The 288,358-nt window shown below is 44.5% G+C and overlaps 4 protein-coding genes and 1 pseudogene across 20 annotated transcripts; 3 read left to right on the top strand and 2 right to left on the bottom strand.

Annotated features, from left to right (window-relative positions):
• The window catches only part of LOC138844390 (farnesyl pyrophosphate synthase pseudogene), a 10,390-nt pseudogene extending 2,219 nt beyond the window's left edge, over positions 1–8,171 (top strand).
• A 33,541-nt stretch (positions 8,172–41,712) lies between these two features.
• BEST3 (bestrophin 3) lies at positions 41,713–90,493 on the top strand. 7 transcript variants are annotated; one of them, XM_017341977.3, is made up of 10 exons: positions 41,713–41,871; positions 43,444–43,610; positions 48,405–48,499; positions 48,970–49,203; positions 62,356–62,510; positions 64,262–64,339; positions 64,432–64,584; positions 67,836–67,916; positions 69,527–69,678; positions 86,516–87,744. In XM_017341977.3, exons 2-10 carry the CDS (start codon positions 43,459–43,461, stop codon positions 87,417–87,419), a joined length of 2,004 nt encoding a protein of 667 aa, XP_017197466.1. In that variant the 5' UTR covers positions 41,713–41,871; positions 43,444–43,458; the 3' UTR covers positions 87,420–87,744. The 7 variants fall into 7 exon arrangements, with proteins under 7 accessions (XP_017197466.1, XP_051702409.1, XP_051702402.1 ...); XM_051846449.2 differs by lacking the exon at positions 86,516–87,744 and adding an exon at positions 78,646–79,802; XM_051846442.2 differs by lacking the exon at positions 48,405–48,499 and having other exon boundaries at positions 48,970–49,148; positions 86,516–90,493.
• Positions 90,494–129,937: 39,444 nt separating this feature from the next.
• On the top strand, positions 129,938–132,099 carry LRRC10 (leucine rich repeat containing 10). Its single transcript, XM_008256773.4, has one exon. The coding sequence runs from the start codon at positions 130,381–130,383 to the stop codon at positions 131,218–131,220; it is 840 nt and encodes a 279-aa protein (XP_008254995.1). The 5' UTR covers positions 129,938–130,380; the 3' UTR covers positions 131,221–132,099.
• Positions 132,100–136,731: 4,632 nt separating this feature from the next.
• Positions 136,732–152,653, bottom strand: CCT2 (chaperonin containing TCP1 subunit 2). Of its 2 annotated transcripts, none has more exons than XM_051844902.2 (16): positions 152,082–152,241; positions 151,794–151,868; positions 151,630–151,695; positions 151,170–151,281; positions 149,720–149,796; positions 149,456–149,568; positions 148,085–148,287; positions 145,577–145,677; positions 145,277–145,404; positions 144,764–144,867; positions 141,133–141,252; positions 140,647–140,775; positions 140,357–140,460; positions 139,021–139,120; positions 137,784–137,925; positions 136,732–137,015 (listed from the first exon to the last, which is right to left on the bottom strand). In XM_051844902.2, exons 3-16 carry the CDS (start codon positions 151,630–151,632, stop codon positions 136,985–136,987), a joined length of 1,467 nt encoding a protein of 488 aa, XP_051700862.1. In that variant the 5' UTR covers positions 151,633–151,695; positions 151,794–151,868; positions 152,082–152,241; the 3' UTR covers positions 136,732–136,984.
• Positions 152,654–156,745: 4,092 nt separating this feature from the next.
• On the bottom strand, positions 156,746–278,685 carry FRS2 (fibroblast growth factor receptor substrate 2). 10 transcript variants are annotated; one of them, XM_051845660.2, is made up of 11 exons: positions 278,522–278,669; positions 253,159–253,243; positions 241,119–241,210; positions 209,013–209,108; positions 207,740–207,782; positions 174,225–174,319; positions 166,895–166,986; positions 165,419–165,605; positions 164,479–164,637; positions 163,969–164,132; positions 156,746–162,504 (listed from the first exon to the last, which is right to left on the bottom strand). In XM_051845660.2, the coding sequence occupies exons 7-11, from the start codon at positions 166,958–166,960 to the stop codon at positions 161,554–161,556; spliced, it is 1,527 nt and encodes a 508-aa protein (XP_051701620.1). In that variant the 5' UTR covers positions 166,961–166,986; positions 174,225–174,319; positions 207,740–207,782; positions 209,013–209,108; positions 241,119–241,210; positions 253,159–253,243; positions 278,522–278,669; the 3' UTR covers positions 156,746–161,553. The 10 variants fall into 10 exon arrangements, with proteins under 10 accessions (XP_051701620.1, XP_069908708.1, XP_069908712.1 ...); XM_070052607.1 differs by lacking the exon at positions 241,119–241,210 and adding an exon at positions 233,269–233,350; XM_070052611.1 differs by lacking the exon at positions 241,119–241,210 and adding an exon at positions 182,972–183,120.
• Between the last annotated feature and the right edge of the window lie 9,673 nt (positions 278,686–288,358).

Raw genomic sequence — 288,358 nt, 5'->3', positions numbered from 1 at the left:
TGCCCCTCACCATCCTTGCTAGCATATCCCACCTAAAGTAACCACACAGTAATCCTCACCCCTGGTTCTCCTGTCTAGGAGATCTGGGTTAAGATCACAAGCAAAGTCGATGGTGAAGCTATGTGTGCAATCTTGATGAATGTATATACGCAAGCATGCACCTGTGCGTGCTTTAAGTGCCCAGAAATGTGGAGATACAACTTAGACCTAATAGTAGTCTGCCTTTTCTGCTTACATTTCTTTTTTCAACTAAAATTTGTTGTTTATTTGAAAGGCAGAAAGAGAGAAATGGAGACAGACAGACAGGGATCCTATATCTGTTTGTTAATTCCCCTGAGCTAAACCGAATGCGAGAGCCAGGAACTCTATCTGGGTTTCCTACGTGGGTGTCAGGGACTAGAGTATTTGAGCCAGCACTTGCAGCCTCGCAGGGTTTGCATTAGCAAGAAGCTGGCATTGGAAGCAGAGTAGGAACTTAAACGCAGGCACTCAGATATGGGGTGTGGTGTCCCAGGGGTGTCTGAACCACTGTGTCAAATGCCCACCTCCGCTAACATCTTTTTAGTGAGTGTGATTTACTTTTGTCTATTTTACTAAACAGTAATTTAAAACCACCAAACCATGCCATATTAATAAGCTTAGTATGTTTCCCTACTTTATTCCTTTGCAGGGTTTGATATATCACTAAATTGTTGCACTTTGGGGCAAAGTCAGTCCACAATATTACTTGACAGCTGATCATGGCCCCCCACTCACATGCTTACACCTAAGCCACACACACACACACACACACACACACACTTCTTTCTTGCTGACAAATTCCAGTTTTGCTTGTCTTCACCCTCTCAATAGTTCCTCTTACCCTCTGGGGAGAAGCAGAACTAGAACCATAGTATCATTGAGTCAGTCACTGGGCAACCTTGGAGACTCCTACTTCTAGAATATTTACTTGTGAGATAACAAATGTGCTGACAATTGAAACTGGGTGTTCCTTTAATTGCCTTCAGAAGCATCCTGAATCTTTCTCCCATTTATACATAAAGATATAACATATTTACATTAACATACAGACATACATTCATCCAGACACTGCTATCATGTATCTCACAGACTCTGAGAGGTAATGTTTGTCTTCTTTAACTTTATCTATTCTACTTGTAACATCTGCACACAGTAGGAGTTCAACAAACGTTTCTTGAATGAAACTGATACGATCCACTAATGTCAATCTGAATTTTAAATATTACATACTATACATCTGGTAGGAGGTTAAGTAATAGCAGGGAAGAGAGGGTACACAAAATAAAATCTGAACCACTTCTCATTCAAAAAGCTTGAGGCTATCAGTAAACAAAATTAATCACTAAACTGCATTTTTTTTTTTTTTGACAGGCAGAGTTAGACAGTGAGAGACAGAGAGACAGAGACAAAGGTCTTCCTTCCATTGGTTCACCCCCCAAGTGGCCGCTAAGGCCGGCTGTCGCTCCCCCATTCGCAGAGGAACGACACAGGACCCTGCGCTGTTCTTTCGTCTGCTCGGCTCTTCCCGGGTTAGCTGCTGGTCCTTGCCGGGTTGGCTGCCGACCCCTCCACCTCCGTGGAGGGGCGGCACCCCCTGCCACTTTCCCCGCTTCTGCGGAGGAGCAGCACACCGCCAGCCGGCTCTCTCGGGGGCTGCTCAGGTGTTCCCTCAGATGTTCCCCTTAGAAGTTCCTGGTGCATGTTGTTTCTCTCCTCCTTTATAGTCCTCTTCCACCAATCCCAACTCTGCTACCCACACGCCGAGTACGCTGCTCTCCTCCAATCAGGAGCAGGATCAGCTCCTGCAGCTTATCAAACTGATGAGGCAGCTGCGTAGTTGTTTGCTCCTCCCCAGCGCCATATTGTGGGAGAGCAGATGCATAGAATAAGTCTTAATTCCAGTAACTTAGTCTAGTCTCAGTTGCTCCCCACAGCCGGCGCGTTGCGGCTGGTACACTGTGCCAATCCGAAGCCAGGAGCCAGGTGCTTCCTCCTGGTCTCCCATGTGGGTGCAGGGTCCAAGCACTTGGGCCATCCTCCACTGCACTCCCGGGCCACAGCAGAGAGCTGGCCTGGAAGAGGAGCAACCAGGACAGAATCCGGCGCCCCGACGGGGACTAGAACCCCGGGGTGCCAGTGCTGCAGGCAGAGGATTAGCCTAGTGAGCCGCGGTGCTGGCCATAAACTGCATTCTATAAACTATATGGCAGTACCCAGTGGATAGTAACAAACTGCAGTGAGGGTCGGTACTCCTCTCACCTTAATATTTCTGGACACAGCCAATTAACCACAACTTAAAAAAATAATTGTGGGGCTGGCGCTGTGACACAGCAGGTTGAGCCACCATCTGCAGTTCCAGCATCCCATCTGGGCGCCAATTCGAGTCCCAGCTGCTCCAGTTCCGATCCAGCTCCCTGCTGATGCACCTGAGAAAGCAGTAGAGAATGGCCCAGGTGCTTGGGCCCCTGCACCCCCGTGGGAGACCCAGAAGAAGCTCCTGGCTTCAGTCTGACCCAACCCTGGCAGTTGAGGCCATCTGGGGAGTGAACTAAGGGATGGAAAATGTCTTTCTCTTTCTCTCTGCCCCCACCCCCATCTCTCCCTCTCTCTGAAACTCTCATTTTCAAATGATTAAATAAATCTTTTTTAAAAAATCTGTTGCTTGTAGAGTAACCCTAGTGTTTGGGAAAAAATGCATGTTCATATGATATTATGATCTCTAGACAGAACTTGACAAGTCACCAACTAAGAATTGCTGCTGGTGTGGAGCCGGCATCCTGTGACCCAGATCAAGGCCCTGCATCCTCCACTTGGTCTAACTCTCCCCTGAAGTAGCTCCAGGACTGCAGTGACAAGCTCAGCCAACTTGAAACTACAGGCATGAATGGAGAGGAGTTGACACAGACAAATGGGATGCATTTATGCAATATTTATTTTCCTGGTACTGCGTGCCAGGAAATGTTCTAAGTGCTGGGAATTAAAGTGCAGTGAAAAGAAAAAGGGACAAAAATCCTCACCCACATGGAATTCATTTTCTAAAACCAGAAGGGGGCAGGGCCTTAGGAGTGGGTTGGAGGAACAGTCATCACAAATATCCAAAATTTATTTTAGCCTTTAGTTTCCTACCAAGGCCAGCTATGCATAAACTGGTCAAAGCAACAGAGTTCTGCCATCTTCCCCAGCCTCTTTGCAGCCCACACTGGCAGCTTTCTTCTACCCACCTCCACAAACGGCTTGCCCTGGGCTGCATGTCCGGTCAAATGAGTTCCAAAGTCTTTTAAAATTTTTATTTAATTATGTTCATTGTATTTGAAATACATACACAGAGAGAGACAGAGACAAAGATCGTCCATCCTCAGGTTCATTCCCTCAAATGCCCCTAACAGCCAGGGCAGGGCCAGGCCGAAGTCAGGAGGCTGGAACTCCATCCAACTCTCCTATAGGGTGGCAGCAGCCCGAAACTTGTACATCTTACACTGTTCCCAGGTGCATTAGCAGGGAGCTGGATCAGAAGTGGAGCAGCCAGGACTCGAACTCTGGGGCTGCCAATATCACAAGGTGGCTACATAACCCACTGCACCCCAGTGCCGGCCCCAGCAGTTTACTGATTCTTCTCTGATATTTGTGGAGTGCTTTTGTATTTGCAGAGCGCTCTTACCATAGCAGTAGTTTTATCCACATCACTGTCCCTGTGAGACTGGCAGCACAGCGCCAGCCCCCAGGATGGGCTTTGTGTTCTCTTTACTACTGAAGTGACTGCATCTCCAAGAAGTCCCTTGCCCAAGGCCAGCCAGCTGGGTCGCCCCTGCATGAGGAGCCTTCCAACTCCTTAGCAGTGTTGCTTCCCTTGAACTGTTGTGCCGCATGCTCAGGTTAGAATTTCAATGATTTGTTAACATTTTAATTATAACTCTCATTGTAGGAAGCTCGGCTGCACAACAGGACTGGTGGAATAGAGCTCCTGGGGCGGCTGTGTCTTTGGAACCCTCTCTCAGCTCTATAGTGTCATTTCCACCTGCAGATAGAGCCCGTGCCACCAGAATCACTCTCAAGTAACGTATGACTGATTAGACCCCATAACACAGCCCACGGGTCAGCGTTGATTGGCAACTGGGGTATTTCTGTCCTCCGAGTACAGCTGCTGCCCCTTCTCCCTGCAGGCTGCTGTCGGGAGCCCTGCCTCCAGCCCCCATAAAACACACCTCCACTCAGGAGTCAGCATCTAGACTGCACGGCTCATTCTTCCCCCACTCCATCGCTGGTATTGATGGGGTGATCATTAAATCAGAAGAAAATTGGGGGTGCTTTAAATAACTATGCCAGGACCCCACTAATCACCAAACTAAGGGATGGAAACTTTTAAAAATGGAAACATCCAGGGCAACCATTTGGCCTAGTGGTTAAGCTGCTGGTTAGAGTTCCCGCACCTGGGGTCAAGTCTCCACTCTGGCTCCTAATTCCAGCTTCCTGCTAATGTGAACCCTGGGAGGCAGAAGGTGATGGTTCCAGTGGGTGGGCTCCTGCTACCCATGGGGAGGCACTTTGACTGAGTCCAGTAAATGGAAGCGCACTCTCATTCACACTCTCTTTCTTTCTTTCTCTGCCTCTCAAATAAAAAAAAAAAAAAAAAAAAAAAAAAAAAAAAAAACCAGACAACCACAGTTGTTTTTCTTTCTTGGCATGCTAAAGGTGCCAGAAGACACAAGCGCATTTTACATCATACAAAAGAAGTCACTAAAAGTTGCATGCTATACAAATGAAACTTCAAAGGCAGAGGAAAGCTAGTTAAGGTAATTTTGAACGCTCTTAAAATGTGAAAAAAGGAAAACTATTTCACAAAGCACCTTTCCATCTCCTATGCAATATTGCAAAATTTAAATTTTCTACAGCAGCTTCCTAACATATAGCAATATATATTGGCCGTCGTTCCACATAGCAGGCTATTTAACTTTCATAGGAACCCAGTGAGGCAGTGTAACAAGGAGCACACATCCAGACAGGAATCTGCCTTATTAAGGCTTCAAACGAGAACAGCTATTACCACCCACCCTAGCACAAAAGCCTTCATTCATATCAAGTTTGCTTTGCTTCTCAATATCATAAAATAACATAGGTGCATTATAAAACTTTTTGAGAGATACAGAAAAGTAGAACACAGAAAAAATATCACCCATAATCATTATCTCACAAATATTTTCAGCATTCTGGTATATCTTCCCCAAATATTTGTATTTATACAATTATTCTGAATGTACTTATGATCATGCTACATTTAAAACATATCCTACTTTTCACTTAAATTATATTACATGGATTCCCCCATGCCATATTAAATTATTTCTAAGCATAATTTTACATAACTGCACACCAGTCAATCACTGTTCTCAGTTTGTAAGGCATTTATGTTGTCTCTGACTTCTTATAAATAATGTCACAGGGAACACTTTACACTAAATGCTTTCTCTGTACTTCATGTTGTTTCTTGATATTAAATTCCAAAAACTGAAATTATCTTAAAAGAACATTTTTTTTATTTTTGACAAGCAGAGTTAGACAGTGAGAGAGAGAGAGAGAGAAAGGTCTTCCTTTTTCCATTGGTTCACCCCCCAAGTGGCCGCTACAGCCGGCGTGTTGCGTCCGGCGCGCAGCGCCGATCTGAAGCCAGGAGCCAGGTGCTTCCTCCTGGTCTCCATGTGGGTGCAGGGACCAAGCACTTGGGCCATCCTCCACTGCACTCCCGGGCCACAGCAGAGAGCTGGCCTGGAAGAGGAGCAACCAGGACAGAATCCGGCGCCCCGACGGGGACTAGAACCTGGGGTGCCAGTGCCACAGGTGGAGGATTAGCCTAGTGAGCCACGGCGCCGGCCCAAAAGAACATTTTTTTAAGAACTATTTTATTTATTTGAAAGACAGGGTTTCAGAAAGAGGTAGAGTCAGAGACAGAGAGGTTTTCCATTCTGCTGGTTCACTCCCCAAATATCCACAATGGCCAGAGCTGAGCTGATCTGAAGCCAGGAGCCAGGAGCTTCTTCCGGGTCTCCCATGCAGGTGCAGGGGCCCAAGGACTTGGGTCATCCTCTACTACTGCTTTCTCAGGCCATAGCAGAGAGCTGGATGGGAAGAAGAGCAGCTGGACCATGAACCAGTGCCCGTTATGGGATGCCCACACTGCAGGCTGGGGCTTTAATCCATTGCACCACAGCACCGGCCCCAATAAGAACATATTTAAGGTTCTCGTTGCATATTAAAAATTGCTGCCCAATAGATTTCTATTGTCCATCAACAATGAACGTGACCTTTATAAGCACTGGATATTTTCCTGTGGGAAACGTGATTTGGGGAGATGAGGGAAGCACATTTCTTTGATATCTAAAGAGGCTTAGTTATTTCCCACATACTAGCCAAATAATTGCATTTTCTATTCTACAAATCCCTTATTCATATCACTAGTACATTGGGAGCTGTTACTCAAAGTATAAATTATAAATATCCACCATACCTAAAAGAGTTCTTTATGCTCAGACAATTAAAAATAAAGGAATTCATTAAGACTTGTTATATCGGGACTGGAGGTGTGGCACAGCAGGCGAAGCTGCCACCTGCAACGCCAGTGTCCCTTTGAGTCCCAGCCGCTCCACTTCTGATCCAGCTCCATGCTAATGTACCTAGGAAAGCAGTGGTAGATATGCTTGACCCCTGCACTCACACGGAGGACCTGGAAGAAGCTCCTGGCTCCTGGCTCAGGCCTGGCCCAGCTCCGACCACTGCAGGCATTTGACAAGTGAACCAATGGATGGAAAATTCTCTCTCTTGCTTGCTATGGCTCTCTTGTGCATGCGCTCTCTCTCTTTTCCTTTCTGCCTTTCAAATAAATAAATAAATCTTTCTTAAAAAGAATGAATACATGGATTACTTAATGAGAACAATATGTGATTTCAAGAAAGAACTTAAATATATAACAAATGGTGGTTTCAGTGAGATCCTGATATTAATCCTTAACACAGACTGGCAAAACCTGGCCAAGCAAGAACCAGCATCCAGGAACAGAGCACTTTGCTCCTCTCTCAGGATGAATGGAGACCAAAAGTTGAGTGTTTATGCCAAAAAAAAAAAAAAAAAAAAAAGGTAGGATTTCATCCAGCACTTCTTCCAGATTGCCAGGGTGCTGACTAGGGATGAGATGGAGCACCCAGGGACAGAAGATACTACAGCCCCACTTAGGGAGGCCCTGGGGTACAGTGCCACTGGTGGCAAGAACACCCAGGCTTGGATGGTGCTGTGGCATCGCAGGAGCCGGTGGTGCCAAGGAAACAGGATGCTGATAGTCTCCAGCACATCCTGACGTGGGCTAGCGTGTGGAACTGCTGCAAGCTCTCCTCCTAGTGTCAGACTACACCATGGATTCATCTCCCACCCACTGGGGACAGATCTGCTGTTATCAGAAGCAACGCATAAGCTTAGCTGCTGCCAACAATGCTCTCCGGAAGCATGCGTCTACCACCACCTGCTGTTATCCCACTGCTGGGAGCAGCCCTGTTACCTGAACCTGATGGAGCTCTTCCTGCAGAGCTCCTATCCAGCAGACCCTGGGCCTCCTCTCAGCCCTCTCGAGGGCAGATACACTGAGAAGAGGTGCAAATCCGTTGTCTAGTCCAAGACGGCTTTCTCCTCCTACCTTCCTATAGCTGCTGCCATGGATACGGCCGGCACCGCCCTAGGGAAGGTGCATGGTAATGGCAAGAAGAGCCTGCTGGAGGGGGCAGAGCTCCTTCAGAATCAGGATGACCACCCAGACTGCTCTAGGGACCCCCGTGTAGTAGGCAAGGCTGGCAATGACATCCAGGATGCAATGGGCCACTCCCAACAACATCACCCCCTGCAGGAGAATGAGGGGCAGAAAGAGGCTGAGAAGGTGGCCCCAGGGAAGGCACTATGCAAGGAGCTGGATCTGCCAGTGGTGTCCTTGCAGGGTGAGGACCGCTACAGCCACCTCATGAGTCTCACGGGGCAGTGCACGGCGCTCTTCCTGGGCCAGATCTGCAAGTGGAGAAAGTGACCTAGAGACTGCAAGTGCAGGGAGAGGAAGCGCCCGGTAAATTACTCTGAAACCTCAAAGAGGGAGAGAGACAGTTAGCAAATTAGCCTAAGTCTTAGAGGCAACTAAGGCAACATCCTCTGTCCAGGTCTGGGCAAGTCATGTTTTGTATTTGTCATCTAAGTAGCCTGACTGCCGTCCTCTGTGTTTTAACGTTTTACCATCTCATGCCTTCTGCTGGAGAAGCTGAAGCACACGTCGTTGCCATCTTTTTACTTTTTTAAGATTTATTTATTTATTTGAGAGGTGGAGTTACTGACAGAAAGAGGGAGAAACAGAGAGATCGTCCTTTCTTTCTTTTTTTTTTTTCACCAGAGTGGATAGTGAGAGAGAGAGACAGAGAGAAAGGTCTTCCTTTTGCCGTTGGTTCACCCTCCGATGGCCACCACAGCTGGCGCGCTGCGGCCAGCGCATCGCTGCTGATCCGAAAGCAGGAGCCAGGTACTTATCCTGGTCTCCCAAGGGGTGCAGGACTCAAGCACTTGGGCCATCCTCCACTGCACTCCTGGGCCTCAGCAGAGAGCTGGCCTGGAAGAGGGGCAACCAGGACAGAATCCGGCGCCCCGACCGGGACTAGAACCCGGTGTGCCGGCGCCGCTAGGTGTAGGATTAGCCTAGTGAGCCACGGCGCCGGCCGAGATCTTCCTTTCACTGATTCACTCCCCAAATGGCTGCAGCAACAGGTGCTGGGCCAGTCAGAAGCCAGGAGCTTCCTCCAGGTTACCCACGCAGGTGCAGGGGCCCAAACACTTGGACCAACCTCCACTGCCTTCTAGGCCATCAGCAGGGAGCTGGGTTGGAAGTGGAGCAGCCGGGACTCAAGCTGGTGCCCATATGGGATGCCAGCACCACATGCAGAGGCTTAACTTACTACGACACAGCACCCGCCCAATTGTTGCCATCTTTACAGATAAGAAAGCAGCAGTTAGAGACTTTTACCTTGCTCCAGATCACACAGCTGATAAGGATTCAAAAAGTCAAGTTCTTCCACTAACCCACGCCAACTGGAAGCCAGGTGTTGAAAGGCATTCAAGAAAAGGAAGAAACAGGGGCCCTGGGAAACTTCTTAAAGTGGCAGCCATTAAGTATTAGACATGCCTTCGCATGTTTGCCCTGAGCATCAGGGTAAAGGTATTCCTCTCATCCCTTCTAGGTTTTACTTATCAATTTTTATGCAGACGTCTGCTTATCCACTGCATGGTTCCTTTAGGTAGCATTTAACCTGAGCGGCAGTGTCACACAGTGGATGAGGGTGCAGGCTCTAAAATCCACCTGCCTGATTTTAATCCCAGCTCGCTATCTGCTACCTATGCAACCGCAAAACAGTACTCAGTGTGCTGTACCCTCCCTTTCCGCACCTGGAAAAAGAAAGGGATGGTGACCACAGGACCTGCCACACAGAGCTGTAGGCAGGAGTGACTGAGCCCCGACATGCACAGCACTTGACGTGATGACAGGCACATCGCAAATACTCAAGAGATGTCAGCTGTTATTGATGGATTCAGTTAACCTAGGTTAACCCTGTGGCCATATGACACCTACTTTGATCCCCTTTTACAGATGAGAAAACACAAATTATTGTAATTATAAAATATAGAACACATTATTTAAACCTTACAAAAACGTCGCGACACTAGTGTCATGGAGCAATGGGGTAAGCTGCAGCTTGCAATGCTGGCACCCCAAACTGGACCTCCAATTCCAGTCCCAGCTGCACTGCTTCTGATCCAGGTCCCTGTTAATGTCACTGGGAAGGCAGTGGAGGGTGGCCCAAGTGCTTGAGTCCCTGCCACCCATATGGGGAACCTGGATGGAGTTCCAGGCTCCAGGCTTCAGCCTGACCCAGACCTGGCTGTTACAGCCATTTCAGGAAAGGACAAACGGATGCAATATCTCTATCACTCTTTCAAATAAATAACTTTTAAAAAGATTATAAATAAGATTTTAAACAAGGTATTTTCAAAACAAACTATGAGACAAAAATTTCTCATAAAAAAACACTACATCAGGGCCGGTGCTGCGGCATAGCAGGTAAAGCTACTGCCTGCAGTGCCAGCATCCCATATGGGCACCAGTTCGAGACCCAGCTGCTCCACTTCCAATCCAGCTCTCTGCTATGGCCTGGGAAAGCAGTAGAGGATGACACAAGTCCTTGGGCCCCTACCCCATGTGGGAGACCTGGAGGAGCCTTCTGGTTCCTGGCTTCGGATCGGCGCAGCTCCAGCTGTTGCAGCCAGTTGGGGAGTGAACCAGTGGTTGGAAGAACTCTCCCTTCCTCCCTACTTCCTTCCCTCTCTTTCTCTCTGTCTCTCTGTGTGTCTCTCTCTTCCTCTCTGTATAACTCTGGCTTTCAAATAAATAAATAATCTTTTAAAAACACTACATCAGTGAAATATAGAAAGTTAAGGGAAATGTTAGATTTTGCATCAAAAACAAAATTAAGTAACATTAAACACTGACACAAAGTTTTTTTTTCTTCTGACACTGGATGTACAAGAAATATTGTAGAAGTTTTTAAATGGTTTCATTTGTACCATGATTATGTCTTAGAAAAACAACATTTCTAAGATAGAAGAGTGACAGGGACACAGACAGATGGCACACTCAGCCTCCCTGGCACTATTTAAATGTTACTCTTTCTCTTCTCAATAGGCTTGAGTGGTTGATTTCGGATGTTTGTGATTCAGAATTGTAAATAATTAATATATGTTTTGTGTACCAACATATATTTTTGTTTTGAATGAAAACTACACACTCATTTCTCTATTTAAAAAAATCAATTGTTGTTGAGAACAGTTATGCATCAAAATCCTCAGGGAAATATTTCTAAGAATACTGCCCTTAAGCAAGAAGACATCAGGGTTTGCATTGTGGCATAGCCAGTTAAGTTGCTGCCTGTGATGCTGACATCCCATATCAGAGTCCAGTCTGCCCTGCTTTGGGTCCAATTCCCTGCTAATGCACCTGAAAAAGCAGAGGAAGATGGCCTGAGTGTTGGGACCCCTGCACCCATGTGAGAGAGCCAGATGGAGTTCTAGGCACCTGGCATGGCTTGGCCCAGCCCTGAATGCACAGCCATTTAGGGAGTGAACCAATAGATGGAAAATCTCGGGGCTGGCACTGTGGCGTAGCAGGTAGGGCCACCGCCGGCAGTGCCAGCATCCCATATGGGTGCCAGTTCAAGTCTCGGATGCTCCACTTCCAATCCAGCTCTCTGCTATGGCCTAGGATAGCAGTAGAAGATGGCCCAAGTCATCGGACCTCTGCACCCACGTGGGAGACTGAAAAGAAGCTCCTGGCTCCTGGCTTCAGATTTGTGCAGCTCCGGCCATTTTGGCCATTTGGGGAGTGAACCAACAGAAGGAAGACCTTTCTCTCTGTCTCTCCTTCTCACTGTCTATAACTCTCAAATAAATGAATAAATAAAAATATTTAAAAAATAAAAAATCTTTCTTTCTCTCTCCCTCTGTGTGTGTTATTCTGTCTTTCCAATAAAGAAAAATCTTAAAAAGAAAAGAATCTTAAAAAGAAAGAAGACAGGCCTCAGAATTAGCCCTTAAGGCATTTGGATCTGGCTGAAGAGCCCATGAGAGTATTTTAGGCATGGAAAGCCAAGACACTCTGGCAAAAAAAAAAAAAAAAAAAAAAAAACTAAATGAAAGATCTCTGTGAGTGAGATCCCAGTGGAAAGAACGGGCCATCAAAGAAGAAGGTACCTTTCTCTGAAGGGAGGAGAGAACTTCCACTTTGACTACGACCTTGTCTAAATAAGATTGGAGTTGGCGAACTAAAAAGGCTTCCATAGCCTTGGCAGCTCACGACTAGAGCCTAGGGAGATTACTGACGCCATAAACAAGAGTGTCAATTTGTTAAGTCAACAACAGGAGTCACTGTGCACTTACTCCTCATGTAGGATCTCTGTCCTTAATGTGTTGTACAATGTGAATTAACGCTATAACTAGTACTCAAACAGTATTTCACACTTTGTGTTTCGGTGTGGGTGCAAACTGTTGAAATCTTTACTTAATATAAACTAAATTGATCTTCTGTATATAAAGATAATTGAAAATGAATCTTGATGCGAATAGAATGGGAGAGGGAGCAGGAGATGGGAGGGGTGTGGGTGGGGGGGAGGTTGTGGGGAGGAAAAAGCCATTGTAATCCATAAACTGTACTTTGGAAATTTATATTTATTAAATAAAAGTTAAAAAAAAAAAGAAGACAGGGCAGGCGCTGTGGCACAGCGGGTAGTCGCTGCCTGCCATGCCGTCATTCCATATGGGCACCAGTTCAAGTCCTGGCTGCTCCACTTCTGATCTAGCTCTCTGCTATGGCCTGGGAAGGCAGCAGAAGATGGTCAAAGGGCCCCTGCACCCGCGTGGGAGACCCAGAAGAAGCCCCTGGCTCCTGGCTTCGGATCGGCTCATCTCAGGCCATTGTGGCCATCTAGGGAGTGAACCAGCAGATGACCCTTCTGTGACTCTCCGACTCTCTTTCTCTCTCTCTCTCTCTCTCTCTGCCTTTCAAGTAAATAAATAAATCTTTTAAAAAGTTATATATGTTTAAGAAAGAAAGAAAGAAAGAAAGAAGGAAGGAAGAAAGAAAGAAGGCATCTAGGGAAACAGTTACACACCTCAGTTTTGGTCTTTTCCAAGTATAGGAGAAGACCAAAACTGAGGGTGATCTCCTGCTGTGGCCTAGGAACCCCAAGGAGGCAAGCGGGAGGGTAGGGCAGCTGAAGACTGTTGCAAATGTGAAGACCTGGGAGACTCCACCAATGTCTGGAAATCCAAATGCGAGAAGCTTAGACAATGAGGAAATGGTGGCCAGTTAGTAAAAGGACAAACACGGAGAGACATGAGAGGAATGGAGATAGGTCGAGGACCAAAATGACTTGTAAGTCACAGCAGAAAGGTTACATTCATTGATTTCAAAAGCTACTGAAGGGGTAGACATTTAGCACCATGGTTAAGACACTGCTTGGGGTACTTGCAATTCCATATCAATGTGCCTAAGTTTGATCCACTCCATATTCCAGCTTCCTGCTAATGCATACCCTGGTACGTCAAGGTGATGGCTCAAGTGCACTTGTTCTCTAATTAAAATAGTAATAATAATAATAAGTCTACTAAAGAGATCCCTGGATTGTGGTAGAAGGAAGTGAATTATTGCTAAGGATAAATCTGAGTCAAAAGGGAAAAAATATGGCAACCTCCCCTCTCCCCCAACCCAAACACACACAAGTAAGCTTCCTAGCAAGTCTATTTCTTGTGCTTACAATAATGACACATTCTGCCTTCATAAATTTGAGCTGTGGTTTCTCCTGTTTTTCTTTTCCTTGAGTGATTTGGTCGCTGCTCTATTGAAAACATGCAGAAGTGCACGTTATCATCAAAAAGCCTAGCTACACGGCCAGATGTGTCCTGAGTATTTCTTGTACCCTTTAGCTTCCTAGATTGACTTGAGCCATCCTAGAGACCATGGAGCTTCAAAGTTAGCATTGAGTCTCACTGGGATTGCATGAGAGAAGGGGGAAGGATTCAAATGGGTATGGGTGATGCATGGGCCATGGGAAAGGAGCAGGTTTGCTAATTCATTTTGGAAAGGACGACTCCTACCCTTGCTAACACTGACTCCCCTGTGCTGCTTCACACCTCCGCACTAATTCTGTTCCTCGTGTCAAACTATAACCTCTTCCTGCCTCACACGATGCACTGAGACATCTGTCTTTCTGTCTGGACAGTGAGTTTCTGAAGGCAGGGGTGGAGTCTCACTCATATGTACATCTCCAGCTTCTAGCACCTGACGTGGTGAACAACTATGACTTGGTTGAATGAAGGAACCAAATGCTCAAATACATTTTTTCCTTTTTTAACCCTAAGAAACTTTTTACCTAATGAAACTTTTTGACTTGTAGACTACAAAGTAAAGTAGAATGTATTGTTTTTGTTCTCAAAATTCCTTCAGTCCCTGTGGTAGCCAATGGAAATTTATGGCATCTGAATTTTTAAATTTTTACTTATTCTCATGAGTTAAATTGATTTGAAAGGCAGAAAGAGAAAGAGAGAGAGAGAGAGAGATATGTCATCTACCTGCTGGTTCACTCCCCAAATGCCCACAACAGCCAGGGCTAGGCCAGGTCAAAGTCAGTAGCCCAGAACTCTATTCATGTATCCCTTGTAGTTTGCGTGGCCTAAGCACTTGAGCCATTATTTGTTGCTTCCCAGGGTGTGAGTTAGCAGGATGCTGGATCAGAAGTGGAGTAGCTGGGACTCAAACACTCCAAGATGGGATGCAGGTGTCCTAAGCAGCAGTTGAGCAGGTGTACCACATACCTGCCCCCTGATTACTTATTAGGTCCCCAAACCTCAGAGTCAGATAAACAAAGGAGAATGGACCTGCCAATTAAAAGAGGCAGAGGCCCTAAACAGCACTCTGACGTCAGAATCAGCCCTTAAGACATTCAGATCTGGCTGAAAAGCCCAAGAGAGCATTTCAGGTATGGAAAGCCAAGATGCTGTGGCAAAAAATGATCTACATGAAGGATCTCTGTGAGTGGGACCCCAGTGGAAAGAAGGGGCCATCAAAGAAATATGTACTTTTCTCTGAAGGGAGGAGAGAACTTCCACTTTGCTTATGGCCTTGTCTAAATACTGATGAAGTTTTTGGACCTAAAATGCTTCCATAGCCTTGGTAACTCATGTCAAGAGCCTCAGGTGATCACTGATGTCATAAACAAGAGTGTCAATTGTTAAATCAACAGCAGGAGTCACTGTGTTCTTACTCCCCATGCAGGACCTCTGTACTTAATGAGTTGTACTATGAGATTTAACTGCAAAACTTGTTTTCAAACAGTACTCTATACTTTGTGTGTCTGTGTGGGTGCAAACTGTGGAAATCTTAGTATAGAGTTCGCCTTCTGTATATAAAGTTAATTAAAAATGAATCTTAATGAAGAATGGGATGGGAGAGAGAGTAGGAGGTGGGATGGGAGTGGGAGTGGGAGAGTGGGTATAGGGGGAAGAACCACTATATTAATAAAGCTGTACCTATTCATTAAATAAAAGCTTTCTTTAAAAAAAATAGACACAGAGGGACGTATAAATGCTTTACACAAGAGATAAATTAACATAAATTAAGGCTCATTAAAAATTCCCACACCTTGGAATTCACCCTAAAGTAGAGGTTCTTTAGGTCCATGAATTCCTAGCAAGTCCAAGAATGAAGTTCAGGAGAGTTCCTACACACAGAAGAAATCAAAGAAAAATGAGGTCAATGGACACATGTTCAGGGAGGGAGGTGATCCAAGATCTCATTAGATTCTTTTTTTAAAAATATTTATTTTATTTATTTGAAAGACAAAGTTACAGAGAGAGGTAGAGCCAGAGAGAAAGAGAGATCTTCCATCTGCTGGTTCACTCCCCAAACAGCTGTAATGGCCGGAGCTGAGCTGATCCAAAGCCAGGAGCTTCTTCCAGGTCTCCCACAAGGGTGCAGGGGTCCAAGTACTGCTTTCCTTTTTCTTTTTTTCTTTTCTTTTCTTTTTTTTTTTTTTTTTTTTTTTTTTTACAGGCAGAGTGGACAGTGAGAGAGAAAGAGAGAAAGAGAAAGGTCTTCCTTTGCCATTGGTTCACCCTCCAATGGCCGCCACAGCTGGTGCGCTGCGGCCGGCGCACTGCGCTGATCCGATGGCAGGAGCCAGGTACTTCTCCTAGTCTCTTATGGGGTGCAGGATCCAAGCACTTGGGCCATCCTCCACTGCACTCCCGGGCCACAGCAGAGAGCTGGCCTGGAAGAGGGGCAACTGGGACAGAATCCGGCGCCCCGACAGGGACTAGAACCCGGTGTGCCGGCGCTGCAAGGCGGAGGATTAGCCTAGTGAGCCGAGGCACTGGCCCATCAAGTACTGCTTTCCTACACCACAGTACAGAGCTGAATTTGAAGCAGAGTAGCCGGGACTTGAACTGGTGCCCATATGGAATGCTGATGCCGCAGGCCGGGGCTTTAACCTGCTGTGTCACAGCACCAGCCCCTCTCATTAGATTCTAAAAGAGGTCTAAGATTCAAACCCATGTACTCCAATATGGGATGTGTGTGTCTGAACTCCAGGCTAAACATTTGCTCCCTGAGCATTTTCTTTTTTAAACAAAGTGATAAGATTATTTTCAAAAATTGCAGGGGCTATTTATAGAAGTGTATAGAAGGCAGAACCTTCTATAATTGGCAACTAGTAGTAACCTAAAAATGATGAACCTTAAGGCTGACCTCAAGGAAAGAAGTGTTGTTTGGTGGAAGAGCAGGGTAGGAGGGAAGAATCACAAAACAGGCTTCTCCCACATGGTAGCCCTGCATCTCAGGAGCTCAAAGGGAGGTGGCAACTGGTCGTGGAAGATCCTGGCCCCATCTAGCTCACTGTGGACTGTGTGAGGACACACAACTCCACACAAGAATAAAACTGCATGTAAGAGGTAGAAGCAATTGCATAGTGTCACTCATGGTTGTGCCAGTCAGGCTGGTATGTGGTTCAACCAGTTCCTGGAGGAGCTCAAGCTCTGTCCTCTGAATCAGATTAAAATCTCCCTTCCTCCTAAATGGACAAAGAGCTGCTTTCAACTTTCTGTTTTCTATACGAAAGCGATTTAAACCCTTCCCGGAAAGGCTATGGACAGGTGCATATTTGCCACGAGTAACTGCTGCTGTTTCCAACATGTCTGAGTTCAAGCTCTCTAGTGTGCTGTCACAGGAATCCACGCCAAAAGCCAAAATGCCCCTTTGTTTGGTTACCACTAAGTACTAAGTGCACCCTGGAGTACTTGGGACAGAGGGAAAGGCAGACTTTTCTCTTGTCATGTAGGAAAGAACAATTAGGAAAGGAAAAAGCAGCTTCATTCTGAGAAAGAGTGTATGTAAGGAAGCTGTGGGTCTGGAGACTTACCCACTTCAAATTATCCATGCCCATATTCCTCCTAGAAGTTCTGTGCATAACCAGGGACACGTATTACCTCCGTTTGAAGACCACTGCTTTAACCCACCCCCATTGACTCCAATAGATACAGAAACCACAGCCCAAGGTAGTGGCCTGGCCAAGACCTACGTTATCCAGATCCCAGACAAATGAACTTTCAGTTCTACCCAATGCCCTTTTCTGTGACCTTGGGTAAATCGGTTGACCTCTTTGGGGCTTATTTCTCTTACCTGTAAAATGAGAGAGCAGATGACCTCCCTGCTGGCGCCTTTCTTACTCCTCTAGGTCTATATTCCATTCTCTTCACCCTGCACTAGGCCACTGCAGGTGGATATGTTTAAACAGCCCCAATGGGCACCACAGGCATCTGGCTTCTGATGGGGGCCAGTCAATGGGAGGCTCTGGCAAGAGCTTGGAAGGCAGAGAGTAAAATGGGACCATTTGTTCAACTGGCTCCCCTGCTCAGTTACTGTGGGTTGTCTGGGTCCTGCCCAAGGGCACAGATGCTGTCTGGCATTCTCTTCACTCGGCTGCCCTCTCTGGGGGACCAGTTAGTCCTCCCTCCCCTCTCCTATGCAGGTGTAGGGGTGGTAACATTTTCCCAGAGAATCCCATCCCACTGAATCCACACTGGCTCTCTCCCAGCCCCTTCCCCTCTATCTCCCTGCTGCAATTAATTTTTTTTAAGGAAGGAAGAAGGACCTGGAAGCAACTCAATATTCTCAATTTTCAAGGACAGACATTTGACATAGTGATTAAGATGTCCCTTGGGATACCTGCATCCCATATTGCACCGCCTGAACTCAAGACCCGACTCCAATCCCAATTCCAGCTAAGGCACACTGGGTGGAGGTGAACAAGTAGTTGGATCCCTGATAGCCATGTGGAAATCCTGGATTGTTTTCCCAGCTCCCAGCTTGGGGATATGCTGTTGCAGACATTTAAGGATGAACCAATGAAGGATGGTATCTCTCTCTCTCTCTCTCTCTTTTTCTCTCTCTGTCTCTCTCTCCACCTCCCTCCATCCCTCCTTCCCTCCAAATAAATTAAATAAATATTTTTAAAAAGAAACATTCTAAATTTCCTTCTTAATCCCTTAAAACTTTTTTTGAAAGCAATAGTTAATGATGTCACTCTAAATATATTTCTGGACTCAGTTAAATATCAAAGCAAGTAAAATGCTTCAAAATTAAGAGAGTTTTAACCTCCTGTTTTGAAAAGTTCTAGCCCTAGAGAAAAGTTTCAGAAACAGCTCAGCACTCCCATATCCCCTCCTCTCAGCTTCCCCTAATGTGTGTGTGCGTGGTTTTTTTGTTTGTTTGTTTTTTGGCCAGGCAGAGTTAGACAGTGAGAGAGAGAGAGAGAGTCAGAGAGAGAATTATAGACAGTGAGAGAGAGACAGAGAGAAAGGTCTTCCTTCCGTTGGTTCACTTCCCTAATGGCTGCTACGGCCCGTGCTGCGTTGATCCAAAGCTAGGAGCCAGGTGATTCCTCCCGGTCTCCTGTGCAGGTGCAGGGACCCAAGCACCTGGGCCATCCTCCGCTGCCCTCCCAGGCCACAGCAGAGAGCTGGACTGGAAGAGGAGCAACCGGGACTAGAACCCGGCACCCCAACTGGGACTAGAACCCAGAGTGCCGGCACCACAGGCAGCGGATTAGCCAAGTGAGCCACGGTGCCGGCCCGATCAGTTGTTTTGTATAATGTCCCTCAGTTTATGTTGGTCCGATGTTTATCCATGATTCCACTGAGTTCTGCCTTTGGGGCAGGAAGATCATAGAAATGGCATTGTGCCTTCTTATTGTGCCCTGTTAAGATCCATGGTGTCAATTCCCGGTGATGTCAACTTTGGTCAGTTGAATATGTGAAAGTAAGCTAAGTTTCATCTCTGTGAAGTCACTACTTTTCCCTTTGTAACTGAAATTATCTTACAGAGAGATACTTTGGAGACCAGGCAAGCATCTGTTTCTCAACATGGCTTTCCCTCACTATTTTTTAGTATTTACCCATGATTCCTGGCTCTATTCAATGATGACTTTTCTAGTTCAATATTTATGTTTATATTTATAAAAATAGAGCTAGTCCTTCTCTCCACTTGCTTGTTCAGTTATTTAAATCAATATGGACAAAGGGATATGTGGTTTTCTGAGCTACAATTTATTAAGACCATTATTTATTATTTTAGCTCAAGTTGTCCCAAATTTCAGAGGGAACTACTTCAGTTTGGCTCTTGTGTCATTTTTTCCACATTATTTTTTAGTACTCCCTTAGTTTCTGGCACCACAAAATGTTCAAGTTCATCTGCTATTTTCCCTGGAGTTAACCATTCCACCAAGGAACCCTCTAACTTATTTGCTTAATGCTAATATACATATAGAGTAATTTCAGGAATGTTAACTCTTTCCTCTGTGACAAACAAATTTACTAATTATAATGTCTATGTTCAATTGTTTATGTCTATACCTTAACAGTATACAATCAAAATACTCTATTCCAAAATTGGTTAGTTCTTCCCCAACTTCTTAAGGTTACAATATCCATTTGTAATACAGTTACATCCATTTGTTATTCTTTGTGTTCTAACTGGGCTCCTTCCACACCTTATAGATTTTTAACTATTTGGTGGGGTTAGGGGGGATATAAAACATTAGCATGGCTTTAAGAGTTAGATCTACACAAAAAATACATCCGTTCAGTGGGTAAATCTGTTGACCTCAGCCCTGCTACCTCATTCCCACTTCTTCATTCTTCTCACCTCATCCCCAAACAATCCCTGAGTAGCCAATCTCATCAGTTTCATTCTTGTAATATTTCTTTGGCACAAGTGAAGACATGTATGTATATTTTGTTTCCCCTTTTTTCTCTTTCATGAAAGGTAGAACACTATGGACTCTTATTAAAATTAAATCCACACAACATAAAATTAATCATTTTAAAGCATACAGTTCTGTAGCATTTAATACATTCACGACGTTGTGCAACTACGTCTATCTAGTTCTGAAGTGTTTTCATCAACCTGAAGGAGTCCCTGCACTCCTCAAGGAGCTACTTCCTGCCCCCCCCCCCCCATAGTGCCTGGTACTGGCTGATCTGTTTTATTACTTCATGGATGTACCTATTCTGGGTATTTGTTACAGGTGAAATTATTTAACATGTGACCTTTTATATTTGATTGTTTTCACTTATCATAATAATACTTTCAGTATTCAAATGCATTGCAGCATTTGTATGGATATATCAATACTCCATTCCTTTTGATGGTTAATAATTTTTAGTGTCTGGATACACCGTTGTGTTTACCCATGCATCAGCTGATAAACATTTAGGTTGTTCTGGCTATCATGAATAGCGCTGCTATAAATATTCAAGTACACTTTCTACAACTTATTGTGTTTTTAATTTAATTATGTATCTATGGAGTATGTGTTCAAATATCTGTTTCTAGGAGCAGAATTGCTGGATCATACGATTCATGTTTAACTTTCTTTTTTTAAAGATTTATTTATTTATTTGAAAATCAGAGTTACACAGAGAGAGAAGGAAAGGCAGAGAGAAAGAGAGAGAGAGAGAGAGAGAGAGAGAGAGAGAGAGGTCTTCCACCCACTGGTTCACTCCCCAAGTGGCCGCAACAGCCGGAGCTGTGCCAATCTGAAACCAGGATCCAGGCGCTTCCTCTAGGTCTCCCACGTGGGTGCAGGAGCCCAAGGACCTGGGCCATCTTCTGCTGCTTTCCCAGGCCAAGGCAGGGAGCTGGATCGGACGTGGAGCAGCCAGGACTCAAACCGGCGCCCATATGGGACGCCAGCACTGCAGGTAGCGGCTTCACCCGCTACACCACAACACCGACCCCTCATGTTTAACTTTCTGAGAAGACAGAAAACCATTTTCCAGAATGGCTGTAGCAGCTTCCATTCCTGACAGTAATATGCAAGAGTTCCAAGCTTTCAACATTCTAACCAATACTTACTGTTTTCTGTCTGCTTATTGGATTTCTTTTTTTATTATTTTTTTGACAGGCAGAGTGGATAGTGAGAGAGAGAGACAGAGAGAAAGGTCTTCCTTTGCCATTGGTTCACCCTCCAATGGCCTCCGTGGCCAGCGCACCGCACTGATCCGATGGCAGGAGCCAGGTGCTTCTCCTGGTCTCCCACGGGGTGCAGGGCCCAAGCATTTGGGCCATCCTCCACTGCACTCCCGGGCCACAGCAGAGAGCTGGCCTGGAAGAGAGGCAACCGGGATAGAATCCAGCGCCCCGACTGGGACTAGAACCCGGTGTGCCGGCGCCACAAGGTGGAGGATTAGCCTAGTGAGCCGCGGCGCCGGCCTTGCTTACTGGTTTTCTAGAGCCATCCTAATGAGTGTGAAGGGGTATTTCATTGTCATTTTAATTCACATTCACATAATGGCCAGTGATGCTCAGCATTTTTTCATGTGGTTATTGATTATAGGTATTCTTTTGCACCCATCAGTACCTGGAAATCACTCAGATCAATTTATAAAGATATTCCTTGGGTAAGCATTTGGCCCAGCTGTAAGATGGCTCATGAGATGACAGCATCACATATCAGAAGGCCTGGTTTAAATCCCATTTCCTGTGCTTCCAATCCAGCTTCCTGTCAATGCAAACCCTGGGAAGCTGCAGATGATGGCTCAAGTACTTCTGTCCCTGCCACCCATGCAGGAGACCTGACCTGGCTGAATTCCAGGCTGCCAGTTTTAGCCTGGCTCAGCCCAGGCTCTTGCGGGAATTTGAGGACTGAGCCAGGGGATGGAAGATGTCTGTCTGTCCCTCTGCTCTTCAAATAAAAATGAAAATATATAAAATAAAAACTTAAAGGTATTCTTCATTCTTATTTGCAGCTGTATAGTACTCCATTTTGTGCATGTATCATAGTTTACACAACCACTCTCTCCTATACGAGGGAACTTCAAAAAAAGTACTATGAAAAAAATGGAATTGAAAAAGAAGTTTAGGAGCAGGTATTTTACACAGCAGGTAAGTCATCACTTGGGACATTGTATCACATATCAGTCCTTGGGTTTGCATACTGGCTTGGCGTCTAATCCAGCTTCCTGCTAATGTACACCCCGGAAGGCAACAAGTGAGGTCTCAAGCACTTGGGTCCCTGTCACTCATGTGGAAAAACCTGGTGGAGTTCCAGGTTCCTGGCTTTGGTCTAGCCCAGTCCCAGATGTTCAGGGTATTTGGAGAGTGAACTAGCAAAGAAAAATCTATTTCTCTCCCTCTCTCTCTCTCTCTCTGCTTGTCAAATACATAAAATTTATACCTATAGATGTAGATGCTAGTTTTGGTACAAAAAGTTGAATACCATGCATAGTTTTTTATAATACATATTTCCCATGAGCTTAGTGTTTTCACAACATTCTGTGGTTATAAACAATTCTGCAATTAATAACTTCATATGTGCATTTTTGATTGTTGAAGGTGAATCCAGGAAATGGGTGTTGGGCCCAACAATGAGGTCACATGTGATTTTGTGAGATATTCATCAATTTAACAAGGAACAATCCTGGTTCCCTTTAACAGTCTAATAAATACAAAAACATCAGATTTCCCAGCAAGGGAGGGAAGCCCAGAGGAAGAAACAATCACCTGGTTTTCTACCATGGGACAAAAGAAATTTGTATAAAGTCTACCCCTTCCTTTTATCTTCTCATAATCAGATAATGCTACACTAAGAGAAAGCAACCCTGGCATTGCTCAAACACGCCTTATACTTCTAAAGGCAGGGTTTCCTGTCATTAGGGCAGGCTGTGAGGTCTGAAAGAAGCTGAGTCCTAAGAGTACACTTTCTGCAACTTATTATTGTGGCTTTAATGTAATTTAATCATGGATCTGTGAGACAGAGTGAGGGATAACATGAGTCATCTCAAAATTAACAGGGTGTGTAGGGGGTGGTAAGGAGTGAAGAGACGAAGTATATTTCTCAATTTGTTTGAATTTTTCCTCTCACACAAATATTAAAATATATCAGAATGTGCCGGCGCCGCAGCTCACTAGGCTAATCCTCCGCCTTGTGGCGCCGGCTCACCGGGTTCTAGTCCCGGTCGGGGCGCCGGATTCTGTCCCGGTTGCCCCTCTTCCAGGCCAGCTCTCTGCTGTGGCCAGGGAGTGCAGTGGAGGATGGCCCAAATGCTTGGGCCCTGCACCCCATGGGAGACCAGGAGAAGCACCTGGCTCCTGCCATCGAATCAGCGCGGTGCGCCGGCCGCGGCGGCCATTGGAGGGTGAACCAATGGCAAAGGAAGACCTTTCTCTCTGTCTCTCTCTCTCACTGTCCACTCTGCCTGTCAAAAAAAAAAATATATCAGAATGTGCTGAGATGCCATCTCAACATATCTGAGTGCCTGTGTCTCTTACACACTCTTCCCCTGCTGCTGATATTCGGCCACTAAAATCCCTCATAGGAACTTCGTGATTAAATTTTCACCAGGTCTCTCATTTCTGCTCCACAAGAGTATTCGGGGTCAAAAACCCTGAGGCACCTTCTGAGCCACAAGGAGAACCCCACCACCTAGACTATCATCAAAGAACATTTGCAGTGCTTGTGACTTTATTACTATTATTTACTTTTATCTCCAGGGTGTTCAAAGTATTGGTCACCTACCACATGAGCGCTTGGTCCCATGATGCTATGGGGTGGTCAACAGGAAGTGGAAAGGCTCACTTGATTTCTGCCTGAAATTCATATGGAAACACAAGAGACCCCAAATAGCTAAAGCAACCCTAAACAATAAAAATAAAGCTGGATCACAATACCAGATCTCAAGACTTATTACAGGTGGTTATAAACAAAAGAGCCTGGTATTGGCACAAGAATAGACATGTAGAACAATGGAGCAGATTAGAAACCCCAAAAATTAATCCATACATCTACAACCAACTAATTGCTAACAAACTAGCTAAAATTATATATATAATAAATATATAAATTATAAATTTAAATATAATATAAATTATAAGTTAAAATATAAATTATAAATAAAATATAAATAAATTATAAATATAAATAAAATTATAGATACATTTATAAATATATAATAAAATATATAAATATATATAAATTTCCCTGGAGAAAGGACAGTCTCTTCAACAAGTGGTGTTGGTAAATTGGATCTTTCTATATATGGAAGTATCAAAAAAAGACTCCTATCTTAGACTATATAGAAAAATAAACTCAAAATGAATCAGGGATCTAAATCTAAGACCTGGAACCATCAAATTTCTAGGGGAAACCCTCTAAGACACTGGCATAGGCAAAGACTTCCTGGAAAATACCCCAGAAGTACAGGCAATAAAGGTAAAAATAGACAAATGGGATTACATCAAGCTAAGAAGCTTCTGTACAGCAAAGGAAACACTAAACAAAGAGGCAACTGACAGAATGGGAGATAATATTTGCAAATTATACACCAGGTAAAGGATTAGTATCCAGGATATATAAGGAGCTCTATAAATTCAACAACAACAAAACAAGAAATCCATTTAAGAAATGGGCTAAGGATATGAACAGGCATTTTTGAAAATATGACATACAAATGGCCAACAGATACATGAAAAGATGCTCAGGATCATTAGCCATCAGGGAAATGCAAATAAAAACCACAATGAGGTTTCACCTCACCCAAGTTAGAATGGCTATCATCCAAAAATTTAAAAAATTATAAATGCTGGTGAGGATGTGGGGGGAAGGTACCCTGATATATGGAATGTACCCTGATATATGGAAATATAAAATAGTACAAATATTACAAAAGCTAGTATGGAGATTTCTCAGAAATCGACCCAACCATTCCACTACTGGGAATTTACCCAAAGGAAATTAAATCAGAGCATATGAAAGAGTTATCTGTACTCCCATGTTTATAACAGCTCCACTCAAAATAACTAAGATATAGAATCAACTCAGATATCTATCACTGATAGCTGGATAAATAAATTATGGTATATATGTACACAATGGAATACTACTCAGTGGTAAAAAAGAATGGAATCCTGTCTTTCACAACAAAATGGATGCAACCAGAGGCCATTAAGCTTAGTGAAATAAACCAGTCCCAAAAGGAATATCATTTGTTTTCCCTGATTTGTGGCAACTAATATACAGAGTACAAAAAAATGTAATGTATATGAGCCAAATTGACGTATTGAGATTTGATTGTTTAAAGCCCTTGTGTATACTCTTGAGGAACAGTGGTTTTTCTTCTTATTACTTATTGAATTTTTTATTTGGGGGAGGGATAAGCTTGTGATTATAAATAAAATTTAAAGTATGCCACAGAAAAAATTAAAAGAAAAATAACAAAAGAAGGAGAAGGGAGGGTGGGAGGGAGTGATAGAAGAAGGATATGGTGGGGAGTATCATTGTGCTCTTAAAACCATGTATATGAAATACAAAAAAAATGGTTATTGCAAAATATTAAAGAAAAAAAGGAAAGGAGGGAGGTTTGAGGGTGGGAGCAAAGTGGATCCAACAAGCTGCTCAAAGATTGGATCCTGGTAAGAGAGAAAGAGAACTGGGAGGACTGCAAGGTCTTTGGTCTTTTGGAAGGAAGGAACATCCATTGGTTAAGATGGGACGAGTTGTGGGCAGAGCATGTTTGGAAGAAAAGATCAGAGGTTCACTTTGGGGCATGTTGGGTTTGAGATGTTCATGGGAACATCAAATATAGGTCTGGAGTTGGATGAAAGATTTAATTAAATAAATCAAAACATTTTTAGGATTTATTTATTTGAAAGGCACAATTACAGAGAGAGAAGGAGAGACAGAAAGAGATCTTCCATCCAGTGGTTTACTTCCTAGATGGCCACAACGGCTGGGGCTGGGTTAGGCCAAAGTCAGGAGCCAGGAGCCTCTTCTGGGTCTGTCACGTGGGTAGCAGGGACCAAAGCACTTGGTCCATCCTCGGCTACTTTTTCTCAGGACATTATCAGGGAGCTGGATTGGAAGTGGAGCAGCTGGGACAGAACCTGCACCCATATGGGATGCTGGCATTGCAGGCCACAGCTTTATCCACTATGCCACAATGCCGGCCCCTGAATCAGATTTTAATTGCATATAATTAAGTATAAAAATATGGTTGCTGGAGCTGGTGTTATGGTAAAGTAGGTTAAGCCTCTACTTGCAACACCTGCATCTCACATATAAGAGTCATTTCAAGTCCTGGCTGCTCCGTTTCCAATCCAGTTTCCTGCTACTGTGCCTGGGAAAGCAGCAGATGATAACCCAATTGCTTGAGACCCTGCAATCCACGTGAGAGACCTGAATGGAGTTCCAGACCTCTGGTTTTGGCCTGGCCCAGCCCTGGCTGTTGTAGCCATTTGGGCAGTGAACCAGGGGATGGAAGTTCTCTCTTTCTCTCTCTCTCCTTCCCTCCCTCCCTCCCCTTCTGTCAGATGCTCTCTGCCTTTCACATAAATAAGTAAATCTTTAAAAAATGTATATGGAGGGGCTGACCGGCGCCGCGGCTCACTAGGCTAATCCTCCGCCTTGCGGCGCCGGCACACCAGGTTCTAGTCCCAGTCGGGGCGCCGGATTCTGTCCTGGTTGCCCCTCTTCCAGGCCAGCTCTCTGCTGTGGCCAAGGAGTGCAGTGGAGGATGGCCCAAGTACTTGGGCCCTGCACCCCGTGGGAGACCAGGAGAAGCACCTGGCTCCTGCTATCGGATCAGCGCGGTGCGCCGGCCGCAGCGCGCCAGCCGCGGCAGCCATTGGAGGGTGAACCAACGGCAAAGGAAGACCTTTCTCTCTGTCTCTCTCTCTCTCACTGTCCACTCTGCCTGTCCAAAAAAAATAAAAATAAATAAAAATAAATGTATATGGAGGGGATAACACTGTGACATAGCAGGTAAAGTTGCTGCCTGCAATTCCAGCATGTCATGTGGGTACTGGCTTGAGACCTGGCTGCTCCACTTCCAATCCAGCTCCCTGCTAATGCATCTGGGAAAGCAGCGGAGAACGGCTCAATTGCTCGGGCCCCTGAGCCCATGTGAAAGACCTGGAAGAGGCTCCTGGCTCCTGGCTCCTGGCTCCTGGCTCCTGGCTCCTGGCTTTGGCCTGGCCCAGCCCCAGCTGTTGCAGCCATTTGGGTAGTGAACCAGGGGATGGAAGGCCTTTCTCTCTTTCTCCTTTCCATCTCTCTCTCCCTTTATAGCTCTGCTTTTCAAATAAATACATAACTCTTTAAAAATATATAAATCATATATACATATATATATATGGAGCAGAAACTTAGTTCTCCCCTTTGCCCCCTTACTCCAAACTTACTACTGCCCAGTGCAGTAACCACACTACTAAGAATCCATTACATGTTAAGAAACCATTATGTGCAAGGAACGCTACAATCACCATGTCTGAGAACCAGAACCAACAATTGTTTCTCATTTCCACTGACATATTACTACATAAGGAAGATTTTAGAGTCATCCACGTGTTTTTATGTAACAGTTTTCTATTTACCAAAATGAGGTAACTTCAGAAAGATCATAGAAAAAATGGAATCAAAAAATAAGTTTATTTTGGTGAAAGTTTTGAGGGGCCAGCACTGTGGCACAGTAAGTTAAGCCTCCACCTGCAGCACCGGCATTCCACACAGGCACTGCTTCTAGTCCCAGCTGCTCCACTTTCAGTCCAGCTCCTGCTAATGGCCTGGGAAAGCAGTGGAAGATGGCCCAAGTGCCTGGGTCTCTGCTACCCACATGGGAGACCCGGAAGAAGGTCCTGGTTCCTGGCTTCGGTTCCCCCCAGCTCCAGCCATTGCACCCATTTGAGGAGTGAACCAGCACATGGAGGACCTCTCTCTCTTTCTTTCCCTCTCTCTGTAACTCTGCCTCTCAAATAAATAAATCTTTAAAAATTGAAATGCATGCATAACTCATCCATAATATGCATTTTCCACAAACTTTTTGAAGTTTCCTTTACCCACCCCGTAATATAATTCCCAACACCTTCTACCATTACAGTGATAAAGTAGAAGAATTTCACAGCTGTCTGGAAGAAACAGTATCCTTGGATTTGTGTGTTTGTGTGGTTTTTTTTTTTTTTTTTTGTGAAAGTGAACTGATTTTAAATTGATTCTCTGTTGCAATTGTTTTTTTCATTCGCAATCTGGAATGATTTTGAGCTGAGCAAGACCAACTGTCATTGATTATAGAGTAGGGAACACACTTTCAGCACCACAGCAGGATTTCTCTAGACCAAGCTTTTCTCTCTAAAATAGAACAAAGTCTCTGTGCCTTCTATTAGGAAAGGATTACCTCCAGAATTTGAACTAATGCATTTCTGTTTTGTTGAGTTGGCAGTTACTCTATGCACAGAGAGCACTGATGACTCCTCAAATATCCAGTCTCTCAAGAGCGTGGAGTCCCAGCTGTAATAAAACTCCACTGGCATTCTAGTCCTAGGAGTCCCAGCCGTTTCACTCCCGAAGTCAAAGAGAAAATACTATTTTTCAAAAGGGAGAGAAAAAAATTAGTTGGAGAGTTCCCCCTACCTTCATTGGTTTGATTTTGGGCAGAGTTCTATGGCCAAGAGCACATATCAGAAAACTACCCCGACCAGCTGCTTGATACTCCACCAGTAGGTAAATCCAGCAAGCAGGCAACACGCAGGAAAGGATGTGGCCTGTGTTCTTAAGAAGCTCACCATCTGACTGTGCCAGTAAACATCTACTCATAGGAAAAGATCGCTCTGAGTAGCTCTCAAATCAACTGAACCAAGGTATTGTGGTATGGAAAAAATAATAGCTGTTCTCTGCTTTATATATTTCTTTTCTTAATTTTTACTTATTTATGTTTATGTGAAAAGCAGAGATGCATAGGAGAGAAAGAGACCGAGATCAAGACCTAGACAGATCTCTCATGTAACTGGTCCACTTTCCAGATGCCTGCAACAGTCAGGAGCCTGGAACACAATCAGGTCTTCCAGGTAGGTGGCAAGGATCTGAGTCCTCACCCGCTGCCCCCCAGGGTGCGTATCAGCAGAAGCTGGAATGCAAACCAGAGCCAGGACGTGAACCCAGGCGCTCCTCTGTTCTGAGTTGTGAGCGTCCCCAACAGTGTCTTAACAGCTGTGCCAAACACTCACCCTACTCTGAAATTTTCTTGAACGTGTGACACTGACTACTGTCGTGTTTTCTAGAAAGTCCCAGTAAGTAGAAAGGTGACTGAGTGGCAGAAACGAGCATTGACAGAAAGAAAACAGCATCAGCTGAACTGGGGAATCATTCATCCAACGATAAAGACGTGCTTCTCATCTCAGGGAGTGGGCTATCTGTGGGTGATACTCTGACATGACACGCATGTTCTGTTTCCCTGACATCTGGTGATATCAGCACACATGGATGGTCTTTGTTTAAATACAAGAGGGGTTGCGAATTAGTGATATATAATTTTTTTGACAGGCAGAGTTAGACAGTGAGAGAGAGAGACAGAGAGAAAGGTCTTCCTTTGCCTTTGGTTCACCCCCCAAGTGGCTGCTATGGCCAGTGCATTGCGGCCAGCGCGCTGCGCCAATCCGAAGACAGGAGCCAGGTGCTTCCTCCTGGTCTCCCGTGCGGGTGCAGGGCCCAAGGACCTGGGCCATCCTCCACTGCCCTCATGGGCCACAGCAGAGAGCTGGACTGGAAGAGGAGCAACCAGGACAGAATCCGGAGCCCCAACCGGGACTAGAACCCAGGGTGCCGGCGCCACAGGCGGAGGATTAGCCTAGTGAGCCATGGCGCCGGCCAAATTAGTGATATTTTAAATTCTATTATGTGTCTGCACTGCTGAGCAGACATCACTCTGTACAAAACAGCTTTCCACAAAGGGAGATGAACAACTCCTTCTGAAAAAGACAGCATGAAAACCAAATTCTCTTTAATTACAGCAAAATTGCAACAGGTGTTAGTCTTAGTACTAGGTACATGGGTGTTCACTGTGTTCTTCTTAAAAGAGTTCTTTTGGGGAAATTCATAATAAAAAGTTTTGGAGAAGTACTAGAAAGAAAAAGAGAAAATGGGAAGGAGAGGGAGGAGGAGAGGGGAGAGGGGAGGAGAGGGGAGAGGGGAGGAGAGGGGAGATGAACAGGAGTAAAGGTTGATTTATCTTGACACCTGTGGATGAATGTCATTATCCTCATCATTTGGAAATGATCACGTGTTCTTTTTTATGAATTGTCCTGTCACTGGAGTTTTACTGAAATCAAAGACAAGTGGACTGTTAAAAATCATAGCGGTCAGAATCTCGTAACTTGATGCTATCTGTCAAGAGAAAATATGACTGGTATAGTTATTTCATATAGCCCTAAAATTGCCCATGGGCCTATCATATTGTTTGTAATTAATTACTGTCGCTCCCCCTCTTCGTGGAGGAACGACACTGAACCCTGCCTAGGCTTCATATCCGAGTCACGGCACCATTATGTCGCTCCCCCTCTTCGTGGAGGAACGACACTGAACCCTGCGCTGTTCTTTTGTCTGCTCGGCCCTCCCCGGGTTTGCTGCTGGTCCTTCCCGGGTTGGCTACTATCCCTTCCACCTCCGTGGAAGGGCAGTTCCCCCTGGCCACATTCCCCACTTCCGCAGGGGAGCGGCACACCGCCGGCCGGCTTTCTCGGGGGCTGCACGGGTGTTCCTTCAGCTAGATGTTCCCCTTAGATGTTCCCCATAGATGTTCCCGGTGCATGCCGTCTCTCTCCTCCTTTATAGTCCTCCTCCGCCAATCCCAACTCGGCTGCCCACACGCCGAGTACGCTGCTCTCCTCCAATCAGGAGCAAGTCCTACAGTTTATTGGTTGAACTGGAGGCAGCTGTGCGGAAGCTGTTTACTTCTCTCCCAGTGCCATATTGTGGGAGAGCAGATGCATAGAATAAGTCTTAATTCCAGTAACTCAGTCTAGTCCGGACTGCTCCCCACAGATCCCCCTTTCTTTTTATTTTTTTGGCGTTGATACGCGCCTGTCTTCGGTGTCCCGCGGCACACACTCTGCTCTGCTTGCTAGAGTTGCCACAGGCTCTTACAAGTCCTATCCATCAAGCAAACCGAATCCGGGTCCTCTCTTCGCCATGTTGTGAGGAGGTTTTTAGGTGCTGATGCATGCCTGTGTTCGGTGCCCTGCAGCGCATGCTCTGCTCTGCCTGCAGGGGCTTACAAAACCTATCAGGCAAACCGAATCCAAGCCTTCTCATTGCCGTATTGTGGGGGAGACTTATTAGTGTTGGTTCGTGCCTATCTTCGGTGACCTGCAGCTCATACTCTGGTCGAGCTGCTTGCTGGCGCTTACCGCCTTAATCAGGCAGACCGAATCCAAGCCTCCTAATTGTTGCATTGTGGGGAAGCCTTACTGATGTTAATTCGTGCCTGTCTTCGGTGACCTGCAGCGCATAAGCTGCTAGCCGCCCAGGTGCTCATCGCCTCACTTAATCAGGCAGACCGAATCCAAGCTTTCTCATTGCAGTGTTGTAGGGAGGCCTTTCTATTTCTCTATTTCTCTATCTCCGGGCATTCCTATTTCTCCCATTTTACTTCTATCTCCCAGCATTCTTATTTCTCTTTTACTTCTAAACTTCTGTTTCTCTTATCCCCGCGGCTTCCCGGCACCTCGCCCTGCCGGCAGCTTCACGGCTCCGCGCAGCTTCCCGGCGCCTCGCCCCGCCCCGAGGCTGCTTCTCGGCGCCTCGCCGGCTCTGAGCCGCTTCAGCCCGCTCCTCTCTCATCTGCGCTGCTTCCCGGCTTTGCGCGGCTTGGCTTCGCGCACTCCGCGGTCTCCACGCCTTTCGCGTCTGCACCACGGCCTCGCGCCAGCCCCGTTCCCTATCTATTCACGCCCCGTGCTCTCTCTGCACGCGGCGGCTTCCGCGAGTAACACAGCGTAGCTTACGTGTCCGCCACTAGCATTCAATCTAAGTTCCCCGGGCTAGCCTGGCGAATTCAACCCAGCATACGTCTCCGCCCCACGATCTGGCTTCCCGTCCTTTGCTCCCCGGGCTAATCAGACGGACCCCAATCTGGCTTACGTTTCAGCTTCTGGTTTCAACTTTTCGCCCCCCATTCCCGGGCTAACTTGAGAATCCCAAAGTGGCTTTCGTATCCGCCTCGGCCTGCCCCCCGCGGCTTCAATTTCCCTAACACTTTTCTCTACCCGGTATGTTTCCCCAAGCTTTCTTCCAACAATACTCCTCCCTCATTTCTCCTGGCCTCTCCCCACAGTCCGCATCCGAGTCTGTTTGTTCTAACTTTCACTTTCGCTTTCGACCTTAGAGATTTCTCCCAGCTTCCCCCCGTAGTCCGTATCCGAGTCTATGCCTAGGCTTTCAATAGCTTCTTCCGGCACCTTTTTCGTCCGGCTTTTCCCTAGGCTGTTTGCTAGTCTCTCTCTCTGGTAATTTCCCAGTTCTTCCCGTTTCTTCCCTCTTAAGTTTGCCATCCATCCTAAGTTTCCTATCCGAGTCAGGTTTCCTATCCGAGCTAGGTTTCCTATCCGAGTCACGGCACCATTATGTCGCTCCCCCTCTTCGTGGAGGAACGACCCTGAACCCTGCCTAGGCTTCATATCCGAGTCACGGCACCATTATGTCGCTCCCCCTCTTCGTGGAGGAACGACACTGAACCCTGCGCTGTTCTTTTGTCTGCTCGGCCCTCCCCGGGTTTGCTGCTGGTCCTTCCCGGGTTGGCTACTATCCCTTCCACCTCCGTGGAAGGGCAGTTCCCCCTGGCCACATTCCCCACTTCCGCAGGGGAGCGGCACACCGCCGGCCGGCTTTCTCGGGGGCTGCACGGGTGTTCCTTCAGCTAGATGTTCCCCTTAGATGTTCCCCATAGATGTTCCCGGTGCATGCCGTCTCTCTCCTCCTTTATAGTCCTCCTCCGCCAATCCCAACTCGGCTGCCCACACGCCGAGTACGCTGCTCTCCTCCAATCAGGAGCAAGTCCTACAGTTTATTGGTTGAACTGGAGGCAGCTGTGCGGAAGCTGTTTACTTCTCTCCCAGTGCCATATTGTGGGAGAGCAGATGCATAGAATAAGTCTTAATTCCAGTAACTCAGTCTAGTCCGGACTGCTCCCCACAGATCCCCCTTTCTTTTTATTTTTTTGGCGTTGATACGCGCCTGTCTTCGGTGTCCCGCGGCACACACTCTGCTCTGCTTGCTAGAGTTGCCACAGGCTCTTACAAGTCCTATCCATCAAGCAAACCGAATCCGGGTCCTCTCTTCGCCATGTTGTGAGGAGGTTTTTAGGTGCTGATGCATGCCTGTGTTCGGTGCCCTGCAGCGCATGCTCTGCTCTGCCTGCAGGGGCTTACAAAACCTATCAGGCAAACCGAATCCAAGCCTTCTCATTGCCGTATTGTGGGGGAGACTTATTAGTGTTGGTTCGTGCCTATCTTCGGTGACCTGCAGCTCATACTCTGGTCGAGCTGCTTGCTGGCGCTTACCGCCTTAATCAGGCAGACCGAATCCAAGCCTCCTAATTGTTGCATTGTGGGGAAGCCTTACTGATGTTAATTCGTGCCTGTCTTCGGTGACCTGCAGCGCATAAGCTGCTAGCCGCCCAGGTGCTCATCGCCTCACTTAATCAGGCAGACCGAATCCAAGCTTTCTCATTGCAGTGTTGTAGGGAGGCCTTTCTATTTCTCTATTTCTCTATCTCCGGGCATTCCTATTTCTCCCATTTTACTTCTATCTCCCAGCATTCTTATTTCTCTTTTACTTCTAAACTTCTGTTTCTCTTATCCCCGCGGCTTCCCGGCACCTCGCCCTGCCGGCAGCTTCACGGCTCCGCGCAGCTTCCCGGCGCCTCGCCCCGCCCCGAGGCTGCTTCTCGGCGCCTCGCCGGCTCTGAGCCGCTTCAGCCCGCTCCTCTCTCATCTGCGCTGCTTCCCGGCTTTGCGCGGCTTGGCTTCGCGCACTCCGCGGTCTCCACGCCTTTCGCGTCTGCACCACGGCCTCGCGCCAGCCCCGTTCCCTATCTATTCACGCCCCGTGCTCTCTCTGCACGCGGCGGCTTCCGCGAGTAACACAGCGTAGCTTACGTGTCCGCCACTAGCATTCAATCTAAGTTCCCCGGGCTAGCCTGGCGAATTCAACCCAGCATACGTCTCCGCCCCACGATCTGGCTTCCCGTCCTTTGCTCCCCGGGCTAATCAGACGGACCCCAATCTGGCTTACGTTTCAGCTTCTGGTTTCAACTTTTCGCCCCCCATTCCCGGGCTAACTTGAGAATCCCAAAGTGGCTTTCGTATCCGCCTCGGCCTGCCCCCCGCGGCTTCAATTTCCCTAACACTTTTCTCTACCCGGTATGTTTCCCCAAGCTTTCTTCCAACAATACTCCTCCCTCATTTCTCCTGGCCTCTCCCCACAGTCCGCATCCGAGTCTGTTTGTTCTAACTTTCACTTTCGCTTTCGACCTTAGAGATTTCTCCCAGCTTCCCCCCGTAGTCCGTATCCGAGTCTATGCCTAGGCTTTCAATAGCTTCTTCCGGCACCTTTTTCGTCCGGCTTTTCCCTAGGCTGTTTGCTAGTCTCTCTCTCTGGTAATTTCCCAGTTCTTCCCGTTTCTTCCCTCTTAAGTTTGCCATCCATCCTAAGTTTCCTATCCGAGTCAGGTTTCCTATCCGAGCTAGGTTTCCTATCCGAGTCACGGCACCATTATGTCGCTCCCCCTCTTCGTGGAGGAACGACCCTGAACCCTGCCTAGGCTTCATATCCGAGTCACGGCACCATTATGTCGCTCCCCCTCTTCGTGGAGGAACGACACTGAACCCTGCGCTGTTCTTTTGTCTGCTCGGCCCTCCCCGGGTTTGCTGCTGGTCCTTCCCGGGTTGGCTACTATCCCTTCCACCTCCGTGGAAGGGCAGTTCCCCCTGGCCACATTCCCCACTTCCGCAGGGGAGCGGCACACCGCCGGCCGGCTTTCTCGGGGGCTGCACGGGTGTTCCTTCAGCTAGATGTTCCCCTTAGATGTTCCCCATAGATGTTCCCGGTGCATGCCGTCTCTCTCCTCCTTTATAGTCCTCCTCCGCCAATCCCAACTCGGCTGCCCACACGCCGAGTACGCTGCTCTCCTCCAATCAGGAGCAAGTCCTACAGTTTATTGGTTGAACTGGAGGCAGCTGTGCGGAAGCTGTTTACTTCTCTCCCAGTGCCATATTGTGGGAGAGCAGATGCATAGAATAAGTCTTAATTCCAGTAACTCAGTCTAGTCCGGACTGCTCCCCACAGATCCCCCTTTCTTTTTATTTTTTTGGCGTTGATACGCGCCTGTCTTCGGTGTCCCGCGGCACACACTCTGCTCTGCTTGCTAGAGTTGCCACAGGCTCTTACAAGTCCTATCCATCAAGCAAACCGAATCCGGGTCCTCTCTTCGCCATGTTGTGAGGAGGTTTTTAGGTGCTGATGCATGCCTGTGTTCGGTGCCCTGCAGCGCATGCTCTGCTCTGCCTGCAGGGGCTTACAAAACCTATCAGGCAAACCGAATCCAAGCCTTCTCATTGCCGTATTGTGGGGGAGACTTATTAGTGTTGGTTCGTGCCTATCTTCGGTGACCTGCAGCTCATACTCTGGTCGAGCTGCTTGCTGGCGCTTACCGCCTTAATCAGGCAGACCGAATCCAAGCCTCCTAATTGTTGCATTGTGGGGAAGCCTTACTGATGTTAATTCGTGCCTGTCTTCGGTGACCTGCAGCGCATAAGCTGCTAGCCGCCCAGGTGCTCATCGCCTCACTTAATCAGGCAGACCGAATCCAAGCTTTCTCATTGCAGTGTTGTAGGGAGGCCTTTCTATTTCTCTATTTCTCTATCTCCGGGCATTCCTATTTCTCCCATTTTACTTCTATCTCCCAGCATTCTTATTTCTCTTTTACTTCTAAACTTCTGTTTCTCTTATCCCCGCGGCTTCCCGGCACCTCGCCCTGCCGGCAGCTTCACGGCTCCGCGCAGCTTCCCGGCGCCTCGCCCCGCCCCGAGGCTGCTTCTCGGCGCCTCGCCGGCTCTGAGCCGCTTCAGCCCGCTCCTCTCTCATCTGCGCTGCTTCCCGGCTTTGCGCGGCTTGGCTTCGCGCACTCCGCGGTCTCCACGCCTTTCGCGTCTGCACCACGGCCTCGCGCCAGCCCCGTTCCCTATCTATTCACGCCCCGTGCTCTCTCTGCACGCGGCGGCTTCCGCGAGTAACACAGCGTAGCTTACGTGTCCGCCACTAGCATTCAATCTAAGTTCCCCGGGCTAGCCTGGCGAATTCAACCCAGCATACGTCTCCGCCCCACGATCTGGCTTCCCGTCCTTTGCTCCCCGGGCTAATCAGACGGACCCCAATCTGGCTTACGTTTCAGCTTCTGGTTTCAACTTTTCGCCCCCCATTCCCGGGCTAACTTGAGAATCCCAAAGTGGCTTTCGTATCCGCCTCGGCCTGCCCCCCGCGGCTTCAATTTCCCTAACACTTTTCTCTACCCGGTATGTTTCCCCAAGCTTTCTTCCAACAATACTCCTCCCTCATTTCTCCTGGCCTCTCCCCACAGTCCGCATCCGAGTCTGTTTGTTCTAACTTTCACTTTCGCTTTCGACCTTAGAGATTTCTCCCAGCTTCCCCCCGTAGTCCGTATCCGAGTCTATGCCTAGGCTTTCAATAGCTTCTTCCGGCACCTTTTTCGTCCGGCTTTTCCCTAGGCTGTTTGCTAGTCTCTCTCTCTGGTAATTTCCCAGTTCTTCCCGTTTCTTCCCTCTTAAGTTTGCCATCCATCCTAAGTTTCCTATCCGAGTCAGGTTTCCTATCCGAGCTAGGTTTCCTATCCGAGTCACGGCACCATTATGTCGCTCCCCCTCTTCGTGGAGGAACGACCCTGAACCCTGCCTAGGCTTCATATCCGAGTCACGGCACCATTATGTCGCTCCCCCTCTTCGTGGAGGAACGACACTGAACCCTGCGCTGTTCTTTTGTCTGCTCGGCCCTCCCCGGGTTTGCTGCTGGTCCTTCCCGGGTTGGCTACTATCCCTTCCACCTCCGTGGAAGGGCAGTTCCCCCTGGCCACATTCCCCACTTCCGCAGGGGAGCGGCACACCGCCGGCCGGCTTTCTCGGGGGCTGCACGGGTGTTCCTTCAGCTAGATGTTCCCCTTAGATGTTCCCCATAGATGTTCCCGGTGCATGCCGTCTCTCTCCTCCTTTATAGTCCTCCTCCGCCAATCCCAACTCGGCTGCCCACACGCCGAGTACGCTGCTCTCCTCCAATCAGGAGCAAGTCCTACAGTTTATTGGTTGAACTGGAGGCAGCTGTGCGGAAGCTGTTTACTTCTCTCCCAGTGCCATATTGTGGGAGAGCAGATGCATAGAATAAGTCTTAATTCCAGTAACTCAGTCTAGTCCGGACTGCTCCCCACAGATCCCCCTTTCTTTTTATTTTTTTGGCGTTGATACGCGCCTGTCTTCGGTGTCCCGCGGCACACACTCTGCTCTGCTTGCTAGAGTTGCCACAGGCTCTTACAAGTCCTATCCATCAAGCAAACCGAATCCGGGTCCTCTCTTCGCCATGTTGTGAGGAGGTTTTTAGGTGCTGATGCATGCCTGTGTTCGGTGCCCTGCAGCGCATGCTCTGCTCTGCCTGCAGGGGCTTACAAAACCTATCAGGCAAACCGAATCCAAGCCTTCTCATTGCCGTATTGTGGGGGAGACTTATTAGTGTTGGTTCGTGCCTATCTTCGGTGACCTGCAGCTCATACTCTGGTCGAGCTGCTTGCTGGCGCTTACCGCCTTAATCAGGCAGACCGAATCCAAGCCTCCTAATTGTTGCATTGTGGGGAAGCCTTACTGATGTTAATTCGTGCCTGTCTTCGGTGACCTGCAGCGCATAAGCTGCTAGCCGCCCAGGTGCTCATCGCCTCACTTAATCAGGCAGACCGAATCCAAGCTTTCTCATTGCAGTGTTGTAGGGAGGCCTTTCTATTTCTCTATTTCTCTATCTCCGGGCATTCCTATTTCTCCCATTTTACTTCTATCTCCCAGCATTCTTATTTCTCTTTTACTTCTAAACTTCTGTTTCTCTTATCCCCGCGGCTTCCCGGCACCTCGCCCTGCCGGCAGCTTCACGGCTCCGCGCAGCTTCCCGGCGCCTCGCCCCGCCCCGAGGCTGCTTCTCGGCGCCTCGCCGGCTCTGAGCCGCTTCAGCCCGCTCCTCTCTCATCTGCGCTGCTTCCCGGCTTTGCGCGGCTTGGCTTCGCGCACTCCGCGGTCTCCACGCCTTTCGCGTCTGCACCACGGCCTCGCGCCAGCCCCGTTCCCTATCTATTCACGCCCCGTGCTCTCTCTGCACGCGGCGGCTTCCGCGAGTAACACAGCGTAGCTTACGTGTCCGCCACTAGCATTCAATCTAAGTTCCCCGGGCTAGCCTGGCGAATTCAACCCAGCATACGTCTCCGCCCCACGATCTGGCTTCCCGTCCTTTGCTCCCCGGGCTAATCAGACGGACCCCAATCTGGCTTACGTTTCAGCTTCTGGTTTCAACTTTTCGCCCCCCATTCCCGGGCTAACTTGAGAATCCCAAAGTGGCTTTCGTATCCGCCTCGGCCTGCCCCCCGCGGCTTCAATTTCCCTAACACTTTTCTCTACCCGGTATGTTTCCCCAAGCTTTCTTCCAACAATACTCCTCCCTCATTTCTCCTGGCCTCTCCCCACAGTCCGCATCCGAGTCTGTTTGTTCTAACTTTCACTTTCGCTTTCGACCTTAGAGATTTCTCCCAGCTTCCCCCCGTAGTCCGTATCCGAGTCTATGCCTAGGCTTTCAATAGCTTCTTCCGGCACCTTTTTCGTCCGGCTTTTCCCTAGGCTGTTTGCTAGTCTCTCTCTCTGGTAATTTCCCAGTTCTTCCCGTTTCTTCCCTCTTAAGTTTGCCATCCATCCTAAGTTTCCTATCCGAGTCAGGTTTCCTATCCGAGCTAGGTTTCCTATCCGAGTCACGGCACCATTATGTCGCTCCCCCTCTTCGTGGAGGAACGACCCTGAACCCTGCCTAGGCTTCATATCCGAGTCACGGCACCATTATGTCGCTCCCCCTCTTCGTGGAGGAACGACACTGAACCCTGCGCTGTTCTTTTGTCTGCTCGGCCCTCCCCGGGTTTGCTGCTGGTCCTTCCCGGGTTGGCTACTATCCCTTCCACCTCCGTGGAAGGGCAGTTCCCCCTGGCCACATTCCCCACTTCCGCAGGGGAGCGGCACACCGCCGGCCGGCTTTCTCGGGGGCTGCACGGGTGTTCCTTCAGCTAGATGTTCCCCTTAGATGTTCCCCATAGATGTTCCCGGTGCATGCCGTCTCTCTCCTCCTTTATAGTCCTCCTCCGCCAATCCCAACTCGGCTGCCCACACGCCGAGTACGCTGCTCTCCTCCAATCAGGAGCAAGTCCTACAGTTTATTGGTTGAACTGGAGGCAGCTGTGCGGAAGCTGTTTACTTCTCTCCCAGCGCCATATTGTGGGAGAGCAGATGCATAGAATAAGTCTTAATTCTAGTAACTCAGTCTAGTCCGGACTGCTCCCCACAAATTACAGGAGGTAAAATATTCTCTACAAACAACTGGAAAGATGAAGTGAATGTGTGATAACACCATTCTAGAGTAGCAGGATAGAGGGTACTTTATTCTTTATATGTTGTTTTTATTTTGTATATATCATGCCATGTATAAAATCATGTCACTTATGGTTTCTAGAAGAATAGGCCTGTTTTAAATAAGAAATTTTAATGGTTTCTCTTTAAAAATCCCATAAAAAGTAAAGTTTGCAATTTGCTATTTGTTAGATATTTTGAAATAAGCGAAAGTGTTTCGTCTCTTCTAAGGAGTTAAATTCTGAACAGCACCTTTCAGTACTTGTTAGAACTAGCCACCAGATTCAGCTCAACTATGGGAGTTTCAACATTCAGTCTAATTATTGACTAATTTCATTTAGAATGGATCTCCAACAATTAATTAGTCCTTCCTCAAAGTAGTGCAATGGGAGAGGAACATAATTGCCAACCAACAGTGTGTACAGCACCCCCAAGAGGAGTCAGGCAATCACTACTGCTGGAAATCATGCCCAGTTTCAGATTCATCCAGCAGGAGATGCAAGGATGAGCATTTTACAAAATATCTCATGTTTTACCTCATAAACTTTTGTGTTTGGCTCAAATTCAATAGCATCGACCAATCTTGCAAACTTTCAAAAGTGCAACATCTGATCTGTTTGACCACTTTTCCTGGGAACCCAAGTATAAAAAGTAGGGCATTATATATCTGCCTTTTATATGTTCACAAATTCCCCCAAATATCCTAACAGCAAAGATATATTGAACATTGATTATTCACAGGGAGCCATGCTGAAACTCTGAACAGGGATAGGGGCAGGAAACTGAAAATACCTGAAGAGCTCTGCTTTTCCCTCTTACAGTTTATGGTAAAGAAACCAGCTAAATATATACCACACTTAAAAAATACTTTAGAGGGGCTGGTGCTGTGGTGTAATGGGAAAAGATGCTGCCTGTAGTGCTGGCATCCCATATGGGCACCTCTTTCCTGGTTGCTCCACTTCCTATCCAGATCTCTGCATTGGCCTGGGAAAGCAGTGGAAGATGGCCCAAGAGTCCTTGGGCCCCTGCACCCATGTGGGAGACCCAGAAAATGTCCTGGCTCCTGGCTTCGGATCGGCACAGCTGCAGCCATTGCAGCCATTTGGAGAGTGAACCAGAGATGGAAGACCTCTTTCTCTCTCTCTCTCTCTCTCTCTCTCTGCCTCTACTTCTCTGTAACTCTGCCTTTCAAATAAATAAATAAATCTTAAAAGAAACTTTAGAAAAATTTTAATTATATATATTCTTAATTTTCAAATAGGCATTTTTTTAATATCTTTCCCCACAAAAATACCTGGTTTTGAGTCATTTACTTAAGGTGTAACAATTGGTACTCAAATTACTTTGGAAGGAGAGGTCCCTGAAATCAATTATTCCATTATTTGAAGATTGCTGAAGAACTCCATTTCATAAAGGGAAATATGCAGGCATAATCCTCCTAAGACATGTTGAGTAATTTAAAATTTTCTGAGCTGACCATGGAAGAATAACAAATGTAACAAATCAGTGTGTCATTGATTTCCAGCATATCAAGCCATTACATGTTGTCATTCTCCATCCTCTTCTGAAACACACATGCGTGCACACATGTGTGAACATATATACACACATGCACATGCACGTACACACTCCCAAACATACTTGTTACTTGTAAGAACATCCTCAAGATTTCTCAAATGTCTATATTCTTGTCTGCCCCAATCCACGGCTTCCTATTCTTCATTTCAAGCCCACAAAGATGTCCTAATTCCCACTGGGGACAGGTGGAGCCTCTTCAGAACGCTTCACAGGGAACTTCTCTTCCTTGATCCCGGGATGGAGTCAAAATAACCTAACAGACTTCAGTGGCCCGACATCCTTCACGTCACTGCCGGCTCTTCATTCAGAGGTGCTCTGGTGGCAGGTGGAGTTATAATTATAGAAGAGAGAAAAAGCAACATCAGCAGCTGTTGCTTCTGTCTGTCCCCAGCTATAACTGTCATCAGTGGGCAAACTGGCATAAACAGGCCTCCACAAGTGGAAAAACATTTAACCCCTGCGCTTGGGCCACTCTGGGTCCTCAGAGCAGCCAGAGAACAGAAAGTCTGACTGTGCATGAGGGAAGGGTGAAACCGAGAGGCAGCCATCGACCTGACGGCACCTCTTCAGGGGGAGCCTGAAACTGGAAGATTCTCTTTCCTGTTGGAGACTCCAAGCCACATAAATAGGTTAGTGTACAGAGTAAACCTCTGCCTTTTCCTTCTGACCTCTACTCTATGTGATCTTGGGTTTATGGGCAGAATTCAAATAGAAGGGTGACCTAGCAAATGAAAGAAAGGAATGTTATTTAAGGACCGTTATTTTAAAACTCCTATGCCCATGAGAACAAATTATCCAATGAACTTAAATTGTTATGTTCCTCTCCCAGTTTTGGCTGTGGTCATATTAGACAAATAGACAGGAAAGAGGTGGAAAAATGAAACCGGTTTTGTGGCATGAGGCCCAGGCTTTTGTAATGCTGCTTACTTGTGCCCAAAGGCCCTGGTTTCTGTACTGAAATCAGTAATGTTGAAGGTTAAGTTTGTGATGAAAAAAAAAATGCTATGATTGCAGCTCCAGAGTTGCTTTTCCTTAGAGAAAATTGGCCAATAAGAACTGGACTGTTTTCCTGGGTCTGAATGAAGACAGAAAATTTTCTTATTTATGATCAAATATGTGATGTAGATAAATTCACATTTAAAAATCTGCTGTTGCATTTATTATTTGTGTGTTGTACAATTCTACCTAAAGCTCCAAGGTTTGAGTCCAAGTAGCTCTAAGACTCTCCTCATAGCTCCTTTTCTGAAAACCAACATTTCAAAGAAATCTCATTTTATCTACATATGATCAGTGTCAGCCAGGAGTTCAGCAAGGTTGTCAAGAAAAGATCAGCTTTGGGCCATCTATCTCAAAACTTAATACTTAACGTCCTAGCGAAAAGCAAGGAATTCTAAAGAATTCCCTGAAAACTAGGTTTCGAAGCCCTGTCCTCATCCTGCCCACATCATGCAACGGATCCAAGTAGAAAGAGTTCTAAATGACAGCCTCTTTTTCTTCAGCTCCAAGCAGAAAGTGAACCATCCATCCCTAAGCATTTCATGCAAGATTTTTCATCAGGAAAATGCATCTCCCTTTACACCATTGTGAGTCAACATTTTGACTACCTTTTGAAGTGCACAGAGTGCTAACTGTGCACTCACACACCCATATCCAACTAAAAGCACTGTAGGCATAACCCATCAATGAAATTACCACTTGGGCATTGCGTCTTCCCAACAATACCTCCCAATTTCTAAGAGAGCCATAACTGCCAGGTAGGAAGTTTAAGGGTGTAATTAATACTTCTCTTCATACTCTAGCAAAGAGGCCCCACCAGTACATTTGGCCACAGTTTTGAAGAAGGTAGCACATCAATACCCTAAATCTCCCCTTGATTTAGGAAAATACATGATAGATGACATTATATCTATGTGGACATGGATTCATCCAAATACTTATTGAACAATAGCTATATAATCAAAAAACAATATTTAGTAATTAAAGCAAGTTTAAGATTGCTAATATTACTCTTCCCAGAGACTTCTTTCCTCCTCTTTCCTACTAAAACACATAGCCCTATGATCCTGGTGATCCCCAAGTTCCCAAAAGTGTAAACCAAGAAAGGCGAAAGGGTTGTGGACTTGTGTTGCCTTTGATATGCAGATTTTTGCCCCGTGGTAAACATGACTTCTTACTTGCGTTTTGTCTTCTTGCTCTTCTAGAAAAAGCTATCCAAGATGACTGTCACTTACTCCAGTAAAGTTGCAAATGCGACTTTTTTTGGATTTCATAGGTTACTCCTCAAGTGGAGAGGCAGCATCTACAAACTACTGTACAGGGAATTTATTGTTTTTGCTGTTCTTTACACAGCAATAAGTTTGGTATACAGGTATTTTCCTTTGCATGTCTCCTTAAATAGCCATCAAATATTATGTAAAAATACAGTCTCAAAAATTTGACTCTCTGGTTGCTGCTGACTTTTGCATTTATGTAACCTCTTCCTTTGCATGAACCTCTCTGTTGTCTTCTCCTCAGGATTGGGTCTTTTAATCATCACCTAACCATTGTTAGGATGTGAACCAGACTCTAACTGGCAGGTTCAGGGGCTCTCATGCCAGGCTCACATTATTGATCATGATGAGGTATTAACTGTATTTTAAGAATTTTACTATCGTCATAAACTGGCAGATCTATACTTAGATTCTATGTGATGATTCCGAATGGACAAAATCCCAGATGAATAATTATTCATGCATCTCTCAACTAAGGCATTCATAGTTGCAATTTGTAATCCAACAGTTTATTGCAACTATATGTGTCATTAATCTGTTCATGAATGGTGCATATCAACAGCTTTTCTTCCTTTTGCCTGGAAGGACAAGATCTGACCCAGTGCCTACAACCTTGTCAATATCTCAGCCAAAGAAAAGGCTTGAAGATGGATTGCTTTTTTTTTTTTTTTTTTTTTTTTGTATCGTATCTTCTGAGTTCAGGGCATGGTATGCTCACAAAAAGAGGCATTTACTTTTTATAACATCACAACCAGTGCATAGCAGATAGAGAATCTGAACAAAATCATGTCTAAGAAATACACCTGTGATTAAAAATTATAGACTCAATAAAAATTTATCCCTGTGATAAGAGGGAAGCTTTAAGAGTTTTTCTTACGGTTAGAATTGAGTGCATTTCTTCTCCAGAGGAAGCTAAAACTTCAAATAGGAAAGCTCAAGGTTTTTGAGGCTGTATTTCTACCTTTCCTATGTACATCAGTTTGTTGTGTTTCTTCTGCATTCAGATAAACAAATCTGTGTATCATTGCTCTCACCTACATTCTTCTTTGCAGCAACAGGTCCCCATTTGGAGAAGAGAGATATTAGTTCAAACAGTTCAAATTTGACAATTATCAGAATGAACATAGGAGGAGCTATTTTGCTCTATATCAAAACCACCAAACAAGTATATATTGGTAGACATTTTGTCAAAATACCTTTAGAGGGGAAGTCTTATTTAAAACCTCTAACAACTTTTAAAATGTGTCTTATATGTTATTTTGACTATTTATGTGTCACCTAAGTCTTTAGGACATGAAATGGTGGAAAACATAATGATGTTCCAGGATAATTGTCTCATTAGTTTATTTTTACTAATATGAGTTTATTGCTGCTACTGCTGCTTAGAATAGAATAGCCCTTGGAACAGTTGCAGTGTAGTCGGATATGCTCTGTGGGACCTCAACTTTTGCTCCAATCTCATAGTTATATCCTCCAAAATTATATTCATACATTTTCCTAAAGACTAAAGAGTGCTAACATTTATAACAACAATCATTAGTCCAAATCCACCTTCATCTTTTAAAGTCCAACTATAAAAGCTTGTTAAAATAGATTCTTGTATTTTTTTTTTTTTGACAGGCAGAGTGGACAGTGAGAGAGAGAGACAGAGAGAAAGGTCTTCCTTTGCCGTTGGTTCACCCTCCAATGGCCGCCACGGCCGGCGCACCGTGCTGATCTGATGGCAGGAGCCAGGTGCTTCTCCTGGTCTCCCATGGGGTGCAGGGCCCAAGCACTTGGGCCATCCTCCACTGCACTCCCTGGCCACAGCAGAGAACTGGCCTGGAAGAGGGGCAACTGGGACAGAATCCGGCGCCCCGACCGGGACTAGAACCCTGTGTGCTGGCGCCGCAGGTGGAGGATTAGCCTAGTGAGCCGCGGTGCCGGCCTGATTCTTGTATCTTAATTGAAGGTATACCAAGAGCCACAGATGAAATTGTCAAAAAAAGTCAACCATACATGTGAAAAAAAGATACATATACACTATTTCATTTTTCAAGTCTATTAAAGAGGCTGTTTTTTAAATTAATCCTATTATAAGTAAATAATTATGCTTAACAAATATTAAGACAGAACTCAATTAATTAATTATATTATATCTCTATTTTTGGAGAAATTTTACAAAATAATCTCTACAGTATTTTGCAGCTATTAAAATTCCTGTCTATTAGCTAAATATTGTTGTTGGCCAATTATTAACATGGACTACTTTATTATTAATAAGTCTGAGGTCATATGTTAGGTGGTTTCGTATATATAATTTATTTTCATCTTATTTATTCTTTTTGTTAAGATTTATTTATTTGAAAGTCAGAATTACAGAGAGAAAGAGAGAGAGAGAGAGAGAGAGAGAGAGATCTTCTATCCACTAGATCACTCCCCAAATGACCTCAATAGCTGGGGCTGTGCAAGACTGAAGCAGGAGCCAGGAGCTTCTTTCAGGTCTCTCACGTGGTTGCAGGGGCCCAAGTAATTGGAGCATCTTCTGCTGCTTTCCCAGGTGCATTAGCAGGGAGCTGGATTGCAAGTGGAGCAGCTGGGACTTGAACTGGCACCACAAGGGATGCTTGCACTCTGGGTGGCAGCTTTACCCACTGAATCACAGCACCAGTCCCTATTCATTTTTTTAAGATTTATTTATTTTTTAAAAGGCAGAGGCAGAGAGAGAAGTCTTCCATCCGATGGTTCACTCCCCAACTGCCCACAACGGCCAGAGCTGCACCGATCCGAAGCTGGGAGCCAGGAGCTTCTTCTGGGTCTCCCACACTGGTGCAGGGGCCCGAGGACTTGGGCCATCTTCTACTGCTTTCCCAGGCCATAGCAGAGAGCTAGACAAGAAGAAGAGCAGCCAGGACTTGAACCGGCACCAATATGGGACTCCAACACTGCAAGCGGCAGCTTTACCCGCTGCACCACAGCGTTTGGCTCCCCTGCCATTCATTTTTATATAGGATTTAATCCTTATAACATTCCTGGTATTTAAATTTTATTATCACCACTTACAAACAAGAAAACCAAGACTCAGGTTTTTTTTTTTTTTTTTTTTTTTTTTTTTTTTTTTTTTGGACAGGCAGAGTGAACAGTGAGAGAGAGACGGAGAGAAAGCTCTTCCTTTGCCATTGGTTCACCCTCCAATGGCCGCCGTGGCCAGAATGCTGCGGCCGGCGCACCGCGCTGATCCGAAGGCAGGAGCCAGGTGCTTCTCCTGGTCTCCCATGGGGTGCAGGGCCCAAGCACTTGGACCATCCTCCACTGCCCTCCCGGGCCACAGCAGAGAGCTGGCCTGAAAGAGGGGCAACCGGGAAAGAATCCGGCGCCCCGACCGGGACTAGAACCCGGTGTGCCGGCGCCGCAAGGCGGAGGATTAGCCTAGTGAGCCGCGGCGCCGACTCGAGACTCACATTTAAAATACGCTCCAGGACCAAATCTGTGAGTGGCAGACCTGGGACTAGAATCCGGATGGGTCTGACCCTGAGGTCCTTGCTTTCCACACGGAAATCCTCTTTGACCATTTCTGCTTGCCTATCAGAAACCCCGCTGGCAGTGATTTGTCAGCAGCACAGCCCTCAGAGGCCTGGGTGGCCACTTACCTTAGCTTTGTCAGACTTCAGTCATCCTGCACCCGCTCTGAAGCTCGGCAGGAAGTCCAAGCCCACCTTGTACCATGCACCCTGCTCGTATCACAGTGGGTCTTTCCCAGGCTTCCTTCCACCTTTGGTACAGCTGCACCCAGGAACTTACAAATTGTCACATGTGACTTCTCCTGTATTTTGATAATTATTATAAACCTGCCGTGAAACATTTCTTCTGCCTCTGAATCTCTTCTCTACAATATAAATATCAATAATGGTCTCAATGCACTTATGTTTAACACAACCAGAAAGTGGGTTTGGGCAGGTTGGTTCAGATCTAGGATAAAATTTTTGAGACAATGACTAAATTTAATAATTTCTGTTTTCACTTCTAATGGTTAAGCACTTTATATTTCAAATAATTGTGGGGTTGGAATTGTGGCACAGCAGGTAAAGCCACCGCCTGAAAAGTTGGCATCTCATATGGGCGTTGGTTCGAAACCCAACTGCTCTACTTCCAATCCAGCTCCCTGCTAATGTGCTTGGGAAAGCAGCAGAAGATGGTCCAAGTGCTTGAAAACTTGCTCCCACATGGGAGACCTGGATGAAGCACCAGGTTCCTAGCTTCGGCCTGGCTCCAGCCCCAGCTGCTGTGGCCACTTAGGGAGTGAACCATTGGATGGAAGCTCTCTCTCACTCGCTTTCTCTCTCTCTAACTCTGCCTTTCAAATAAATAAATAATCTTTTAAAAATATATTAATTGTGATTTTAAAAATAAAACAGTTATAATGCCCCTTGAAGTATAAACAAATATAATCCAGTATATGCTAAGTGGCATATTCAGGAGAAAGTGAGATCAAGATGTCAACTTCAGAATTATTACTTAACAATTACCTAACCCATCTATTTAATCAATACTCTTTTCCTAAGTATTCCAGATGAATACTTGAAAAATAGACTGCTTTATGAGACATCTTGTGCCAAATCCAATGAATCAACAATCATATAAAACTTTAAAAAATATTTAGTTTTAAAAACAAAATGACTAATAATCCCAATTTTGAATGGCCAATGACATTCATGTGCTAAAAATTTCAGGATGTGAAACATCAAGCAATGACAAAGTTTCTGAGATATATCAGCTAAAGTTAAAAAGTTATTGCTCCTTAGGAAAAAAGCCAACAGAATATTTATGCTTTATTGTTTGCACTTAATGTCACTTGCAAAGCAGGTGCAGAAGTATAATATCATAAAGGGCTGTGCATTTTATTTTTGCTCCAGATTGTTACTTACAGGAGCCCAAAAACGTTTCTTTGAAAAATTATCAATTTACTGTGACAGATATGCTGAACAAATTCCAGTGACCTTTGTGCTTGGTAAGTATAGGTCACATGCAGACTGCGGCCACACAGCTGTGTCCATCAGGATGGGACCAATGACTGTGCATGGGAGTGTGCCCAAGCTGCGAGGCGTGCCTGAAAAGCCACCGCTTGCAATAGAACCAGAATCCCCTGCAAGGTTTGCCTTCAGGGCCGCTTCTGCTAAATTAACAGCGAACAAGCGTGAGGTAGCAATCTGCTATTGGACAATTAAGCTTTCTCTCTGCTAACTCTCCGTTGTTACAGTCAGTATTTGAGTTCTAATACCCACTCACTGGGTGCAATGGCATGGCCATGATCAAATGCCATTTTTTTTTCTAAAGGGCAAAACCACAGGTTGGGATAGCATCTTATTTTGAGACCCCCCCCCCAACCCTCTAAAAAAGGCTAAAATTCTGCTAAAAGCATCAGTGTCACCCACCTATCTGCTCTGGGAGACTGCTTTATCATCTCCCGCTGTTCTGCAGGGTTTTATGTGACTTTGGTAGTGAACCGATGGTGGAACCAGTTTGTGAATCTGCCCTGGCCCGACAGGCTGATGTTCCTCATCTCCAGCAGCGTCCACGGAAGCGACCAGCACGGGCGCCTGCTCCGGAGGACGCTGATGCGCTACGTCAACCTCACGTCCCTGCTCATCTTCCGCTCGGTGAGCACAGCTGTGTACAAAAGGTTCCCCACCATGGACCACGTGGTGGAAGCAGGTACCGTGTGCGTGCATTTTCCTAACCGAGATAGGGAGCGCCCAACTTCCTGCGAGAATTCCTTACAGCCATTCATTCATTCAAAAAGCGTTTGCTGCTTTCCTACTATGTGCCAGAAACAGTCTAAAGAGGCAGAGATGAGGAAGTCATGGTTCCTGCCTTCCAGAAGCTTTCTTGGGAAGTGGCGGAAGCACTATATGTCACATGGCCTTGAGGCAAATATAGTAACTGTTACTAAAGTTGTCCATATTATGTGACAGTTTTCCAGTACCGTCTAGTATATTTCTTTTTATAGCTATGCACACATAGAGAACACGAAAAGAGCAGGAAGTATAGATTCCGAGAGGGTGTGGCCTGCCCTGAATCACACAGCTGACTGCGGGGATTCAAATTCGGACTCAGAACTCCTTCCTCCACGCTATTCCCAAAATATAAGCAGATTCTGCTGGGAACCCACAACCTCGGCAGTTAGTCTCTGCGCTCCTGGACACAATACATGAATATAATCCTGTTTGACAGATGTTTCTCTTTGGGGATGTAAATAGCTAACAAAGAAGCCATTAAACCAGCCTTCCATAGGGTGAGGATTAAATGAGACAGTTCTTGGCAGATGGAGATGTTACGAGAACCTTGAGATGATTCTGCCTGTGTATTGAATAGCATCTCAAATTAGACTGCAGTATCTAAGACCCCTTTTCAGAAATGTCCTTGAAAGTAGGTTTTTTGGTTTTTTTTTTTTAAAGAGCACTGTTTTTGCTTTGGGATTTTGTTGGTGTGGTTGACTTTTTTGTTTCTGTTTTACCTTCTTCAAAGGACAATGTGAACAGTGGCTGAAAGCACAGAGCCAAGGGTTTGAACCCGTACACCTCCATCAGTTTGTGCGACTTCCTTACCCTCACTGTGCCTCAGTTTCCTCATCTGTAAAATGAGCTTACAGTAACCTAAGATACTGCGTAGCTCGTATACGTATACAGCACAGACTTGTCATGAGGAGGAAATAAGCTGCTTGCAAAGTGTTAAGGGACTGCTAGTGCATAGCGAGAGCTGCGTGGTTTCTTTTTATTATGAGGGAATCATCTAGAGCAATAGCATCAGTGGCATCTGGGTCACTTTGGAAAACTCGTTATGAGTATGATAACCCAGACTTTCTTGATTCTATCCTGCTGAGGAGTTGGCCACAGTCAAGGGAGGACTAGCAAGAGTGTAAGTGATGTTGTTAGGGATACAGAGGGAGATCTAGAAAGAAATGGGCTGCAAGGGGTCAGTGCCGTGGTGCAGTGGGCTAAGCCACCACCGGTGACGCTGGCATCCCACATGGGCACCAATTCAAGTCCCCAGTGCTCTGCCTCCCTGCTACTGCACCTGGGAAAGCAGCAGAGAATGACCCAAGTATTTAGGCCCTTGCTACCCATGTGGGAGACCTGAATGGAGTTCTAGGCTCTTGGCTTCAGCCTGGCCTAGCCCCAGCCATTGTAGCCATATGGGGAGTGAACCAGATGATGGAATATATTTCTCTCTCTTTCTCTCTCTCTCTCTCTCTTTCTCTGTAACTCTGCCTTTCAAATAAAAAATAAAGGGAAAAGTAGTAGGCTTCAAGGAATCAGTTAAGAATTCAGGTGGAAGGTATGAGTGGCCTGGCGGATCCCATTATGTATTATGATGTAAAACCAGTAGAAATGTTGAAAAAAATTGTCACTTCTCCAAATTTAAAAATAGAATGCTACTCCAGCATGACCAAGTTGAACATGCTACTTGAGAACTGTATTTTCTTACTTAATTTCTTTTTTCTTTCTTTCTTTCTTTTTTTTTTTTTTTTTTTTTTTTTTTTTTTTTTTTTTGACAGGCAGAGTTAGACAGTGAGAGAGAGAGAGAGAGAGAGAGAAAGGTCTTCCTTCTGTTGGTTCACACCCCAAAGCCAGGAGCCAGGTACTTCTCCTGGTCTCCCATGCAAGTGCAGGGCCCAAGCACTTGGGCCATCCTGCACTGCCTTTCCAGGGCACAGCAGAGAGCTGGCCTGGAAGAGGAGCAACCAGGACAGAACCGGCGCCCCAACCGGGACTAGAACCCAGGGTGCCGGCGCCACAGGTGGAGGATTAGCCTAGTGAGCTGCAGTGCCAGCCTTCTTACTTAATTTCTAAAGAATCAAACATGTTAGGAACTGTCACGTCTGAATAAATGCCTGAAAACAAACAACTTTTGACCCATCCAAACTGATGCATGAGTGCTAAAATTTGCTTGGATGAATAAAGATAATATTTCTCTAGTTTGGATGCATTCTTGGAATGGAGAAGGCACATTCTATCAGCAATCAGGGGCCAGGCCCAATTCTCAAAGCAAATCCTATTCTCTAAGTGTCACCTTCATATTAAAAGCACATCAGGAGGAAGCCAGGGTGGCTGGAAATGGAGAGACTTCGGGGAGTTCTGATCGGATGTGAGACCAGAGGTGGGAAGGACAGGGACAGGTAGATACGGGAGGTGAATAGGACCTGGATGTGATTTCACTCGCTTGGGGCTTATTTTCTACGCTACCAAGACCTACTCCTTGCCACACCTGTACAGGCGGCTGTCATACATTCAGGCTCTTTCCCTTCTAAAGTCCTCTGGAATGTTACAATATCTCTATCTTCCCAACCACCAAGACCTCTTCCAGTCCAAAGGAATCTGAAAATGAATCATTCATTCCTTGATGGCATCTAAACTTGTGTGTCTCTAGGTGCAGTTACAGGCTCCCGAATCTCGAATACCTCGAGTTCTCTATTTAAAGTGCATATTCCTGGGTCTCACTTCAGACCTATTGAATCAGAACCACTGGTGCAGGGCCCCAGAAACTGCACTTCAAATGCAACACGCTTGTTTTTTTCCTACACTGAAATTTGAGAACTACTGACTCTTTTCTAAAGGTATGCTTTCTTTAAAATAGTTTTTATTTTTAATTGACATGTCATAGTTACACATCTGTATTTATGGGGTACACTGTGACCTTTCAATACTACATGCAATGATCCGATCAGCTGCCATGCTTCCTTTCTCACCTCTAATTTTGTCTGTGTCTTCTCGTCTTTTCTCTTTTTCTACTTATTTCAGCTCTCGTTTTTGTTATTTCTTTCCTCCAACCCATTTGGGGTTTGGTTTGTTCTTGATTTCCAAGCTCCTTCAGGCATATTCCACAGATGCTCATTTTTTAAAACTCTTTTGTTGGCCGGTGCCGCAGCTCACTAGGCTAATCCTCCGCCTAGCGGCGCTGGCACACCGGGTTCTAGTCCCGGTCGGGGCGCCGGGTTCTGTCCCGGTTGTCCCTCTTCCAGGCCAGCTCTCTGCTGTGGCCAGGGAGTGCAGTGGAGGATGGCCCAAGTGCTTGGGCCCTGCACCCCATGGGAGACCAGGAGAAGGCAAATGTCCCAATTCACTACCCTCTGAGCTGGGAGAAAGGGTCCAGAGGCCATGTCCTTGCTGGCTGCCCCGAGGCTGGCACCCTTTACCCGTGGCAGCACTGACTCACCAAACTTCCTGTATTTCCCTAGCAGAGTGGGCTGACTCGGTCTGCACGTGGGTCCATTTCCAAGTTCCCAACCGGGCACAAGCCTCTGCTACTCCCTGACCGCCTGTGCCAAGGTTTCTGGGAAGAACAGCAAGCTCGGGGAAATGTTTGGCAAATCCCCTGAGTCTACAGCCAAGGCACCTGCTCCTGCCTGAGGGCAGAGAGGACTGGTAAATAAAGCACAGGGGCCCCATAGGAGTGCAGGTGATGCTGAGAACACAAAAAGCCATCAACTGACTCCTACATAAAATTCCCTATCAGGGGCCAGCGCCGTGGCTCACTAGGCTAATCCTCTGCCTTGCGACGCCGGCACACCGGGTTCTAGGCCCCATTGGGGCACCGAATTCTGTCCCGGTTGCTCCTCTTCCAGTCCAGCTCTGTGCTGTGGCCAGGGAGTGCAGCGGAGGATGGCCCAAGTGCTTGGGCCCCTGCACCCGCATGGGAGACCAGGAGAAGCACCTGGCTCCTGCCTTTGGATCAGCGCAGTGCGCGGCCATAGCGCACCGGCCGCAGTGGCCATTGGGGGGTGAACCAACGGAAAAGGAAGACCTTTCTCTCTGTCTCTCTCTCTCTCTCACTGTCCACTCTGCCTGTCAAAAAAAAAAAAATCCCTATAAGGAGAAGCACATATTCTTATCCTTCAACCCATTAGGTACTGTTAAAATCAATATTACCTAAAAATATGGACTGCAAGACACCATTCCCAGAGATTCTTTTTTTTTTTTTTTTTTTTTTTTTTTGGACAGGCAGAGTGGACAGTGAGAGAGAGAGAGAAAGGTCTTCCTTTGCCATTGGTTCACCCTCCAATGGCCACCGCGCTGATCCGATGGCAGGAGCCAGGTGCTTCTGGTCTCCCATGGGGTGCAGGACCCAAGTACTTGGGCCATCCTCCACTGCACTCCTGGGCCACAGCAGAGAGCTGGCCTGGAAGAGGGGCAACCAGGACAGAATCCGACACCCTGATGGGGACTAGAACCTGGTGTGCCGGCACCGCAAGGCGGAGGATTAGCCTAGTGAACCGCGGCACCGGCCTCATTCCCAGAGATTCTAATTCAGTAGCACTTTAGTCGGGGCTCATAACTGAGTTGGGGGTGGTGGTCCCTGGATCACAGGCTAAGAAGAAATGGGGCTCTAAGACCATTGGAGTTCTCCTCCAATCTCTTCTCCCTGTTGCTTCAGGGAGGGTTTTTGCACACACAGTGCTGGCCAGGAGGGTGAGGATCGTGAGAAACAAGGCTTAGTAGCTTATATCTCAATGAGAGCCAGACCAGCTGGGTCACCTGCTAGTTCTTAAACAGTCCTTGCTTTTTAAAAAGTTGTTTAGTTTTTATGTATTTGAGAAGTGGGACAGGGGGCGGAGGGATAGAAAGAGAAACAGAGGATCTCATCTACTGGGTCACAAAAGACCAACTGGGCCAGGCCAAAGCCAGGAGCCTGGAATTCCATCAGGGTCTCTCATGTGGTTAGCATGCATTCAAGTACTTGAACCATTACCTGCTGCCTCCCAGGGTATACATTAGCAAGAAGCTGGAATTGGGAGCAGAGCCAAGATTGAAGCCCAGGGCCGGCGCGCCATGGCTCACTTGGTTAATCCTCTGCCTGCGGCACCAGCATCCCATATGGGCACTGGGTTCTAGTCCCGGTTGCTCCTCTTCCAGTCCAGTTCTCCGCTGTGGCCCAGGAAGGCAGTGGAGGATGGCCCAAGTGCTTGGGCCCTGCACCCACATGGGAGACCAGGAGGAAGCACCTGGCTCCTGGCTTCTGATCAGCGCAGCACACTGGCAGTAGTGGCCATTTGGGGGTGAACCAATGGAAGGAAGACCTTCCTTTCTCTCTCTCTCTCTCTCTCTCTCTCTCACTGTCTATAACTGTACCTGTCAAATTAAAAAAAAAAAAAAAAAAAAAAAAAGACTGAGGCCCAGGCACTCTAACATGAGATTTGGACATTCCAACTAGAGTTTTACCTACTATGCCAAATGCCCAGTCCAGTCTCCTTGCTTTTAAAGTTGGAGCATCAAATTACATTATTCTAGAAGAATCAAAAGACCTAAATGTGTGGTGAGTATTGTGTAGTGGATTAAGCTGCCACCTGGGAAGCCCACATCTCAAACCGGAGTGTGCAGGATTGGGTCCCACGAATGTTTCTGATCTGGGAGGCAGCAGGTAAAGGCGGAAATGCTTGGGTCCCTGCCATCCGTTTGAGGGAGTCAGGCTGGAGTTCCTGGCTCCTGGTTTCACACTAGCCCAGCCCTGGCTGTCATGTGCATTTGGGAAGCGACCGAGCTGATGGAAGATCTCTCTCCATCACTCTGTCTTTCAAATAAATAAAAGAAAATAAATAATTTGTAAGGCCTAAACATATGCTTCCAGAGAAATATATATGACTTGATGTTATAGGTTGAATTTCTCAAATTAAAAATATAACTACTTTTATTTCTACTCATATTAAAATAGAAATACAGCAGTTGAATTCAGAAGTGTCTATTGTTCTGAAAAGTTTCTGAATTGGTCTGCTATCAGTTATTCACCAGAAGGACTCCAGGATAGCCTTTGTTATTTTGCCTACTGGCTAACAAATGCACCCTGGAAAAGTCTAGTCATTCTAATCACTTCCCTTGGAAGACATCACTTATTCCAAGTCAAGCCAAGTATGCAATTCTAGATCTTTGCTGATTCAAGTAATGGTCTTAGTTGAAGCTTTATATTATAGTACCAGACCAAATCCAAACATCATATCGAATGTTTCATAGGAATTGGGAGAAGAAAATAGTTCCATTCAAAATTACTCACCAGAAGCACAAAGATAGGTAATGGGAAATTATATATGTACCTCTAAAAGAAACATTAGCAAAGCTGACACTAAATCTGCCATGCATTTGCTCATTCAAGAAAGATTTACTGAGTGCATGCTATAAGTCAGGCACTGTGCTGGCACTAGACGTAGAGCTAAAAGCAGGAACAGGTATTGTCTCTGGCCTCAAGGGTCCGTAACAGTTACTATAAATCCTTTTACACATTCATCATTTTCAGAGACAAGCATAAGAACTCTTATAGCTAAATTTCACATCTCTATATTCTCGCTCTAAAACAGATCCTTTTGTACTTTGCTTGGTAGCTCATAAGAATGTTTGGAAGACAGTAAACTTTGAGAAAGAGAACCCATTACCTTTCCTAAAGCCCTGGAATTTTAACATGAAGTTCCTTGGAATTCCTCTATGTGCAGAGAGAGCCTGGGGAGACTCCACTGGAATTGTCAGTGACACTTATGGGTAGCAGATATTAACACAACCAAGCAAGCCATCAGCTGTCAAGTGGTGGCTGAGATACAAGTCTAACTGTAGATTCACTGGCTGAAAGCCTAGCCCCATCTGAGAGCCTTACAATAGCTAGCTCATCTCATCTGTGATCTTCTCTTCTCTCCCTAAGCAAAACCAGTTGGACTTTATTTCACATTTCTGCCCTAGGGTCTGCTGGTGTTTTTCCTGAGGCATCTGTGGCACTGGGGCTCCTTGGTCTTTGACACCTGCAAGGGCTGTGTGCTTTAGGCGAGATGACCGAGGGGACGATGGTATTTGTGGCTGTGCCAGATTTTCCTCTGTTGGCTGAACTTTTAGAAGATGAGTCAGCTGCCCCTACAGTCTCACATGATGAGCCCGGAACAGACAGAATGTCATCTTGTGAGTGAAACCCGACGCACCTGTGTGTCTTGTTCTATGAAAGCGAGAAAGCGCGTGGCAGAACTAGCCCTCCTGGAATGAATGCTTTGGAGAGGAAGTCTCGCACAGTGTGTGATGCTTCCTCACAGTTCTGTTTGGGGAATGCTGTCTGCTCAGTGTTTCTTAGCATGTAATTGTGGACTACAGTCACTGAATTATCAAGGGAGCTTATTTAAATTACAGGGACTCGGAATAGCTGGGGCTTAGGACCTTAGGAACCCACATTTTAATCAAGCTCCCCACAAAGTGCAGGATATTTGACCTGGACTAAGAATGCTGACATGAGCAGCACTAGGGCAGTCATTCCCAAACCTTGCTGCATGTTGAAACCACTTGGGATCCTGTAAAAATCTTCCCATCTGGCTTCTACCCTCAGACATTAGGATGCAAGAGGTATCTGGTGCCACCTGCGCATCAGGGGATTTTAAAGCAACCCAGACCATCCTAAGTGCAGCAAAAGTTTAGGAACCACTGCATGTGGGCACATCAACTAAGCTCTCCAGTGTCACCTGCAAATTACCTCAGACCAATGCACCCAGGGAAAAATGAATTCAAGGACCACTTGGTGTAAGGTGAGGAGTTGACAGCACTGATTCTGTGTATGTTTTGTCCATGCGTCATTGTGTAGAAGGTGGTAAACTGCCAAATGGGATACTAATTTGGGACAGGGATATGGCTACTTCCAGAGGTGTTGCTTATATCAGGAAGATAGAGGAGTTTAATGGCTTGCCAGCACCATTTTTAATGAAATGGAATGAAGAATAGGATAGGGTAGGGTAGAATAGGATAGGATAGGATAGAAAAAAAATGTCAGAGAGCACATCACATGGAAGGACCAATAACTGCTTTGCGAACCACATTTACCTGACCATGGTTCATGGCAAAAAAAAAAAAAAAAATTTGCCATTCTTCCCAATACAATGCTTCATGATGTGATCCCATCCCTCTCTCAATCTCATTTTGCCTCCCCCCTTGAGGGGGAAGTTTTCCCAGATAACAGGGATGTCTAAACCTCTCCCATTAAACATGAAGGGAAGCTAGCATTGAAGCTGGCGGCTTCGTTGCACTCATTTGGAAAACACAAACATGAAAAAGTGCCAGGCACCTTGCAATCTTCCTGAAAACAATTCACCCCTCTAAGGAGGGCTCAGATGCTGAATGTACAGATTTCTTTCAGAAAGAGCTGGCATCAGACCCATTCTGCCTTTAAGCTCTGAGATGCAGAACTTTTAGTTCTGCTGATAGTCCCACTTCAATACTGTGCTCTAAAGGCAAAAGGCATCTACCTCAGCTTCAGCCAAGGGAAAATAAACCCACTGCACAGCAGACGAAACCTGTGGTGACTGGCATTATTTATCGATGGATTGATTTAATCCTTTGGCTTGAGGGTGATAACATTTTGCCTTCAAGGAACAGATCCTGCTCCATTAAAACACAACTCAACTTACAAGTAAATGCAAACACGTATCAATAGATCTAGTTACATTACTCTGATTAGAAATATGAAGAATTCTTTGAAATAAACCATATGAAAAATGCTGAACAGAACTGAGCCAGCCAGAAGGAAGACAGCAAGAGAAATTCTAGGCATAGGCAACGGCAGGACAACATGGCCATGTCAGCCACGGGTAGGGATAAGGCTGGAGGGAGCACGGCCTGGAGACAGACAGGTGAAGAAGACAGGGTTGTACGAGAACCAGCCAACTGACAGTGGTGCCCAACTGGAATCAATAAATAGGCCGGCGCCGCGGCCTACTAGGCTAATCCTCCGCCTTGCGGTGCCGGCACACTGGATTCTAGTCCCGGTCAGGGCTCCGGATTCTGTCCCGGTTGCCCCTCTTCCAGGCCAGCTCTCTGCTGTGGCCAGGGAGTGCAGTGGAGGATGGCCCAAGTGCTTGGGCCCTGCACCCCATGGGAGACCAGGAGAAGTACCTGGCTCCTGCCATCGGATCAGCGCGGTGTGCTGGCCGCAGCGCGCCAGCCGCGGCAGCCATTGGAGGGTGAACCAACGACAAAAAGGAAGACCTTTCTCTCTGTCTCTCTCTCTCACTGTCCACTCTGCCTGTCAAAAAAGAAGAAGAAGAAGAAGAAGAAGAAGAAGAAGAAGAAGAAGAAGAAGAAGAAGAAATAAATACATAAATAAATAAATAACTATAATTAACACAGCCTGGGAGGTGATGATGATGAGCCTCCTCTGAAAAGGGATCATCAGTCTCTGGCTAAGGTAGCTTACGGTGCTGGTGAGGATAACATCCATTTCCTAACAAGTGCCTTTTGAATGGTTTCGGCCAACAATCTAGAGATTTTCTTTCAATTGACTGACAACTTGACTTCCAAAGATGGGTTTACTTTGGATAAGATGAGCAACCCTGCAGGGAAAAGATTATTCTGCCTGTATAGTCTTAGAAGACACATTAGTGTCTGATGCGTCATATATCTTCTACAGCACCTAACAACATACTCAATGAACTCGGGCTGCAAATTTAAAAATCACCACTTTGCTCATTCTACCTGCCCCCTTCCAATCAATAGATGTCCTCCATAGAAAGAAGGGTCTAACTCTTGCTTTAGTGTTTGCACTAAATAAACCCTCACTCTGCATATTTACTTTCTGCTTAGGAGCCAAGAAAGGACTTGCTAGCACAATTTGATCTATGCACCTGAATAAAACATACCCAAAGTTATTCTTTGCTCAAATGACAGCGATGGCAGCCAGTATATAAATGGGGTCATTTTTGGAAATTGCTCTATAAATCCTAAGAATATAACTGTTAGGCAATTGATATGGAAGATCTGAGAATAAGCTTCCAATTAAAAGGAATAACAGCTACAGCAAGTCTTTAAGCACAAAGCCAAGACAGGTCAAATTTATCTATTAATTCTTGGAATAACATTTAATAATGCTCTCCAAGTACTAAGAGAAAACAAAAAAGAAAATGATCTGGATCATGCAACAGCATTGAGATGCATTGAGAGACAAGAATGGGATTCCCAGGCTCATTTTTATTTTTTACCTCTAGAGAGTACCATTCTCCAAGCATGGGCAGAACCCTTCTGTGTAGTATCTAAAAGCAGTCTTCTGCTGGTAAATATTGACTTGCAGTTGTTACTCTGTTCAGCTCAAATATTAAATAAACAGAACCTCCATTCAGCAGGACAGGGGTTCTCAAACATTGCTGTTTTTCAGAATTTCCTGCACTGCCTGATGAGCGTGCAATGGCCTGAATCCAATTCCATGAAGTCACCCAGGGAGATTTAAAAGCTGACATCTGACTTCATCCTTTGACTGACTGAATCAGAATCTTTGGCAATAAGGCCCAGGAGTTAGAGTGTCCTGAAGTGCAGACCCGGTTGAGGATACCCGCCTTCCTGAGTCTGGTTTAGTGGGTCAGGGTAGGACCCAGCCTTCTCCACGTAATCATCAGCTTTAAAAGTGATTCAGAACCATGTGGCCCGTGGACCCAGGTTAGATCCAAGATCAAGGTAATTCCTACACTCCATGAATCAGTGACTTTTTTTTTTTTTTTTTTTTTTTGGACAGGCAGAGTGGACAGTGAGAGAGAGAGAGACAGAGAGAAAGGTCTTCCTTTGCCGTTGGTTCACCCTCCAATGGCCGCCGCGGCTGGCGGGCTGCGGCTGGCGCACCGCACTGATCCGATGGCAGGAGCCAGGTACTTATCCTGGTCTCCCATGCGGGTGCAGGGCCCAAGCACTTGGGCCATCCTCCACTGCACTCCCGGGCCACAGCAGAGAGCTGGCCTGGAAGAGGGGCAACCGGGACAGAATCCGGCGCCCCGACCGGGACTAGAACCCGGTGTGCCGGCCCCCCAAGGCAGAGGATTAGCCTAGTGAGCTGTGGCGCAGGCCAGTGACTTTCAAAATGGGCACATCTGACTTTTTTAACAACACCTCTTAAATAAAACTCAGTCCATGTGGTAAGGAGGGAGGATTACTTTAAACAGGATAACCAGGTTTGTAAACTGATTATAGATGGCTCAAGATACAAAATATGTATACATTTGGGGCAACAGTTTGTTTCCATTTGAACATGTTATCATAATTTCATAAGCCAGTGATTGCACCTCTGAGACAAAACTAACTCAAAATGAATTTCACATACAAATTTGTTTTAGAAATAAGCTTTGATTCAGAAAACACTATTTACATTATATAATTAATATTTAAAAGCTATTTAAAGACACAAAGGAAAAGATACAAAGGGAGTCACCATGTCATTTTTTTTACAGCAAAACATTCAAAAGCAAACTAAATACCAAATATTATATACAACTATGAAAATGTTCATTAGTATAGAAAGATCAGCCATTCCAAAACAATGATGCTGCTGTCTCTATAGTAATTAAAACGTCTCCAAGATATATCTGAAAAACAGAAGCACATGTCAGATATATATGTAGCATGAAACCAGTTGTTGGTGGGTGTTTGGCCTAGTGTCTAAAAAAAGACAGTTAAGATGCTCACGCCCTGCATTGGAGTGCTTGGGTTTAATGTCCTGCTCCAGCTTCCCACTGATGCAGACCCAGCTTTGGTCCTAGACAAGCCCTGGCCATAGCAGATATTTGAGGAGTGAACACGTGGATGGGGAGCTGTCTCTCAACAAAACAAACCAAAAAAAAAAAAAAAAAAAAAAAAAAGGTGATAAAAAATAAGCCTGTGTGAAAACGCGAAGACTTCACTAAAAAGTTACATTAGGAACTGATTGTGACGGCTTCCTCCAGGAAGGGATAGCACATGACTAGGGAAATCAGACTGATTTTCCTCCGTTGATATTCCTTAAGCCTTTTTGGATATTTGTACCAACTGATTTACTCAGGCAACATTTTTAAAAATAAAAGCAAGTGTGAACCCTAAGCTTTTAATGGCAGCTTCGTGTGAACAACCCTTGGTATATGGTAAACATCCGATATATGTTTGTTTATTGAATAAATCTGCTATCTTACTTCTATTACTCAAACCTCTTCTTTCCTTGGTGTGCAGGGATGGAGGAGTGGAAGCAGAGAAAGAGTGAAGTCTCATGGAATATGTTATGCCTTAGCACTTTCTGAGTGCTAAGTAGGCATTAGGCATTATGCTAACATCTTGATATATGTTCACCATCTCAGGAAGTTTTATGACATCCCTGTTAAGTAGGTGTTATCAACTCTCTTTTACAGATGAGAAAACTGAGGCTCAGGGCAAGCACAGCAAACTGCATTTTATTCACATACCAACAAATTAAGGAAGCGCTTTTTACATATGTGCAAAATGCTTGGGTGCCCTTCAAAAGTCTTAGCAGGGGAACATTTCTGCATCCTGTTGTAATACAAGCCCGGGGACAGCCTGGGGAGCATGAAAAGGGAGCAGTCCCAGGGGAGAAGCGAAGCAAGGCACGAAGGGCGGCCCCATAGGAGCGGACACAGGGAGGAGGGCTTTGAAAGAAGTCAGGAGGAAAGTTGCGCGAATCCTGTGTTCAGCAGTGCGCTTGGTGCTTTGCGAACAGAAACACCTTTGCATTCGTTTGATCTTACTGCTCCTAAACATCACTGTTTCCAGAATTAGATGAAAAAGCCAAAACTGAAAGAAGCAACTTCTCCAAAAGTTCTAGTCCACATTTAATGTCCCCTTCCTTCCTCTTGGCCTTCTCCATCGGGAATCACCAGCAAGGACTTTGGCGTATAACCCTACATTGCCTATGCTGAAACATACCTGTGTGGGCACACACACACACTCCTTATCTCTCAGACAAGTATAAGGATAAGCTACTTGAGAGGGAACGTTTCCTTTATATCCCTTTAATATCCCCCATTACATGTTTATATGGTAGGCACTAAAGTAGGGTAATGGATTTGTGCTAAACGAAGCCTGCATAATCTGGCTATTTTTATTTTATCTAAAGGTTTCATGACGGCAGATGAAAGGAAAGTATTCGACCACCTCAAATCTCCTCATCTGAAATACTGGGTTCCGTTCATCTGGTTTGGAAATCTTGCAGCCAAAGCCCGGAATGAAGGTAGAATCAGAGACAGTGTTGACCTTCAATCACTGATGACGGTGAGTACCTCACAACCCATCAGTGAAAGATCCCAAGCTCAGAGCTAGAGGACCTGGACATCATCGGTCACCCCAGACAGCGTCTGCAGCTCCCAAAGGAACTGCAAAGCTTGGGCTGATCAGCAGAACCTTCGTAGGCAACACAGAGATAGTACGAACGTTGAACTCACGGCCTGGAAGCTGGGTTTTATGTAGAACTGTGCTTTGTAATAGGCTCTGTCAGAAAGGGTGTCTCCATGAATTAGCCAGAGACTGCCCGGAGGAGCTGGGGGGCACATTTGCCAACCTGGATCCAGGATCCTGGAGTAAGACCTGGCAGAGAAATAAACTTCCCCAAACATTTCTCCCAAAATGGAATAGCTCAGAGAGAAGACAGCTTTTCAGACGCTGCAATAAATAAAATAGTGTTTTCCCTGAATTCATCGGAGAAACAAACCTATGTGCCATGACAACCTCCTGCTTGAATTAGGATAAAAGACCTGTATGATTTTAAAATAGCTCTCAAAGTAACATGGACCCTGTTCCCACTAGAGATAATAACATATGCAGTGGTGGGGGGATCAGTGGATCTCAGTCATTCCTGCCTGAAACACAGATTTTATTTTGTTGTGAGAATTCTAAAGTCCCCAACTAAGGAGGAAGGTTTAGGATATATTTGCTCCTCTTTATTAAGATCTGTATGGCCGGCGCCGCGGCTCAATAGGCTAATCCTCCACCTGCGGCGCCGGCACACCGGGTTCTAGTCCCGGTTGGGGTGCCGGTTCTGTCCCGGTTGCTCCTCTTCCAGTCCAGCTCTCTGCTGTGGCCTGGGAAGGCAGTGGAGGATGGCCCAAGTGCTTGGGCCCTGCACCCCATGGGAGACCAGGAGAAGCACCTGGCTCCTGCCTTTGGATCAGCGCGGTGCGCCGGCCGCGGCAGCCATTGGAGGGTGAACCAACGGCAAAGGAAGACCTTTCTCTCTGTCTCTCTCTCTCTCTCACTGTCCACTCTGCTTGTCAAAAAAAAAAAAAAATCTATAGTACACATGGTTTTAAAAAGAGATACAAAATTTATTTGTTCTCTGCACTACTTATCAAAATAGCTAGAAATTGCTTATTTCAAACATTAACCACTTTGGGGCCGGCACTGTGGCATATTGTGTTAAGCTGCTGTCTCCAGTGCCAGCATCCCATACAGGTGCTGGTTCAAGTCCCAGCCACTCCACTTCTGATCCAGCTCCCTGCTAATGTGCCTGAGAAAGTAGCAGGAAATGGCTCAAGTCCTTGGGTCCTTGCACCCACAAGGGAGACCAGGAAGAAGCTCCTGGCTTCGGATCGGCCCAGCTCCAGCCATTTCAGCCATTTGGGGGAGTGAACCAGTGGATGGAAGATCTCTCTCTCTTTCAAATAAATACATAAACCTTTAAAATAAAATAAAATATTAACCACTGCCTTCCATTCAGGTTGAGCCAATATAAATGTTGGAAATTATGGATTCAGTACAATAGGAGATATTTCTATAAAGTCCTGACTTATTTCAAGATTTTTAAAATACACATCCAAATGGACTTATGCCTTTTGCACATTGTCCGATGATGTTTTCGGTCATCAGAACTTTCCTTCCAGAGTAGCCTTGAGAACCAGCTTACAGGCCTTACAAAATCCCCTCATTTGACACATTCACCAAGGTGCACTCACTTTCTGAATCTCAGTCAGCATTTATCGTGACACCCATCATTTCTGTAAATTGTGCTTTATCTGTCCCTGGCTTAGGAAATGAACCGATTCCGCTCTTGGTGCAGCCTCCTATTCGGTTATGACTGGGTTGGAATTCCGCTGGTCTACACCCAGGTATCAGCTCCTTTGCATGTGCTCTGGCTTGGTGCTCTGCTCACTGTGGGCAGCCAACACTCTCCTCTCACCCTGGTTTTTCTCTCTTCCAGGTTGTCACTCTTGCCGTCTACACCTTCTTCTTTGCATGCCTGATTGGACGCCAGTTTCTGGATCCCAGCAAGGGCTACGCGGGGCATGACTTAGACCTTTACATTCCAATCTTTACTCTCCTGCAATTCTTCTTCTATGCAGGATGGCTCAAGGTAGCTGACGGGCTCAGTGCGTGAGGCCCGCTCTGTCATCTGTCCTCTTCCCAACTCCCCGCTGATCCTTTACTGAGTCGTTAGCGAATCCTCCCCGAGCGAGTCCAAGATGGATTTCACTTGTCATAGCTGGGTGAGGTGATTACTTTTCCATCAAGGATTAAAGTGGCAGGGATGCAGTCAGTGCTATGTTGCTGAAACAGCTCATTTCTGCAGAGATTAGCAGAACACTCCTTTACAGCTATTGATTTGTTTCGTGAGTCTGGGTGCTCCCATTAGGATTTCAGTCAGGTAATTAAAGTTGTCATTATACCTGTATTGATATTTTATGCCACAATAATCAAGTAGGCAGAGGAAAAGAGAGTCAACGAGAAGGCTGGTCAGACTTCAGCAGGAATGTTGTAGTAGAGCTTGGTGCCGCTCAACTCTATAAATAGTTCCGCACCTCCCTGAAATCCTGCAACATTAAATGCATCCCGTTTGCTAGATCAGAGCTGAGACTCGGAAAAGCATTCCCCAGAACCAAAACCAGAGACGCGGGGGCTCATGACGACGTGTGGTTTGCTGGGAAATGAGAAGCAGCGCGAGGCAGTGAGAACAGCTCGTCCAGTTCTCAGGGAAGAACTGTGGCTGCCCCTCCTGCCCCCACCTCGCGGCTCCTCCCAGCCCCCACTCCCACAGATGTGTGTGTCAATGTCAGAGGACTCTTCCGTCCCTTTGCCAGCTTCCAAAACGGAAGTATGGGATGGAAAAACACCCAAGACCGTGGCTTCGGTATGCTCACTGAAATCTAGCGACACTTTGAAAACCACTTTCTTGTTAAAGAATTGTCAAGCACGAAGCCTTCCCCGCGGCCACAGGTTGTCACGCAACCGACCAGGCCCTCGGCTGGCAGCAGGATGGGATTTCCCGCGGAAGCCTTTGCTCTCGTTGGTTTGAATCTTAACCAGCAAAAACAGACATGTTTCGGATTATACTCCGAAGAACAAGAGCACATCCTTTAAAAACGGCCAACGCATTTTAACCAGATGACAGCGGTTCTTAATTAGGGTTTCCCATTTTAGAGTGAGAGAATGCAAGAGACTAACACCGCTCACTTCCCAGCAGAGGAAAAATCGGCTTTGCCTTTATCAACGTGAAATTATCACAGGCAGCCGCAGGCTCGCTCGCTCGGGTCTCACTGTCCTTTCTGCTGAGTTTTTATTCGGTTTTGTGTCTACGGAAGGTACTCAGCCAGCATTTCCAGTGCAGAGAATGGGTTTGTTTTTTTCCTTCTGGCATGCTTTCTATTTATTTATTTTTATTTTTTATTTTTTTGACAGGCAGAGTGGACAGTGAGAGAGAGAGACAGAGAGAAAGGTCTCCCTTTGCCATTGGTTCACCCTCCAATGGCCACCGCGGCCGGCGCGCTGCGGCCGGTGCACCGCGCTGATCCGATGGCAGGAGCCAGGAGCCAGGTGCTTCTCCTGGTCTCCCATGGGGTGCAGGGCCCAAGCACCTGGGCCATCCTCCACTGCACTCCCGGGCCACAGCAGAGAGCTGGACTGGAAGAGGAGCAACCGGGACAGAATCCGGCGCCCCGACCAGAACTAGAACCCGGTGTGCCGGCGCCGCAAGGCAGAGGATTAGCCTAGTGAGCCGCGGCGCCGGCCCTGGCATGCTTTCTAAAATGTTAACACTCCCTTTACAGAATATTTTTAAAGGCAAAAATATGAAATGGCATCATCTTAGCTCTGTAAAGAGACAGACAAGCCTAATAAAAGGGAGCTTTCCCACGCCAGTGAGTTTTATCTCAGTTTCTAAACAGCTGCTCTTTCTTGGCAACTTGGACATTTCTAAGTCTTTTCAAAGTGGAAGAAACTCAGATGAACTCTGAACAGCAGACTAGTCTGTTGCTTGCCAGCAATGGAGACAACAAGGGAGGAGGGGCTATCTCTGCCAGTTGTCCATTCGGAATCCTGTAGATGTTGCTTCGTTAAATGCAGCTAATAATACTATATGCAGCACCAACCCTATCTAAGTGAGAATCTGAATGCATTAACGACATATTCAAACCCCAGGCAAGAAAAGGCAGGCAGACCGGAACTCAAAAAAAAAAAAAAAAAAAAAAAAAGACCTTGACAATAAGCACTGATTCAGGCTTCCTGCCTCGTGCTGTGGCTTAGAAGGGAAATGGAGTCTGTGGTTCTCAATCCTGGTCCCGCATTAACATCTCCTGGCAGCTTTACCTGGGCTCGTCCTCATGCCAGTGAAGTCAGAATCTCTGGGGGAGAGACCCAGGTATCAGTAGTTTTTCAAGAGCTCCCCAGGTGATAGCAATATGTAGTCAAGTTTGAAAACAGCTGCTCTGAGTGGTTTAACTTAAATCCTAAAAAATAAGTGGGCAGATTTTGTATCAAATAGTCTCAGAATCTAGAAATCTAGAAACAAATCAGATGATACCTTAATCTTATACATGTATAAGTTTTTCCCCATGTGGACCCAAATATAAATCCCTCCCCTCACACAGAGAGAGACAATAAAAAGCAAAGAAAAATTTTCAAGAAAGAGAATGACAGATGAGTCATATTTGACATAGGAACCTCTCATCAAAAAGATGATTTAATTGAGGCACGTGGTAAGAATATTTAATGTCAAGCAAATTTTAGGTGGAGGATGTGTGGTAAGAAGCTACCTAACCTTTTCCCCGCAGGAAAACTTACTGGCTAAGGGTGAGTCCTTTAGGACAAAAGCAGGTGAGTCTCCAGTTCTAAGTTTATGACTTACCAGTTCTCTGACTCACTCACTCACACAGCGATTATGCCCAAGGATTGTGAAATCTCCTGTACCTTCCTCAGTTATAGTTGAAGTCTTTCCTGGCCGTTGAACCTGCTCCGGGCTTGCGTGGTGTCTTATCCCAGGAGCCTCTCTACAGTCCTTGAAAGCAGGTGCTGCTTTCTCCTCCCAGCGCCTTACCTTACACACTGCTGGCGCTGCTTCGATATGCATGGGTTTGACTGGGCTCCTAAACAGCCCGGGCCTTCTCCTGGATAGAGCCTGCGCTGTCACCAGTGGGACAGACAGGTCCATCTTTCATGGTTTGAGAAGCAAATCTCAGTGGCTAATAAATATCAGTGTCTGTAGAGCAGCCCGCTTCCCTCTGGGCTTCATACTGTGAAAGTGACCCAAGGAGCAGAATAGGAATCCTCTTCCGCCTCTGTTCTTTGTCCTCACAGGCTCCAGGGTAACTCGCTCTGTCTTCTCGCCTGCAGGTAGCTGAGCAGCTCATCAACCCTTTTGGAGAAGATGATGATGATTTTGAAACTAACTGGTGCATCGACAGAAATCTGCAGGTTAGAGCTTCTTTCCTTTATAAACATCAGTAATAAATTGCCTGCGATATCTCAAAATCTAAGCAGATTGTGAATGCAGGACCCTGGACTTCAGCGCATTAGCTACAAGTCAAAGGGATTCGCCTATGTAGTATGTTGTCTCGGGGCCTTTTGGATCCCCAAATATCCTGGACGGCAGTCTCAATGAAATTTGAATACAATTTCAAGCTACTTTTCTTTTTAAATTTCTCAATTAGTTTTACCCAGCCTCTTCCATCGGGCACAGAGCAGTATTTTAACTCATTACTTAGTGTTTCCCATTGCCACCCAGAGAGGTTATCAGTGACATCAAAAGGCATCCAGACACAATCTGATGGGAATTCCCACAGTTGAGAGCCCGCAGATCCTGAAGTCAGATGTCTAGCAGTCTGGGCCATGCTGGCCGACTTCTCAAGTCTGCCTGAAATGGACCCCAGAGTCTTAGCCTGAAGTGCTACTCTGGCAGGCTTTTCATGAAGAACCAGGGCGAGGAATTCTTCCTTCTAGATGACTCTCCAACCATTCTCTTCCCTGCGGACCACAGACTAAGTAAACGCCTTCACCTTGTTCATGTTTCCAACCCTTACTCTGCTCTTAAATGGGCTAGAATATTTCACAGTAGATCACGTCGTCAGTATGTTAAGAGGATCAATAGTGCCTAGGTCACTAACTCTGTCAACATTGGATTATTAGGGGCAGGTGTCTGGTGAAATGGTTCAGACACCACTTGGGATGTCCACATCCCATATCAGAGTGCCTGGGTGTGAGTCCTGACTCTGCTCCTGGATCCAGCTTCCTGCTAATGCACACCCTAGGAGGCAGCAGGTGGTGGCTCAAGTAGTTAGGTTTCTGCCACTCATGGGGGGACCCAGCTTGAGTTCCCAGATCCTTGCTTCTCCCTGGCCATTGCAGGCATGTGAAGAGTAAACCAGCAGATGGGAACACACACATATACTCACCCTCTCTCTACCTTTCAAATAAATCAAAGAAATGAGTAAAAACATTTAAAAAAATTTTACCTGGCTTCCCAGAGGACAGGGTTAATAATTTATTCATGCATCACTTTGTCAAATTCAAGAGGAGAGCTCACTATAGCTTCAAGCAGTGCACGCTTGTCGATAGCATCCTCCAAGTGCACAGCCAAACAAGGAGTCAGCACAGCTAAGAAGTGACATCAAGTGCACATGTGTTGATGGGGTTCACAGAATGCGACCCTGAGAATCCTCACCTTCCTATGCCATCTGGGATTAAGTGATTGCTTCAGGGTAGCCACGAAAGGGGAATCTTAACTTTGGGCAGGAGGAAAAAAAGGTATCTGTCCTCCCTCCAGGTCAGGTGCAGCTCCCTTGCAGGTAGTAAACCAAGCATGGGCGGTTAAACAGCCACACCTCCCGCCATTGCCAAATGCTCTTGAGCAGTCAACAATGGGTACGACTGTCTGTGGCAGCAGCAAATAGGAGCAAGAGGCATGCTGTGTACTCACGCATCTAGACCATGTCCTGTCCCTCTCCAACTCCCACCCATCCACGGGAGCTTCTCTTACTCATGTCTTTCCCACCTGAGTCATTCTAACACTATAACGATGGTTTTAGGTCTCTCTTTTAGCTGTGGATGAAATGCACATGAGCTTGCCCAAGATGAAGAAGGACATTTACTGGGACGACTCTGCTGCCCGACCGCCGTACACACTGGCAGCCGCTGACTACTGCATACCCTCATTTCTGGGCTCCACAATCCAAATGGGGTGAGTGCAGCTTTCAAAAACATCTTTCATAAGATGGAAATACGCGGGTCCCTGTTTTGATCTTTTTCCTTTTTTTCTGCACTTAATGGATAAGTCAGCTCTGTTCAGTGGATTTCGTACAGCAGTCTGTGCACCATGAGCCTTAAATAACTGGACTGAGGCTCAAATAAACCATGGACAGTTCAACAATTATTTTATTAAGCTTGATCATATGTTTGATTTTGGAGAAGTCTCTGTGAATGTGTTTCTAGACAATTACATATGCTTGAAGAGACCCACCCACCCACCCCACCTCCAAAGACTAAACTGTAGAAAAGGGGAACACTGGGGCTGGCACTGTGGCGTAGCAGGTTGGGCCTCCACCTGCAACACTAACACCCATATGAGTGCCAGTTCAAGTTCCAGCTGCTTCACTTCCAATCTAGCTCTGCTAATGTGCCTGGGAGGGCAGCGGGATGGCCCAAGTGCTTGGGCCCCTGCCTCCACGTGGGAGACCTGGAGGAAGCTCCTGGCTTCAGCCTGACCCAGCCCCAGCTGTTATGGCCAGTGGATGGAAAATCTCTGTCCATCTATCTCTCTTCCTCTCTAACTCTGCCTCTCAAGTAAATTAAAAAAAAAAAATTTTTTTTTAAAAAGAAAAAGGGAACACTTTGTGGACTTTTCCTTACAACCTCTGGGAAAACTGAAGCTTGTGTTTCCTGAAGCCATCTCCCAGTGGCGCTGTGACATGGTTTGTGTCCTGTCCTTGCCACCTGGGACCCTCCTTCCCTTCCTGCCCATGTGCTCTGCTCTCCGCTTCTCTCACTTTCTGGATCTCTGGCTTCAATCCTACTCCTTCAATCCTACGCCTTCAATCCTACTCCTTCAATCCTACGCCTCGTACTTTTCATCAATAATGGCTGATGCTGTTGCTCTTCCAAAGGGGCCCCTTCGAGACCCAAAGAAAAGCCAGGCTGAGAGCAGAATTGCAGGAATCACAGCCAATGACGAGGAAGCTTTAGCAGCAGGAGATCTGCCTGTTGCCCTCCCAGCACAGCTTAGGGAAGGCTGCCCCTGCCCCGCTAGACTCACTGCTGCCCCCGAGAGCTTGCTAGCACCGGGTGCTCCGGCCAGGGCTTCCTCCAGGCCAGGGAGTCCATCCCCACCCTCAGCCTTCGCTCAGCCTCCGTGAATTCAGTTCCCTACTGCTTGCGCCCCACAGCCTTTGCAATGCCCTCTGCAGAGGCAGAGCTTCGCCGCCTTCTGGCAACCTGCTCAGCTCTGAAGATCGATGAGATGTGTTTCTGTGAGCTTCTTTTTAGAGAACTGCCTATGATTCATCCTTCCCCCTACTCCTGCCGCTGGGAATGCGGTGTCTGAAGGTCAGAAACCAACCCTAAGGACAGGGTCGGGAAATCTGTGATGATCCTAGTTTGACAGCAGATGCTCCAGGTGCTCCATTTCTTTTTTTTTTTTTTTTTTTTTTTATTATTTTTTGACAGGCAGAGTGGACAGTGAGAGAGAGAGAGAGAGAGAGAAAGGTCTTCCTTTGCCGTTGGTTCACCCTCCAATGGCCGCCGCGGCCGGCGCACTGCGGCCGGCGCACCGCGCTGATCCGATGGCAGGAGCCAGGAGCCAGGTGCTTTTCCTGGTCTCCCATGGGGTGCAGGGCCCAAGCACCTGGGCCATCCTCCACTGCACTCCCTGGCCACAGCAGAGGGCTGGCCTGGAAGAGGGGCAACCGGGACAGAATCCGGCGCCCCGACCGGGACTAGAACCCCGTGTGCCGGCGCCGCTAGGCGGAGGATTAGCCTAGTGAGCCGCGGCGCCGGCCCAGGTGCTCCATTTCTAATGACTACTTAGTAGTTACTTGTGTATGACAAACTATTACTTGGGGTTGTCTCTTTATTAATTTATATTTATTTGAGAAGCAGATAGAGACCTTACATCTGGTTCACTTCTCAACTGCCCACAACAGCAGGGCTAAGCCATGCCAAAGCCAGAAGCACAGCACAACTTAATCCAAGTCTCCCATGTGTGTGGCAGAAACCCAACATCACCTGTTGCCTCCCAGGGTGCATAGCAGCAGGAAGCTGGAAACAGAAGCGGAGCTGAGAGTCAAACCTCAAACTCTTAATGGCTGCAGTAGATGACTGCCCCCAGATCTCAAGAACTTTTATCTTGGTCTACATATTCATCTTAATCAACATCATTTTACAGATTCCAAGTAAATGTCCATGCTCTTTAGGAAAATATTAAAACATGTTTTTCCTACTCCTAAATATAAAAACATAGGAATGGGGATTTACAAGATCTTGAAAAACAACCCCAAAAGATTATTGGGAAATATAAATGAGATTTTAAACATGAAAGCACCCGAGAGCATGACAATTGCCAGCTATCCAGGTCTTCCTTTCGCGGAGTCAAAGTGAGGCTTAGGAAGATTAGGTAAATCTAAGCTATTTTTTAACTTAAACTCACCCTGGAAATTTAGGACAGAAAATAAAACAACTGAGAGAAGCCTGGGAAATACAGTTGTTAATAAAGCAGCAGAAAATGATCAGTTTTCAGAGAGAACGTCTCATTAAAATGTCCTACTTATCAGTGGATAACCAGGAGAGGCAGGGGCGAGGGTCAGAGTCCATGGGGAGAGGTTTTTGATGGGATGGACTTGGCTAGAACCAAATGATCAGAGAAACAATTAAGCAAAGGCTCCCTTGAACTTGATTTTCTAAGTGAACGAAGGCTTTTATAGGGAGCCTCCAGGAAAAGTCCCTGCAGGGCCACAGTGGGTGGAGGGCAAGCCTGCCCAGGAATGCCCTTCTTGATCTGTTAGTGTCGATTTCTCCTTTGTTTGTAGCATTGGACAAAATGTTTCTAATTGCCTATAACAGAAAACCAGACTCAAACTAACATAAGCAAAAAGGAGTGTATTGATTGAGCCACGCCTCGCTCTGGGCATGGCTGGAGTCACCAGGACTCACTGTTGCCCTCTCTGTTCTGCTCTTCTGTCCACTTCTCAGGCTGCCCACTCCTGATGGCTAAATGGCAGAATGGCAGACAGGCACTCCAGCCTTACAGCCCACCCTCTCAACAAACCCAATGGAAGAAGCTCATTCCAACTCATCAAACTAAACTACCGATTGGTTGGATTGGGCTGTCATATCCATTCTCGAACTAATCACTATCAACAGGGAGACACAATACTTTTATTAGTCAAAGCTGGCTCACATGTCAGCCCCATCTAATCACATGGAATCTGTGATGTGTCCAGAAAATCAGCATACTATTACCAGGTGAAGGGTGAATGGTTTTTGGTGGATTGGCAAAAGTAATAACCCCTAAAATCATAGGAGGCAACTCCCCAGGCAGTAAATCGTGGAGAAAATGCCTACCTGAAATGCAAGGCCAATATCACGCGGGACAGCTGACTGAGGAGAGACAAGAGCAGGGATAATCATCGTGCAGGTAGTTCTGGTGCTAGTGCCCGAGCCCGTGGGTCCAGAGACGGTGGACGCGAGCGCTTCGTTGGAGGGCTCCCTGCCAGACGAGCAAATGAAACTCTTTCCTGGATGAGTGTGTGTTTTACTTTCTTACTCTGTTTAAAGTGTATGGTCCTGGCTTATTTAATTCAGAAATCAGCTTTCCCTTATCTTTTCATAACAATGTTTTAGGCTTGCGGTTCCAGGTCCCATGACCCAGAATGTCTAAAAGCAAGGCAATGCCCTTCAAAAACACAGCACAAGCGCTACCCAAAGGCAAACTGCGCAGTGCCTCTGCCTTGTACCCAGCAGTCAGAAATGCTCTCCACATCCCGCACGCTATTCATCATAAAAAGGAACTGCCTTGTTCTCTGTATTAAGGAGCATGTTCAAAACATGGCCCTATTTTCTGAGTACCTGCTAAATATACATGACTGAAGTGAAATTAAAATTCCTGCTTTTTTTCTAATCTCAAGTACAAATTTACAAAGTTTTCATATAATATATATATATATGTCACTCCCCCTCTTCGTGGAGGAACGACACAGGACCCTGCGTTGTTCTTTCGTCTGCTCGGCCCTCCCCGGGTTTGCTGCTGGTTCTTCCCGGGTTGGCTACCGTCCCTTCCACCTCCGTGGAAGGGCGGTTCCCCCTAGCCACTTTCCCCACTTCCGCGGGGGAGCGGCACACCGCCGGCCGGCTCTCTCGGGGGCTGCACAGGTGTTCCTTCAGATAGATGTTCCTGGTACATGTTGTCTCTCTCCTCCTTTATAGTCCTCTTCCACCAATCCCAACTCTGCTACCCACACGCCGAGTACGCTGCTCTCCTCCAATCAGGAGCAGGTCCTACAGTTTATTGGTTGAACTGGAGGCAGCTGTGTAGAAGCTGTTTCCTCCTCTCCCAGCGCCATATTGTGGGAGAGCAGATGCATAGAATAAGTCTTAATTCCAGTAACTTAGTCTAGTCCGAGTTGCTCCCAGTTGCTCCCCACATATATATATCACTCATTCATTTATTCAGATAATTTTTTTTTGCAGATCTTACTATGTGATATATTCTATGCAAGATGCTACAGGTAGGCCAAAGAGAACAAAATGATAGAGCAGGTGTTTAGACCAGCAGTTAAGACCCTTGCATCCCTTATGCCAGTGCCTGGGTTCACATGCTGGCTCCAGCTTTCTACTAATGCAAACCCTAGGAGGCAACAGTGATGGCTCAAGTAGTTGGGCCCCCACCACCCGTGTGTTCCCAGTTCCCAGCTTCAGTCCTGGCCCAGCCCCCATCCTTGTGGACATTTAGGAGAATGAGCCAGTAAGTGAAAGCATAACTCACTCCCTCTCTCTCTCCCCCTCACACACACAAAACTCTCAAATATATCCAAAAAACAATTAAGAAAGAAATGGAAAGACAGCCCATTTGGAGCTCACAGGCATAATGAGGAGATAAATTACAGTACAATATGGTAAACATAGCATTAGAAAAATGCTGACTTTTCTGGGTGTTCTCACAAAGAAGATAGACTTCAGCCAGCTGATGAATCAGAAGGCTTCTCAGAGTCGGGGTGTCTAACAGGTATCTTTAAGAAAGCATGAGGGGTAGGAATTGTTGCTCCCCCACTCGCGGAGGAACGACACCAGACGCTGTTTTCTTTCCCCGGTCCTTCCCGGATTTGCTGCCGTTCCCCTGCCTCCGCGGAGGAGCGGCACCCCCACCGCTCCCCCGCTTTCGAGGAGGAGCGGTACCAGCGAGCTCTCCAACCGACTCTCAGGGGGCCCTGCATGTTGTCTCTCTCCCCCTTTTATAGTCCTCTCCCACCAATCCGTGCTCTGCTGCCCGCATGCTGAGCACGCCGCTTTCTTCCAATCAGAGGTTGGATCAGGAATCAGCTAATTAACGAAGCAGCTGTGTAAGATTTGTTTACTCCCTCAGAGCGCCACATGGTAGGAGATCAGATACATAGTGTTAGTCTTAATAGTCTCAGTGGTCTAGTCTAGTCTAGGTGGTCTCAGTACTTATTTCGCCATGTTGCGGGAGAAGGCCCTGCTCCCCACAGGAATTTAGCCTAGTGCTTAAGAAACCCACAACCCGTATCAGGGTGCCTGGTTCAGCCTCCCAGTTCTGGCTTCTGAGCAGTGCAGATCCTGGGAGGCAGCAGGTGATGGCCCAAGCAGTTGGGTCCCTGACATTCACTTGGGAGAACTGGATTGAGTTCTTTGCTTCCGGCTCTAGTGCTGGCCCAGATCGATCCATAAATTTCTCTCTCTTTCTCTCTCTCCCACCTCCCAATAAGTGAATGTACTTTTTTTTTTTTTAAAACAGAATAACTTGGTAGCTAGCATACAGACAGGAGTGGGGAAATGCAGCAGAGAGTACCTTCCAGGCTAAGATAAGCAAAGACAGAGAGGAACGATAAACAGTATGTTCAGAGCAACAATTTGATATGCAAAGTAGAAGAGCCAAGAAATGAATTTGGAGCGGAGGCAAGGTAAAGGGCTTTGCCTTTATCCGACACCATCAGACAGCATGGTTGCTCTTTTACTTTAGATAGGTTAGCCTGGCAGCTGGCTGAAGGGTGGATCGGGGAGTGCTGGGGATAAGATTAGAGCCAGGGCGAGCAGTTAGCAGGCTACTGGCATTGCTCGCACAGGAGAAGGTAAGAGTCTGAATGAGGGGCACCAATCACAAGGGACACAGACGGTGGGGATGAAGGAAGGGACAAAGTCAAGGAAGGAAAGGCGTGACGACCAACTGAGTAATCCACCAAGGATGACAGAGAGCACAGGAGGGGAGCTACTCTAAGGAAAGGGAGCTCCTTTTTGCGTGGGGTGAGCCTGCAGCATCTCTGGGCAGTTCGCGAGGAGAGGGCCCGCAGGCAGTGCATACAGAAAGGCCAGGCAGAGCTGTGTCTGGCTGTCAGCAGCACACAGACCTTAGAGTGGGCACTGTGCCCATGAGAGTGAGGCAGGGTACACAGGGCAGAACACTATCACTTCGAAGGCGGCAGAGGAAAAGGAGTGGTCGCATTTGGGGCGATCAGACACAGAAGAAGGAAAACCGGCGCTGGCGACGGAGAGTGTGAGGTTTCAAAAGCAAACCGGGAGATGCCGTGGGAATATAGAGGGCATTGGAGACATCCGTGAGAGTGTTGAGGCAGAAGCTGAGCTGTAGTGGGTTAGGAAGTAACTGAAAGGCAAGGCAATCAAGGCTGTCCTTCCGCGTGACGTTAGCCGTCTAAACCGACCTGCGCTTTGCGGTTACGCCCTGGCCTTGTCTGGACAGATCCATTAGGACTCCCTAGGGTGTTTACTATAGTGCTGTCCACTGTCTGACCTAGACCCCTTATATCAGAGGACCTTGGGGGAGGGAATTATCTCAGACGTATGTGGAAAAACGAAAGCTTTGCCTCTTCTGGGCAATCTTACACTATTTATCTTATAGACAGTGAACTTTATAATTGATGATAGTTTCCTTTTCATTTTGACTGCTAGGGTGGCAGAAACCACATCCATAGGCCCCCTTCAGTCTGTGGGCTGAGATGTTTGGGCGTGTGTTTCTAGATTCCGTATCTGACCACTGCTCCTTATTCTAACTCCACTAGATTGGCCTAATTTTACCTAAATACTGCACTGAGGGTATTTTTGTTAGCCACCTCAGATCCTTGCTAAGATAAAGCAGAGGGTCAGCGCCGTGGCTCAATAGGCTAATACTCCGCCTTGCGGCGCCAGCACACCGGGTTCTAGTCCTGGTCGGGGCGCCGGATTCTGTCCCGGTTGCCCCTCTTCCAGGCCAGCTCTCTGCTGTGGCCCAGGAGTGCAGTGGAGGATGGCCCAAGTGCTTGGGCCCTGCACCCCATGGGAGACTGGGAGAAGCACCTGGCTCCTGCCATCGGATCAGCGCGATGCGCCGGCCGCAGCACACCAGCCATGGCGGCCATTGGAGGGTGAACCAACGGAAAAGGAAGACCTTTCTCTCTGTCTCTCTCTCTCACTGTCCACTCTGCCTGTCAAAAAAAAAAAAAAAAAAAAAAAAGATAAAGCAGAGGGGCTGGCGCCACGCCATGGCATAGTAGTTTAATGTTCCGCCTGTGGCGCCGGCATCCCATATGGGTGTTGGTTCTAGTCCTGGCTGCTCCTCTTCCAATCCAGCTCTCTGCTGTGGCCCGGGATAGCAGTAGAAGATGGCCCAAGTGCTTGGACCCCTGGACCCACATGGGAGACTGGGAAGAAGCACCTGGCTCCTGGCTTTGGATTGGCGCAGCTCCAGCTGTTGTAGCCATTTGGGGAGTGAACCAACAGGAGGAAGACCTTTCTCTCTGTCTCTACCTCTCACTGTCTATAACTCCACCTCTCAAATAAATAAATAAAATCTTAAAAAAAAATAAAGCAGAATGTAATAAAGAAAGAAAAAATTAGATAACTTTTCTTGTTTTGAAAACAGGAGAAAAGACAGTCGGAGTCATGGGCGCCGTTGGAGGAGAGAGGAGGCCTAGGAGCTGGGAGACAGTGCAGGTGACCCCAGGACGGAGGGCTCAAGTCCAGAGCTAGCGGGAGGTTGGGTATAATGAGAGGAGGGGAGGGAAGATGCCAGTGCAGGTGGTGAGGCAGAGGCCAATGCTCTCCCCTCATCCAGTCGGCAGCACATCTTAATCCAATGGAATTTTAACAAGGTCTCATCTGAGACCTAAAAGCTACTGGGTTGTGTTTTAAGGTTTTTATTTATTTGAAAGAGTACAGAGAGAGGGAGAGAGAGAGATTCCATCTACCTGTTCACTCCCCAAATGGCTGCAATGGCCAGAGCTGGGCCAGTCTGAAGCCAGGAACCAGAAGCTTCATCAGGATCTCCCGTGTAGGTACATAGGCTCAAGCACTTGGGGCATTTTCCACTGCTTCCTCAGGCACATTAGTGGGGAGCTGGAGTGGAAGTGGGGCAGCCGGGACTCAAACTAGCATCCATACAGGATGCCGGCATCACAGGTGGCAGCTTTACCCGTCACGTGACAGCACCAGGCCCAAAGCTACTGTTTTAATGCCACATTTTGAAAGTTCTAACACCAAATCAGTGCTGTGGTTCTACTTCCCGTCTTTGTATGGGGCATGCTAAAAATCAGCTTCAGGTTGGTTAACGGGCACCAAAACAGTTAGTAGAACAAGTTCCAGTGCCCACTGCACACAGCATGGCAAATATTCACCCTGATATATTGATTTTTTGTTAAAGATTTATTTATTTATCTGAGAGAGAGAGAGAGAGAGAGAAAGGTCTTCCATCCTCTGGTTCACTCCCCAAATGGCCACAATGGCCAAAGCTGGGCCAATCCGAAGCCAGGAGCCAGGAGCTTCCTCCGGGTCTCCCACATACCTCTGGGGCACAGGGGCCCAAGGAGTTGGGCCATCTTGTACTGCTTACATTATCTTACATGAGATCACTTCAGTCGGTTGTTTTGTTCTTTTTTTCATAATATGGAATGCTTTCTGATGTGCTGTTTTAATTAAAGCATCTTTTTGCTAGCTTAACCATGAAGACACTACTAACCAAGATTAAGAAAACACCCACAAGCAGCCTAAAGAAGAATTGCCCATAGGATGTACAACCAGAAAACAGACCCAAGCCCTACAATGAAAAGGGGTCCTGCAGGGGCAGTAGCGGACACTTCTGCTTGCTAACCCTAGCTCACCCAGAATGCTTAGACTCGAGCCGGCATTGCTGAGAACAAGGTTTTTTTAAGCAAACATGAGACAAAGTTCAGACCTGGCTTCACATTATACCCGCATGAGTCACTGCAAAATCCTTACTATTTTTTCATTACTTGGGACTAACCATTAACACAAATGCTTAAGACTCTGAGGAATGGAACACATGGAAAGTAAAGACCTGAAGTCTCATGACTCCCTTTAAATCCCTTCTTGAGAATCAAAAGAGCCAGCAGTAAAGCCTCAATCATCCCTTCAGGGCATTGAGAAAACCCAGCCACCGCCCCACCCGCAGCAGCTGAAGGATTCCGAATTGGGAGGAGAAAGACTGTGGCTACTCATGAATGGATCGCCCAGTGTGCCCTCAGCACTGGCCTAATGTCCTGCTAATCCAGATGCATGCTCCAAGCCTGGCAGCTGGGGACTGCTGGCCACCAGCCCACTAGAGGACATTGTTTTATTGGGCCTTCCTGCCATCATTCTCATAGGCTGTCAAAACTTGCTCTTGTTTATAGTGCTCTTAAGGAAAGGGTCAATGCAGTCAACCAGATAGCCACTTTGTAAAGCAGAGAAATAGTCAAATTTTCTGGGAGTTCCTTCTGATTAGGACTTGAAGGGTTTGTTTAAAATTTGCTTGGTACTGTGAAACTACAACCGCTTTACTGGAAAGAATGGGAAATAATGACTTTTACTTATCTTTCTGCCCAGAGTTCTAAGAATATATAGCAGTAATGCAATGACTTTTATTTTTCAAATTATACATGCCTGTCCTTAAGCAATGTGCATAAAATATTTAGGGTTGTACAGTGGATCAGAAGTGTGCTTACCTCAAACATAACAAAACACATATTGTAATAAGCAAAGACTTCATGTTAAAGTATCCTAGAATGATGTTTTATTCAGTAATCCTTTCTTGGCCAACCATATTCAAATACTTTAACTTTACAAGAAAATACATATGCTGATATAAACTACTGTATGCTTGTGTTATAAACTACCAAAAGTGTCTCAAATTCTGATCAAATTCTGAATCACTAACTTCAACAAAGATGTATTTTTGGCACATTGATTTTTTTTCACTTAACGTACCAGAAAGGAAGGAAGAGAGAAAACCTCCCAAGGAGATGAATGTGCATTAAGTTCATAATTTTAGAACTTACTCAGAGATTCTTTCTTATGTGGACATGCGGTCATCATTGCTGCTCAATTTTCCCTTTAAATGCTATCTGACAGATACAGACTCAATTTCCTTTTCTAACAAAACTCCTAGAAGATATAATTTAAGGGGGGGGCTTTAAAGGACCCTCCAGTTTAGGTCATAATTTCTTTTAGTGTCAGCCAGCAGGGGTTCACAGAGCATAGCCAGGGCATATGTGAAGCTAGATCTCCCTCTCTACAGGAGCCACAGGCCACTGCTTCAACCAGATTTCCCATAATCCTTGACTCAAAATATCAGACAACACAGAGGTGATGGAAGGGTCTCTGGCTCTTGGTGCACCTTTCTGGGCTAAGAGGACCTCAACTAGTTTACAACTGCCCACCAAAAAGGGAGTCCAGTGGAAGCTAGGAGGTTATAATGTGGGTTTTCCTCACAGCCTTTAGCCCTCCACACACCCCCTTAATGTGAAGGTTACCTTGTCCATTGCATTAATTCTCAGCTATAGCTTTTTGTGTGTGTATGTGAGTTTATTTTCTTTTAATTTATTTTTAAGGAATACAAATTTCATAAGTACAACTTTAGGAATATAGTTATTCTTCCCACACACACTCCACTCCTCCTCCTCCTCCCTCTCCTCATGTCAGTCCCATTCTCCATTAAGCTTCATTTTCAATTAACTTTGTACACAGAATACCAACTTTTTACTAGTAGAGATTTCAACAATTTGCATACAGACACACAAAAAACTGTTTGAGAACTAGTTTTACAGTTAACTCTCATAATACAACTCATTGAGGACAGAGGTCCTACATGGGGAGTAAGTGCACAGTAACTCCTGTTGTTAATTTAACAATTAGCACTCCCTTTAGAGAAAAGTACATCCTTCTTTGATGGCCACTTCTTTCCACTGGGGTCTCACTCACAGAGATCCTTCATGTAGAACATTTTTTGTCACAGTGTCTTGGTTTCATGCCTGAAATGCTCTCACAGGCTTTCCAGTCAGACCAGGAAGCCTTAAGAGCTGATTCTGGGGCCAGCGCCGCAGCTCACTAGGCTAATCCTCCACCTGCAGTGCTAGCACACCGGGTTCTAGTCCCAGTCGGGTCACCAGATTCTATCCTGGTTACCCCTCTTCCAGGCCAGCTCTCTGCTGTGTGTGGCCCTGGAGTGCAGTGGAGGATGGCCCAGGTCCTTGGGCCCTGCACCTGCATGGGAGACCAGGAGAAGCACCTGGCTCCTGGCTTCAGATCAGCGCCATGCGCCGGCCGCAGCACGCCAGCCGCAGCGGCCATTGGAGGGTGAACCAACGGCAAAAGGAAGACCTTTCTCTCTGTCTCTCTCTCTCACTGTCCACTCTGCCTGTCAAAAAAAAAAAAAACACAAACAAACATGCTCTGCCTCCTGCCTCCTTTTAGACTCAGCTGTAACCAACTAGCGCTCCCTGGTTTGACCTTACCATAGCACTAACCTTTCTGTCATTTTTCTCTTGTCCCAGTATGTGGCACAATATTTTCCCTCATGCTTTCTGTATTTCTGTACTCATGACTTATATTATGCAATAAATGCGTACTGCATGGTTGGGCAATGTCTGGCACAAAAGATGGTATTAAGTGACAACATCAGGGCAGTCCTGTCTCAGAAATCCCTGCTATTTAATCAACCCCATCTTCCCCCAGGCCTTCTGCTTTCTCTCCAGTCGCCCAGTGCCCTAGTCGTACTACTAAATGGCTGTTAAATCTCCCTTCTAAACTACTCATTGCTAGGTGGCAGCTCCTATGTAACTTACATCTTTTAAAGAACACTCTCCTTTTTTTTTTTTTTTTAAGATTGATTGATTTGAAAGTCCAAGTTAGAGACAGACAGACAGACAGAAGGAGAGGTCTTCCATGTGCTAGTTCACTCCCTAGATGGCTGCAATGGCCAGGGCTGAGCCAGGCTGAATCCAGGAGTAAGAAGCTTCATCCAGGTCTCCCTTGTGGATGGCAGGGGCCTAAACACTTTGGCCATCTTCTGCTGTTTTTACCAGGCCATTAGCAGGAAGCTGGATTGGAAATGGAATAGCCAGGATACAAACCAGCACCCACATGGGATGCCAGCATCGCAGGCAGCAGCTTTACCAACTAGGCCACAATCCCAACCCCTAAATGATACTCTTGAAGGAGAAAAGGCAGAGACCTTCAGGGGGACACTATAGTTCTTCCACGCCATACAAGAAGTCCATGATGCTTTGGAAACCACTGCTGAAAGTTTGCCAGTCACTGACAGAAACACTTTTGTGTCTTCTACTCTTCAAAGCTTTTCTATGAAAACTTCAAAAGTTCATGAAAAATGCAAATTATGAAAAAAAAACTATTTTCAGGGGTCAAAATTTGTTGCACCAAAAGAAACATAAATTTTAACTCCATTTTTCCAGGAACAGTTTGAAGTACCCTCTTCTTACATTAACCATTTTAAACTCCCAGTCAACCTGGAAGGCAAAGTGTTACTGTCACCAGTTTGCCGAGTATGATATGAAATCAGAGAGAGCTCAAGTGAGTCTCCCAAGGTCACACAGCTTGCTAGTGTCAGCCTCAGGCAGCAGCAACCCTAGGTCTGCAAGATCTCAAAATAAGTCATGTGCCGTTCCCTGGAGCCAATGCTCAAATTCCATCTCTGGACACCAGTGGCTGCGGGACACTTTCCACAAATGCCCTCCTATCTCCAATTACCTGCCTATCTCAGCCCAAATGAGTTCCAGGACATAAAGCCCAGCATTTTCAGCTGACCGTTTCTACTATATAGCAATATAATAAGGGTGCTTATGTTCTATCATATAATATTTCCCCCATAATGGCTTCAGTGGTATTATATTCGGGCCTTGGGATCGTACTAACCCTGTACTAGGAGGACACTTGCAAAATCGAATAAGGAGCCGAAAGCATGAAAGGACCTGAGAGGGACATAGGACCCTCCCAGTTGGGAAATTAAGACTTTTACGGCATTCTAGTTTGTGTGCGCTACACCTGCAACCTTTTGGTTCTTAAACCACATATTGGTAACATGGGACCATAATTATCAAAGAAAGGAAGAGATGGGCATGTGCATTGGCAATGAACTCCTCCATGGCCGTGTTTAGAAGAAGGCTGGTTGGCTCATCGTGCTGGGAAGTTTGCTGCTGTCTCACGGCAGCAAGACCTGGAGGGCCTTTTTCTCAGCTTGATTATGAGATACACACAACTGCTAACACTAAGAACACTGAGTGTTCTTCCTAGGAGTGTTTCAGACGAAACGAGCGGAGAGTTCTCAAGTCATCCTTATTATCCATCCATGCTGCTTTTCGCAACCACTCTAGTTATGCTCTGCGTTCTCAAAGGCCATCTACAGCTGCCCACTGCCTTGAGGACAGAGTTCAGATCCTCACTCTCCCCGGCAGGGTTCAAGCCTACCCTTCCAGCCTACACCTGACAGTGACACCAATGCACGGGTTTCCCATGCTTCACCAACACCCCGTGCTTGCCTGCTGCCTTGTTCGTTCATACACCTCTTCCACCTGGAATGCTCTGCCCTCATCCCTCCAACTCCCAGTGTCAAAGCCCAGCTCAAAAACTGACTTGGTTCCAAATGCAGGTGTTGATAGATGTGCCTTCTCTCTCCTTCTAAATTGCAAGGCACCACATAAAACAAATTGTTCATGGTCGAGGCCTTGTCACGTTAGGCCATCGGTGAGCCTGTCATTGTGCTAGGCCCACACCACAGCCCTGAGAGGCAGGGACGTGTCATAGGGTCTCCTTGGCAGGTCCACGCAGTGTCGGCTGGTGAACAGCACTGTCCAGAAGAGCAGCAGGAGCACTAGGCTCTTGGTAGTCTGCTCATTGCAACTTGCTCTTCTCCATCTATGACCCAGAACTGACTCCTCTTGCTGCAGCTGAATGGACCTGTCCGCCATTCGGTGCATCACTTGAAAGCCTTTCCCTTGTGAGTCACCAAGTTTTGAAACAATAACAATACAAATCTTTTTTTTTTTTTTTTTTTTTACCCAGAAGACCTAAGTCATTTTTGTGGGGTTGTGTGCTTTAGTAGTAGTTAAGGAAATCAAAGCCCAAATAAATAGACGACAGATGCCCGCCCCACAAAGAGCCTTTGCCAGCCTGGCCTCGAGCCCCAGGGCACATCCAGTGTGTGGCGATCCTGGTGAGCCACTGTGCCTGTGGCTCTTCTGCTGCCCTCCCTAACGAAATAGATCCCCACGAAGTGTGGCTGGAGATCTGACCTAGTGAAATCCCCCAAGCAGGGTCACCCAGGCCACTGAAGCATGAGTGTGCGTTTCCCAGTCGGTGTAACAGAATCTGGGGCCTGCACGGCGGGGGGGTGGCTCAGAGGCTGTCTCAGAGGCGGTCTGGTAGCCAAGGGCGCTGCTGGGTTTGAGAACAACAGCCCGAGGGTGTAAGGGGACACCATCCTGGGACACTCAGCCAGGTAATCATCTCAGGCACCCATCTTTTATTCATAAACACGGGAACAAGCCTTTCTTTGGCTGCTCACTCTGCCCTTTCAGGTTATGACAATGCCATCCATACCCAGCTTCTTCCTCTATGTCACACAAAATGCACCTGGCGTAGTTAAATCGTCTGGTCGCCATGGATGTCAATGCCAACATCGAACTGGGATGGCCAGATTAGTGTTGCTCCCCAGGTGGACCTGAGCATTTACAGTTTAAGGGCATGGCTTTTAGCAGTTCTTCAAACCCCATTAAGACTGCAAGTCCACAGAGATGTGAGACAAATAACTGTGTAATCTGAGGCAGGCATAGCCCTTGCTCCCCACTGGCTTATCGCTATTTTAATTATTCATTTTTGTTTCAGTCCTGTTGAAAAAGACTTAAAATGGTGGGATTATTTATTTGTATTTGTCTTATTTTTTAAAATTAGATTTTCTCTTTTTTAAATTCTTGTTTACTTATTTTATTTGTTTGAAGGGCAGAGAGACAAGAGATCTCCCATCTGCTGGTTCACTCCCCAAATGCCTGGGGCTAGGTCAGGCCAAAGCCAGGAGCCCAGAATTCAGTAAGCGAGTCCCACCTAATGATCTATTACATTAGCAGGAAGCTGGAATCAGAAACGGAGCCGGAACCCAAATCTAGGCAGTCTCACTGGGCTGCGTGTGTCTTAAGAGGCATCTTAGGCCGGCGCCTCGGCTCAACAGGCTAATCCTCTGCCTTGCGGCACCAGCACACTGGGTTCTAGTCCTGGTCGGGGCACCGGATTCTGTCCCGGTTGCCCCTCTTCCAGGCCAGCTCTCTGCTATGGCCCAGGAGTGCAGTGGAGGATGGCCCAAGTGCTTGGGCCCTGCACCCCATGGGAGACCAGGAGAAGCACCTGGCTCCTGCCTTCGGATAGGCGCGGTACGCTGGCCGCAGCGCACCGGCTGCGGCGGCCATTGGAGGGTGAACCAATGGCAAAAGGAAGACCTTTTTCTCTGTCTCTCTCTCTCTCACTGTCCACTCTGCCTGTCAAAAAAAAATAAAATAAAAAAAGAGGCATCTTAACCACCAAGCCATACGCCCACCTGTCCTTTATTTTTTAAATGTTAAAAACACTACAGGACATTCTTAGCCATAGTAAATCTATCAAAATTCATCACAAAGGGAGCCTAACCGTGATGAGTCCACCCTACCCAGATGAATATATTCTTTCTACAAGGTTCAAATTTCTCCTTCCTAAATAGACTGATGTGCAAAGCACTTACCAGAAATGTTTACAAAAGACCTCTGGGTAAAGACTGCATTGTACTCATTCTGCCCTGGGTTCTAGCTCATTCTTTGACACTGAGCGTAGCAGGCCTAAGTCAGACTGAATAAGAATAAAGTATCTGGAGTCCAACTTCTGGGTTATGCCCTCACTGGCTGCTTAGACCCAATAGATCTCTCTGGACCTCAGCTCCCTCATTTGTAAAGTGTGACCACTAATGATGATAACAACCCCTGCGAATATTGTCAACTTCACACATAATATTTATAAGTAAATGAAAGCTGAATGTTGTTTGCACTCTCTTGAATTTAGCCATGAGCCATCGTTTCAAGGAGTGAATGGGTTCTGGGAAACATGAATTTAGCTCAACTATTCTAAGGGTGAAGGAACACATACCATATATATGCATATATATATATATATATATATTTCTTAATATCCAAATCTTCACATCAGTGATTCTCAAGACCTTAAAGTCAAAGCTATGTTCAAAATAACACTGAGAGGTTATTTGCCTTTTCTGGGTGCATTCTCTCAGGAGCGTACAGTGCAGTTCTCCAGAGGCTACAGATGTGTGAGGTCATTGTCTAGCAGTTGATGAATGCGTGCTCGTTTACTCCTGTGTGTTTTACATTCCTCAGCTACAATGTCAAATACAGCAAATCACCAGTCGCTTCGGAGGTACTCAGTAACTTTTTAAGAGTTTAAAAAAGGTCTTGGGGCTGCGAAGTGTGGGAAATTGTGCTAGACTGCCCCGACCACGCCCTGAGGCTACCCTGCCTGCGTCCCTTTGTGTGTTTCAGGCTGTCCGAGTCCCACTTTCCTGGCGAGGAGTGGCTGTGGGACTTCGAGAAGCATGGCCACCGGCGCTCGGTGATCAGACGGGTCAAGCGGTTCCTGAGCACCCACGAACACCCCTCCAGCCCCAAGAGGAGGAGCTACAGGAGGCAGGCCAGCGACAGCTCCATGTTCCTGCCCCCCAGCCCAGCCCGAGATCTGCTGGATGTGCCTCCCAGAAGCTCCCCCAGAGCCTCAGCCCCCCAGAAGCCATCGCATTCCCCAGAGGGCAGCCCCCCCACGCTGCACTCCAGCGTGGGAGAACTGCCCACCATCAGGGAGACCAGCCAGACCAGCACCTTGCCGAGCCTGACCCCGCAGTCCAGTGTGAGAGCCTCCCCCACCAAGATGCCCCAGGTCCCGGAGGTGCTGATCACAGCAGCTGAAGCTCCGGTGCCTCCAGCAGAGGGCGACCCCCACGACTCCACTACCTCCATCTTGAGCCTGGAGTTTACCGGCGTTCAGCCGAGCAGGACGGGGCAGCAGGAGGACCCGGGGGGTCGGATACAGCCCCCTTCAGATCTCCGTCCCCAGGCTGCTGAGAGAAACACTCTCAAGCTTGAGCAAGACCCTGATGGCGCCAAGATCCTGAAAAGGTGGAGCCTCCCAGAGTTCCGGGAGCGCAGCCACACCTCCCCGGGAAACCGAAGTCCGCAACCTGAGAACCTGCAGCCACCTCTTTTACTTGACACAGAACTATCCTCCGAGATCCGTGGAGCCAACACTGGGACTGGCTCTTGGGTCTCTCCTGATATGAGGTATTTAATGGAAAACCTGGACACCCAGGAAACGGATATCATAGAGTTCAACGATGAGCAAGCGGAGGAATCAGCCAGAGCGGTGCCACAAAGTTCTCGGACCTGGTTCTAGCGTAGATTCCTAATTTACCGGAAGTCCAGCGTCAGCCTTGGAATGCACCCGGGGCTGGGCAGTTTTCTGAAAAGTAACCATATGTATAAGCTACTCAGAACTGTGAAGGGCATTATCATCCCGGCGTTTTGAAAACTGTGAAAAGCAAACACATTTAAGTCATCCATCACAAGTGGCCTTGGTTATACTGACCACAGTGACTTGTCTTAGCCAAATAAGGAATCATACATGTGTGTGTGTGACTTACAAATTCGTATCTCATTAGTTTGGGAAAGGGCCTGATAGTCCAATCCTGAGACACAAAGAACTCTGCTGCTTCTTTCTCTCTCTCTCTCTCTCTCTCTCTTTTTTTTTTTTTTTTTTTTTTTTTTTTTTTTTTTTTGACAGGCAGAGTGGACAGTGAGAGAGAGACAGAGAGAAAGGTCTTCCTTTTGCCGTTGGTTCACCCTCCAATGGCCGGCGCACCGCGCCGATCCGATGGCAGGAGCCAGGTGCTTCTCCTGGTCTCCCATGGGGTGCAGGGCCCAAGGACTTGGGCCATCCTCCACTGCACTCCCGGGCCATGGCAGAGAGCTGGCCTGGAAGAGGGGCAACCGGGACAGAACCCAGTGCCCCAACCGGGACTAGAACCCGGTGTGCCGGCGCCGCTAGGTGGAGGATTAGCCTAGTGAGCCGCGGCGCCGGCCTCTTCTTTTCTTAACTATGAAGACAGGCACCAGATCACATAGTGCCCCCCAGACTCCTTTTTGATTATGATTCTCTGAAGCTTGCTAACCAGCTCGTTCCTGCCCTGGGGAACTATCACAGTGATCCTGTCCCAATTCTTCAGCCTCATCAGCATCAGAAAATTTCATTTCTCTTCCACTGCCTTTCCTCTGGCTCTCTTCCTCCTTTATTCTCTCATCCTTTTTTCTTCCCTTCTCTAGTCTTGCTCCTCTAGTAACTCTATTCTGTCCCACTGTTCAGCTTGTAATATTTTCTCTTGCTTACTCTGTTGCTAATTTCTTACCATTGTGTTCAGAATGGGAGGTACTGGCAAATCCTCCTACATAATAATCAAAGATTACCACACATCCAGCCCGAAACCCTTCCAGTCTCACAGTGGGAGGGTGGGAGAGTTGGTGGTCTCCTACCACTCCCTCAGCAGCCTTTGCCATTTTAACAAAAAGATTTATTTATTTGAAAGACAGTCATAGGGCGAGAGCTCTTCCATCTGCTTATTCAACCCCCAAATGGCCACAACAGCCAGAGTGAAAGCCAACAGCATGGAGGTTGATCTGGGTTTCCCACATGGATAGCAGGGTCCCAAAGCACTGGGCCATCTTCCACTGCTTTCCCCGGTGTAGAGAGCTGGATCGAAAGTGGAGCACCCAAGGCCTTGAACTGGAGCCTATACGGGATGCCGGCATCACCGGCAATGGCTGAATCTGCCGTACCACAACACCGGTCCCTGCCTTTTCCATTTCTTCTCCTCTTTGTTCTTGGACACTGGAGAAAACTGAAGCCAAGAGGATAAAAAACTTGCATCAGCAAATGCAATGGAATCAAAGACTAGCATGGCTTGGATCTGGTTAAAGCAAAGGCTTTAGCAAAATTCCCAATTCTGCCACAACATGGGACCAGTTATTATGTCCTTTGGGTTGCTTGGAACCAGGCAGTACAATGGGGTCGGGGTCTACCTAATGGGAGTCAGATGCTAATTAACTCCGCAGGGAGCACTCACGGTGGCTATTTGTTGAGGGCCCAACTCTGGAAGGCCTTGCAGCTTTCACCACTTGTCTTAGGATGAAGCTGAACTACGCATGACTGATGAAATAAAGCAGCCTTAAAAAAAAGGAATCAAGTAGCCCTTGTAGCTACCAGTTCACAGTGTTCCAGGCAGCGGCGTGTGAAGTTCACAGATGATCCCGCTAATTCTTAGGGGAATCCGCTGAGATGGGTAGATGAACACGATGATCTTCATTTTTAAAGATGAAGAAAGCCAAGGCTTTGGAGAACTAATTTGCCCTAAATCACGTAGCCAGCAAGTGGCAGAATTCAGATTCAAACCCAGGTTCATCGACAGAGACCACACTCAGCCACTGTGCTGTGCTGTCTGTAAGGCCCCGGATGTCATAGCAAATTGCCCAGAATTCTGAAGCATGCCCCCAGGGAGCCACGCCCAAGTCACAAATTCATACCAAAGCTCTTCCTGGGTCCCCCTTGCTTCAGTCTGCTTGCGTCTTCCATGCACTCCTAGAGGAGGGTATTGCTCCAACTTGAGCCCCAGCCATGGTCCTCCTTATTTTTCATGCCAAAAGTTGGCAGAACCTTCCCTCTCCTCCCCAGCTCCTCCAGATTGGCAGTGTTCTCCGTAGTGCATCTTCGCCAGACCTTGAATCTCACTGGGCTCCTGGAGCTGCACCACAGCAATGACATTTACTTTAACTGGCTTTCCTCAGAGGACTGAAAGGAAGCAATAGGAGAGAAGCGATGTCCATTGGTGGTTCTGTGTGTTGGTTAATAATGTTAGAACCTGGCAAAGTACTGAAATTCCCAAAGCACTACGTACAGACAATGGGGTCAAGTACCAATAAACCACTGTAAAAGGCAATAGCCTTCACTTCTCCCAGTTACCAGCCTCTTAATGCCATTTCTTGGGTATTTCAACTTAAAGTCCCCACATTCTCTTCTCTTTGGTCCTATTTATTGCTCAACTTCAAGTGACTTTCTCCTTAGCTACTTTTGAAGCATAATCAATTTTTGCTCATAAAGTGACAAATTATTCACAGACTAATACATTTTGTGTAGAGCTAGAAGGTGGCTCATTCGTCTCTGCTTCCATCCATTCCTTATGCATCTTTATTCCCCAAGAATTATTTAATTTCCTCAATTTTTCTTCACAACCTGAGCTGGCCTCCCATTTTCTTCTTGCAGTGAAAATTGAATTATGACCTGTTCAATGAGCCCATGTGGTTGAATTCAGTAATAAATTCAAGTCAGAATTGCCCAGAGCAGATGAAAAAATTCTCTGTTTGTTCTGAAAGAAGTTTTCACCCAACACAAAGTTGTAAAAATAAAATAATTTATTTTCATTGCCTGCCTAGTCCATTTTCTCCTGAACTCTGGGAACTTCCACACCTGAAGGAATGGTCCCATGGCCTAGCTGGTGCTTTAGGCTTCGGCCATTTCAAGAAGAGGCTCGAATTTTCTCTGCATTAAATGTAATTCACAAGCCAGCATGGCCAAGCCCTATTTGTGGCATCACACCCTACTCTCCTACAATTCAGGAAGACAGAGGCCCACTTCCTGTTCCTCTGTTGTCCAAGAATTTGGACAACTGGCCAAGTCTATCTCCTGGCAAGATAAAGAAGGCTGTTGTCTCCCATTCTATTATTGCTCAGCATGCAAGAAGCTTTGAAAAGTTAGTCAAGTCCCCATCCTTCTGAGTTTCATATTCTCATCTGTAAAATGGGCTCTTCTCTGGACGCTTTCAGTGGGACAGGGTGAAGCTGGAAACCATGGGCAGAGTTGTGGGGATGAGAGGCCGGACTGGATATCTGCTGCTCCTGTGAATTCACCATGAATTTCAGAAAAAGCCTCTCTGTCCCCCTTTAGTCACCCGTGTGTCAGGCTCCCCTGTCCTCTGGGATTCTAGTCTTACTCAGCAAGCTTTCTTCTAACACTCACAGCATTATTACTGACCTTGGCTGTCTCTTTTGTCTCCTTTGTTCCTTCAGAAGCTTCTCACCCCTTGCACACCATCAGCCCTGCCTCATCACCATGGCAGAGTACCCGCCCCACCCCATCGTGTGTGTGTGTGTGGGCCCCTCAGGGACAACACAGAACTAGAGAGAAGGCAATGCTGCTGTTCTTTCCACTATAAACTGCGAGGATATAAGAACCCCTGGTTCAAAGTTAGAAGACCTTCCTTTGCGGCATCTCATCTCCCTGGATGTGGTCCCAGATCAGTTAATTAGGAATAACAACCGCCAACGGTGGGAACTCCTAAGCAGAGGCAAACTAGGACCTATGCCCTTCTGCCCTTCCCTCATCACGGTCATCTACGCCCTCGGCAGCAAACATTTGCTGCTACACTGGGCTGCTGACAAAAATAGCCACGGCTTTCCTCATTACGTCATATAAAACCATCCCACGTGGATCCTCAGTCCTTCTGCTTGCTTTTCATTGTCTTTGGTTCTATGAACACTTATCTTCAGGACAGTTTTTTCCCACTGATAGGGTTCTTGGGTTGACAGAACCAAATCAAGACATCAGGATTGATCTCTGGCTTCCGATCTTTAAAAACCCAGACTCCCAACCCGTGGGCAAATCTTGGGAGGCATGACCCCAGTCAACATTTACCTCTCTCCAAACTTCCTCTTTAGCACCTCCACATGAGCAGTTTCTGTTTCCCTGTCCTGGTAAACAGGAAACAAAGGCAATTGCCCTGTAAAGTAGGGAACTGAAAACTACACCTGTCCACATACTCAACTAACCTGGACTGGAGATGAAGTGTTTGTGGTTTATGTCTGAATTAAAAGAGGCCCAAATCTTCCTTTTGCCTCGGGTAGATTTGGCCAGCTGGTCACCTGGAACCCTCTTCCCCAAGCTTCTAATTTTAGACATTTGCCTAACAGAGGCCGCAGAGGGAGTGTTCTCTTCATCCTGATAACAAACAAGAACATTTCTAAAATAGGTCTTGTATGGGATTGCAGGTGTGTCCAGGGTCTTTGTGCAGGTCAGTGGTTCTCAAGCAGAGGCGATTTTGTGCGGTCAGTCACCTGGCAATATCTGGAGACATTTTTGGTGGCCACCCTGGGGAGTGTTCCTGGCATCCAGTGGCAAGAGGCCAAGAATGCTGCTGAACCTCCAAAGCCTGCAGCTTCCCAGCCCAAAATACCAAGGTTGAAAAACTTGATTTAGGCCAAGGGGAAGGTAAAAATGGGACAACCATCAAAAAGATTAATAGTGGAAGATGAGCTACAGAACTAGAACAAGAAGAGAACAGACGACAGTCAGCAACTGGCTAAATTCTTATTTTGTGTACATGCCATGAAATAATCACCATTTCTCCCTTGAGGCTAAAGAATATGAAATCTCTGATCCAGAAACACTGGATTTGAACCCTGAGTTTACTCTTAGGGAATTCCTTGGATGGCTCTTACCAATAAGAGCAGTTAAATGTCATTGCTGGCATGGCCAGTTTCCTGAAATTGTAGCTTAAAGGGTGACAAGATATAACCTACCAAATAATATTTAATAACTTGTGGGCCAGCGCCATGGCTCACTAGGCTAATCCTCCGCCTTGCGGCGCCGGTACACTGGGTTCTAGTCCCGGTCAGGGTGCCCAATTCTGTCCCGGTTGCCCCTCTTCCAGGCCAGCTCTCTGCTGTGGCCAGGGAGTGCAGTGGAGTATGGCCCAAGTACTTGGGCCCTGCACCCCATGGGAGACCAGGAGAAGCACCTGGCTCCTGCCATCGGATCAGCGCGGTGCGCTGGCCGCAGCGGCCATTGGAGGGTGAACCAACGGAAAAGGAAGACCTTTCTCTCTGTCTGTCTCTCTCACTGTCCACTCTGCCTGTCAAAAAATAAATAAATAAAAATAAAAAAATAAAAAAACTTGTGATGATAAACTGCAAAACTATGGATAGAAAACCAAACTTCAGCTTTTATATATGTCTTACATAGGACCAAACAAGTATACTGTATCTTCTAGACAGGTAATTTAGCACTTTGTTTTTCAAATCAAAGTATTTTTTCAGTAGAAAATAGTTGCAGTGCATGGAATCAGGTTACCTCCTTCCCACAGGCCAAGGAAACTTATGGATTCCCTTGCTTCATGGATCCCCCAGCACTTCCAGGACTATCTTTGCTTTTTTTCTTTCTTATAATTTTATTTATTTATTTGAGAGAGTAGGAGAGAAAGCACCCATCTGGAGCTGGGCTGAAGCTAGAAATTGGGAACTCAATTGAAGGCTACCACGAGGGTGGCAGAAACACAATTATTTGAGCCATCACTATTGCCTCCAACCCACTGGCAGAAAACTGAGTCAGAAATTGAACCCAGGCACTCCAGTGTGGAAAGCAGGCATCTTATAAGACCACTAGGCTAAATGTCTGCTGTACTCTCTTTTTTTCCTTTTACCCCAATTCTGCACCCCACAACTATTTTAGTTTGATGTGAAACCCTTTGTGTGTATGCATTCTTTTTTTTTTTTTTTTTTTTTTTTTTTGACAGGTAGAGTTACAGACAGTGAGAGAGAGAGACAGAGAGAAAGGTCTTCCTTCCATTGGTTCACTCCCCAAATGGCTGCCACGGCCAGCGCGCTGCGCCAATCCAAAGCCAGGAACCAGGTGCTTCCTCCTGGTCTTCCATGCAGGTGCAGGGCCCAAGAACTTGGGCCATCCTCCACTGCACTCCCGGGCCACAGCAGAGAGCTGGACTGGAAGAGGAGTAACCTGGACTAGAACCCGGCGCCCATATGGGATGCCAGCGCCGCAGGCGGAGGATTAACCAAGTGAGCCGTGGCGCCGGCCCCTTGTGTATGCATTCTTACAAAACATGTGTTTAGGTATTAGGTGCAATTGTTTTTGAATTATAGGTTTCATCTGTTGCTTTTTCATATGCTGCTGTTTTTTGAGATCCTCCCATCTCCCCTTGTGTCCATCTAATCCATTGCTTCTAACTGCTGCGAGCTCTGAGATGTCTTGTATTTTACTTACCCACCTTTGTCCACACTAAGCATCCTTTTGTGGAGTGCAGACCCACAAGCAGGTTGGCCCCCCTGCAAAGCAGGCAAGCGTCCTTGCATTGTTATTACCCCCTCCCCCACCTCAAGCCTGGCATCAACTCCAGGCTCCTACTGGGAAAGTGACACCTGCTTGTTATTTAACTGGTGTTTATCAGATTTCCAATGCTCTTTTCACATGCTTGTTAACTGTTTTGAGATTTTTCTTCCAAAAAAAATTACCTTTGCAAAATCTTTACTCTTCTAAATAAGGGTTTCTTTTTTTTTTCTTGTTGATTTTCGGGAATCCCTTCTATATGCTAGAACAATGGTAGACCCTTGTTGGTTTCAGACATTGCAAGTCCTGTCCAATCCTTTGTGTGTTTGTTAAAACTCTCCATGGTGTTGCTTGATGAGTAGAAATCCTTAATCTGATATAATCCAGTTCCTCAAATTTTTTGTTTCATGCTTTTGAGGTTGCAGGTAAGAAATCCTCATCATCCCTATCTCTCAATCGTCTCTCACAATTTCTTGCCCTCATACAATTACAGTGTTTAGGCTAACATTTGTTTTCTTTTTCTCCATGAAGGAGCCACTTCTTCCCCCAACACCTCTTATGAAATGGTCAAGTTGTAAGTTCTACACATATCATACCATTCAGACACATTGGCTTGAAACCAAAGAGCACCTGAGAGAAGCACAGGTAGGATGGTATGAATAGGAAGAAAAAGAAAGATGAGCCTTAGTCTCATAAACTTTAGCTCCCCCTCTTCCCCAACAAAATACAAGCCTTCCCTGAAACCTATCCCCCCTGCTGTATGCTGACTACTGACTTTTCCCCCTTCCAGGCCTGGGGTGTGAAATTCTTTAACACTTATCTGCGCAAGAGCCCCCTAAAAACAGGCCATCTCTTTTTATCAGCCTGAGACTAACTGCAAGACTAAAGCCTGGTACTTAAGGAAGAAGAAACAGAGATGGTGTTTCAAGCAGAGTCCAGGTTCCTTGGCCAAGGCAGGATTGAAATCCAAAGAGATGGGGACCACACTCAAACTATATTTAGGCCTCAGGATCAGTGAAGGTGGAGGGGTTACACCATGGGAACAGCAAAGCTTGTTCTTACCAGCTGAGCTCTGCCCCGGCCTCTGGGCTTTCCCACAGTCAGGCTTTGCCCTCCTCAAGGAGGCGTGAAAATTGGGTGTTTACTGGCACCCGTGGCACTGTCTCTATAAATCAGTAGCCATGTTTGGGACAGTTACAGGTGGTCTCCGAAGAGAACTAACCTCATCTTGTCTTCATTCCCCAAGACACAAGACCTTCAGAAAGGGGTAGCATCCTTGATATTAATGCCAACTCACAGGGGCTGGTGCCATGGCTCATTTGGCTAATCCTCTGCCTGTGGCTCCAGCATCCCATATGGGCATCCGGTTCTAGTCCCGGCTGCTCCTCTTCCAGTCCAGCTCTCTGCTGTGGCCCGGGAGGGCAGTGGAGGATGGCCCAAGTGCTTGGGCTCCTGCACCCGTGTGGGAGACCAGGAGGAAGCACCTGGCTCCTGGCTTCAGATTGGCGTACTTCCGGCCGTAGCGGCCATTTTGGGGGTGAACCAATGGAAGGAAGGCCTTTCTCTCTGTTTCTCTGTCACTCTCTGTAACTCTATACCTCTCAAATAAATAAATAAAATCTTAAAAAAAAAAAAAGAACTAATGCTGACTCACTGTTCTTCCTCCTGGTCACTGCATCCTACAACTTCAGTGGGAAAGCACTTTGCAAGATTAGAATAAAGAATCAAATAAAAAGAGACACCAGCCAGGACAGCAGACAGACAGGTTAGCTTCGGGGTTTCGCGAGCGTGAGAGGTCGGTAAGCTCGCTGCGTTTCTGTGGCACCCCACACTGCCCCAGGGTGGCCAGCCCAGCCCTGCCCTGCTTCCATGGCGCCCTTGACTGCACCCCAGGAATCACACGGAGCTCAGCACAGCCCACCGCCGAGGCGTGGGCAGACTGTAAACGAGGGACTGACCAATCATGGAATTAAATTGGGTGCAGAAAAAAAATTAAAAATAAATAAATAAAAAGAATCAAATAAAGAATCAATCCTTCCTCCTCCCTCCTCCACAATAAAATAGATCTTTTTCCCAACTGTGACTGTAGGAAGACAGGCAAATGTCTGGATGGCACGTTCATTCCCCATCCTCAACATCACTTTGTTCCTTTGGGCCCCAATTCAAAGACTATGTGGGCCGGCGCCACGGCTCACTAGGCTAATCCTCCGCCTAGCGGCGCCGGCACACCAGGTTCTAGTCCCGGTCGGGGCGCCGGATTCTGTCCCGGTTGCCCCTCTTCCAGGCCAGCTCTCTGCTGTGGCCAGGGAGTGCAGTGGAGGATGGCCCAGGTGCTTGGGCCCTGCACCCCATGGGAGACCAGGAAAAGCACCTGGCTCCTGGCTCCTGCCATCGGATCAGCGCGGTGCGCCGGCCGCAGCGCGCCGGCCGCGGCGGCCATTGGAGGGTGAACCAACGGCAAAGGAAGACCTTTCTCTCTGTCTCTCTCTCGCTGTCCACTCTGCCTGTCAAAAAAAAAAAAAAAAAAAAAAGACTATGTGCCCCCTGATATTCTGCAGGGGAGAAAGTTCAGCTGCAAAGAGGCCAGGAGTGAACACAGCACTCTCGTGGGCTGAGTGGATGTGGCCACCTGTCTTAGGAGGCAGCCACGCCTTTCTCAAGGTGACGTAAGTTCAGTTCACTGTATTTTTCAACCAGTGTCACCCTGGCACAAGAGCAGTGCCTGCTGCATCGAAAGAGAATTCGATGAATGAATGCTTGCGGGAAAGAAAGAAAGAAAGAAGAAACGAAAGCAAATTGGATATAACTCCAGAGAAAAGAGACCGGGAAATCTGTCAGACATGATCCCAAACTTAAGCTGCGTGGTCTCAGTCAAGCTTCCTGAACACTCTGGATTTCATCCTTTTCACCTCTAAAGTGCGTGGTGAGACTGAGTGATTTGAGAGTTTCCTCAAGCGTTGGCTCCCATAAGATCCCTGGAGATTCTACATATGGATGAAGAAATAGACAGACATGATGAATACTGGGAAAATGTACGCAAAGGGCAGAAAAAAAGGCAAAAAGAGGCCGCGCCCCGGCTCACTAGGCTAATCCTCCACCTGCGGCGCCGGCACTCAGGATTCTAGTGCTGGTTGGGGCGCCGGTTCTATCCCGGTTGCTCCTCTTCCAGTCCAGCTCTCTGCTGTGGTCAGGGAGTGCAGTGGAGGATGGCCCAAGTGCTTGGGCCCTGCACCCGCATGGGAGACCAGGAGGAAGCACCTGGCTCCTGGCTTTGGATCAGCGCAGTGCGCCGGCCATAGTGGCCATTTGGGGGGTGAACCAACGGAAGGAAGACCTTTCTCTCTGTCTCTCTCTCTCTCTCTCACTGTCTAACTCTGCCTATAAAAAGAAATAAAGAAAGAGAGAGAGAGAGGGAGGGAGGGAGGGAGGGAGGGAGGGAGGAAGGAGGGAAGGGAGGAAGGAAGAGAGAATTGGAGTCTGGGACAGGTACTGAGTATATGTCAGGTGTTATACATATATCATCCCAACCAGTGCTCACAACCTCCACAAAGGGTACAGGTAGAGAAGAAGGAAAGAAGTTAAATATCTTTGCTAAGATTAAACAACATTGAAAATTCCAACCTGGGCATTTGATCCTAAATCTCTTGGGCTTCTTTCTGATTCTACTATTTTACATGGCATCCAAAAAAAACAATTAACTTTGATAGGATGGAAAGTCTGCTTGGAGAACACACAGATTATCAGTCACTCGCTGCAAACACTCAGCTACCTCCACTGATTTATGTTTTGAGGTCTGGTGGGGACCTTTGGGAAGCCAGCACTTACTATGTGCCAGGTATTAGAATCAGTGCTCGCATAGGTTATCACATGTAAGTGTCATAACAAGTTGTACCCATTTTACAGATAAGGAAACTGAGATTCAGAGAGGTGAAATAGTGTATCCATGTCAGAGAGCAGACAATCAGCAGAGCTGAAATTCACAACCAGATCTGCACATAAACCATGAAGAAAATATGAATATAACATTTCCCTGAAGGATGACACAACCATCGACCTTCTTTATAAATAGGCTCCCTGCAGTTGTACCTGTTCTCATGTCTCCTTCCTGTATCAGCAACAACTTAAACTCTTTGGAAAGATGGTCCTTTGTCATTAACCAGAGCTGGTCTGGGTGCTAGAAGCAAGTCTAGATCCCTTGCAAGACTGCCAGCTCCTTCTTCCTGTGCACACGTGAGGTTTTTACCTCTGTGTGTTCCTTAAGAATACAGAAATCACATTAAATGTCTGGGGACCTAGGAGAATTCAACTGTGTGAGCCTGGCAAAGGAAAGGGAAATCTCACCTAGATGGACAAGGGGAAGACCACCCTCATCTACCCCTTCTCTCCAGGGAACACACGCCTCGGAGTGGAAGGAAGATACAATCACAGTCAGCCTCAATTCCGTGCAATTCTAGCATTGAACAACACTGGAATTTTCTTTTAAGAGACTTATATTTATTTATTTGAAAGATAGAATTACACACACACACACACACACACACAAAGAGAGAGAAAGAGAGAGGTCTTCCATCCACTGCTTCACTCCCCAGATGGCCGCAACAGCCAGAGCTGAGCCGACCAGGAGCCAGGTGCCTCCTCCGGGTCACTAACGTGGGTGCAGGGGCCCAAGCACTTGGGCCATCCTCTGCTGCTTTTCCAGGTGCATCAGCAGGGAGCTGGATTGGAAGTAGAGCAGCTGGGACTTGAACCGGCGCCCATATGGGATGCCAGTGCTGCAGGCACTGGTTTTAACCTGTTGTGCCACAGTGCCGCCCCCATCACTGGAATTTTAAATAAGGTGGTGCCTAAATGCAAACCAATCATGTCAACTGCTGCTCAACTGAACAATTTCCACCATTTTTTAGCACCCAAGCATGTGGACTTTCTGAGCAAGGCATTTCATTGCTTTCTGATGTGGGGGCTTCCTAAGAGATGGCCAGTGATAATCTTCATTCTACCCCTGTTCTCAAGACTCAACCCCCATGGAAGGTCAGTGTTCACCACCCAGGGGTCTGTTATCCTGGAGCATTCTGGGAGTACCAGTTGCCATGAAGAGAAGTGCAACAGAATTTTAAGCAACCTTACTAAATCTGGTTTTTGGTTTGTTTTTTTTTTTTCCCACATAAAGGAAAATAATGTTTACTAGTAAGTTCCTTAACTTAGCAGTCTGAGTACAGTTAGATACACAATGTTGGTTTGCAGTTTAAAAAAGAAGACAGGAGAAGACAGGAGGAAGAGAAGACAGGAGGAGGAGGAGGGGAAGGGGAAGGGGAAGAGGAGGAGGAGGAAGAAAAAGAGGAGGAGGAGGAAGAGGATGAAAAGGAGGAAGAGGGGGAGGAAGGAAGAAAGAAGAAGAAAAGGGCTAGCATTGTGGCATAGCAGGAAAAACCAGCATCTGTGACGCCAGCATCCCATATGGGCACTGGTTTGAGTCCCGGGTGCTCCACTTTCAATCCAGCACCCAGCTAATGTGCCTGGGAAAATAGCAGAAGATGGTCCAAGTGCTTGGGCCCCGGCCAACTAAGTAGGAATCCAGATGGAGCTCCAGGCTCCCACTTTCAGCCTGGTCCAGCCCCGACCACTGCTGACCTTTGGGAAGTGAACTATCAGGAAGGTCTCTCTCTCTCTCTCTCTCTCTCTCTCTCTCTCTCTCTCTCTCTCTCTCTCTCTTCTCTCTCTCTCCCTCCCTCCCTCCCTCCCTCCCTCCCTCTCTCTGTAACTCTGCCTTCCCAATAAATAAATAAATCTTTAAAGAAAGCGCAGACACTAAAAGATCTCAGGTCATCTTTCTACAAAGGACTATAAACTCCCTGCAGCCTCTCGCTCCTGTTTTGCACACGTAAAGCTTGCTTGCGTTTCTCCTTCTGGCCTGCCTGTCTAGATGAAATGGACAGGCCTTACTATTCCCCCTGGCTTGATGACAGTGTAAACCATCCAGGACACAGGAGCTGGCAGCACTCCCCATCCCTGCCCAGCCAGGCCTTGGCAGGAGGCCCTGCAGAGGCGTCTGCTCCCAGACAGCCCAGGAACAGCCTGACATTGCTGTGTCATTCCTGCTGGAGAAACTTGAGCCTCTCTGCTCCAGTCTGCGTAGCCCAGATGCTGGTCCCTGGGCCCGGAGGCCTGGCGGCCCCTTGCCAAACACAGGCACAGCCAGCAGCCGTCTGCTATGTTCCTGCAGCAGCCTCAGGACCCATCAGCCTCTGGGGTCATCTCCAGGGTGGCTGGTGTGCAGCACTGGGTCATGGGGGCAACTCCACAGGGAGGGCAGTCGAAAGCACATGGAGTTTTTGCTTAATGAATTAATTATTTATCTATCTGAAAGGCAGAGTGAGAGAGAGAGAGAGAGAGAGAGAAACAGAGAGAGAGATCTTCCATCTTCACTGCCCAAATGGTCCTAACAGCCAGGGCTGGGCCAGGCCAAAGCCAAGAACCCAGAATTCTATCTGAGTCTCCCTCGTAGGTGCAGGGCCCATGTTCTTGGGCCATTCTCCACTGCCTTCCCAAGCGCATTAGCAGGGAGCTGGATCGAAAGCAGAACAGCAACTGGACTGGAACCAGCGCTCCAACACGGAATGTTGGTGTCGCAAGTGGCGGCTTCGCCTGCTACACCACAATACCCCCCCCCAGGATTCGGAGCTTTTGAAGCCAGCTTTTCTCTTCTGGGGAAAAGAGCAGAAGAGGAAGGGCAGAAGGAGAAACAGCCCAGCCCAAGCTGGGAAACCTTGTTGGTGTGAGAGAGAGAGGTCTATGCAGAAGAACAAACCCACTCGCCTCCTGAGAAACAAAGCTGCCAAAAGTTGGAAGGGACCAGAAGTGAACGAAAGTTGCGGGAGGAACACCAAGTGCAAGGACAGGAACGCACCTGCGCCCTTGAGTTCTCAGCAGCACCGGGCCAACACCCGGCCCTGCGCCAGTGGGAATTATTTCCATCTTACAGATACGAGCCAGACGCAGGAAGGCTCTTGCGGTTTTCTCAAAGCCACGCCACGAACAGGCAGCAGAACCTGGAGCATAGCCTGATTCCAGGCAGCAGGTCACACCACCTGTCAGCACCCCCCCCCAAGGAAGACACTTCCAGTAACAGCTTGAACAGGGAGAGGAGAAGGAAGAAGAACCTGTGATGTTCACGTGGTCTCCGGCCAAGGTTCTGGGTTCAGGTCTCCAGCTGGTGTTGGGGACACCCCCTTCCCCACGCCCACCAGAGGCCAGAAGCTACTTGGCCTGGAACGAGAGACCAGCAGAGGGAAGCACCTGAATCCACAAGGGCTTGGCAGCCATGAAGGCAAAACTTAATCTGCTCTTTTGCGCGCGCACACACACACACACACATCAAAATAAGTTGGCCACGGTGGACACTTGGCACAGTGATGAAGACACCACTCGGGACACCAGCATCCTACTTTAGAGCGCCTGGGTTCAAGTCCTGGCTCCACTTCCAATTCCAGCTTCCTGCTAATGTGCACCTTGGGAGGCAGCAGGTGATGGCTCCAATGGTTGGGTCTCAGGGCCAACATAGCAGGTAAAGCTGCTACCTGCTGTGCCAGCACCCCAGTTGGGCACAGTTCAAGTCCCGGTTGCTTCACTTCTGATCCAGCTCCCTGCAAATGTGCCTGGAAAAGCAGCAGAAGATGGCCCAAGTCCTTGGGCTCCTACATTCATGTGGGAGACCCAGAAGAAGCTCCTGGTCCCTGGTTTCACCCTGGCCTAGCCCCAGCTGTTGCAGTCATCTAGTGAGTGAACCAGCAGATAGAAAATCTCTCTCTCCCTAACTCTGTCTTTTAAATAAATTTTAAAAAATGAATCTTTAAAAAAAAAAGAAAAAAAATGTCGGGTGTCTGCCACCCCAGGTAGGAGACCTGGATAGAGTTCCTGGCTCATGTGCACCTAGAGAATGACCCAGCATATGGGAGACTCCCTTTCTTTCTCTCCCTTTCACTGCCTCTCAAATTAAAAAAAAAAAAAAAAAAAAAGGAGGGAGTCCAGTGCAATGCAAACTGGGAGGTGGGGCAGCACCCACTGAGAAAGCCACAAGCATGCAACTGAGGACATGGAGCCCACAAGGTGCCTGACAGTGCTCCAGGGACCCTAGAGCCCCACCTGTGCTGCCGTCCCCACAGCCTGCTTCTGTATCCTTGACGAGCTGGGAGGCACCCTCGGGACAGCTGAACCATGCTTATTAGAGGCTGTTCATACTGAATTGCAGACAGAGTGAACTTTCAAGGCCGCAGACAAGGCTCATACCCCAGCCTGTGCTCTCTCCTCATTCTCGCTTCTTGCCACTGGCGCCCCCCGCCCCAGCCCTGCCCCAGCCTCACCTTACGCTTTCCTTTCCCAGCCAATCTGCATGTATCTCTGTTTGACCAATGGCCTTGTAGCTCTTCCAACCAGAGCCTTTGTTTTTTTTCTAACTGAAACCACCAAGTCCAAAGTGGCCTCTATCTGGTTACCTCCCAAACATCCCCAAGAATGCAGTTTTTTTCTTAAGATTTATTAATTTATTTGAAAGTCTGAGTTACAGAGAGAGAGGAAAGAGAGCAAGAGAGATCTTCCATCTGCTGGTTTACTCCCCAAGTGGCCGCAATGGCCAGGGCTGGGCCAGACCGAAGTCAGGAACTTCTTCCAGGTCTCCCATATGGGTGCAGGGATCCAAGGACTTGGGCTATCTTCTGCTGCTTTTCCAGGTGCATTAGCAAAAAGCTGGATCGGAAGTGGAGCAGCCGGGACTCAAACCAGCACCCACATGGGATGCCAGCCCTGCAAGCCACAGCTTAACCCACTGTGCTACAGTGCTGGCCAAGAATGCAGTTTAATGTCAGTTCCTCTAGAAGGCTTTCCCAGTCCCATAGGCCAGGGACGTCCCCTATCACAGCATGCATTTCCTACCGAACGGAAGTTTTATGATGGCACCAAAGATGGAACATCTCATTCAATGCCTAGCACACAGTAGGACCTTATAAATACTTGCTGAATTTGCGTCTCTTCTTAGACCATGAGCTCCAGGAGGACAGAGGCTACAGGCCCGGCACCTTGCATGGTAGCTATCCTGTGCTAATTATTCACGGATGTTGCTAACGCATGCCTTTTCTCCTTGTCCAACTAAAACCCCGTCATCACAGTTTCAACTGTATTGGCTCCCACTGTCCCAAAGGCAGGGTTTCATTCTAACTCCACCATTATTTGGCTTACCAAGAAGAGACAACTCCACAAAATAGGGCCAATTTATTAAATGCTAACATGCATCTTATTTTTACTAAGATCTCTCCCTAAGTCACCCAAAACTAAACTTCTAAAGACACTCTCCCTCCTTCATTCCCTAAGAGTCTTTAGGAATTACAGAGACTTCCAATAACCTAGGACGCCAAATCCATTATCGGCTGACACTTGGGACTAATATCAGCAATGTGAAGATACATGAGGCAATTCCTAGACATAGCTGAAAGAGTTGGTGCTGAAAACTTAAACCCCAGAGCCATAAACAAAGCAGAAGAGCCCAGAAAAAAAACTAGAACCATTTCCATTACTAGGACTTTTTCACAGTGATTTGTCAGTAGCTTCTTCCCTCAAATGTATCCTGGGTACAAGGAACAGTCAATACCTCCCAGGAGCAGCTTACTATGGGGCCTTTGCCACCCCAGACAGACGTGAAAAGCACACATCAGGAAGCCACACTGCATGCAATGATGAAAGAAAATGCAAAAGGAAGAACTCGCACCTTTTGGACATCACCCAGCCAAGCTGGGGCTGTCTGTGTCCTGTGTCACAGAATCAGAGACTCTAAAACAGAGCAGCCACGTGTGTCTCTGACCCGGGAGGCCTGGTTCCAAATCACCATGAGGAACACCTTCCACTCAGCACTGCCCACGTTGCAGAGAGGGGGAGGAGGGAGAAGCAGCATGAGGTGCAGAGTGACAGGACCTGGGGATTCGCCCCGCAGTGTCACTTACGAGGGACCTCGGAAAGTCATTGCAGCCCCTCCAGACTGTGGTGTTGCTTACATTAGAGGGCTGCGAGCACTCACTGAGATAAGGATTATAAAGAACTTGTAGACAGCATGAATTCTAGTTGTTATGTGATGGTCACATTAGGTGCCAACCTGGTTGACTTGAGGTATCAACACAGTTCTCAGATCTTTGGTCAAATGTCTCTCTTTTTTTCAAATATTATTCTAATATTTATTTCCAGGTAATTCTAGATTATAGGGGAGGTAAAGAATTAAAAAGAGGAAAAATGGGGGGATGAAGAAGGTTATAAAATTATTTTCCACTGAGAACAATGCTAAGTAGTTCCAGATGGTAGAATTTACCCTGCACCAACAGCAAGGACATTTGATATATTCACAAAAGATGGATGTTATATGAAAAACAGATCTGGGGTAGGCGCTGTGGTGTAGCAGGTAAAGCCACTGCCTGCAGTGCCGGCATCCCATATGGGCGCTGGCTTGAGTCCCAGCTGCTCCACTTCCTATCCAGCTCTCTGCTATGGCCTGGGAAAGCAGTAGAGGATGGCCCAAGTCCTTGGGCTTCTGCACCTGCATGAGAGACCTGGAAGAAACTCCCGGCTCCTGGCTTCATATCGGTCCACCTCTGGCAGCTGCGGCCATTTGGGGAGTGAACCAGTGGATGGAAGATCTCTCTCTGTCTCTCTGTAACTCTGCCTTTCAAATAATAAATAAATCTTTATAAAAAAAGATCCAAGCAAATCAACATCATCTTGCACACTGAATTGATCACAAAATGTAAGCATTGATCGAGGGATTTTACATATGTCTGATCCATTTCCTTCCCATTACATTTTAGGACTCAAAGGCTCAAGGTTGAAAGGTGGCCGAAGGACACCCTGGGAGTTCCCAGGAGAGTGGAGGAGTGCAGTTCTAGAACACATAGCATCGCCTCCTCGAGTCAGCCTGACAGTCAGCCCTACAGTCCCCAGAGGTCACAGCCCTGACCCATCACTGCGGTCCAGTCACACTGTTGTAACAGAATTCCATAGGCTGGAAGCCTTACAAACAACTTCTCCTCACAGCTCTGGAGTTCAAAATCAAAGCACCAGCAGATTCAATGCCTCATCCTGGCTGTAGAGCTCTAACCGCACTCACATGGTACAGAGAGCACTCTCCCATCATTTCTACTTTTAAAATTTTTTAATTTATTTATTGCTAATTTATTTGAAAGGCAGAGAAAGATCTCTTACCCACTGATCTATTCCCCCCAAGTGCCCACAACAGCCAGTGCTGGGCCTGGCCAAAGCTAGGAGCTGTCAACTCAATCTAGGGGCTAGGGGTCACCCACGTGAGTGGCAAAGGGCCGATGCTGAATCATCATCAACTGCCTCACTGAGTGCACAGTAAAAAAAGGTAGGACACAAGACACAAACCTAGGTGCTCCAACATGGACACAGGTGTCCTAAGAGCATCTTTTTAATATATAGATGTATTTATTTATTTGAAAGGCAGACTTACAGAGAGATAGAGGCAGAGAAAGAGAGAGATCTTCCATCGGCTGGTTCACTCCCCACATGGCTGCTACAGCCGGAGCTGGACTGATCTGAAGCCAGGAGCTTCTTCCAGGTCTCCCACATGGGTGCAGGGGCCCAAGCATTTAGGCCATCTTCCACTGCTTTCCCAGGCCATAGCAGAGAGCTGGATCGGAAGTGGAGCAGCTGGGACTCAAGCCAGCGCCCATATGGGATGCCGGCACTGCAGGCAGTGGCTTTACCTGCTATGCCACAGCACCAGCCCCATAAGCAGCATCTCAACTGCTGTGCCAGACATCCGGCCCTCTCTTTATAAGGGCACTAATTCTGTCAGGAAGACCCCACCGTCGGCCCTAATCTAACTCCAGTCACACCTCCAAACGCTATGGAACCTAAGAGATGTACGACGCTGTAGTCTTGGCGCACTGGCTTCACTGCAGGGGTCTGTTTTTCGTTTGTTCTCATTGTTCATTTTCTGTGGCATCCAGGTGTAGTATATTTACCAGAACCTTGGCCAGGAACTTTTCCCACTGGAAGAACCTGTGCCTCCAGAGCCTGGATCTGTGTACTTCTGACAGATACTTAGTGCACATGTGTGACAAGGCAAGCACTAGCCTGGATACTGGAGCTACGCAGTGAACCGAGACAAAGACCCCTCGATGGTGGCGTTCAATAAAACATATGCATGGTAGAGGTGATGGTGCTTAGGTCTAAGGGAGAGAGCCAAAGGAATCACGGTTTCTGGGAGGCAGTTGAGGAAGAGCTCAGAGAAGTGGATGAGCAAGTCATGCAGTGGGAGTCCATGAGAGTGACTGTTCCAGATCAGGGAAACAGGCATGCAAATGTCCTGGGGTCGGGGGATCCTTTTCCACTCATGTGATCCACTCCCTCCACGATGAAATCCTACCTGCCCAGGAGAGAGGAAAAGTGGTTCCTTCAGCGCCTGCTCCATCTTGTCAAATATGAGAATGGCTTTCCTGCCACCCCACTGATGGCACTGAGTACATCAGAACAGGTGCACCACCCAACCATGCTGGAGCAAAGGTCATCCCAGGCTCAAAGATGGATCTCCAGACTTGACCCATGCTACTACTGCTGGGCTTTGAGACAAAGCCAAGGACAGGAAAGGCTGGCTTCCCTGCCACAGGATGGTAGGGGAAGTTTCAGAGCTGTCCTTGGTTGGGGGTTTTGGTGCATAAACTGCAGCTGCTGGGCACAGCAATCCCACCAGGTGTCGCCTCCTACTCACTCAATCTCCCAAACGAGCCCCACATAAATGTCCACCAATTACCTGGTCCTGCCTTTCCTTCACACTTGGCAACAAAACTGTGCCAATCCCTGTACCAGCGGCAACATACACAGCATTGGAGAGGGAAGACAACACCCCAGCCTCTGGACATCTATCCCCAACACCGAGTAAACAGTTCATTTCAGAGTGATGAGAAAACACAGCAACGTGACCCTGACCGTGGGGAGCAGATGGGCATCTTCCTCACACAGGGCAGAGACGGTCCCCTAAGGAGATGCCATCTGTCCTGATGGCCGAGTAGTGGAAAGAACCAGCAGGAGGGTATCCCAGCAGCAAGGCTCTGCAACGGGCCACAGCTCGGAGGATCTGATGAGCAGAACAGAGGCTGTGCGCTTGCACCAAGGGCTTGAGGAAACGGTGGGGAGTGAGAGGACACAGACCTTGCAGTCCAAAGTAGTGGGCTTGGATTTTAGCCTAGGTGTGGTGTGAAGCCCTAGGGGGAGCCCATACCAGTTTCTACGACTGGATTTCCCTTGTTCTCTGACAGCTCAGCGAACAATGGGCAGGGGAGATGAGGGTAGCTTTTGCTGGACCTTGGCAGGGGAGGTAGGAAGTGGGAAGACAGGATGGGAGGATGCAAGGTGTATTACTGAATCACTGGTGGATTGGATGTGGTAGGTGAGAGCAAAGGAGAATGGAGGATTACTCCTGAGTTTTCCCACAAGCAGTGGGGCTGCTGGTGGTGCTGTTTCCCACGATGGAGTAGACAAGAAGACTTGAGGGGTGGCTGAAGAAGGAAGAATAGTTTAATCATGGATCTATCAAACCCCACCCAAGCCATCCAACAGACAATAGATAAACAGACAAGGCTGAAGTTTACAGGTCAGGGCTGGAGAGAGACCATGACATCACCAACTCAAAGGAGGAAGCCATGTTACTGGTCGGACTTGCCTACAAATGCAATGCAGGATTCCACCCTCTGTCTATACGGTCTCCCAGAGCCACTGTTAGTGGAAAACAGAGAACATTTCCCTTCCTCTGCCCTCCCCGCCCCCTCCACCACCACACCCACAACAACCACACAGCAGAGATGTAAGGCTCACACATCTTCCCCTTCTCTCTCCATCCCTGGCAGATTTCTGGCCTTGTACTGAAGGGAGAGTGACGAGGAAGATCTCATTCAAGCAGCATCTGCGTTGCTGTGGCAACGTCATCTACTACTGCTAGAGGAAAGCTGCCACTCCCGGCTCTTGAGCTGATTTCTTTCTCAGCACACAGCTGGACACTTGCAGATCAGCGTGCATTTCTGCTTTCTGCTTACAGCTGTCTGCCTGGGACAGGCACACAACGTTGGGATCACGGTGTCCCTTGGAGTGGTGGACTCACAAGGCCAGGAGTGCCCTCTGGTGGTCACCACGCCAGTCATGTTGAGGAGGATGACTGACAAGAGGGGTAACTAACGCTATTTACCATGAGACAAACTTGTAATAAAATTTTTACCCAGGGGCCGGCACTGTGATGTAGTGGGTAAAGCCACCACCTGCAGTGCTGGCATCCCATATGGGTGCTGGTTCAAGTCCTGGCTGCTCCTCTTCTGATCCAGCTCTCTGCTGTGGTCTGGGAAAGCAAGAGAGGATGGCCCAAGTCTTTGGGCCCCTGCACCCATATGGGAGACCCAGAAGCAGCTCCTGGCTCAGCTCCTGGCTTCAGATCAGCACAGCTCCAGCTGTTGCTGTCATCTGGGGAGTGAACCAGCAGATGGAAGACCTCTCTCTCTCTCTCTGCCTCTGCCTCTTTGTAACTCTGCCTTTCAAATAAGTAAATACATTTTTTTAAATTTACCCCGATTGTACAGTTGTGCCCACATTGATCCCATGAAGTTCTACTCTTTCTCCACTTCTCAAAGGAGGAGATCTACCGAGGAGGTCAGTCTAATCCCCTTCTACTTCCTCCAGACAGACAGAGGCCATCCCAGCAGGAAAGGGGGGATTTCAGAATATGTGTTTCTCATAAGAGCAAGCATGCAGGATGGGCAATGCGGTGCAGTGGGTGGCGCTGCCCCACATCCCGTGCTGGAGTGCCAGTTCAAGTTCCAGCTCCTCTGCTCCCAACACAGCTTCCAGCTAATGCACCTGCGAAGCAGCAGATGACGGGAAAGATTAAGTCATTGCCACTCGGGTGGGAGACTCCGATGGAGTTCCCGGCTCCTGCTTTGGTCTGGTCCAGCCCTGCTGTGGGCATTCGGGGAGTGAAAAAGATGGAAAATCTCCCTCCCTCCCTCTCTCTATTCTCTCTCTCACCCCCAACCAGTCACTCTGAGGTAAATGTTTTTGAAAAACTGGAGCTCTGTGAGGCCCGGCTTTCTGCCCTTCTGCCCGGGGTTGCGCGGTTACCTGAAGGGCATCCAGGGCTCCAGCCCCAACCCCCGGACAGGGCAGCGAGCGGCAGCGGGGGACGCCGGCAGGAAGGGCAGGCCCGCAGGTCGTGCGCTAGGGAGTTGAAGCATCCTCCATGGGAGAATACAGCTATGCAGGTTGCCCCTGAACCGGTTAAAGCAGATGTGCACAGCAACTTGCAAAATGATCTGCTGTGCTCTGTCCAGAACCAGAATCACACAGACTCTTGCTTCTCTACACTTCTATCCATCATTCCTTCAGGTCATGAAAAGTGAATTTGTTGAACATCAGAAATCTATTGATATGATGTTGTATAAACCATAACATTTTGTTGTTCAAAAAAAAAAGAAAAATTGGAAAGAAAAATAACAGACCATTATCAAAACCACTGTTAGCGCTTTAATATACTTCCTTCTGATCCTTTTCTTCTCTCCATTTTTTCATAACTGTAATCATGGTATATGAATTCTTCATTGAAGAATTTTTTGGGGGGAGCCAGCACTGTGGCCTTAGCAGGTTAAGCCACTGCCTGCAGTGCCAGCATCCCCTATAGGTGCCGGTTCGAGACCCAGCTGCTCCACTTCCAATCCAGCTCTCTGCTATGGCCTGAGAAAGCAGTGGAAGATGGCCGAAGTCCTTGGACCCCTGCACCTGCGTGGGAGACCTGGAGGAAGCTCCTGGTTCCTGGCTTCAGATCGGCCCAGCTCCAGCCATTGTGGCCATTTGGGGAGTGAACCAGCAGGTGGACGACCTCTCTCTCTCTCTCTGTCTCTGCCTCTCTGTAGCTCTGCCTTTCAAATAAATGAATCTTCTTAAAATTTTTTAAGAGGCACAGAGACAGAGCTTCCATTGCCTGCAATGGCCAGGACTGGGCCAGGCCCAAGTCAAGAGCCAGGAATTCAATTCAGGTCTCCTACATGGGTGGCAGAACCCAGTACTTGAGCCATCACTGCTGCTTCCTGGGGTCTGCATTAGCAGGAAACTGGAGTCAGAAACCAGAAACAGGAATCGAACCCAGGTACTCTGATGTAGGACACAATATCTTTTTTTTTTAAATTTTATTTATTTATTTTTGACAGGCAGAGTGGACAGTGAGAGAGAGAGACAGAGAGAAAGGTCTTCCTTTGCCGTTGGTTCACCCTCCAATGGCCGCCGCGGCCGGCGCGCTGCGGCCGGCACACCACGCTGATCCGATGGCAGGAGCCAGGAGTCAGGTGCTTTTCCTGGTCTCCCATGGGGTGCAGGGCCCAAGCACCTGGGCCATCCTCCACTGCACTCCCTGGCCACAGCAGAGGGCTGGCCTGGAAGAGGGGCAACCGGGACAGAATCCGGCGCCCCAACAGGGACTAGAACCCGGTGTGCCAGCGCCGCTAGGCGGACGATTAGCCTAGTGAGCCGCGGCGCCGGCCGAACACACTATCTTAACCAGCATCTTAACTGCTAGGCCAAATGGCCACCCTCATTGAAGAACGTTCTTAAAGATTTCTTTTCCTTCAAGAACTGCATATTCTTTTTTTTTTTTTTTTTTTTTTTTTTTTTTTTTTTTTTTGACAGGCAGAGTGGACAGTGAGAGAGAGAGACAGAGAGAAAGGTCTTCCTTTGCCGTTGGTTCACCCTCCAATGGCCGCCGCGGCCGGCGCGCTGCGGCCGGCGCACCGCGCTGATCCGATGGCAGGAGCCAGGAGCCAGGTGCTTTTCCTGGTCTCCCATGGGGTGCAGGGCCCAAGCACTTGGGCCATCCTCCACTGCACTCCCTGGCCACAGCAGAGAGCTGGCCTGGAAGAGGGGCAACCGGGACAGAATCCGGCGCCCCGACCGGGACTAGAACCCGGTGTGCCGGCGCCGCTAGGCGGAGGATTAGCCTAGTGAGCCGCGGCGCCGGCCCAAGAACTGCATATTCTTAAACATGATTTCCACAGAGTTTCAAGGAAGAGGTGTTTGCTTGGACATCCAGAGTGAACTGACCCCGAGTCCTGGCCAAGAGTTCTGTCACATCCCAGCCTGTCCTGGTCCACTTTCCAAGGAGCTGGGGTTGCTATGGAGACTGTGGCTGCTCAAGGCCGGCATCCCGGAGGAAAGATCCTGGGGGGCTCGTGATTGACTCACGCTGCCAGCACTTGCCTGGCCTCAGGCTCAGTATTCCAGAGCCCAAGGAGAGCCATGCACAGGGCCTGGGGTTCTTGGGAAGTTTTGCTCCAGATGCCAGAGGGACAAGACTAAGGGGAGCTCTTTCTGCACGATTTCCTGGAAAATGTCTCCTCTTTGCCAGAATCTTCTAGATCTAGACCTGAGTACCAAGGCCCTGCCTACTGGAAACAGCCCCTTGAGGGAGACTGTGACCTCTGGAGTTGAACTCCCAGCTCTGCCACTCGGGAGCTCTGTGACCTGGCTGCCACCTAACCTCCCTAACCCGTTTCCTCATCAGTGACACCATGATCAGCCCCTTGCGATGCTCCACCTGCAGCCAAATCACAGGCAACAAGCGGGAGGCCTGCCTGGGGCTGCTGCAGGCCAAGCACACAGAGGGGGATGCCTCAGTCTCCCTGGACCTGCCACTGCATGCTGCCAGCCCACGGGGACCTGACGGAGAAGCTGCTCAACTCTGCACCCCAAAGAAGTAACTGCTGGAACCACCTCCCTGCTGCTGCTGACCGTGGCCATCGGCGTCCTGCCCAGAGTTCACAAAACTGGGAGCAAAGGCCGGCCATATAGTGTGTCTCCAACTCTGAAAGGAGACATCCAGGAAGGGTCCTCCCAGAACCACCAAGAGGGAAAAAATAAGGATAAGAAGCATTTGTATCTTGCAGGCTCGCTAGGGGGAGCTACACATATTGCTGAGGACTGAGCATGTAGTGAGGGCTCAATAAATGCTGGAGATGGTTCTAGAAACCTTTTCCATGTACACGGCTCAGGGAGGCAGGTGTGCACAGCGGCTAGAGACCACATTAGATATCACGTCACTCACCTGGAACAGCTGGAGCTCTGTCCAGATCTCAGTATTCAGCAAGAGCCAGGGGACAGGGATACTGCTGGGTGCCCTCCTCTCTTCCCACTCCTGTGCCTTCTCCAAAGAACACAGGACCATAGCAGGGGTCATGCAAAGGATGCAAACCCTTTGAAGCAACGTGATGCCACCTATGTTTTCTAATAGGGCCCTGGGAGCTTCCTGCACCAGGTGTTACCTCCTTATTTCTTCATCTGAAAATGGAGAACAACTTCGGCATCTACTCAGTTATCCAGTAAATAATATTCAAATGAGATAGTATGTAAAACTCCCAGTATAGTGAGAGGCATGGAGTCAACCCTTACTACTAGACATGACCTTGCAGAATCCATCCAAGATAAAATCATTTTGTGCTCAAGAACCTCAGATGTTTTTTAGAACAGAAATACAACCTAATCCAAACATCATGGCTAATGTTTATTGAGCCTACCTGCGCCAGCCCTGTTCTACATGCCTTACTGGAATTCCTCTCTAACCCTCACATCAACCCAATAAGCGAGACACTATTGTTTCACAAACTAAGAAACCAATGCACACAGGTATAATGACTTGTCTCAACTGATCAAAAGCTAAGAAGTAGCAAAAACAGGTTTCAAACATCCAAAACATTGTGCAACCTGGGCGGGCAGCAGGTGATGGCTCAAATGGTTGAGTCCCGACACCCACATGGGAGACCTAGATTGAGTTCCAGGCTCCTGGCTTTGGCCTGGGCCAGCCCTGGTTGTTGTAAGCATTTGGGGAGTGCTCCCAGAAAACGGGAGACTGTTTCTCTGTCTCTTTGTCCTTCAATTAAATTGAAAAAAATATTTATTTTTTTAATCCAAAACACTGGCAACACCAAATGCTAGAGAGGACAGAGAACAGGAATTCTCATTCCATGTTGATGGGAAGGAAATATAGTACAGCCACTTTGGAAGATGGTTTGGCAATTTCTTACAAAGCTGTATATATTCTTACAGTATAATCCAGCTTTTACTCTTGGGTGTTTACACAAATGAATTGAAAACAACAACCTATACAGAGATGTTCACAGTAGCTTTATTTTCAATTGCCAAAATCTAAAAGCAACCAAGATATCCTTCAGCAGACGTATGAATAAAGTAACTGTGGAACATCCACACAATGGAATATCATTCAGCACTAAAAATGAACCGCCAAGCCATGAAGATGGGATGGAACTTAAACTACAAAGCAAACAAAGCCAATCTGAAAAAGGCTACAGGCCATAGGATTCCAACGATATGGCAGTCTGGAAAAGGCAAAACTATGGAGACAGTGAGAAGATCAGTGGGTGCCAGGGGTTGGGGAGGGAGGAAAGAAGAAAAGGAAGAGCCCAGAAGAGTGTTAGGGCAGTGAAACTACTCAGTCCAATACTGTGTGGTGGATATGGGTCAGCATACATTTACCAAAAGCCACTGAACATTCAGCACTGAGAGCAACCCTAATGTAAATCATGGGCTCTGGGTGATAACGAAATGTCAGTGTAGGTTTAGTAATTGTGACAAATGTCCCTCTGTTGGAGGGAGGGTGTTATAAATAATGGGGGAGTTGGGAAGAGGGGTAATAAATGAGAATTCTTTGTACTTCCTGCTCAATCTTCCTGTGGACCTAAACCTGCTCTTAAAAAAAAAAAAAAAAAAAAAAAAAAGAGGTGTTGGGGTTGGGGCAGGCATTTGGCCTAGAGTTGAGCTCCCACTTGGGATGCCCACATTGCATATCGGAGTACCTGGATCTGAGTCCCAACTATTCCACCTCTGATCCAGCGTCCTGCTAATGCACACCCTGGGAGCAGGAGATGATGGTTCGATTACTTAAGCTCCTGCCACCCATGTGGGAACCTCAGACGGAGTTCTAGGTTCCTGGTTCTGGCCTGACCCAGCCCTGGTTGCTGTGAGCATTGAATGGAAGATCTCTCTCTCTCTTTCTCTCTCTCAGTCCTTCAAATAAAATGAAAATAATAATGCTTGTTAATTTCAACCAAACCAAATAAACAGGCTTCATACCCCGGAAGTTTGTTTCCAGAGCACAGCCCTTTAACTGTTGCATCAGGAGAGTGTTACTTGCTTCTTGACTTCGAAAGGTCGAAAAAAGAGTACAAAAACAAAAGTGAGTTTATTTGTGATAAGAGACAAAATCTCCCCACGTGTAGGGAGATTCCAAAGCTGGAAGCCCATTGTCCTGTGAGACTGGTCTCTTTTGATGTTATTTTCTTCTTCCCTTTGGTCCATATTTTGACCTAGCAATGCCTGGCTATTCAGTGCTAGCTTGACTGAGCCTGTCTGGCCCACTTTAAAGAGCCTGGGTGAAACAGAAGTCTCCTTTCATTAGTGTTTCCTTATTTCAGCCAGCTGTGGCCCTCTGACTGGAATGACATGTGCTCACGCACATAACACAGGCCTGCCAGGTCATTCCCCATGCAAAATGTGGCTGTTCTGTTCAGGGGTGCATCCCCCCAACTGCAGACCTGGGGTTTCAGCCCTTAGTGCCAGGACACCCAGCTGCCCGGAAGGGATGAGGAGGGGGCGAGCAAGGATGGGAGCACAGTGGGGAAGAGCAGCCAGCTCCTTGATTCAGCACCAACCGGGCTGTCGTCAGACACCAGGGACGAGGGAGGGAGCACACAACAGCATCACCCTCACCAACATGACATCAACACAACACACGGGGCAAGCTTTGTCTGGTTAAAAAAAAAAAAAAAAAAAAGGTGCAGGGCACGGGATCAACTCTGAGACCACACCCTACGAACAGTGACTAATCCCAGCACAGAAAACACTGGATTTTTATATAAGCATGTGAATTTGCCACTTTTTTTTTTTTTTTTTTTTTGACAGGCAGAGTGGACAGTGAGAGAGAGAGACAGAGAGAAAGGTCTTCCTTTGCCGTTGGTTCACCCTCCAATGGCCGCCACAGCCGGCGCGCTGCGGCCGGCGCACCGCGCTGATCCGATGGCAGGAGCCAGGAGCCAGGTGCTTTTCCTGGTCTCCCATGGGGTGCAGGGCCCAAGCACCTGGGCCATCCTCCACTGCACTCCCTGGCCACAGCAGAGGGCTGGCCTGGAAGAGGGGCAACCGGGACAGAATCCAGCGCCCCAACCGGGACTAGAACCCGGTGTGCCGGCGCCGCTAGGCGGAGGATTAGCCTAGTGAGCCGCGGCGCTGGCGAATTTGCCACCATTTTATAACATTACAAAGCATTTTACATAATTTCGCTTATCAAGATAAGTATATCATTCTTTGATAATTTCAGGGATCCTACTGGAAGCCCCAAAGTCAGAACTCAGAATTATTAAAAATTCTAAATCTATGGGGGCCACTGCCGTGGCTCACTTTGCTAATCCTCCGCCTGAGGCGCTGGCACCCCGGGTTCTACTCCCGGTTGGGACGCCAGGTTCTAGTCCCGGTTGCTCTTCTTCCAGTCCAGCTCTCTGCTGTGGCCTGGGAAGGCAGTGGAGGATGGCCCAGATACTTGGGTCCCTGCACCCACGTGGGAGACCAGGAGGAAGCACCTGGTTCCTGGCTTCAGATTGGCGAAGCTCCGGCCTTAGCGGCCATTTGGGAGGTGAACCAACGGAAGGAAGACCTTTCGATCTTTCTCACTGTCTAACTCTATCTGTCAAAAAAAAAAAAAATTCTAAATCTAAAGCATTGTCAGAGGTTCAAAACATATTAAGTCAAAATAAAAATAGGCTGATAATGTACATTTAACCTGAGCACTTTAACCAAAGCTGTGGGGCAGATCTAATCAGAATTAAGGGGTAATTACTCAGTCATCAAAAGTAGGCAGATAATGTTAACTCCTTTAAGACTCAGTTCTAAAATAATCAAGACTCAATACCAGCGACCGAAAAACATGCAAAACCTTTCCCAAGACATATAAAATCCTCAGGTCAGTTACCACAGCACAGCAAAACCCTGATTAAAAGGGTTAGCACATGGCATCAGCATCTTAAAGCCTAGAGACAAAAAGTTTCAGTATAGAACCAACCACATTTTGCTAAAAGACAGCGCTCCATAAAGGTAATCACAAATATTTTCAGACACTTACACCTGGATGACAAAAAGACTGGAAACAGATGTTCACAACAACCCAGCAATGTACAACGTCTCAGAGACAGCAGTTTCGGACTTTGATCCTTTAGTGCCCCAGAGCCCACAATGGAGGGCAGTGGTGGCTGAGAGCTTTGAGTTTAACAAGTTTAACGAGGCACCTAGTGGCCCCAACTGTGGAACAGAAGGAACTTAAACAGGAGCCTCCATAATTTAAAAAAAAAAGACTGGGGGTCACTTGCTCAGGGTTCCTGTCTTCGCACAAGGGAAGAATCCAGGCGTGAGAAAGGGGCATTACGTAAGCGTGCTGGCAAGGCTTAATGACGAGAACTAATAGAGCACACCTGGCAGACCAGGCGGCGGCTCAGGAAAGAACTGAGGGTGGTGTCTGCATCCATGCTGGAGTTCAAGGGCCCTCCTCCTCCCCCCTCAGCCTCTCTGGAATATGGCTGGGGGAGGGCTTTCCGTGCGTGGAATCCCTCCCAGGACTTCACAGTAGCCCTCTGGCTGAAGGGCAGAGGAAAATCCCTTCAGCCGCCCTAGGGAGCCTTCTGGGACCCACCCAGCCAGGTTACTGCACAACAGTATTCAAGAAAAACACAGGGTTGGGCCAGCACTGTGGCCAGCAGGTAAAGACGCAGCCTGCAGTGCCAGCATCCCACATGGGTGCCGGTTCGAGTCCTGGCTGCTCCACTTCCGATACAGCTCTCTGCTATGGCCTGGGAAAGCAGTGGAAGATGGCCCAGGTGCTTGGGCCCCTGCACCCACATGGGAGACCCAGAGGAAGCTCCTGGCTCCTGGCTTTGCATGGGCCCAGCTCTGGCTATTGCGGCCATTTGGGGAGTGAACCAGTGAATGGAAAACTTCTCTGTCTCTCCTCTCTCTCAAATAAATAAATTCTTAAAAAAAAAAAAAAAAAAAAAGGTCTTCATAATCCAAAAGATCTAGGTCCAAACCCAGATGCCATCACTAATCTGTGTGGCTTTAAATTTTAATTTCTAACAGAGTCAATCTAGCTCGTAAACACAATTCTAAGAATATAATGATATTCTGGCCAGCACCGTGGCTCAATAGGCTAATCCTCCACCTGTGGCACTGGCACACCGGGTTCTGTCCCGGTTGCTCCTCTTCCAGTCCAGCTCTCTGCTGTGGCCCGGGAGGGCAGTGGAGGATGGCCCAAGTCCTTGGTTCCTGCACCTGCATGGGAGACCAGGAGGAAGCGCCTGGCTCCTGGCTTCGGATCAGTGTAGCTCCAGCCGTTGCAGCCATTTGGGGAGTGAACCAATGGAAAGGGAGACCTTTCTCTCTGTCTCTCTCTCACACAGTCTAACTCTGCCTGAAAAAAAAAAAAAATGACATGCCCTTTCTCCCTCCTCCCTCTCCCTCCTTCTTTCCTCTTTTAATTTTTGAGATAACATCTTTTAAAATTATATTACAGTAAAAAGGTTAAATGCTTCATCAAATTACAAGTTTCATAAACACAAAGCAAAAAGACCCTAGTGTAGTGAGAATACAGACACCAGCTACCCACAATAATTGAATGTGAAGATGACCATGGAATGGAAGGAAAAATACAGCTTTCAATAGGAGTTGTAAGAAAATCGAGTCCACAGGCAGAGTGGAACACGGAGAGCTGCGGTTCCTAATCCTAATCCTAATCCTAATCCGCTCTGGAGGCCAGGCCAGGCTGGGGGTGGCTGAGTAGACTCCTGCCCCACGTGGCGTGAAGTGTCACAACAGGCACCTGACTGGGCGTGAGGCCAGCCTCCCCTGGAGCCCTGGGAGCAGAAAGCTTCATCAGCGGGCCTGTCCCAAAGCCTGGAGAGAAGCCTCTCTGCCAATGGGCTGCGCCCTATTTTTAGACAGGCATTCTTTCCAGGGCGGCGCCTCTGACAAAACAGCAAGCCTGCTGAGTTAGCCCACAGCCCTGGTTTGCCTAAGGGCTCCTTTCTGCAGGTTCATGAGCCACCTTCCCAAGCCTTCAGAGAGTAGATCTGTAGAATGGCAGCTCCTGCCCCACTGTTGCCCTGGAACGGGGACACATGACATGGAGAGGTGCTGCTCGGACAACAGCATCTTAAGGAATATCATCCAAAGTCAATCAAAAGCTGTCTCGCTGTAGGGAAGCAAACTTGTGCATGCGAGACCCCAGGATGAACTTGCCTTGTTGCACATCGTGGGACAAAAATACATTGAGGAGTTGTTGGGGGGATGGACAGTAAAACCAAGAGTGTACACAGTCAGCCCCATCAGCCTTAGGTCCTCCTGCCACCTAACCAGGAACCCAGGTAGGGCCTGGTATAGGAGAAACATCTCAGGCATCCCAGGCTCAGCTCACTGGATCATCTGTCGGGACTCCCTGGAGTCATCAGTCACCTGATAACACTAATAATTAAAGGATAATAATGCAAACCATTTTCTTCAAGCTCCTTTCATGTGCAAGACACTTTATTTTTTTTTAAAGATTTATTTATTTGGAAGGTTGAGTGACAGAGATTTTCCACCTGCTGCTTCACTCCCCAGATGTCACAGAAGCCAGGTTGAGGCCAGGCCCAAGCCAGGAACTCATTCCTGGTCTCCCACATGGGTGACAGGGGCCCAGGTACTTGGGCCATCTTCTGCTGCCTTCCCAGGCACATTAGCAGGTGGCTGCAGCAGAAGTAGGATCGCAGAACTCAAACCAGCACTCTGATATGGAATGCCAGAGTCTCAACCAGTGGCTTAACCTGCTGTGCCACACCAGGGGCCCCTGTGGAAGACAATTTAAGCACAGTATCTTACTGGGCTCTGGACAACCCACGCAGTGAGCGTGACTCCAACTCTGTAGGATCTGAAGCTAGTTAACCTGCCCTGGTCAGTGCCAGAGCTAACATCCAGGACTATGGAGACTGCCAAAGGGCATTCCTGACAGTGCAGCTGCATATGGGGTAGCTCTGTACTACCCCACTCCACTTGATTAAATTGAAAGAAAATCTTCCCTAAGAACAAAAAGATACATATATTCCAGCCAAGAGAATAAAATGCTGGTCACTGTATCCATTTTGTGATTACGGTGATGTATTTCCCTGGAAGATTGCCTGGTACTAGCGCAGCCAAGGGTTCCCCAGTCTCTGCACTACTGACACTTTGGGCTCCACAAGTGTTTGTTGTGGGGGTCTGTCCTGTGTCCTGGAGAATGTCCATCAGCAAGCCTAGACCTCCAGCTGGGTGCCAGAAGCGCCGTCTAGGTTATGACAACCAAAAATGTCTTTAGACACTGCCAACTGTCCCCTAGAGGGGTAACATTGCCTCTAGTTACCACGGGCAAGCATTTGGCTTAGCAGTTAAGTTGCCGGTTAAGACACCTGTGTTCCATATCAAGTACCCGGACCCATTCTGGGTTCTCCCCTCCCCCTTTCTCCTTCCCCCTTTCCTTTTTCCCCCTTTCCTTTCTTTCTTTTTTTGTAAATTATTTTAACTTTTAAAGATTTCTTTATTTGAAAGGCAGAGTTATGGGGGCGGGGGGGGGTCTTCCATCCATTAGTTAACTCCCCCAATGGTCACAATGGCCAGGCCAAAGCTAGGAGCCTGCAACTCCATCTTGGTCTCCTACATGGGTGGCAGTGGCCTAAGTACTAAGTCCTCCCAGGCACATTAGCAGGGAGCTGAATTGGAAGAGGAGCAGTTGGGACTCAAACCAGTCCTCATGTTCAGGCAGCAGTTTAACCCCTCTATGCCACAATGCCAGCCCCTATTTTATTTATTTTGTACTACTTAATTTATTGTAAAGGCTGGCAGATAGAAACAGAGATCTCTCATCTACTAGTTCATTCCCCAAATGCCTACAACAGCCAGGGCTTGGCGTAGCCCAAGCTGAAAGCCAGATTTCCACCCCAGTCTCTCCTGTGGGTGACAGAAACCCAAGTACTTGCACCATCACCTGCTGCCTCCCAGGGTGCACTGTAGCAGGAAGCTGGAATCAAGGGCGAAGCTTGGATTCAAACCCAGGCACTCCGACATGGGTGTGAGCATGCCAAGCAGCATCGTACCCACTGCCCCAGACACCCACACTGGTATGTATCTTGTTAACTCTTTTTCTTTTTTTTAATTTGACAGGTAGAGTTATAGACGGTGAGAGAGAGAGACAGAGAGAGAAAGGTCTTCCTTCCATTGGTTCACTCCCCAAATGGCTGCTACGGCCGGTGCTGTGCCGATCCAAAGCCAGAAGCCAGGTTTTTCTTCCTGGTCTCCCATGCGGGTGCAGGGGCCCAAGTACTTGGACCATTCTCCACTGCCTTCCCGGGCCACAGTAGAGAGCTGGACTGGAAGAGGAGTAACCGGGACTAGAACCTGGTGCCCTTATGGGATGCCGGTGCTGCAGGCGGAGGATTAACCAAGTGAGCCATGGCACTGGCCCCTTGTTAACTCTTCTGAATTAATTCTGTGAGTTCTCAGAACCACACTTCTTTATCTCAGTGATAATCAGTGGTTTTAAAATATTTTTATATAAAACATATATATGACACTATATATGCGTGTGTGTGTTTAGCGTAGTGGGCTAGGCCTCTGCCTGTGTGTCAGCATCCCACATGGGCACCAGTTTGTGTCCAGCTGCTCCACTTCCATCCAGCTCTCTGCAATGGTCCGGGAAAGCAGTGGAAGATGGCCCCTGTGTAAGTCGGGTAAGCCCAACTCCAGCTGTTGCAGTCATCTGGGGAGTGAGCAAGTGGATGGAAAACCTCTCTCTGTCTCTCCCTCTCTCTGGCTGTAGCTCTACCTCTCAAATAAATAAATCTTTAATATATATCTTTTATATATCATATATATACATATATATGTATATATACATATATACACCTCTACTCTTTTTAAAAAACAACAACAACAACAACAACTTTTTCCCGCCGGAACCCTGGGGGATGAGTTTTACCTGGTTTCCTTCCTATCTTCACTACCTAAAATATAGTTTTTCTGTGTGCAAACCAACCTACCCCACTAGCCAACGAGCACCAGCTCCTTACCTCACGCTCTCCGGGCAGGCAAACGGCGCCAGAATTAACACAGCGCTTGGGAAGTTCGCGCCCCACAACGGAGGCCCTGGGTTCGATACTGGACTCTGCCGTGCCCTTACCTTGTGCCAGTCACGGAGGTCTCTGCCCTCCTGGGGGGGTGTCGATCCAGTGGGGGGAGAAGAGAAGCAGGATGCCGATGACCATGACCGTCTCAGGCTGAACGTTCAGGAAGAGACCCCCGAGGGGGTGGGGAGACACGGGAGCAGTTCCGGGCACAGATCGCGGGAAGCTCTGGGGCGGGCAGGCACAGCAGGCCACACAGAGCGGCAGGAGGCCAGGAAAGGGGCCCAGAGGAGCTCCAGTCGGACCGGACACGTGGCCCGGGCCAGCTCCCAGAGGCAGGTAGGGAGGCTGGGCTGCCTGCGCGGCGGGAGGCAGGAGTGACCCAGCTGCGCTTTGAACCAAATGCCTAGGGACCCAGGGGCTGGGTGTGGCCACTCCGCGGGGCCCCACCAGGAGGCGCTGCAGCCCACAGGGATTAACGGGGGGGGGGGGGGCGAGGCGCTGGGGTCCCGCTCTCTCCCTGCAGCCTCAGGGCCTCCACCCTGCATGCGGGGAGCCACGTGGACCAGGGGCCTGCCCTCGCCCAGAGCAGGCCTCTCGCCCCACCTCATGGCTTTGAACCGCAGCCTCCTGCCCGCACATGTGCCTCCTCTTTGCTCAAAGACTTTCTTTGGTCGCCGTGTTGAGTTCTCGAAGGCCAGGCTGGACACACCTGTAGGATCGGAGCCCTAGGGGACCTGGAACACTGGTCGGGGGTATCCCGGGTGGTGTTCCCTGCAGACATCTGTGGGATCGCTAAGAGAGGCACAGGAGTCTGCGACAGGCCCCAGGGCCAGCAGGCTGGCCCTTTGCCACCATCTGGTCAACCACACTTGGATCAATACACCCATCACCCATCAGGGTCATGATTAATCCATAACCTGCAAGGCTTCTTCCCCAGGGGGCATTTCACTCACTTGAAAGTGGATAGAAATGCATGAAACGTGACAGCTGGACCAGGAGGGTTCAGTTGTTCCCACTCCCACAGGCCCAGGTTGAGGGCGGGGACATCTGCTCAGGCAGTAAAAGGCCTCTTGCAGGAAAGGGTGGAGGGGAACCTTTTTGGGTGGGAAAGTGGTCTCCTGGGGCATCCTGGTTGTGTAAGTAAAGGTTGGGGAAAGCAAAAAGACGCTCCAGGAAGGGCAAACTGTCACTTGAGTGACAGAGTGACAAGAACCACACGGGCAGGTGCAGCAAGATGTTCAAGATTCGTCTGGGGCAGGCCTTTGGGCTGGCAGTGAAGACACCGTGTCTGGCTTCCAGTCCCCTCTCTGCTCCCATTCCTGCTTCCTGCTAAGGCAGACCTTAGAGGGCAGTAAGTGAATGCTCAAGTATTTGGGTCCCTACCACTCCACCTGAGAGACCTGGATTGATTTCCAGGCTCCTGGCTTCTGCCTGACTCAACCCTAGCACTTGTGGGCCTTGGAGGAGTGAACCAGCAGATAGAAGACAGATGGAAGGCCTATGTTTCTCTCTCCCTTCTCCACCCTTTCAAATGAAATGAAAAATAAATAACTTTTTTTTAAAAGATTGTAACTCTTCCTCTCAAATAAATATAGACAGTGAGAGAGAAAGACAAAGAGAAAGGTCTTCCATCCATTGGTTCACTCTCCAAATGGCCACAACAACTGGAGCTGCACTGATCTGAAGCCAGGAGCTTCTTCCAGGTCTCTCTCATGTGGGTGCAGGGGCCCAAGCACTTGGGCCATCCTCCACTGCCTTCCCAGGCCATAGCAGAGAGCTGGATTGGAAGAGGAGCACCCAGGACAAGAACCGGCACCCATATGGGATGCTGGTGCCGCAGGCAGAGGATTAACCTACTGCGCCACAGCACCGGCCCCAATAAATAACTTTTAATTAAAGAATTAAAGTCTAGGGCCAGAGTTCTGGCATAGAGTACGCCTCTGCCTGCGGCGCCGGCATCCCATGTGGACACCAGTTCTAGTCTCGGCTGCTCCACTTCTGTTCCAGCTCTCTGCTAATGGCCTGGGAAAGAAGTAGAAGATGGTCCAAGTGCTTGGGCCCCTTCACCCTCATGGGAGACCTGGAAGAAGCTCCTGGCTCCTGGCTCTGGCCATTGTGGCTATTTTGGAAGTAATCCAGCAGATGGAAGACTTTTCTCTCTGCCTCTCAAATAAATAAATAAATAAGTCTGAATTAATCAAAAGTCTACATTACAGAACAAAGTTGTTTTTACTTTTTAAGTATGTAATAGAATGAGGTTAACCAAATACTACTAAGTAGGAGTTCTATTTTGATGGATTGATCTCATTTCAATAAATGTTCATTAACAACTAACAGAAACAATCCTTACCCATTAGTATCTAATTGATGTAACATTTCCCTGCCTAGGTGGTCCTGTCAGCTGCTGGCACAGCTGCCACATTGAGTGGCACTGGATTTTCCCGAAGGTCTCAAGATTATAAACCTTCCAGGAAAAATCTTTAGCGCCACACAATTGTTTAGAAAACCAGTCATGTCCCAGCTCTGGGAAATCATCATGTATTGCAAATGAATTAAGCTTTAATAAGCTGCTCACAATAATGGCCCCACAGAGGGGCTGGTGCTGTGGCATAGTGGGTAAAGCCGCCACCCGCAGTGCCAGCATCCCATGTGAGTGCCAGTTGGAGACCTGGCTACTTCACTTCCGATCCAGCTTTCCACTGTGGCCTGGGAAAGCAGTAGAAGATGGCCCAAGGACTTGGGCCCCTGCACCCACGTGGAGACCAGAAGTTCCTGGCTCCTGGCTTCAGATCGACGCAGCTCCTGCCATTGCGGCCATCTGGGGAGTGAACCAGAGGAAGCTCTCTCTCTCTGTTTCTCTCTCTCTGTCTCTCTCCCCTCCAGAACCCTAGTATTCTCCCCAGTAGACTGTCCAGGAGCTTAACTTGCTGTGCCATAATGCCTACCTCTGTTTTATTTTTAATTCTTTTTTCATATTTTTATTTCTCAGAGCTCTTTATTTTTTTTCTTTTTTAAATTTTTTTTAATGAATGCATTTTTACATAGATACAACTTTAGGAATACAGTGGTTCTTTCCCTCATGCCCCCCACCCCACTCCCTTCCCACCTCCCATTCCCTCTCCCATGTCCTCTTCATTATGGATCATTTTTAGTATGACTTTATATACAGAGGACCATCTCTATGCTAATCATGGAGTTCAACAATTTGCCCCCCGCCCACATACAACATATAGAATACAGTTTGGGGAGAGACTTTGCAGTCGATTCTCATATTGCAATTCAGTAGGGACAGAGGTCCTACCTGGGGAGCAAGTGTACATTGACTACCGTTGTTCCTTTACCAATGAACACTTTTTTATGCTGTCAGTGACCATCCGAGGCTCTTGTCGTGGGCTGCCAGGGCTATGGAGGCCTTTTGTGACCGTAGACTCCGTCGGTATTTGGACACGGCCATAAGCACAGAGGATGCTCTCCTCTCCCTTCAGAGAAGTGTCTCCTTATTTGATGACCCTTCCTTTCCTCTGACGTCTCGCAGAGACCCTCCGTGTAAGGTTATTTTTTCCCCCCACAGTCTTGCCTTTCCATGCCTGAGATGCCTCAGAGCTCGCTCTTATTCTTGCACTCTTTCTCTAACAGCATCCTGCTACTTTCTTGTCACCCAGGAGGAAGCACAAAATTTGGAACACAGATTTTGGCCACCTGGTTCCAATCTGGCTTTGCCACCTACTAGCTTGTTCACGTTACAGACCTCCTTGTTGCACTATTTCCTCACGTATCACATGGGAACTGTAAGAGTCTGTACATCTTCGGGTTCTTTAAGGACTAAGTGAGCCAATGATAAGCTGCCCAGCACACGTGTTATAGCGAACCCCCAGAAAATATCAGAATTGCGGGTTTTTTTTGCTGTTGTTTTGACAGGCAGAGTGGACAGTGAGAGAGACAGAGAGAAAGATCTTCCTTTTTTTTTTTTTTTTTCGACAGGTAGAGTGGACAGTGAGAGAGAGAGAGACAGAGAGAAAGGTTTTCCTTTGCTGTTGGTTCACCCTCCAATGGCCGCCGCAGCCGGCACGCTGCATCCGGTGCACCGCGCTGATCCAATGGCAGGAGCCAGGTACTTATCCTGGTCTCCCATGGGGTGCAGGGCCCAAGCACTTGGGCCATCCTCCACTGCACTCCCTGGCCACAGCAGAGAGCTGGCCTGGAAGAGGGGCAACCGGGACAGAATCCGGTGCCCCGACCAGGACTAGAACCTGGTGTGCGGGCGCCACAAGGTGGAGGATTAGCCTAGTGAGCCACGGCGCTGGCCGCGTTTTTGTTTTGCTCCCTCCATAGCTTTTGACTCTGAATTTCTTTTGTTTTGCTTTGAAGTTCACGTAAAAAGCCCTCCTCAAATGCTTGGTGATCCTTAGCTTACCTTAACATTAAAGTACTGAATGGAAGTTGCTTTTTTTAAAAAAAGTTTGTTTATTTTTATTTATTTGAGAAGCACAGTGACAGAGAGGGATCTTCCAGCTACTGGCTCACTCCACAAATGCCCACAACAGCCAGAGTTGGGCCAGATCAAAGACAGGAACTCAATCCAGGTCTCCCACACGGGTAGTGGGCACCCAAATACTCCAGCCTCCCACAGTGCACATTAGCAGAAAGCTGGAATTGGAAGCAGAGCTAGGAATCAGACACACACACTCTCACACAGGATGCACCATCTTAGCCACTATGCCAAATATCCACTCAGAATGGACATTGTGTGAGTGGGGACAAAGTCTCTCAATGAGTGTGGCCTAACAGGAAGAGCTCACCCCTCCCCATAGAATCATATACTTTGTGAGATCATAGGCCAATTGTTAATCGCCGGATTCCTTGCTTCCAGGGCATAGTAGTTGTTTAATAAGTATTTGAGGGACCAGCACTGTGGCATAGTGGGTAAAGCCGCTGCCTACAGTGCCGGCGACCTGTTTGGGCGCTGATTCAAGTCCTGGCTGCTCCACTTCTGATCCAGCTCTCTGCTATGGCCTGGGAAATCAGTATAAGATGACCCAAGTCCTTGGGCCCCTGCACCCACATGGGAGACCCCGAAGATGCTCCTGGCTCCTGGCTTCAGATGGGTGTAGCTCCTGCCTTTGCAACCATCTGGAGAGTGAACCAGCAGATGGAAGACCTCTCTCTCTCTCTCCCTCCCTCTCTCTCTCTCTCTCTCTCTCTGCCTCTCTGTAGCTCTGCCTTTCAGATAAATAAATAAATCTTTAAATAAATAATTTTTAAAGTTACAATAAAAATAAATGAACAAAAAGTTAAAAAATAAGTATTTGATGTTATTGTTAAGCCTCTGGGAGCCAGTTTTATCACTGGAAAAATGGGGATAAAATGCATTTATCCAGCAGGTATTGTAAGAAGAGATAACAGAGGCAAAGCCCCTGGCTCAGCGCTTGGTATTTAGCAGATGCTTGATGAATAATAACTGGAAGCAACATCATTAGCATTTTCCTTTCCTGGGCTGGTATCAGGGCAGCTGCTTCATGACCATTTGTGGTCATCACAGCCCACACTAAATATAGAGGCAAAGCACAGTGCCTGCTGAGAGGCTCTCAAAGCACAGAGAGGCCTGGAGATTACAGCCCTGGACAGTCAGTGCGCAGTCCCAGAACACTGGCTGCGGGCACGCACTCTGAGTACAAAGCAGGTACCGACACTGCTCTCACCACCAGATAGCTCTGCACAGGACTGTGCCTCTCCCATCTCCCTGACTGGTCTGTTCAGAAGCAGTTAGCAGCAAGGGCGCTGGAGGAGGTTCAGCAGCGTGCCAGCCCTCCCTGCAGAGCCAGATGCTCTTTCCAGAGAGCACACTGATGGAACATGGGATGTGTTTAGGACTACAGTCTTTAAAGCTAAAATAATATACACCTATGGTGTTTTGTTCTTAAGAATCAAACAGAACAAGGGTCTAAATAGAACAGCCAGCATCCCTAACACCCCAAATCTTCAGGCAGACTCCCACGGATAATCACTGCTGATTCTAGTATTCTGGTTAAATTTATTCGAAAGGCAGAGTTACAGAGAGAGGAGGAGCATAGAGAGGTCTTCCATCCACTGGTTCACTCCCCAAATGGCTGCAATGGCTTCGGCTGGGCCAGGCTGAAGCCAGGAGCCCAGAGCTTCCGCCGGGTCTCCCATGTACGTACAGAGGCCCAAGCACTCGAGCCATCCTCTGCTGCTTTCCCAGGGAGCTGGAGCAGAAGTGGAGCAGCGGGGTCTGGAACCAGCGCCCACGTGGGATGCCAGCATCGCATGCGGAGTCTTAAACCTGCTATGCCACAATGTCAGCCCTGATTCTTATATTTTTTCACACATACAAGCATTATGAATATTTTTTCACCACTAGAAATCACAACATACCGCTGCAAACCTTGCTTCTGTTTCTCCCAAGTTTATCCTAAATATCTTTCCGTTTCAGTCCATGGAGATTTACCTCCTTCTTATTCCACTGCTCTAGGCATAAGGGGATATAACACATAAACCCCCGGATCTCAACAACATGACACAATTAAACTTTATTTCTCCTTTACCAAATCCAACTGGTGGTGGAGTGGAGGGAGGAAGGGTTCTGACCCAGCACTTATTCAGGAATCCAAATGACCCAGGGCCCTGCCAACTGCACCATGTGACCTCCACATCCGTGGAGCCTTCGAAAGTAAGCCTGGGCGAGGCATGCAGCCAGATGGGGCCAGAGCATGGGGGAGGGGCCGGAGGCTTGCTCCACCAGCAGCCAGGGCCTGGCCACCTTCTATTGGCCAGAACTTGAAGATCGCCCCATTCTAGACTAGAACTAGGAAGTGTTCTGGTTGGACAGCTGCTTCCTTGTAACAACCCATGATAAGCTCTGAGGGGCAGGGGAACACACACGTGACATCGTGGCACGCTAAGGATGCATCCAGATTTATTGACATTTAGAAGACAAGCTTTTCTCAGCCTGGCGCAGCGGGTTAAAGCCCCAGTCTGCAGCGCCACTATCCCACATGGACACTGGTTTGAGTCCAGCTGCTCCTCTTCCAATACAGCTCTCTTCTATGGCCTAGGAAAGCAGTAGAAGATGGCACAAGTCCTTGGGCCCCTGCATCTGCATGGGAGACCCCAAAGAAGCTCCCGGCTTTGGATCAGCCCAGCTCCAGCCATTGTGGCCATTTGGGAAGTGAACCAGCGGATGAAGACCTTTCTCTCTCTCTCTCCCTCTGCCTCTCTGTAACTCTACCTTTCAAATAAATAAATTAAAAAAAAAAAAAAGAAGACTAGCTTTTCTCTTTTCTTTCTCTTGCTTTTCTTTTTAAAGATTTTATTTATTTGAAGGACAGAGTTACAGAGACAGAGACAGAGACCTTTCACCACTGATCCACTTCCCAAATGGCCAGAGCTGGGCTGATCCGAAGCAGGAGCCTCCTAGTGTCTCCCACATGGTTGCAGGGATCTAAGCACATTTTTAAGGTTTGGAAAGAGAGGTGGCTTTGTGGTGCAGCAGGTTAATCCACCACCTGGGACACCCATATCCCATATCAGAGAGCTTGTTTGAGTCCCAGCTTCTCTGCTTCTAATCCAGCTCCCTGGGAATGCACCGGGGAAGGCAGCAGAGAATGGTCCAAGTACTGCCATTCAAGTGGGAGACCCGGATCGAATTCTGGGTTCCTAGCTTTGGTGTGGCCCACCCCCAGCTGTTGTGCTCATTTGGGGTCTGAACCAGTGGATGGAAGATCGCTTTTCTGTTGCTCTTTCAAATAAATAAATAAACCTTAAAAAACAACCAAAATTTTAAAGGATGCAGACCCTTCACCTAGTAGAACATTTCCTGAAGAAATGAAAGGTGCACTGCTCACATCTCTGAGTTTAGGGATGTTGGTAACAGTCATTGATTGGAAGCAACCTAAATGTCCAACAACGGAAAACATTGCCATTACTGCAGACTCACATAATATGAAGCAGGTGTTTAAAATAATTGAATAGGGGCCAGAGCTGTGGCTCAGTGGGTTAAGGCCCTGGCCTGCAGTGGTAGCATCCTATTAGGTGCTGGTTCGAGTCCTGGTTGCTCCACTTCTGATCCAGCTTCCTGCTAATGTATCTGGGAAAGCAGCGAAGGATAGCCCAAGTGCTTGGGCCCCTACACCCATGTTGGGGGTCCCAGAAGAAGCTCCCAGCTCATGGGAGCAGCTTTTTGGGGAGTAACCAGCAGATAGAAGATCTCTCACCCTCTGTCTCGCCTTCTTTCTCTCTGTAACTTTGCCTTTCAAATAAATAAATAAATCTTTAAAAATACTAATAATTGTTTAAACACCTGAAAACATAAAAGTATGTCCATGATATGTTATGATTTAAAAAAAACTTAAAATGGGTGAATTTTGAAAACAAATATGTTACCTGTAATAAAAAGCCCGGAGGAGCCTGCATTCGGATGCTCCTAGTACTTATCTCCAGGCAGCATAAGAACAGTGTGGGTTTTTCTTTCTTTTTTTTTTTTCCCAAAGAAACCTTCTATTTAAGGAATACAAACTTTATGCATTTCATAAGTATTTTTTCCCAAACAAACCTTTTATTTAAGGAATACAAACTTCAAACAGGGTGTTTTTTACTTTCTTTTCTTACACCTTATGTAACGTCTCAATATTTTCTCATTAGATAAAAAGAGAGATGCTCTTTTTTGGACAGAATTTTTTTTTAAAAGTAAACAAAGGGAATCGGGACTTGGGTGATTAAAGGCAAGAATGTGACTCAGACATGACCTCCGGGACCCTGCCTGTCTATTGGGCCTGTCACCCAACACTCAAGTTGCTATCAGGAGCACTTCTCCCTGTCAAAAGGACTGGCTTTTGTCACGCAATCCACGGGTTCTAAAGGCAGGGAAAGCCGGGCCCCAGCGCTCAGTGAGTGGGTGGCCTGGCCTCCGTATGGGGAATGCCATCAGGGCCCTGGTGGCCTTCATCCCTGCTGACCACTGCCAGAAGTACGTGGTGGGAGAGCTCCAGGAGATGCCGCTGGACAGGATGGTGGACCTCAGCGGGAGGCAGCTGCGCCGCTTTCCCGTGCACGTGTGCACCTTCTCGGAGCTGGTCAAGCTCTACCTCAGTGACAACCACCTGAACAGCCTGCCTCCAGAGCTGGGGCAGCTGCAGAACCTGCAGATCCTGGCCTTGGATTTCAACGACTTCCAGGCTCTGCCCCAGGTGGTCTGCACCTTGAAACAGCTCTGCATCCTCTACCTGGGCAACAACAAGCTCTGCGACCTCCCCAACGAGCTGAGGCTGCTCCAGAACCTCCGGACTCTGTGGATCGAAGCCAACTGCCTCACCCGGCTGCCAGATGTAGTCTGTGAGCTGAGTCTCCTTAAGACCCTGCACGCCGGCTCCAACGCCCTGCGTCTGCTGCCAGGCCAGCTCCAGCGCCTCCGGGAGCTCCGGACCATCTGGCTGTCGGGCAACCTGCTGAGCGACTTCCCCCGGGTGCTACTGCACATGCCCTTCCTGGAGGTGATCGACGTGGACCAGAATAACATCCGTTACTTCCCCAGCCTGACCCACCTGTCAAGTCTGAAGCTGGTCATCTATGACCACAACCCTTGCCGGAATGCACCCAAGGTGGCCAAAGGCGTGCACCGTGTGGGAAGGTGGGCAGAGGAGACGCCAGAGCCAGATCCCAGAAAAGCCAGGCGCTATGCATTGGCCAGGGAGGAAAGCCAGGAGTCACAGACACCTGCCCTCCCTCTTCCTCTTCTTCCTCCCAGCTCCTGAAGATGTTGTCGTAGGTCAATGCCACAGAGCTAACAGGAGCCTGTCCTGGAGACCTCTTCATTAGAGTGGGTGGCGTTGCTCTGGGTCATTTGAGGTGACCTGCCTCCTGGGGGCTGATGGAGAGGCAGGTTGAAATGCCACAAATCCATACGGAAAAGGGAAAAATTCCCAAAGGGAAGTTACATGCTACTGTGGCCTGCCAACCCAGAGTGATCACGTCTTCGCAAGAAAACGGCCTCTCCAAGCAGGTACTTTGAAACTGAGCAAGAGCTGCGACACTTGGGTCTCCTCCACTCCCCAGAGGTGGCTGTGATTACAAGGCTCACGGGCCCCTCAAATATGGTATTTGTTATAGATCTCACTAAACGTTCAGCCGGCCTGGCCCCAGCCCTTTGCTTTGCAGCCATACTTTCTTTTCTTTGCATGACCATAAGCGGTATCAATGTATTGTTACCAATTTAGGTCACCAAAAACGACCTTTGCTCCCAGATTCATAGAAAACAGCTTTCGTTGTTGCAAAAGCTCGAGATGCAAGATTTCCCCAGCAGGTTAGCGCCTGCTGAAGAGACCTCTGACGGAGACTGCCTCTTGATGGAGCCCAGCTGCCACTTTGAACTTGACAGTGGTTCGAGTTCATCGAGCTCATTTCCCCTAAAAGGTCTGACCCCAACGTAGTAGGTGAGAAATCAGTTCACTTGAAATCTGTTCCTGCACTGTGAAATCTGAATAGCAGGCTGTGCTGTGTATAGTCTGTGACTGTAGCTTCCAATTTTGTTTGATCTTTCTAGTTTTTTGACAGTGTATAAACCTAGGTACTTTATGGAGGTATGTAAATCGTGAACTTCCCATGAATATATATAAACTTTAAAGGAATTACTATCAGTGGGTGATTTAATAACCATCCTTTATTGTTGTGTCTGAATCCCTTCCACAGAAAAAGACGCAAACATCAAATGGAAATACTGCACTGAGCCTAATTTTAAATAGTACTTTTCCCATAAAAGCATCTTAACCCAGAGTCTGGTTCCAAAGTAACCTAACAAAGCAGACTATTTTTGTGTTTTCCTACCAGAAGCATTTCTTGCTAAACTGGAGAAAGAGAAATTTCCATAGTACACACACACAGGACCTTCCTATTGTCACCTTCCATGTGAAGAGGGTCAGCAACTTATTGGTCAGATGGGCAGAGGGCCCCTTCACTGTGAACTAATGGGTTCCTGTTTGTAGGTCAAACAGGCTTAACTTCTTTAGTAATGAGATCAGATTCCTATTGGACAGTTAGGACTTATTTTTTTCATTGCTAATAACTGAAACCATTCAGCTGATACTAAACTTCTGCCAACACAACCTGCCTTCTAAACTTTACTATGGATTGCTTTGACTCCCTATTCCCATTCCCAAGATTAATGGTCCTACTTTTCCCAATGTAGCTGCAGGCGGATCCATAGCTAAGTGGTCTGATTCAAATGTCAAACTGTAAACATTTTGGCTGATACTCAATTTTCTAAATCAACACATACACATTTTTCAAATAGTGTGGTTAAGTGTTCACTGCTGGCTTTGCTGTCCAAAAATGTTTTCCCTGTTGGCTGTCAATTTTACAAAACACATAGATTATATTCATATTTCTATAGCCCTTCTGGTGTTTTTCTGGAAATGCTGACATAATTAGAAAGTAAAACTGAGAAAATGTTGAAGCACCAAATGTAACATTTTTACTCCAGATTTTAAGTCTTGAGAGCCAGGGTTAATGCATCAAAGAGAAATCTCTTTCACAAGATTAGACAGAATTTTAGCATCCAGAAATGATACCAACTAAAATTTAACATGGATCTATGCACATGAACCAGCAACCAGATTCACTTTTTAAAATTCTTCCCTAAAATGCAACATCACTATTGTAATTTTACACTGAAAAGGTGCGTTTGGGCCTTAAAAATCAACTGTCCGTGAACAACTTCAACAAAAAGCACAGAGTGACTCAGGCAGTGTGGCACAGTAGCTAGGGACATGGCCCTTCCAACTATCTGGGTTCAAATCCTAGCTTTGCCACTTACTCCTCCAGTTACCACTTCATCAGTAAAATGGTGACTCTTTGTACTTCACCGAGCACTTAAGGATTAAACCAATTACTGTGTATAGAATGCAAAGAACAGTGGCTGGCATGTGACAGTGAATGCTTCTGCAACATGTACCTTTACTATTATACCATGCAGCACAACACATCATTAATTTCATGTTTGAGGTATTAAAAATAACATACATTGCAACAGAAAAAGCTTTTTTCCCCAGTAAAATTTTTAATCAAGGTATCTGCCCTCTTCCAATATAATAGTTTGATTCACTGCTGCCTGGCTTACCTAAACACTAAAAACCCAAGGACTCATTTTCAAATTTCTAAATGAATTTATTGGCCTCTTTCCTGTTATTCTAGAACTCACAAAATCACAATACTTGAAAACACTGAGACTACTAGGCCCTAAATCCATTTCATGAGGGGCAGGAGGCCAGGACTGAGGTTGTGGGTGCCTGCTGGATACTTTGCTGCCTCTTATCATGTGTAAATGCACATTCCAAATCTGTCTTGTGAAAATAACTGCTCCCACACTTTTTGACAGGCAGAGTGGACAGTGAGTGAGAGAGAGAGAGAGAGAGAAAGGTCTTCCTTTGCCGTTGGTTCACCCTCCAATGGCCGCCGCGGCTGGCGCACCGCGCTGATCCGATGGCAGGAGCCAGGAGCCAGGTGCTTTTCCTGGTCTCCCATGGGGTGCAGGGCCCAAGCACCTGGGCCATCCTCCACTGCATTCCCTGGCCACAGCAGAGGGCTGGCCTTGAAGAGGGGCAACCGGGACAGAATCCGGTGCCCCAACCGGGACTAGAACCCGGTGTGCCGGCGCCGCTAGGCGGAGGATTAGCCTAGTGAGCCGCGGCGCCGGCCACACTTACTTTTGCCTTAAAAGAAACTCCATCCTACAACTGTTAAAGGGATTAAAAGGTCTAGTTTAGACTTACCTCTGAAATCAAAAGATTTAAACATTTTATGAACTTGGGATTTTCAAAAAATATTTATTTGAAAGGCACAGTTACAGAGAGGTGGGCAGCGGGGGGGGCGGGGTCTTCCATCTGCTGGTCCGCTCCTCAGATGTCCACAACGGTGGAGCTGCGCCGATCCAAAGCCAGGAGCCGGGAGCTTCTTCTGGGTCTCCCATGTGGGTGTAGGGGCCCAAGGATTTGGGCCATCTTCTACTGCTTTCCCAGGCCAGAGCAGAGAGCTGGATCCGAAGTGGAGCAGCCGGGACGTGAACCAGCACCTACAAGGGATGCTGGCAGGTGGCAGCTTTACCCACTATACCACAATACCAGCTCCCTGATATTGGGATTTTTCTAGGCCTAAGACATCAAAAGCTTAGGGCTTCAAAGGATATGAAGTCGAAGAAGAAAGGTTTGTGTATGCCTGTGTATATTCCAAGCTATAATTAAGTTCCCCTATTTCAACCTCTCTTTAATATTTGCTGGGATATCCTTTTTTAAAAACCCTTTGGGAAAAATATACAAAAGAATACTTTCAGATTAAAATCCAAGTTATCGGTCACTCAGGATAAACAGATCCACTTGCCCCATTGAAACCTTTGCAGGTTTTCTCAGTCATAATACTCTCATCTGCTCTAACCCACCTTCACTGTATCACAACTGATCTAAAAAGTGATAGAACACCTAAAAATTACAAAGCAGAAGACATCACAAATAATGAGGCTGAAAGTAGAACACATTATCAGTGTTAATTCTCTTTGATAACCACAGAATGTTTCTTTTGTGTGTACATTGAAGGACGGTTTCAGATACATAAGAAACCTGTTTCATTAGCTTGTACTAGGTAATATTAATAGAGATATGGTGTCTTCATGGTGCAGTGGCAACACCAACATCCCACATCAGAGTGATGGATCCTCTGCTTTTGATCAAGCTCCCAGCTTATGTGCCTGCGACAGCAGTGGAAGATGGCCCAAGTACCTGGGCCCCGGAGGGAGACCCAGATGGATTCACCTAAGAAGTGAACCAAGCAATGGAAGATTCTATTTCTCCCTGTGATATATTAAAGGGACAGGGCAGCTGCTAGGCCATAATGGGTTAAAGCCACTATTTCAGACCCCAGCATCCTATGTTGGGAGTGCTGGTTCGAGTGTGGCTCCTCCACTTCTAATTCAGGTTCCTGCTGATGCATGCTGGGAGGCAGCAATGGCTTAAGTCCTTAGCTCCTTGCCACCCTGAATGGAGTCCAGGGGTCCTGGCCCCAGACAAGCCCAGCCCTAGTTATTGTAGGCATTTGCAGAGCAAACTGGCAGCTGTTTCTCCTTGCCTTTCAAATAAACAAACTTTAAAAAATATTGAGACAACTTTAGACTCCCTCCTCCAGTCCACCAAAAAACCACACAAAACATGCATCCCAACTGAAAAACCCTGGTAGGACCATCCCAAGTCCAGAGAGATTCCCTAAAAATCCCCAATTCATGGTTAGGCTTTTTTCTGTCCATTCTGCTATACATTAACATTCAAACCTAGTCACCTTTACACCGTCACTCAGTAAATACTTAAGCCCACAAATCCATCGGGGGCCAGTGTGGCACAGCAGGTTAAGCACCTGGTTTAACTCCAAGCTTCCTGCCGGATGCACCCGAGAGGCAGCAGGCGATGGATGGCTCCAGTATTTGATCTCAGCCACCCACACTGCAGACCTGAATGAAGTCCTGGGCTCCTGCTTCAGCTTGGCCCAGAGCTGGCTGCTGCTGGCATTTGGGGAGTGAACTAATAGATGGAAGCTCTGCCTTCAAATAATTAGAAAAAAACTAAAAACAAAAAACTACCACCAAGTCTAACCATGTCCATCATAAGTACACTAAAAAGGAACTACAGAGGTCAGGTCCTTGGAGCAGCCCGTACCACCAATGCTTACAAACAGGATTTCTTCAAATTTTAAGTTACAGAAGCCCATCTGTTTTTTTTTTTTCTTTTGAGATAGAATTCAAGAATTACAAATAAACATGTATAGTCACCCCTTGTGGTATCCATGGGAGACTGGTTCCAGCATCCTACCTTGGATACCAGAATCTTCCCCTATACTTTCTCTCTCCAGACCAGATTACGTAATAAATACTACATAAATAGCTGATTGTTTAGGAAATCACAAAGTCCATACATGTTTAGTATTTTTTTTCCTGAGTATTTCTGATTTGCAGTTGGCTGAACCTGCAGACACAGAATCTACTCGTCTATGATAGCTTCACCATACAAAATTCAATGTGCAACGAAACGCATGCTTGAGTCTATCTATGGCCCAGCTACGAAATCAAAGATTAAACTATAGTGTGTTTATCTTGAATCGAGATAATTACTTCCTAAGTGTGTAAGGTCAATTATTAAGCTGGAATGCTACACTGAAAATATACTAATTCATTTCATTTCCAGGAAGCAAACTTCAGACAGAATTTACACAAATCATTGAGACCAACTATATTAGTTGTGCAAATTTTTATTTAAATGCACTGGAAGAGAAATGAACTTTTAATTCAACTGAACTGTATGGAAAAATCAAACAAAATAAATTAGACCCATGTTAAAATAAAAGGTCAGCTAAATGTCCAAACTGAAGGACATAATGGGCACAGATAAACATGAACTCCACAGTCTTCTTAACGAGGTTGAAGTCTTTTCAAATACAACTCTGCTATAACTGGTCCAGAGATCAAGAGCATACATATGGGAATGCTTAACAAGGATGGTGATCAGGAACACGTTTCCTATAAAGAAAAGCATCCATGTAAGAAAAAAGTCAATAGTGAAAAATGAAAAGCGTAATTTTAACCAGAGTTTTACAGTAAATAGAAGCAAAACCACAATTCTAGCTTTATTAAAACCATTATATGCCAGTCTCTACAAGGACACTTCCACCTCCTAACATTCATCACCATGTAGTGAGAGCACATCTACATGGACTGGTACTCAGCAGTTCTCAACTTCTCACTCAGATATATTCTCCAGTGGCCAGAACTGTGCAGCTGCAGGTAAAGTTACCTCCTATGACACCAGCATCCCACATGGGCACTGAATCGTGTCCTGCCTGCTCTACTTCTGATCCAATTCCTTGCTAATGGCCTGGGAAAGTTAGTGGAGAATGGCCCAAATGTTTAGACCCCTGCTACCCATGTAGGAGACTCAGATGAAGTTCCTGGCTTCAGCCTGACTCAGCCCAGGCTGTTGTAGCCATCTGGGGAGTGAATCAGCAGATGGAAAACCTTTCTTTCTGTTTCTCCCCCTACCACTCCCTCTCTGTAACTTTCAAATAAACAAACAACAAAAAATGCTTTCCCCAAAAGTTTACTTTATATTTTCGACTAATACATGTATTAGGAACCTTTACCACATTAATAAAATACAATTACTTTGAACTAGAATTACAAATGCCAACAGATAAGTCTCCATGTTCTACTACCTAGTTATTAAATAAATGCAGTTCCCTTTTGTCGTCTGAATGTATTTTTTTCTGAGAATTAAAAGCATCACAGTACCTTGGTGCTGCTTTGATGATGTTGTCCACACGTAGAATCACCTCTGCTGCTTCAGCTGCACTCAACAGAACTTGTCGCTTCACTTGGAAACTTTCTGTTATACCCAGTACTGCCATATCCCCAATAGTACCTTCTTTCATATCTGAAAAGACAAAGTATTTACTAACCGATCTTAACAATCAGCATATCAAAACGACTAACAAAACCGATTTAGTGCCTCAGCTTATAAAAGCACTCGAAGTTTCCAAGTTACTCCGTGCTTCTGATCCAGCTTCCTAAGGCACATGGAGACAGTGCATAATAGCCCAAATAACTGGGCTCCTGGCAGTGGCCTGACCCAGCCAGGGTGTTGCAGGTACTAGGAGAGTGAACCAGCAGGTGAAGATACCAGTTTTCCCCCTCCTCTCTTGTCATTCTGCCTTTCAAATAAATAAATCTTAAAAGAAAAAAATAAGTAAAAACTAGGTGCAGGTGCTTAGCCTAGGTAGGACTTTATCAACTAGGAGTTGAGATGTCTACATTCCATTTGCCAGTGTGTCAGACCCAGCTCCATTCCTGATTCCACCTTTCTGCTGATGTTCACTTGGAATGAAGGAGGTGATGGTTTAAGTAGCTGGGTCTCTGCCATCCACATGAGACCTGAACTAAATTCCCAGCTGCTGCTTTTGGCCTGGCCCATGGCAGACCTCTGGGGTGTGAACCAGAAGATGGGAGCTCTTGCTCTCTGCCTCTCAAATAATACAAACTTAAGAAATGTATTTTGTAAAAATCTGCTCATTACTAATTACTGTGGAATCTTAATATTTGAAAGATATTATTGGAGTTCTCTTGTGCAGATGGGTTATCTATTCTGACACAGCTATTTTTCTAGCATTTTTTAAAATGTTTAAAAGGCAAGGGCCTTGAATTCATATCTTCCCATTAAAAAAAAAAAAGATCTGTGAGTTACTTCTAACTACTGAAAAGTTCCACTTTATTTTGGTTTATCCATTTAAATCCCGTGGTCACTAATACTCGATTAGGTTTAAATTTTCTAACCACTCTTATAACCCCTATGGAGTCACATTTGGCAGTACTGAGAACAAATTTTTCTAGCACTTTGTAAAATGTTTACAAAGGCAAGTGCTACAAGAATATTTTACACAGTTACCTTGAATTCATATCTTCCCATTAAAAAAAAAAAAATAAGATCTGTGAGTTACTTCTAACTACTGCGAAGTTCCACTTTATTTCTTACCCAGTCCAGCAGTTACATTGCCTTCACTGTGAGCAGCTCGGAGCTGTGCAACCAGATCTGCACTGTCATAGCCTGCATTGTCAGCTATGATGGTCGGCAACTATGAAAATGAAGATAATGAATAATGATTAACTGTTCTAAGAACCACTGATTTACTCTTAAGTAGGATAGTATGAGTTATTTATCTGAAAGGTAGAAGAGGGTAGACACACAGAGATCTTACATCCATTTGTTAACTCCCAAATGGCCGTGATGGCTGGGGCTGGGCCCGGCTGAAGTCAGGAACCTGGAACTCCAACTGGTCTCTCTATACCCTGTATCAGAAGCAGAGCAACCAGGACTCAAACCAGCACTCAATCCAGCTCCCTAAAATGTCTGAGAAGAAACGGAATATAACCCAAGTACTTGGGCTCTTAATACCCATGTAGGAGATCCAGAGTTCCAAGCTTCTAGCTTCAACATGGCCCAACCCTTGGCTGTCTCAGCCATTTGGGAGTGAACCAGTAGATGAAGATCTGTCACTCTACCTCTGTAATTCTGCCTTTCAAATAAATTAATCTTTAAAAAAATACCATTTGGAAATAATGTAAAAACACTATTTCCTTAAAAAAAATTTTGAGAGGCAGAGACAGAGAGGGAGAGAGGCTTAGACAGAGAGAGAGGTCTTCTATCCTCTGGTTTGCTCCCCAAATGGCCACATCAACTAGTGAGAGACCCAAAGTCAGGAGCTTCCTCCAGTCTCCCACACAGGTGCAGGGGCTCAAGCACTTGGGGTCATCTTCCACTGCTTTCCCAGGCCTGTAGCAGGGAGCTGGATCAGAAGTACAACAGCTGGGACACAAACTGGCGCCCATTTGGAATGCCAGTGCCATAGGCACAGCGGAGGCTTAACTGTATACCATACCCTACTTCCTTTTAATTACTGCTCATGAAGAGGATAAACTCCAAAAACAAATTTAAAAAATTTAAAAAAATGTGTTTTTAGATTTTCTGTGTAGGATAGAAAAAGTACTCTTCTATATGGGGACCAGTGTTGTGGCATAGCAAGTTAAGCTGCCGCCTGAGAGGCCAGCATCCCACATGGGCACCAAGAAAGACCTGGCTGCTTCACTTCTGATCCAGCTCCCTAATGTGCCAGGGAAACAGTAGATGCCCAAAATCCTTGGGTCCCTACACACACAAGGGAGATCTGGAAGAAGCTCCTGACTCCTGGCTTTGGCCTGGCTTAGCCCTGGCCACTGCAGCCATTTTGAGAGTAAACCAGGGAATGAAGATCTGTGTCCTCCTCTGTGCAGCACTTTTAAATACAGAAAACCCCAATCTCTTACTACCTTACCATTCTTAGCGCTTTAGCATAAGACTCCATTGCAACAGCTTCTTTGCCTGGTGTCCTATTGGCAAGCTGTGTCACAGCATGAGCCATCAGCATCTCAGAGCAGCCTGCACATTAAAAGTCCCATAAAACATGGTTATGTCTGTTGTTTCCAAAACACTTAATGATGTCAAATACTTTAAAAAATTAACTGCAAAGGCAATATGAAATTCATATAAGAACTATTAAGACAATTTATGACTAACATTGTACAATAAGAAATAAAATATATTCATTATTTTCCAAATGCTTACCTCCTCCATAAACTGTTCTAGAATCCTTGACAGTTTGGGCAAGAACACAAAGAGCATCATGCAATGATCTTTCTGCTTCATCTAAAATTTGCTGAGTAGCACCACGCAAAACAATAGTGCAGGCCTCACCTGAAATTAAAACATAGTAGCCATGTCATAGTGACCACCTCATCATAAAACAGCTTGCTTTCTATAATTTATGTAGGTGTTGGTTATATTATTAGAGTTAAAAATTTATGTTTCCACTACTATTTACTCTTCTTCATAAGTTCACAATGGTTCTAAATTATGGAGGGGAAAAAACTCTAGGACCAACACACACTCTTCACAAATGCATGATAAATCTGAGGTTTCTCTTAAACTAAATTACAACATGCACATGCTTCTCCAGAGTTCAGACTAACAGAGTATCATATTCTAGTAAACGCAGTTAACTCCTTTGGCAAGTATTTAGGCACCTTGCCCAGGACCTACTTCAGCACTCACCAAGGGCAACTCCAGAAAAGTGAATGAGTTTGTCTTCTCCAATCATGACTTCCTCAATAAGTTTGCAACTTCCAAGCTTCACCAGCTCTGGGTGATCAAATGTAGAGGCAATTTCACCACCTATGAACATAAACAAACATTAATTCACTGCATGACAGTGTTTTGTCTTACTTTTCATCTCCCTGAAAAACAGCATCAGAGATATCTTTCATCCCCTGGTTTACTTCCTCAGACACCTGGTTTTAACAATGAAGGGTAGGGTAGGTTAGGCTAAACCAGTAAATCTAGCTGGGGGTCTCACATGGGTGGATAGGGCCATCATCTGCTGCATCGTTGGAGGCACTAGCAGGAAACTAGATCAGAAGTGAAGTGCTAACAGTCAAACCAGCACTCCTGATGTGGGATAAAATGTCCTGAGCAGCAGCCTAACCCAGTGTACTGCAGGGTAAACTCTGCCTGACAGGTTTAAGATTTTTCTAACAAGTAACAAACACGTTAACCAATGTTTTAAAAACTGATTGCTTCCTATTGCCAGGCAGTCTTTTACTCACTTTATGTGGGTCCACTATTCAATCCTCACAATAATACTGTAGGGGAGATTCAGTGCTACTTCATTTTACACAATACAAATGAAGCAGAGATTTGGTTATTTCCCCAAGATTACACAGATAGCAGAAGCTGGGATTCAAATCTAAGCATGCGGGCTTTAGACCTATATGCACATACCCACTACCTACAAAGGTTAAATTCTTTAGACTTTTTTATCTCTAAGCCTGAATTTAAATTGAATCTAACCTAGAACACTAAACTCTTTAGGATAAAATTTCCCAGCACAGGACATGAAATATTTAATCAATTCATTTTAGTCTTTGGGGCTTATATCTACATTTTCCCTTTCACACTGGAAATCAATCAGACCAGACACTTCATTACATGCTTAACTAAGCAAAAATTAAAATTTCTATTTCAAAATCCCTTTCTCCTGATTACTCTTTCAATAATGTGGTTTGTAACATTTTAGTCATCCCTTCTTTCCTACTCCTTATGGTAAATCTGAGAAATCAATACTTTTTAGCTTTCTATTGTACCAAAAATTTATAATTTTTGTCTTCTAAATTCTACTAATTCATACTCTTAACTTGCATACCTGAAGTTGTTTTCAATTTTAACTGAGGGGCTGGCACTGCAGTGTAGAGGGTAAACCCACTATGTGAAATGCTGGGTACTGGTTCAACTCCCAGCTGCTCCACTTCTGATCCAGGCTTCCTGCTAACTGCCCACCAAGATGGCCCAAGTACCTGGGGCCCTGCCACCCACCTGTTGAGATCCAGAAAAAGCTCCTGGCTTCCCATCGTTCCGGCCCAGCTCTGGCCATTGTGGCCATTTGGGGAATGAACCAGCAGATGAAGGTCTTTCTACCTCTCCCTTTCTCTGTAATTACCACTTCTCAAATATTTTTTTTAAAAAATAGTTTAAAAACTATTTTTTGGTTGAAAAATTTCTGAAATGGCTTTATATCTCAGATGTGAGACAACACATCTGAGACATAATATCCAAAACTAAGACTTAACTTGGCTTCTGAGAATTTTTACTTCATTTTTCTTCATCTACTCATGCAACATTTCTTGACATTTCCAAGAACCAATTTCACACACCTTAACAACTGAGCTTCTGAGGACAAGAGCCATCATGGGGTCAATTTCACAGCCATCCACAGTATGTTTTCTGCTGGCTCTATGTAGTCATTTCATGTTACCAAGTCCTTGTATCAATTTATTCCACTAATGTGACATTCATATTTGTCTTTATTTTTCTTGCTTTAAAGGATGAGTTTAGGCTTTTAAGGATTTTTAAAGCAGATAAACTTATGTAGAAGTAATAAAAGGAAAAAGCCTCTTTAGATAAGGAGACTATGCCATTCAAATTATTCAAAAATTACTTAAGAAATCATTCTGGGTTGAGACTATGTTCTCTCCAAATACTGTTAACTTTAATTTCTTCTAATGATCATGGTAGCTCCGTCCTAATGTGACATTACTAGCACTTCAGGCCTCAAAATTCACCAAATCTCTCTAACTCCGATTTCCAGATCTCATGTGTTCCAGCCAACTCATTCATTTTCAAAGACCTGAAAATGAGATACAGGTCACTAAACTTGGTTTGCACAAATCTACTTTTAAGATTACTCTGGCCTGCGCACGGCTCACTTGGCTAATCCTCCATCTGCCGCGCCGGCACTCCGGGTTCTAGTCCCGGTTGCTCCTCTTCCAGTCCAGCTCTCTGCTGTGGCCCGGGAAGGCAGTGGAGGATGGCCCAAGTCAGCGGAAGGAAGACCTTTCTGTCTAATTCTGCCTGTCTTAAAAAAAAAAAAAAAAAAATTTTTACTCTAAAACCCATTAACTGGGGCTGGGGTAGGTGTTTGGCCTGGGGGGTAAGACTCCACAACCCTGGGTTCAACATGCAGCTCTGCTCCTGTCTCTAGCTTTCTGCTAAAGTAGCTCAGTGTGGCTTAACTGGGTTCTTCTCATGCAGAAAGGAGACCCAATCTGAGTTCCAGACTCCCTACTTCAGCCTCAGGGCAGAGGTCACTGCAGTTAGGAAGGGAACCAGAACACAGGAGACCTGCTTCTAGGTCTGTCTCTCTTCAAATAAAATAAAAACAAATAATACACTAGACTATGACCAAAGATTCAGAAGCAGGTGTTGTGGTATAGTGTGCTAAGCCACTTGTAATCCCAGAATCCCATATAATCAGAGTGCTCACCCAATTCCCTGCTAATGAGCCTGCCTAAGTGCTTGGGGCCCTGCTGCTTATAGAACTCTTCCTTTAAGTTTTTTTTTTTTAAAAGACTCAAGATTCCTTTTCGGGGCCAGTGCTATGGCACAGCAGGTTAAAGCCCTCACCTATAGTGCCGGCATCCCATGTGGGCACTGGTTTGAGTCCCTGCTGCTCTACTTCTGATCCAGCTCCCTAATGCGCCTGAGAAAGCAGTGGAGGATGGCCCAACTCCTTGGGCCCCTGCACCTGCATGGGAGACCTGGAGGAACCTCCTGGCACCTGGCTTCAGATAGCTCAGCTCCAGCCATTGTGGCCAACTGGGGAGTGGACCAGCAGATGAAGGACCTCTCTCTGTCTCCATCTCTCTCTGTAACTCTTTCAAATGAACAGTAGAATACATCTTTTTTTAAAAAAATTGGTATTATGGGTTTGAGAGAAAAAGCTAGTAACGGTTAACACAACAAAAAGAAATGTATACCTAAAGTGAATTAAAAGGTACTTCAAAAAGGTTTACTGGAATTAACAGGTAAATTTGTCTTGGTAAAAACGAACTGAAATCTATGCATTTCATCAAATACTTTCCATGAACTTTCTGAAGACCTCTTGTATGCATGGACTTCGAACATACCATTTACTTTATTTCCATGAAATTTTTTGAAGTACATTTGTATTAAAAAATATTGTAACTAAATTAAAGGTACCTAAACATGGAAATCAGATTTCAGAGTAACTGCTTAGATTCTAAGCTCCTAAAAGGGATTTATTTGTATTCCCCACAATGAGTTACACATGGTAACACTCAGTAAATCCAACAGCAATTATGTCTGCTAGAAATTCATCTTTTTTCTGTACCTGTAACAAGAGCTAGGCGTTCCACCCCTGCAAAATCTGCATGCTCAATTGCCATGACACCAGCAGCACCAAAGAGCTGTTCAGGATAATTATAAATTAATTGCCTGAAAACAAAACACATAAAACATTACGTTTAAAACTATCACAAGATAAACTACATAAGACTAAAACATGTAGAAACATTTTTACCTCCCCACTAAAGAAATGCTAATCAGAGCAATGTATCACTTTTCATCTCTATGAATCACAATATTAATACAGCCTTGCTAAAACTGACTACAAATGTTACGTAATGAAGCCATTTAAAAGAATTTTTATATACAGTAAAAAAACACAACTTGCCAATGACTTAAACGTCCACTAGTAGAGTGTGTAAATCACAAGTTGCTGAGTAAAATAAAATCCATAATTTTAAAAATATGCATAACAGATCCTAAATAATAACGGATTTAAAGTATTTCACATATTTTCATAGAAAAATCCTCTGTAAATAATATTAGGGCAAATACAGACCTGTTAATAAAGCAATTTATCCCATGCTTAAGAATACGTTCAACTTTCTCCTTCATTTTTTCCTTTTCTGCATGTTCTATTTCTGCAACTTTTGCTGTAGAATCAACCCTTACTCGGGAACCAAATATCTAAAAGTATAAGTAAAACATCAGTTTCATTACTTTTTAAAAGTCCCCTATTTCCAACATTTCAATCACCATATACATGAGAAAGCATATGTGTTTAATTATATATTCATAAATAAATCTTTCAGTGCAATTGATTCCAACCATCAGAATTTGAATTAATGTAGCTACATACCTTTATTTTGTCTGTATCCATTCCAGTATTTGCAATAAGAATTTTAGCATTTTCAATTCGCTTTGGCTGATTTACTCCAATTTTTTTATCCAACAGAAAGCCTAAGTAAGCAAAAAAGTAGTACTATATCATATACTTCAAGTCTGCATTAGTTCATCTTTTGAACTGAGGTGGTGGTACAAGGGAAAAAAATCAAGGGACAATGGTAGCCTTCCAAACCTGGCTCAAATCAAGCCCCTGAAGCTTATTGGCTATGTAACCTTGAGATACTCATCTGTAAAACAGGAAAACAACTGGCGGCACTGATAAGATGCTAATTTCCAAATATAACCCTACTAATCATATGAAACACGTTCAGTAAGATTTCAGATCCAAACATTAAATCACTATTATCTTGAATTTTCTGCTTAATTTAGCTGAACCTAAATCCCTACTTTCTGGGCCATCATCTTGAACGAAATGACAAATTCGTATCACAACACCTGGCACAGAACAGACATTCAAAAACACAGCTTCTCAGGTAAATATTATCCATTTTAAGCATCCTTCCCTGCCAAAAGCCTTTCAGAAATGCTACAACAGCCCTTTGCATATTAATCTGAGCATTTTTACAATTACTATACTCTTTTAAAAGGAGAAGTTGTAAATTACAACCTAACCCTTTTTTTCCAAAGGGAATACCTATACTTTCTACAGACCATTTTGTAAACACACTATGAAGATACTTTGAAATTAAATTATTTTGGGGGGGGCTGGCCCTGTGGCACAGGTTAACACTCTGGCCTGAAGCACCGGCATCCCATATGGGCACTGGTTCAAGACCCGGCTGCTCCACTTCCCATCCAGCTCTCTACTGTGGCCTGGGGTAGCAGTGGATGGCCCAAGTCCTTGGGCCCCTGCACCCACATGGGAGACCTGGAAGAAGCTCCTGGCTTTGGATCGGCACAGCTCCAGCTGTTGCAGCCAATTGGGGAGTGAACCAGTGGATGGAAGACCTCTCTCTGCCTCTCCTCTCTGTGTTAACTCTGAATTTCAAATAAATAAATCTTTAAAAAATAAATAATTTTGGGGCCGACGCCATGGCTCACTTGGCTAATCCTCCACCTGCGGTGCCGGCACCCCAGGTTCTAGTGCCAGTTGGGGCGCCAGGTACCAGTCCTGGTTGCCCCTCTTCCAGTCCAGCTCTCTGCTGTGGCCTGGGAGGGCAGCGGAGGATGGCCCAAGTGCTTGGGTCCCTGCACCCGCATGGGAAACCGGGAGGAAGTACCCAGCTCCTGGCTTTGGATAGGCACAGCGCCAGCCGTGGTGGCCATTAGGGGAGTGAACCAGTGGAAAGGAAGACCTTTCTCTCTGTCTGTCTGTAACTCGGTCTCTCTCACTGTCTAACTCTGCCTGGCAAAAAATAAAAAAAATAAAAAAATAATTTTGGAACAAAAAACTACTATACTTGCTCTTAACCAAGAGGCTGAGAAGTGATAAGCAAAAAACTTTACAATCTGCACGTATAGGAGTCTTCAAAAAGTTCATGAAAATGTTATGAAATATGCATAAATTTCCAGGTTTTGTTTACCAAAATGAACTCATCTTCTAATTCCATTTTCTACAAACTTTACATTCATGCAATCCTGAGAAAAGTGTCACTTGAGAACAGTCAACTTTTAGCAAAAGAAAACTACCATTTCAAAGCTGGCATTGTGGCCCAGGGTTAAGCTGCTGGCTGTGCTATTATCAGAATAGCAGTTATAGCCGGCGCCGTGGCTCAATAGGCTAATCCTCCACCTTGCGGCGCCGGCACACCGGGTTCTAGTCCCGGTTGGGGCGCCGGATTCTGTCCCGGTTGCCCCTCTTCCAGGCCAGCTCTCTGCTATGGCCAGGGAGTGCAGTGGAGGATGGCCCAGGTGCTTGGGCCCTGCACCCCATGGGAGACCAGGAAAAGCACCTGGCTCCTGGCTCCTGCCAGGATCAGCGCGGTGCGCCGGCTGCAGCGGCGGCCATTGGAGGGTGAACCAGCGGCAAAGGAAGACCTTTCTCTCTCTGTCTCTCTCTCACTGTCCACTCTGCCTGTCAAAAAAAAAAAAAAAAAAAAAAAAAGAATAGCAGTTTTGGTCCTGGCTGCATGGCTTCATAAGGTGCCTGGGATAAGTGACGAAAAGATATACCAATTACTTGGGCCCCAGCCACCAGAGGAAACCTGGAGTTCCTGGCTTCCTGATTTGGTCCGGCCCAGATCTGGCTGCTGTGGCAATCTGGAGAATGGATGAGCACAGAGAGGCTCTCTGTCACTCTGCGTTTCAAGCAAGCAAATAACCTAAGTACAAACCACAATTACTGTTTAGGCTGGAATGGTGTGTGGACTACAAAACTGGTCGCAGTACCTTTTATGTCCTTAAAAACAAGTTTTCTAACTTTGAAAAGTGTCACTGGTCCCAACTGGCTAAAAAAGGATTTATTCAGTATTCAGCCCTCAAAATCTGAAGAAAACTTCTTTCCCATATTCTATACACATACCTTCATCTAAATAGGAATCGGCCAAACTTCCTCCAAGCTTCTTGATGATGTGAATTGCCTCCAGATTACCAGAGCCCTTCAGTCTGAGAACAGCTTCCACAGCTAACTTAGTAAAGTGATCTTTGTGATGAGTAAGCAGTTTTGAGGATAATGTTGTTCCTGCAATATTCATTAAATCCTGACGGAACTTAACTTCATCAGAACTAAAGAAAAAAAAAAAAAAAAGAAAAGAAATTCATACCTACTCTTCAAACACTTATCCACCCTAGTTTACTTCTCAAGATTCATCAAGATAATTTGACTCGATATTTTACCCTAACTGGGTCAGTCTCTAAGACCATGTGAAAAGAATTAAACCTTACCAGGTGTTAATGCAATATACACACTGGGGCAGGAATCTGGCACAGAGGTTAAGCCACCATATGGGACACCTACATCCCATACAAGAGTGTCTGGGTTTAGGTCTCAGCTGCTGATTCCTGCTAATAAGAACCCTGGGAGGCAATGACTATGGCTCAAGCACTTAGGTCCCTTCCACCCATGTGAAAGACCATGGATGGAGTTCCCAGCTTCTGGCAGTATGAACAGTATAGACAGTACCAGCCGTTGCGGGCACTGGGCTGTGACCCAGTGGATGGAATATGTCTCTCTTTTTCAAATAATTTTTTAAATGTCTGTATTTTATTTGAAGTCAGAGTTAGAGAGGGACAGAGAGATCTTCCATCTGCTGGTTCATTTGGGTCACCCATACGGTTAACAGGGACACAAACACTTGAGCTGCCATCCACTGTATTTCCCATCAGCAGGGAAGCAGATCCATAGCAGATCAGCCATGACACGAACCAGCAAACATATGGGATGCCAATGTTGCAGGCACCAGCTTTACCCACTATGCCACAATGCTGAACTCACATAAAAATTTTTTTTAAAAGCTTTAAAACTAAACTGCTCCCCACGCCTCCAAAGTACAAGAAAAGGCAACACAAAGTAATATCAAATGCTGTCAGAAATGTGAGTAAACATTGTTATATGGCTACCAGGAGTGTAAACTAATTATTTTAGTAGGCTTATTTGGTATACATCAGTAAAACATGCATGTATCTTTGGACCAAAAATTTTACTTCTGGAAGCATTTTGGGGGTTCCAGGTATGTCATAACATTATTTTATTTCAATAATTTATGCAAAGAAGACTGGAATTCCAAACTACCTTCAGTGGCCATCTGAGGTAGGTCTGATTATTTTGGAGGCTACAGGACAATAGGATCATGCATAGTTTTCAATGTTCTCTAGGTTTATTGCATTAAACACGTTATGAAAGAATGCAAAACATTTTAAAAAGCAGTACTGTGGTATAGTAAGGTATACTAACCCATGATCAACTGCAGAACTCAACAGAGCCTCTCTCGCAGCCTTTGTGGCTTCTCTCCATCCAGCAATGATGGTCTGTGGATGGATCTTTTTTGCAATTAAAGTTTCTGCTTCCTATTAACAAACCATTATGTTAAAACAGACAAATTTAATAAACACTTAACAAGTTAAAAATGAAAATTAACAATTTGATTACTGCTGATATGCAAAAGCATAGCACAAAAAAAACACTTCACAAAATGAAGTTAGAATCAGTAATTCTTACCCTTAGTAATTCTGCAGCTAAAACAGTAACAGAGGTGGTGCCATCACCAACTTCATCATCTTGAACCCTAGACATATCTAGGGAAAAAAATTAACTCAAAATTACATCTATCCACAACCAATCCCAATCTCACCTATCTATGTTCCTCACCTGACAACTCTGAGATCTAAAATATTTTACTACTGCCACAGTTCAAATATATCTCCCAAAGTTCATATGTTATTTATTTTTTTAAATAAATTTATTTTTTAAGATTTATTTATTTGAAAGAAAGTTACAGACAGAGGCAGAGAGAGAAGTCTTCCATCCACGGGGGCTCATTCCATAGCAACGGCTGGAGCTGCACGGACCCAAAAACCTCCTTGGGTCTCCCACACGGGTGCAAGGGCACAAGGACTTGGGCCATCCTCTACTGCTTTCCAAGGCCATAGCAGAGAGCTAGAGGGGAAATGGAGCAGCCAGGACTTGAGCCGGTGCCCATATGGGATGCTAGCACCACAGGCACCAGCCCCATATTTATTTGAAACAGTTACACAGAGGGAGAGAGAGATCTGCCACCCACTTCCTAAATGGCCACAATGGGCAGAGGTAGGCCGACTGAAAGCCAGGAGCTTCTTCCGGGTCTCCCGTGTGTGTGGCAGGGGCCCGGATTGGAGTGGGGTAGCCAGGACTGAAACCAATGCCCATATGGGATGCCAGCACTGCAGACGGTGGCTTTACCTGCTATACTACAGTGCCGGCCCAGGTTTAGGTGTCAGAAAATTTATTCCCAGAGCCAGAGAGTTGTTCCACATCTGACCCAGCTCCCGGCTGATGTGCCTGAGAAAGCTGCAGAAGGCCCATGTACTTAGGTCCCTGTACTAAGACTCAGATGAAGCTTCTGGCTCCCCTCTGGCCCAGCCCTGATCACTGTGGCCATTTGGGGAGTGAACCAGTGGAAGGAAGATCTCTGCCTTTCAGATCAATCAATAGATCTTTAAAACAAAAAAAACTTAATTTCCAGTATAGCCATGTTGAGGTGGGACCCTTAGATTAGGTCACGAGGGCTCTGCTCTAATAAAGGGACTGCCATTATCTCAGGACTGGGTCAAGATGAAAGGATGAGTTCAGGCCCCTTTCCCCTCCAGCACAGACACACTCATCCATGTGATGCCTTCCCACCATGTTGTAACACAGCAAGAATGCCTTGCCCTTACCAAGTGTGACCCCTAAATCCTGGGCTTCTCAGCCTCCAGAACTGGGAGCCAAACAACTTTCATTGTTTGTGGATTTCCTAGTCTGCGCTATTCTCACAGCAACGCTAAAGAGACTAAGACACCTACCAATAATTATATGGTACTCCTGAACCTTTTATTAACAGTAATTTTAAGAGTGGTATAAGTCAATTAACAAGTACAGTTAAGCCTATCGAAGAAGAATAAATTAATTCAGAAATTTAACAACGACTCACCAACTAAAACTTTAGCAGCTGGATTGTCAACACCAATGTTTTTCAGAATAGTGGCACCGTCATTAGTTACCATAAGAGAGGCTTCTCGTCCACTGCTTAGAAGAATTTTGTCCTAAATAAAACATATTGGGTTCAAATTAAAATATAAATGGACCTTGAAGAGCACCCAGATCAATCAGTACTCCAAATACTGCTAACGTGTAAACACTCTGGGTGACTACTTGGCAGTATGCAAGTTTATAATGTATACTCCGCAAGCAAACCTTGGTATCTCTACCCCTAGAAGCACAGAGAGAGACAATCTGGGTTTCAGCACCCTTAAGAGCAGAAACAGTGATTGCCATTTAATATCCAATAGGACTTGGATACATTCATCTTACTTTTATAATTAAAACTTGGGATATTAAGAGGTCTAAAATAATATTAAAACTACGAAAAGAAAATTCCCTCTTTTCCTTACCATGCCCTTGGGTCCCAAGGTGCTCTTTACCAAGTCTCCAATGGCGATGGCACCAATGAAAGACGACTGGAGTAAAAAAAAAAATCAGAGATTGTGAGAATTCATTTTAGCCTTAAAGAACAACTTTACCTCTCAAACAGTAAGAACGTCAGAAAAGGGTTTACCAGACGAGCTGTCTCCGCTCTTTCTTCATCAGCTCCAGCTTTGAAGATGTTAACAGGCGCAAGGGAAAGGGACGCCTTCAGAGGAAAACCAAGAAACAATCAGTTTGAACAACAACTCTGGAACACATATATTTACATGCCTTCCACTGGATTTACAAGCAGGTATCTAAGAGAACATTCATTTACAATACGGCGATTGCAAACAAATTCAGCTTCCAAGAGAGGCGGGATCAGAAAGGTACTGTGCCGTTTTGGGTAACAAGCACGCCAGGAATAAAAATTACACACCCGAGAGGCGGACTACCGAGCAGGGCAAGACCAAAGACGATCTTAAAACAAGAACAAGGCCCGCAAAGGTTGGGGGACACGAGCCGGACGCCCGCCGGGGAGGCAGCCTCCATCTTTTACCCTCGGGCGGCTCCTTCCCCGCCGCCCCAAACCCCGCCCCGAGGGGGAGGGCGGGGCCGGCGAGGCGCTAGAAATTTCTCCGGCGAGGCTGAGGCCCACGTTTCGGGGTCCCGGGCTCGGGCTTGTGGAAAGGCCGAGTCTGACCAGACATTGGCCTTACGGAACCACTTCTCCGCCTGGCCTGCATGGACGGCTCCACTGGCTGGCCCCGCGCGGGCCACACGCGCGGCCCGCGCCATGTGCGGCGGGCCCAGGAGGCCGGCTCGGGGAGCCTGCGACGCTGGGAGGCCAGAAAGAGCAGGGGGGCGGCAAGGCATAGCGGGGCACGGCCGGGGTTGCGAAGGGACAGGAAAGAGGTCAGACTCACCATGGTTCCGAGGAACTCGGGACACGAGCGATTCCCTCACAGCCCGCGCCCGGAGCCAGCAGCGAAGAGAAGCCGGAAGTGACGCCACACGCTCTATCGCGAGGGCAGGGCCCCGGCTCTACGAGACCGGAAATGAGCCCTACGCCGTGGGGCGGGGCCTGGGCTCGCGCTCCCGCCCCCTGCGGCGCCGCCGGCTCTCGTCTGAAAGAATGGCCTGGCGGATTCGCAGAAACAAAGAATTGCCGCCCTGTTTCGGTTGCCATGCCACGGAGTTTGTGCCCGTATTTTGTCTTAAATTTAATACTTAATTTGTGTTAAAAGCACATATATACACAGCTATATACTACTAAGCAAAAAGCATTCCTCACATCCCATGCTCTTATGGTGGGCAACCTCTTCCGGCTTCCCAGTTTCTTTTATTTGTCATATTCGTGAATGATATTTTTGCTTTATTCTCTTTTATTTTAAACATTGTTGAGCATTACAGAGGGAAACTCCCTTTGCTTTTGTAGAATCTTAAAAAGCTGTTTCAAATTGGATTTACACAGTCCAGAAAGACACAGTCATTTGAACTCCCCTGTTTGCTCATTTTCAGGTTTGCATATTATATTTTTTTCTACCTTTACATGATCAGGAGGGATTACAATCAATCCCAAATAATTCTTTTATTTAAAAAACTTTTCAGGGTCAACGCTGTGGAGTAGCAGGTAAAGCCGACACCTGAAGTGCCGGCATCCCATATGGGCGCTGGTTCAAGTCCCAGCTGCTCCACTTCTGATCCAGCTCCCTGCTACGGCCTGGGAAAGCAGAAGAAGATGACCCAAGTCTGTGGGAGACCCGGAGGAGGCTCCTGGCTCCTGGCTTCCCAGTCGGCGCAATTACCTTCATTGCAGCCATCTGGGCAGTGAACCAATGGATAGAAGACTCTCTGCTTCTGCCTCTCTGTATCTCTGCCTCAAGTAAATAAATAAATCTTAAAAAACAAATTTCTATTTTATTTGGCCCCTCTAAGATGTCTAAAGCAAAACTTTGTGTTTTAAAAAAATAATTAGGGGGCTGGCGCTGTGGCGTAGTGAGTAAAGTCGCCATCTGCAGTGCCAGCATCCCATATGGGCCACGGTTGGAGTCTGGGCTGCTCTGCTTCCAAACCAGCTCTCTGCTATGGCCTGAGAAAGCAGTAGAAGATGGCCCAAATCCTTAGGCCCCTTCACCCGCATGGCAGACCCAGAAGAAACCCCTGGCTTCAGATCAGCATTGTTCTGGCTGTTGTGGCCAATTGAGGAGTGAACCAGTGGATGGAAGATTTATCTTTCTCTCTGTCTCTCCTTTTCTGTAACTCTGCCATTCAAATACATAAAATCTTTTTAAAAATTTTACTGTAAAACGAGTATAAAAAAAAGTGTGCACGGATTTCAAAATTGTTTTGCACCCAAATAAGCATCTTTTAATTCCATCTCCCATAAACTTGTTGAATTATGTCCATACTGTAAATGATTTTCCACCTCTTTCCTTTTATTATTTTTTTTTGACAGGCAGAGTGGCAGAGAGAGACACAGAGAGAAAGGTCCTCCCCCGCCTCCAGTTCACCCTCCAATGGCCGCCGCGGCCAGCGCACCGTGCTGATCCAAAGCCAGGATCCAGGCGCCTCTCCTGGTCTCCCATGGGGTGCAGGGCCCAAGGACCTGGGCCATCCTCCACTGCACTCCTGGGCCACAGCAGAGAGCTGGACTGGAAGAGGGGTGACTGGGACAGAATCCGGCGCCCCAACCGGGACTAGAACCTGGTGTGCCGGCGCTGCAAGGCGGAGGATTAGCCTATTGAGCCACGCCGCCGGCCCCTTTTTATGATTTTTGTAATTACCTATGTAGGTAGGTTATAGCAATAGCTTTGACCTGAAGAAAGTCTTGGTGGTTTACAAAATATATGCTTTAATAACAATTTGTTGTGTCTGCTGGACTGAGCAGCATTGGGGATATCCTTAAATGCTCAATCTTGTGGGAAAGAGAGAATAGGCATTTTTATTATGCATTTTCTCCAAGGGTTTAAACAACAAGCATCTATTTACTATGCGCACAGTCCCACAGTGGGTGTTCTGCAAGCTCCCCAATCAGAGGGCTCTCCTGTCTCAGATGGTGGGGTACTCTGCTTTCCAGACAATGGAGATCCTGCCCGGATGGCTCCTCAGCTCCAGAGCTGGGTGTCACAAGCCCTAGGCCTCCAGATTTCTAGGGAAGGGCTTCTCAAACACCGTGTAATGAGAGGGCTTGTAAAAATTCCATTTGGTTCAGGCAAATACTTCAAAAAACACAAAATCACAGACTTGCATGTTCCAACACTGTCAAACTGCTGTATGTTTCCAAACAAACACAATTTGGTATTTACCTCGTTGTGACTGTGTGACATTTGGGGAATGAATAGAAGGTGTCTCTCTCGTCTCCCCCTCTCTCTGTCACTCTGCATTTCAAGCAGATGAAAATAAACATTAAAAAAATATTGGAGGGCCAGCATCGTGGCACAGCAGGTAAAGCCATAGCCAAAGCCGGCGCCATGGCTCAATAGGCTAATCCTACACCTGTGGCGCCAACACACAGGGTTCTAGTCCCAGTCAGGGCGCCAGATTCTGTCCCAGTTGTTCCTCTTCCGGGCCAGCTCTCTGCTGTGGCCCGGTAGTGCAGTGGAGGATGGCCCAAGTCCTTGGGCCCTGCACCCCATGGGAGACCAGGAGAAGCACCTGGCTCCTGCCTTCGGATCAGCGCGCCAGCCGCAGTGGCCATTGGAGGGTGAACCAACGGTAAAGGAAGACCTTTCTCCCTGTCTCTCTCACTGTCCACTCTGTCTCAAAAAAAAAAAAAAAAAAAAAAAAAAAGCCACAGCCAATGACACCATAAGGGCACCTGTTTGAGTTCTACTGCTCTACTTTAAAAAAAAAAATTTTTTTTTTTTATTTATTTGAAAGGCAGAATTACAGAGGGACAGATACAGAGGCAGAGAGAGCGAGTCTTCCATCCACTGGTTCACTCTCCAGATGGCTGCAGCAGAGCTGCACTGATCTGAAGCCAGGAGCTTCTTCCTGGTCTCCCATGGGAGTACAGAGGCCCATGTACTTGGATCATCTTCTACTGCTTTCCCAGGCCATAGCAGAGAGCTGGATTGGAAGTGGAGCAGCCAAGACACAAACCTATGCCCGTATGGGATGCCAGCACTGCAGGCAGCGGGTTTACCCACTATGGCACAGCACTGGCCCCCTGCTCCATTTCTGATCCAGCTCCCAGCTAATTGCCTAGAAAAAGCAGTGGAAGATGGGTCCACCCACGTGGGAGACCTGGAAGAAGCTCTGGGCTCCTGGCTTCAGCCTGGCCTAGCCCCAGCCATCGTAGCCATTTGGGGAGTGAACCAGAAAACAGAATCTCTCTCTCTCACTCTGTGACTCTTTCAAATAAATAAATTAAAAAAAATTGGAGTGATAATTTTCTCAATTTTCCTAAGGTATACAGCTAATATGAGAATATGAGGTATGAGAAGACATTAACTCATCATATACAAAGTAGGTCTTAGGACTTAACTCTCTGGGGGAGGGGAGAGAGGAAGGGTATTAGCCCTGTTTCAAAGGCTGTTCTAAACTATAAATTCTTTTGAGGACAAAGACTGCCATCTTTATAACTAGCACAAGGCCCAGTCCATGCTCATTAATTAAATAAAAAGATCTTGTGAATAGCTACTGCCCTCACAACAGCCTCAAAGGGCAAATGCCTCAGGAAGTAAGTCCTTAAACTCCTGAGAACAAATGCCTAGGTTTTCCAAGACACAACTTCTGCCACCACTTCTTGGCCAATTTATGATTTTCTAGTGTCTGGCACATGGTAAGCACCCAATCTTTTGTGGGCTTGTCTATCCCTGCATTGTTTAGATTATTTTATCTCGAGCAAACTCAAATAGGCTTTGAAATACCACTCAGTGGAAATCTCAGGGCTGAGAAACTACTAGCTTGCATGACTACCCACATACAGTGTGATAAAGACTGTCAAAGATTTAAAATTTCACTTCGCTTTATGAAACACATAATCTTCAACTCTTATGTTCTCTTAAAAAATGAGACCATGATATGAGGCTAGGAAATAAAAGCTGTATCATAAGGTTTCAGGTGATGTGTGGAATATAAATACAGTCAAACTTAAAGTACTTTTTAAGAACTTTTATTGGGGTTTTATTGCAATCTACTTTTGGCAATAAGAGGAAAGTGACCATAAGAAAAACTCTGATCAGATATTATTCAACAAAGCAGTTTTTCATGAATGCTTAAGGTCAGTGTATAGTCAGCTCAGCTTCCAGTATCAGCTTGAGTACCTCATTATGGATATCTATGCCAGAATGACAATAGTAAGGCATTGCACGATGCTAAATCATCTAAGATTAAACCGCATTTTACATATTATAATTTTGAGGACAGTAAAGTATACTAATACTCTACAATAAATAAGGATTTTATTTTTAAAAATGTGTTGCTTAGCCCTTGTTGAACAAAATTTAATTATTAGCTTATTCGTTGAGTACTCCAGTTAATAAAGGTTTGATTGTACTTCAAGAACTCTGACTTTTCCAAAGATAAAAAAAATTAGTTCTTATTTGTTATGACAAAAATTAGGCTTAAAAGCACATTCACACTTGTCCTTAAAAGCACATTTTTATCATATATGAGATAACTTCTCATGCCCGACAACATGGCTTATATGGCAAAGAGTTATATGCAAAGGACAACTAGAGGGCTATCCTCCCATCCCCACTTCCTCCAAAACGCCACACTCGGCCTCAGTGTAAAAGGTATATTTTATTGCCATGCTACAAAATGTATGAAGTTGGCACTGATAGGGAGAAAGAGAACAAAGGGCAGAGAGGGACAGAGGGAAAATGAGGTTGTTACATACATAACAAGGTTTTGTTTTAATCAACAGTGGTAAGTTTTGCCAATATTAAAAAATGCAAACCAAAATTTAAAATGCTGATATGAAACAGCATTAAAATACAATTTATGCATAGTACAGTATCACTTATATGTCTTCTATTAGAGAAATATGGAATGTTTATAAAAGAAATTAACCATAGGGGGTAAAATTTATATTTCATATACAATTTGGCAATGGTAGTCCCACTGTTAGACAATTTTTATAAAAGAAAAAATTAAAAATCTAATAAGCTACCTTTATACAAAGTTGCTATATTTATGCCTTTACGTAGGAAAGAAACAACATTTATAATGCAAATCAGGACATACAATAATCTTACAATATTATACAATGCAATGAAAATAAAAACATAACACAAAGTTTGTCCTTTAGAAAATGTATACTTTGCATTTACTAATGCAAATGTGGCACACTGGTGACTACTGTACTATTAATACCAGTCTGTTTCCATGCTAGTCATTGTCCAATTGTCATAGAATTGCAATTGTAATGATGCTGCCAAAGAATTGGTATACCCCCAAAAAGTGAGGAAGTAGGGACGGGGGGTAGGCATGGAAAGAGCAGGGAAGACAGACAGGGTGCTGGTTTGGGCAGAATATAATATGGGATGTCCTAAAATATTTGTTAGTTTTTCAAGCCAAAACATTTTTTATTCATCCTGTCATTTCGTACCAATGCCTTTATTCAAATTTGGCAAACGTCAAGGAAAAGGTAATTAGTACCATATACCTCACATGTCAGAAATATGAATGAGATGGCAATACATGTTACTTCCGAGTGATGTCTCTCATGGTATGTCTCTTTCAAGAATATATTTATTTTTATACACACACACACAAGACATTGCACAAAATACTTGGGCATTATGGAATGGGAAGAGCAGAGGAGCAACTGGGAAGTACTTTTTTAGCTTGTTAAAACCTTTACCTTGAGACATATCTATGGTGGCACGTTGTTGGACAACCAAGAAAACATAAGGCCCCTGTCCCATTTTTAACAGAACATTACTGAGGTACATTTTTTATATGCCGTGCCACAAATTTTGGTGGGGGAGGGGGAGAGGGATGGTGGAAAAAAGAACACCAACTTGACTTATTCTAACGTTGAACTAGGCAGTAGGGCGGGGTCAACATTAATATCCATAAAAACAAAGATTGCTTGGCAAATTTTCATTAGTCCCAAATGTGATCTCTTCTGGATGCGCTGGGAAGTGAGAAGCTTTTTGCTGAGTCTTCAAGAGTAAAGTGCATATCTCATCACTTCACAGCAGCAGTAAATAAAAGGAACTATTTGCCAATCTTCCTGGAGCAAGGAAAGGCACCATATTTTCCTGTTTTAAAGGAAGATGACGCTGGGAAACAAAGACACTAAGAAAACACAGGTAACACCCATATCAGTTTCCAACCTTGGTCATGGATAAATGCTGTTTATGCTCTATGTGGTTATACAGGAGGATTCTATTTGGGGAGGGGAGAATATATGATCAATGATTATATTTCTAAAACCAAAAAGTGGGATCACATGGTCTATTAATATAACCAATTATCTAAATTATTTCTGCCTCAGAAACTCTGAGACATATGGCCACAACTGTATGCCTTTAAAACATCTCACTCTACAATGCACCTAGGAAAAGGTACATCCTCCCAGGACACAGCTTAATGCCCGTTACTAGACAACTGCCAAGGACGAGCTGAATTCTGAATTATTTTTCACTTAAATAGGAACATAGGTGACTTCCAGAAAGCATCTAGAAATTAACACCAGTTCTTAAGTGTCTTCCTAATTCTCCTCGAGTACCTAAAACCAAATTCTTAGCAGACAAACTGTTCCCATTTTCATTTTTAAAGCACAATGTATTTAAAGCATAAACTGTAATGATTACATTAGCATTGACTAAAAAACATAAAGACTAATTAGAATCTGGAGGAAAAAACAAAAAGGATGAGGGAAAGGAAGAATAAAGTAGCTTACCTCCAAAATGGATAAACAGATCAGCCCTTTGATTTGGAGTCATGTTCGGTTTTGACTGCTTATTTCAAAGAAAAACATGGGCATTGGCTCTAGTGTAATTCTTATTTCACATGACATAAATTTGGCACAATTAGCAACCTACCCAGCAGAAAGGATAACTAGAATAATACATTAAAAATGGAAACTGCATACCTATACCACTGCTCTTTTTAAGAGAACAGTGAACACTTTAGTGAGCACCAAGTTCACAGGGAAAAAAAGAAAAAAGAAACAAAAAACAAAAAATTCTGCTATGCGCATAAACCAATGGCACTGAAAATGATAAAGACATCTGTAATAATTTATTTTCTTTACAATGGTCCCACTCTATTCTGCTAATCCATTCACTGTTATATAATTAGGTAATCTGTTGAAGAAACTGAACACCATACGACACACTTGTTTTGTGCTAAGTTAACCTTAGCTTCATCTGGCAGATCCAGATCATAATCTCAAACTTTCTCCTGTTTAGAGAAAATTAAAATATTTTGTAAGGTCACCTAACCTTTCCACTCTATCTTCTCTTCCCTAGAGTTTGGGAAACTGGAATGCTGTTGATTTTCCAAGAGTTCCATATATGGATTCTCATCAGTTTATATAAAACTTCAACTCGTTTAAAATCCTAAATTATGACACCATCTCATCACTACCAGATTTCTACTGTACCTGCTATGCTGGCAACAATAGGAACATCCTACTAAAATCAAAGGATAACCAAGGACCCAGCTGCGAGTGAGAGGACAGCAGAGCTGAGGAGCGCTGGAGGGGGAATCATTGCTAAAGTGCTGCTAGGGGTGCCTGCTGAGAAAGCACGGTACCTTTGGGGAACTCTGCATCTTAAATGTAGCTTCTTTTATTTTCTCAGCTGCTAAAGAGATCACCTATGCACACAAGTGAAATTTTCCGTGGAGTGAATCTTTTTATCAACTTAAAGAGTAAACAGCATATAAATAAATACTGGACAAAGGCAACCCTGTTATAGAATAACAGTTAAGTTCCACATGAACCTTCAAAACCATAATTTGACAAAAAATGCAAACTAAGCAACAAGGAACACATAATCCAATTTCAAAACTATATACAAACTCAAACACTTTAAATGGAAAAAGACATTAAGCCACAAAATAAAGACATCCCAAACACCAAAGGGAAAAAACTGAAGATGAATGGAAACCCAACGGCACAAAGGCCTCCAGAAAACAACGTGTTGGCAATAATTGCTAGGAGAGAAACTTCCAAGATACCGTGGTTCAGATTTTCAAATGTTTTTGGGTAAAGTGACCTGAGACTGGTTCTTGAGCCTACTGTAATTCTGAACAAGGTATTTGGACACGGCCTTCAAAGGACATCATGAGATGAGTAAACAAGATCTTGTCTCCTTCCCGCCTTTCAACAACACACCAACAGCGAATCATATTCTTGGACACAAGACTGTCTAGTAACACTGAAGGCAGAGGAGCTGACTGGTACAAAAGGAGGTGTGGTACTTCTGTTTCCTTTACATGTTTTGGCTCAAGGCAAAAAGCCTTTAGTTACTGCAATAAAGGATTCCTCATGTTACATGCTGGAGGCCACATACTGTGAACAGTGAATCTACAGATATTATTATTTCCAAAGCCTAGAGTTACCTGTTAGCAATGCACATTACCAAGAGGCTTTATAAAAAGTTTTCAATGCCAACCATGGCTTACACATGAAAGATATGCGTAAGTTCAGAATATTGGATACAAATCAACCAGCATGTCATTCACTTCAACTCTCATTTTAAATAGGCACTGTGAAAATGGGAATGCTTCTGTACAATAATGAGTAGTATATAATGAAATTAGTGTTCTTTACAGAGTACCTGCTCTACATTAATTCCCTTTAAAGATGCACATGAAATATTCAGAAAAAAAAATCTGTATGAGTCTAGAAAAGGAGTTAGTGTTTAGAAATGAAAATGAAGCACTTGCATCTTCATTTTTTTAAAAACTTCACAAAGGTGCAAACAACATAATGCTTTCCAGGCTCACATGGGCAGATCAGTACTATTATGTCTGGTTTTCCTAGATGTACCATCGTCTCGTGGCAGTGCTTTCTGCAAATTTGACATAGCAGCAGTTCTCTCGATGTCTATCACAGCATACAGCTCTGTGCGCCGGGTCGGGGTTTGTGGAAGGGGGGTGGTAGGCGTTTTTGGAGTCTGGGGGTTGTCAGAGTCACTGCCACCTTCCAAGTCAACCTGTATGTAATTGAGCTGCCTGTGTTCTAGACTTGGGCGTCTGATATCAAAGTTAAAGACCGTCGGGGTACAGTCCCGACGCCTGGAATATTCTATTTTGTGAGCACTTGCCGGCACGCTTACATTCTCTGTATTTACATAGTTATGCATTGGATCTAGATTATTATGGTAGCCATTTAGAGATGGGGTCTTTGGTCCTAAATTGTCATCTTCATCCCTACTTAGCTTGCGGGCTTCCCAAACAGGAGGCAAAGATGGTAAATTTTCATAGTTTAATAATGCAGTTCTTCTCTGAGCTGAGTTGTTGATATTCTGGGTATCTGAGGTACTAGTGGATGTCAGACGGCCTCTCCTGACCCCTGAGGCACTAGGGATAGATAGCCCGTTTATATTTTCATACACCAGTTTGTTAACAGAAGGTGTGTCTCTTCGTTCATCACTGTCATAGCCAGTGTCCCACTCTGTGTTATTCGCACCACTCCCACTAACTTGATCTCTTCCAAGTTGCTCCAGTTTCTCTTTTTCCATTAATTGCTTTTGAACAGGGGTTGGTCCCAAAACAAACTTGACTCCTTCAGGTTCAAGAAGAATCTGAGGGTCCCGGTCTTCAGTACTACTTGGCTCCTCTTTGGGTGTGTTGCTTTCAGCATTAGAAACCCTTGCCTCCAATGGAACATGCACGCTGGTACGGTTTTTCCGCTCTTCTTGCACACCTGTAGTGTTGACATAGGTATGTACCTAAAGTGAAAAAAATCAATCAATACTTTATCTAAAAAAACAAAGCAGACTGCCTGAGTCTAGCAGTTAATTTCATTAACATTCTCTATCAAAAAATCTCTTTTCAAAACTTTTGTGCTTATTTTTTTTAACAAATAAAAAGGTGGGACGAAAGGAAAATGTCTTCCTAATTTGATGGAAGAATAACTACTTTAAAGTAGCATGCAGCATTATACTTCACAGTGAAATACAAAAGTATTCTGTGAAAAAAAAATTTTAAAAGTCAAGAAAATGGGGAGTTTTTTCATTTTCTTGATGTTCTGGAAATCTTCATCAACGCATGAAAACATTACTCAAAAGAAGGAAATAACAAGTATTGAAAACAGATAAATTTATCAGTATTTACTGATTTCACTGTATAAAGTGATAAACCCTACTTGAGTTATGTAATATACTTAGGTATAAAATAAATATCATCTAGTTAGTAATTATAACTACTTAGAAAAGCTCAATGGTATTCTGAGGAGACAATAAAAGAATCTGGAAGTCTATATAAAAAATTTAAAGACTTAAAAACACAATGCAGGGGCCGGTGCTGTGGTGTAGTAGGTTAAGCCACCATCTGCAGTGCAGGCATTTCATATGGGTGCATGTTTGAGTCCCAGCTGCTCCACTTCCAATCCAGCTCCCTGCTAAGGCATCTGGGAAAACAGTGGAGGATGGCTCAAGTCCTTGGGCCTCTGCACCCACATGGGAGACACGGAAGAAGCAGCTGGCTTTGGCTCGGTCTAGCCCCAGACATTGTGGCCAGTTGGGGAGTGAATCAGTGGATGGAAGATCTCTTTCTCTAACAAATCTTTATTAAAAAAAAAAAAAAAAAAAAAAAAGGAGGAAAGAAAGAAAGAACAAAACACAAACCAAGAAAGAAAAATATAATCATCACTAATAATATAAGTAACTTACTAAACAAATCCAAAGACATTTATATTAAATAAATAAGTGATCATATGACTTACCAAAGAAAAGTATAATTAATACACAGATAATCTTCAACCAGATACGTCATTCCACAAATGAAAGCTAGTCAGAAACCCTACGTACCTCCAGAACATGGCAACAACAAAACCTACTTCTCTACTAGTAGCTCACTGATTATAAAGACTAAAATATGCACAGCTGTATAAATTCTTAACCCACTGAAAGCTCTTACTGATAATGTGAGCTGACCACTTGGTGTGCTTTTCTTCTTCTACAGATGCACCTTTCTTATGAATCCACAAATTACTGTAATTCTAAGTTTCCCTGAGTACCTGCACATACTGAGCACCTGCCAGCAAACACCTGCTAGTTCCTTGACTATTCACTGCGAAGTAATTTATCAACAGTGGGAGTTAACATTCAGACCCAATAAAATCTTTCAGTATTAGCACAATAACCCCCAAACTGCACAATCACTACTGCTGTTACACAGTAGCACAAGCTTACTTGTTCCTCGGCCACAAGCAGCGGATGCGTGGATTCTTCCCCCACCGAAGGCAGGCGAGCACTGCCCACGGAAGGATGCCGGCTTGAAGGATGGGATGAAGCATCTCCAAAGGAAGGGTACCGGGGATATCCGTTAGGTAAGTTCTGAGCAGCAAACCCTGGAGCTGGGTTTTGGTTTATTCATGCAAAAATAAAGACAGGATAGAAAGGTAGGGCAGGGAGAATAAAGACAAATGAGAATCTAATCAGCACCAAGGATTAAGGAAGGTATTTCTGGGAAGACACAGCAGAAATCAGGACAGATATCACCATGCCCTTCTTCAGATAATATGCAATATTTACTGTAGTCATTTAAAAGTATTTATAACTACAGCTAACAGTTTCTAAAAACTGACAATTATTATACTTCTGTTAACCAATGGTGATTTCCAGTGTGTTGATGCTGAAGCATCTACAACTTTTCTGATAAACTGTGTTACTCAGAGCATAAGAGGGAAGATGGGTACTCACTTGTAGGTGTTCGAGGTGTTCTGGGGACTTCTAATTCTGTTTGATGATTATTTCTTTCTACAACTGGCTCTTCCACCACATTTATACTATTATTTTGCATAATCTCTTGCAACATGTTAAATAACTCTTCTGCACGGGCACACTTAAAGGCAAAGATTCCTACAAATAAAAACCAAAGTCTTTAAAAAAGCCACAGGAACGCATATCAAAGAACAAAATTACCAAATAATCATTCTATACACCAATAGCAAGATAGGCCCTTTAAATAAATGCATGGCAAATTAATCGTATGCCCTGTTTAAAAACATAATCCCAAAAGAAAAGCTCATAGAATAATTTTCATTTGCCTGAGGGAGACGGCCTAAAACAAAGCAGACAAATCAATACTCACTCTAGTAAACATTTTACCAGCAGGGGGAGCCCAACTCTCCATGACCAAGGTGACTATCTACTATTTACCATTTACCAGGCCCCTTGCTGGGATTTTACAGTATTACAATAATTACAACAATTGTGCAAGAAAAGTATTGCCAATCCCTTTTCATAAAGTTAAACAGAGGTTATGTACTTTTCCAAGGCCATTAAAGTAGTAGGTAGCAAAAAAAGTCAAATTACATTCTGTTTGACTCCAATGTTTAGGTTCTTTTCCCAACAAGTTATAATGACAAAGATTCTTGGTCAATTTAGTGGGACTAATGATTTACTAAAAATTCTAGTTAAGATAGGTCAAAGTTTCTGACAGAAGATATAACTAATAAATACTTGTAAGTGAATACATGATTTACAATATCTTTTCTGAACAAACCATTTACTTTTGGAATTTTCTTTCAACAAAAAGCAAAATATTAATTCAAACACTGTACTAGTATATAGAACAACTGCAAGAACAATATTTCACATATGATAACAGTTGGAGAAAACAAAGGCTAGAGCTACCTACCTTGTCCAGTTTGACACCTTCGACCACTTTCAAAAGAAAAGAGATTGGAGTCATAGCCATAGCGTCGTAGGCAGAGGTAGTGCCATTTGACCGAGTCCCGTTTGCGAGTATATAAGATCAGTTCTGTGTCTGTAAGTTCCATTATGCCAGAACCTAACTCATTCCCATCATCATCCACATTAATGACCTGGAAAAAGAAGGCAACAGTAACAAATATTTCACCAATTATTCAGGAAATGCATTGTTGTTGATTGGTTATCTGCTCATTTGTTTATTCATCAGTATAATGTGTAGGCATGGACTATGTAATAGTGTAATATCCAGTTAACAGCGGTAAGGAATTCATAGTCCCACTGGGGAGACAAGATATATATATATATATATATATATATATACACACATACACATACATAAGATATATATATACATATATATATAGTGTGTGTGTATATATATATATATATATAAACACGCTAAGTTAATACCATTAACTGTGTATGATTGACTAGTGTAACAGAGGCTGTAGAAGGCAGAAACTGTAGCCTAACGTTGGAGACATCATCTCACAAGGGGAATTTCACTAGATGTGGGCATGATTAAATTTATACAGGAAATCAAATAAGAGGGGAAATCTGGTGAGTCAGGAGAGGCACAATCCATCATGCTGATACAATGCTGAAACAGAATTGAGAAGGTACCCTTCAAAGAGACCAGAATAGGATCAGCACAGATTTCATGTAAGGAAAGGTCTTATCCTGCTGAGCTTCTAGAAAAAAAAAAAAAAAGCCCAACAACTAAGAATAGTAGGTAACATTTATGGAGAAGTTACTTTTCCCCTGGGACTGAGCAAAGTGCTTTACAAATATTTTCCTCATACAATCCTTCTAACAACCCTGGACTGCAGGTCTCCACTGTACAAAACTGGAATTAAGATTTAGTGACAATGTAACCTGTCCAAGGTTGCAAAGCTATGAAGTCAGAGGGCTGAATCCCACTGGGGTTTGTGAATCCAGAGGCTCTGATGTAGAGCAGACAGACACTTACATCTGTAGAAGAATTCAGCTTACAGGTAACACCAAAGAAGTTCTAGCAAACAAGCTGGTAAATCATGAAAGAGGAGGATTAATTTTATGGCAACAAGGGGATGGATCACAGAGTTAAGTGGAGGCAAAGCTCATGGGAATCATGGCTGCAATGTGGTGATGAGCCTGACGAGACAGATGTAAATTGTGGCATTTTAAAGAAAGTACTGCCATAACTGTAGCAAGTTCAAGTTCAACAGAGAAGAGCAAAGGAAAACCAAAGAGGATTCCATACTGTTAGAAAGAAGATGCTGTACCATTTATTAAAACAAGAAAAGGCAGATGGAAAAAAAGAGTCTGGCGATAAGAGCAAGGAGGAAAGATGTAGCGGGGGAAGAGAAAGAAGGACATTTAAGTAGGCAGCAACAGAGACAGCTCCACCAGTTGTACTGACCTTAAATTTGTTCCGATGGTTATCTGGGACAGCGTCTTTATCTGGACAGCTACAACAGCTACCCATGGCTTCTTCAGAAGACCATGTGAGCACTACATGAGAAATAATTTGAAAGAAAATATTAAATGTGGGATACAAAATTCAAGGGAAAAGACTGCAGAAATCATCTAACACAAGCTTTATTTTGACGTGGAAAACAAAGCCCAATAAGTATATGGCTGAAGCTAGATTTCATGTGAATCACTTGGTCAGTTCTGCTCAATGATGAGAATAAATTCTGTGAGGAAGACACTACAGAAATCTGGAATTTCTACTTTAATTTACGAAGGTCTGTCTAATCTTATATTATCTAAAATACAAGCCAAATTAAGGTCTTATATTTAAGACTGTTTTACATAATTAATTTATAGTTATTTAATTAAGAGCTAATCATGGAATTAACCCTTATAGATTTATCAAGAATTTTACATATCTTTAAAAGACTGAAACAGGGATGCCAGAATTCCAGCTCAGCAGGTTTTTTGACTTTTGTTACTCATTGTAGTATCTTTTAAGTACCCCACAAGATAAGAATTCATTGGTAGGGGCGGGCATTGTGGCACAGTGGATTAAGCTGCCATATGCAATGCCTGCATCCCATACTGGAGTGCCTGGTTTGGGTCCTGGCAACTCTGATCCAGCTTCCTGCCAATGCACCTGGAAAGGCAGCAAATGATGCCGCAAGTACTTGAGTCCCTGCCACCCATGAGGGAGATCCAGATGAAGTTTCAGGATCTTGGCTTCAGCCTGGCCCAGCTCTGGTTGTTGCAAGCATGTGGGGAATGATCCAGCAGATTGAAGATTTCTCCGTCTGTCTGTCTCTGTCTCTCTCTTTCAAATAAATAAATCTTCTTAAAAATTGGTAAATAAGACAACAATATCAAATTTGGAATAGTGTGTTAGCAAGAGAGAATGGAAAGTCGAAACTTAAGCAATAATGTAATAGTACTAGCAAATTGAGATGGCATTTCTATTTAATTCTTCTTTCCCACAGGTTATGCAGGTGACTAAGTGTTCAAGGGCATTCAAAATGAACAAAGGAAGAATTTGAAGCCTCACTTATGCACAAGGGAAAGAATCAGAAGGAACATGACATTTGACAAAGGGGACAAGAAGGAGCACCAAACATTACAAACATAAATCTGACTGAAACTTGCTTAAAACCCTTCAGTGGCTCTCCACCACACACAAGACGAAAATTTTTAACTCTGTGTGACAGGAGGTCCTTCACAGTCTGGTCCCTTTCCGCAGGTCCAGTCTAAGGTCCTCCTCTTCTATGCTTCAAGCCCCACCCTTGGGTCCAGGCAGACTGCATAAGCTGCAGATTGCCCAGTGCACCTTGTTCTCTCACATCCTCCCGTCTGCTGCCACCCCCCCACCCCCCCCCCCCCCGCCACCTCTGCTTGCTTGAGACTCAAGAGTGCAGCATCTCTAGGAAGCCTTCTCTTACTCCAACCAACCAGGGGGCTAAATATCTTAGGTACCCTAAGCTTCCCAGAGTCACAGCATCTACTGCACTTTGCACTTGGTAGAAACTCTGATCAGTTGTGCGTCTCTTTAGCTATCCTTTCTCCCTCCACTGTACGAGCCTTCCCAGCAGGGATGGACCTTACTGCCTAGTGCCTCACACAATCCCTGGCACAGAGAAGGGCTTTAGGCCCTTTGTGGACTGCATGGACTATGCCAAACAAAGGTGAAGAATGCCTGGCAGGTGTAAGTATTAAGATAAGAAAGTACACTGTACATAAACTAAAAGAAGCACGTATAACACTAAAGCTAATTAAAATTCAAGATATTTGGCATTCTGCTCTAATAAGACACTCAAGAATCACAGTGGAAATATGACTAAATCATTATCTGTGGGGCCGGTGCTGTGGCATAGCGGGTAAAGCCACTGGCTGCAGTGCTGGCATCCCATATAGGTGCCTGTTCAAGTCCCGGCTGCTCCACTTCCAGTCCAGCTCTCTGCTGTGGCCTGGAAAGGCAGTAGAGGAAGGCCCCAAGTCCTTGGGCCCTTGCATCAATGTGGGAGATCTAGAAGAGGCTCCTGGCTTCGGAACAGCACAGCTCTGGCCACGGTGGCCATCTGGGGAGTAAACCAGTGAATAGAAAACACTGTCTCTCCCCCACCCCCTCTCTCTAAGCCTCTGTGTAACTCTGCTTTTCAAATAAACAAATAAATCTTTAAAAAAAAAAAAAAAAAAAGAAGAAGTGGAGCAGCCAGGACTCGAACCAGTGCCGTATGGGATGCTAGTGTCACAGGTGGCAGCTTTATCTGCTACTCCACAGCACTGGCCCCATCCTAGGATATTCTTAACTTGAAAAGTGCATTAGGGTAATCCTCTACCAGCAGTGCCGGCAACCCATATGGGTACCGATTTGAGTCCCCGCTGCTCCACTTCCAATCCAGCTCTCTGCTGTGGCCTAGGAAAGTAGTGGAAGATAGCCCAAGTCCTTGTGCCCTTGCACTCGCGTGGGAGACCCAGAAGAGGCTCCTGCTTCCTGGCCTCGGATCAGCACAGCTCTGGCCATTGCAGCTATCTGGGGAGTGAATCAGTGGATGGAAGACCTCTCTCTCTCTCTGCCTCTGCCTCTCTGTAACTCGGCTTTTCAAATAAACAAATAAATAAATCTTTTTTTTTTTTTTTTTTTTTTTTTTGACAGGCAGAGTGGATAGTGAGAGAGAGATAGACAGAGAAAGGTCTTCCTTTGCCGTTGGTTCACCCTCCAATGGCCGCCGCAGCCGGCGCACTGCGGCCGGAGCACCGCGCTGATCTGATGGCAGGAGCCAGGAGCCAGGTGCTTTTCCTGGTCTCCCATGGGGTGCAGGGCCCAAGGACCTGGGCCATCCTCCACTGCACTCCCTGGCCACAGCAGAGGGCTGGCCTGGAAGAGGGGCAACCGGGACAGAATCCGGCGCCCCGACCGGGACTAGAACCTGGTGTGCCGGCGCCGCTAGGCGGAGGATTAGCCTAGTGAGCCGCGGCACCGGCCCAAATAAATAAATCTTTTAAAAAATCATTATCTGTACATGCATTTAAGGGAAGAAAAAGATGTAAACAGATATTGCACTATAATCAACTTTGTACTAAAATATGGAGTAGAGTACTGTGGACAAAAGGGAGTAAATGACTGGGTTAGTCACAGCAGGAAGTAGACTTGAGCTGGGACTTTTCAAAAGTGAGCAGAAAAAATGTGCTAGGTAAAAAACCGAAATAGGCACATTGGACGGATAAAAGGTCACATGCAAAGGCGAAGGTCGTGAAAGGTCACATGACACTCAGGTGTTCAGTACACACTGAGGTGTTCAGTACAAATGGAACAAAGGGTCGGCTGTAATCCAAGTGGGGCCAAACCATAAAGCATTCTGGACAATGAGCTAGGGATGTGGGACTTGATCTTCTGACCAACTACAAGCTAGTGCTACCTCTAGTGGTCCCATGGCAGAACCTGTGTAACTTCATCGTGAACCAGTAGATATCACTCTCTGTCTCTCCCTAATTCAGCCTGTCAAATGAATAAATAAATCTTTCTTAAAAAGATTTAAAAAAATTTTTTTTATTCATTGAAAGGCAGAGTTAGAGAGAGAGAAAGAGAAACAGAGAGAGAGAGGTCTTCCATCTGCTGGTTCACTCCCCAAATGGCCACAACGGCCAGGGCTGGACTGGTCCAAAGCCAGGAGCAAGGAGCCTCTTCTGGATCCACCACTTGGGTGCAGGCATATTAGCAAGGAACTGGATCAGAAGTGGAGCATCCTGGACTTGAACCAGTGCTTAACCTGCTGCGCCACAGCGTCAGCCCCATAAATAAATCTTAAAAACAAATAAAAAGACTATTTCTTAAAAGGAGCAGCAAAACATCCTTCTACTTGCTGCCTCCCTAGTCAACCTGTTAAGCAGAGCTTTCTGTGTTGGCAGGTGTGGATGTGAGGCAGTGTAGCCTACCGCAACACGTCCCACCCTGAATGTGCCGCTCAGGATAACAATGAGTAATGAAATGTCTAATATGTGACACAAAAGCTTTGAGCATCAAGCTAAAGATAAAATACTTTAAGCTACACATGATAAAAAGCCACTAATGTATTTTAAGTAGGAAAGTGAGATAGACATGCATTTTAAATACCTCCATCTGCAGGATAAATTTAAGCAGGAATTTAGCTCAGAGCAAAGGAAATCAATTTGGGACTGCTGAAAAATGAAATATGATAGAGATCTAAAACCAGAACATCAATAGTAGGAATAAAGAAGAAACGTCTGAGTATAAGAACAATTTTGGAGGAAAAGTCAGCAACATCAAGTAGCGGCCTTGGCATAATGGAAAAAGAGGCAGCTTCCAATCACAACAGATCAGGAAAAACTGGCAGTCTTCAAGTGGAAGCGAGCATGGCTAGTTCAGCTTCACACGTGCAGACTAGCCACGTGGCAATACGCAAGAGAGGTGAGTACCCGAGCATGGGTCTGAGGGAGGAGGCAAAGCAGCAGAGAACTTGCAGTGTCTGAAGCTATGGAACAGATGAGTCTACTCAGGGACAATATGAAGAGAGGTCTGTGGTTGCCATTCGGGGAGGGGGGACGGGGTACAAATGAGTTTAAGTACAGGAATAGAAAAGAGTCAATGAAGAACAGGAGGGGGAGGACTGAAATGTACAAATTAAGAAAAGAGGGCATTACCCACATGGAATGGTAGGGAAGGATGCCAAACTGCAATAAGGCAGTAGCCCCAGTAGGGTAAAAACTATTCTTTCAAGCATCGGCTGAGAAAGAAAAAGTGCAGCACTAGAGTGTGCACAGATACAGGTTAAAAAAAAATATATAGGCCATGGCTGGCACTGTGGCGTAGTGGGTTAAGCTGCCACCTGCAGTGCTGGCATCTCATATGGGCACTGGCTCAAGTCTGGGCTGCTCCACTTCTGATCCAGCTCTCTGCTATGGCCTGGGAAAGCAGTAGAAGATGGCCCAAGTCCTTGGGCCCCTGCACTCATGTAGGAGACCCAGAAGAAACTCCTGGCTCCAGGCTTCAGACTGGTACAGCTCCAGCCATGTGGCCAATTGGAGAGTGAAACAGCAGATAGAAGACCTCTCTCTCTCTGCCTCTCTTCTCTGTGTAATTCTGACTTTCAAACAAATAAATAAATTAAAAAAAAAAAATGCCTGGGCAGGCACTTCGGGGGTATTGGGTTAAGCTGCTGCCTGCAGCGCCAGCATAACATATGGGTACTGGTTCAAGTCCCAGCTGCTTCACTTTTGATCCAGCTCTCTGATAATGCACCTGGGAAAGCAGGGTAGGATGGCCCAAGTGCTTGGGCCCCTGCACACACAGGGGAGACCTGGAAGAAGCTCCCGGCACTGGCCTGGTCCAGCCTTGGCCATCTGGGGAGTGAACCAGACAATGGAAGCTCGCTCGCTCACTCACTCTCTCTCTCCCCCAACTCTGACTTTCAAAAAAATAAATAAAGCTTAAAAAAGAGAGAGAGAAAATGCCATTTGAATTATTATTATTTTTTAAAATTTATTTATTTGAAAGGCAGAGTTACAGAGAGTCAGAAGCAAAGGCAGAGAGGTCTTCCATCCTCTGGTTCACTCCCCAAATGGCAGCAACAGCCAGAGCTGGGCCGATCTGAATCCAGAGGCCAGAAGCCAGAAGCCAGAAGCCAGGAGCTTCTTCTTGGTTTCCCACATGGGTGCAAGGTCTTGGATCATCTTCTACTGCTTTCCCATTCCATAGCAGAGAGCTGGATCAGAAGTGGAGCAGCCGGGACTTGAACCAGCACCCATATAGCATTCTGGCACTGCAGGAGGCGGCTTCACCTGCTATGCCACAGCGCTGGCCCTGTTATTTATTATCTTAAGATAACAAGAATTTAAGCAACTTTGTCATCATCAGGTCAGGAAAGATTCAAAAACAGGAAACAACAAAGGAAAGAAAAGAGTTAATTAATTGGTCAAGAAGCGGGGGGAAGTCAGGAAAGAAGAGAGGATGGGGGTGCACAGCAGAGAAGCTGCAGTAGGTAAGACCCATCGTCCTGCACATCCTTTATAAAGCAGAAGGCAAGGCCCGCGTAACGAGGGACCTGAGGAGAACATGGACCAGTCTACCCAGGAGCTACCCAAGGAAAGACAGCAGGATCAGGAAGTAGGCCGGGATGAGAGCCCAGTGGAGGCTGCAGTCAGACGATGGTGCTCTGCTGGCAGCGCTCACCAGCTCAGACCGTGGACAGTTCAGGCTCACAGGGCAAGGAAGCTGAAGGATGCTGGCAATACTGGGGTTTCAAACAATGAATCAGCAGGTCCAGTCAGGAGAGAAGCACAAAAAGAGGAGGTTTCACAAAATTGGGAAATAGAGGAAAACCACAGGAGGCTTCATAAGGTTCAAGAGTATGCTTAGCTGGAACTGGGGCTGAAACAGTTGGAACATAGGCAGCTTAATCATACAACTCCAGGACAGAGACTCCCTAAAAAATTACTTGTTTATTTAATTTCTTTGAAAGAGAGAGACAGAAGAAACAAAGAGAGATAGAAAGAAGAGAATGGTCCACTCCCCAAATGCCCACAAAACTTGGGAATGGGCCTGACCAATCAATCTAGGTCTCCCAAGTGAGTGGCAGGAATCCAAATACTTGAGCCATCAACTGCCGCCTCCCAGGGTACACATTAGTAGGAAGCCGGGATTGGGAGCAGAGCCAGGACTCAAACCCAGGCACTTTGACATGGGATGCAGGCATCCCCAGGGGCATCCTAACTGCTGGGCCAAGCACCCATCCCAGGAGACATTTTTTAATGTGGAGCATTCATCCACATCTTTGACTCCCTCTACTGAACCATAAACTCCTAGGCAAGGGGAAAGGTTAGAATATCTAGATACACTAGATATTCTCCACTTATGCCCACAATGAATTATTATTCTTCTTCTCCATTAGGACCTCATATTAGGCTAATATTTGCAGACCACATCTGAGTTGCAACATCTGATGAAAAATCATGTGATCTCATCAGCATGTACTCCTCCAAGCTCACAACTCAGCAAAAACAAATGGTCTTGTTATGCTCCCTGCAGAGCAACACACAAAGAACAAAAGGTAGCTTCTGTTTAGGAAAAGTCTGCTGAATATTTCAAATTAATAAACATTGTCTTAGTTTAATTAAAGCCATTTGTCTTTATTCTCTAGGAATTGGAGGGTCTCAGCAAATCAGGAAGCATACTGGTTGCATTTAAGAAAAGATTATTTTATTAAATTCTCTAGTTTAAAAAGTGCAATTTATGGATTTTTTTTTAAAGACAAATGTCTACTTACCTAGATCTGGCCATTAATATTCTTAGCCTCTGCTGCAGCATTAGGAGTTGAATCATACTTCAAAATACCATGTTTTCTTTGCTTGCTGACTTACCCTAGAAATAGTAGAAAAAATTGATAATTTCCTCCTTCTTTTAATGTAATAATTTTCCTGATGAGACTTTGAGCAACACAGTTGGTTTAGTTAACCTATTTACACAAACTCAAACGTTTAAAGAATTGATAAAAAAAAAAAAAAAACACTAATACGTAGGATTAATTTCATTTCTTTTCAAAAGAAAAAGTAAAAATGCAATGGTCTAAGTTCTAAGATGTTTCTGGCTCCTCCACTACAGCTCCAACACTGGACAACTCACTTCTCTATACTTATCTCCTCAGCCGTAAAATGAGGGGTTAGATGAAACCACCTCCAAGGTTCTGCTCAGCTCTAAAACCCTTTTTAGCCAGTGGCAGACAAATTCTCCACCCCTGGTGACTTTTCCTAAACCTCACTCACTGTCATTCCTCCTGTAGAGCTGATTTGCTTTAGAACCCACCCTTTGTGTCTTCCTATTCCACAAGAATCCCCTGAACCAATTCAGAGAAGTAGGTTAATCAAAAAAGAGACTAGAACAAGCACGCCAGAGTCGTCAGGCAGTGACATTGCAGTGATACACATTAGTCTCCAGTTGTAAGAAATGCACTCCATTTAAAACAAATTTTCTAGTGAATTTTTTTCACTCTACATACTGAGAAAAAGTCAAACTCACTAACGGAAGCACTAGTATTTACCAAATACATATGCTGTATTGGCATTACGTTAGGGGTTATGGGAATAGCTTTATTTAAACTTATGTATTTGTTAACTAGAGCTAACGAATATGACAGATATCCAAAACAAACATTTCTAAAGCAGCACCCATAAACAATCAACAACCTCAGCTCTGGACTTGAGATGCCCTCTGTGTAAGATCAGCGAGCCAGGCGTTTGCTCTGCCCCTGTGCGCTGCTGCAACACCTCATTTAAGGTGGGGAGCGAGCCAGTGTCTCAGCTTTGGGGTCCCCTTCTTTGCTCCAGAAGCTTCAGCATTTATCACGCTTTGTCTCTGACTTGTAAAACTGCCCAGGGCTGAGCTAATTCTATCACAAATCATTTGTCTTCTTGAATATATATATATACTCTTTGCCAATTTCTCTTTTCTAAGAGATTTTAGCCAATTAATTCAGGAAAATCTCTCTTCTTTGTTTTGCAATCTATATATAAGCCTTTCCCATTCCTATCCTGAACTGAGTTTAGCTAATAAAACAAATGAGACTGATTTACCAATAACTCAGTATCAAGGAAAAGTCACAAATTTTGAAATGAAGTTTAAACATTTAAAAGAATTACTGTTTCAATCTATAAAGCTCTTCAAAGTATTAAAAAGCTGCCCTTTTGAAACTCCAGAATTTTTTTATTCTGACCTCTTTTTGAGGATTAATATCTACTCAGTTTATTGTTGAATTATTTTGATTATTAGCACTACCAAAGTAGTGCTGGCTTTTACTTTTTTCAGTGCAAATATCCAGCATGTCAGACACTTTCCATAAGGAAACACAGTATGAGTTCTAAACAACTGACTCTCAAAGCAATTCTGGAATGAACGCAACCCTCTGACTTTGGAATACTGGTGCCTCACATGTTCTCTGAGCCTTTGGTTTCTCCCCAGCTAGTGGACAATTAAGGACTGAAAGGTAATTGGGAGGTAGTGAGAGGGAAGCTATATTATAGATATTATATGGAGGTATAATCTTACTGTTACATGGATGTGTTTTCTCTAACATAGAAAATAGCAACAACTACGATTCTCACTCAGAAAGATACAACTTTACCAGGAAAATCATGCAGAAGCTAAAAAGTATACTAAAAACTCTTTACTACCACCCTATTTTTCAATAGCAAACTGATCTTAAAGCCCTCACCATATTGCCGGACTTAAGTCATTTGGATGATCTCATTTAACCCAAGGAACATCTTTTGAGGTAGATTCTACCATTATTTCCATGTTCTAAATGAGAAAACTGAGGCTTAAAAACGTTAAGCAGTTTTCCCAGGGTTAATACCTAGTCAGACTATCTGATTCCAAGGTTCAATGTCTTATTAAGTAAATCATTAATGTATTAATGCAATTAATATGTGATTAATGTGCATAAAAGTTTAAGATACTAAGTGCATATGGTAAGCATTCAGTTAGCTATTGAAATACTAATTTATTATAAAACAATGCTATATGCTTTTGTTATAATTAACCATTCTGTGCTTCAAATTCCTTGTATGTAAGAAAAGATTGGGGCACCATCTTCATAAAATTATTGTGAAAACCAAATAAATTCTGCATATAAAGACTTTCAGAAAGCCATACAGTGTTTTAAAATACAAAGCACTGTTATAGCACCACTATGGATAAAGTCCTGCCTGTGTATAACAAATGAGCATTTTTGTACTGCACGCACAGTAGGCCTAGAATTTCAGCATCGTCCTTACAAGTGTTACATTAATATAGCTAGTAAAAGTGTCCTAAATTATTCCAATATGATTCCTGCAGAATGACCAGCACAGAGAACACTGAATTCTATTCACAAGTGTGATTATAAATGTGCTGCTCAGAAAGGTACATTTGGTTTTTTCAGTTCACTAGCACTGAGGGTGAATTTGGCTTGCACTACAGTAGTTCTGTTCAAATACAGCTGGGACAGAATATCTATAGATACAAGTATAGCACATAACTCTAAATTTTGGGCAAGCTAACTGTCATGTTGAATTACATTAAAACAATCAAGAGAACGGCATTCAAGAAATCATGTTTTGTCAATAATCTGTTTCTTTTAAACTACTGGGTAGGTTGTTTTTCATTCATACACATTAGTTTTTGGCTTATTCTTAACATCCATAAGGATTTTTTTATTGTTTAGATTACTCTAAGGAAGAGAAGTTTTTATAAAAAAGCAGAGGAGAGGAGACTCTCAGTACACTATGCTAGTTACCTGATTCATTGCCATTATAGAAAAATCACGCACAACTTAACACAGCTTCCTTGTGAGCTGCAAGTTTAAAGAACACACAGGCACACAGAACTACATAGGTATGTGAGTATTTTTAAATATCATAGATTTTTATTCCTTTAGATTTTTTTATTCTAAGGGCAATGTTAATGAACTGCTTCACAGTTTATAACTGTCCACCCACACCTCTTTTTTTTTTTCACTCTTGAAAATATTGACTACTTTATGAACAAATCACTTCAATATCTGGAACTTTTTTTTTCTGGAAACTTTTGAGTCTAATCTAAATTCCTTCTAATGTAATTTAACCCAATTCTTTTCATTTGTGTTCTAAGAGACAAGTAAAACCAGATGATTATGGAAGATTAAGCACATACTTGTGTATACTTAAAATGTCCTCAATCCATTTTCTGTGGGTAAATCAAAAATATTAATAAAATGGCATGTCTTTATTTCAGCAATAATAGCTTGTATTAAGACAACAAAATGTCACTCAGTGGATAAAAATGGTTTGCAAACAACTATCAACATCAAGGAGAGACTAAAAAAATGAATTCATTCATTTCTCCAGAGATCCACACATTGAAACATTCAAAAAGTAGTTTCCAAAGTACCTACTCTCTGCCAAACAGTGATTAAACAGTAGGAATCAAAATAAAAGACACACACTCTGATTCCAAGGAGTTTCTTAACTAGTTTCTTACCCACTCTACCCTACCCCTCCCCAATCACAACCGAATATGGGGGCCGATCCATATGTAGGTGCTACAAGCACATTAGCCATTTAACTCAGAGCAGAAAGAAAGAAGTGTCAAGGAAAACATCCTGGGAATGGTGATCCCTACGTTGAGTCTGGAAAGACGGATAGGAGCTAGTGAAGAATACAATGTTGTGTATTTAACAAATACTAAGAAAATGTTATTAAAATGCCTTGCTAAAAGTAAAGCACAGGAGCCAGCGCCGCGGCTCACTAGGCTAATCCTCCACCTTGCGGCGCCGGCACACCGGGTTCTAGTCCCGGTTGGGGCGCCGGATTCTGTCCCGGTTGCCCCTCTTCCAGGCAAGCTCTCTGCTATGGCCAGGGAGTGCAGTGGAGGATGGCCCAGGTGCTTGGGCCCTGCACCCCATGGGAGACCAGGAAAAGCACCTGGATCCTGGCTCCTGCCATCGGATCAGCGCGGTGCGCCGGCTGCGGCGGCCATTGGAGGGTGAACCAACGGCAAAGGAAGACCTTTCTCTCTCTGTCTCTCTCTCACTGTCCACTCTGCCTGTCCAAAAAAAAAAAAAAAGTAAAGCACAAAAAAGTTTAAATAGCAGTTTTTGTAAGACTAGTCATAACTCAATTATGGAGTCATTCTGACCTTGGGGGCATATTTTTGCCCAGATACTGCTGATTAATTTATCCAATTACATCTGAGTGTTTATCATGTTGTCCCTAAGACACATGCACACCTACTAGCTGAGTCACTCTGGCTTAGTTAATATAGAAATGTAATCAGCAGCAAGGGCAACGATCCCAGCACCTTCACTCACAGGAAAAAAAAATCATCCTTCAGAATTCTCAAAGAAACTCTTAGCTTAGTACTTATATACTGCAGTATAAAATATGTTCAGCAAAAGCAAATACTGTCCTACAACAACATCAAAAGGATGAACATTTATGAGGAACCATGCAGCTCTCCCCACTAAAATTGCAACACAGAAAAGAGTGATTATCAGGTAGCAGTGAGAAAGAAAGATAGGCATTTTCCAGAAAGCATTTATTATTAACTTTGAAAATTTGAATGAATACATTTGATCTTACAGATAGTGTATTCAATTTTCTGTAAGCATCATATATCAAAATTCCATATTTCTATTCTCCAAATCAGTGCTCTGTATATGAATGCCTTAAAAGTTTATTTACTTATTTGAAAGGCAGTGAGAGAGAGAGAGAGAGAGAGACACACACACACACACACACACACAATCTTCCATCTGCTGGTTCACTCCCCAATTGGCTGCAATAGCTGGGTCTGGTTCAGGCAAAAGTCAAGAGCCAGGAAATCGACCTGTGTTTCCTACATGTGTGTCAGGGACCCAAGTACTTGGGCTATCTTCTGCTGTCTTCCCAGACACTTTATAGGAAGCTGGATCAGAAACATAATCCCAGGGATGTGAAGCCACCCACAATATGGGATGCTGGCATCACAGGCAGCAGCTGAATTAGATGCACCACAATATTGGCTCCTGCATATTACTTCTTATAACGTTTCAAATCAACAAATGAATGCTTAACCCTTATAATAAATAAATAAGCTCCTGGCTCCTGGCTTCAGATCAGCGCAGCTCTGGCTGTTGCGGCCACCTGGAGAGTAAAGCAGGGGATCGAAGACTTCTCTCTCTGCATCTGCCTCTCTCTAACTCTGCCTTCAAATAAATAAAAATTAAAAAAAAAAAAGACTTTTACACATGGATTTAAAAGTTTCTTTCTTCAAAACAAATCTTTTTCTCTTTGGGCCTTTTAGACCAGACCAGAATGCCTTAATGGCTGATTCTGAAGTCAGAGTGCTATAAAATGACTGTCATTCTGTGAGTCTACTGTGTGGACTGCTTCCCATGTTCAAACACTCTCTCCTTTTTAATTCTTTCTACTATTATTACCAGACACTTGATCTTATTTATATGATCCCTTCAACATTTAACACTATCTATATGATCACTTTAACACTTAATATGGTGTGGGGAGCAACCCGGACTAGACTAAGTTACTGGAATTAAGACTTATTCTATGCATCTGCTCTCCCACAATATGGCACTGGGAGAGGAGAAAACAGCTTCTACGCAGCTGCCTCTTGCCAACTTGAGTGATGACCTCCAGGAGCTGATCCTGCTCCTGATTGGAGGAGAGCAGCATACTCAGCGTGTGGGCAGCCGAGTTGGGATTGGTGGAAAAGGACTATAAAGGAGGAGAGAGACAACATGCACCAGGAACATCTAAGGGGAACATCTATCTGAAGGAACACCTGTGCAGCCCCCGAGAGAGCCGGCCGGCGGTGTGCCGCTCCCCTGCGGAAGTGGGGAAGGTGGCAGGGGGCCCGCCCCTCCACGGAGGTGGAGGGACGGCAGCCAACCCGGGAAGAACCAGCAGCAAACCCGGGGAGGGCCGAGCAGACAAAGGAACAACGCAGGGTCCTGTGTCGTTCCTCCACGAAGACGGGGAGCGACAATATGGTAACTTTAATACTTAAGATGCTATTTTTACCACCCAACGTAAAGGGATTTGGGGTCCCATGGCAAGTTTTTAAACTGTACCTTTAGAATAAGTCCATAGGAATGTTTGCAAAACTATACAACTTTAAAGTTACAAACTTCCTCCTCCCTCTCTTATTCCTACTCTTATTTTTACTGAGATCTATTTTCAATTGACTTTATACACATATGACAAACTCTATGTTAAATAAGGAGTTCAACAAATAGTACGAATAAAAAAAACACACAACAGTTCCTCGACAGTCAAGACAAGGACTATTCAAGTCATAACTTCTCGTAGTGTCAATTTCAGGTTTCCTTTTAGGTGCTCTATTAGTTATCATAGATCAGGGAGAACATAAGGTATTTGTCCCTTTGGGAGTGGCTTATTTCACTAAGTATGATGTTTTTCAGATTCATCCATTTTGTTGCAAATGACCGGATTTCATTTTTTTATACTGCTGTGCAGTATTCCACAGAGTACATATCCCATAATTTCTCTATCCAGTCTTCAGTTGATGGGCATTTAGGTTTATTCCATATCTTAGCTACTGTGAATTGAGCTGCAATAAATGGGGGTGTAGATAACACTTTTATTTACTGATTTCATTTCCCTTGGGTAAGTTCCAAGGAGTGGGATGGCTGGGTAGTATGGTAGGACTATATTCAGATTTCTGAGGTATCTCCAAACTGTCTTCCATAGTTGTTTTACCAGTTTATATCCCCAACAACAGTGGATTAGGGTACCTTTTCTCCACATCCTCGCCAGCATTTGTTGTTTACTGATTTCTGTAGGAAAGCCATTCTAACTGGGGTGAGGTGAAACCACATTAGGTTTTGATCTGCATTTCTCTGATGGCTAGTGATCCTGAACAGTTTTTCATGTGTCTGTTGGCCATTTGGATTTCCTCATCTGAAAAACGTTTAAGTGCAGGGGCTATAGGCTGCTGGGGTCCTGAGCTGTACGTGTCTACGCCCTCCACTTAGGTCCACTGTGTCCCTCCAATTTGCATAGTTTCCTCTGCTGTTTTCTCCCTAACTCTTCCCTTAGACTACACTCTTTCTACTTTTTTTAAAACTGTCTTCTCCTAGACTAGAACAGCAAGCCCCCTCCCTACTCTGCCATCTTAATCCAATCAAAACAAAAATGTTTTAATTCAAGTGTCTCTATATTATTCTTAATAAGGTACAGAGTAAGGCCCTACACTCAGATCAAAGGGATCTTGTAGGTTAAAGTACTCCATGAGTTCTGTAATAATGATGTTAAGCATCAGAAGCCTTTTTGGCCTACTTTCCAATTCTTGGTAATGTTTTTAAAAAGTAGAGGATATCAAAAAACTGATCCTCAGGTCACTACATTGTTCTCATTATTATTATTTTTTTGGTATGTTTTAAAAAAGATTTTTGTTTATTTGGAAGGTAGAATTTTTTTTTTACAGAGAGGCACAGAGGGAAAGAGAGGTCTCCACCTGCTGGCTCACTCCCTAGATGGCTTTAACCGTTCCAACACTGGCCCCTTTCGTGATCTTAAATGAGGCTATCAAGAAACCCTTGTGAAGGCAATTCTGAAGAGCCGCCTCCAAGAGGACAGCTCATGTCACTGGAGCTGTTCCCTCTGAGCACAACACAGAGCAAAATATAATTTGAAAATAATTTCTTTTAAAGATTTATTTATTTATTTGAAAGTCAGAGTTACACACACACACACACACACACACACAGAGAGAGAGAGAGAGAGAGAGATCGTCCATCTGATGGTTCACTCCCCAACTGGCTGCAACGGCCGGAGCTGCGCCAATCCAAAGCCAGGGGCCAGAGACTCAAGGACTTGGGCAATCTTGTACTGCTTTCCCAGGCCATAGCAGAGAGCTGGATGGGAAGTAGAGCAGCTGGGACTAGAACCAGCGTCCATATGGAATGCCAGCACTGCAGGCAGCTCTACCCACTATACCACAGTGCCAGGCCCCCTGGGTAAGTTAAAATTAACTCCCACCACTACTACTCCCTACCTCACTGTTAGAGGTGTGAAGGCTGGTGAAGTAATAACTGTGAGGGTTGAATTAGGGAAGCTGAAAAAGGAAGACAGAGAAAAGAGGACAGAGTAACACTTAGGAGATGGCATCAGTAACAACCCAACAGACTGGCAAGGAAAAGAGGAGCCAAGGAAAATACCCACATTATCAGTTTAGGTGACAGTTAAGGAACCTCAGGAAAGGCACAAGGTTTACAGAAGCCCTTCAGCGCAGTGTTGAGTGTGCGTCATGTCAGCGATACATCCAAGTGGAGATACTCAACAGGCAAACAGAATACAGGTAAGGAGGTGGGAGAGATAGCCAGGAATCAGCTTATGAATGCAATTCAAGCAACAAGATGAGACTTGCCCAGTGAGAAGAAAACAAGGACTCACAGAAACACCAACATTTAAAGGAAATGCAGAGGAAAAAAATTCACAAAAAGCAAAAGGAAAACCAAAAGAGTCGTGGTATCACAGAAACCTTGAGTTAAGGTGAGATGGCATATTCAAAGACGTCAAACCATTCATTGAAGACTGTAGAAAACAGTTTGGAGAAATTAGCAGTATGGAAGAAGAGATGACAGCAGTCTTCAAATTCTTATCTTAGGTAATAATGGACTTGACTTGCACCTAAAATAGAAGTTGAATAAAACCACAGAAGTCTAAAGAAATAAAACAAACTTCCATTTAACAAAGAACTTAGTCCCTTTAAATGTTTAGTTCCCAATCACTTAGGAGCATTGTAGCAGATTCAATTTCACAACTGGTTAAGAAGTTGAATTAAATGGCTTGAGCCTTCTTTCCGAGGAAATGATTTTTAAGAACTAAACTAAATCTGAATTAGTTTGCATTAAAAGGCACAAACAGAAAAATACAACAAAACAGCCTTTAATTGCTTAGAAATATAAAATAATAGTCCATGAAGATTTTAAAATCATATTCAATTAATTCTAAGTGAAACACATAAAAAAGATAAAGCCCTTTTTGACTTCAAGAGTCCAAAGTAAAACATTTAATGTGATATAAAAACTTTTAAGTCTATACCAAATTTTATGGTTGGCTTTTAGTTGTAATAATTCTAATTTAATGTCATTAAAACCTGCTCAATTGAGTTTTCATAACATTCTACTTCTGAAAGAATTATGTTCTTTCTTTCCTTTATACTTTTAAAGTTCAAGCACATAAGTGTGTGTGTGTTTTATGGCAGATTTTAAATGTTATTGGTAAATGGTGGATACTTTCCATTTGACCCTCCAGAGCCATTCTTCCCCACGCCCCCTCAAAGAAACCTTTTAAGAAAGACAGACTGGGGCCAGCACTGTGGCACAGTGGGTTAAAGCCCTGACCTGAAGTTGGCATCCCACATGGGCACCAGTTCAAGTCTCGGCTGCTCCCCTAGTGATCCAGCTCTCTGCTACGGCCTGCACCCACGTGGGAGACCCAGAAGTTGCTGGCTCCTAAATTTAGAGTGGTTCAGCTCTGGCCGTTGCAGCCATCTCTGAAGTGAATCAGTGGATGGAAGACCTCTCTGCCTCTACCTCTCTATGTAACTCTTTCAAATAAATAAAATAAGTCTTTAAAAAAAAAAAAAAAAGAATACAGACTTCATGCACTTCATAAGTACAACTTTAGGAATATAGTGATTCTTCCCACCATACCTGCCCTCCCACCCTTCCTCCTCCTCCCTCTCCCATTCCCAGACCCACTGTCCATTAAGATCCATTTTTTATTAACTTTATACACAGAAGACCAACTCTATACGTAAAGAGTTGAACAATCTGCACAGAAAACAAAACAAAAACTGTTCCTCAACAGTCGAGACAAGTGCTGTTCAAAATCACTGTTCAAATTTCACTTTTTTTTTTTTTTTTTAAAGAAACTTAACATTAAAAAAGCACCCAAGAATGATTTATCTTTTGGGAGCACTTAGACATAATTATAACACAACTCTTTGAGGACAGAGGGCCTGCATGGGAAGTTAGTTCACAGTGACTCTCCTTATTACTTTAACAATTAACACCCTTATGTATGACATCAGTGATCACCGAGGCTCTTGACGTGAGCTGCCTAGGCTATGGAAGCCTTTTGAATCCACAGACTCTGTCAGTATTTAGACAAGGTCATAAGCAAAGTGGAAGTTCTCTCCTCCCTTAAGAGAAAAGTAGCTCCTTCTCTGATGACCACTTCTTCCCACTGGAGTGTCACCCACCAAGGTCCTCCATGGAGGACATGTTTTTGCCACAGTGTCTTGCCATTCCATGCCTGAAATGCTCTCGTGAGCTTTTCAGCCAGACCAGAACGCCTTAAGAGCTGATTCTGAGGTCAGAGTGAAGAGCCATTGACTTACCTTCGACATGCCCTGGTCAGTGCCCTAGGAGTCTGACCTGATGGAGCACAAATGAAATGGCCATGGCTCCATTCCTTGCTGAGGTTCCCCTGCTGATGGCCCATCAGCCAGCCCTCTCCTATACCTGACAGCTCTTTTTCTCCTGTTCCTGTTAGACCTAGAGGTGTTAATAGCTTCCAGCTGTTGTTAGCTAGTCTGGTCACCAGAGCTTACTGGTTTCCCTAACCTGCTAACAATCACTAAATTCTATCGCAGAGCTGCTGCCAGAACCCTGACTTAGAGTTGCTACTGACATTTTCAATACAGTAGTTATATATATTACACTAGAGCCAGTGAAGAGAATATATGATAAAAAAAAGATCCATCACCAGCTTTTACATTTCTTAGGGTCAAATCAACTAAATTCCTCCGTAGGAATGGAAAACAAAAAATATTAACCTAAAAATGGTTGAAAGAAAAAGAAAATTACTTGTAAATTTTACTGATTAATATCCAAAAATCTTGCAGTCATCATTGGTATCTTGCTCTTTCACATTCCATATCCAGTCCATAGACCCTTTCATATCCATCTTCAAAACATATCCCAAGTTCAATCAATGTTTACCATCTCCACCACTTCTCTAGTCGAAGCCACCAACACTTCCTGTCTAAACTTCTGTAATAGCCTTCTACTTGGTCTCTGTTTCTACTTATCCTGTTCTAGTCTTTTCAACAGGGCAACTAGAGTAATTCTGTTAAAAAGTATTAACAAGGGCCAGCGCTGTGGCATAATGGGTAAAGCCACTGCCTGCAGTGCCAGCATCCCATATGGGCTCCAGTTCTAGTCCCAGCTGCTCCTCTTCCAATCCAGCTCTCTGTTATGGCCTGGGAAAGCAGTAGAAGATGGCCCAAGTCCTTGGGCCCCTGCACCCACGTGGGAGACCAAGAAGAAGCTTCAGGTTTGTGGCTTCAGATTGGCTCAGCTCCAGCCGTTGCAGCCATTTTGGGAGTGAGCCAGCAAATGGAAGACCTCTTTCTGTCTTTGCCTCTCTGTTCTTCCTTTCAAATAATTAAATAAATCTTTTTTTTAAGTATTAACATTTTTTTTAAATTGTAAGGACCATGACTCTTATAAATACAGTAAACTAAGATATTTAGTTAATTAATAAATGGTGGAACTAGTTTAGAAGAAAATTTCAGTAACTACAAATTCAAAAGGAATAAGAAATTCTGAAATGAATTTACAAATTGATGCAAAACAGGTTAATTCACAAGATAGAAATCAACTGCATTCCACTGGACACAAACTGTGCTTTATTTTGTGGTAAAACATATATAACAAAATGTACCCTCTTAACCATTTTTAAGTGTACAGTTTAGTAGTTTTAGATACATTCATACTCTTGTATAACCATCATCACTGTCCATATCTCCACAACACTCTCCATTTTTTACGTTGTTTTTATATTCCCACCAAGGGTACATATGGGTTCCAGGTTTTCTACATGTCTGCCAACATTTGTTAGCTTCTAGTTTTTTTAAATAGTAGCCACCCTAATGGGTGCAAGATCATATCTCACTGTATTTTTGAATTTTCTTTTAATAATTAGTGATGCTGAGCATCTTTTCACATGCTTACTGTGTATATCTGAATAAATGTTTATTCAAGTCCCTGGCCCATTTTTTAAATAGGGCTTCCTGTTTCTATTGGTGTTGAGTTTTTATCAGTTCTTCATATATTCAGAGTAGTAATCCCTTATCAGATATGACTGCAAATATTTTCTCCTCTTCTCTGGGTTGCCTTCTCACTCAGTTAACAAAGTCTTCTGACGCAGATTTTTAAATTTTTATGAAGTCCATTAGTCTATATTTTCTGTGCCTTGAGTGTCCAAGAAATCTGTGCCAAATCCATGTCATGAAGCTTTTTGTCCTATGTTTTCATCTAGTAATTTTATAGTTTTAGGACTTTGATCCATTTTGAGTTCATTTTTGTATATGGTGTTGGCAAAGGTTTGGTTTTGTACTTTCCTCCACTTAATTATTTTGTCCAAAAATAATTTTTAGCATGTAAAGGTTTATGTGGAAAATATTTTATTCCAGTCTATCTTTATGCCAGCATTACACTGTTTTTATTACTATAGCTTTGCAGTAAGTTTTGAAATACAGAATTATGAGTCCTCCAGTTTTGCTTTTTTAAAAGATTATTTTGACTATTTCTGGGTCCCAAGAGAGTCATATGAATTTTAGGATAAGCTTTTCTAATTTTCAAAAAAAAAAATCATTGGCATTTTGATATGGATTACACTAAATCTATGTATTGCTCCGTATAGTACTGATATTTAACAGTATTAATTATTCATATCCATGAACATGAGATATGTCTCCATTCATTGAGGTCTTGATTTCTTTCATTAATGTTTTATAGTCCTCACTATACAAGTCTTGCACTTCTTGGGTAATTCCTATATTTCTATGTATCCTATTCTCTCTTTTAAAGATTTACTTATAATTTGTTCAAAAGGCACACTGGTTGAGGGGGGGAGGAGAGAGAGAGGGAGAGAGAAAGAGAGGCGCAGAGAGAGAGAAGAGAGAGAGAATATCTTCCATCCATTGGCTCACTCCCCAAATGGTTGCAACAGACAAGGCTGAGCCAGGCCAAAGTCAGGAGCCAGGAACTCCACCCAAACCTCCCACATGGGTAGTAGCAAGGACTTAAGTACTTGAGGCATCATTCTCTACTTTCCAGGTGCATTCGCAGAGAGCTGAACTGTAAGCGGACTAGCTAGAACTCAAATGGCATTCATACAGGAGATGCAGGCATCTCAAGCAGCAGTTTAACCTACTGTGCCCCAACATCTGCCCCTATTTTATTTTTTTGATGCTGTTGCGAATGGAATTGCTTTCGTCACTTCCTTTTCAGAGTGTTCATTGTTGATTTACGTATTGACTTTGTATCCTGCATCTCTGCTAAACTGATTAGTTCTAACAGTTTTCTTGTGAAATCTCTATGGTGTGCCATGTATAAGGACCTACCATACCATCAGAACAAGGATGATTTTATGTCTTTCTTTCTCACTTTGATGCCTTATTTCTTCTTCTTGCCTAACTGCCCTGGCTAAACTTCTAGTACCATGATGAACAGAGGAGCAAAAGTAGGAATCAATGTCTCGTTCCTCACCTTAGAGGAAAAGTTTTCTGTATTTCACCATAAGCATGATGTTCACTATACAATTTTCATCTATGATTTTTATTATGTCAACATAGTTTCCTTCTATTTCTAGTTTGTTGAATGTTTATATTATAAAAAGGTATTTTGTGAAGCCGGCGCCGCAGCTCACTAGGCTAATCCTCCGCCTTTAGCGCCGGCACACCGGGTTCCAGTCCCGGTCGGGGCGCCGGATTCTGTCCCGGTTGCCCCTCTTCCAGGCCAGCTCTCTGCTGTGGCCTGGGAGTGCAGTGGAGGATGGCCCAAGTCCTTGGCCCTGCACCCCATGGAGACCAGGATAAGTACCTGGCTCCTGCCATCGGATCAGCGCGGTGCGCTGGCCACAGCGCGCCAGCCGCGGTGGCCATTGGAGGGTGAACCAACAGCAAAGGAAGACCTTTCTCTCTGTCTCTCTCTCACTGTCCACTCTGCCTGTCAAAAAAAAAAATAATAATAATAAAGGAATTGGTTAACTATCTTTATTTCTGATTCTAAAGCTCCCTAAGTTCTTCATTTGTAACGTTAAAATGTACCTAATAATAACTAGAATTTACTTTGAATATCACTTGAACTACCTGCCATATGTAATTCTAACATCAACATTCTCACACTACTGAAGATAATTACTTCAATTAAACAGGAATATGTAAGTACAGTGGAAAGCACAAGTTTGCAGTATCACAGGTCACTGAAATGATGGTTTAGCTATTTGAGTTTCCTCAAATTCTTTCTCAATAATAACATACTCAAAACTTTGAAATATCAAAGAATAACACAGCTAATCTTGGGGCCAGCCCTATGGCATAGTAGGTTGAGCCTCTGCCTGCAGCGCTGGCATCCCATACAGGCACTGCTGGTTCAAGTCCTAGCTGCTTCTCTTCCGATCCAGCGCCCTGCTGATGGCTGGAAAGAGTGAAAGATGGCCCAAGTGCTTGGGCCCCTACACCCAAGTGGGAGACCTAGAAGAAGCTCCTGGTTTCAGATTGGTTCAGCTCTGGGCACTCAGGGAGTGAAGCAATGGATGGAAGACCTCTGTCTCTCCCTCTGTCTGTAACTCTGCCTCTCAAATAAATAAATCTTAAAAAAAAAAAAAAAAAACACTCACATAGTTTAATATTGAGTTTACCAGCATATACATTTTCACTATTCAACTAAAATGCTACAAATTAACATGTTTTTTGTTAGTACTAAGCATGTCTATTAACAAGGGAAACGTTAGGAACACATTCTTTCAAATCATTATTCAAGCGTCCAAGGCAAAATCACTTTGAAATGTAGAGAAATAAAGTCATTCAAATAAATTTGAAGCCAGTATCTCCTTAAACAATTAGACATGTGTTGGGGCAGCACAGAGGCTAATAGGTAAGGCTGCCTTGCAGTGCCGGCATCCCATATGGGCGCCAGTTTGAGTCCCGGCTACTCCACTTCTGATCCAGCTCTCTGCTATGGCCTGAGAAAGCAGTAGAAAATGGCCCAAGTCCTTGGGCCCCTGCATCTGCATGGGAGACCCAGAAGAAGCTCCTGGCTCCTGCCTTCAGATCGGTACAGTTCCAATTGTTGCAGATCATTGGGGAGTGAACCAGCAGATAGAAGACCTCTCTATCTCTCTCTGCTTCTCCTTCTATCTCTGTGTAACTCTGACTTTCAAATAAATAAATCTTAAAAAAAAAAGTTAGTGGGACTAGGGAAAAATTAAAAAAAAAAAAACACAATTAGACATGTATTAAAAATATATCAAAGAGTAAGAAAAGACATTTTATAGAAAAGAATTTTTAGCTTTAAACCTAAAATACAGGATAACTGGACTTAATAAAATTAATGCTATAGTCTTTATTTTACAGAGTAAACACACATACTGTATTTTTTAAGAAAGTTTTATTTAATTAATACAAATTTCTTAGGTACAGCTTTAGGAATATAGCAGTTCTTCCCTCAAACCCGCCCTCCCACTTCCACTCCCGTCCCACCTACTACTTCCTCTCCCATCTCATTCTTCATTAAGATTTGTTTTTAATTAACTCTATATACAGAAGACCAACTCTATACTAAGTAAAGATTTCCACAATTTGCACCCACAGACACACAAAGTATGAAAACAAGTTTTACAATTAATTCTCATAGTACAACTCATTAAGGACAGAGGTCCTACATGGGGAGCAAGTGCACAGTGACTCCTGTTGTTGATTTAACAAGTGACACTCTTATTTATGACATCAGAGATCACCTGGGGCTCTTGTCTTGGGCTGCCAAGGCTATGGAAGCCTTCTGAGTCCACAAACTCCATCATTATTTAGTCAGGACATAATCAAAGTGGAAATTCTCTCCTCCCTTCAGAGAAAAGTACCTCCTTCTTTGATGGCCCCTTCTTTCCACTGGGATCTCATTCACAGAGATAGGTCCTTCATATAGGTAATTTCTTGCCACAGTGTCTTGGCTTTCCTGCCTGAAATACTCTCATGGGCTGTTCAGCCAGATCCAAATGTGTTAAGGGCTGATTCTGAGGTCAGAGTTTTGTTTAGGGCATTTGTCATTCTATGAGTCAACACAAAGACATACTTTCAAACAAAAAATAGGTACTATATTATACAGTCTAAGGCATAGTCAATATTCATAAGAATTGTGGTGACTGATGATAAAACATCTGAAATCCAGGATCCAGGCCGGTGCCGCGGCTCACTAGGCTAATCCTCCGCCTAGCGGTGCCGGCACACCGGGTTCTAGTCCCGGTCGGGGCGCCGGATTCTGTCCCGGTTGCCCCTCTTCCAGGCCAGCCCTCTGCTGTGGCCAGGGAGTACAGTGGAGGATGGCCCAGGTGCTTGGGCCCTGCACCCCATGGGAGACCAGGAAAAGCACCTGGCTCCTGGCTCCTGCCATCAGATCAGCGCGGTGCGCCGGCCGCAGCGCGCCGGCCACGGCGGCCATTGGAGGGTAAACCAACGGCAAAGGAAGACCTTTCTCTCTGTCTCTCTCTCTCACTGTCCACTCTGCCTGTCAAAAAAAAAAAAAAAAAAAAAAAAAAGAAACTAAGGGATCTGAGTTTTGATTTTTTTTTAAAGGTTTATTTTATTTATTTGAAAGGTAATGTTTCAGAGAGAGAAAGGGAGATACAGAGAGAGAGAGAGGTCTTCCATCTGCTGGTTCACTCCCCAAATGGCAGCAATGCCAGAGTTGGGTCAAGCTGAAGCCAGAACCCAGGAGATTGTTTCAGGTCTCCCACGTGGGTGCACAGACCCAAGCACTTGGCCATCCTCCTCTGCTTTCCCAGGAGCATTAGCAGGGAGCTGGGTTGGAAGTGGAGCAGCTGGGAACTAGGGCCCACATGGGATGCTGGCGCTGCAGGCGGTGGCACAACTGCTACACTACAACACCAGCTGCATGGACTAAGATTTTAATAAACCTAACTTTTACTGTTGATGAGTGCAGGCCTTCAGTTGGCCTCAAATGCACCATAATAAATGTTGGGCCTATTTGAAAGAAGCAGTTATCCAATACCCTCAAGCAAATTACTTTTTTTTTTTTTTGACAGGCAGAGTGGACAGTGAGAGAGAGAGAGACAGAGAGAAAGGTCTTCCTTCTGTTGGTTCACCCCCGAAATGGCCGCTACAGCCAGCACGCTGCGCCAATCCAAAGCCAGAAGCCAGGTGCTTCCTCCTGGTCTCCCTTGCGGGTGCAGGGCCCAAGCACTTGGGCCATCCTCCACTGCACTCCCGGGCCACAGCAGAGAGCTGGACTGGAAGAGGAGCAACCGGGACAGAATCCGGCACCCCGACCGGGACTAGAACCTGGGATGTCGGCCCGCAGTCGGAGGATTAGCCTAGTGAGCAGTGACGGCCGCAAATTACTCTTTTACTGTTTTTTTTTTTTTTTTAACATGTGTTGTTTCCCTAGTCAAGTATGTGGGGAAAATGGAATTAAAAAATCAATTTGTTTTGGTACAAAAATTATTGACATCCATTCATAATTTTTTCATAATACTTATTTTCCATGAATTTTCTGAAGATCCCTATATATTTAAGTATGTGATATGATTTAAAATCTGGTAAAAAGTTGTAAAGTACATGATTTCTGAGTTTAAAAAATCCTTGAGTAACTTAGTATTTTGAAAATATAAGGTATATTTATATACTTTATATATTTATATGAGAAATGAAGTTTGTGTTTTTTTTTTTTTTTTTTTTTTTTTTTGACAGGCAGAGTGGACAGTGAGAGAGACAGAGAGAAAGGTCTTCCTTTTGCCGTTGGTTTACCTTCCAATGGCTGCTGTAGCCAGCGCACCACGCTGATCCGATGGCAGGAGCCAGGTACTTATCCTGGTCTCCATGGGGTGCAGGGCCAAGGACTTGGGCCATCCTCCACTGCACTCCCAGGCCACAGCAGAGAGCTGGCCTGGAAGAGGGGCAACCGGGACAGAATCCAGCGCCTCAACCGGGACTAGAACCCAGTGTGCCGGCGCCACAAGGCGGAGGATTAGCCTAGTGAGCCGCGGCACCGGCCGAAATGAAGTATTTCTTAGAACAGGATAGATTTAGAGAAAAACCTCACAACCAGCTTACCCTAGTATTAATATCTTAAATTAGTATGGTGGTGTATTTGTTACAAGTAATGAAATAATATAATTAATTATAATTAGCTGAAGTCCTTACTTATTCACATTTTCTTAGTTTACATAATGTTCTGTTTTCTAGTCTAGGTATCACATTTCATCTAATCATCAAGATGCCTTAGGTTCCTCTTGGCTTTAACAATTTCTCACATTTTCCTTATTTTTAATGATCCTAACAGTTTTGAGAACTACTGGTAATGTGTTCTATAAAATGCCCCTTTACTGGAATTCATTTGATATGTTTCTCTTGATTTGACTGGATGATGGGTTTGAGGAAGACCAAACAGATAAAGTGCCATTTTTACACTATCATATCCTCTGAAATATACTATCAAGATGACTTATCACTGTTGATATAGTAGCTGGCTGAGGCAGTGTTTCTCAGGTTTCTTAACTGTTTAAGCTTCTCTTCCCCTAACTACTTCCCATGCTGTACTCTTTGGAAGGAGATCATACATAGCTCACACTTAAGGAGGGCGGAGTTATGCTGCATTGCAATGAAGGTGGAATACTGACAAACTAGCCAGAGTACTTCCTCACAGATTTGTTATTTCTTATTCATTTACTGATTCTATCATTTATTTATAATTTATACCAGTATGACCCGAAGGATATTTTATACTTTGGATTATAATCCAGTATCATTTTTAAAAAGGATTTACTTACTTATTTGGAAGACAGAGTTACAGAGAGGCAGAGGCAGAGAGAGAGAGATTTTCCATTCATTGGTTCACTCCCCAAATGGTTGCAATAGCTGGAGCTGGGCCGATCTGAAGCCAGGAGCTGGAAGCTTCTTCTGGGTTTCCCAAAAGGGTGACAGGGACCTAAGGACTTGGGACTTTTTCTACTGCTTTCCCAGGCCATAGCAGAGAGCTGGATGGGAAGTGGAGCAGCCAGGACTCGAAGTGACGTCCACATGGGATGCTGGCACTGCAGGCAGTGGCTTTACCCACTAGGCCACAGCGCCAGTCCCTAATCCAGTATCATTTTATACATTACATATTTTCTTGCTTAAATGATTCCAAATCGCCCATTGGAAACTCTTTCAGTTGGTTCCTATGTCCTTATATTTTGCCCCTACATGGTGGTCTAAGCTATTTTTTTTTAGAAAACTTTTATTTAATATAAATTTCGAAAAAGTACAACTTTAGGATTACAGCAGTTCTTCCCCCCATACCTGTCCTCCCACCCCCAGACCACTCCACCTCCTACTCCCTCTCCTATCCCATTCTTCATTAAGATTCATTTTTAATTATCTTTATATACAGAAGATCAACTCTATACTAAGTAAAGATTTCAACAGTTTGCACCCACACAGACAAAGTATAAAAGACGGTTTGAGACTAGTTTTACTGTTACTTCTCATAGTACAACACATTAAGGACAGAGGTCCTACATGGGGAGCAAGTACATAGTGACTCCTGTTGTTGTTAACAACTGACACTCTTATTTATGACATCAGTGATCACCCGAGGCTCTTGCTATGAGCTGCCAAGGCTACAGAAGACTTTTGAGTCCACAAACTCTGTCATTATTTAGTCAGGGCATAATCAAAGTGGAAGTTCTCTCCTCCCTTCAGAGAAAGGTATCTCCTTCTTTGATGGCCCAATCTTTCCACTGGGATCTCACTCACAGAGATCTTTCATGTAGGCCTTTTTTTTTTTTGACAGACAGAGTGGACAGTGAGAGAGAGAGACAGAGAGAAAGGTCTTCCTTTGCCGTTGGTTCACCCTCCAATGGCCGCCGCAGCCGGCACGCTGCGGCCTGCGCACCGCGCTGATCCGACGGCAGGAGCCAGGAGCCAGGTGCTTTTCCTGGTCTCCCATGGGGTGCAGGGCCCAAGCACCTGGGCCATCCTCCACTGCACTCCCTGGCCACAGCAGAGGGCTATTGCTACAGTGCCAGTCCCAACAGCTACATTCTTAAAAGTGATTCTTCAATATGTTGTCCTGGTTAAAGTATCTAAGCACATGAAACAAATCTAGCCATACATAGAATATAATTAGAAGTGAGCAGATTTTAATAATCATTTCAGATGACTTTTGATATTTTTCTTTCATACTACCTAAACCTAACAAATAGTTTCTTGAAGGTTATTCACAAAGTGGGATCTAAAACTGTATTAATGAATTTTTCATATTTGATTATGTGTAAGTCCATTACCAAATCTGTTTCAAGAGAAATAAAAATAAAAATAATCTTGTGATAACAACCTTCCATTAGTTATCAAAAATATTTTCCCGCAAAATATTCTAGGTCTAGATGGCTTTGCAGATGAATTCTGTCAAACATTCCAAAAATAGAATTTTACACAAAGTATTCCAGAGAATAAAAGTTTCTTCTCTAAAGGAACTGGCATAACCTTGATACTAAACCCAAAAAGGACTACACAACACATAGAAAGAAAATTATAAATTGATTCTTTCATTGCCAATTGATGCCTCAAGAATTTTATTAGCAAACTGATTCTAATAACATACAATGGGTGTAAATGTCTCATGACTGCTGATGTTATACAAGCAACGAAGGGTTGGTTTAATATAAGAAAAACAAAAAAAGTTCTCCACATTTATGGCCTCAAGAAGAGGAAAATCCTATCATGAACACATTTGGAAAGGAGAAACCCTTTCAGAGCTTTTTCTCACAGAAAAGATAAAACTGTCAGGCTATTTTAGGAAATTCAGGTGTTCTAAGAGGACTTAGCTCCTTGGATCCAAAGAAAAACACAGGCTGCCGTGCTCAAAGACAGGGCAAGCCTTGCAGCAGGACAAACGTGCCACAGTATCATTGCTTCCCAAAGGAAAGGCTCAAGAAGCTTGGCCAAGTTTATTTTTACATGTATCATGTTCAACACAGTCATGTTTGGTGCATCCTCACACATTTGCTCTGACAGTCTACTACAAATTTGTTACAACAATAAATTTATAATCAAAGCCTAGAATGTTGTTCTGGACTTACTACCAATTAGCTGCATGAAAAGTGAGATGAACGGCACAAGTGTTATTTTACCCTTACTCAGAATACCCGGGTTTAATTATCTCTTCCTCTACCTTACTGCTACTCATGACGAAGGGCTCCCTGCACTGAAGGAGGCACTGCTGCTCCCATCAGCACAAGTACTAAGGAGATAGCTAGAATGTGTCTTGTTCCAAATCAAAATGGACCTGAAGCCAGTCACCTAACAAAGGAAATTAAAACACACACACCTTGAACATTTTATTTTAGTTAAAACATACCAAAAGGCATGAATTCATCACAGTTATGGCCAGGGCCTTTTTCTTTTTAAATGGAGAGCTGTTGATTAGAATTCTGTGATTTTTAAACTTTGTCCTCATTGGGTAAAATGTAAAAAGCTATGCAACGAGGCTGTTCACTTTAAGATGATCTCACACACTGCTTTGAAAACTGCAACCTGGGGCGGCAGTATGCTGCAGCAGGTTAAGCTGCAGCTTGCAACACTGGCATTTCAAATGAGTGCCAATTCAAGTCCCAACTATTCTGTTTCTGTCCCAGCTTTCTCTTGGTTCATCTCGGAAAGCCTCAGAAGATGGCCCAAGTACTTGGGTCCCTACCACCCGTGTTGGAGACTAGGATGGAGTTCCTGGCTCCTGGTTTCAACCTGGTCCAAATCCGGCTGTTACTGTTATTTGAGAAGTAAGCCAACAGATGAAGCCCCCCGACCCCCATCACTCTGCCTTTCAAATCAATCAATCCTTAAAGAGAGAGAGAAAGAGAGAGAGAAAGAGAGAGAGAAAGAGAGAGAGAGAGAGAGAAAGAGAGAGAGAGAGAGAGAGAGAAAGAAAGAAAGAAAGAAAGAAAGAAAGAAAGAAAGAAAGAAAGAAAGAAAGAAAGAAAGAAAGAAAGAAAGAAAGAAAATGGCAAACTGTGGGAACTGGCTATGTACTCTGAGACTCCCTTGCATACTGGAAAATCCAAAGGACAGCACAAAAAGCGGTGCACCTACCCTGCAGAAGGTGACAGCAAGAAAACTTGCCTGCTTGACCATGGTGAGGTGGAAAGAAGAAAAAAACTCCTCTGAAAATGTAACTACAAACTAGCTCTTAAATGAATTTGTGGAGGAAAAAGATGAAAAAGAGTAAGAAACACAAAAAGTAGATTGTCTCATTAGTTATAGAAAGTAGGAGGCATTATTCAAGAGCTGGTGGTCAATTAATTTTCCAGAATTATTCAGTCATTAACATCCTCAGATCCAGGAAGCCCAAAGAACTCTAAGCAGGATCACAAAAAATAAGACAAAACAATGAACGAAAGTAAGAACATGTCAATACTATCATATACAACTGCAGAACACTATAAAGAGTGGGGGAGATTTTAAAGCAGCCAAATAAAAGACAGATTATTAACTGGAGCTGTGGCACAGGAAGTTAAGCTGTCGCAGGCGATACTGGCACCACATATCAGGGCATCAGTTTGAGTCCCAGCCACTCTGCTTCTGATCCAGCTCCCGGCTAATGCGCCTAGAAAGCTGTAGATCATGGCCAGAATACTGGGCACCTTCCACTCAAGGGGGAGACCCAGATGAAGTTCTTGGCTTCTGGGCTCAGCCTGGCCCAGGCCTGGCATGTGCAGGCTTTTGGAGAGTGAACCAACAGACATAAGATACCTCTCTGTCTGTCTGTCTGTCTCTCCCCTCTCTGTCACTTTGCCTTTCAAATAAATCTTTTTTTTTTTTCAAATAAATCTTTTTTTTTAAAGTTACATATTTGGAAATTATGTAAACATTTTAAAATAATTTATAGTGCAAGTAAGAACTATTTTTAAAATGAGAGGCTGGCACTGTGGCATAGCAGGTAAAGTCACCGGCCTGCAGTGCCGGCATCCCATATGGGTGCTGGTTCAAGTCCCAGCTACTCCACTTTCGAACCAGCTCTCTGCTATGGCCTGGGATAGCAGTAGAAGATGGCCCAAGTCCCTGGGCCCCTGCACCCACGTGGGAGACCTGGAAGAAGCTCCTGGCTCCTGGCTTTCAATGACGCAGCTCTGGCTGTTATTGCCATTTGGGGAGTGAATAGGCGGATGGAAAAACCCCTCTCTCTCTCTGCCTCTCCTCTCTCTGTGTAACTCTTCCAAATAAATAAATAAATCTTGAAAAAAATGAACAAAATCAAGAATATGATATGTCAAAACGTAGGCAGCTAAGATGGTACTTAGAGGCAATTAAAAACCAGTAATCAAGGGGCTGGCCTGGGGGTATAGTAGGTTAAGCCACTGCCTGCCCTGCTTGCATCCCATATGGGTGCTGGTTCGTGACCCAACTACTCTACTTCTGACCCAGCTCCCTGCTAATGCAGCAGAGGATGGCCCAAGTGCTTGGGCCCCTACACCCAAGTGGGAGACCAGAATGCAGCTCCTGGATCCTGGCTTTGGCTTGGCTCTGGGGAGTGAACCAGCAGATGGAAGATTTTGCTTGCTCTCTGTCTCTTCCTCTTTCTCTCTCTCCATAACTTTGCCTTTCAAATAAACAAGTCTTTTAGAAAAAACAATAATTGAAATGTAGTTTTAAAAAACAGGAAAAAACCCTAGCAACTCTGAGAAAGTAGAAATAAATAACATATAGCAGAAATTAAAAGAATAGAAAACATGCACAATGAAAATGACTGGAAGAGCGAACAGTCCATCTGTTGAAATGAGTAATTAAAACAACAAGCCTCTGGAAAAACTAATTGAGAAAACAGACAAACAGAAATAAGAATGGAAAAGCAACATAATTATAGATGCTGTAGAGATTCAATAAATTAAAATTTTAGATTTTGGGGAAAAATTCTAAATACAAACTATTAAAAATAATTCAAAAAAGAAATAAAACTCACAATCTTTTACTTCAAAATGTACTACATGGGGCCAGCCCTGTGTGGCATACTGGGTAAAGCTGGTGCCTGCATCCCATGTGAGCGCTGGTTCGAGTCCCGGCTGCTCCATTACCAATCTAGCTCTCTGCTGTGGCCTGGGAAAGCAGCAAAAGATGGCCCAAGTCCTTGGGCCCTTGCATCCATGTGGGAGACCCAGAAGAAGCTCCAGGCTTCTGGCTATGGATCGGCGCAGCTCTGGCCACTGTGGCCATTTGGGGAGTGAACCAACGGATTGAAGACCTCTCTTTCTCTCTCTCTCTCTCTGCCTCTGTGACTCTGCCTTTCAAATAATAAATAAATCCTTAAAAAAAAAAAACTGACTACAAAGCTATCACTATCACAAGCAGAAAAACATGAAGTGTGAAATAGAGGTGAGAATCTAGAAATTAATCTACAATTTCATGATGAATTTTTTTTTTTTAAGAAAGGATTTATTTTATTTACTTGAAAGTCAGCGTTACACAGAGAGAGAAGGAGAGGCAGAGAGAGAGGTCTTCCATCCATGGTTCATTCCCCAAATGGCCACAATAGCTGGAGCTGCGCCAATCTAAAGCCAGGAGCCAGGAGCTTCTTCCGGGTCTCCCACACAGGTGCAGGGGCCCAAGGACTTGGGCCACCTTCTACTGCTTTCCCAGGCCATAGCAGAGAGCTGATTGGAAGTGGAGCAGCCGGTACTCAAACTGGCGCCCATATGGGATGCTGGCACTGCAGGTGGCGGCTTTAACCACTACGCCACAGCGCTGGCCCAATGAACTGATTTTCTACAAGGGTCCCAAAGCAATTCAGTAAGGAAAGAGCAATCTCCTCAACAAATGGCACCGGAACAAATAGATTTCCACATACAAAATATTGAAGTGGGACACCTACATCATACTACAAACAAAACTTCACCAAAAATGGATGAAAGACCTAAAGATAAGAACTAAAACTATGAACTTTTAAAACATAACACAGAAAGCTTCAAGACAATGGATGTGGCAGTGATTTTTTTAACCTAACACCAAAATCACATAAAAGAACAAGTAGGGGTTGGTGCTGTGGTGTGGCGTGTAAAGCTGCCGCCTGCACTGCCGGCATGCCACATGGGCGCCAGTTCAAGTCTTGGCTGCTCCACTTCCAATCCCAGCTCTCTGCTATGGCCTGGGAAAGCAGTAGAAGATGGCCCAAGTCCTTGGGCCCCTGTACCTGTGTGGGAGACCCGGAAGAAGCTCCTGGCTACTGGCTTTGGATTGGCCCAGCTCTGGCCATTGTGGCCATTTGGGGAGTAAACCAGTGGGTGGAAGATTTCTCTCTCTCTCTCTCTCTTTCTTCTCTCTGTAACTCTGCCTTTCAAATAAATATTTTTTAAAAACCAGGTAAAATAGACTATATAATAATTCAAAATTTCTGTGCATTAAAGAAAACCATCAACAGGCTAAAAGGCAATCTATGGAATGGAAAAAATCTATGCAAATCTTATATCTAAAAAGGGGTGGATATCCAGAATAGATAAAGAACTCCTACAACTCAGCAACAGTAACAAAAACAAGCCCCTATCCAGAGTTTGTTGATAACATGCATTTTCCATCAACTCTTTTTTTTGTCAAATATATTTATTTATTTATTTGAAAGGCAGAGTTACAGAGAGGCAGAGAGAGAAGGGGGGGAGAGAGAGAGAGAGAGAGAGAGAGAGAGAGAGAGCAGGAGAGAGCAGGAGAGAGAGAGAGAGAGGCTGCCCTTGCAGTGCCAGCATCCCACGTGGGCACCAGTTTGAGTACCGGCTGCTCAACCTCCAGTCAGGCTCTCTGTTATGGCCTGGGAAAGCAGTAGAAGATGGCCCAAGTCTTTGGGCCCTTGCACCCTCATAGGAGACCCAGAAGAAGCTCCTGGCTCCTGGCTTCGGATTGGCTCAGCTCCAGCTGTTGCAGCCAGCTGGGGAGTGAGCCAGCGGATGGGAGACACCTCTCTCTCTTTCTCTGTAACTCTTTTTCAAATAAATAAATAAATATTTAAAGAGAGAGAGAGAAAGAAAGAAAGAGGAGGTAGGGAGGCCTTCCATCCACTGGTTCACTCGCCAGATGGCTACATCAGCCAGGGTTGGGCCGATCGGAAGCCAGGAGCCAGGAGATTCTTCTGGGTTCCCACGTGGGTGCAGGAGCCCAAGGATTTGGGCTATTGTCCACTGCTTTTGCCAGGTCATTAGCAGGGAACTGGATCAGAAGTGGGGCAACCAGGACTTGAACCTAGTGCCCATATGGGATGCCAGCATTGTAGGTGGCTGCTTTACCAGCTATACAACATTGACCATCAACTTTTCGAAGATGTGTAATATGTATGGCTTTCAAAAATTTCACAACAAACTGAAAATGGTGGGTTTTTGAAGTGCCCTTTTATATTTAACAACATAAAATTAAGGACTGCTTTGAGGCACACTCATGGAAACTGATTATACTTTGTCATATCTGGGGGGAGAGAACAGGTTATAGGGATGCCATCAAAAGTTATCAAGTTCTACATAAGAGGTGACAACCAACTGAACTCACATATCAAATTATTATGCCCTTTAATTCCCCTCCATTCTTCAGCAAATCAGTTAAAAAGCAATATGTCAAAGCAAGTAGACAATTAAGAGACAAGTGTTTGTCACAATTAAAACATTGCTTGGAACATCTGCATCGTACATTGGAGTGCCTGGGTTCAAGTCCCAGCTCCCCTTCTTCATCCCAGCTTCCTGCTAATGCATACTCCAAGAGGCGGCAGGTGATGGCTCAAGTAACTGCATTCCTGCCACCCATGTGGGACACCAGATTGAATTCTGGGCTCCTGGCTTTGGTCTAGCCTAGCCTCAGCTGTTGCTGGCACTTGGGGAGTGAATCAGCAGATGGGAAATATCTCTCTGCCATTCAAATATATATACACATACATATAAATATTTTAAAATAAATTATATATATTTATTTGAAAGGAAGACTTATTGGGGGGAGGAGTGGGAGATATATCTTCTATCAGCTGGTTCATTTCCCAAATGGCTAACTCCATTTGGGTCCCCCACGTGGGTGGCAGAGGTCTAAGCACTCAGGTTATCATCTACTACTTCCCAGGGGCATTAGCTGGGAGCTGGATTGGAAGTGGAACAGCTGGGACTTGAACTGGCATTCATATGGGATGTGAACATCCTATGTGGCAGCTTTACCCACTGTGCCACAATGCTGGCCACAAAAATAAAATGCTTAAAAGGAAAAAATACGATGCCAGCATAATACAAGACTGCCACTATTTCAACTACTTTACATGTTAAATACATTACACATTTATGCCTTCACTTAAGATGAACACAATACTACAAGATTAGAAACAAGGATAGAAAACAAACACCAAAACAACAAACGGTTGTCTTATCAATGCCTATATCTAGGTGTCATTTTAAGTCTTAGCAAAGATGCCTACGGTAAAATCTATGTGGTGTCTCAGGTAAGTGGGATATTAGTTTGATCCTTCTCATTCTCCTTGAATTATCACTTTTACAAAATGGGCTAGTTACTTGTCAAACATAATGCCGGAACCTTTCTTTGGATGCTTTGGGCAACATTTAATGTATAAGATACAATAACACTATATTCAGTAAGAATGAAACAAAGAATGGAAATGGAACAAGTAGAAAAGTATTTTTAGGACTTTCCAAATAACTCTGAAATTAAGGTGCCAAAAAAAGTCAACAATTACAAGGAACACATCGTTCACTCACTTGGAGGAACTATTAACACTGCATATGGCTGAAAAGGCCTGAGAAGGATGAGTTGGAAAGAGATTTATCTTCAGACAAAACACTTTTAAAAAATGAACATACATGCCCATCAAGTGAAATAAACTCTCTTTTCATCCAGCATCAAAGAATGCCCCCTTCACCCCAGATACACACAGACAAGGTAGACATTTTCCTTCTAAACTGCAAGCCTCTAGCTCACATGAAAACAGAATAATTTCAACCACACACAAGCTCCAGCACTAAATTTGTAGTTTCTACAGGCTGCCCACACAGCACTTTGTGAGCATGTGATTAACAGAAATGATGCACAATCACACCACATTCTTTCCCTCAGCTCACACATCAAGAACTGCCCTCTCAGCTGCATTCTTCTCCAAACAGCCACGGTCACCTTAGCAACCCCAGGCTCCTAATATGGACAGCTGGTCCATTTAAAGTCAGTCCTTCTTGGCAGGAAAAATGCTTGTTCTTCAAATTGGGGGAGAGAAGAGAGGTTTTTCCTTTCAATACACATTATAGAGGTTGATTTAACTTGATCAGCACTTTTGTTCTGTGGCAGCAATTTGTGTGGAGTTTCAACCTATTCTGAGTTTTGCAAATTTTTTTTTTCATAATCTAAAAGCAAGTAGCTGAAAAAAATAAAATCAAGCGAGCTCATATGGAAGTCTAAGAGTAGAACACCAAACAAAGAGGTATCTAAAATAATGGCATTCTTTTATCCACATGTTTATGGGGTAAGTTCAACTTAAATTAAATTGAACTATAATACACAAGGCCTTAATAAACAATAAGAAATCAGATTCAGAAGGCCTGTGGCCTTAAATACCATAATCTATGTTTGAAGAAAAAAAATCACTGCTAAAATTCAAAGTTCATGCTCCAACATGTTAAACCTCCTAAGTTCAAACTTCAGTCTGCATAAAAAATTCCTTTATTCCACTACCCACAGATACAACCCACAAGCTCAAATGTGATGTAGGTATTGAAACCAAGTAGTTAGACTATCTGCACACACTCCAGATCTGTAACAGCACTGGATGACTCAAAGCCAGTCTTGAGCTCTGCGTGTACCACTACCAGTGGATCTGAGCCAAATTAAGCCTCTCGGGAATAAAGACACAGAGCTTGTATTTTCTTGTATGGACAAATCTTTTATTTTCACACCATGGACAAATAATCTGGGGGGAGAGGATTACTACAGTCTGAAATATGTGCGATCAAACTGTTTATTACATACATATCCACAAAAGGATTCTAATCTCCTATTCATCAAAATTAGACACTTAACCTTTAATAAATTATCAGCTCAAAACTATAAATGCCTAAATTCTTAGCCTTTGTTCTAAACTAGAAACATTTATGAAATACCTTCCTATATAACAGAGGAGAATCAAATCCATTTTAACTTAACCAATGCCACATCAGCAAACCTTAAGGTTAAGTTACTATACCTACATTATTCATTGCTTCTATTTTTGTTTATATGTGTGCCTTTGTAAATTCTCAGGCTAGGAGATTCTTCCTGGTATGAAACACTTCTTTCATTTTTTAAAAAAAGACTTTTTAATTTATTTGAGAGGAGAGTTACAAAGAGAGAGAGAAACGTCTTCCACCCACTGGTTCACTCCCCAAATGGCCGCAAGAGCCGGAGCTGAGCGGATCCGAATCCAGGAGCCAGGAGCTTCTTCCGGGTCTCCCACACAGGTGCAGGGGCCCAAGGACTTGGACCATTTTCTACTGCTTTCCCAGGCCATAGCAGAGAGCTGGATCAGAAGTGGAGCAGCCAGGACTCGAACCAGTGCCCATAGGGGATGCCAGCACCGCAGGCAGAGGATTACCCTACTGCACCTTTCAACTTAAGAATATCCTAGGATGGGGCCAGTGCTGTGGAGTAGCAGATAAAGCCACTGCCTGCGATACTAGCAACGAATATAGGCACTGGTTCGAGTCCTGGCTACTCCACTTCTGATCCAGCTCCCCATTAATGTGCCTGGGAAAGCAATGGAAGCTGGCACAAGTGCTTGGGCCCCTAGAAGAACCTCAAGGCTCCTGGCTTCAGCCTTGCCCAGCCCTGGCTGTCAAGGCCATCTGGGGAGTGAACCAGTGTATGGAAAATCTCTCTCTCTCTGTGTAACTCTGACTTCCAAAAAAATCAATTGAAAGAAAGAAAAGAAGAAAGAAACTGTGTTACCTGATGTCTAATTTTCTGAATTAAATTTTAACAAGAGTATTCAACAAAACATGGAACCTGTAGAAATCAATATAATCAAGAACTTTTGGTCTCTGGGGAGGTGGGGGGGGTGATGACTCAGGTAAGTGGTCCTTGCTACCAATGAGAGAAACCTGAATGAGTTTCAGCTCCATCCAGCCTCGGCCAGTTGTAAGCATTTGGAGTGAATCAATGGATAGTTTTCTCTCCCTTTTCCACTTTCTCTCCTTCTCCCTCTCTGCCTCACAAATACATTGGAAAATTATTTTAAAGTTTCGTTTCTTCTCACCAATGAATATAAATATTTAAGTGCTAACATATAAATAACTACTTTCAACAAGTCTCAACCTTGCCATCACTTTTGGCAGGTATGTGAATTCCCTTCTTCCTGCTGTGGTCTGAATATGCCCTTCAAAATTCAGTTACTGAAACTTAGTGACCAATGTAATGGTATTAAGAGATAGGGCCTTAAGGTATAGTTTGGCCATGAGGGCTCCTCTCTCATAAATGGGGTTAAAGAGCTCATTAAAGGGGTTTCACGCAGCCCTCCCAATGTTCACTCCTCCCCTACAGAAGATGCAACCCCCAACAGAAAACAGAACCTGCCAGCACCTGATCTTGGACTTCCCACCCAGTCTCCTGAACTGTGAGAAACCAACTTCTGTTCTTTATACGTTGGTCTGGGGCACCCTGTTATAGCAACACAGACCAAGACACTTCTCCTTTTCTATTCCATTGCTGAAGCGCTTTCACGTTTCCTCCTAGCCCACAGAACTAAGTGCCCTTAAGATTCTTCTATATTAAGAAATCGCTCCTAACAAGGTCCTCTAGATTCTCCCACCAATAACAGCCTTTCCCAAACCTGAGCTCTGTTATCACTACCATCTGCTTCATGTCAGAGGTGATCCCATCCTCTCATCAGTCTCTCCCTCTCTCCTCTTCACTACTATAGGGAATACCATCAGCTAGGACTTGGAGCTCCCTCTCAAATTCTGGCTAAGGGATCAAAGAAAAGTGGCTTGTCCTGATACGGTGCCATTACACAGGAAATGGTGTTTCTACACCCCGAGTTTAGAACCCTGCATTTAATCTATAATTATTAAGTTTTCACTCTATGTTAGATTCAGCAATGGGGATTTGTAGAATATGACTGCTTTGAGAAAGAAAAATAATAGAGGCCAGTGTTGTAGTGCAGCAGATTAAGGCGCGGCTTGCACGGTGGGCATCCCATAACACAGCAAGCCCTGACTATGCTTCAGAACAAGCTTCTGGCTCATGCACATCTGGGGAAACCGTGGGTGACAGCTCAAGTACTTAGGTCCTTGCCTCCCACTTTGGAGATTGGGATGGAGTTCCTGGCTCCTGGTTCAGCCTGGCCCAGCCTCAGTCTCAGCTGTTGCGAACATCTGGAGAGTGAACCAGCAGATGGGAATTCTCTCTGCCTGCCTATCTCTCCCTGCTTTTCAGAAAAATAAACATTTCTAAATAAAAAAAGAAATGAGCCAGAAATTGCCCTTTTCCTAAGTGAACTTGTTATTGAAAAAAAGACAATAAAAATTACTAATCTGAATAATTTACTTTAAAAGCATTTTCAGTTGACAAACTGAATTAACCTAAAGTGATCACTAATACCTATCCCAAAAAATTAGAGAAAATTTAGCCAAAATAATTTCTTAACAAAAGATGTATTTATTTATTTAGGAAGAGTTAGAGAGACACAGGGAGAGAAAAAGTGACAGCAATCTTCCATTTGCTGGTTCACTCTCCAGATGGCCCCAAGGGCCACAGCTGGGCCAGGCTGAAGCCAGGAGCTTCTTCCAGGTCTTCCATGTGGGTGGCAGAGCCCAAGTACTTGAGCCATCCTCCACTGTTTTCCCAGGCACATTAGCAGGAAGCAGGATCAGAAATGGAACAGCTGGGATATAAACCAGCATCCATATGGGATGCTGGTGTCACAGGTGTTGGCTTTACACCCTATGCCACAATGCAAGACCCCCAAAATAACTTTAAGGCTGACAAGTAACTGCTTTCAAGTTTTTGCCATAATACAGTAAACAAATCAATAAGGAGATCTTCTTTTAATTTCAGAAACAGAGAAACAGAGAGCTCCCATTCACTGGTTCATTCTCCACATGCCCACTATAGAGGGTGCTAGGGCAGGCAAAAGTGGGGTGCTGGGAACTCAATCTAGGTCTCCTACATGGGTGGCAGGAGCCCAATTACTATCCTCCAGCAGGAGGTAGGAGTCTCAGAGTCAGGACCCAGAGCTTTGAACTGAACCTAGATATTCTAATGTAGGATACAGGCATGTTAACTACTACATAAAATGCCCACGTACGAGATTTTGTATCTACACGCTTGAATATGTCATACTCCAGAAGTCTAAAGAAAATAATAACAGAAATTGGGGCAGGCAATATGGCACAGTGGGTAAAACCACCACCTGCAGGACTGGCATCCCATTTGGGTGCCAGTTTGAGTCCTGGCTGCTTCTTTTCCAGTCCAGCTCCCTGCTGGTACAACTGGGAAAGCATCAAAGAATGACTCAGGTACTTGGGCTCCTACACCTATGTGGGAGAACTGGGGTAAGCTCCTGGCTCCTGACTTCAGACCAGCACAGCTCAGGCTGTTCAGCCATTTGGGGAGTAAACCGATGGATGGAGGCCCATTCTTTCTGTCTCTATCTGTCTCTCTCTAACTCTGCCTTTCAAATAAATAAATATTTTTAAAAGTAACAGAAATTAATGACTATTAAAAATCCACTGAAAAAGTGTTCAAGAAATTAAATGTATTCATATTAGAATTTACTTAAACCTTTTCCTACCTACTTAGTAGGAAACATCCCATTTACTGAAGTACACACAGGAGTTAAACAATGTCCATGGGACAGAACATAACTAAACAATCTTCTTTCATTTACAGCCCCTAAGAGAATTTCTACCAAAGTCATTTGGTAATTCCCCTAAGTAAATGATGACTGAGCCTCCAATCAAAGAAAATAATTTTTTTCCTTATAGGGATAAACTCACTCTTAAGGCTGCTAGGAATAAGCAGTATTTGAATTTCAAAAATAGCTTCTTCTATCACAGCTTTTTAACTCTAACTTCAAACAAAATGATCTATGTCTTATTAGCAAACTCCAAGGCAATGAAAAAGAGGCTAATTTGTAAAAATCTTCTAATAATCAAGAAAAGATATGAAATAAATACAAGGTAAAGCATTTAAGAAATTAAGAGCAATTAAGAGTAATTCAACTACATTTGTTTTACTATGACATAAACAAGTTCTTACCTTGTGGTGTTCTCTTCTGAGAAAAACAGATACAATTTTGCTCCTAAAAAAATTTCAAGCAGAAAAGTTGAAATGTTAGTTTCAAACAGTTTCTTGAAAATGAAGTTACAAGATACTAACATAGTACATTCAGAATATTATGACACTTGATATCACCAAAGCCTACGAGATAGCAAGTTTCCAACAGTAAAAGTACTTTTGAAATAAAAATATTTATAAAATTTATTACTTTTAAAATTATAAAGATAGCAGGGCCAGCGCTGTGGCACAGTGGGTTAAAGCCTCAGCCTGCAGCGCTGGCATCCCACATCGGTGCCAGTTCAAGTCCTGGCTGCTCCTCTGCTGATCCAGCTCTCTGCTATGGCCTGGGAAAACAGCGGAGGATGGCTTAAGTCCTTGGGCCCCTGCATCCATATGGGAAATTCAGAAGAAGCTCCTTGCTTCTGATCAGTTCAGCTCTGGCAGTTGCAGCCATCTGGGAAGTGAACCAGTGGGTGGAAGACCTCTTTCATTGTCTCTACCTCTCTCTGTAACTCTTTCAAATAAATAAAATCTTTTTTAAAAAAATTACAAAAATACCTATTCTATTAAGTGAACATCAAGTCATTTTTGCTAGGTATACATTTGCAATGATGTGTGGCACATTTTCACAATGTAAAACATTTATAGTTCAACTAGGTGTTACTCTCTCCAAGACTGGGTATTTCTGAAGGAAACTTTTTTTTTCCTAGGTACTATAAAATGCATTCCTTTAAACAGTGGTTTTTAACATTTTCACTAAGTTTTGTAACCATCACCACCATCTAATTCCAGAATATTTACATCACCCCAATAAGAAACCCCACACAGAAGGGTACAGTTTTAATTCCAAGAAAAGACATCTGAAATAAATTTAATTTTTAAAGATGTGCAAGAAACATGTTCTTTCTAACACCACAATCAAAATTATGTTTTACAAAATATGTGAAGCAAAGGCTCCAAGGAAAAACAATTATCCAAACATTATAAGAGCAGCTATATTTGGATAGTGACATTACAATGAGTCTTTCCCATACATTTTTTTTCTAAAGCTGTGATTCCGTATTATTACCTTTTTGACTTTTAAAAGGTACAGAATACACACATTGTGTAGAAATAGTACGTGCTAGTATTTGAAATACAAAATAAAAACAAAAATATAAGGTGATACCTTTAAATTATACACCATACTATTAAATATTTTTCAAAATAGATAAAATAACTGTAAAATTTGAATAAAACTGTCCATACTTACTAATCTGGTTGAAAAGCCACTGCTGCATCTTACTTTGTGACAAATGGGCTGCTTCATCACTTTTGCATCTGGGTGTCTACTTCTTAGTGGTCATTTCTGAAATAAAGGTGCAGTTACTAAGAATGCCATTTTCCGAACATCCTGACAAAAATCATAAACTCTTCAAGGATAATTAACCAAATTATGGTAACCACAGTTATTTGAGCAACTTTCTAATACAAACATTATTAACACAGTTGAGAGTGAGGCAGGAGGAATACCAAATAGGCTACTGTCTCACAGAACCAGAACTCTTCGATCCTGAATGCCTCTCAGCCACCCAGGCCTTCTAATTCTTGAGTGTCTTTTACAGACCAAAAAAAAGAAAAAAGAAAAAAGAAAAAAGAAAAAGAAAAAGAAAAAGAAAAAAAAAAAAAAAAAGGCGGGCCTTGATGGAGCCGAAACACTGAATATTTTGAACATAATAAATTTAACTATTTATTATATTCATTATCTACTTCCCCTCTTACACCTAGAATTTAAATACCAATGAGGATTTTTGTCAGTTTTATTGATATCTTTGAAGCAACTGAGTCCCAGCTATGCTGCTTCCAATCCAGCTCCTTATTTACACACCAGCATAAGAAGGCAGCAAAAGATGACTGAAGTACTTGAGTCCCCACCATCCTTGTGGGAGACCAGGATGGAGTTCCTGGCTCCTGGCTTCGGCCTGGTCCAGTCCTAGTCATTGCAGCCATTTGGGGAGTGAATCAGTGAATACAAGATTTCTTTCTTTCTTTGTCTTTCCCTCTCTCTCTCACTCTGCATGTGAGTTAAATAATAAATCTTTAAAAGTAAAACAATAACAAAACTGCCATGATAGAGATATCTTCATTAATTCTTTCAAGTTGGGAATATAATAGTCTTTAAAGAGGATAACATAACTATAGATGTTTAGACACAGAGATCTGAAAAATTAATGAAGTGTTTGGAGATTAACATCTATAGAATTTACAACTCATTTTCCCTTGCCTAGTCTATTCCAGATAAGGAAAGCCCAAGGTAGCTATGTTGGGGTTGCTCAGGGTACCAGGGCAGATCTCTTTGATGACTTGTAAAAACCAACTTCTAAAGGAAAAGGAGGAGGAATAAGCCACAAACAGTTCGGGTGATCCAAGCAGATGGAAAAACAAGTTCTGAGGCCATAAACTGAGAGTAGGCTTGAGGAAAGAAAAACGATCACTGAGTGGAATGAGCAAAGGCAGAGACAGTGATAAGAGATCAGGTGAGAGAGAGGAGGAAGAGAGATAACAGATCAAGGCTCTTTGTGTCTCGGTTTTGGTTTTAAACTGATGAGATGAGCTCCAATGGAATTTTGATCCGCAGAATGATGTGATCTGACTTTCTTTTGGAAATGGCTAATCTGACTGACTTGTTGAGGTAAGCAAGAGAGAGGCTGAAAGATCAGACCAGGGGACAATTATGATAATGCAGATGTGAAGTAAGTGGGCTTGGACCATGGTGGTAAGTGGTGGAAGTGGTAATATGAGGGACATCTTTCAAATACTTCCTAGGTAGTGGTGAATATTTCTGCACATGTCTACTTTCCCCATTTTTAACGATATTAAGATGAACTAGTTTTGCCAGCCTGATCCACTGGTTGTTTACCTAATTGCTTTGGAATCACTGACCATTTTTAGATCCATTATTTCATCAAGGGCTTTAAAATGTTGATTTTTCTAATCCCGTCATTCCTTCTAGGCTTAATGTTAAGAACCCTATAAAGAAGAATTCTCACTTATTGACTGATTACTCAGGGGGTACCTTTCTTATAAAGTGGGAAATGGTATTTAGATACCATAAACTAGACTAGGAGTGTACTGTGTGACTAGGTCAAAATTGCTTCAAGGCCTTTTCAGGGCACAGAATGAGGACTAGGTATTTATTACAGTAAACAGATCATGAGTCCTCACTAATATTCCAATTCACATTTCCAGTTACAGAATTGTTAATTCTGTTCTCCCAGGCACATTAGCAAGGAGCTGGATCAGAAGTGGAACAGCTAGGACTCAACCCTGCACTCTGATATAGCATGCTGGTGTTGCAAGTGGTAGCTTAACCCACTGTGCCACAAATACCAGCCCCTATTGTTTTGTTTTTAAATCATTTGTATCATAACTCTAGAAAGAATGGTAGAAGAAAGAGGCTCATTTAGAAACAACAAATATAGGGCTGGCGCTGTGGTGCAGCAGGTAAAGCTGTCGCCTGCAGTGCTGGCATCCCAAATGGGTGCCATTTGAAGTCTCGGCTGCTCCACGTTTGATTCAGCTCCCTGCTAAAGGCCTGGGAAAAACAGTGAAAGATGGTTCGAGTACTTGGGTCCCTATACCTATGTGGGATACCTGGAAGAAGCTCCTGGCTTCAGCCTGGCACAGCCCTGGCTGACGTGGCCATCTGAGAAGTGAAGCAGTGGATGAAAGATATCTCTCTCTCTCTGTCTCCTGCTCTCTTTCAAATAAATAAATAAATATTGAAAAGAACAGAAACAACTAGTAAGATATATGACAGTCCTTTTCTCCCATGTCCTTAGGGAGTTCTGTCTGGGATTACATCATAAAGTTCCAAGTAATCACAGGGAAAGTTTACTTCCAATTTTATGTTACCTTGAGGTATCATGGCCACCATAAAGAATCAAAAGAACTTACTAATTCTTAACATGACTACACTAGCTAGCTATGACATGATAGGGATGTTTGAACTTAATTATTCTTTTCTTTAAATAAACAAACTCCCCCTGGGCTAAGAGGCCTACTTTGCCTTTTAAGCATCCTGTGGCTGGCAAACTTCAGAATCTTAAGAGATAGATAGCCAGGGGACAGAGAAAACAGCAAGTATGACTCAATGATTACATTTAATAGTCCCTGAAGACCGAAACAAAGATACCAGTTCTGGCAAGAGTTCTCTAGTATTGCCCAAAAACTAATTTATCCACATACCTTTCATCTGAACAATCTTTTCACTTAGTTTAAGGTTCACAAAGCACTTGTTATGTGCCTACCAGACCTTAGGTATAAAAATAAACCAGGAGTACAGGAGTACAATGAAAACAATCAGCAGGAGTTCCAAGAGTTGGATGATGAAATTTAATGTTAAAATCTGCTTTGTTTGAGAACACAGAGAACCCTTGAATATTTTTATACAGCAATGTTCCCCTGTCATCCAGAAACTATAGACTTTAGAAAGTGCAACTACATGAAATCACCTTTGTCGAGAAACGTCTATGTGCCAGATACTGACATAGCTCATTTTTTTCTTCTTTTTCTCTAAATTTTATTTATTTGAGAGGTAAAGTTACAGACAAAGAGGAGGAGAGACAGAGAGAAAGATCTTCGATCCATTGGTTCATTCCCCAAATGGCTGCAACAGCTGGAGCTGTGCCAATCCAAAGCCAGAAGCTTCTTCCAGGTCTCCCAGGCAGGTGCAGGGGCCCAAGCACTTGGGCCATCTTCTATTGCTTTCCCAGACCACAGCAGAGAGCCGGATTGGAAGAGGAGCAGCTGGGACTAGAATTGGCACCCATATCGGATGCCAGTCCTACAGGCAGAGATTAACCTACTATGCCATACATAGCAACGGCCCCAGTTTTCCTTTAATATTTTTTTGAAAGGCAGAGAGACAGAAAATGTGAGTATGTACATACTTGTGTGTGTGTGTTTGTGTGTGTGTGTGTGTGAGAGAGAGAGAGAGAGAGAGAGAGAGAGAAACAGACACAAACCATCTACTGGTTCACCCTCCAAAAGCCCTCAATAGTGAGAAAGAAAGAGAAAGAGAAAAAGAGAAAGAGAGAGAGAGAAAGAGAAAGAGAGAGAGAAAGAGAGAGAGAGAAAAAAAGAGAGAGAAAGGAGGGGAGAGAGAGAGAGAGAGGAACAGACACAAACCATCTACTGGTTCACCCTCCAAAAGCCATCATTAGCCAGGTCTGTGCCAGGCTCAAGTCAGGAGCCTGAAATTCCTTCCAGGTTTCCCATATGGATGGTAGCAACCCAAGTACTCAGGCTATCTTCTCCCCGCCAGTGTGTGCATTACCAAGATCAGAAATGGAGCTGAACTAGAATCCAGGGATTCTAATATGGGATGAGGATGTCCCAAGCTGAACCATGCCTGCCCAACATTATTCATTTAATTCTCAGAATATCTCAATGGAAAAGCATTAATAAAACATTAGTGGTTAAGCACATGGCCAAATCAGACGGCTCCAGGGTTCAAAGATCTGCCTTTTTCACTGCTACACTCTGTAGTAACCAGGAATAAAATTGATAGTAAAAAATTTCACATCAGCCCCACAGTGGTGATATGTAAGTCCAGGCTGTGCATTTAAGAAATGTGCTCAAGGTAGATATTTGGCCTTGCAGTTAAGATGCCACTCTTGTGGGGCCTACGTTCCATATTGGAAGGCCTGGGTTTGAGTCCCAACTCCGCTCCTGATTCCAGCTTCCTGCTAATATGCATCCTGGAAGGCAGCTGGCAATGGCTCAAGTAGTAGATTCCCTACCACCCATGTGGGATACCCAGACTGAGTTCCCAGCTCACCAGCCTTAACCTGTCTTACTCAGCCTCAGCTGCTATGGTCCTTTGGGGAGTGAGCCAGCTGACAGGAGACTGTCTCTGTCTCTCTACCTTCCAAATAAATAAATAAATAAATCTTTTAAAAAGATAACGATAGAAGGGGGACAGGTGTTTGGTACAGCCATTAAGATGCCATTTTGGATGCTCACATCCCGTATCAGCCAAGTACCTGGTTCTGAGGCCCCACTCTGCTTCTGATTACTGCTTTCTACTGCTGTGCACCCTGGGAAGCAGCTGGTGATGGCTCAAACACTAGAGTCCCTACCATAGGGATATACACAGACAACATGGACTGAGTTCCTGGCTTCTGGCTTTGGCCTGGCCTAGATGCAGCTGTTAAGTTTCTGTCTCTGCCTTTCAAACAGATAAACAAAAGTTAAAGAAATTTGCTCCAATCTTCTAAAGTTGCTTTACTATTTATTTACTATTAAGAAGAAATCTCGATTATTAAGGTATAGATCCAAACAACATGCTGCCCTTAGGTCTTAGGGAATTAAGAGTAAGCTACACATAGCACACAGAATAATTGGTTTCCATTCACAGTGAGTGACCTGAAACGCTTCTAAATGACTGATTGCTATTTCATACACTCAGAGAAGTCAGGGAAGAAATGCTGAGATTTAAGAGTGGGGATATAAGTGTTTACCAAAATACTTTCTGTACTTTTCTGAATACTTAAAATATTTTTCTCTCTCATCTCTATATAGATATAATGTAAGTATTCCATTAAGTTTTTAAAATTTACAGAAAAAATTAGAGTTTTAATTCCTAATTTTCTTTTCTAAAAAACTCACGTGAAACAGCTTATCTTCAATACTATTAAGATAGGCTTTAGTTTTTCATATACAACAAAATCTGATTTTTTTTTTTTTTTTGACAGGCAGAATGGATAGTGAGAGAGAGAGAGACAGAGAGAAAGGTCTTCCTTTGCCGTTGGTTCACCCTCCAATGGCTGCCATGGCTGGCGCGCTGCAACCGGCGCACCACGCTGATCCGAAAGCAGAAGCCAGGTGCTTCTCCTGGTCTCCCATGGGGTGCAGGGCCCAAGCACTTGGGCCATCCTCCACTGCACTCCCTGGCCAGAGCAGAGAGCTGGCCTGGAAGAGGGGCAACCAGGAAAGAATCTGGCGTCCCGACCGGGACTAGAACCTGGTGTGCCGGCGCTGCTAGGTGGAGGATTAGCCTATTGAGCTGCAGCGCCGGCCAACAAAATCTGATTTTTAAAGTGTCACTAGAAAAGTATCATCTTAATTGTTAAAATAATCATATAGATAGGATTCAGTGTTAAAGTGATCATATAGATGGGGTCAAGTTAATAATGATAGACAGGATTGCCGGTGCCATGGCTCAACAGGCTAATCCTCTGCCTGTGGCGCCAGCACACAGGGTTCTAGTCCCGGTTGGGGCACCAGATTCTGTCCCGGTCGCTCCTCTTCCTGTCCTGCTCTCTGCTGTGGCCTGGGAAGGCAGTGGAGGATGGCCCAAGTCCTTGGGCCCTGCACCTGCATGGGAGACCAGGAGGAAGCACCTGGCTCCTGGCTTCGGATCAGCATGGTGCACCGGCCGCAGCGGCCATTGGAGGGTGAACCAACGGAGAAAGGAAGAGCTTTCTCTCTTTCTCTCTCACTGTCCACTCTGCCTGTCAAAAAAAAAAAAAAATGATAGATAGGATTAAAGGAGACTAAATGCTCCAACACGGAAGCAATCCATATAGTAGGCCCATAGAATGGCAATTACTTTAAGTAGCACTCTGACCTCAGAGTCAGCCCTAAAGGCATTCTGGTCTGGCTGAAAAGCCCACGAGAGCATTTCTGGCATGGAAAACTGTCCCTTCACAGAGGACCACAATAAGACCCCACTGGAAAGAAATGATCCTCAAAAAAGAATTATATTTTTCTCTGAAGGGAGGAAAGAACTTCCACTTTGCTTATGGCCTTTAAATACTGATGGAGTTCATGGACTCAAAAGGCTTTCATAGTCTAGGCAGTTCATGTCAAGAGCCTTGGGTGATCACTGATGTCATATATATGAATGTTAATTGTTAAATCAACAACAGGAGTCATTTGTGTACTAACTTCTGATGCAGGACCTCTGTCTTCAAAGACTTACAATATTAGAATTAATGGTAAAACTTGTTCCCAGATTTTCTTTGTTCTAGTGTGTTAAATTCTTACATATCATAAGTTTAGTTATGTCTATGTGTCCAATTCCATTGCTTGTAATCTTGGGTGCTCCTTTAAAGTTGATTAAGTGTCTCAAACATGGACTCTTTGATCCGTGTATTTAACATAAAGTCAAATACAAAGTACAGAATGGTTAAAGGCCTTATGGCTACTAATGAGACAGTTGTTTCAATGCATCCTATTGTGTGCTAAACCTTTGCCTAAGGGATAATTTCTTCTGCATCCCATTAAACCCAAAATCTGGGAAAGTAAGGATACAGAATTTCCCAAACAAAAGCTTTGGTTTCTAAACAAGAGGTAGTTTACCTGGGATATATTCTAACCCCAGGAAAGTGTGCTCTTTCAGTCAAGAGAAAGGAAGCTATTCTATGTAGAGGGGCACCACAGACTAAAAAGCAACTAAGGACATTTCGGGAAATCGCAGGAATCTGTGGAATAGGGACTCCAGGATTTGGATTCCAAGTTTTTGTACGAAGCTTTGAAAGGCCCTGACCCACATTGTGCTGGACAGGGGAGCTACAAAAGTTGTTCCAAAGAATTAAGGAGCTTTTAACAGAAGCTCCAACACTGGGAATCCCTGATGGCAGGATTCTATGGAATAAGGATTTCAGGATCTGGATTCCAACCCTTTACACAAAACTTTAAAAGGCCCTGACACAGATGCACTGTGCTGGACAAGGGAGCTACAAAAGGTATTCCAAAGAATTAAAGAACTTTTAACAGAAGCTCCAACATTAGGAATTCCTGAGCAAGCCACTCATAGAAAGATCCTCTTCAGATCAATTACAGCTTAAATAGAAGGGATCTTACCAGGTGCTACAGAGCACGACTACCTCAGTAAAATTAGGATTAAATGTCTCCTCTTAAACCTTCATAGGTGGCCGGCGCCCGGCTCACTAGGCTAATCCTCCGCCTAGCGGCGCCGGCACACCGGGTTCTAGTCCCGGTTGGGGCGCCGGATTCTGTCCCGGTTGCCCCTCTTCCAGGCCAGCCCTCTGCTGTGGCCCGGGAGTGCAGTGGAGGATGGCCCAGGTGCTTGGGCCCTGCACCCCATGGGAGACCAGGAAAAGCACCTGGCTCCTGGCTCCTGCCATCGGATCAGCGCGGTGCGCCGGCCGCAGCGCACTGGCCGCGGCGGCCATTGGAGGGTGAACCAACGGCAAAGGAAGACCTTTCTCTCTGTCTCTCTCTCTCTCTCACTGTCCACTCTGCCTGTCAAAAAAAAAAAAAAAAAAAAAAAAAAAAAAAAAACCTTCATAGGTGAACTCAAAAGACATGCCTGATTATGCCTTAAGCCAATCAAACATTTAAATATCTTTTCAAAGAGCAAAGAGATAAGTAAAGCTTTTGCTTTCCTCACATCAAGACTGCTGTACCTGAAGGCAGATATGCCATACCTGCCTCTTCTTTTGATACTCTTTGGGAGCTATTATTGACAAGAAAACTCCTTCAGGGTTCTCCTATTATAATTCTCAATACTCATATAATTCTCTATATGGTTTTATAATATACATAAGGGTAGCCTATCACCACCCACTATCTTGGGAGTTCTTTCCATCTTAAGGGGCACACCACTTGCAATTGGTTTTGTTCCAGTTTTGCTTGTGCTAATTGACAAACTTATATGTTTCAAAACTCAACGACTTCTGAGAATACTGACCAAACAGGGGACACAGCCATTGGTAGTGACTGAAAATTCTCCAGCTCATAAAACAAATTTGTGAGATGAAATAGGCAGAGACTTTCAGACCCAGGACAGGCAGGGCCTATGCCCCTAATAAACAGGAAGCAACTATAGATTATGATGATTCTAAACCCTTCAGCATCCCTTAAGATTAAGGTCTAGAATCTTTGAGGGGGAAATGATATAGGCAGGCAGATAGGTTCGAATTGATTAGATTTGTAAACTGGAGACCACGCCCTCATCCTGTCCCCTTTCATGATCTCATATCCCTACTAGATCTCACCTGGATGCCCACCTGCCAATAAGACTCCATAACCACGCCCCTTTGAGAGTAAATAATAGGCCTGGAGCAAGGTGGGCCCCCTCCCTTGTTGCTCCAAGCCTCTGGGCGGACAGCTTTTTGGCTGTTGTTCTCTGCTTTGCTGCCTGCACTATGTTACCTGTGGCTGCTTCTAACTGCACTCTTGCTCCATGTGGCTCCTGACCTGCTCTCTGCCTGGTATGGAACCAACTAAGCTTCTAGACTTCTTTTTCCCCTAAATAAAGCCCTCAGTTTCCTGTATATTTCTTTCACTGAATACTAAAAACTGTAAAACTAAGGTGTCTCTCATCAAAAATACTGCATAGCAATATTTTCTAATTATAAACTTACTTGGTTATTAGATGTAATTACTGCCTATGACACAGCAGAAGTAACATATTTTAATTTTTATTTATTTTCATTTTATTTGAAAGAGCGAGACATACAGAGACAGTGAAAGATCCTTTATCTGCTGCTTCAGTCCAAAATGCCTGCAACATCCAGGGCTGGGCCAGGCTGAAACCAAGAACTCCATCCAGGTCTCCCACATGGTTGGCAGGGACCCAAGTGCTTGAGCCATCACCTGCTACCTCCAAGAGTGCACATGCGCAGGAAGCAAAGTGGCCAGCACTCAACGAGGCACAAGGGATGCATGAAATACAGGTGTCTCAAGCAGTAAGTGAACTACTGCACCAAACACCAGCTCCAACATAGGTTTAAAAAAAAATCAAGGTGATTTCTTAACTATCAGGATGTGTTACCCAAGAAATGTGGCTTTGCTATGTTAATAACCTCAGTTATCTGGAGAAGGTCAAAATTCCTTGGAACAAATCATCACCACGAAGGAAAAAGTATGCCACTTAACATCAATATAACTTACTGATTGACACACAGGAGAAACTTGATAGATCGATTTAAAGTTTCCCAAAGGACTACATACATGTTAGTCTTCTAGATTTTTGAGCCTTAGGGATTTTCAGCAAGAATTAACACTTAAGGAAAAAGCTCCTTCAAAATCTCAATTCACTGCAGTGAGGGGAAGAGGACAGGAGAGAGAAGACAATCTCCAGATACAAATTATAAATACAACAACCTTTATTTACTTTTTTAAAAGACAATCTCCAGGACTTCAATGTTTCTTTCTCAGCAACAAAACGTGGGGTAAAAATCTAAAATTAACACTACATAAGATAATGGAGAGCTGGCATTGTGGCAAAGCAGGTTAGGCAGCTGCTTGGGATGCCATATAATATGTCAGAGTGCCTAGGATAGGGTCCCACCTGTTTCTGATCCAGCTTCCTGCTAGCACATCTGGGAAGCAGCAGGTTTTTCCCAAACACCTGTGCTCCTGTCATCTATGTGCGAGACCTGGATGGAGTTTCTGACTTCTGGCTTTGACCCGGCCCAACCCTGACTGTTGCGGACATTTGGGGAGTGAACAGTAGAAGAAAACTTTCTCTCTCTCCTTCTGTCACTCTTTAAAATAAATAAAACAAACAAAATTTACTGGGGTTGTCTGTATGGATTTGAAATCAATAAATGGGGGCATCACCTATGTTGTCTACTTTTTGTTTTGTATTTTTTAAGATTTTATTTATTTATTTAAGAGGTAGAGTTACAGACAGAGAGGGAGAGACAGAAAGGTCCTCCATCTGCTGGTCCACTCCTCAAACAGCCAAAGGCCCAGAGTTGGGCCCATCTGAAGCCAGGAGCCAGGAGCTGCTTCTTCTGGGTTTCCCATGTGGATGCAGGGGCCGAAGGACTTGGGCCATCTTCTACTTCTTACACAGGCTGCAGCAGAGAGCTGGATGGGAAGTGGAGCAGCCAGGACTCAAACTGGTGCCCATGTGGGATGCCGGCACTGTAGGCAGTGGCTCCACCCACTATGCCACAGCACTGGCTCCTTCTTTTGTATTATAAGGGTATGCACTATTTCTGGAAGCTTTACCACACAATTTCCCTATAGTCAGTGTTTGTCTCATCCTTCTCTTCCCTCCTTCCTCTTGCATACACTGACACACACCACGGACAATTGTCACATTTTACAACTTTTGTTTTGTAATCAGACATGCTACTCACTTCCTAGGCCATGCCATAAAATGAACTTATTAAGTAATCAACCAAATATCACATCTTAACATCATGCTTCCATTTAAAACATCAAAAATTTTCAGAGGGGGTTTTCTTCTATGTTTAAAGTATTATGCATAGCCGGCGCCGCGGCTCACTAGGCTAATCCTCCGCCTTGCGGCGCCGGCACACCAGGTTCTAGTCCCGGTCAGGGCACCGGATTCTGTCCCGGTTGCCCCTCTTCCAGGCCAGCTCTCTGCTGTGGCCCGGGAGTGCAGTGGAGGATGGCCCAAGTGCTTGGGCCCTGCACCCCATGGGAGACCAGGAGAAGCACCTGGCTCCTGCCTTCAGATCAGCAGTGCACCGGCAGCAGTGGCCACTGGAGAGTGAACCAACGGCAAAAGGAAGACCTTTCTCTCTGTCTCTCTCTCTCTCACTGTTCACTCTGCCTGTCAAAAAAAAAAAAAAAAAAAGTATTATGCATAAGAGATGCACACAAAACTACAATCAGGAGTCTGTGGCTTTGTTGTTTGTCATGAATTTTAATGCAATATACAAACATTCACCATGAAGAGCAGCTTAGTTTTAAAGCACATTTGCCACTGACAGTATTTCAAGGCAATGGGTTACTTGAAGATCAGGAGACCTCCATATTTGCCTATTTGACAGCCTCTTCAGCAACAGGGCATCTTCATCTGTGTGCCCCAGACACTGCTGCATCACTCCATTAACTGCCTCAGAAGTGGAAGCAATTTCTTTTTAAAGATTTTTTTTTAATTTGCAAGGCAGAGTTACAGAAAGAGGGAGAGAGGGCGAGGGCGAGGGAGAGGGAGAGAGAGAGAGAGAGAGATGGAGAATCTTCTATCTGTTGGTTCACTTCCCAAATTGCCGCCAATAGCTGAGGCTAGCACCAGCCCAAGCCAGGCGCCAGGAGCTTCATCAGGATCTCCACCTGAGTAGCTGGGGCCCAAGCACTCGGATCATCCTCCATTGCTTTCCCAGGTACATTAGCAGGGAGCTGGATTGGAAGTGGAGCAGCTAGGACATGATCCAGCAACTACACGGGATGTCAGCATCACAGGTGGCAGCTTAACCTGCTGTGCCACAACCCTAGTAGCAGTTTTAAAAAGAACTCTTCAATCCCTTTTATTTTCTAGGGTATAGTCCACAACTTCAAAAAATTAAATTTCTTTCTTAATTCCTCCCCTTTCTACTAGGAAAAAAATGCTATCTTTACTCTTCTGGTAAGCTCTAACTACTTTTCAGCAACATATAGGATATAGAGACCATCTTTCCCACAACCAAACTCTAATGTAACTTCCTATGGTGGGCACTGCACAGTGGACAATGAAAGAAGGAATGACCAATGTCTCCGATCAGTTCCCAAGAAACTGAGATGCAGAATTCCTGTCTCAGGAAAGGGTCTTCAATAAATCCATATCCCAAAACACTCAGTATAAGCTATGACTTTCTCTGACCTGCTGCTATGAAATACTGCTTCCTGTGAAATAAATAAAGCTTTTAATTACAGTCATAAGATAATTCAAACCAATTCCATGGCCTTCCCTAATATATGTCTCCTTCATTATACATCAAGAATTTGCTCTCTATATTAGACTACTGGCTAAGACGCTTGTGTCCCACATCAGAGTACCTAGACAGATTCCCAGCTCCAGCTCCTGTCTCTAGTTTCCTGCTAATGAACACTCTGTAAAGAAGCAGTTATAGTTCAAGTAATTGGGTTCCTGCCATCCATGAGAGACCTGGATTGAAAGTCCAGCTTCAACGCTAGCTCAACCCTGGCTGCTGCAGACACGTGAGGAATGAACTAGCAGATAGGAGCTCGTTGTCTCTCAAATAAATAAGTAAAAATTAAATCCATTAATAAATAAATGCCTATCAGAAAAACAGTAGGAATAATGGAAAAAACAAACCCTCAGGACTGGCCATATTAGAAACAACAGCAGGGGCTGGCGATAGAGCAGCAGGTAAAGCCACCGCCTGCAGTGCTGGCATCCCTATGGGGTGAGCTGGTTTGAGTACCAACTGCTCCACTTCTGATCCAGCTCCCTGCTAGTACACCTGAGAAAGCAGCAGAGGATAGCCTGGGTCCTTGGGCCCCTGCACCCAGAGGAAGCTCCTGGCTCCTGGCTTCAGATCAGCTCAGCTCCAGCCATTGTGGCCAGTTGGGGAGTGGCCAGCAGATGGAAGACCCTTCTCTCTGTGTCTTTCAAATAAATCAAATCTTAAAAAAAAAAAAAAAAGGCAAATATTTTGGGAGTGGGAAAAAAAACCTGTGAAATTATTTTATATTTTACAGGTGAAGAAACTAAAACAGCTTATAAACAAGAATAGTATGGAGGCCCCCCACCCCGAATTACCCATTTCAACAAATCTGTATAGACATTTTAGTTTAATACATACATACATAACATACATAAATATGTATATGAATCACAACACACCGTGACACCATAGTTTAAAAAAATGTACAAGTTCTGAATACAGCGTGTAAGTTTGGGAAATTAGAAATAGCAGATATGCCCTTAAGAATTATGGGATCTCAATAAGCAGTCTATTTCCTTCTTGCAAGCTACTCCAAGACAGTCTGGGCTGAATGGATTGCTGTTCTGGCCCAGCAAGGCATCTCTTATAGATGATTAAATTCACCATTAGTTAATGTCCCTGAAGATAAGATACCGTGTATATGCCAATATCCTATTGCCAACCTGTGGCCCAAAAAAAGCACTACTGCTTATTTGAGAATTGCTAGTTTATAACAGTTTATACAAGAGGTATAAATCTCAGAGTGAAGTAGTAAGCTAGAGGAACATACAACATTAATTGCATACATAAAAATCATTTTATACAGCTTGCTCTGGACCAAGAACAAGAAATTCACAAAGAAATAATAGTTCTCAAGTTAAAACTTATATCCTAGGAAAGATCAGATGGAGGTAAAGACAAAAAGCAGAGTATATCCCATATTGAAAATTGTAATACTTAAAGACTACAAAAGTCATTCTAATTTCATAGACATTTAATCTTGCATGGAGTATCTTCTCTCCCTAACACCCAGCCCACATTTAGACAATCTACAAGTGTGTGTGTGGAGAGGCATTTGATCTACAAAATTTATAGCTGCCCATTTAGTTCCAAAGGCATTGAATGAATAATGTAACACTTTTTTTTTTCCTTTTAATATTTACTTATTTATGCTCCTGGCTCCTGGCTTCAGATTGGCTCAGCTCCGGCTGTTGCAACCATTTGGGGAGTGAACCAGCAGATGGAAGACCTCTCTCTCTCATTCTCTCTCTACCTCTCCTTCTCTCTCTGTGTAACTGTGACTTTCAAAAAATAAATCTTAAAAAAAAATTTCTTACAAACTGTTGCTTTGGTAACAGAAAAAACCTGGAAGATAGACCTGTGCTAAAGGAATAGCTGACAGTTGTGGTTTATGAAGAAATACTCTAGCTTGGTTGATACGGTAGAACCTATGGAAGTTTTCTTTATGATTTTATCCCACTGAACCTCACTGGCTACTTCCCAAGTTAAATAACAGCTCCTGCTTATTACTCTTAGATATCACATATTATTATAGTTTTAAACTAGAAATATGTAAGTCAATTTAAAACAAAAACTAATAGAGAGGCTTAAGACTAACTATTTAAAGGAAACACTGATTTAAACTTTACTCTTGATATTAGCCAAAAGGCCAAGAAGCAACGACTTAAACTTTAAAAAGGGGGTTTACTTTTCAACCTGCCATTACAAGTAAGAAAAGATATAAAAAATGCTATTTGTAAGATAATGCATTTCGGGGCTGGCACTATGGCATAGCAGGTTAACACCCTGGCCTGAATGGGCCAATATCCCATATGGGCGCGGGTTTTAGTCCAGGCTGCTCCACTTCTGATACAGTTTTCTGCTATGGCTTGAGAAAGCGGTGGAAGATGGCCCAAGTCCTTGGGTCCCTGCACCTGCATGGGAGATCCGGAAGAAGCTCCTGGCTTCGGATCGGCGCAGCTCTGGCTGTGGTGGCCAATTGGGGAGTGAACCAGTGGGTGGAAGACCTCTCTCTCTCTCTCTGCCTCTCCTGTCTCTCTGTAACTCTGCCTTTCAAATAAATAAATAAATCTTAAAAAAAAAAAAAAAAAGATGATACGTCTGTCCCCCTTTCCTTCTTATGTATTTGTCTCTACTCCTTCTCAAGCTGTGTGTGTGCACAATGTGTGGGGGCTAGGGGGAGAAAGAGAGACACTCCTCCCTTTCTCCTACAGTCTTGATCACTCTATCTTCCCTTGCCTGTATCTGCCTGTCTCTTACACTCAGTAGCTCATTTGTGTAAACATTGATGTTCAAAAGGAAATCATTTTATCAGGTTGTGGTCTAAGGCAAAACAAATTACAAAGGCCGGCGCCGCGGCTCACTAGGCTAATCCTCTGCCTAGCGGCGCCGGCATACCGGGTTCTAGTCCCGGTCGGGGCGCCGGATTCTGTCCCGGTTGCCCCTCTTCCAGGCCAGCCCTCTGCTGTGGCCAGGGAGTGCAGTGGAGGATGGCCCAGGTGCTTGGGCCCTGCACCCGCATGGGAGACCAGGAGAAGCACCTGGCTCCTGGCTCCTGCCATCGGATCAGCGCGGTGCGCCGGCCGCAGCGCGCCGGCCGCGGCGGCCATTGGAGGGTGAACCAACAGCAAAGGAAGACCTTTCTGTCTGTCTCTCTCTCTCACTGTCCACTCTGCCTGTAAAAAAAAAAAAAAAAAAAAAAAAAAAAAAAAAAAAAACACAAATTACAAAAATAGTAACAAGGGGCCGACGCTGTGGTTCACTAGGTAAATCCTCCACCTATGGTGCCGGCATCCCATATGGGCACCAGTTCTAGTCCTGGGTTGCTCCTCTTCCAGTCCAGCTCTCTGCTGTGGCCTGGGATGGCAGTGGAGGATGGCCCAAGTGCTTGGGCCCCTGCACCCGCATGGGAGACCAGGAAGAAACACCTGGCTTCTGGCTTCGGATCGGAGCAGCTCCGGCCGTGGCAGCCATTTGGGGGGTGAACCAACAGAAGGAAGACCTTTCTCTCTGTCTCTCTCTCTCACTGTCTATAACTCTACCTGTCAAATTAAAAAAAGAAAAATAGTAACAAAATCATAAAAATAATCAGGAATTATTCAACTATTCGTGGAAAACAGAATAAAAGTTAAAGCCCCAACTCTTTTTTTTTTTTTTAAAGATTTATTTATTTATTTGAAAGGAAGAGTTAAAGAGAGTCAGAGGCAGAGGCCTTCCATCTGTGGGTTCATTCCCCAGATGGCTGGAGCTGCACCGATCTGAAGCCAGGAGCTACTTTCAGGTCTCCCACATAGGTGCGTGGGCCTAAGGACTTGTGTCATTTTCCACTGTTTTCCCAGGCCACAGCAGAGAGCTGGATTGGAAGTGGAGCAGCCGGGACTCGAACTAGTGCCCATATGGGATGCCAGCACTGCAGGCGGCGGCTTAACCCGCTACGGCACAGCGGCAGTCCCGCCACAACTTTCTTTCTTTAAAATGCATACATATACACATGCTAGATACAAGAGCTAAAAAAAAACTTGGTGCATTCAATCTAACAGATTCATTTACAAAATTTGGGGCTAAATAGACCAGAAAAAACAGCATTCCAAGAGTCCATTTAATGCAGTGGCTGTGAGCACAGGCTTAGGAGTCGCAATGCAGAGTTTGTGTATCCCAACTCTGCTACAGCTAACTGTACTGAGGCAGGTTACTTTCTCTCAGCCCATTTCTTCATCTCTAAAATGATGCCACTAAGACAGTAAGAATAACACACAAATAGATGTGTCTGACATATAGTGAGGGCTCAACAGATGCTGTATCTGTAACATCGGGTGCAGTGAACGTCTAACCATTCTTTTGGTCTGCTTGAATTTTCCTCACTTGATTTTACAAGGCTACCTTTCTGTGTCTTTTTAAATTTTTTTTTTTTTTTTTTTTTTTTTTTTGGACAGGCAGAGTGGACAGTGAGAGAGAGAGACAGAGAGAAAGGTCTTCCTTTGCCGTTGGTTCACCCTCCAATGGCCGCCACGGCCGGCGCGCTGCCGCCGGCGCACCGCGCTGATCCGATGGCAGGAGCCAGGTGCTTATCCTGGTCTCCCATGGGGTGCAGGGCCCAAGTACTCGGGCCATCCTCCACTGCACTCCCTGGCCACAGCAGAGAGCTGGCCGGGAAGAGGGGCAACCGGGACAGAATCCGGCGCCCCAACCAGGACTAGAACCCGGTGTGCTGGCGCCGCAAGGCGGAGGATTAGCCTAGTGAGCTGTGGCGCCGGCCCTTTCTGTGTCTTAACTTTGAAAACTTCACCCATTTCATGATTTCAGCAGGTTAACCACTACCCCACATTTCCAATACACCTAGGACATGTGGCTTGCCAAACACACATGCCTAGCCCAGACTAGCAATGAGTAACTAGAAAGCAGGAGAAGCAGAAGCAGGGAGCAAAGTTGCTCTCACTCTAATGGTGGAAAAATTGCAGGAACGTCAAGTCAGAGTGGCAGCATTTAGTCATCCAGAGCCAGCAGTGTCACTGGAGCAGGTCATGGCATCTGTCTGGCTCTAGGTGGTACTGGCATCCTCACAGGAATAGCTGTACAATGTGATTTTGGACACTGTTTCTACCTGCTTATTAGCCATGAATCTGATGAGCCTCTGAGCTCTATTCAACATCCTTTATAAATACATCATATGCTTATATTAGTTTTTACTGTCTTCAAGAATCCCCCAATGATACATCAGGTACGGGTAACATCCATTTTCTCCTGCCCTTTATCCAAGGAGGGTAGGGGACATAGACTATTTTCAACCTCCCTAAACACAAAATATATTGCTCACTTTTTTATGAAAAAAAAAAAAAGAGATTCATTTATTTATTTGAAAGGCAGAGTTAGAGAGGGAGAGAAAGAGATCTTCCATCTGCTGGTTCACTCCCCAAATGACCACATCAGCCAGGGCTGGGCCAGGCTAAAACCAGGAGCCAGGAGCTTAATCTGGGTCTCCCATGTGGGAGCAGGAGCCCAGGACTTGGAACATCCTCTGTTGCTTTCCAGGTATATTAACAGGGAGCTGGGTCAGAGTGGAGCAGCCAGGACTCAAACCAGCATTCCTCCAAGCAGTGGCTTAACCTCCTGTGCCATAGCGTCATCCCCTATTGCTCACTTTCAACCAACAGATTCATCCTGTGATGGCTTTTTATAAATTATTTTTAAAATTTTTATACCTTATATTTTTATAAATTATGGATTACCAACTTGCTAACTTAGAAAGTGAGAAATGCATAGGCAGTTTTAGAACACTGTGCCAAGGAGAAGTGATGACACAGGAAAATAAACATATGCAATTAGCTTTCATTAAGGTAAGAGAAATCATTCCAGTATGATGACAACCAGCCTATATATTCCCAACAGCTTTCTTCCCAGCAGGTGCTTTGCACGTGAGGGTCTACCCTCAAACAGCAACCCCCATCTCCCAGAGTCTCTTGAAGGTCAGAAATGTAAAAAATAACAAAAGGCCCTAAATATTCCTCTTTTTCTTCAACCAATAACTCAGTAAAGCACCAGTATAGCAAACTATTTAACCCTCTGTCAAAGCAATGCAAATAAGTCAGTGCCTGATCGTCATAGGCTGGGACACACTCCTCTTCCTCTGCCAGATTTCACTACAAGTCTGTTTCTACAGTTCAGTAACGCTTTTTCCAATGTCTGGAATGTTGAAGCTCAGATCTCTTTACTGCTTGCCAGTAAAATGTGTTACAAGGCTTGTGGGAAGGGGGACACTGGAGAACTAAACTCTTTTTTGAAAGTCTCAGGAGCCAGTTACCACACAAAGGTGAAACTATGGTACGTCGACTTTGATATCTATGGGTTTTACTGGAAAATCCATAAAATAAACAAAAGTTTAAAATTGCATGTCATTCTGAGTAGTGTATTGAAATCCTGTATTATCAGGCAAAATTATCTCTGTCCAGTATATCCACACTGCAAACACTATCCATCTGCTACTTGATAGCCATCTTGGTTTTCAGATCAACTGTGGCTCTATCACATTGCTTTGGTTTCAAGTTAACACTTCTTTCACTTAAGAGGGCCCCGTAGTGCAAGAGTAGTAATAATGGCAATTTTATTATAGTATATGGTTATAATTATTTCATTTCATTACTAGTGAGTTGTTAAGCTCTTATTACTGTGCCTAGTTTATAAATTAAACTTTATCCCAGGTATGTACGCCCAAGAAGAAACCTAGCATACTTAGGGTTTGGTACTATCCACAGCTTCAGACATGCACTGAGGACCTTGGAACATGTCCTCCACGGATAATGGGAACTACTGTATGTTTTAATAAATAGAAGAACAAGCAGAACAAAATCAAATACAGCTTTAAAAGAAAGTGATGCTTTTTCAGATTAAATTAAGAAACAAAAAACAAGCCAAGCCTTTGGAAATGTACATTGATGTCTAATGTGTAACTAATGTACTAAAATGTCATAGGGGAAAACCTACATTTGATAGTTTTGGAGGGCTAAATCATAGAATTTAGGTTTCATGATGATCATGCACTACAGTTATGTTACTGAACAGCAGTAGTTGAGATTTTATGAGCTAAGCAACTTAACCAAGGAACCTACTGTCTGATTCTCAGCTGAATGATAGCATTAAAACGTCTTCATCTTGCCTTTCAAATAAGTCAATATTAAGTTAATACCACATGGAATTATTCCTGGATTTGTATAAAAATACTCATATGAAATTCAAGTTTAAAACCCAACTCCTGGGCTAGGTGCTGTGGCATAGTAGATTAAGCCTCTTCCTGCAGAACTGGCATCCCATATGGGTGCCAGGTTCGTATCCTGGCTGCTCCACTTCCGATCCAGCTCCCTGCTGATGGCCTGGGAAAGCAGCAGAAGATGGTCCAAGTGCTTGGGCCCCTGCATCCACGTGGGAGACCCAGGAGGAGCTCCTGGCTCTTGACCTTCAATCAGCCCAGTAGTTGTGGCAGCCATTTGGGGAGTGAACAAGCAAATGGAAGCTCTCTCTCTCTCCTCCTCTCTCTGTCTGCAACTCTGCCTCTCAAATAAATATTTATTAGAGGGGAAGAGACAGAGAGAGAGAGGTCTTCCATACGCTGGTTCACTCCCCAAATGGCTGCCACAGCTGGAGCTGGGCTGATTGGAAGCCAGGAGCTTCTTTTGACAGTTTTGGGATGTCAGCGCCCCAGGCAGAGGCTTAACCTACTATGCCACAGTGTCAGCCCCAAAAGCCAACTGTTTATATACTTTGTAATAAAAAGTTTTTGTTATTATATGATTTCTGATCATTATAATTAACTGCCTTTGGCACCTGACTCTAGCTTCCTGCTAATGTAAACCCTCAGAGGCAGTAGTGATGGCGAACATAATTGAAGTCCTGGATTCCTGGTTCCCAGCTCCAACCTCAGCCAAGGTCCCAAACATTGCAGGAACTGAGAAATGAACCACAGAGGGGAGCCCTGTCTGTCTGTCTGTCACTCGCTACTTCTCAAAAATGTTTTAAAATTTAAAAAAAATTTTGGTCATAACTCGTCCACCTTAAGGACACTATAATACCTTAGAAAAAAAGTTCATTTACATTTGAAAATCTTATGTTAAACATGGCAGGAGTTTTCTATTTAGGGGTATAAGAGGAAAAAGTTCAAACAAAATCTAACTCTCTAAATGACACATGTCTGTGTCAGCCTTAAGAACTAACAATATTTGCATTTTACAAGTGGCCTAGAAGAAACAGTGCTAAAAAGGACCTAAAGCTAGTTCTGAATCACAACCTTCTTATGAGGAATAATTTATATTATGAGACAACAGTAACAGCCAAAGCATTAAAAACCAAACAAAAAAAGGACCCCTGTCAAAATAAGCACAAGAACAAAAAGTACGTGAACTCCAACACAGAACAGGGAGAGCATGTGTACAGAGACCACAGAAGATTTACAGCAAAGATCGTAGACCCAAAACTCATGTAACTGCTATTTCCCCTCCTTCGCAACTGGCAGATACAGAGGAGAGGGGACAGGGGACAGATCTGTAGAGGGTGGCAAAAGCCTGAGAAAACTCTGTGTGGCTAAAATTACAAAGCGGTGTGAGTTGTCTGGTCAAATAAAACACTGCCATTCCTGGTTTCGGCTCACTGAAGGCAGTGCAGAAATCTCATTAAGCAGGGAATGAACACAAAGAAATATAGTAACAATAAGAAATTGTTATACACAACATTTACTGAGCTTCTTATAAAAAATGTATTTTTTTTTCTTTTTACTTGAAAGGCTGAGAAACAGATCTCCCATCTGCTGATTCATCCCCCAAAGGCCACAGCTGGGGCCGGGCCAGACTGAAGCCAGGAGGCAGGAATTCAATCCAGGTCTCCCACATGGGGGACTGACCCAGGCTTGAGCCATCATCACCTACTGCCTGCACGGTGCACAGCAGCAGAAAGCTGGAATCTGGACAACAGGGACTTGGAGCTAGGCACTCCAGCATGGGATGCAGGTGTTGTCATTGGTATCTTAACTGCTAGGCCAACATAGGATGCAGGTGTCCAACTGGTATCTTAACTGCTAGGTCAAATGCTGTCCCCACACGGAGCTTTTTTTTTTTTTTTTTTTTTTTTTTAATTTTATTGGGGGTGTGGAGGTTTCCATACACTGCTTCACTAATCCTCAAAACAAACTTCATATCCACTAATTTGTACCATTTTATAGATGGAAAAAAACCTGAATTACAGAATTTTAAAAAATATTTTATTTAAATGAGAGTTACACACAGAGAGAGAAGGAGAGGCAGAGAGAGAGAGAAAGAGAGGTCTTCCATCCGCCTGTTCACTCCTCAAATGGCCACAATGATCAGAGCCATGCAGATCCGAAGCCAGGAGGCAGGAGCTTCTTCCGGGTCTCCCACACAGGTGCAGGGGCCCAAGGACTAGGCCATCTTCTACTGCTTTCCTGGGCCATAGCAGAGAGCTGGATCGGAAGTAGAGCCACCAGGACTAAAACCGGCGCCCATATGGATGCCGGCACTGCAGGCAGCAGCTTTACCCACTACGCCACAGCGCTGGCCCCAAGATTTACAGAATTGTTAACCACCACCCACTTCAGAGTCCTACATATAGCAAGTGGTGGAACTGAGGCTCTAACTTGGATATGAGCACTTTATCACCCCATTATGAAGGAATGGAAATCAACTGACTGAACTCTTTATCCACCTATATGTAAATATACCACTTCCAATTTTTCAATTACATAACATCATGTTTCTAAGTGAAACTCTGGAAAATATAATGGATGGACCAAAACTCTATTTTGTATTGTTTCTGTAGCTAATAGATTAGTGAACACCTTGAACATGAATTTCTGTGCACATGTCCACACCATTTACTTAACATTATAAATGGAATTCTGGGACCAGAAGTATGTTCTGTCAGAACATCTGATTTTGCTATTACTGAAAAGATGTTAAGATGGTGGTTCCTTAAGAAAACATTGTAATCTATAATATCTGGCATATGCGCAAGTGTTCTATGACTGCTGAATGAATGAAAGAGGTTTCCCTTCCCTCAGCACACAGTCTCTGCAGGGAGAACAGAGCAGAGCAGCCTGCCAAACTGAAGACAAATCATGGGGCTGGCATTGTGACGTAGTGGGTTAAGCCACAGCCTGCAATGCGAGCATCCCATATGAGCGCTGGCTCAAGTCCTAGCTGCTCCACTTACCATCCTGCTCCCTCTTCAAGCACCTGAGAAAGCAGCAGAAGATGGCCCAAGTGCCTGGGCCCCTGCCACCCAAATAGGAGACCCGGAATAAGCTCCTGGCTCCTGGCTTTAGCAGGGCTCAGCCATGACTGCTGCAGTCATTTGGGTAGTCAACCAGCAAGTAGAAGATTCTCTCTCTGTTAACTCTGCCTTTCAAATAAAATAAAAATAAATCTTAAATCTTAAAAAAAATTAAAAAAGACAAACTATGTCACATTTCAAATGTGTTGATGGGCTGCATAAAACCTTTCTTAGAAAGAGAAAAGCATGCCATTCGATCTATTTCCGTATGTTTAAGTGAATTCGAATATCTGAGTACATTAAAGAAACCAATACTCTAGCAGGCATGTAACACTTTACTTCTCTCAGTTTATGACCTCAATGCCATAATCTGTATACTTCCATTTCCAGCCCACCCTCTTTCTTCCCATGCTCAGAGCACTCCGGTCAACATGGTGAATGTTCCTAAAACCCATCAACCTGTAAACTGTGTGGCAAGCACCAACCCCATGAAGTGACATGGTGTTAAAAGGGGCCTAGAGCCTGTCTGCCCAGGGAAAGCTGCGTTGTGACAGGAGGAGTGACCATGGTGGGCAGACTACGCTGACTTCTGGAAGAAGGCTCAAGCTACAGGGAAGGCTGAGCAGGGGCTGGACAGTGGAGACCCCAGTTGCAGACCTCAGAGAATGTTGGCTGTTAAGAGATGTCAACATTTTGAACCAGCAGGAAATTCACAGAGAAAGGGCCAAGTGATCCAGTTCTAAGCTTCAGCTTCTGTTTTATTATGAAGACAATAAAATATTCAGGTTACTCTTCACTTCATTTGGTTGTAATTGGCCTTTGGGGAGGAAACAAACCGGAGTCATCAATAAAATTCCTCCTGAGGGGAAATTTAAGCTTAAAAAAAATTCCATAATCTGTTACTGTCCCTAGAGATAATTTCAGAATCTATTTATATACAAAGAATTTCAAAGCGCTAAATGTTTTAAATATGACATTGATTTGTCATTTTACTTTGACTTTCATTCACAGGTTCCAATGCTATTATAGCAGGCAATAGCCCAATAAAGATATAGAGTAAACCGACTAGAAGACACTGTACACTTTAGATGCACTAATCTAATCCCCATAACGGTAGGAATTATCTCTAGTTTATAGGTAAGGAAGCTGACGCACAGAGAGGCAAAGAAGCTTGCCTGTTTCTCTGAACCCAGGCATTCTGGCCACACCCCTAACCACCACAAAGTATTGCCTCCCAAGCGAAAGCATTTAAAACAGTTTTTGGCACAGCTTTCAGTGGGTATTAGTGATCAAGGGCACAACAATAATATGCTTGCCAGAAAATAGGATGTTCAGTCAATCCAAATGGATTATTAGCTACGACTGGGAGCCTACACTGTCTCAGGATACGGGAACATTCTCCAAAACATCAGAATACACTAAGAAAAGATGGAGACAGATCACATAAGCACATGTCTAGTGCAAACAGATCTAAAGTAGAAAGAATAAAGCAGAATTAGTCACAGGTGTCAAGACACAGAAGGAGAAATTAGCTCTGCCTAGGGCTCTCAAAGAAAAGCGGCACAGAAGAGCAAATACCTCAACTGCATCCTGAATCACAACATCGTTTATGGGTAACAGTCTCTCCCAAAAAGCGTTTCTCACGGTAGGGCCGGTTATCCTGCCATGAGCAAGCAGAGAAAATGGCTTAGCACAGCAGCACATCTTGCACATCATAGGTGTGCCAGAGAGACGGAGGGAAGCGAGGGGTTCCCATGGGTCTGGGCAATTATAGCCCGGCCAACACAACAGGAAGAATGACCGCTTTCTGAAAAATGATAACAAACATCAAACATGAAACAGAAATGAAACTGCCTCCGAAGACTGAGAGCTGGAGTTAGTGAGAAAAAAAGATGAGGAAACTGCTGTTTTTATTAGCCCTGTAATACAACTGACTTTTTAAACTGCAATGTACAAATACCTCTTTAATTTTAAAATTAAAAATTAAGAAACGCAGATTTTGTCACGATGTTGAAAGATCTAAAATGGTCTAAAGTATACATCATTTTCTCCAACTAGTATTGTTGATTTCTGTCAATTCTTAGAACTTTCAGTGATTCTGAGACCAATCATACTAAATGCTTTTCTTGTAGCACAGTTTATTAACTGCTACAGTACGTGATTCACTAGAGAAATACTTTGGACAAGCAGCAATTCTAAAGTCTATTTAAGACCTCTCTTTAAATATAGGACTTTATTTATTTATTCCCCCAAGAATATATATTCGGATACCTTTTAGAAAAGCTTATATTATTTGCAACTCTTGGGTTAACTCCAAATGTTGATATTTTGAATGGTGACAGTAGAGGTGAACTTAATTGATGGTAGAAGTGAACTTAATTTAAGTTTGACTGTCAAATAATACAAATGGACAAACTGAAAGGCTACCTCCTGGAAAAACATACAAAGTACTAAACATGCAAAAGAAAACAGGAAACAATCTTATCTGCAAGAACCAACCTGCAACTTTTTAAAAGTCACATTTTTGTGTGTACAAATCCACCAACTAAATATAATCGAATTAACATCCTTCTGCACAGTCAAAACCCAGAACCTCATTCCAGAAAAAAATGCTTCAAAGCACGAGATTAAAAACCATGATCAGGGCCGGCGCCGCGGCTCACTAGGCTAATCCTCCGCCTAGCGGCGCCGGCACACCGGGTTCTAGTCCCGGTTGGGGCACCGGATTCTGTCCCGGTTGCCCCTCTTCCAGGCCAGCCCTCTGCTGTGGCCAGGGAGTGCAGTGGAGGATGGCCCAGGTGCTTGGGCCCTGCACCCCATGGGAGACCAGGAAAAGCACCCGGCTCCTGGCTCCTGCCATCGGATCAGCGCGGTGTGCCGGCCGCAGCGCGCTGGCCGCGGCAGCCATTGGAGGGTGAACCAACGGCAAAAAGGAAGACCTTTCTCTCTGTCTCTCTCTCTCACTGTCCACTCTGCCTGTCAAAAAAAAAAAAAAAAAAAAAAAAAAAAAAAAAAAAACCATGATCAACTACATCAGAATCTACTGAATTTTTAAAAAATTCATGAAGCTCTTCTCATAATAAAAATGATTCACCTTCTTTGCTCTTCCAGCAGTACAACGGACTATGCTGATCTACAACATACAGTTGTTCAATTTCACTTATAGACTGTGCGACAGACTCGTAAATAATTAAAGAACTATCACAAAGGCTTAGAGTATTAAAATCCCATTTGTTACTACAGCTTACACTGCACACCCACATAAATTAGACAAGAAACAGTGGGAGATACAGCAACCAAGGAAAATCCCAATAGTTATCAGTGAGTACCCACATGTGAGGGAATGAGAGAGACGGGCATGAGACAAAACACTTACCAAGGAATACAAAATGCACGGGTATGGGAGAGAGGGTAAGAAGGCGGTGTGGTAGGCCTGCCAAGTTTAAGACATGAAAACAGTTCATGAACAACATAACATAGTGAAATGACTGGGAACTAAATTACAAAATTATAAATTCAGAGGAGAAAATAATAAAGAGCTTAAAAGTAGGACTTAAACTGGGTCTTAAAGTAGAAGAGCATTTGGGGGCCAGCGCTGTGGCACAGAGGATTAAAGCTCTGGGCCTGCGGCGCAAGCATCCCATATGGGAGCCGGTTCTAGTCCCAGCTGCTCCTCTTCTGATATAGCTCTCTGCTACAGCCTGAGAAAGCAGTAGAAGATGGCCCAAGTCCTTGGTCCCCTGCACCCACATGGGAGTCACAGAAGAAGCTCCTGACTCTTGGCCTTAGATCGGCACAGCTCCAGCTGTTGCAGCCATCTGGGGAGTGAACCAGCAGCTCTGTAACTCTTTCAAATAAATAAAATAAATCTTCTTTTTTAAAGAGCATTTGAAGAGATGAGAAAGATGAATGCTACTCCTTACCTCTAGGTTTTGTTATATATTAAAGAAAATATAATAAAAATTCTAAAAGATACGTAATCTAAGAGACTATCACCCAGCAAAGGAAAAATAAAGTAGTAAAGAAAGGAGAAATTGTCCTCAACCTAAAACAAAAAACTGACCCAACTCACATCTATCTATGTGTATCCTATATTAATAAATGTTTACAGTATTTCAGTTGGACTTACTCTGTTATTTCAGAGAGAATAAAAGCATTATTATTCCATGTCCACAATGAGAAACTGACAAAAGAGGTCAACCACACTTGGCGACAAAGTTATATGACAGCTGCTGGTATCTCCTGATTCCCAATCTTATAATTAACATATCCATAATACTACACTATACTTTACAGTCTTAATCTATTAAGAGTTTTACACTGGACTTGTTAGAGTATTATCAACCTCAGTATCCTACATCAACCAAAAACAGGGTGCTTATAGACATTATTTTTTAAAAAAAGATTTTTTTTAAGATGTACTTATTTATTTGAAAGGCAGAGTTACAGAGAAAGAGAGGGAGAGACACAGAGAGATCTTCCATTTGCTGGTTCCCTCCCAAAATGGCCACAATAGCCAGAACTGGGCAAGGCTGAAGCCAGGAGGCAGGAGCTTTATCTGGGTCTCCTATGTGGGTGCAGGGGTCCAAGCACTTGGGCCATCCTCTGCTGCTTTGTAAGGCTCATCAGCAGGGAGCTGGATAGGAAGTGGACCAGCTGGGATTCAAACCAAAGCTAGATGAGATGCCGGTGCCATAGGGCCAGCCTCAAAAATATCAGCTTTAAGGAATTATGCTGTAACGCACAACAGTCCATGGGTCTCAATTAAGATCACAAAACGGTATCATCAAAACTGAGATCTGTTACTATACTCTGTGCTTCCTCTAGCCTACTGGACATTCTGATGGTTAGAGAAGACAGCAGTGCTTAGGTCAAAGTCATAGTTCCGAGGAGTTCACACCCAGAAGTTTTACAATGTTCTATCGAAATTATTCTGGCTGTAAGCTGACAGTTACACAAATAGGGATTGAAAACAAGGTAAAAAGCATAATATATATAAATGAAACACTATAAAAATGACATTCATGAAATCCACAAGTTACGTCATAAGAGGGTACTTCAAGAAATTTGTTGGAAAACAGAATTCAAAGGTAAGTTTAGGGGTGGGTGTCTAGCCTAGCGGTTAAGATGCCCATGTCCCACATCAGGGCACCTGGTTCAATACCTGGTTCTGGTTCCTGACTCCAGGTTCTGCTGATGCAGACTGCAGCAGGCAGTGGTGATGTGACGGCTCAAATAATGGTGTTTTCCACCCACATAGAAGACACAGACTGCATTCCTGGCTCCCAGCCTCAACCCAACACAGCCCTTGATGTTGTGGGCATTTGGGGATTGAGCCAGCAGATGGGATTTCTCTGTCTCTGAAATAATCTCATTTAGGTGCAAAAAAATTTTGAAACCCATGTACTACTTTTCTATAATATATATTTTTCCTAAACCTTTTGAAGACTCCTTGCAAGGATGTATTTCAAAACATTTTTGCACTAAAGCAAAACTATCTTTTATAATTCCATTTTCCATGGACTTCTGAAGTATCCTCAGATGAATACTGATCACAAAGTTATTAGGAACACTCTCAGAAATTATAATGCTATCTCGTTAGTTTTTGACAACTGTAAATGGCACATTTACTGAGCACTGTATCCCAGACTAGATCACTACTCATCACAAACTGAAAACCAGGAGTCCAGCATTTAGGTCCCTTATCTTCTCATTTCCTTTTGCTTTCCCACACCCTAATTCAAAAGATTCCTGTGCTCTTCCATAACATTCCCACTGGAAACACCCCTAAGCAACAGTCAAGTGCTCCCTTCTTCCACAGGATTCACAACTGAATGAAGTGATCCCATTTACTTGGTACACAGAAGGGTCTAACAGTTCTCCCTTTGAATATCGTTCCGTGTGTCTACAGGTCATTGTGAAGAGTAGAGGAAGGGAGTTCTGAAAGGAGGCACAAGAGAGCCAGACAACCTTCCATCCCCAAATGCAGTTGTAGCCTAATAATGAAGAGCAATGGACCCAGAGGAGAGGACCAGCCTTAATCCCAATTCTGTCAGAGAATACCTTGACAAGTGTCTGAGGACGATGACGATGAAAAGACAAAGTAGTAGCAGTAGTTGCTGTTACCAGAAGCACTAGTACAAGAAGTGGAGGTGAAAGTAACGGTGGGAAGGTGATGGCACTAAGAGTAAGACTGAAAAACTGGTGAACATCTGAGGAAGGCTGCAATGTGCAAAGGTTTCCTGGATTCTGGTAATGACAAAGGATAAGACAAATGAGTTGTTCTATATACCACATATAGATAGATATAACTTTAAATTATATTTATTTAACCAACATTTATATAATACTTTTACTACATATGCTATTGACTGTTCTAAGCACTTTACAATTTACTTTAATCCTCCAGCAAACTTATGACACAGCTACCAATGTCATTCTCATTATGTAGATGAAGACACTGAGGCACACAGAGACCAACTCACTGAAAACACAGCTTAGTGCATGGTGGAGCCAGCATTCACACACATGTGGCCTGACCTCAAAATGCACATTCATAATCACTCTATCAAGCAATCATGCAGCTCTGGGTGGACAATTATTTCTATTTACCTTTGGATATGTTAGGTGATTTTCAGTCTGATCATTTCTCAGATTAGCATTTAAAATTATATCATCTGTATCTATTAATGAGGAAACCAATGTAGTAGCTATCAACAGCAAATCAGAACCTCAGATCAGTGTTTTATAAAATCAAAAATAAATAGTAACCAGGGCCGGCGCTATGGCATAGCAGGTAAAGCCACTGCCTACAGTGCCAGCATCCCATACAGGTGCTGGTTCAAGACCCAGCTGCTCCACTTTTGATCCAGCTCTTTGCTGTGGCCTGGGAAAGCAGTAGAAGATGGCCCAAGTGCGTGGGCTCCTGCACCTGCATGGGAGACCTGGATGAAGCTCCAGGCTCCTGGCTTCAGATCAGCTCAGCTCTAGCCTTCGCGATCATTTGGGGAGTGAACCAGCAGATGGAAGATCTCCCTCTTTCTCTGCCTCTCTGTAACTCTGCTTTTCAAATAAATAAATAAATCTTTAAAAAAAAAAGAATAGTAACACTCATTAAAGTATTTCACTGACTAGACAGGATTTTATTATTAAGCTGTTTCAATGATCATGTATCAAACTTGTTGAACTTTGGGCCAAGTTCAGTGCTGTGGTGTAGTAGATTAAGCCACTATCTTCAATGCCAGAATCCTATATGAGCACTGGTTCAAGTCCCAGCTGCTCCACTTCTTCTTCTTCTTCTTCTTTTTTTAATATTTAGTTACTTATTTGAAAGGCAAAGTTACAGAGAGGCAGAGGCAGAGGCAGAGAGAGAGAGAGGGCTTCCATCCGCTGGTTCACTCCCCAGATGGCTGCAATGGCAAGAGCTGTGCCGATCCAAAGCCAGGAGCCAGAAGTTTCTTCCAGGTCTCCCATGTGGGTGCAGGGGCCCAAGGACTTGGGCCATCTTCTACTGGATTCCAAGGCCACAAAAGAGAGCTGGACAGGAAGTAGAACAGCCAGAAATTGAACTGGTACCCGTATGGGATGACAGCACTGCAGGCAATGTTACCGGCTACACCCCAGCACCAGCCCCTCTATTCCACTTCTGATTCAGCTCCCTGCTAATGAGCTTAGGAAAGCAGTGGAGGATGGCCCAAATGCTTGGGTCCCTGCTCCTGACTCCTAACTTTGGCCTGCCCAGCCCTGGCCATGCTGTCATTTGGGGAGTGAACCAGTGGATAGAAGACCCTTCTCTCTTTCTCTCTCCCTTGCTCTATATGTAACTCTGCCTTTCAAATAAATAAAATCTTTAAAAATAAAAAAACACAACTTTGGGCCAATGAAATGTACTACAAACGATAATTAGATGGTATTTAACTTTAGTTACATTTCAGTGACAATCATATAGAGGCTATAAAAACTGCTCCAGTTTATCAAAAATTAAATTACACAATTCTATTGTTGCCACTATAAAATTTTATCAAATAGCTGAGCATAGCAATAACATTATATCTATTTAATATAAATGCATCATTGATGGCATTATTTTATTAGAGAATTACTAAATATATATTCGTAGGGGCAAGCACTTGGTATAGCATTTAAGTCACCTCTTGGGACACCCCCAACCCATATAACAGTGCCTGGTTCATTGCCAGCTACTTCCTTTCTGATCCAGCTTCCTGCCTAGGTGCACCTTGGGTGGCGGCAGGTGATGGCTTAGATACTTGCATGTCTGCCACCCACATGGGAGACCCAGAGTTGTTGGTTCCTTGGGTTCAGCCTGTCTCAGCCATGGCTGCTGCAGGCATCTGGGGAGGTAACCAGTGGATAGAAGATCTCTCTGGCCCTCTCCATCTCTGTTTCTGTCTTTCAAATAAAATGAAAACACAAATTATACAAATAGCATTCCCTAAGGAATACACATCAGTTCTTTCCAAATTTATCAGCATAAAATTATATTTGTAGTACTATTCTAAACTACTAGATATATTGGAGACACTACTAAAAGTTGATTATAATTTTATGAAGGATCTGGGATCAAACCAATTCAAATGTTATAGAATCCAATTAAAACAACAAAATCAAATATACTCTTTGGGGATATAGAACAAAAACCAAAACACTACCAGACTTTTGGAACTCTAATTAGCATTAAGCAATAAATTAAATTTTGAAACAATGCCCAGAAGTGTTAATGTTATAAGTGACTCTTCTCCATAAAGAAAAATTTACGCAAAATAAGCATGTCTTACAAGCCAATTCAAACAGTTTTAGGGTGAAAATAAAAGCCATCTGAAGACAACTTTATGGTCTCATAATTTTTAAAGTACTAGGAGAAATTTTTATGTCAGTATAAAAACATTAATTAAAGAAAATATGAAAATAAAAATAAGACAAGAAAAATTAATGAAACACTTCTGGAACAAGAAGCAAGGTCAGGTTCTAATTAATTGAAGATGAACACAGGAAAAAAAAAGACAGATTGCATTGCAGAAAATCACTCATACAGAGTAATCATAAAATATTAGGTCCCATGTACAATACTAAAAGCATACTGAGTTTAGAACACATTTTTCCATGCGAAGTCAATGAAGACCATTCCTCAACTAGAAATACACAAAAGGTTCTTGATGGTGCAATTTACTATGCCTATTTCCAGCCCTAGGATATTTCTGTACCCAATCTCAAAATTGGAAATGGGATGCTATCTGCTCCCAACATAGCTCCATGTCTAATAGAACTTTTCATGTTCCATTACATGTCTTTTAAGCACTAATCTTATTTAGATGGAACTAAGACCACCTATACATTTCAAAACATACATTGTTTACTAGTGTTAATTGTTCAAAACATTTCCTAAGTATGAGAAAAGTGTTAGTACTTACCCTTTCATTAAACAGATTAAGTCGTATTATGTATATTCATTTTATGGATATTCTCAAAGGGTAGCCACACAATGAATACTATTCTCCCATCACTGTAAAAGCAGAGAAATGTTTTACAAAACCATATTCCCAGGCCGGCGGCGCAGCTCACTTAGCTAATCCTCCGCCTGCAGCGCTGGCACCCGGGTTCTATCCCGTTGCTCCTCTTCCAGTCCAGCTCTCTGCTGTGGCCCGGGAAGGCAGTGGAGGATGGGAATGGCCCAAGTGCTTGGGCCCTGTACCCACATGGGAGACCAGGAGGAAGCACCTGGCTCCTGGCTTTGGACTGGCACAGCACGCTGGCTGTAGTGGCTATTTGGGGTGTGAACCAACGGAAGGAAGACCTTTCTTTCTGTCTCTCTCTCTAACTCTGCCTGTCAAAAAAAAAAAAAAAAAAAAAAAAAGCCATATCCATATTCCCAAAACACTGAGCCAAAGCCCATCTACTACAAAAGAAAGTTGACAAGGCTGGCACTGTGGCATAGCAGGTTAAGCCCCAGCATCCCATATGGGTGCCGGTTCAAGTCCCGGCTGCTCCACTTCCAATCCAGCTCCCTGCTAATGTACCTGGGAAAGCAGCAGAGGATGGCCCAAGTCCTGGGGCCCCTGCACCAACATGGAGACCTGGAAGAAGCTGCTGCTCCTAGCTTCAGTCTGGCTCAATCCTGGCCTTTGCAGCCACTTCCAACCAGCAGATGGATGATTCTCTCTCTCTCTTAAAATAAATAAAATTTTTTTTTTTTTTTAAGAGAAAGTTGAGGGGCTGGCACTATGGTGCAAGCAGGTTAATGCTCTGGCCTGAAGTGCCGGCATCCCATATGGGCGCCGGTTCTAGTCCCGGCTGTTCCTCTTCCAATCCGGCTCTCTGCTGTGGCCTGGGATAGCAGTGGAGGATGGCCCAAGTTCTTGGGTCCCTGCACCCACGTGGGTGACCCAGAAGAATCTCCTGCCCAGAAGAATCTCCTGCCTTCAGATTGGTGCAACTCCAGCCGTTGCGGCCATCTGGGGAGTGAACCGGCGAATGGAAGACCTCTGTCTCTACCTCTCTGTGTAATTCTTTCAAATAAATAAAATTTTAAAAAAGTTGACACTTCCTCTGCTTCCCTATCCCCATTTGATAATATTAGGTAACACATCCCATCCAGTTTTTTAGGAATGAAAAGAGGAAAAATTAAGAATTAGATTTCCACCACCAGATTTCCACCAGATGCACAATTATAAGCAACTTAAAAAATGAGGAACTGAAACCAGTTGTCCACTTATTTCCATCAGGTTCCGTGATTTTACTTTGAGGAAAAAGGAAATTTGTTTTTAAAATTATAATAACACACATTTTGTATAACCCATACATTCAGCAAAAATACCAGTGTTACACACACAGAATCTATTAGAAAAAACACAATGGTTCCCCATTACTTGCACTTTTGCTTTCCTCCGTTTTAGGTACCCATAATCAACTGTAGTATTCAATGGGAAATTCCAGCAATAAACAATGTGAAAGTTTTAGACTGCACACTGTTCTGAGCAGTGGTGTGAAATCTTGCACCAGCCCATTCTGTCCTGCCCAGGACATGAATCATCCCTTTGGCCAACATACCTATGCTATACATGCTACCTATTGGTCGATCAGTAGCTGTCTCAGGTATCGGCTCCACTGTCACAGTACCACAGTGATTGCGTTCCAGTTACCCTTACATTATGACACAGTGCTATGTTAGCTTGCCTACATCATTCAACTCACTTAATCTCATCAAGCAGGCCATGTAATCATCTCACCTCATCACAAAAAGGGTAAATACCATCCAATAAGATATTTTGAGAAAGATCACACATTCACATAATTTTTACTATAAAATAGTTATAATTGTTCTGTTTTATTGTTGCTAATCTCTTACTAGTTACATAACATACAAATTATATTGCCCAATTTATAAGTTAAACTATCATACATATGTATGTATAGAAGAAAATATGTAAGCTTGGTACTATCTGCAGTTTCACACCATCCACTTGGGGCCCTGGAGCATACCCCCCACAAATAAGGGGTATATTTATATTATAATAGGATGCAAATTGCTAACAGTATAGACAGGTTATTTTACTCTATAATTTATATTTTGTTTCATTTAGTCTCAGTAAAGTCATTTCCACCTCTTAGTCCTATGCTTTCATTTCCCTTAAAAACATTGTATTTTCAAGTCTTATAGATAAACAAAATAATACTCATTTTCCTTTGAGGGGAAAAAACCCCTCAGCATTCATTTCTAACAGCTAACCTCTGTGCCCTGGCAGTAACACGGAAACTAAGAACCTATTCTTCTATTCTTTCTTTCCCAAGCTATCATTCCCCCACGTCACCCCCAGCACAGAAAAGGGAAGTAGAGGAGCATGCGCCACTACTTCAGCCAGTTCCTACAAACTTCTGCCCCAACTCCTCTCAGCAGCCCAAAGAGAAACCTATTACCATCACCACACATGCTGATGGATTCTGGCCATAGCAAGATGCATGAAGGACAATGCCAATGGTCCTCTTAACACACACTTAGCAGCAGTCATGCAGTGGGCAATGTCTGTAGCAGGCAGAATTCTAAGATCCAAGATCCCTGCAAAGTCCCTGGGATTGTTAATGATGGACTTTTATTCCCATGAAATCAGGTTAACTTGAAGAAAGTTGACTAAAAGAAACAAGGATTTGGCCGGCACCGCAGCTCACTAAGCTAATCCTCCGCCTTGCGGCGCCGGCACACCCAGTTCTAGTCCCGGTCGGGGTGCCAGATTCTGTCCCGTTGCTCCTCTTCCAGTCCAGCTCTCTACTGTGGCCCAGGAGTGCAGTGGAGGATGGCCCAAGTGCTTGGGCCCTGCACCCTCATGGGAGACCAGGAGGAAAGCACCTGGCTCCTGGCTTAAGATCGGTGCAGCGTGCTGGCCGTAGCAGCCACTTGGGGGGTGAACCAACAGCAAAAGGAAGACCTTTCTCTCTGTCTCTCTCTCTCTCACTGTCTAACTCTGCCTGTCAAAAAAAAAAAAAAAAGAAAAAAAAGAAAAAAAAAAAAAAAGAAGAAGAAGAAGAAGAAGAAGAAACGGGGATTATCCAGGTGAATCATCCTGAACTAACTACAAACTCTTTAAATCTGTATCTAGAAGACAAGAAAAGTCAGAGAGACTGGTGACTTAGACAGTTAGGGATGAGGGATATTCTCCAGGGATGGCTTTGAAGACGGAAGGAGCCACGTGGCAGAGAACACAGGCAACATCTACAAAGCTGAGAGTGGTTCGCAACTGACAGTCAGCAAGGAAACAAGGCTTCAGAGCTGCAAGGAATTCAGTTCTGCCAATAACCCAAGTGAGCTCACAGTGAGTTTTTCCCCCACTGCCCAAAAACTGTAGACAAGGAAAGAGCCCAGCTGACACCTGGCGACACACTGAGCAAAAAACACAGCCACACTGTACCCAAATTGTGTACATATAGTACTGTAAGCTAATAAATGGATTTTGTTCTAAGCCACAATTTTATGGTAATTCGTTATACAGTAAAACTGATAAGGAACACCTTGAAGGGAAAGGTTATAGGCTGCTATAGCTGTAGATTTCCTGATAGCAAGAGTAACCCCTCGGCGGGAAGACCTGAGGCCAAACATCAGTTTGCCTGGAAAACTAAGGAAGGGTCACTGTAATGGGGTACATGCTTGGAAGCCACGCTGTTTTCATGCCCATCATATTTACCATTACTGGACTGCAAGCAGGGTCAGCGCTGTGGCGTAGTAGGTTAAGCCTTCACCTGCGGCGCTGGCATCCCAGATGGGTGCCTGTTAGCATCCCAGCTGCTCCACTTCCAATCCAGCTCCCTGATAATGGCCTGGGACAGCAGTGGAAGATGGCCCAAGTGCTTGAGCCCCCGCACCACATGGGAGACCTGTAGGAAGCTTCTAGCTCCTGGCTTCAGCCTGGCTCAGCCCTGGTTGTTGCACGCATTTGGGGAATGAACCAGTATCTCTAACTATCTCTCTCTCTCTGACTTTCAAATAAATTAATTAAAAAAACACTGAGATCACCTGAATCAAGCTTGAAAATAAGGCATGGAAAGCATACATGTTGGTGCCGGCGCTGTGGCACAGTGGGTTAACGCCCTGGCCTGGGGCGCCGGCATCCCATATGGGTGCCGGTTCCAGTCCTGGCTGCTCCACTTCCTGTCCAGATCTCTGCTATGGCCTGGGACAGCAGTGGAAGATGGCCCGGGTGCTTGGGCCCCTGCAACCACGTGGGAGACCCAGAAGAGGCTCCTGGCTCCTGGCTTCGGATTGGCGCAGCTCCGGCCTTTGCAGCCAATTGAGGAGTGAACCATCAGATTGCAGACCTCTCTCTCTGCCTCTCCTCTTTCTGTGTAACTCTTACTTTTCAAATGAATAAAAATAAATCTTTAAAAAAATTTTTAAAAAATCATACGGCCGGTGCCGTGGCTCAATAGCCTAACCCTCCGCCTGCAGCGCCGGCACACCAGGTTCTAGTCCCAGTCAGGGCACCGGATTTTGTCCCGGTTACCCCTCTTCCAGGCCAGCTCTCTGCTGTGGCCCACGAGGGCAGTGGAGGATGGCCCAAGTGCTTGGGCCCTGCACCCGCATTGGAGACCAGGAGAAGCACCTGGCTCCTGGCTTCGGATCAGCGCGATGCGCCGGCTGCAGCCGCAGCGGCCATTGGAGGGTGAACCAACGGCAAAGGAAGACCTTTCTCTCTGTCTCTCTCTCTCTCTCTCACTAACTCTGCCTGTCAAAAAAAAAAAAATATATATATATATATATGTTCTGCTCAATATTCTTTCAAGTGATTTTTACAATTTAAAGAGCAAAGAACTATTATGAGTAATCCACAGAAATGTAGAATGACTTTACCACCAGAAATTCTAAGAATTTTCAAAATATGCTCTGAATTGAGGGACAAATTTTCACCTTAAGGACAAGAACACAAGTAAACCGGTACTCGTTCCTCCCACTTACCCACCGAAAGTATAAAGAAAGTCACATCTGTGAATAATGCTGGTGTGTACCTTTACATATGACTCAGAATAAAAATGGCATAGTAACCACTTGAAATTATTCCCTATTTCTATAATATTATGGGCATAATCAAATTTCCTTAAAGTAGGGTCAAAAGAAGAGTGGAATTCTTCCTTTTTTGAGAAACAGTCCATGCACTTAAAATTGGCAGCTAAATTTATGATTATGTCTGTATTGATAAATTCCATTTATTGAATTTATACTGCTAAATCTCAACTGTAAGATAAAACATAACCAAAAAGTTGGTCTAGTATTTACTATAAATGAAACCCAGGAATGTATTTTCCTCATCATCATGTGACTTCTTCACATTTTCACCCACTCACTTATATTCCAGATAAAACTGGCTAACACACGAAGAAAGTACGAGAATGTTATCATTTCCCATATGTTCATCGGCAAGAGTTGGCAGACATCAAATACATGAGAATTCCTTAGGAAATCCAGAAACTTCCTGTGCATATTAATAGACAGGATCACATCTGGGTATTCAAGTTCTCACAAGTCTTTTCTTCAATTTTTACTAACATACAGATACCTTCTTGAAACTCTCACCTCTGTGAGACTTGCAGAGTAGTATCACTCTTCTGGTCCTCATTTGTCTGACCACTCACTGCCTTAATTCCCACTGCCAACTCCTCGTCCTCTGCCAGACCTCAGTGTTTCCCCACGCAGGAAGAATACCCACTGTTAATAATCAATCATGTCATGGGAATTAATAGCTTTATAAGCCCTCAGGCCTTCTAATTACAAAGTCTTAGTTTCTTCATTTCATGTGTGTATATGTGGGTTTGTTTGTTTGTTTTTTGATTAAAAGACTTGGGCTCAGAGGATTTAGCAAGTAACCGTATCTAGCTAAAATTTAATACCACAGGGCTGGCGGTGTGGCATAGCTGGTAAAGCCACAGCCTACAACACAAACATCCCATATGGGTGCCAATTTGTGTCCCAGTTGTTCCATTTCTTTCTTTCTTTCTTTCTTTTCTTTTCTTTTTTTTTTTTTTTAAGATTTACTTATTTATTTGAAAGTCAGAGTTGCACAGAGAGAGAAGAAGAGGAAGAGAGAGAGAGAGAGAGAGTTTTCCATCTGCTGGTTTACTCTCCAATTGGCTGCAAGCCAAGAGCCAGGAGCTTCTTCCGGGTTTCCCACGTGGGTGCAGGGACCCAAGGACTTGGACTTTCCTCTACTGCTTTCCCAGGCCATAGCAGAGAGCTGGATTGGAAGTGGAGCAGCAGGGTCTCAAGCCAGAGACTATATGAGATGTTGGCACTGCAGGCGGCGGCTTTACCCGCTATGCCACAGCACCAGCTCCAAGTATAATCTTTTTTACGTAAGTTTGTACTTCATACATTTTCTATATTTTTTTAAAAGATGTATTTATTTATTTGAAAGGCAGAGTTACAGAGAGAGGTAGAGACAGAAAGAGAGAAGTCCTCCATCCATTGGTTCACTCCCCAAATGGCTGCAATGGCTGGAGCTGAGCTGATCCAAAGCCTGGAGCCAGAAGCTTCTTCCAGGTCTCCCACGTGGGTGCAGGGGCCCAAGGACTTGGGTCATCTTGCTTTCCCAGGCCACAGTAGAGAGTTGGGTAGGAAGTGGAGCAGCCAGGACTTGAAACAGCACCCAAATGGGATCCAGCACTGCAGGTGGAGGCTTAGCCCGCAACATCACAGTGCCAGCCCCTGTATTTCTATAATAAAGAAAAAATAGGGGCCAGCATTGTGATGCAGTGGGTAAAGCCGCAGAGAGGTATCCCATATGTGTGCTGGTAGGTGTCCTGGCTGCTCCACTTTCAATCCAGCTCCATGCCAACAGCCTGGGAGAAGTAGCAGAAGATGGCCCAAGTGTTTGGGCCCCTGCCACCCACATGGGAGACCTTGATGAAGTTCTTGCTCCTGGCTTCAGCCCAGGGCTTTCTGGGGCAGTGAACCAGCAGATGGAAGTGCATTCTCTTGCATGTGCTTGCTCACTCTCTCTGTAACTATGACTTTCAAAATAAATACATCCTTAAAAAAAGAAAAATACATTCCAAGAAATGTTCCTATCCAGACTCACTTCTCCATTTCTATTCAAGCATTCTAGTTCAGACTCTCCTAAGTCCTACACTGCCCTTTGTGAAGGTCATTGAGCAATAGCGCACACATACAGCTTCCAGAAGTGGTTTTGCATTGCCTATAATCGTAAAATAAGCCTACCCTGACAGCTTTTAAGGGACTTACATAATCTAGACCCTACCCTACCATGCAAAAGTATTACACGGTACCTAGAATCAAATTGTTCAAATAATGGCTCCATCACTTACCAGCTGTGTGGTCCTATTAAAGTTACTTTAATATCTAGGTACCCAAGCTATGCATTTGCAAAAGGAGGGCTAATAATACCTCATAAAGCTAGCAGGTTTGTAATAATGGGACTAGTACCTAGTAGGAGATCAACAAAAAGGTGCTATTATTCCTTTATAATCCTACACACAATCTCTGCTCAAGGCTGCTTGCCTACTGTCACAAATACTCCCCTGACTCAGTGTTTCCCATACTCAGAATAACCTCTGCCAATCTTCCATTGCTTCAAGCTCTTGCAGCTCTCTGAGATCTACACAGGACAGACTACCCTGCTTTGCACACCCTCTTCCTCATGGCTCTCACGGCAGATGAAGTAATAGTTTAATATCTCACAACTTGCAGGGCTGCAGGTTCTTTGTGCTAGCTTCTCTGAGGCTCCACCCATCTATTAGAATGGATTGAAGATGGAAACTGGGTCCAATGCTTCTGTCCCCCGATACATTTAGTTTCTTGTTTAGACAAGATGTGCGATATAAAATAATTGTTTTAGTCTTTCTTTTCCAGCCAGACTACAATCTTCTTGTCAGGAATATATTATGTTTTCTTTGTAATCTTCAAAATACCTAGCACAGTGCTACTGGCACACTGCACATTCAGAAAAATATCTCATTGAAGGATACATTTCACATAGCAACCCAGGAAAGTACCAAATTTCTAAGTAGAAAGAATAGGTACATTAAAAAAAAAATCCGAATAAAGACCTGATGATAAATAGAAGGCTACTTCAAAAGGTTAGCGGAAAATAGAATTAAAAGATGTTTATTTTGGTGCAAAAAAATTTGAAATCTGTGTAGTTTTTCCATAATACACATTTCCCATGTACATTTTGAAGACCTCCTCATATGCATGATTAAAATAAGTTAAAACTACTTACTCCAAATCTGGCATACTAGTAATAATTCTGGTAGGCATCTCCCTCACTCCCCAAGATTATCTATTTGAAAGGCAGAGCAAGAGGCCGGCGCTGCGGCTCAATAGGCTAATCCTCCGCCTTGCGGCGCCGGCACACCGGGTTCTAGTCCTGGTCGGGGCACCGGATTCTGTCCCGGTTGCCCCTCTTCCAGGCCAGCTCTCTGCTATGGCCCAGGAGTACAGTGGAGGATGGCCCAAGTCTTTGGGCCCTGCACCCGCATGGGAGACCAGGGGAAGCACCTGGCTCCTGGCTTCGGATCAGTGCGATGTGTCGGTCGCAGCGCGCCGGCCGCGCCAGCCATTGGAAGGTGAACCAACAGCAAAAAGGAAGACCTTTCTCTCTGTCTCTCTCTCTCACTATCCACTCTGCCTGTAAAAAAAAAAAAAAAAAAAAAAAAAAAAAAAAAAAAAAAGAAGCAGAGCAAGAGACAGACAGCCTGATCTCCTCTCATTCCCCAAACAGCCACAACAGCCAAGTCTGGGCCAGGCTGAAGCCAGGAGCCAGGAACTCCCTTGGTGTCTTCCTCATAGGTGGTCGAGGCCCAGGTACTTGGGCCATCTTCTGCTGCCTTCCCACACAGGCTCAAAGTAAACTGGATTGGAAACAGAGTAGCTGAACTGGCACTTAATGCCAGCATCACAGGCAGCAGTTTAACACACAACTCAATCCAGTTTCTCACACAGGTGACAGGAACCCAGGTTCTTGGGTCATCACTGTTGCCTCTCAGGTCTGCATTAGCAGGAAGCTGGAGGCAACAGGAAGAGCTGCAAATCAAACCTAAGCACCCTGAGATGGCATGCAAGCATACTAACTGCCAGGCCAAATGCCTGCCCCACTCGTTCTGCACACTCCTAAAATTCAAGTTCTTATTACTTTCTCCATTCTTGAAAGACTCCCTTCTACAGAAGAATGGAGAACACTATACCCTATATACAACAAGAACATACTTATTAGACTGAAACAGCCATGAGGAAACAGTGCAACTTCTAACGGTACAAAATCAATACTAGCAGGTAAGCGCCAGGCCTATCAGGCACAAAATACACTGAGTATATTCAACATTAAGTTTTTGCTACATTTCTGTTAACTTGAAGCAATTGGTTCCCTTGTTCTGGAACATATTATTGAAAGGTTCTAGGCCCTGAGATATTTAGAAGGTATTTACTTAGCACTTCTAAGTGCTATTTCTTTATTAGTCACATTTGCCCAAGAGTATGCGTTTTGAGACCAGGGACACACAAAACATCAAAAAGTTCTCATTCATCACATCTCAAACATCTCCAGTTTCCAAGGAACATTTAAATATCCAGCAGTTTAATTCTCATAAATTTACCAGGATGTATTCAATCAAAATCTAGAAGTAAAAGCCTTGCTTGTGAGAACTTGCTCAAGTGTTATAAGATTAAGGCAGTGTTAACATGAACAAGTACCTGACAGTGAGTGTTTCCTTAAATTTTGTGTTCTAGGTGCCTCTTGGCCTCACCCTAGTTCTGACCCTGTGTACAACCAGGAATATTTTTTAAATATCCTACAATGGACAAGACAGTCCCCCATAACAAAGAAGTATCCAACAAGAAGTATCCACTCAAACTGTCAACAGTGCTAAAAATGAAAAGTCCTGGTTCCAAACAAAAGAATATTGAGTTAGAATCCTGGCTCTCTCATCAGCTATGTGAACTTCAGCAAGGACGTCTCTGAAATAGTTTCCTCCTGTGTAACCAGCATATCATACTTGAACTGAAAGTCTGTTAGGAGGATAAACTGAGACAGAAGCCCTTAGCACACAGCAGACACCCTACAAACATTAGTTACCATTCTCCCGTGAAAAATCTTCTCTAAAGAGATAGGGCTCTGGCTCTCCCAAAGGCTATTTCAAAATGTTAATGAACCACAATTTGGCTTATTTCTGCATCTCTTATCAAAGTCTAAGTAACTAGGAACAGGCATTTGGCACAGAGGTTAAGCTACCACTTGGGACACCCACACCCCTTAGCAGAGTGCCTGGCTCTAACCCAGGCCACTTGGCTTCTCATCCAGCTTCCTGCTGATGTATACCCTGGGAAGCAGCAGACAATGGCTCAAGTACTGGAGTTGCTGCCACCCACTTGGGGCATCCAAATTGAGCTCCTTGCTCCTAGCTTTGGCCTGGCTGAAGCCCAGCTGTTTAGGGACATTTTGAGAACAAACCAACAGATGGATTTCTCTCTCTTTCAAATTAAATTAAAATAAAAAGTAAAAATTTTTTGAAGTATAAAGAACTTGAAGGCAGACTTGGTATCCTCAGCCTCTAGCAAGGTGGGCAAATGAGCTCTAAGTAACTATCTGCTACAATGAAGCATACATTGCATTGTGGTGAATTACAAAGAATGCAAGAAAACGTAATTCTTGCCCTGGAGAAATTTAAAAATATTAAGACATATCTAACTACAAAATATATAGGTGGATCAAACAAAAAGCTAATTGATCGATGGGTAAAACACATATAAATAGCTGAGGTCAACTAGTGTGATGTAGATTTTACAATTAAATATACTGAAAAGGAAAGGCATATTCTTAGTTCCTATGTATGGACAGCTAGTAGCTTCTGAAGGCAATGAAACAATACTTAAAGAACAAACATGAAAATGACAAGTGCTATCATTTGTCCTTTTAGCAACACTTAGCTAAATTTCTTAATTCCAATGATGGCAGCACATTTTAACAGGCTCAAGGACCATTTTAAGCAATTTTCAAAACCACATTAGATTTTAATGGAAGCTTATCAAATTCCTAACTTCCACAACCCATCTTAATTATCCTAAATGGTCTGAGACAGAATAAAGACCAAAAGGGCTGATGCCTAAATGTCTGAATACTTTGCTAAAAAGGCTGAGCTCAAGCACACCCAGAGTATGCTAGAAGCAACTTTTAAAATGCACAAATGTAACAATTATTTTTAAACCGACAATTTTAGAAAAATATCAGTTCCTATCTAAAGCCTATATAAATACAAGACACTGGCTCTGCAACTGTCAGCAGAGTTTTAAGATCCCTTTCTGAAGCAATAGTCTCCCTCTGTTTGGTTTGGTATCTTAATTTGCCTTTAGTTTCAAAGCTAAGTTTGCCAACACTATTTCTCTCAAAACCTCAGGAATTCCATTACCAGTTTTAAGTTAAATTAAAGGAAAATAGACGCATTCAACCCATGACAGAAGTATGCACAAAATGTTTGTTGATACTCATAAATAGACTGAGAAATTTAGACACGTCTGAAGGACAACGGCCGTACAGTCAGCTCTGTTTTGCTCTACCATGGAAGCAAATAGAGAGAATTATTGTTACGTCTTCAAGTGCAACCAGCACTAGATAACTGTAAACTAACAGGGATATAACAGAGCACTCTTTAAGCCAGGGCTCCTGTGGGAAGAATGGTTACAGTACTCAAAAAAATCCATATGGAGTCAAGATGTTGCTATCTTCTCCCCAAAAAACAACCCTTAAAATGTCCTCCACACTGTTCGCCTACCTGCCTCCAATGTAAGATTTTTTTAAAAATAAACTATAAATGTTTACTCTACAGATGGCTGATCCCTAGAAACCTTTTCCATTCCATTTCCTCTTTCTCAGACTCTATAAATCTTGCTGACAATGACAGACATTCTCAATTTTCATACCTCCCCATTACCTCCTTCAAGATACATTCATCTCAACTCACCTGTATCCCAGGTACCAGGATCCTCTGGATGGAACTAGTAATTTCTTTTCCCATTTCCTGCTCCTTTCCTAAGCTCGGCCTAGCACTGAAGAGAAGCAACAAACAGAAACAGAAAAGAAAAAAAAATACTTATATTCATCCTAGTAGTAACTCACGTTCTTTCACCCTTACCTCATGCACTTCCCTTCTCCAGGTACTGTTTCTCAGGTCTTACCCTAACCTCAGTGGAAGTCACAGCCAATGCCCTAAATCCTGGGTATATTCAGTTCCCTAACAGGGCTGCAGCAGGATGAATGCATTTCCACCAATGGTTAGAATGTAATGCAATACAATGGCTTAAAATTTTTATGGCCTGACCTGGTAAGTTAAATACCATTTGTACATAAGTTATTGGAAAAATAGATGCCTAATTCCAAGTTCCTTTTTAGTTTTAAACTCCCTATTTCTCCAACCCCAGCCACTGGCCAAAAGTCTATATAAGTATAATTTGTTCATAAGATGAAGGTTTCCTATATAAAACAGTTAAGTTATAGTAAGTGCTGGTAATTAAAATAATACGTTTTTGACAAAGGGAATGCCAGTTGCTTTGTACAACCTGGAGTGATTAGTGCTTGCAACCTTATAACAAAATCTAAAAAAAAAAAAAAATCTAGTTATAAACAGCATATAACCAATTAGTGATCATTCTTTTTGAAAGAGTACCTTACAAAAACTAACATTTTAACTTTGGAAGCTACTACACCAAGCAACCTGGCAATATCCATCAAAAATGTCAATGTCTATCCATTGATAAGGAAATTCCCCCTGTAAAATTTAAAGTGCCGATATATTTGCCTAAGTGTGAAATATGCATATGATATTCATTATTTAAAAAGCCGAAGCATTATTTAAAAAGCTGAAGATAAGAAATAAGCTTAATATCCACCAAAAAGGAAATTTATAGTACATTCCATACAACAGATACTCTGCAGCCATTAAAGAGAATGTTTTCAAAACGTAAGGGAAAGACAGAAAACTTGCTGGGAGTGAGGGGTTGTGGGGGTGGGGGGAGACCTGGTCAACACGGGGAAAGAGACTTGCTTTTCACAACCCACCACTCTGGATCTTTCCATTTTAGAACATGCTGCACATATTATCCATTTGTTAAAAATGGCTGATTTTAAAAATTGTTAAAGAATTTAAACTATTCTCTTGATCCTTTCAATCATTAATAGTTCTACTCCGTCATCTGTAAGCAATGTTAATTATGACTAAAAAATCTAGGATACCAGAGGTAACCAATAACCAATAAGGGTAGAAAACTTATTTTGCCGTCAGTGTGAAATACAACTATAGCAACATTGTATTCATCAAAATAAAATATAATTGGTGAAGAATGTATCTTCCCTAAAGTAACTTTTATTACAGAAATAAAATTGATGCAATATAACTTTATCAGCACTCTACACATTATGCTTCACCAAAGAAGCAAACTATCGGGCTAAAAGTCCTGGTCAAGGCCTAGATCTCAAATGGCTAACATGCACCAGAAATATTTTTGAAAAGAATCAAAAAGGTACCAAAATCATTTGACTTCAAAAGGCAGTTAAAGAGGCCAGCGCTGTGGCATAGCAGGTAAAGCCGCCACCTGCAGTGCTGGCAACCCAGTTGAGCGCCGATTAGATCCAGCTCCCTGCTAATGTGCCTGGGAAAGCAGTGGAGGATGGCCCAAGACTTGGGCCCCTACACCGGCATGGGAGACCTGGAAGAAGCTCCTGGCTCCTGGCTTCGGATCTGCGCAGCTCCGGCCGTTGTGGCCACCTGGGGAGTGAACCAGTAGATGGAAAATCTTTCTCTCCCTCTCTGCCTCTCCGTAACTCTGCCTTTCAAATAAATTTTTTTTTTTTTTTTAAAAAAGGCAGTTAAAAACAAGAAGAGGGTAAGACAAAGACTAGGGTAATAGGTTTCAAATGCCAAAACCCCCGAACTCTTATGCATTCAACAATATCTTCCTAACAGCAATTCCTCAAAAAGAAAACTCAAAAACTTTAAAGAAACTATTCAAATTATTTTTCCAGTTCTTTTTTAAATCTTGCTATGTAATACAATTTTTGTTTCTGCTACTAAAGAGAACAATTAATTCAACAGCAGGCAATACTGCTACTACTCTGGTACCTTCTTTTTCCTCTCAGTTTCTTGCAATCTGCTTTATGACAAAACTTAAAAATTCTTGAAAGGGAAAATACACAACATTAGCATTTTTTTTTTTTTTTTTTTTTTTTTTTTGACAGGCAGAGTGGACAGTGAGAGAGAGACAGAGAGAGAAAGGTCTTCCTTTGCCGCTGGTTCACCCTCCAATGGCCGCCGCTGCAGCCGGCGCACCGCGCTGATCCTGGCAGGAGCCAGGAGCCAGGTGCTTTTCCTGGTCTCCCATGGGGTGCAGGGCCCAAGCACCTGGGCCATCCTCCACTGCACTCCCTGGCCATAGCAGAGAGCTGGCCTGGAAGAGGGGCAACCGGGACAGAATCCGGCGCCCCAACCGGGACTAGAACCCGGTGTGCCGGCGCCGCAAGGTGGAGGATTAGCCTATTGAGCCACGGCGCCGGCTCAGCATTAGCATTTAAGAAGAGTTAACACATTTATTTTTTGTTAAGAATTCTTTATTAGGTATCTTGTTAACAAGATTATGACCTGATCATCTAAACATAAAGCTATAGCACTAAATATAATTTTCATTTTATAGACTTAAACCTGTTTTGTTTTTTAAATCAAACTATCGAGTCCAAATATTTGTTATCACAACCACTCACAGTCGTCAAGGTTTCGAACAAACTTTTGTAATTGAAGGATGTTAGCTGTCTTAGAAAAAAATCAGTACTTTCGTTTGTCAGATTCAAAAACTCAGGTTAACACCAAAAACTCACTAAAAAGGTACATTTAAGAAAGCAAGAGGTAAAAAGTGCCTCAGAATTAATGTATTTATATATAAAAATATATATTTGACATTTATAAAAAGACCAGAACACCATCAACTAGCAATTTTCATTTTAATTTTAATTTATTACAGATATTTATATATCACATTATGTAATTTTATATTATAAGTAAACTACAAACCACTGTTCAAGAGTGCATGAGGTACTTGATACACTGAATCTGATTGCTAACCATAATATTAATTATCTTTATATAAGGGATTTAACAACTACATTTTAAAAATATTCAGTCATATTTAAGGGCAGTGGTTCTAATTCTGAGTCCAGGATCACTTAAGGTAAAACACAGTTTCCATAAGCTTTTTTTTTTTTTTTTTGACAGGCACAGTTAGACAGTGAGAGAGAGAGACAGAGATAAAGGTCTTCCTTCCATTGGTTCACCCTCCAATGACCGCTGCAACCGGCGCACCACACTGATCCAAAGCCAGGAACTTCTCCTGGTCTCCCATGTGGGTGCAGGGCCCAAGCACTTGGGCCATCCTCCACTGCACTCCCGGGCCACAGCAGAGAGCTGGACTGGAAGAGGGGCAACCGGGACAGAATCCAGTGCCCCGACCAGGACTAGAACCCGGGGTGCCTGTGCCGCAGGCGGAGGAATAGCTTATTGAGCTGCGGCGCCGGTCCCCATTAGCTATTTTCAAGATTTTAAAATACCTACTGATCTCGTATACTGTATGAAATATATTTTCATATACTAACTAATGTAACCAATTTTTTTTCCTGTAGACTTTCCATTTATTCACATTTCATGGATTGTCCCATTTCCTCTACGGCAGCATTCAGAAACTGATGCAAACTGAGATTATACTGTATGACAACTCAAGTATTTTTGTTTTAGAAAACAATTTCCTATTTAAAATAAAAAGCAAACAGTTTATCTATTTGATTGCTATAAAGAGTTACAATCACGTCTGTATCAAACGGCAAGGCCTGAGTCCTCACTGTGGTGGATGCAGCGGCCAGGTGCACAGGGCGCTGGCAGGACATGGAGAGCCAGGGTGCTGGGCTCCTCACTCACTCACCTGCTGGTTGTGCAGGACAAACCCGTCGCTGGGTAAAATTCCCACAGCCACCAAGTCAGGACTCAGGGTTTGGAAGTGAGCAGTTTAGTCTGCAAAGCCCAAGTACATCATGCTCACGTTCGGACTCCTATGAAATACGGGCACAACTGACAGATGCTGAGGCACGTGCACGCACGCATGCGCACACACAATGTGCACACACACACATACTAACATTTAAAACCACACTGAAAAGGCTGTCATTTTGAACTTGAACAGTTCAAAGTGAAGTATTAGGGTTTTTCCCCCCTCCCTATCACACAGAACAGGTAGAATCTTTTGGCATGCTGCATAAAAAAAATATAATTTAGAACTGAAACTCTAAAACAGAATCACCCTCTTAAAGAAAATCAGCCCATGAACCTGTGATCAGACTTGGAGAAAACAACAGGTTTTCAGTCCCTAATTCTAGTAAGACAGCACAACGCTCCATTTCTGGAGTACTGGGAATGCACAGAAAGATGAGATGGCAATATCAGTTTACAAAAAAGGCCACAGGAACACTCAATATTTGTCAAGCCAAATTTCTTTTTAGGAATGGAATTAAAAGTAGTGGTGGTGGGGAGCTGTGTTGTGGTGCAGCAGGTAAAGCTGCCACTTGCAGTGCCCACACCACCCCATATGGGTACTGGTTTGAGACCCGGCTGTTCCACTTCTGATCCAGCTCCCTGCTAATGTGCCTAGGGAAGCAGGAGAGGATGGTCCAAGTCCTTGGGCCCCTGCACTCACATGGGAGACCCAAAGGAAGCCCCTGGCTTCAGCCTTGACCAGCCCAGGCCCATTTGGAGAGTAAACCAGTGAATGGGAACTCTCTCCTTCTCTCTCTCTCTCTCTCTCTCTCTCTAACTCTTTCAAATAAATATGTAAATCTTAAAAAAAAAAAAAAGTCAGTGTGCGGCTAGTGTTGTGAGGCAGCACATTAAGCTATCGCTTGCAACACAGGCATCCCCTATCAGAGTACTGGTTCAAATCCTGGCTGCTCCACTTCTGATCCTGCTAATGCACCTGGGAAGGCAGCAGAGGGTGGCCCAAGTACCTGGGACCCTGTACCCATGTGGGAGATCTGGTCCCTGCAGCAGACCTGGTTGTTGTGACCATTTGGGAATAAGACGGCAGACAGACGATCTCTCTCCATCTCTAGTGGTCACTGTGAGTATGCCTTTCAAATAAATAAATGAATCAATGAATGAATAAACAAATCTTTAAAAAAAAAAAATGCTGAACATGGTTAACATCAACTAATTCACAATGACCAGAAGCTCTAGTTATAGTTAATTTTTCAGTAATAAAAAGAGAAAATCTAATGAATTGCTACATAGTAAATATATTTTACTTGGTAAAGAATTTTTTGGATTCCAGCATCCAAAAATTAATATAAAGAGTGATTTCTGTTTTTTTTTTTTAATATTCTAGAAAAGTAGAAAGCAAGCTAAAAAGATGTAACAGATTCTGAATATTGACAAACCAGTTAAGTTTAATCAGAAAAAAAGGTTTGTTTGTCCTGGGTGAGGATAAAAAGATACCAATAGGGACCGGTGCTGTGGCGCAGCAGGTAAAGCCACCACTTGGAGTGTCAGCATCCCACATGGGCTGTGGTTCGAGTTCCAGCTTCCCCATTTCTGATCTAGCTCTCTACTATGGCCTAGGAAAGCAGTAGAAGATGGCTCAAGTCCTTGGGCCTCTGCACCTGTGTGAGACCCAGAAGAAGCTCCCGGCTCCTGGCTTTGGATTGGCCCAGCTCTGGCCATTGTGGCCATTCGGGGAGTGAACCAGCAGTTGGAAGACTGATCAGATGCTAAAGTGTTAAGAAAATTTAAGGGGGAAGAAGACCATGTTTACGTCTGTGTGCTCCACTCCATTTTCTCCCTTCACATTCTTTTACTTCACAATTACCACAGCAGTTTATAACTCTGCAAGCAAATGGTGCAAAAGAACCAAGGAGCAAAATGAAACTAGGTTCCAAGATGCAGAACAACTGCAAGAACATTACCTCAACTATAACCTGAAGAGTGCTCAAAGAGTACTTCCACTTACTGCCCGGGGAAATCAGACGACATCAAAGGCATCAAGGCACCTGCTCAGCAGGTAAGAGGACATGCATCGGTAAGAACCCATACATCTAGTTACAAATCATGGGGGCTCCATGCACTTATTACTTGCTTTCTGGCCTCGAGAAGATGGCTTAAATCTAATACCTCAATTTTCTCATCTACAATGTGGAAATGAGAATAACAATGCAGTAGAAACTCTTTTAACAGACCTCAACTTTGGGCCGGCACCATGGCTCACTTGGCTAATCCTCTGCCTGCAGCACCTGCACTCCGGGTTCTAGTCCCAGTTGAGGCGCCGGGTACTAGTCCCGGTTGCTCCTCTTCCAGTCCAGCTCTCTGCTGTGGCCCGGGAGGGCAGTGGAGGATGGCCCAAGTGCTTGGGTCCCTGCACCCGCATGGGACACTGGGAGGAAGTACCCAGCTCCTGGCTTCGGATCGGCGCAGCGCCAGCCGTAGCAGCTATTAGGGGAGTGAACCAACAGAAGGAAGACCTTTCTCTCTGTCTCTCTCTCACTGTCTATAACTCTCTCTCACTGTCTAACTCTGCCTGGCAAAAAAAAAAAAAAAAAAAAAAAAAAAATAGACCTCAACTTTATCACTTACAGAAATAAAGCTCTTGAATGTCTCCATAGACCACGCCCTGATGCCCAGCGCAGGCTGATCGCCTGCGCCTGGTGGAGTCCTCTAACTAGACCACTTTCTTAATGTCTCCACCCTCTGCTCCCACCAACTGAGCTGGATGCTTAGCAAGGGCCAGCGGCACTTCTTATCATAATTATGTATTTTAAGATTATGAAAATTATGAATGATAAGTGGAAAGGGGTTGTTTCTGTGAAAATTATATTGAAAAGCTCAAAAAGATTCAAAGGCCATTTTTTTTTAAAAAAAAAAGCTTTGTAGAATTAGGTGTATGTAAAATAGTTTTAAAAGAATATAAGGAATAGGGTTGGTGCTGTGGCCAGGTAAAGCCGCCGCCTGCAGTGCCAGCATCCCATATGAGCAGCGGTTCAAGTCCCGGCTGCTCCACGTCCAATCCAGTTCACTGCTATGGCCTGGGAAAGCAGCAGAAGATGGCTCAAGCCCTTGGGCCCCAGCATCAATGTGGGAAAACTAGAAGAAGCTCCAGGTTCCTGGCTTTGGATTGGCACAGCTCCGGCTGTTGTAGCCAATTGGGGAGTGAACCAGCAGAAGACCTCTCTCTCTCTCTCTCACTCTGACTTTCTAATAAATAAATAAATCTTTAAAAAATAAAAAGAATATAAGGAAAAGCTTAAAACTATAGAAAGATTTTATATATTATATTGAAACTGACTCTAAGTTCTCTCCTTTAAGAAATGGGTACTATAAGGACACTTAATTGATAATATTTCATAGATGTGAATTATAATAAAAAGACAATCCAGAAATCTAATCAAAGGACTCATCCACAAAGAAAAGCCTTGACTCTATCAGGGGAAAAACAGTGAAGGAATGTATATTCAAGTTAAAATTTAAAAGTATCATTGTTCAGTTCTCTGCAATCCAACTTTTTCAATGTATTCAGTACATCACATGAAACCTTTATACATAGCCTCAGAAAGCTACAGGATTTTGTGAAGACTAAACAAAATAAAGGGGACTGGCACCGTGGAGGAGCAGTTAAGCTGCCACCTGCAATACCAGCATCAAATATGGACACCAGTTTGTGCACAGGTCACTATAGTTCTGATCCGCCTTCCTGCTAATGGCCCGGGAAAAGCAGGAGAAAACGGCCAAAGTGCTTGGGACCCTGCACAGATGTGGGAGACTGGGAAGAAGCTCCTGGCTCCTGGCTTCAGATTGTCCCAGCCCCACCCATTGTGGCCATTTGCAGAGTGAACCAGTATATAGAAGATCTCTCTCTTACCCTCTCTCTGTGTAACTCTGCCTTTCAAATAAATAAATAAATCTTTAAAAAAAAGAAAGTACTTATGCAGTGTTTGGTATTTAGTAAATATTCTACTTAAAGCTTCTGTTTTATTTTATTTAAGGATTTTGCTGCTTTGTTATTATCCTGGCGACCTGCTGCTCTAATATAGTACTTCTGTCTCCCAAAACATATAGAAACGTAAAAAGCGAACAATTTCCTTGCTATTCTGTTCCTTTTCTAATCATGTGCATCATACATAAGAGGATACTTCAGGGGCCGGCGCCGCGGCTCACTAGGCTAATCCTCCGCCTAGCGGCGCCGGCACACCGGGTTCTAGTCCCGGTCGGGGCGCCGGATTCTGTCCCGGTTGCCCCTCTTCCAGGCCAGCCCTCTGCTGTGGCCAGGGAGTGCAGTGGAGGATGGCCCAGGTGCTTGGGCCCTGCACCCCATGGGAGACCAGGAAAAGCACCTGGCTCCTGGCTCCTGCCATCGGATCAGCGCGGTGCGCCGGCCGCAGCGCGCCGGCCGCGGCGGCCATTGGAGGGTGAACCAACGGCAAAGGAAGACCTTTCTCTCTGTCTCTCTCTCTCACTGTCCACTCTGCCTGTCAAAAAAAAAAAAAAAAAAAAGAGGATACTTCAGAAGGCCCATAGAAAAATGAATTAAAAGTTTACTCTGGGGGCCAGCACTCTGGTGTAGCAGGTAAAGCTGCAGCCTGCAGTGCCAGCACCTCATACGGGCTCCCAGCTGCTCCACTTCCGATTCAGCTCTCTGCTATGGCCTGGGAAAGCAGTAGAAGATGGCCTAAGTCTTTGGGCCCCCAGCACCTGTCTGGGAGACCTGGAGGAAGCTCCTGGCTCCTAGCTTCAAATCGGCACAGCTCCGGCCGCTGTGGACATCTGGGGAGTGGACCAGCAGATGGAAGACCTCTCTCTGCCTTTCAAATAAATAAATAATTTTTTTAAAAAGTTTATTTTGATGCAAAAAAGTTTGAAACCCATGCATAGTTTTTTCATAATATGCATTTTCCATGAATTTTTTTTGAAGGCCCTTTGTACTTCATGGATTATCAGCCACATAATTCCCATGGTAGCCATCAAAAAGTGAAGAAGTGCAATACTTTTGAGAGCCCCAGGAGACTAGTCTCCAGGCTTATACTTCACTATAAGGATAAGATTACAGCAATGCATTAACATGTCAGCATATCCAGGCACTTGAGGTTGACAAGAACACAATAGAAATGAATGGGGTGCTGGCATGGTACCGGTGGAGGCAGCAGCAGCTCTCTGAACTGGGAACAAACAGGAGAAAAGTAACTAGGAGATAACCACAGAGACCAAAGCTAAGCAATGTGGAAACTGGCAATCACTTTGTAGGTAAGAAAATTATATAAGCTAGCAAAACAGATCCAGTGATTCTACCTCTGGCTCAGAAGTGCTGAACACTGGCACAGATATTAAAGTGCTTTTCCAAACTACTTAAAAGCAAAATCACATTTTTTAAAGTTTGTGTCATTATGACATTACAATCAAGTTTATTCTTCATAGAGAAATTCCTACTAAGAGATATGAACTCTAAAACAGGAACCATGAAGTATCTTTTTCACCTATTAGCTTGGCGGGGGTGGGGGGAGCAGTTTGCGTAACACTGATATTCCATTTAACAAGGATACGGTGAAACAGTACCAGAAATACCATCCTCTTGAGAAGCAATTTAAACAACGGTTCAAGACTGTAAAACCCTCATACCCTTTGACTCAGAAATTATGCACTTGGGATTCTGCCCTAAGGAAGTAACTAAAAATATGAAGAAATCTAAATGCTCAAGTGTCTTTGCACCACTTCTTTTTTTTATTATTATTAAGATTTATTTATTTCAAAGGCAGAAACAGAGAGAAGGGAGGAAAGAAAGGGAGGCAGGGAGAGAGGGAAGGAGCAGGGAGAGAGAGCACGTGCGCGCTACAGAGATCAATCTTCCATCCACTGGTTCACTCCCCAAATGGCCTCAACAGCCAGGGCTGTGCCAAACTGAAGCCAAGAGCCAGCAGCTTCTTCCAGGTCTCCCACTTGGGTGGGACCAAGGATTTGGTCGATCTTCCACTGCTTTCCTTGGCACATTAGCAGGGAGCTAGATCAAAGAGGAGCAGGGGGGAATTAAATTAGCACCCATATGGGATGCTGGTGCTACAGGCAGAGGCTTAACCTACACCACAGCGCCAGCCCCTGCACTATTTATTATGATAGCAAAGGTTAAGTATGATGGGTGGTGATGGCAAATACCTAATATAATAATAATCTTTTTTGAAGATTTATTTGACAGGTAGAATGTCAGAGAGAGAGGTATCTTCCATTCTCTGATTCAATCCCCAAGTGCCTGAAACAGCCAAAGTCAGTAACCTGGAATTCCACCAGGTCTCTCACATGGGTGGCAGGGGCCCAAGCACTTGGGCCATCAACTGCTGCCTCCCAAGCACAGTACCAGGAAGCGGGAAATGAGTCAGGACTTGATCCCAGGCACTCAGAGATAAGGGATGGAGGCGTCTCCAGTAGCAGCTTAACCCAATGTGCCACAACACCCACTCTATAATGATATATTTTTGAAAAGCGATCAGTATTGTGATGTAGCTGGTAAAGCTACTGCCTGCCATGCCGGAATCCCAACTAGGCAGCATTTTAAGGCCTGGCTACACCACTTCCGATCCAGTTCCCTGCTAACATGCCTGGGAAAGCAGCCTAAGATGGCCCTAGTGCTTGGGCTACTGCACCCATATGGGAGACCTGGAAGAGCTCCTGGCTTCAGCCTGGTCCAGCCCTGGCCACTGCAGCCATTTGGGGAGTGAACCTACAGACAGATGATCTCTCTCTGTGTCTCTTCCTCTCTCTGTGTAATTCTGACTTTCAAATAAATAAGAGTGAACAAAACTGAACATATATTATAAATATATAACATATGCTTATGAATAAGCTATAAAACATCTCTAAAATAATGACTGAGTGGCAGAATTAAGAATTTTTCTGATATTTCTTACTTTATTTTTGAATTCAAAACAAGTAATATTTTAAAATATGCAAGTCAAATGGTTACATACTGTTATTCATATAATGTTCTTAAAATGACAAAATAATAAGAGGCAGCACCAAGGAGTTCTTTTGTGATGATGGAAAAGTTCTGTATCTTGACTATGGTGGTGATTACAAGAAACCATGCATATAGATAAAATTGCAGAGAGTATATAAATCTGCAAGAAATGCAGATTTAGGGGCCAGCACTGTGGCACAGTGGGTTAAAGCTCCAGCCTGCAGCGCTGGCATCGCATATGGGCGCTGGTTCAATTCCCAGCTGCTCCTCTTCTGATGCAGCTCTCTGCTACGGCCTGGGAAGACAGCCCAAGTCCTTGGGTCCCTGCATACACGTGGGAGACCTGAAAGAAGCTCCTGGTTCCTGGCTTCAGATCAGCTCAGCTCTGGCTGTTGCAGTCATTTGGGGAGTGAACCAGCGGAATGGAAGACCTCTCTCTCTCTCTCTCTCTCTGTATCTCTTTCAAATAAAATAAAATAATTTAAAAAAAAAAAAACTTTTTTTTTTTTTTTACAGGCAGAGTGGACAGTGAGAGAGAGACAGAGAGAAAGGAGAGAAAGGTCTTCCTTTTGCCATTGGTTCACCTTCCAATGGCCGCCGCAGCCGGCGCACCGCACTGATCCGATGGCAGGAGCCAGGTACTTATCCTGGTCTCCCATGGGGTGCAGGGCCCAAGCACTTGGGCCATCCTCCACTGCACTCCCTGGCCAAAGCAGAGAGCTGGCCTGGAAGAGGGGCAACCAGGACAGAATCCGGCGCCCCGACCGGGACTAGAACCCGGTGTGCCAGCACCGCTAGGTGGAGGATTAGCCTATTGAGCCGCGGCGCCGGCCCCCCAAAAAAAACTATTAAAAAAAAGAAATGCAGCTTTAAAAAATGGTGAAATCTATATACTGTTTACATGATCCAGTTTTTTTTCTTTAAAGGAGTGAAATTCTTTTTTTTGTATTTTTTAAGATTTATTTATTTATTTGAAAGGCAGAATTACAGAGATGGAGAGGCAAAGGCAGAAAGAGAGAGGGAGAGAATCTTCCATGTGCTTGTTCACTCCCCAATGGCTGCAACAGCCAGAACTGGGCCAGGCTGAAGCCAGGAGTCAGGAGCTTCATCTGGGTCTTCCACGTGGATGAAGAGGCCCAAGCACTTGCACCATCCTCCACTGCTTTCCAATGTGCATTAGCATGGAACCAGATCAGAAGTACAGTAGCTGGGTTCAAATCAGCATCCTTATGGGATGCCAGAACTAGAGAGCAGCTTTACCCACTGCACCACAGCATTGGCCCCTATAGTCTAGTTTTAACAGCAGTGTACGGGTCAGTGTCAATTTCCTCATTTTTATAAATGACAACTATGAGATTTCACCACCAGGAACATGAGTGAAAGGTGCATGGGACTCCATAATCTCTACCGCTTCTTGTGAGTCTTCAAAATGAGAAGATTAAAAAAAAAAAAAAAAAGTTAGTATGTATGTTAAACTTTCTTTGCAGGGTTGGGAGATATGGGGACATAAAATAAGCAGCCCCATAAAATTTAGCTTCCAAGGTATTATTATCTACTAACTCTTCACAAAACCCTACAGGACATAAATGGCAGTCTTTAGATTGAATAAATCTAAATCTAATGTAATCTACTTAAGTCGAGCTGTAATAAAAGGCTTCAGTTTAAATGAAATTATCAGTTTTCAGAATATGCTTAACTGAATAGCCTACACTTACATAACCCATTAAACAAGAGCCTTTGATGTTTTCTTCCTTACCAAAAAAACAGTTTTAACAGATAGAAATGAGATTTGCTTAGACATATTCAGTTTAAATACTTAACGACTATTCCTAAAAAAGGGTGTAACAGTTTACCATCTCTGGACTGTTCTCTATGGGAGCAATCATATCTGTATTAATTCACCATTTTAATTTCCATGGTTCTTGATAGCTAGTCAAATTCCAGTAACTATCCATCAATGGATGACTTCATGTTATAACCACAGTTCAATGTCCAAGATCCTCCAGCTTTGAGAATGAGAGAGAGCAGGTAAGAGGGGACGGGGGTGAATATGGACAGGATCCAGCTTCTCCCAGGTCAAAGGATTATATTGACCACTACAACCTAGTATTAGCATAAAAGTTGACCTCAGGGAAACCTTAAATTGCTTCCTCAGATGACTTAAGTCTTTTTTTTCTATCTTTCCTTATTTGACAGGCAGAGAGAGAAAGAGTACCCCACCCTACCCACTGGTTCATTCTCCAAATGCCCATAATGGATGGGGCTGAGGCCAGGAATCAGGAACGGAATCAAGGTGTTCCATGTAAGAGGCAGAAACCCAGTTTCCTTCTTTCTTTCTTTTTGTTTAAGACTTACTTATTTGAAAGTCAGAGCTAGAGAGGGAGACATCCAAGAGAGAGATCTTCTATCCTCTGGTTCACTCCCCAGATGACAACCATGGCAGATCTCCCACACAGGTGGCAGAGGACCAAGCACTTGGGGCATCTTCTGCTGCTTTTCCTAGGCCATTAGCAGGGAGCTGGATCATAAGTAGGGCAGCCAGGACAGGAACCAACGCCCTTATGGGATGCTGACATCACAGGCAGTAGCTTTCTTTACCCACTACGCCACAATACCAGCTCCTGAAACCCCATTTCTTGAGCCATCCACTGCCTCCCAGGTTCTGCACTAATGTGAAGCTGGGGACAGGAATTAAATTGAGGCATTCTGACATGGGACATGGACTACTAGGCTAAACACCTGTTCCCTGCTAAATGTTAAAGGCTTGGGCTGGCGCTGTGGTGTAACGGGTAAAGCCGCCTCCTGCAGTGCCGGCAACCAGTTTGAGTCCCGGTGCTCCACTTCCGATCCACCTCTCTGCTGTGGCCTGGGAATGCAATAGAAGATGGCCCAAGTCCTTGGGCCCCTGCACCCATGTGGGAGACCCGGAAGAAGCTCCTGGCTCCTGGCTTCAGATTGGTGCAGCTTCTGCCGTTGCGGCCAATTGGGGAGTGAATCAGCAGATAGAAAACCTTTCTCTCTCTCCTCTCTCTTCTCTCTCTCACTCTCTTTACCTCTCCTTCTCTCTGTGTAACTCTGACTTTCAAATAAATAAATAAATATTTTTTAAAAATTTTTAAGGTTTTTTAATAACTGCAAAAAAGACTAAACTGGTTATCAGAAAACCACCTCAATAATCTTTATCATTAATGTTTTCAATTTTTCTTTGCTATAGTACAATTCCTTAAGCTCAACAATTGTATAATTTATACCTAATATACATAAGCTTATATATTTGTCTATATTCAAGTATAAATATATAAAATATACAATTACACTAGAACTACTGCCTTATAAATCTTTAAGGATACACATGTTATTTATTATTCAGGAGTCCAACGTACTAACAATTTAACACTCAATTAAACTATGCCCTAAATTTAGTCTACCTAGGAAATTAAAAAGCAACTATAGCTAGTGACAAGAATCTTGAGAGTAATGTTGAATTTCAGCACTACCATTTACCAGCTACGTCTTAGTTTCAAGAATTACAAAATAGGTACTACTGTCATGAAGATTAGAATAAAATCATAAAATATAAAAATGTTTGATAAACCAGAAAGGTACAAGGAAAAATGGAATGAAAAGATAAGTTTATTTTAAGGTAAAAAAAAAATTATAAACCAGACAATACCTTGATTGAAATTAAAATCACTAATGAAGGGCAAATATACATTTAGTGTCTCCAGAGGTGACATTCTGAAAGGAAAACATCACTTTTGTAGTATGTGGACTGAAGATAAAAAACCAGAATCAAATCAGGAGACGAATCAATCAAATTAGACAAACCCAAATAAAAATACTTTCTTAAAAATAACTAACCTGGGGCAGGCACTGTGGCCTAGCCTGCAGTGCTGGCATCCCATTTGTATGCTGGTTGGAGTCCTTGCTGCTCCACTTCCAATCCAGCACTCTGCTATGGCCTGGGAAGGCAGTAGAAGATGGCCTAAGTGCTTGGGTCCCTGGACCTACATGGGAGACCTGGAAGAAGCTCCCGGCTCTTGGCTTTGGATCAGCTCAGCTCTGCCCATTGTGGCCATTTGGGGACTGAACCAGCAAATGGAAGATCTTCCTCTACCTCTCTTTCTCTCTCTCTCTCTCTCTCTCTCTCTCTCTCTCTCTCTGCCTCTGCCTCTCTGTAATTGTGCCTTTCAAATAAATAAATAAATCTTAAAAAAAATAAAATAAGGAGCCAGCACTGTGGCATAGCAGGTAAAGCCGCTGCCTGCAGTGCCAGCATCCAATATGGACGCTGGTTCAAGTCCCAGCTGCTCCACTTCCAATTCAGCTCTCTGCTATGGCCTGGGAAAGCAACGGAAGATGGCCCAAGTCCTTGGATCCCTGCACCCTCGTGGGAGACCGGGAAGAAGCACTTGGCTCCTGGCTTCAGATCAGGTAGCTCGGGCTGTTGCAGCCAATTAGAGTGAACCAGTGGATGGAAGACCTCTCTCTTCCTCTCCTTCTCTCTATGTGTAACTCTTTCAAATAAATAAATAAATCTATAAAAAATAAAATAAAATAACTGACCTGTATTATTCAAGCGCAAGACAAAGAATGACTATGGAACTCTTACAAATTAAAGGAGGCTAAAAAACAGTATGTGATCAAACTGATAAGACTGGAACAGAAGTACAGATTAGACATAAGCAATGTATCTATGCTAAATTTCTGCTAGTTGATAATGGCTATAATGGCTGTGTTACTATCTTTGAGAATAACCTATTCTCCAGAAATATAGTCTTGGACATTAAGGGGTAAAAGACATGCAACGCATTCTACAACAGTTCACAAAATAACACCTAACAATGTGAGTGGCCAGCACAAGACAGGGATGGCAAGATGTTAAAAACTGGTGAATATGGGATAATAGAGAGATAGTCTACTGTATTATTTTTGAAACGTATATGTCAATTTGAAGCTACTTCAAAATGAAGAATTCAAGAAAACAAGCTATTATCCTCCAGAGTTTACTAAGCTAAAGAATTTTAAAGCACTACTTTTAAAGGACAACAATCACTCCACAAAATTAATATAAAGTTACAAGGAATTTCAATCAAAAACTACAAGGAGGCCTGGCACCCTGGCAAAGGGCAAAAATAAACCTCAAAATAATATCTGCAAAGGCTTCAGATGATAGATTTATCAGAAACAAAATATAAAACAAATATAGTTAACAGGTTTTTAAGAGATAAATATTAAGAATATGTCCAAGAAAAAAAAAATGACTCTCTAGAAAAGGAGAGGAAGTCTTAAAAAAAAAGAACTGAATGAAGCTTCAAGACATAAAAAATAAGCCTTGAAAACATTATGTTAGAGGCTGGCTCTGTAGTGCAGAGGGTAAAGCATCAGCCTGCAGTGCCAGTATCCCATACGGACACTGTTCAAGTCCCAGTGGCTCTACTTCCTATCCAGCTCCCTGTTAATGGCCTGGGAAAGCAGTGGAAGATGGCCCAAGTCCTTGGGCCCCTGCCCCGACATGGGATACCTGGAGGAAAGCTCCTGGCTTTGGATCACTGTAGCCATTTGGGAAGTGAATCAACAGATGGAAAATATCTCTCTCTTTTTCTCTCCTTCCCTCTCTAACTGTGCCTTTCAAATAAATAAAATAAATCTTCAAAAAAATAAAGACATTATGTTAAGTGAAATAAGCCAGATGCAAAAGGACAATTACTGTGTGATTCCACTTATGTGAGTTACCTAGAAGAGTCAAATTCATAACAGGCAGATGGTTGCGCAATCATGTCAATGTACTTGATGCGACTGAACTATTAAAATAAGTATTATTAAAATGGTAAATTCTATGTCACATATACTTTGCTACATCCCATATCAGAGTGCCAGTTCAAGTCCTGGCTACTCTGTTTCCAATCTAGCTCCCTCTAATGCACCTGGGAGGCAACAGAGGATGGCTCAATTACTTGGGTTCCTGCTTTCTTTCACACAGGAGACCCAGCTGGAGTTCCTGGCTCCTGGCTTCAGCCTGGCCCAGCCCTGGATGTTGTCCCTATTTGGGGAATTAGGTATCTCTCTCTCTCTCTCTCTCTCTCTCTTTCCTCTCTCTCTCTCTCCGTCACTCTACCTTTAAAAAAAAAAAATAGGGGAAAAATTTTAATAGCTGATGAGAAAACTACCCAATAACTTCAAGAAAAAATACTAATTATTCAGAACACAAAACAGAAAGGCAAAGAAACAGAAAATACAAACAAGAGGCATCCAGGGTAGCGTATAAAGATCTGACATACTTCAAGTCCAACTTCCAAAGAAAAAACATGGAAGATGAAATCTGAGCAAATGGCCAAAAAATTCTCCAAAATTGTAAAAAGACTCCAATCTTCAAATTATAAAGTTTAGCGAATCCCAAGCATGATAAAAAAAAAAAAAAAAAGAGAGAAATTAACTGCTAGACATATAAAAATGAAACCACAGAACATCAAGGACAAACAAAACATTCTAAAATTGGCCATAAAGAAACAACAGATTGCCTATAAGGGAATTAACCTTGATTGTGGAATTTTCAAAAGCAATAAAAGCCAAAAGAGTATGGAATTAAGATATATAATGAGGAAAGAAAAAAAAACTGCTAATCTAGAATACACATTCAGAAAGACCATCTTCAGGATTGACATGAAGATAAAAGACATTTCCAACAATTTTTTCCGAAAGACTCTCACTATAGAAAATTCTAAAATATCTGTAACAGAAAATGATCCCAAGTCCCAGGCAGGATGTTTGAGATGCAGAAGAGAGGAAAAAAAGGCAGACATTCATAAATACATAGACAAACCAAAGCAACAGTGTTTAAAATAATGCTATCTGATTTGATGAGATAAGTGAAGCACTAAAAGGAAAATCACAGTTTAACTTCCCAACTTGAGAAGGAACTGGAACTTAAAAACAAAAAACATTCACATATAAATAAAAAGAAAAGCAGGGGGCAGGGGGCAGGCTCCAAGGCACCCCTCAGGGAATCCACACCCTACATCTGTGCACCAGGGCTCTAGTCCCGCCTCCGCTTCTGATCCAGCTGTATGCTAACAAGCAACCAGTGAGGCAGCAGGTGTCTGAGACCCTGAGACCCGGGCTGAGTTGCAGGTTCCTGTCTTCAGCCGGGCCCAGTTCTGGCTGCTGCGGCATCTGGGGAGTGGACCAGTGGACGGAAGGCATCTCTTTGGTCTTCCCCTTTCCCTCTATCTCTCCCTTTCTGTTTCTCTACCTTTCAAGTAGATTAGAATAAACTTTAAAAAAAAAAAAAAAAAAGGTTGTAGGCAGTGTTCTATTTTTTAATCTGGTTGACAGTACATGATAGTTCATTATATAATTCCTTAAACTCTACATATACTATAGCATATGCTTTTGTAAGGGTAATAAAAGTAAACTCAAAAGACTAGATCACTCCCACAAAATGTAAAATATTCCCAAACCTTGGCCTTAAAAGTTGAAATACTAAAAAGGTTTATTATTTCATTCAATAAATACTTATCAAGTGCCTAACCTGCCCAAGCCTGAGGGGAGGAGGACCAAGAAGCTTCCCCAGCTGTACGCTTTCTTACAGAAGGCAATGGGCCCATGTAGCTACTCACATTTAGATGATTTGATAGAAAATAAATGTAAAAACTCAGTTCGTCTGCAACACTGGATCCGGGTTAGGTACTCAGTAGCCACTGAGTCCCTGCACTGAACAGCGTACATCCGGAACATTTCCACACTGCAGAAAACTGCGTAGGACAGGGTTGCTGCATTTTATTATAATACTAGTAATACTGACAACCAAATAATCTCAAATTTAAAAAACATTTTAAATAGATGGGATGCCCTCTTACAGTCATTTTATTTCTATGAAACCACAGCTATCTAGTAGTGTTTAAAACAGGTTGATATTTATTTAAAAATATATGAAGTACAGAAACTGTTCAACATCTTTTATGTTCCACCAAAAACCATCATACACAGTATTATTTAAAAAAAGAAAGGGAAGGGAAGGGGAGGGAAGGGAAGAAATGGGTCCAAACGCATCAGAACAGTTCTACTAGCATGAAAGGGATGTAGGCCAAACATCCATAATAAACGTAACACACCTTCCTGGGGGCTTCAATTTTAGTTAAGAATATTTTTAAAACATTTTAAATATATTTAAGATAGCAAAGTTCATCTGCATTTTTAAAAATAAAACTCTACAGGCACCAAGGACTTCAAATTATAGCAAGAGATGCATCCCTAGACTTCTGGATATACTCATCCAGTCATTTCTGCCAATGGAAGTATTTCTGTAGAAAAATTCAAAACTGTTAAAATAAATAAGTTATATATGATTTTTAAAAATTTACCAAATACAATGATATACAACAAAACTCTCTAAATACCATCTTTAAATATCTAAAGCAGCAAACCTCCAATTTTCTCTGAAAATTAAGACAGGGAGCCCGAGCCTCTAGCTTTCTTTAAAAATTAAAAAATAGGAATCCCAAGTCCCCAGTTTTCTTTAAAAATTAAGACAGGGGGCCCAACTTAGCCCAAAATTTTGCTTTAGGCATTCTAATACATATTTAAGTATTTCTATAACACTGTCAACTTTTTAAACTACCTAATCAAAAATACTCAAAGCAAACAAATGCACGTTTGCCTAGACTTGGTTTGCACCGCCAGTGGCCTCCTTCGCTAAACGAACCAAGAAGTCAGCTTCTCTTCTAGACAACTGATGCAGTTTCAGTGCGCACTTATAGTAATACTCGGTTTGTGTCCCCAAGACTTCTGTGGATCCACTTACATAACCCATTATGCACAGTGCTGCACTATTCTCTCTCTAGAAAGCACTCTGAATACTGATACTTGTACAAGGTTTACTGCTGTACGAAACAGAAAGGCTTTTCCCACTCTAGGTTCAACTATGTTTCCTGCAGAAGAGGTGAAAAGCAAGCCCATTTCTACTGCTTCACTGTGGCAGAGGAGCAGTTATTTATCGTGTTGGCTAATCAACAGAGTAATGACTTAACGCAGCACCTCCAGGCAGCCCCCACAGCGCACCAGTTTTCTCCTGAGGCTCTGGTTGAGAAACACAGTCTTAAACAAATAATTTGGAGCAAGTTGTGTGAACTCAACTGAAAACAGTCTGAGCTGCTCCTTGAAATGTGCTATAAGGATGAATCATGAAACCTGACAAAATTTAGTTCAATCGTGGTAAGAATTACCATGCACCTCCTGCAGGGTAACAGGAGTAGGAGGGCAGAATGTACCTCTAACCTAACTTAATATGCATGCATAGGTTGGATAAGCACTGTCCCCTAATCCCTCAGGTTCTGTTCAAGCCTAGATTTTCAGATTTCATAGAACCATAATCTTAAGAGGGAAAGGGGTATGACATAGGGTTGCCAACTTCTACTCTGCCAAGGACATTTAAAAAAAAAAACACTACCAATTATAAGCACCATAATTTCCCAAAAGAACTAACATATTCCTATCAAGATGGTAATATTTTTGCAGATTAAATTCAATAGATTTAAGCTTTATGAAAAGCTAAGTAACTATGTCTCATTTCACTTTAGACAGTGGAAACTTGGTCATAAAGCTGACACCACGCCACAGTGCAGCCTTTGGGAACCAGAGGTCTAAGTGGCTAGCTCCCACTTAGAAAAAGAAAGCCAAGACAGGACGTGCCCAGATCAAACATTAACCTATTCAATAATGAGGAAACGGAGCCACGGAGGGGTTCAGGGACTCGCCCAAGGTTACAGACCAAGGATTTTAACACAGGGCTGTCTAATTCAAGAGTCAGAATTCTAACTATCACGCTAGGTTTCCTCTAATATTCCTCCAACGGCATAAAGATCCACCTCACCCAGTCACCTCCTGTGACCAATGACGACGGAGGAATTTCCAAGACAGCTGGTGGGAGGGAGAGGTGTACTCTCTGGCCATCATTCAGACTGAAGTTAAATGGAACCCCTGACCTTTGCCTCATTAATACCAGGCTCACTGAAACTAAGCCAACCAGCCCAGACAAAGCACACACAAAACCCCCCGGCTCCGACAACACTGACACAGGAGTCTTTGGACATTCCCAAGTGCCTGTGATAGAGTGAAAAACATATTCTTGAAGAACAAAAGCAATGTATTAATTCTCAAGGAGGAAATAAACACTTCCATGATAACTCAGTCTAAAAATAATAAACTTGCCAGCAAAAGTTACAACCCTGAGTCTCATTCAGCAATCCATAAAAATCTTCTACATGTTAATACACAAGCTCCCCCTATTCAAATATCTAAACAGAAAAACACATGAAATTCCATAAATTTACCATTCTTAAACAGTTTCTAAAATAAAACACGTAACTTTCATATACATGATGGAAAAACGTGTCTTATTCTATCCCTCTAACATAATCAGATTATTACACATGTTAATCAAAAGCACTTACCAAAAAAGAGTTGGAAGAAAAATAAGTACATACCAGATTCTAGAAAAGGTAATATTAATAGCCAGTTTTATTAAGAGGCACAAACGTTATCTTTGAATATTCAGAGGTTCTTGATATTCAAGCCAAAATCAAAGTCACACACATAAATAAATGGAATGCTGGATCAGAGATTTGTTTTCAACTCCCCATGTATCACTTGCCAAACAAATGTCCAAAAGAAACAACCTAACACAGCTTTTAAGTAACCCAAGTCTGACACTCTGGACCAAATGAGTCTGACATAGTCTGTCTTCAAGTATGGTAATGTCAGCACAGTATTCTTGCCAGCAGGAACAAGAAATTTTTATTTCCCTGTTGGATGTTTAGTGATCAGATTCTCTCTATGCCATCTGAATCTGCAACGGGAGGCAGCAGCATACACACTATCAGATTCTTTACCCAATGCCTGAAACAATTTTAGTGTCTCTTCCTTCTGTCTTCATCAGATGTCAGCTAAAATAAAGTTTTTATTCTTTCCCCTGTTCACTTTCCCTTGGCGCCTTCATCTCCTTACACAGATTCAGCTACAATGAGTACGCCTATTTGTATTTTTCCCTACACCCATGTTTAACATATGCCTAGTCCTAACCTCTCTGCTGAACTGCAAACCTTCATTTCCAAAAGCCTCTGGGCATACCCTGTATTTGGCAACTCTACAGAAAACTCAGCATCCAAAGCTGACCTCATTCTCCACCTTCTTCCTCATACTCCTAGTAACAGTACTACCGTCAACATCGCCCACATTTAAAAAGCACAACCTTCAATCTCCATGTCCTCCAAACCTTCCCCATCACTCTCTCCCTCCACCCACTAAAATTACCAAGTCCTGTCGAGCCTTTTTTCTCAGCCCATTGCCTTTACCCTTGCCCAGTTGATATTATAATATTCAAAGTCAACTGCCCACAACAAATCATTCTGCACACTACACGGTTAGACCTTAGTCACTTCTCCTTACCTCTCAAATGTCAAACTTCTAAATGTGACACTCAAACATGTCCCCCATCCAGCCCCAACTTAAATTTCAAACCTCATCTCTTACTCCCCAGAATGAACCTTCTATTTCAGTTCACCTTTTTTTTTTCTTAGATTACACTTTCTTTTCTTTTTTTCTCCCCCAAGAAACCTTTTCCACCTCTTCCACTAACTCTTCTCTAGATACATAAGGAACCTTTCCAACACCACACGTCTTCTAGCCACAATCTCTTTATTTGAAACGTCATCTTCACCCGCCTAATCCCAAGCTCAAAACCTTTGTCTCAGAAAACAACGAACTTGGGTTGCCAGTGTATGAGGATACAGTGCCAGGTTGTGGAGAGGCACAGGCTTTGGCACCAGACAGATACAAATTCAACTGAGGACTGTTACCTGCCAGCCACAAAGCCCCCAGCAGGTTACTTTACATATTTGAGCCTCAGCATCTTCATTATTAAGAAAGATGGCTAACAGGTTGTTGCACTAGCATATAGCCTGCTGCTCCGTAAATGGCCAATAAACAAGAGTTGCAGAGTTATCCTTGTAAATATTTATCTCCTACTTCCTACAGTTACTTAAACTAAAAATGAGCCCCTTTTCCTTTTACACAACTCCAAACTTTAGATCAAACCACCGAGGTAGTATTTACATGTATTCCTTTATGTTGTAAATTTCTATGCAAATATCTTACACCCCAACTAGATTTCCAAGTCCTAAAGACCAAAGACGGGATCTTCCCAGCCTTAAGTTAAGCAGAACACTGTGCTTTTCACGAGGCTCTCAACACCTACCTCTGATGTTAAGTCCCAACAATGGGGGGGGGGGGGGGGGGGAAGATCAGTAATGCCTAAACAATATAATTCAACTCTTGAGGATTTCAGGCACACCTCAGAAAATTACTGCCAAAACATGAGTCTTAGTTGTACAGCTCTATCTTTATTTGCTCCTGCATAGTTGCTTAACACATCGCTTCTCGGCCTTGTGGCTAAGACTGCCCACAGCTGCTTAACACATCTCGGCCCACAGCAAATGTTCAGCATTTGTTGAACTGACCGGAGTAATATAAAATTTGCAATGTGTCAAATAAGGCGATTTTCCCCAATCTTCTTTTTCTGCTCTTAACAACTCTTGAAATATTTTTCTTCAAACGCATTAAATACATACCTGTAGTGCAGACCCATACGCAAATCTAACTTGATTCTTTTCCAGATTCTCTCAATTACAATCATCCAACCTTATGTTCTAAACAATCAAGCGCTTCAAATGCCTAAGGATCTACAGTTCGCATATCAATCTTAAAGTTGTGCAACTCATCTCTACAATTTTTTCCAGGGACTTTTAAAATCAGCCACCGTTTGCTTGCTCAAGATCAACACTGCCGAAATAAATTTTCCTTTGCATAAGAGAGCTCACTGAACTTGTCACTTCAGTCTATTTTCCCTAATTCATGATATTACTTCCCTCCCCTGCCGGCGGTGGGAGGAGAGAGAATGACATCAGCACCCAAAAAACTACAGTATAAGTCCTAATAGAAGCACAACACGAGAGGTGCAGAGAGGGCCACGCGCTGCATCAAAGTGACTTCCGTGTATACTTCACACTGCAAACACAGTTGTCAACCGCTCACAGTCATAATCCGTCTTCACTGCATTCCCTTATGGCCATACTAAAAAAAAAATCAAATATAGAAAACCCGTATTTCCCACAAACCTTCCTTCAGTTTAGTACCTCAAAACCTGCTTCCTAGAAGTAACTCCCTACATCATCCTCTTCTCCAGGAAACTCTCAAGTTAGCGAGGCAAACACTTCACGATGTAAGTTTAAGCAAACAAAACTCCTCTGCCCACCTGTGTGAACCCCTGCATTGCAGCAACAGCTGTAACGGTACCGGGAGCCTTTCCGGAGAAATCAAGCGCGGCTTCTCTTTGAAAGTTAAGGAGCATGACAGTTCCAAACAGAAAGGGAAGCAAACTTTGGAAGGAAGGGGACTTAATAACTCTCCCAGCCTCTGCAATCGGTTCGTGCGATAAACCTCTTGACTGAACTCAACGCAACTCTGACTCCCGAGCGCACTTTAAAGAACACCATCATTTTCTGACGTCAGCAAGACGCTAGGCGAAATTATCTGAACTCGCTGTTTTCGTCAGGCAAGTTGTTTTTTGTTTTGAAGTGACTTCCACAACAAGCTTCAACAAGCTTTCAAGCGAGAAAGGAACATGCAAGGCACTGGCGCCACGGGAACCTACGTCTCCCGAACCGATGCCGAGCGCAGTCCAAATCCATCCAGGACAACCCCGAAGTGGGCATGGACGAAAAGCCTTGCAGAAGATCTTCGGCATCTACACCAGCAGCGCCCCACCCTGGGACCGAAGCGGCGGCACCCCTGGGACCCGGGCTAATTCTTGAGCCCGGCGGCAGACCCAAAAGAGGAAAAAGTCAGGCACTGGAGCCCAGGATCGGGTCTAGGGTCCAAGTCTATCGCCCCAAATCAGACACAGAAACTCACACCCGGGAGGCGGCGAGATTTGGGGGAGCAGAAGCGAGGGGGGCGGACGGACAGAGGCCCAGCCCATCCCGATTCCCGAGTCCCAACAGCAACAACAGCTCCGGGAACCCCCCTCCTAGGCTCCGCCCCGCCCACCCCAGGGCCCCGCAACCCGCTTCTTCCCGCCCCCCGCACCCCCGGGCTGGGCTGTGACCGCGGCGGTCGACAACACCCTTTCCCGGACCCCGACAGCCGAGCCCACAGTCCGGAGCCCCGAGTCCCGGAGCGGGCAGCGGGGGCCCCCAGAGCGCTAGCTCCGACGCGGGCTCGCGGCCGCCCCAGTCCCTTCCCGCGGCCACTCACCATCGGCCCCGCTGCTGGCCACGGGCAGGACGCGGGTCGGCGGGAGCGGACTCCCGCACTCCAAACCCGGGAGGAGCCCGTACTCGGACCCGATCGAGCCCCAGCGGCTGTGCCTACAAGGCCTCTCTCCGGCCCGAATCCTAGAAAAGCACTTCCGGGGGAGCGGGGGAGGGAAGGGTTTTGGCACCGGAACTGCTCGCGGGCTGGAGCTGCCAGGGCCTCCTGGGCGGGCCGGGCCGGGGCGGGGCCTCTCCCGCCGGCGCCCGCAAAGCCGCCCCCGGGCCCTGGGCTAACCCTTTCGGCCCCGCGGCTGCTGGGCTCCTGGGGGTGAGGTTGCAGCCTTTACTTTCTCACTGCGCTTAGGGGTGGTTGTGCTCCAGGCCGTAGTTTCGCAGAACGAAAGCTGAGGCTTGGAAAGTTGCGGTGCAAAAGTGCTGCGCACCCACACACCTGGCCCGTCGCCTCGCCAGCGTTCACTCCCACCTGCCTGCCTTACAAACAGAGGTCGTTGGCATCGGTGGGCCGCTTACTACGCGGTGGGCACTGTACCCAGCGGTTCTGGTGCGTGCGCTCCGCCAGCCTCTCGAGGTTGGTGCTATTTACATCTTGGCAGAGGAGGCGAAGATACCAAACCCAATACCACAAATGCTGCCTCTTGGTTTTATTTTAAGTCGCGCTGTGTCTATAACTCTCCTCTAACCCTAACAGGATTTTTAAGCTCTTGAAGGACAGAAACTAAATTATATAGATCTATATCAATTCTGTCGTCGCTTGCCACTGGCAACAAAGGCCAAGAGGTGGGGCAGTCCTGGAGTCTCCCTGCCTGGATCTTACTCGCTTTCAGTTTTCCTCCCTGGCAAGTCCCTTAACCTAACCCTCAGTTGCCTTGTTGTTTATGTATGTATGTATAATCCATCATCCCTGAATTACCGTATCAGATTGATAGTGCATGCAGAACAGTTCAGTATCTGACACGAAGTAAAAGTCAACTGTTCTACCTCACCCGCGATGGGCCATAGAAGGGCTGGTGAAGGAAACAAAGAGTACAAATTTTCACCAGGTAGGCCAGCCTGGATACTTGCGAGGCTCTGAGCCAAGACGGGCTGAGGACCCAGAGTCACGTGACGGGCCAGGAAAGGTGCCCGACTCTGGAAAGACCTCAAATGTCTGAGGGCAGATAAAGGGGCAAGGGTGGAGGGGGGCCTCTTAGCGTGCACACTATCTGCAAAACAAACCCACTGATGTCTCTTCATACAGTGGGGGACGCTTTTCAAAAACTTCCTATGAAGGGCGGGGGCTCTGGTGTAGTGGGCTAAGCCTCTGCCTCCAGCAACGACATCACCATGTGAGTGCCAGTTCCAGTCCCGGGGGCTCCACTTCCTAACCAGCTGCCTGCTGATGGCCTGGGGGAACAGTGGAAGATGGCCCAGGTGCTTGGGCCCCTGCACCCGCGTGGGAGACCCACAGTAAGCCCCTAGCTCGTGGCTTCGATCGGCTGTCTTGGCCGTTTGAGGAGTGAACCAGAAGATGGAAGACCTGTTTCTCTCTCTCTCCCTCTCTGTGTCTGTAACTCTACCTCTCAAATAAAATAAATAAATAAATAAATAAAAATAAATTTCCTATGAAAAAAAGCAGGGGAAATGGAAAGAGTTGAACATCCCTTCTTAGGAATTTAAGATACAAATAATGTATCTGGTATTGGCTTGTTGCAAATGCTAATTTATTTTTTGTGAATACCAAAGTGTTTGCAAATACTTCCATAATACCCAAATGCAAGCAGCCTTTCATGCCCAACCCAAAGACTGGGTTGGCAAGACTCTCTGTCCACCCAAGGTTGGGGCGGGAGGAGTCCACAGTCACAGCCGTGGTCAGGCCCTGTGCAGGCTGCAGAGGCACCAGAGTTTTATGGTTTCACCCCTTAACTAGTAAATTAACTGGTAAATGGTGCAATCAGGATTTGAATGCGGGCCTGTTTTCTCAGACGCTTTTCACCAGTCTGCCCGCAGTTCTCAAACTTGAGAGTGCGTCAGAAATCACCTGCAGGGCCTGTTACAACAGATCGCAGGCCCCACCCCCAGAATTTCACTTAACCGTACCAAGGCTTCTCAAAGTGTAGTCCCTGGAAGAGCAGCTCTCCACATCATCCGTGGGCTTGTTACTAATGCACATCACTGGATCCCGCCCCTGACCTTGGGAATCAGAAACTGGGGGTGGGACCAGCGATCTGTGTTTTAACAGGCCTGGGGAGGGGGAAGTTCTGGGGTGTTCTGATTTCTTCTCTCCACCTACTCCTCTCTTTGCCTGATGATCCCAACAGCAGTCTTTTCACTGAAGCAAAAGTCCTTCCCATTGAATTAAAGGACATATTGAGACATTTTAATTCATGTTTTGCTCTCAGTAGGAGAGGAAGCTAGGGAAAAATGTTGATATCAATGGAGGATTCTTTTTATTACTTTAAATCTCTACTGAAATTTAACCAAATGATACTGGGTTGGGGGTAGAACAAATCTTATTTGAGCACTGCTCTGTGCCAAGGCTTTACATGTGTTTTCTAAAACTTTTCTACACTGCCATGAGGTTTTATGGTCTTAATCTCACAGATGAGGATAACTGAGATTTAAGTGGGGGAATTGATGAAAGGTCACCTTCTTGCTAAGAGACAGAATCAGGATTATTCCAACAGAGTTCCTTCTAATTCCAAGACTCATGCTCTTTCCACTTTGTGGCCGGACCCTGGAGAACCAAATTCCAGTGTGGGCTCCAGAACCTCAGCTATGCAGCATTGAGTAAGCGATTTAATCTCTATTCCAACTTCTCCATCTATAAATAATGTTATCATAAATCTGCCCCTCCCACATCGGAATGTCAGAACAAATGAGGAACTAGAAGTGTAAGCCCTTGGAGCTTTTTGAAGAAAAACAGTAAAAAAAAAAAAAAAAAAAAAGAAAGAAAGGCAAGTTATTATGGTCTTGTATGTTTAGGCAAGTGTTGCCATGTGAGCCTGAGCGTTGAAATCTCTCCTGGCTATTCCCTGATGCATGTAAGAGAGTGCCAGAAAAAAGTTGTTTAACTTCATTTGCCAATGTCTCCTGGAGGTTAAAGGAGATGACAGAGGATTTTATGGATCTCTTTTAAAATTACAAGAAGTCTCTCATCAGCTTCATGGGTTACAGACTGTTGCCAAGTTGCTGGTCTACCCTCATCCTAGAGATATCTTTTCTCCAATCCCTTTTCATCTCTGCATGCCAGGCACTCCTTTCACTGTCCTGCCTCCACTCACCAGGGAAGAACTAAATTCCTGATATTTTATTATGTAGAAGGATTTAGTTCTCAATGCTCATCTCAGGCCAGACTCCAGGCCCCCTTTTAAAGGCACAATCACCAGGTTGCACAATTCCAGGGGGTAGCATTGACAATGAATACAACATGAATGGCGCTCAAGGGGTGCCCACAATAGGAATGATGCCTCCCTGGAACCATGCTAGGCTGTGGCGCTGTCTATGCATAGCTCGCACCCCAAAAATCCATTAAGGTGTTTTGTTAAACAAAAGAGCCATCTACTTGGGGTCTACCCTTTGCCAGGTTTTGAAATAATAGTGTTCTTTATTTTTTGTTTCTTTTAATGTGGACCTGATCCTAACCACCAGGCTTGAGTCTAGGAGCCGCACTTCACTAAGGCATTTTTCACTTTTTTTCCCTGAAGATTGTCTTTTTTTCTGTCTTCCTTACCTTTTATGCATGCCTTGGCACAGGTGCTGGAAAAGCACTTGCTTAGAATAACAGCACAGCGTGTTAGTATATGTAAGTATATGTGTTGGTATATGTAAGAATCTTCAAAAAGTTCATACAAAATGTGCATTATGAAAAAATTATTCGTCGATTTCAAGACTTATTGCACCAAAATAAATTCATCTTTTTACTCCATTTTCCTTGAACTTTTTGAAGACCCTTATAAGTATACAAGGTTTGAAGACCCTCAAATATGTCCTAGTGTAAATATGTATGGCAAAGGTTTGACAAATGGTCCTCAATGTGTTGTTTGACCTACAAGTTTTATGCCAAGAAATAAATTGATTCAAAATTTTAAAATTGAGAATTTTTTTAATACCAATTTCTGGCACATCTTAAACATTTATAAATTTTGGCAGACATCTGATAAGGCATCAATGTCATTAGCTTGGATGGAGCTACTTTCTCTTACTCATGTGTAAAATCCTAATGGTAGACACTGAATTTGGAGCCATTGGCATTTGGGATCATATGGACAACAAGTATAGAATTTTGCCTGATAGAGTTTGCATGTACTCATAATCATTTCAATGTATATTAAGATAATTTTAAGTTGTTTTTCTGGGGCAGCAGATTGTGGGGTACTAAGCTGTATCATTTTTAAAAGATTTTATTTATTTATTCGCGAGACAGTTACAGACAGAGAGAGGGAGAGACAGGAAGAAAGGTCTTCCATCCACTGGTTCACTCCCCAGATGGCCGCAACAGCTGGAGCTGAGCCAATCCAAAGCCAGGAGACAGGAGCTTCTTCCGGGTCTCCCACGTGGGGGCAGGGACCCAAGCACTTGGGCCATCTTCCACTGCTTTTCCCAGGCCATAAGCAGAGAACTGGATAGGAAGAGGAGTAGCCGGGATTCAAACCTGTTCCTGTATGGGATGCCAGTGCTGCAGGTCTTAGCCCACTACACCACAGCACAGGTCCCTAAACTGTACTATTCTTACACAAAGCAAAGCAAGCACATTAATCAAAATACCACCATGGTCTCAATGGAGTTGTAACTAATGTTGTCAACCTCCTTGGGAAAAAAACAAACAAATAATACTAGTAGAGGCAGGCATTTGGCCTGGCAGGTAAGAACTAAGTTAGAATGCCTGCATCTCACATCAGAATACCTAGTTTCTACTCCCAATTCCAGTTCCTGACTGCAATTCCTACTAATGCAGATCCTGGGAAGTAGTGGTGAAATCAAGTAATTGAGTCTGACCACCCACATGGGAAACTGGATTCCTTCTGGCTCTTGCCTGAACACCACCACCACCGCCACCACCAGCGGTCCCTGGCCCAGCCCTTGTGAGCATTTGGGGTGTGAACTAGCAGATGGAGTCTCTCTTTTTGTCTCTCTGGTTCACTGCCTGTCAAATAAGTAAACTAATTAATCTTTAAAAATTATAACAGTAAATATTTTAATAAATCTCATGAAAACCAACCTGTGGGATATGATTTATTTGAAAGGCAGAGTTACAGGGAAAGAGAGAGGGAGGGATAGAGAGAGAGAGAGGGAGAAAGAGAGATCTTCCACCTGCTGGTTCATTCCCCATAAGGCTGCAACGGCCAGAGTTGGGCTGATCCAAAGCCAGGAGCCAGGAGCTTCTGAGTCCCTCATGTGAGTGCAGGGGCCCAAGTACTTGGGCCATCTTCCACTGTTTTCCCAGGCACATTAGCAGGGAGCTGGCTCAGAAGTGGAGCAGCCATGAATCAAACTGGCACCCATATGGGATGCCAGTGCTGCAGGCGGTGGTTTTACCTGCTACAGCACAGCACAGGTCCCAATTTTTTTCTTTAACTCTGTATGGAAAGAAAAAAGCACAGCTAGTTCAGGTGGCTAGTAAGTGATGGAACCCGGATTAGAATCCAGACAGTCTGTCTCCAGGGACACATACTTAACCACTAAACTAATATTTATTGAGTCTTTCCCATGTGCCATAGCCATGACTGCCTCCCAACTGAAAGAGACGACTAGATTTATAGAAGAATGCATAGATCTCCTCCAGGCCTTTTATAGGGTGCTATAATAAACCCACACAGATCCTTCTCATCTGCCTCCTCTCCCACTCCAAGTCATTCTGACATGTGTATAATCTTCATTTTTGAAGTGTACAAACTGCCTTACATTGAAAACTTTCTTTAATTCACATACAGTTCTTACATGAAGTGTGCTATTGTTACTGAAAGTTATCATGAGGAGTTCTATGCACGTAGTGAACAGAGGCATCTTCCACAGACAATGGGAGCAATTTAAAGCAATTTAATATAGACACTGGAAACCAGTATCTGTAGTCAAATTGTGCTTGTGCGGAGAAATGGGAGATAGCAAGGGTGAATTTGAGTAAAAATGTCACATTGACACAAACGTGGCGAAAACTCAAAAACAGAAGCCCTAAAAAGGGATGCACGTTGATTTTTAGCATATTTTGTATCTAGTTTTTTTTAATAAACATCGAGGAAAAAGTGTTAAAACTGACAACTTTATTTAAAAGGCTTAAACTCATTAAATGTTTGACAAGAAGCTATTTTGTGAGTGCCAAGAACTTAAGAGATTGCATTCTCTCTGTACTTTTTTAAACCAAAATGCAACCCACCTTACTCTGCCTCAACTTCTCTTTCTGCAAAATATGCATGATAAATGCAGCTTTATATCATAGAGATGTTGTGAGACACAGCTAATAAATGATTATAAAGCACAGTTCTTTGAAGTATAAAGCACTGCATAATTACTAAATACTATAATAATCATCCTCATAATAATAGTAATTTTCAACCAACACATCAACCAGACCCAGATGCCTTTAGTCACCTCCCAATTAGACAAAAGTGTATGTGCCAACTATGAAATAAAGTAAAAAAATCTTAAACCACAAACTAATTCCACTCCTTTCCTCTTTCCTATGAAGAATTTCTGTAGTCAGACTACCAGTGATATACAAGGGGATTTCAGAAAGTTGAAGGAAGAGCGGCATTAAAAGTTTACTTTTATGCAAAAAATTCTGAAATCCATGCAGTTTCTTCATAATACGCATTTTCCATGAAATTTATAAAGATTCCTTGTACTCATTTAATTTTTACATAGCTTTAATGTTAACTTAAACAATAGGATATTATTTAAGATGCACCATAAGCTCTCTGGTACGTAGAGTCTTTCGTAAGATGCTAATTCAAGCTTATTTTATATGTATAGTATAAACATTGATTTTTCAAAAACTTGAATACAATTATGTTGCTTTTGAAAATGACCTTATTTGAATCAGCAATGATTTTCAACATTGCAATATTTACTAAGCAGCAGTCTAAAGAAAGAATTTACACCCATCTGCCATTTTACCCCACTACGAACTACCCCTTTCTAAGGGTCATATTAGAACAACTTCAGTTTCAAAAGCTTCCTTTCTTGGTACAGCAAATTTCATTTTCCATCACATTTTCAAGCCAATGTAATCCGACCTCCTCCCCCCTTTTTTTTTAATCTCCACAGAGTGTATGATGGAGAGAAATGCTGCTGATCAGGAGCTTTCTAAATGATGACTATGGAGAGATGCCAAGGAAAGTGAATGGTGCCAAGTGCAGGATCCTCTAGTTCTCTCAACCAGCAGACACTCACTGGGAAGCTGGGTATCACCGAGGCAGGAAGTATCTCATCTACAAAGATGCAGCACATGTGGAGATTATGTCTGGGACGAGGGAATAAAGGAAGGTGAAGGTACACTGTATTTCAGTAGACTGGGACATTCAGTAGAAGAGAACATTTCCTGAAGGCCAGTATCCCTGGTGAAGAAAGAAGACTTACGCAGTAGTTTGAAATGGCTCCCTTATAGTAAATTTAACTGATGAAATTGTACTGTTCCTTCAACAAGCTCAATGCACTTAGAAGATACAGATAGAGAAAGAGAGAGATCAGGGCTATTTCAAATTTTAAAAATTACAATATTTGAAATATGCTCAGATCCAAAGCACTGCAATGTGTATTGCATACTTACCATGAACAAGGCACAGGAGGTCAGAGGGAGTACCAAGAACAGCGTCACAGAATGAGTCCTCTGAGAATAAAAATGCCAGTTGGGGAGATAAGTTATGGGTTCATAGAAAAAGAACCAGAATGATGCAAAGCATCCTGTGGGAAATACAGAATGAACAGCAGAGTCAGCTACGTTTTGGAGATCTCTTTCATCATCTGTGGTCTTGGGACCTAGTAAGAGACAGACTGATATAACATCTTAAAGGATTTATAGAAATTTTAGGAAAAGTGGGTATGTAAATAGACCCCAGCGCTCAAACAATATACACGAAGGAAAGTGCAGAGCATGTCTAGGAGGAGATCCTGAACAGATCCTTGTAACTGAGCCAAGGAGTTCATAACAAATAGAGAAAACTTTGGATAAGTAGATGGGGCCACTTACTAAAGTGATGAGGGCCCAGGTTTGAGTCTCTGCCACCCACTTGGGAGATCTGGATTGAGTTCCTGGCTCCTGCCTGTTTGACTGTTATGGATATTTAAGGCAAACTAGATGATAGACCAATCCCCCCACCATATCTACCTCTAAAATAAATTTCTAAAAATCACCTAATTTGAAAAATACACTTTAAAAAGACTCTTGTATGGACAATGAAGAATCAAAACCACTTCCTGATTATGAAGCGTCACGATTAAAGTACACTTTTTTTTTTTTTTTAAGATTTATTTATTTATTTGAAAGGCAGAATGACAGAGAGAGAGAGAGAGAAGGAGAGACAGAGAGAGATCTTCCATCTGCTGGTTCACTTGCCAAATAGCTGCAACAACCTGGGCTGGGCCAGGCCAAAGTCAAGAACCAGGAGCTTTTTCTGGGTCTTCCATATGGGTGCAGGAGCCTAAGAATTTGGCCATCGTCCACTGCCTTCCCAGGCGCATTACCAAGGAGCTGGATTGGAAGTGGAACAGCCAATACTCAAACCAGTACCCATATGGGATGCCAGCACTGCAGACCATGGCCTAATCCTCTGTGCCACAGCACCAGACCTCAAAGTACACTTTAAAAAAAAATTTAATTTTTTCCATGAAGGAAGTTTTGGAAAACACAGAAAAGGATTAAAAGCAAAATAAAAATCACCTAGAAGCCCACCATCTCAGAAATACATTAAATTTTTGATGAATAAAATTATGGCATTTTTTCTAGTCATATAGTTAGCTGTGTGTATCTATAAATTGGGATTATGCTTTATTCACACAACGTTATTTGGTATTTTCTGCAACATATTTTTTAATAACTGCATTGTATTTCATCATGTAAATGTAATCTACTATACTTATCCAATTCTCCATTTTTCATCAAGGCACAAAAAACTAATAAGTTAAGCAGTTTGTAGGATGATTGGAGGGCCAATTTAGAAGCTGTTGGCAGACAACTCCTTAAGTAAATTAGAGCATATCCACGCACTGGAAGACCATGCTATTACAATACAATGATTATTCAAAGAATGACTCTTTTCCTGTGTACTATGGTGGAGTCATCTCTAAGGTATGCTTTCTTTCTTTCTTTTTTTTTTTTTTTAAAGATTTATTTATTTGAAAGAGTTACACAGGGAGAGAAGGAAAGGCAGAGATAAGAGAGAGGTCTTCCATCCACTGGCCGACTCCCCAATTGGCTGCAATGGCCAAAGCTGCGCAGATCCAAAGGCAGGACCCAGAAGCCTCCTCCAGGTCTCCCACTTGGGTACAGGGGCCCAAGGACCTGGGCCATCTGCTGCCTTCCCAGGCCACAGCAGAGAGATGAATCGGAAGTGGAGCAGCCAGGACCCAAACCAGCGCCCACATGGGATGCTGGCATTGCAGGCAGCGGCTTTACCTGCTATGCCACACTTCTTCTACACTACCCTTCTTCTCCCTTTCTCTTAAATTAGGAGTGCTTCTGAACTCTGTCCTTTCTCTTCTCTATCTACAAATCCAAATTGGTGATCTCACCCAATATCAAGGATTTAAATATTTTGTCTACATTAACTGCTCGATGGCCAGTGGAAAGAAATAGTATTCAACATGTGGAGGTGGGAAAAGAATTCAAAATGATAAATTGGAAGGG

This window comes from Oryctolagus cuniculus, chromosome 11 (genome assembly GCF_964237555.1).
Source record: "Oryctolagus cuniculus chromosome 11, mOryCun1.1, whole genome shotgun sequence".
Lineage (NCBI taxonomy): Eukaryota > Metazoa > Chordata > Mammalia > Lagomorpha > Leporidae > Oryctolagus > Oryctolagus cuniculus.
Note: the sequence above shows the minus strand (reverse complement) of the source record. Positions and strands in the feature narration are given on the sequence as shown.

Coding starts and splice junctions, on each gene's coding strand:
- BEST3 (XM_017341977.3), top strand. CDS start 43,459: ATGACTGTCACTTACTCCAGTAAAGTTGCAAATGCGACTTTTTTTGGA. Junction 64,585..67,835: donor TCTATGCAGGATGGCTCAAG/GTAGCTGACGGG, acceptor TCTCGCCTGCAG/GTAGCTGAGCAGCTCATCAA. Junction 67,917..69,526: donor GCATCGACAGAAATCTGCAG/GTTAGAGCTTCT, acceptor CGATGGTTTTAG/GTCTCTCTTTTAGCTGTGGA.
- LRRC10 (XM_008256773.4), top strand. CDS start 130,381: ATGGGGAATGCCATCAGGGCCCTGGTGGCCTTCATCCCTGCTGACCAC.
- CCT2 (XM_051844902.2), bottom strand. Junction 140,776..141,132: donor CTTTTCTGGAGTTGCCCTTG/GTGAGTGCTGAA, acceptor TTTTAATTTCAG/GTGAGGCCTGCACTATTGTT. Junction 139,121..140,356: donor ATGCTAAAGCGCTAAGAATG/GTAAGGTAGTAA, acceptor TCATTTTCATAG/TTGCCGACCATCATAGCTGA.
- FRS2 (XM_051845655.2), bottom strand. CDS start 166,960: ATGGGTAGCTGTTGTAGCTGTCCAGATAAAGACGCTGTCCCAGATAAC. Junction 165,606..166,894: donor ACCATCGGAACAAATTTAAG/GTCAGTACAACT, acceptor TTCTTTTTCCAG/GTCATTAATGTGGATGATGA. Junction 164,638..165,418: donor AAGGTGTCAAACTGGACAAG/GTAGGTAGCTCT, acceptor TTTTATTTGTAG/GAATCTTTGCCTTTAAGTGT.